The sequence below is a fragment of the Bombina bombina genome, chromosome 2 (assembly GCF_027579735.1).
Source record: "Bombina bombina isolate aBomBom1 chromosome 2, aBomBom1.pri, whole genome shotgun sequence".
Lineage (NCBI taxonomy): Eukaryota > Metazoa > Chordata > Amphibia > Anura > Bombinatoridae > Bombina > Bombina bombina.
This window is the reverse complement of record NC_069500.1, coordinates 1402846560-1403121559: the sequence shown is the minus strand read 5'-3', so window position 1 is coordinate 1403121559 and position 275000 is coordinate 1402846560. Positions and strand designations below refer to the sequence as shown.

General features: G+C 36.7%; 2 protein-coding genes across 3 annotated transcripts in view; both read left to right on the top strand.

The window, feature by feature from the left end:
• The window catches only part of ATP6V1B1 (ATPase H+ transporting V1 subunit B1), a 175570-nt gene extending 82455 nt beyond the window's left edge, over positions 1 to 93115 (top strand). Inside the window, exons 6-14 of the mRNA XM_053704334.1 lie at positions 441 to 580; positions 41249 to 41350; positions 42113 to 42210; positions 42684 to 42807; positions 50074 to 50224; positions 54459 to 54541; positions 54677 to 54781; positions 77953 to 78082; positions 92808 to 93115. Of these exons, the coding sequence (XP_053560309.1) occupies positions 441 to 580; positions 41249 to 41350; positions 42113 to 42210; positions 42684 to 42807; positions 50074 to 50224; positions 54459 to 54541; positions 54677 to 54781; positions 77953 to 78082; positions 92808 to 92977 (1103 nt within the window). The 3' untranslated portion in view covers positions 92978 to 93115. The remainder of the gene's footprint in view (positions 1 to 440; positions 581 to 41248; positions 41351 to 42112; positions 42211 to 42683; positions 42808 to 50073; positions 50225 to 54458; positions 54542 to 54676; positions 54782 to 77952; positions 78083 to 92807) is intronic.
• A 15722-nt stretch (positions 93116 to 108837) lies between these two features.
• Positions 108838 to 247140, top strand: LOC128650410 (shootin-1). 2 transcript variants are annotated; one of them, XM_053704331.1, is made up of 16 exons: positions 108838 to 108925; positions 170383 to 170429; positions 183479 to 183539; positions 192105 to 192199; positions 195788 to 195944; positions 197071 to 197168; positions 198186 to 198267; positions 205628 to 205722; positions 211131 to 211277; positions 222628 to 222781; positions 225535 to 225673; positions 229616 to 229677; positions 238099 to 238190; positions 241458 to 241520; positions 241616 to 241778; positions 246686 to 247140. In XM_053704331.1, exons 1-16 carry the CDS (start codon positions 108889 to 108891, stop codon positions 246820 to 246822), a joined length of 1629 nt encoding a protein of 542 aa, XP_053560306.1. In that variant the 5' UTR covers positions 108838 to 108888; the 3' UTR covers positions 246823 to 247140. The 2 variants fall into 2 exon arrangements, with proteins under 2 accessions (XP_053560306.1, XP_053560308.1); XM_053704333.1 differs by lacking the exon at positions 170383 to 170429 and having other exon boundaries at positions 108847 to 108925.
• The last annotated feature ends 27860 nt before the right edge of the window (positions 247141 to 275000 follow it).

Sequence of the window (275000 nt, the reverse complement as noted above, 5' to 3'; positions counted from 1 at the left end):
CTATCTATCTAACATCTATCTATTTATCTATCTATCTATCAGTCAATCAACATCTATCTATTTGTCTACCTTACATCTATCTATCTAACATATATCTATATATCAATCTATTTATCTTTCTAAGATCTATCTATTTATTAATCAATCAATCAATTAATCAATCTATCAATCATCTATTTATGTATCTATCTAACATCTATCTATATCTATCTATTTATCTTTCTAAGATCTATCTATCTATCTATCTATCTATCTATCTATCTATCTATCTTTCTATCTATCTAGCATCTATCTATCTATTTATCTATCTAACAGCTATATATCTAACATCTATCTATCTATCTATCTATCTATCTAAATCAAACATCTATTTATGTATCTATCTATTTATCTAACATCTATCTATTTATCTAACATCTATCTAACATGTAATATTACAGGGCAGCCAATTAACCCTTTTGGAAGAACGTATCCTGAGGAAATGATTCAAACAGGAATCTCCCCCATTGATGTCATGAACAGCATTGCCAGGGGGCAAAAGATCCCCATCTTCTCAGCAGCAGGTTTACCCCACAATGAGGTATGGGGACGTACGTGAGTTTAGAGAAAAGAAAATGAGACTCACCTGTTTGTTTAAAGACAGCAGACTGGGGAAACACTCATGGATATCACATAACTGTCGTGTTGTTACTGTGAATAAAGAATCCTAAATCTAACAAATTTTATTATCATTACAAACAGTATATGAGAAGTTAGTACATTTAATTATCATTACACACATACAGTATATAAGAAGTTAGTACATTTTATTATCATTACAAACATACAGTATATAAGAAGTTAGTACATTTTATTATCATTACAAACATACAGTATATGAGAAGTTAGTACATTTTATTATCATTACAAACATACAGTATATGAGAAGTTAGTACATTTTATTATCATTACAAACATACAGTATATGAGAAGTTAGTACATTTTATTATCATTACAAACATACAGTATATAAGAAGTTAGTACATTTTATTATCATTACAAACATACAGTATATGAGGTTAGTACATTTTATTATCATTACAAACATACAGTATATGATAAGTTAGTACATTTTATTATCATTACAAACATACAGTATATAAGAAGTTAGTACATTTTATTATCATTAAAAACATACAGTATATGAGAAGTTAGTACATTTTATTATCATTACAAACATACAGTATATGAGAAGTTAGTACATTTTATTATCATTACAAACATACAGTATATGATTAGTTAGTACATTTTATTATCATTACAAACATACAGTATATGAGAAGTTAGTACATTTTATTATTATTATTACACACATACAGTATATGAGAACTTAGTACATTTTATTATCATTACAAACATACAGTATATGAGAAGTTAGTACATTTTATTATCATTACACGCATACAGTATATGATTAGTTAGTACATTTTATTATCATTACAAACATACAGTATATGAGAAGTTAGTACATTTTATTATTATTATTACACACATACAGTATATGAGAAGTTAGTACATTTTATTATCATTACAAACATACAGTATATGATTAGTTAGTACATTTTATTATCATTACAAACATACAGTATATGAGAAGTTAGTACATTTTATTATCATTACAAACATACAGTATATAAGAAGTTAGTACATTTTATTATCATTACAAACATACAGTATATGATTAGTTAGTACATTTTATTATCATTACAGACATACAGTATATGAGAAGTTAGTACATTTTATTATCATTACACACATACAGTATATAAGAAGTTAGTACATTTTATTATCATTACAAACATACAGTATATGAGAAGTTAGTACATTTTGTTATCATTACAAACATACAGTATATAAGAAGTTAGTACATTTTATTATCATTACAAACATACAGTATATGATTAGTTAGTACATTTTATTATCATTACAAACATACAGTATATGAGAAGTTAGTACATTTTATTATCATTACAAACATACAGTATATGAGGTTAGTACATTTTATTATCATTACAAACATACAGTATATAAGAGGTTAGTACATTTTATTATCATTACAAACATACAGTATATGATTAGTTAGTAAATTTTATTATCATTACAAACATACAGTATATGATTAGTTAGTACATTTTATTATCATTACACACATACAGTATATGAGGTTAGTACACTTTATTATCATTACAAACATACAGTATATGAGGTTAGTACATTTTATTATCATTACAAACATACAGTATATAAGAGGTTAGTACATTTTATTATCATTACAAACATACAGTATATGAGAAGTTAGTACATTTTATTATCATTACACACATACAGTATATAAGAGGTTAGTACATTTTATTATCATTACAAACATACAGTATATGATTAGTTAGTAAATTTTATTATCAATACAAACATACAGTATATGATGTTAGTACATTTTATTTTCATTACAAACATACAGTAAATGAGAAGTTAGTACATTTTATTATCATTACAAACATACAGTATATGATTAGTTAGTACATTTTATTAACATTACAAACATACAGTATATTATAAGTTAGTACATTTTATTATCATTACAAACATACAGTAAATGAGTAGTTAGTACATTTTATTATCATTACAAACATACAGTATATAAGAAGTTAGTACATTTTATTATCATTACAAACATACAGTATATGATTAGTTAGTACATTTTATTATCATTACACACATACAGTATATGAGAAGTTAGTACATTTTATTATCATTACAAACATACAGTATATGAGAAGTTAGTACATTTTATTATTATTACACACATACAGTATATGAGAAGTTAGTACATTTTATTATCATTACAAACATACAGTATATGATTAGTTAGTACATTTTATTATTATTACACACATACAGTATATGAGGTTAGTACATTTTATTATCATTACAAACATACAGTATATGATTAGTTAGTACATTTTATTATCATTACACACATACAGTATATGAGAAGTTAGTACATTTTATTATCATTACAAACATACAGTATATGATTAGTTAGTACATTTTATTATCATTACAAACATACAGTATATGAGAAGTTAGTACATTTTATTATTATTACACACATACAGTATATGAGAAGTTAGTACATTTTATTATCATTACAAACATACAGTATATGATTAGTTAGTACATTTTATTATCATTACAAACATACAGTATATGATTAGTTAGTACATTTTATTATCATTACAAACATACAGTATATGATTAGTTAGTACATTTTATTATCATTACAAACATACAGTATATGATTAGTTAGTACATTTTATTATCATTACAAACATACAGTATATAAGAAGTTAGTACATTTTATTATCATTACAAACATACAGTATATAAGCAGTTAGTACATTTTATTATCATTACAAACATACAGTATATGAGAAGTTAGTACATTTTATTGTCATTACAAACATACAGTATATGAGAAGTTAGTACATTTTATTGTCATTACAAACATACAGTATATGAGAAGTTAGTACATTTTGTTATCATTACAAACATACAGTATATAAGAAGTTAGTAAATTTTATTATCATTACAAACATACAGTATATGATTAGTTAGTACATTTTATTATCATTACACACATACAGTATATGAGAAGTTAGTACATTTTATTATCATTACAAACATACAGTATATGATTAGTTAGTACATTTTATTATCATTACAAACATAGGCCTAGATTTAGAGTTCGGCGGTAGCCGTCAAAACCAGCGTTAGAGGCTCCTAACGCTGGTTTTGGCCGCCCGCTGGTATTTGGAGTCAGTGATTAAAGGGTCTAACGCTCACTTTACAGCCGCGACTTTTCCATACCGCAGATCCCCCTACGCCATTTGCGTAGCCTATCTTTTCAATGGGATCTTTCTAACGCTGGTATTTAGAGTCGTTTCTGCAGTGAGCGTTAGAGCTCTAACGACAAGATTCCAGCCGCCTGAAAAAAGCAGGAGTTAAGAGCTTTCTGGCTAACGCCGGTTCATAAAGCTCTTAACTACTGTACCCTAAACTACACTAACACCCATAAACTACCTATGTACCCCTAAACCGAGGTCCCCCCACATCGCCGCCACTCTATTACATTTTTTAACCCCTAATCTGCCGACCGCCACCTACGTTATACTTATGTACCCCTAATCTGCTGCCCCTAACCCCGCCGACCCCTATATTATATTTATTAACCCCTAACTTGCCCCACACAACGTCGCCGCAAGCTACTTAAAATAATTAACCCCTAATCTTCCGACCGCAAATCGCCGCCACCTACGTTATCCCTATGTACCCCTAATCTTCTGCCCCTAACATCGCCGACCCCTATGTTATATTTATTAACCCCTAATCTGCCCCCCACAACGTCGCCGACACCTACCTACACTTATTAACCCCTAATCTGCCGAGCGGACCTGAGCGCTACTATAATAAAGTTATTAACCCCTAATCCGCCTCACTAACCCTATCATAAATAGTATTAACCCCTAATCTGCCCTCCCTAACATCGCCGACACCTACCTTCAATTATTAACCCCTAATCTGCCGACCGGAGCTCACCGCTATTCTAATAAATGTATTAACCCCTAAAGTTAAGTCTAACCCTAACACTAACACCCCCCTAAGTTAAATATAATTTTTATCTAACGAAATAAATTAACTCTTATTAAATAAATGATTCCTATTTAAAGCTAAATACTTACCTGTAAAATAAATCCTAATATAGCTACAATATAAATTATAATTATATTATAGCTATTTTAGGATTAATATTTATTTTACAGGTAACTTTGTATTTATTTTAACCAGGAACAATAGCTATTAAATAGTTAAGAACTATTTAATAGTTACCTAGTTAAAATAATTACAAATTTACCTGTAAAATAAATCCTAACCTAAGATATAATTAAACCTAACACTACCCTATCAATAAAATAATTAAATAAACTACCTACAATTACCTACAATTAACCTAACACTACACTATCAATAAATTAATTAAACACAATTGCTACAAATAAATACAATTAAATAAACTATCTAAAGTACAAAAAATAAAAAAGAACTAAGTTACAGAAAATAAAAAAATATTTACAAACATAAGAAAAATATTACAACAATTTTAAACTAATTACACCTACTCTAAGCCCCCTAATAAAATAACAAAGACCCCCAAAATAAAAAATTCCCTACCCTATTCTAAATTTAAAAAGTTACAAGCTCTTTTACCTTACCAGCCCTGAACAGGGCCCTTTGCGGGGCATGCCCCAAGAAGTTCAGCTCTTTTGCCTGTAAAAGAAAACATACAATACCCCCCCCCCCAACATTACAACCCACCACCCACATACCCCTAATCTAACCCAAACCCCCCTTAAATAAACCTAACACTAAGCCCCTGATGATCTTCCTACCTTGTCTTCACCATGCCAGGTTCACCGATCCGTCCTGGCTCCAAGATCTTCATCCAACCCAAGCGGGGGTTGGCGATCCATAATCCGGTGCTCCAAAGTCTTCCTCCTATCCGGCAAGAAGAGGACATCCGGACCGGCAAACATCTTCTCCAAGCGGCATCTTCTATGTTCTTCCATCCGATGACGACCGGCTCCATCTTGAAGACCTCCAGCGCGGATCCATCCTCTTCTTCCGACGACTAGACGACGAATGACGGTTCCTTTAAGGGACGTCATCCAAGATGGCGTCCCTCGAATTCCGATTGGCTGATAGGATTCTATCAGCCAATCGGAATTAAGGTAGGAATTTTCTGATTGGCTGATGGAATCAGCCAATCAGAATCAAGTTCAATCCGATTGGCCGATCCAATCAGCCAATCAGATTGAGCTCGCATTCTATTGGCTGTTCCGATCAGCCAATAGAATGCGAGCTCAATCTGATTGGCTGATTGGATCGGCCAATCGGATTGAACTAGATTCTGATTGGCTGATTCCATCAGCCAATCAGAAAATTCCTACCTTAATTCCGATTGGCTGATAGAATCCTATCAGCCAATCGGAATTCGAGGGACGCCATCTTGGATGACGTCCCTTAAAGGAACCGTCATTCGTCGTCTAGTCGTCGGAAGAAGAGGATGGATCCGCGCTGGAGGTCTTCAAGATGGAGCCGGTCGTCATCGGATGGAAGAACATAGAAGATGCCGCTTGGAGAAGATGTTTGCCGGTCCGGATGTCCTCTTCTTGCCGGATAGGAGGAAGACTTTGGAGCACCGGATTATGGATCGCCAACCCCCGCTTGGGTTGGATGAAGATCTTGGAGCCAGGACGGATCGGTGAACCTGGCATAGTGAAGACAAGGTAGGAAGATCATCAGGGGCTTAGTGTTAGGTTTATTTAAGGGGGGTTTGGGTTAGATTAGGGGTATGTGGGTGGTGGGTTGTAATGTTGGGGGGGGGGGTATTGTATGTTTTCTTTTACAGGCAAAAGAGCTGAACTTCTTGGGGCATGCCCCGCAAAGGGCCCTGTTCAGGGCTGGTAAGGTAAAAGAGCTTGTAACTTTTTAAATTTAGAATAGGGTAGGGAATTTTTTATTTTGGGGGTCTTTGTTATTTTATTAGGGGGCTTAGAGTAGGTGTAATTAGTTTAAAATTGTTGTAATATTTTTCTTATGTTTGTAAATATTTTTTTATTTTCTGTAACTTAGTTCTTTTTTATTTTTTGTACTTTAGATAGTTTATTTAATTGTATTTATTTGTAGCAATTGTGTTTAATTAATTTATTGATAGTGTAGTGTTAGGTTAATTGTAGATAATTGTAGGTAGTTTATTTAATTATTTTATTGATAGGGTAGTGTTAGGTTTAATTATAACTTAGGTTAGGATTTATTTTACAGGTAAATTTGTAATTATTTTAACTAGGTAACTATTAAATAGTTCTTAACTATTTAATAGCTATTGTACCTGGTTAAAATAAATACAAAGTTACCTGTAAAATAAATATTAATCCTAAAATAGCTATAATATAATTATAATTTATATTGTAGCTATATTAGGATTTATTTTACAGGTAAGTATTTAGCTTTAAATAGGAATCATTTATTTAATAAGAGTTAATTTATTTCGTTAGATAAAAATTATATTTAACTTAGGGGGGTGTTAGTGTTAGGGTTAGACTTAGCTTTAGGGGTTAATACATTTATTAGAATAGCGGTGAGCTCCGGTCGGCAGATTAGGGGTTAATAATTGAAGGTAGGTGTCGGCGATGTTAGGGAGGGCAGATTAGGGGTTAATACTATTTATGATAGGGTTAGTGAGGCGGATTAGGGGTTAATAACTTTATTATAGTAGCGCTCAGGTCCGGTCGGCAGATTAGGGGTTAATAAGTGTAGGTAGGTGTCGGCGACGTTGTGGGGGGCAGATTAGGGGTTAATAAATATAACATAGGGGTCGGCGATGTTAGGGCAGCAGATTAGGGGTACATAGGGATAACGTAGGTTGCGGCGGTTTACGGAGCGGAAGATTAGGGGTTAAAAGTGTAATGCAGGGGTCAGCGATAGCGGGGGCGGCAGATTAGGGGTTAATAAGTGTAAGGTTAGGGGTGTTTAGACTCGGGGTACATGTTAGGGTGTTAGGTGCAGACGTAGGAAGTGTTTCCCCATAGGAAACAATGGGGCTGCGTTAGGAGCTGAACGCTGCTTTTTTGCAGGTGTTAGGTTTTTTTTCAGCTCAAACAGCCCCATTGTTTCCTATGGGAGAATCGTGCACGAGCACGTTTTTGAGGCCGGCCGCGTCCGTAAGCAACTCTGGTATCGAGAGTTGCATTTGCGGTAAAAATGCTCTACGCTCCTTTTTTGGAGCCTAACGCAGCATTTGTTTTAACTCTCGATACCAGAGTTAAATTTATGGTGCGGCCAGAAAAAAACCCGCGGAGCGTTAACAGCCCTTTTACCGCCAAACTCCAAATCTAGCCGATACAGTATATGAGAAGTTAGTACATTTTATTATCATTACAAACATACAGTATATAAGAAGTTAGTACATTTTATTATCATTACAAACATACAGTATATAAGAGGTTAGTACATTTTATTATCATTACAAACATACAGTATATAAGAGGTTAGTACATTTTATTATCATTACAAACATACAGTATATGATTAGTTAGTAAATTTTATTATCATTACAAACATACAGTATATGATGTTAGTACATTTTATTTTCATTACAAACATACAGTAAATGAGTAGTTAGTACATTTTATTTTCATTACAAACATACAGTAAATGAGTAGTTAGTACATTTTATTATCATTACAAACATACAGTATATGAGAAGTTAGTACATTTTATTATCATTACAAACATACAGTATATGAGAAGTTAGTACATTTTATTATCATTACAAACATACAGTATATGAGAAGTTAGTACATTTTATTATTATTACACACATACAGTATATGAGAAGTTAGTATATTTTATTATCATTACAAACATACAGTATATGATTAGTTAGTACATTTTATTATCATTACAAACATACAGTATATGATTAGTTAGTACATTTTATTATCATTACAAACATACAGTATATGATTAGTTAGTACATTTTATTATCATTACAAACATACAGTATATGATTAGTTAGTACATTTTATTATCATTACAAACATACAGTATATGAGAAGTTAGTACATTTTATTATCATTACAAACATACAGTATATAAGCAGTTAGTACATTTTATTATCATTACAAACATACAGTATATGAGAAGTTAGTACATTTTATTGTCATTACAAACATACAGTATATGAGAAGTTAGTACATTTTATTATCATTACACACATACAGTATATGAGAAGTTAGTACATTTTGTTATCATTACAAACATACAGTATATAAGAAGTTAGTACATTTTATTATCATTACAAACATACAGTATATGATTAGTTAGTACATTTTATTATCATTACACACATACAGTATATGAGAAGTTAGTACATTTTATTATCATTACAAACATACAGTATATGATTAGTTAGTACATTTTATTATCATTACAAACATACAGTATATGAGAAGTTAGTACATTTTATTATCATTACAAACATACAGTATATAAGAAGTTAGTACATTTTATTATCATTACAAACATACAGTATATAAGAGGTTAGTACATTTTATTATCATTACAAACATACAGTATATGATTAGTTAGTAAATTTTATTATCATTACAAACATACAGTATATGATGTTAGTACATTTTATTTTCATTACAAACATACAGTAAATGAGTAGTTAGTACATTTTATTATCATTACAAACATACAGTATATGAGAAGTTAGTACATTTTATTATCATTACAAACATACAGTATATGAGAAGTTAGTACATTTTATTATCATTACAAACATACAGTAAATGAGTAGTTAGTACATTTTATTATCATTACAAACATACAGTATATGAGAAGTTAGTACATTTTATTTTCATTACAAACATACAGTATATGAGAAGTTAGTACATTTTATTATCATTACAAACATACAGTATATTATAAGTTAGTACATTTTATTATCATTACAAACATACAGTATATGAGAAGTTAGTACATTTTATTTTCATTACAAACATACAGTATATGAGAAGTTAGTACATTTTATTATCATTACAAACATACAGTATATTATAAGTTAGTACATTTTATTATCATTACAAACATACAGTATATGAGAAGTTAGTACATTTTATTATCATTACAAACATACAGTATATGAGAAGTTAGTACATTTTATTATCATTACACACATACAGTATATAAGAAGTTAGTACATTTTATTATCATTACAAACATACAGTATATGAGAAGTTAGTACATTTTATTATCATTACAAACATACAGTATATGAGAAGTTAGTACATTTTATTATCATTACAAACATACAGTTTATGAGAAGTTAGTACATTTTATTGTCATTACAAACAAACAGTATATGATAAGTTAGTACATTTTATTATAATTACAGACATACAGTATATGAGAAGTTAGTACATTTTATTATCATTACAAACATACAGTATATGAGAAGTTAGTACATTTTATTATCATTACAAACATACAGTATATAAGAAGTTAGTACATTTTATTATCATTACAAACATACAGTATATGATAAGTTAGTACATTTTATTATCATTACAAACATACAGTATATAAGAAGTTAGTACATTTTATTATCATTACAAACATACAGTATATGAGAAGTTAGTACATTTTATTATCATTACAAACATACAGTATATGAGAAGTTAGTACATTTTATTATCATTACAAACATACAGTATATGAGAAGTTAGTACATTTTATTATCATTACAAACATAGAGTATATAAGAAGTTAGTACATGTTATTATCATTACAAACATACAGTATATAAGAAGTTAGTACAATTTATTATCATTACAAACATACAGTATATGAGAAGTTAGTACATTTTATTATCATTACAAACATACAGTATATGAGAAGTTAATACATTTTATTATCATTACAAACATACAGTATATAAGAAGTTAGTACATTTTATTATCATTACAAACATACAGTATATCAGAAGTTAGTACATTTTATTATCATTACAAACATACAGTATATAAGAAGTTAGTACATTTTATTATCATTACAAACATACAGTATATGAGAAGTTAGTACATTTTATTATTATTACACACATACAGTATATGAGAAGTTAGTACATTTTATTATCATTACAAACATACAGTATATGATTAGTTAGTACATTTTATTATCATTACAAACATACAGTATATAAGAAGTTAGTACATTTTATTATCATTACAAACATACAGTATATGAGAAGTTAGTACAATTTATTATCATTACAAACATACAGTATATAAGAAGTTAGTACATTTTATTATCATTACAAACATACAGTATATGATTAGTTAGTACATTTTATTATCATTACAGACATACAGTATATGAGAAGTTAGTACATTTTATTATCATTACACACATACAGTATATGAGAAGTTAGTACATTTTGTTATCATTACAAACATACAGTATATAAGAAGTTAGTACATTTTATTATCATTACAAACATACAGTATATGATTAGTTAGTACATTTTATTATCATTACAAACATACAGTATATGAGGTTAGTACACTTTATTATCATTACAAACATACAGTATATGAGGTTAGTACATTTTATTATCATTACAAACATACAGTATATAAGAGGTTAGTACATTTTATTATCATTACAAACATACAGTATATAAGAGGTTAGTAAATTTTATTATCATTACAAACATACAGTATATGATTAGTTAGTACATTGTATTATCATTACAAACATACAGTATATGATTAGTTAGTACATTTTATTATCATTACAAACATACAGTATATGAGGTTAGTACATTTTATTATTATTATTACACACATACAGTATATGAGAACTTAGTACATTTTATTATCATTACAAACATACAGTATATGAGAAGTTAGTACATTTTATTATCATTACACGCATACAGTATATGATTAGTTAGTACATTTTATTATCATTACAAACATACAGTATATGAGAAGTTAGTACATTTTATTATTATTATTACACACATACAGTATATGAGAAGTTAGTACATTTTATTATCATTACAAACATACAGTATATGATTAGTTAGTACATTTTATTATCATTACAAACATACAGTATATGAGAAGTTAGTACATTTTATTATCATTACAAACATACAGTATATAAGAAGTTAGTACATTTTATTATCATTACAAACATACAGTATATGATTAGTTAGTACATTTTATTATCATTACAGACATACAGTATATGAGAAGTTAGTACATTTTATTATCATTACACACATACAGTATATAAGAAGTTAGTACATTTTATTATCATTACAAACATACAGTATATGAGAAGTTAGTACATTTTGTTATCATTACAAACATACAGTATATAAGAAGTTAGTACATTTTATTATCATTACAAACATACAGTATATGATTAGTTAGTACATTTTATTATCATTACAAACATACAGTATATGAGAAGTTAGTACATTTTATTATCATTACAAACATACAGTATATGAGGTTAGTACATTTTATTATCATTACAAACATACAGTATATAAGAGGTTAGTACATTTTATTATCATTACAAACATACAGTATATGATTAGTTAGTAAATTTTATTATCATTACAAACATACAGTATATGATTAGTTAGTACATTTTATTATCATTACACACATACAGTATATGAGGTTAGTACACTTTATTATCATTACAAACATACAGTATATGAGGTTAGTACATTTTATTATCATTACAAACATACAGTATATAAGAGGTTAGTACATTTTATTATCATTACAAACATACAGTATATGAGAAGTTAGTACATTTTATTATCATTACACACATACAGTATATAAGAGGTTAGTACATTTTATTATCATTACAAACATACAGTATATGATTAGTTAGTAAATTTTATTATCAATACAAACATACAGTATATGATGTTAGTACATTTTATTTTCATTACAAACATACAGTAAATGAGAAGTTAGTACATTTTATTATCATTACAAACATACAGTATATGATTAGTTAGTACATTTTATTAACATTACAAACATACAGTATATTATAAGTTAGTACATTTTATTATCATTACAAACATACAGTAAATGAGTAGTTAGTACATTTTATTATCATTACAAACATACAGTATATAAGAAGTTAGTACATTTTATTATCATTACAAACATACAGTATATGATTAGTTAGTACATTTTATTATCATTACACACATACAGTATATGAGAAGTTAGTACATTTTATTATCATTACAAACATACAGTATATGAGAAGTTAGTACATTTTATTATTATTACACACATACAGTATATGAGAAGTTAGTACATTTTATTATCATTACAAACATACAGTATATGATTAGTTAGTACATTTTATTATTATTACACACATACAGTATATGATTAGTTAGTACATTTTATTATCATTACACACATACAGTATATGAGAAGTTAGTACATTTTATTATCATTACAAACATACAGTATATGATTAGTTAGTACATTTTATTATCATTACAAACATACAGTATATGAGAAGTTAGTACATTTTATTATTATTACACACATACAGTATATGAGAAGTTAGTACATTTTATTATCATTACAAACATACAGTATATGATTAGTTAGTACATTTTATTATCATTACAAACATACAGTATATGATTAGTTAGTACATTTTATTATCATTACAAACATACAGTATATGATTAGTTAGTACATTTTATTATCATTACAAACATACAGTATATGATTAGTTAGTACATTTTATTATCATTACAAACATACAGTATATAAGAAGTTAGTACATTTTATTATCATTACAAACATACAGTATATAAGAAGTTAGTACATTTTATTATCATTACAAACATACAGTATATGAGAAGTTAGTACATTTTATTGTCATTACAAACATACAGTATATGAGAAGTTAGTACATTTTATTGTCATTACAAACATACAGTATATGAGAAGTTAGTACATTTTGTTATCATTACAAACATACAGTATATAAGAAGTTAGTAAATTTTATTATCATTACAAACATACAGTATATGATTAGTTAGTACATTTTATTATCATTACACACATACAGTATATGAGAAGTTAGTACATTTTATTATCATTACAAACATACAGTATATGATTAGTTAGTACATTTTATTATCATTACAAACATAGGCCTAGATTTAGAGTTCGGCGGTAGCCGTCAAAACCAGCGTTAGAGGCTCCTAACGCTGGTTTTGGCCGCCCGCTGGTATTTGGAGTCAGTGATTAAAGGGTCTAACGCTCACTTTACAGCCGCGACTTTTCCATACCGCAGATCCCCCTACGCCATTTGCGTAGCCTATCTTTTCAATGGGATCTTTCTAACGCTGGTATTTAGAGTCGTTTCTGCAGTGAGCGTTAGAGCTCTAACGACAAGATTCCAGCCGCCTGAAAAAAGCAGGAGTTAAGAGCTTTCTGGCTAACGCCGGTTCATAAAGCTCTTAACTACTGTACCCTAAACTACACTAACACCCATAAACTACCTATGTACCCCTAAACCGAGGTCCCCCCACATCGCCGCCACTCTATTACATTTTTTAACCCCTAATCTGCCGACCGCCACCTACGTTATACTTATGTACCCCTAATCTGCTGCCCCTAACCCCGCCGACCCCTATATTATATTTATTAACCCCTAACTTGCCCCACACAACGTCGCCGCAAGCTACTTAAAATAATTAACCCCTAATCTTCCGACCGCAAATCGCCGCCACCTACGTTATCCCTATGTACCCCTAATCTTCTGCCCCTAACATCGCCGACCCCTATGTTATATTTATTAACCCCTAATCTGCCCCCCACAACGTCGCCGACACCTACCTACACTTATTAACCCCTAATCTGCCGAGCGGACCTGAGCGCTACTATAATAAAGTTATTAACCCCTAATCCGCCTCACTAACCCTATCATAAATAGTATTAACCCCTAATCTGCCCTCCCTAACATCGCCGACACCTACCTTCAATTATTAACCCCTAATCTGCCGACCGGAGCTCACCGCTATTCTAATAAATGTATTAACCCCTAAAGTTAAGTCTAACCCTAACACTAACACCCCCCTAAGTTAAATATAATTTTTATCTAACGAAATAAATTAACTCTTATTAAATAAATGATTCCTATTTAAAGCTAAATACTTACCTGTAAAATAAATCCTAATATAGCTACAATATAAATTATAATTATATTATAGCTATTTTAGGATTAATATTTATTTTACAGGTAACTTTGTATTTATTTTAACCAGGTACAATAGCTATTAAATAGTTAAGAACTATTTAATAGTTACCTAGTTAAAATAATTACAAATTTACCTGTAAAATAAATCCTAACCTAAGATATAATTAAACCTAACACTACCCTATCAATAAAATAATTAAATAAACTACCTACAATTACCTACAATTAACCTAACACTACACTATCAATAAATTAATTAAACACAATTGCTACAAATAAATACAATTAAATAAACTATCTAAAGTACAAAAAATAAAAAAGAACTAAGTTACAGAAAATAAAAAAATATTTACAAACATAAGAAAAATATTACAACAATTTTAAACTAATTACACCTACTCTAAGCCCCCTAATAAAATAACAAAGACCCCCAAAATAAAAAATTCCCTACCCTATTCTAAATTTAAAAAGTTACAAGCTCTTTTACCTTACCAGCCCTGAACAGGGCCCTTTGCGGGGCATGCCCCAAGAAGTTCAGCTCTTTTGCCTGTAAAAGAAAACATACAATACCCCCCCCCCCCAACATTACAACCCACCACCCACATACCCCTAATCTAACCCAAACCCCCCTTAAATAAACCTAACACTAAGCCCCTGATGATCTTCCTACCTTGTCTTCACCATGCCAGGTTCACCGATCCGTCCTGGCTCCAAGATCTTCATCCAACCCAAGCGGGGGTTGGCGATCCATAATCCGGTGCTCCAAAGTCTTCCTCCTATCCGGCAAGAAGAGGACATCCGGACCGGCAAACATCTTCTCCAAGCGGCATCTTCTATGTTCTTCCATCCGATGACGACCGGCTCCATCTTGAAGACCTCCAGCGCGGATCCATCCTCTTCTTCCGACGACTAGACGACGAATGACGGTTCCTTTAAGGGACGTCATCCAAGATGGCGTCCCTCGAATTCCGATTGGCTGATAGGATTCTATCAGCCAATCGGAATTAAGGTAGGAATTTTCTGATTGGCTGATGGAATCAGCCAATCAGAATCAAGTTCAATCCGATTGGCCGATCCAATCAGCCAATCAGATTGAGCTCGCATTCTATTGGCTGTTCCGATCAGCCAATAGAATGCGAGCTCAATCTGATTGGCTGATTGGATCGGCCAATCGGATTGAACTAGATTCTGATTGGCTGATTCCATCAGCCAATCAGAAAATTCCTACCTTAATTCCGATTGGCTGATAGAATCCTATCAGCCAATCGGAATTCGAGGGACGCCATCTTGGATGACGTCCCTTAAAGGAACCGTCATTCGTCGTCTAGTCGTCGGAAGAAGAGGATGGATCCGCGCTGGAGGTCTTCAAGATGGAGCCGGTCGTCATCGGATGGAAGAACATAGAAGATGCCGCTTGGAGAAGATGTTTGCCGGTCCGGATGTCCTCTTCTTGCCGGATAGGAGGAAGACTTTGGAGCACCGGATTATGGATCGCCAACCCCCGCTTGGGTTGGATGAAGATCTTGGAGCCAGGACGGATCGGTGAACCTGGCATAGTGAAGACAAGGTAGGAAGATCATCAGGGGCTTAGTGTTAGGTTTATTTAAGGGGGGTTTGGGTTAGATTAGGGGTATGTGGGTGGTGGGTTGTAATGTTGGGGGGGGGGGTATTGTATGTTTTCTTTTACAGGCAAAAGAGCTGAACTTCTTGGGGCATGCCCCGCAAAGGGCCCTGTTCAGGGCTGGTAAGGTAAAAGAGCTTGTAACTTTTTAAATTTAGAATAGGGTAGGGAATTTTTTATTTTGGGGGTCTTTGTTATTTTATTAGGGGGCTTAGAGTAGGTGTAATTAGTTTAAAATTGTTGTAATATTTTTCTTATGTTTGTAAATATTTTTTTATTTTCTGTAACTTAGTTCTTTTTTATTTTTTGTACTTTAGATAGTTTATTTAATTGTATTTATTTGTAGCAATTGTGTTTAATTAATTTATTGATAGTGTAGTGTTAGGTTAATTGTAGATAATTGTAGGTAGTTTATTTAATTATTTTATTGATAGGGTAGTGTTAGGTTTAATTATAACTTAGGTTAGGATTTATTTTACAGGTAAATTTGTAATTATTTTAACTAGGTAACTATTAAATAGTTCTTAACTATTTAATAGCTATTGTACCTGGTTAAAATAAATACAAAGTTACCTGTAAAATAAATATTAATCCTAAAATAGCTATAATATAATTATAATTTATATTGTAGCTATATTAGGATTTATTTTACAGGTAAGTATTTAGCTTTAAATAGGAATCATTTATTTAATAAGAGTTAATTTATTTCGTTAGATAAAAATTATATTTAACTTAGGGGGGTGTTAGTGTTAGGGTTAGACTTAGCTTTAGGGGTTAATACATTTATTAGAATAGCGGTGAGCTCCGGTCGGCAGATTAGGGGTTAATAATTGAAGGTAGGTGTCGGCGATGTTAGGGAGGGCAGATTAGGGGTTAATACTATTTATGATAGGGTTAGTGAGGCGGATTAGGGGTTAATAACTTTATTATAGTAGCGCTCAGGTCCGGTCGGCAGATTAGGGGTTAATAAGTGTAGGTAGGTGTCGGCGACGTTGTGGGGGGCAGATTAGGGGTTAATAAATATAACATAGGGGTCGGCGATGTTAGGGCAGCAGATTAGGGGTACATAGGGATAACGTAGGTTGCGGCGGTTTACGGAGCGGAAGATTAGGGGTTAAAAGTGTAATGCAGGGGTCAGCGATAGCGGGGGCGGCAGATTAGGGGTTAATAAGTGTAAGGTTAGGGGTGTTTAGACTCGGGGTACATGTTAGGGTGTTAGGTGCAGACGTAGGAAGTGTTTCCCCATAGGAAACAATGGGGCTGCGTTAGGAGCTGAACGCTGCTTTTTTGCAGGTGTTAGGTTTTTTTTCAGCTCAAACAGCCCCATTGTTTCCTATGGGAGAATCGTGCACGAGCACGTTTTTGAGGCCGGCCGCGTCCGTAAGCAACTCTGGTATCGAGAGTTGCATTTGCGGTAAAAATGCTCTACGCTCCTTTTTTGGAGCCTAACGCAGCATTTGTTTTAACTCTCGATACCAGAGTTAAATTTATGGTGCGGCCAGAAAAAAACCCGCGGAGCGTTAACAGCCCTTTTACCGCCAAACTCCAAATCTAGCCGATACAGTATATGAGAAGTTAGTACATTTTATTATCATTACAAACATACAGTATATAAGAAGTTAGTACATTTTATTATCATTACAAACATACAGTATATAAGAGGTTAGTACATTTTATTATCATTACAAACATACAGTATATAAGAGGTTAGTACATTTTATTATCATTACAAACATACAGTATATGATTAGTTAGTAAATTTTATTATCATTACAAACATACAGTATATGATGTTAGTACATTTTATTTTCATTACAAACATACAGTAAATGAGTAGTTAGTACATTTTATTTTCATTACAAACATACAGTAAATGAGTAGTTAGTACATTTTATTATCATTACAAACATACAGTATATGAGAAGTTAGTACATTTTATTATCATTACAAACATACAGTATATGAGAAGTTAGTACATTTTATTATCATTACAAACATACAGTATATGAGAAGTTAGTACATTTTATTATTATTACACACATACAGTATATGAGAAGTTAGTATATTTTATTATCATTACAAACATACAGTATATGATTAGTTAGTACATTTTATTATCATTACAAACATACAGTATATGATTAGTTAGTACATTTTATTATCATTACAAACATACAGTATATGATTAGTTAGTACATTTTATTATCATTACAAACATACAGTATATGATTAGTTAGTACATTTTATTATCATTACAAACATACAGTATATAAGAAGTTAGTACATTTTATTATCATTACAAACATACAGTATATAAGCAGTTAGTACATTTTATTATCATTACAAACATACAGTATATGAGAAGTTAGTACATTTTATTGTCATTACAAACATACAGTATATGAGAAGTTAGTACATTTTATTATCATTACACACATACAGTATATGAGAAGTTAGTACATTTTGTTATCATTACAAACATACAGTATATAAGAAGTTAGTAAATTTTATTATCATTACAAACATACAGTATATGATTAGTTAGTACATTTTATTATCATTACAAACATACAGTATATGAGAAGTTAGTACATTTTATTATCATTACAAACATACAGTATATGATTAGTTAGTACATTTTATTATCATTACAAACATACAGTATATGAGAAGTTAGTACATTTTATTATCATTACAAACATACAGTATATAAGAAGTTAGTACATTTTATTATCATTACAAACATACAGTATATAAGAAGTTAGTACATTTTATTATCATTACAAACATACAGTATATGATTAGTTAGTAAATTTTATTATCATTACAAACATACAGTATATGATGTTAGTACATTTTATTTTCATTACAAACATACAGTAAATGAGTAGTTAGTACATTTTATTATCATTACAAACATACAGTATATGAGAAGTTAGTACATTTTATTATCATTACAAACATACAGTATATGAGAAGTTAGTACATTTTATTATCATTACAAACATACAGTATATGAGTAGTTAGTACATTTTATTATCATTACAAACATACAGTATATGAGAAGTTAGTACATTTTATTTTCATTACAAACATACAGTATATGAGAAGTTAGTACATTTTATTATCATTACAAACATACAGTATATTATAAGTTAGTACATTTTATTATCATTACAAACATACAGTATATGAGAAGTTAGTACATTTTATTTTCATTACAAACATACAGTATATGAGAAGTTAGTACATTTTATTATCATTACAAACATACAGTATATGAGAAGTTAGTACATTTTATTATCATTACAAACATACAGTATATGAGAAGTTAGTACATTTTATTATCATTACACACATACAGTATATAAGAAGTTAGTACATTTTATTATCATTACAAACATACAGTATATGAGAAGTTAGTACATTTTATTATCATTACAAACATACAGTATATGAGAAGTTAGTACATTTTATTATCATTACAAACATACAGTTTATGAGAAGTTAGTACATTTTATTGTCATTACAAACAAACAGTATATGATAAGTTAGTACATTTTATTATAATTACAGACATACAGTATATGAGAAGTTAGTACATTTTATTATCATTACAAACATACAGTATATGAGAAGTTAGTACATTTTATTATCATTACAAACATACAGTATATAAGAAGTTAGTACATTTTATTATCATTACAAACATACAGTATATGATAAGTTAGTACATTTTATTATCATTACAAACATACAGTATATAAGAAGTTAGTACATTTTATTATCATTACAAACATACAGTATATGAGAAGTTAGTACATTTTATTATCATTACAAACATACAGTATATGAGAAGTTAGTACATTTTATTATCATTACAAACATACAGTATATGAGAAGTTAGTACATTTTATTATCATTACAAACATACAGTATATAAGAAGTTAGTACATGTTATTATCATTACAAACATACAGTATATAAGAAGTTAGTACAATTTATTATCATTACAAACATACAGTATATGAGAAGTTAGTACATTTTATTATCATTACAAACATACAGTATATGAGAAGTTAATACATTTTATTATCATTACAAACATACAGTATATAAGAAGTTAGTACATTTTATTATCATTACAAACATACAGTATATCAGAAGTTAGTACATTTTATTATCATTACAAACATACAGTATATAAGAAGTTAGTACATTTTATTATCATTACAAACATACAGTATATGAGAAGTTAGTACATTTTATTATTATTACACACATACAGTATATGAGAAGTTAGTACATTTTATTATCATTACAAACATACAGTATATGATTAGTTAGTACATTTTATTATCATTACAAACATACAGTATATAAGAAGTTAGTACATTTTATTATCATTACAAACATACAGTATATGAGAAGTTAGTACATTTTATTATCATTACAAACATACAGTATATAAGAAGTTAGTACATTTTATTATCATTACAAACATACAGTATATGATTAGTTAGTACATTTTATTATCATTACAGACATACAGTATATGAGAAGTTAGTACATTTTATTATCATTACACACATACAGTATATGAGAAGTTAGTACATTTTGTTATCATTACAAACATACAGTATATAAGAAGTTAGTACATTTTATTATCATTACAAACATACAGTATATGATTAGTTAGTACATTTTATTATCATTACAAACATACAGTATATGAGGTTAGTACACTTTATTATCATTACAAACATACAGTATATGAGGTTAGTACATTTTATTATCATTACAAACATACAGTATATAAGAGGTTAGTACATTTTATTATCATTACAAACATACAGTATATAAGAGGTTAGTAAATTTTATTATCATTACAAACAAACAGTATATGATTAGTTAGTACATTGTATTATCATTACAAACATACAGTATATGATTAGTTAGTACATTTTATTTTCATTACAAACATACAGTAAATGAGAAGTTAGTACATTTTATTATCATTACAAACATACAGTATATGATTAGTTAGTACATTTTATTAACATTACAAACATACAGTATATTATAAGTTAGTACATTTTATTATCATTACAAACATACAGTATATGAGAAGTTAGTACATTTTATTATCATTACAAACATACAGTATATAAGAAGTTAGTACATTTTATTATCATTACAAACATACAGTATATGATTAGTTAGTACATTTTATTATCATTACACACATACAGTATATGAGAAGTTAGTACATTTTATTATCATTACAAACATACAGTATATGAGAAGTTAGTACATTTTATTATTATTACACACATACAGTATATGAGAAGTTAGTACATTTTATTATCATTACAAACATACAGTATATGATTAGTTAGTACATTTTATTATTATTACACACATACAGTATATGATTAGTTAGTACATTTTATTATCATTACACACATACAGTATATGAGAAGTTAGTACATTTTATTATCATTACAAACATACAGTATATGATTAGTTAGTACATTTTATTATCATTACAAACATACAGTATATGAGAAGTTAGTACATTTTATTATTATTACACACATACAGTATATGAGAAGTTAGTACATTTTATTATCATTACAAACATACAGTATATGATTAGTTAGTACATTTTATTATCATTACAAACATACAGTATATGATTAGTTAGTACATTTTATTATCATTACAAACATACAGTATATGATTAGTTAGTACATTTTATTATCATTACAAACATACAGTATATGATTAGTTAGTACATTTTATTATCATTACAAACATACAGTATATAAGAAGTTAGTACATTTTATTATCATTACAAACATACAGTATATAAGCAGTTAGTACATTTTATTATCATTACAAACATACAGTATATGAGAAGTTAGTACATTTTATTGTCATTACAAACATACAGTATATGAGAAGTTAGTACATTTTATTGTCATTACAAACATACAGTATATGAGAAGTTAGTACATTTTGTTATCATTACAAACATACAGTATATAAGAAGTTAGTAAATTTTATTATCATTACAAACATACAGTATATGATTAGTTAGTACATTTTATTATCATTACACACATACAGTATATGAGAAGTTAGTACATTTTATTATCATTACAAACATACAGTATATGATTAGTTAGTACATTTTATTATCATTACAAACATAGGCCTAGATTTAGAGTTCGGCGGTAGCCGTCAAAACCAGCGTTAGAGGCTCCTAACGCTGGTTTTGGCCGCCCGCTGGTATTTGGAGTCAGTGATTAAAGGGTCTAACGCTCACTTTACAGCCGCGACTTTTCCATACCGCAGATCCCCCTACGCCATTTGCGTAGCCTATCTTTTCAATGGGATCTTTCTAACGCTGGTATTTAGAGTCGTTTCTGCAGTGAGCGTTAGAGCTCTAACGACAAGATTCCAGCCGCCTGAAAAAAGCAGGAGTTAAGAGCTTTCTGGCTAACGCCGGTTCATAAAGCTCTTAACTACTGTACCCTAAACTACACTAACACCCATAAACTACCTATGTACCCCTAAACCGAGGTCCCCCCACATCGCCGCCACTCTATTACATTTTTTAACCCCTAATCTGCCGACCGCCACCTACGTTATACTTATGTACCCCTAATCTGCTGCCCCTAACCCCGCCGACCCCTATATTATATTTATTAACCCCTAACTTGCCCCACACAACGTCGCCGCAAGCTACTTAAAATAATTAACCCCTAATCTTCCGACCGCAAATCGCCGCCACCTACGTTATCCCTATGTACCCCTAATCTTCTGCCCCTAACATCGCCGACCCCTATGTTATATTTATTAACCCCTAATCTGCCCCCCACAACGTCGCCGACACCTACCTACACTTATTAACCCCTAATCTGCCGAGCGGACCTGAGCGCTACTATAATAAAGTTATTAACCCCTAATCCGCCTCACTAACCCTATCATAAATAGTATTAACCCCTAATCTGCCCTCCCTAACATCGCCGACACCTACCTTCAATTATTAACCCCTAATCTGCCGACCGGAGCTCACCGCTATTCTAATAAATGTATTAACCCCTAAAGTTAAGTCTAACCCTAACACTAACACCCCCCTAAGTTAAATATAATTTTTATCTAACGAAATAAATTAACTCTTATTAAATAAATGATTCCTATTTAAAGCTAAATACTTACCTGTAAAATAAATCCTAATATAGCTACAATATAAATTATAATTATATTATAGCTATTTTAGGATTAATATTTATTTTACAGGTAACTTTGTATTTATTTTAACCAGGTACAATAGCTATTAAATAGTTAAGAACTATTTAATAGTTACCTAGTTAAAATAATTACAAATTTACCTGTAAAATAAATCCTAACCTAAGATATAATTAAACCTAACACTACCCTATCAATAAAATAATTAAATAAACTACCTACAATTACCTACAATTAACCTAACACTACACTATCAATAAATTAATTAAACACAATTGCTACAAATAAATACAATTAAATAAACTATCTAAAGTACAAAAAATAAAAAAGAACTAAGTTACAGAAAATAAAAAAATATTTACAAACATAAGAAAAATATTACAACAATTTTAAACTAATTACACCTACTCTAAGCCCCCTAATAAAATAACAAAGACCCCCAAAATAAAAAATTCCCTACCCTATTCTAAATTTAAAAAGTTACAAGCTCTTTTACCTTACCAGCCCTGAACAGGGCCCTTTGCGGGGCATGCCCCAAGAAGTTCAGCTCTTTTGCCTGTAAAAGAAAACATACAATACCCCCCCCCCCAACATTACAACCCACCACCCACATACCCCTAATCTAACCCAAACCCCCCTTAAATAAACCTAACACTAAGCCCCTGATGATCTTCCTACCTTGTCTTCACCATGCCAGGTTCACCGATCCGTCCTGGCTCCAAGATCTTCATCCAACCCAAGCGGGGGTTGGCGATCCATAATCCGGTGCTCCAAAGTCTTCCTCCTATCCGGCAAGAAGAGGACATCCGGACCGACAAACATCTTCTCCAAGCGGCATCTTCTATGTTCTTCCATCCGATGACGACCGGCTCCATCTTGAAGACCTCCAGCGCGGATCCATCCTCTTCTTCCGACGACTAGACGACGAATGACGGTTCCTTTAAGGGACGTCATCCAAGATGGCGTCCCTCGAATTCCGATTGGCTGATAGGATTCTATCAGCCAATCGGAATTAAGGTAGGAATTTTCTGATTGGCTGATGGAATCAGCCAATCAGAATCAAGTTCAATCCGATTGGCCGATCCAATCAGCCAATCAGATTGAGCTCGCATTCTATTGGCTGTTCCGATCAGCCAATAGAATGCGAGCTCAATCTGATTGGCTGATTGGATCGGCCAATCGGATTGAACTAGATTCTGATTGGCTGATTCCATCAGCCAATCAGAAAATTCCTACCTTAATTCCGATTGGCTGATAGAATCCTATCAGCCAATCGGAATTCGAGGGACGCCATCTTGGATGACGTCCCTTAAAGGAACCGTCATTCGTCGTCTAGTCGTCGGAAGAAGAGGATGGATCCGCGCTGGAGGTCTTCAAGATGGAGCCGGTCGTCATCGGATGGAAGAACATAGAAGATGCCGCTTGGAGAAGATGTTTGCCGGTCCGGATGTCCTCTTCTTGCCGGATAGGAGGAAGACTTTGGAGCACCGGATTATGGATCGCCAACCCCCGCTTGGGTTGGATGAAGATCTTGGAGCCAGGACGGATCGGTGAACCTGGCATAGTGAAGACAAGGTAGGAAGATCATCAGGGGCTTAGTGTTAGGTTTATTTAAGGGGGGTTTGGGTTAGATTAGGGGTATGTGGGTGGTGGGTTGTAATGTTGGGGGGGGGGTATTGTATGTTTTCTTTTACAGGCAAAAGAGCTGAACTTCTTGGGGCATGCCCCGCAAAGGGCCCTGTTCAGGGCTGGTAAGGTAAAAGAGCTTGTAACTTTTTAAATTTAGAATAGGGTAGGGAATTTTTTATTTTGGGGGTCTTTGTTATTTTATTAGGGGGCTTAGAGTAGGTGTAATTAGTTTAAAATTGTTGTAATATTTTTCTTATGTTTGTAAATATTTTTTTATTTTCTGTAACTTAGTTCTTTTTTATTTTTTGTACTTTAGATAGTTTATTTAATTGTATTTATTTGTAGCAATTGTGTTTAATTAATTTATTGATAGTGTAGTGTTAGGTTAATTGTAGATAATTGTAGGTAGTTTATTTAATTATTTTATTGATAGGGTAGTGTTAGGTTTAATTATAACTTAGGTTAGGATTTATTTTACAGGTAAATTTGTAATTATTTTAACTAGGTAACTATTAAATAGTTCTTAACTATTTAATAGCTATTGTACCTGGTTAAAATAAATACAAAGTTACCTGTAAAATAAATATTAATCCTAAAATAGCTATAATATAATTATAATTTATATTGTAGCTATATTAGGATTTATTTTACAGGTAAGTATTTAGCTTTAAATAGGAATCATTTATTTAATAAGAGTTAATTTATTTCGTTAGATAAAAATTATATTTAACTTAGGGGGGTGTTAGTGTTAGGGTTAGACTTAGCTTTAGGGGTTAATACATTTATTAGAATAGCGGTGAGCTCCGGTCGGCAGATTAGGGGTTAATAATTGAAGGTAGGTGTCGGCGATGTTAGGGAGGGCAGATTAGGGGTTAATACTATTTATGATAGGGTTAGTGAGGCGGATTAGGGGTTAATAACTTTATTATAGTAGCGCTCAGGTCCGGTCGGCAGATTAGGGGTTAATAAGTGTAGGTAGGTGTCGGCGACGTTGTGGGGGGCAGATTAGGGGTTAATAAATATAACATAGGGGTCGGCGATGTTAGGGCAGCAGATTAGGGGTACATAGGGATAACGTAGGTTGCGGCGGTTTACGGAGCGGAAGATTAGGGGTTAAAAGTGTAATGCAGGGGTCAGCGATAGCGGGGGCGGCAGATTAGGGGTTAATAAGTGTAAGGTTAGGGGTGTTTAGACTCGGGGTACATGTTAGGGTGTTAGGTGCAGACGTAGGAAGTGTTTCCCCATAGGAAACAATGGGGCTGCGTTAGGAGCTGAACGCTGCTTTTTTGCAGGTGTTAGGTTTTTTTTCAGCTCAAACAGCCCCATTGTTTCCTATGGGAGAATCGTGCACGAGCACGTTTTTGAGGCCGGCCGCGTCCGTAAGCAACTCTGGTATCGAGAGTTGCATTTGCGGTAAAAATGCTCTACGCTCCTTTTTTGGAGCCTAACGCAGCATTTGTTTTAACTCTCGATACCAGAGTTAAATTTATGGTGCGGCCAGAAAAAAACCCGCGGAGCGTTAACAGCCCTTTTACCGCCAAACTCCAAATCTAGCCGATACAGTATATGAGAAGTTAGTACATTTTATTATCATTACAAACATACAGTATATAAGAAGTTAGTACATTTTATTATCATTACAAACATACAGTATATAAGAGGTTAGTACATTTTATTATCATTACAAACATACAGTATATAAGAGGTTAGTACATTTTATTATCATTACAAACATACAGTATATGATTAGTTAGTAAATTTTATTATCATTACAAACATACAGTATATGATGTTAGTACATTTTATTTTCATTACAAACATACAGTAAATGAGTAGTTAGTACATTTTATTTTCATTACAAACATACAGTAAATGAGTAGTTAGTACATTTTATTATCATTACAAACATACAGTATATGAGAAGTTAGTACATTTTATTATCATTACAAACATACAGTATATGAGAAGTTAGTACATTTTATTATCATTACAAACATACAGTATATGAGAAGTTAGTACATTTTATTATTATTACACACATACAGTATATGAGAAGTTAGTATATTTTATTATCATTACAAACATACAGTATATGATTAGTTAGTACATTTTATTATCATTACAAACATACAGTATATGATTAGTTAGTACATTTTATTATCATTACAAACATACAGTATATGATTAGTTAGTACATTTTATTATCATTACAAACATACAGTATATGATTAGTTAGTACATTTTATTATCATTACAAACATACAGTATATAAGAAGTTAGTACATTTTATTATCATTACAAACATACAGTATATAAGCAGTTAGTACATTTTATTATCATTACAAACATACAGTATATGAGAAGTTAGTACATTTTATTGTCATTACAAACATACAGTATATGAGAAGTTAGTACATTTTATTATCATTACACACATACAGTATATGAGAAGTTAGTACATTTTGTTATCATTACAAACATACAGTATATAAGAAGTTAGTAAATTTTATTATCATTACAAACATACAGTATATGATTAGTTAGTACATTTTATTATCATTACACACATACAGTATATGAGAAGTTAGTACATTTTATTATCATTACAAACATACAGTATATGATTAGTTAGTACATTTTATTATCATTACAAACATACAGTATATGAGAAGTTAGTACATTTTATTATCATTACAAACATACAGTATATAAGAAGTTAGTACATTTTATTATCATTACAAACATACAGTATATAAGAGGTTAGTACATTTTATTATCATTACAAACATACAGTATATGATTAGTTAGTAAATTTTATTATCATTACAAACATACAGTATATGATGTTAGTACATTTTATTTTCATTACAAACATACAGTAAATGAGTAGTTAGTACATTTTATTATCATTACAAACATACAGTATATGAGAAGTTAGTACATTTTATTATCATTACAAACATACAGTATATGAGAAGTTAGTACATTTTATTATCATTACAAACATACAGTAAATGAGTAGTTAGTACATTTTATTATCATTACAAACATACAGTATATGAGAAGTTAGTACATTTTATTTTCATTACAAACATACAGTATATGAGAAGTTAGTACATTTTATTATCATTACAAACATACAGTATATTATAAGTTAGTACATTTTATTATCATTACAAACATACAGTATATGAGAAGTTAGTACATTTTATTTTCATTACAAACATACAGTATATGAGAAGTTAGTACATTTTATTATCATTACAAACATACAGTATATGAGAAGTTAGTACATTTTATTATCATTACAAACATACAGTATATGAGAAGTTAGTACATTTTATTATCATTACAAACATACAGTATATAAGAAGTTAGTACATTTTATTATCATTACAAACATACAGTATATGAGAAGTTAGTACATTTTATTATCATTACAAACATACAGTATATGAGAAGTTAGTACATTTTATTATCATTACAAACATACAGTTTATGAGAAGTTAGTACATTTTATTGTCATTACAAACAAACAGTATATGATAAGTTAGTACATTTTATTATAATTACAGACATACAGTATATGAGAAGTTAGTACATTTTATTATCATTACAAACATACAGTATATGAGAAGTTAGTACATTTTATTATCATTACAAACATACAGTATATAAGAAGTTAGTACATTTTATTATCATTACAAACATACAGTATATGATTAGTTAGTACATTTTATTATCATTACAAACATACAGTATATAAGAAGTTAGTACATTTTATTATCATTACAAACATACAGTATATGAGAAGTTAGTACATTTTATTATCATTACAAACATACAGTATATGAGAAGTTAGTACATTTTATTATCATTACAAACATACAGTATATGAGAAGTTAGTACATTTTATTATCATTACAAACATAGAGTATATAAGAAGTTAGTACATGTTATTATCATTACAAACATACAGTATATAAGAAGTTAGTACAATTTATTATCATTACAAACATACAGTATATGAGAAGTTAGTACATTTTATTATCATTACAAACATACAGTATATGAGAAGTTAATACATTTTATTATCATTACAAACATACAGTATATAAGAAGTTAGTACATTTTATTATCATTACAAACATACAGTATATCAGAAGTTAGTACATTTTATTATCATTACAAACATACAGTATATAAGAAGTTAGTACATTTTATTATCATTACAAACATACAGTATATGAGAAGTTAGTACATTTTATTATTATTACACACATACAGTATATGAGAAGTTAGTACATTTTATTATCATTACAAACATACAGTATATGATTAGTTAGTACATTTTATTATCATTACAAACATACAGTATATAAGAAGTTAGTACATTTTATTATCATTACAAACATACAGTATATGAGAAGTTAGTACATTTTATTATCATTACAAACATACAGTATATAAGAAGTTAGTACATTTTATTATCATTACAAACATACAGTATATGATTAGTTAGTACATTTTATTATCATTACAGACATACAGTATATGAGAAGTTAGTACATTTTATTATCATTACACACATACAGTATATGAGAAGTTAGTACATTTTATTATCATTACAAACATACAGTATATAAGAAGTTAGTACATTTTATTATCATTACAAACATACAGTATATGATTAGTTAGTACATTTTATTATCATTACAAACATACAGTATATGAGGTTAGTACACTTTATTATCATTACAAACATACAGTATATGAGGTTAGTACATTTTATTATCATTACAAACATACAGTATATAAGAGGTTAGTACATTTTATTATCATTACAAACATACAGTATATAAGAGGTTAGTAAATTTTATTATCATTACAAACAAACAGTATATGATTAGTTAGTACATTGTATTATCATTACAAACATACAGTATATGATTAGTTAGTACATTTTATTTTCATTACAAACATACAGTAAATGAGAAGTTAGTACATTTTATTATCATTACAAACATACAGTATATGATTAGTTAGTACATTTTATTAACATTACAAACATACAGTATATTATAAGTTAGTACATTTTATTTTCATTACAAACATACAGTAAATGAGTAGTTAGTACATTTTATTATCATTACAAACATACAGTATATAAGAAGTTAGTACATTTTATTATCATTACAAACATACAGTATATGATTAGTTAGTACATTTTATTATCATAACACACATACAGTATATGAGAAGTTAGTACATTTTATTATCATTACAAACATACAGTATATAAGAAGTTAGTACATTTTATTATCATTACACACATACAGTATATGATTAGTTAGTACATTTTATTATCATTACAAACATACAGTATATGAGAAGTTAGTACATTTTATTATCATTACAAACATACAGTATATGATTAGTTAGTACATTTTATTATCATTACAAACATACAGTATATGATTAGTTAGTACATTTTATTATCATTACAGACATACAGTATATGAGAAGTTAGTACATTTTATTATCATTACACACATACAGTATATGAGAAGTTAGTACATTTTGTTATCATTACAAACATACAGTATATAAGAAGTTAGTACATTTTATTATCATTACAAACATACAGTATATGATTAGTTAGTACATTTTATTATCATTACAAACATACAGTATATGAGGTTAGTACACTTTATTATCATTACAAACATACAGTATATGAGGTTAGTACATTTTATTATCATTACAAACATACAGTATATAAGAGGTTAGTACATTTTATTATCATTACAAACATACAGTATATGATTAGTTAGTACATTTTATTATCATTACAAACATACAGTATATGATTAGTTAGTACATTTTATTATCATTACAAACATACAGTATATGAGAAGTTAGTACATTTTATTATCATTACAAACATACAGTATATGAGAAGTTAGTACATTTTATTTTCATTACAAACATACAGTAAATGAGAAGTTAGTACATTTTATTATCATTACAAACATACAGTATATGATTAGTTAGTACATTTTATTATCATTACAAACATACAGTATATAAGAAGTTAGTACATTTTATTATCATTACAAACATACAGTATATGAGAAGTTAGTACATTTTATTTTCATTACAAACATACAGTAAATGAGAAGTTAGTACATTTTATTATCATTACAAACATACAGTATATGATTAGTTAGTACATTTTATTAACATTACAAACATACAGTATATTATAAGTTAGTACATTTTATTATCATTACAAACATACAGTATATGAGAAGTTAGTACATTTTATTATCATTACAAACATACAGTATATAAGAAGTTAGTACATTTTATTATCATTACACACATACAGTATATAAGAAGTTAGTACATTTTATTATCATTACACACATACAGTATATGATTAGTTAGTACATTTTATTATCATTACAAACATACAGTATATGAGAAGTTAGTACATTTTATTATTATTACACACATACAGTATATGAGAAGTTAGTACATTTTATTATCATTACAAACATACAGTATATGATTAGTTAGTACATTTTATTATCATTACAAACATACAGTATATGATTAGTTAGTACATTTTATTATCATTACAAACATCCAGTATATGATTAGTTAGTACATTTTATTATCATTACAAACATACAGTATATGATTAGTTAGTACATTTTATTATCATTACAAACATACAGTATATAAGAATTTAGTACATTTTATTATCATTACAAACATACAGTATATGAGAAGTTAGTACATTTTATTGTCATTACAAACATACAGTATATGAGAAGTTAGTACATTTTATTATCATTACACACATACAGTATATGAGAAGTTAGTACATTTTGTTATCATTACAAACATACAGTATATGAGAAGTTAGTACATTTTGTTATCATTACAAACATACAGTATATAAGAAGTTAGTAAATTTTATTATCATTACAAACATACAGTATATGATTAGTTAGTACATTTTATTATCATTACAAACATACAGTATATGAGAAGTTAGTACATTTTATTATCATTACAAACATACAGTATATGAGGTTAGTACATTTTATTATCATTACAAACATACAGTATATGATTAGTTAGTAAATTTTATTATCATTACAAACATACAGTATATGATGTTAGTACATTTTATTTTCATTACAAACATACAGTAAATGAGAAGTTAGTACATTTTATTATCATTACAAACATACAGTATATTATAAGTTAGTACATTTTATTATCATTACAAACATACAGTAAATGAGTAGTTAGTACATTTTATTATCATTACAAACATACAGTATATGAGAAGTTAGTACATTTTATTATCATTACAAACATACAGTATATGAGAAGTTAGTACATTTTATTATCATTACACACATACAGTATATGAGAAGTTAGTACATTTTATTATCATTACAAACATACAGTATATGATTAGTTAGTACATTTTATTATCATTACAGACATACAGTATATGAGAAGTTAGTACATTTTATTATCATTACAAACATACAGTATATGAGAAGTTAGTACATTTTATTATCATTACAAACATACAGTATATGAGAAGTTAGTACATTTTATTATCATTACAAACATACAGTATATGAGAAGTTAGTACATTTTATTATCATTACACACATACAGTATATAAGAAGTTAGTACATTTTATTATCATTACAAACATACAGTATATGAGAAGTTAGTACATTTTATTATCATTACAAACATACAGTATATGAGAAGTTAGTACATTTTATTATCATTACAAACATACAGTTTATGAGAAGTTAGTACATTTTATTGTCATTACAAACAAACAGTATATGATAAGTTAGTACATTTTATTATAATTACAGACATACAGTATATGAGAAGTTAGTACATTTTATTATCATTACAAACATACAGTATATGAGAAGTTAGTACATTTTATTATCATTACAAACATACAGTATATAAGAAGTTAGTACATTTTATTATCATTACAAACATACAGTATATGATAAGTTAGTACATTTTATTATCATTACAAACATACAGTATATAAGAAGTTAGTACATTTTATTATCATTACAAACATACAGTATATGAGAAGTTAGTACATTTTATTATCATTACAAACATACAGTATATGAGAAGTTAGTACATTTTATTATCATTACAAACATACAGTATATGAGAAGTTAGTACATTTTATTATCATTACAAACATAGAGTATATAAGAAGTTAGTACATGTTATTATCATTACAAACATACAGTATATAAGAAGTTAGTACAATTTATTATCATTACAAACATACAGTATATGAGAAGTTAGTACATTTTATTATCATTACAAACATACAGTATATGAGAAGTTAATACATTTTATTATCATTACAAACATACAGTATATAAGAAGTTAGTACATTTTATTATCATTACAAACATACAGTATATCAGAAGTTAGTACATTTTATTATCATTACAAACATACAGTATATAAGAAGTTAGTACATTTTATTATCATTACAAACATACAGTATATGAGAAGTTAGTACATTTTATTATTATTACACACATACAGTATATGAGAAGTTAGTACATTTTATTATCATTACAAACATACAGTATATGATTAGTTAGTACATTTTATTATCATTACAAACATACAGTATATAAGAAGTTAGTACATTTTATTATCATTACAAACATACAGTATATGAGAAGTTAGTACAATTTATTATCATTACAAACATACAGTATATAAGAAGTTAGTACATTTTATTATCATTACAAACATACAGTATATGATTAGTTAGTACATTTTATTATCATTACAGACATACAGTATATGAGAAGTTAGTACATTTTATTATCATTACAAACATACAGTATATGAGAAGTTAGTACATTTTGTTATCATTACAAACATACAGTATATAAGAAGTTAGTACATTTTATTATCATTACAAACATACAGTATATGATTAGTTAGTACATTTTATTATCATTACAAACATACAGTATATGAGGTTAGTACACTTTATTATCATTACAAACATACAGTATATGAGGTTAGTACATTTTATTATCATTACAAACATACAGTATATAAGAGGTTAGTACATTTTATTATCATTACAAACATACAGTATATAAGAGGTTAGTAAATTTTATTATCATTACAAACATACAGTATATGATTAGTTAGTACATTGTATTATCATTACAAACATACAGTATATGATTAGTTAGTACATTTTATTTTCATTACAAACATACAGTAAATGAGAAGTTAGTACATTTTATTATCATTACAAACATACAGTATATGATTAGTTAGTACATTTTATTAACATTACAAACATACAGTATATTATAAGTTAGTACATTTTATTTTCATTACAAACATACAGTAAATGAGTAGTTAGTACATTTTATTATCATTACAAACATACAGTATATAAGAAGTTAGTACATTTTATTATCATTACAAACATACAGTATATGATTAGTTAGTACATTTTATTATCATAACACACATACAGTATATGAGAAGTTAGTACATTTTATTATCATTACAAACATACAGTATATAAGAAGTTAGTACATTTTATTATCATTACACACATACAGTATATGATTAGTTAGTACATTTTATTATCATTACAAACATACAGTATATGAGAAGTTAGTACATTTTATTATCATTACAAACATACAGTATATGATTAGTTAGTACATTTTATTATCATTACAAACATACAGTATATGATTAGTTAGTACATTTTATTATCATTACAGACATACAGTATATGAGAAGTTAGTACATTTTATTATCATTACACACATACAGTATATGAGAAGTTAGTACATTTTGTTATCATTACAAACATACAGTATATAAGAAGTTAGTACATTTTATTATCATTACAAACATACAGTATATGATTAGTTAGTACATTTTATTATCATTACAAACATACAGTATATGAGGTTAGTACACTTTATTATCATTACAAACATACAGTATATGAGGTTAGTACATTTTATTATCATTACAAACATACAGTATATAAGAGGTTAGTACATTTTATTATCATTACAAACATACAGTATATGATTAGTTAGTACATTTTATTATCATTACAAACATACAGTATATGATTAGTTAGTACATTTTATTATCATTACAAACATACAGTATATGAGAAGTTAGTACATTTTATTATCATTACAAACATACAGTATATGAGAAGTTAGTACATTTTATTTTCATTACAAACATACAGTAAATGAGAAGTTAGTACATTTTATTATCATTACAAACATACAGTATATGATTAGTTAGTACATTTTATTATCATTACAAACATACAGTATATAAGAAGTTAGTACATTTTATTATCATTACAAACATACAGTATATGAGAAGTTAGTACATTTTATTTTCATTACAAACATACAGTAAATGAGAAGTTAGTACATTTTATTATCATTACAAACATACAGTATATGATTAGTTAGTACATTTTATTAACATTACAAACATACAGTATATTATAAGTTAGTACATTTTATTATCATTACAAACATACAGTATATGAGAAGTTAGTACATTTTATTATCATTACAAACATACAGTATATAAGAAGTTAGTACATTTTATTATCATTACACACATACAGTATATAAGAAGTTAGTACATTTTATTATCATTACACACATACAGTATATGATTAGTTAGTACATTTTATTATCATTACAAACATACAGTATATGAGAAGTTAGTACATTTTATTATTATTACACACATACAGTATATGAGAAGTTAGTACATTTTATTATCATTACAAACATACAGTATATGATTAGTTAGTACATTTTATTATCATTACAAACATACAGTATATGATTAGTTAGTACATTTTATTATCATTACAAACATCCAGTATATGATTAGTTAGTACATTTTATTATCATTACAAACATACAGTATATGATTAGTTAGTACATTTTATTATCATTACAAACATACAGTATATAAGAATTTAGTACATTTTATTATCATTACAAACATACAGTATATGAGAAGTTAGTACATTTTATTGTCATTACAAACATACAGTATATGAGAAGTTAGTACATTTTATTATCATTACACACATACAGTATATGAGAAGTTAGTACATTTTGTTATCATTACAAACATACAGTATATGAGAAGTTAGTACATTTTGTTATCATTACAAACATACAGTATATAAGAAGTTAGTAAATTTTATTATCATTACAAACATACAGTATATGATTAGTTAGTACATTTTATTATCATTACAAACATACAGTATATGAGAAGTTAGTACATTTTATTATCATTACAAACATACAGTATATGAGGTTAGTACATTTTATTATCATTACAAACATACAGTATATGATTAGTTAGTAAATTTTATTATCATTACAAACATACAGTATATGATGTTAGTACATTTTATTTTCATTACAAACATACAGTAAATGAGAAGTTAGTACATTTTATTATCATTACAAACATACAGTATATTATAAGTTAGTACATTTTATTATCATTACAAACATACAGTAAATGAGTAGTTAGTACATTTTATTATCATTACAAACATACAGTATATGAGAAGTTAGTACATTTTATTATCATTACAAACATACAGTATATTATAAGTTAGTACATTTTATTATCATTACAAACATACAGTATATAAGAAGTTAGTACATTTTATTATCATTACAAACATACAGTATATGAGAAGTTAGTACATTTTATTATCATTACACACATACAGTATATGAGAAGTTAGTACATTTTATTATCATTACAAACATACAGTATATGATTAGTTAGTACATTTTATTATCATTACAGACATACAGTATATGAGAAGTTAGTACATTTTATTATCATTACAAACATACAGTATATGAGAAGTTAGTACATTTTATTATCATTACAAACATACAGTATATGAGAAGTTAGTACATTTTATTATCATTACAAACATACAGTATATGAGAAGTTAGTACATTTTATTAACATTACAAACATACAGTATATGAGAAGTTAGTACATTGTATTATCATTACAAACATACAGTATATGAGAAGTTAGTACATTTTATTATCATTACAAACATACAGTATATGAGAAGTTAGTACATTTTATTATCATTACAAACATAGAGTATATAAGAAGTTAGTACATGTTATTATCATTACAAACATACAGTGTATGAGGTTAGTACATTTTATTATTATTACAAACATACAGTATATAAGAGGTTAGTACATTTTATTATCATTACAAACATACAGTATATGATTAGTTAGTACATTTTATTATCATTACAAACATACAGTATATGAGAAGTTAGTACATTTTATTATCATTACAAACATACAGTATATGAGGTTAGTACATTTTATTATTACAAACATACAGTATATAAGAAGTTAGTACATTTTATTATCATTACACACATACAGTATATGAGAAGTTAGTACATTTTATTATCATTACAAACATACAGTATATGAGAAGTTAGTACATTTTATTATCATTACAAACATACAGTATATGAGAAGTTAGTACATTTTATTATCATTACAGACATACAGTATATGAGGTTAGTACATTTTATTATCATTACAAACATACAGTATATAAGAAGTTAGTACATTTTATTATCATTACAAACATACAGTATATGATTAGTTAGTACATTTTATTATCATTACAAACATACAGTATATAAGAATTTAGTACATTTTATTATCATTACAAACATACAGTATATGAGAAGTTAGTACATTTTATTATCATTACAAACATACAGTATATGAGAAGTTAGTACATTTTATTATCATTACAAACATACAGTATATGAGAAGTTAGTACATTTTATTATCATTACAAACATACAGTATATAAGAAGTTAGTACATTTTATTATCATTACAAACATACAGTATATGATTAGTTAGTACATTTTATTATCATTACAAACATACAGTATATGATTAGTTAGTACATTTTATTATCATTACAAACATACAGTATATGAGAAGTTAGTACATTTTATTATCATTACAAACATACAGTATAGGATAAGTTAGTACATTTTATTATTATTACAAACATACAGTATATGAGAAGTTAGTACATTTTATTATCATTACAAACATACAGTATATAAGAAGTTAGTACATTTTATTATCATTACAAACATACAGTATATGAGAAGTTAGTACATTTTATTATCATTACAAACATACAGTATATAAGAAAGTTAGTACATTTTATTATCATTACAAACATACAGTATATTATAAGTTAGTACATTTTATTATCATTACACACATACAGTATATAAGAAGTTAGTACATTTTTATTATCATTACAAACATACAGTATATGAGAAGTTAGTACATTTTATTATCATTACAAACATACAGTATATTATAAGTTAGTACATTTTATTATCATTACAAACATACAGTATATGAGAAGTTAGTACATTTTATTATCATTACAAACATACAGCATATAAGAAGTTAGTACATTTTATTATCATTACAAACATACAGTATATAAGAAGTTAGTACATTTTATTATCATTACAAACATACAGTATATGAGAAGTTAGTACATTTTATTATCATTACAAACATACAGTATATGAGAAGTTAATACATTTTATTATCATTACAAACATACAGTATATGAGAAGTTAGTACATTTTATTATCATTACAAACATACAGTATATAAGAAGTTAGTACATTTTATTATCATTACAAACATACAGTATATGAGAAGTTAGTACATTTTATTATCATTACAAACATACAATATATGAGAAGTTAGTACATTTTTGGGGACTGTGATTTTAAAGGAACTATAAGCACCCTGAGATTTGTATATAAAATGTTTACTTGTACATAATTAAATAACTGTGTAACATATTTCCATTATTTATTTTGCCCCTTTTCATGTAATTTAGCTCAGAAAACTGAGCAATATTTCTATTTCTCAGAACTTGAAATGCACCCTGCTAGCTTCTCAAGGCTAAACCTGCTACATATATGTCACTAATTGGCTTTATCAGATAACAGCTGCAAAACAGATTATTTTTATACTAACATTATGACCATAACTAACCTTGTTTTCTGCAAACTAAAGCCCAGATTGACTTCTTGAAAAATAATTGCAGTAAAAAGGATGTTAATTTGTTTTAAAAATGTTTAGACTTGGCTGATGTTATACAACACAACAGAGATGTCTTGTAATTACAAGGTGCTTACTGTCCCTTTAATATAGTCTGCAACATAGCGTTAACTGTGTTAGAAGTAAGCTTTTTGCGTTTATCATGTTGCGCTGATATTATGAATGGAAAGTAAACTATTTTCATTTGTGTAAAAAGTGGAACTTAGAATATCGTGTGCACGCTCACATATTCCGCCATAGAAGTTAATGGAGCAAAAAAACATACTTGCGCGCTAACCCAGTCGCATATTCTCAAGTGCACTAAGCCCACATGAAAATATGAATTTCACATTCCAATGTTCTTCACATAGCAGAATATGTTCTATGCATTAATATATATTTCTATATATATTTGATGGTATTTTGCTCAAATATATATCTATACTTCTGTATTCACTAGCACCCTGGCAGCTGGATTTGGAAGTGAGAGTGCTCATCTATGGGATTGTATATATATATATATATATATATATATTTATAGGTATAGATATATACAGATATATGTAGGAATATTTATTTATAAATACATAGAACATATTCTGCTATATGCAAAAAATAATAATGTGAAATATTTACAGTAAATACATAGTTAAAAAAACTTTGATTAAATATGAATATTGCACTTCTATATGTGTCTTTATCTGTGTACATATGTATTTACGTGTTTATATGTATATATATGTCTGTAAATACATACTGTATATACACAAATAAATACATGTTTATACATATTTAAACACACACACATATATACAGTATATATATTTATATATTTATATACATACATATATATCTATATGTATGTATCTCAATGTTAAAACCATTTGCCTGCCTTTTTTGTTTATCTAACACCTGAGACCTCATGTTTGAGTATGTGTTTTTTGTTTTGTGAAACAGTTAACCAGAGTTATTCATGATTGCGCTCAATCGAGCACGTTTACTTTCAACTCTTAATACCAGCGGTAAGCGCAATGAGTGCAAACACCCACGATAAACCCCTTATTACTTGCGCACAAATGTTTACACTCCACTCATAACCTGGCCCTAAATTGGCTAAACACACACAAATAAAGACAAAAATAAACAACCAAAAATATATGAAAGAAGCTTTTCGCAAGGGAATTTTTCAAAAGGAAAGCACGGTGCCTATTTAACTCTGTATTGATAATAACTATCTTATGTGTTTGAACGCAATCTTTCACTTTTTTAAACCCTTAGGAACACTGTTGCTAAACCCTTAAGGATGACTTCCTGTCCTGTACGGAAGTCACATCCTAGGCTTTGATAGCGCAGGTCTCACTGACAGCAGCAATACAGTGATAATTCTGCATGCCTCTGCATCATTAGAAAACCTGGTGTAACCTTTAACTCATGGTTGGGGGGCAAGCACAGTACCACTACTTTTGTTGACAATTTGCCAATATACTTCCTTTTCTACTGACCCTTTGTCTTCTCTTTAGATTGCGGCTCAGATTTGCAGACAAGCGGGTCTGGTGAAGAAATCTAAGGATGTGATGGATTATCATGAGGACAATTTTGCCATTGTGTTTGCAGCCATGGGTGTAAGTTATGCACCAATATTAAAAATCATATTCAGTGCTATTGTCATTGTCAATAATGAGAAACCTAACTCATTTTTTGGTCACTAATTCCCATTTTTTTAGACAATTAAAAAATAAGTTCACCCTTTGGTTGCCAGGACTTTCAGTAGTTTGTTGAACAAAAAAATGATGTCTGGAGAATATTAATTAAAGGGACATGAAACACAAATTTTTTTCTTTTATGATTCAGATTTACTTCTATTAAGTAGAAATTGGAAGTGCTAATAATACCATAAATCTATATATCATATAAACGAAGAATTGACTTGCAAAAGTATGGCCTTAGTTGCTTTTGACAACTGTTGTGTCTATTTCCCAGGTCTGCTAGAACTGTCACTACCTTTATATCTTTAGAAATCACACAGAAACTTCTTAATTATCTTTAATCCCCCTTATTTAATACTTTTGAATCCAACTTTAACTCAAGCAGTAACTGAAGGCAAGAATGTTGGGTGATGCAATTTGAGGACAGTGACACAAGCTAGTCATCTACCCTTTGAAACAGCAGGCTCCTTATTGGTACCTATATAATAGATTTGTGAGTGCTCTTATTTAGTTGATGATGGTCCTATAACCAAGTAACAAAGGATAATAATAATTTTTACCCTAACCCTACAAAAAATTATAATCCCCAATAACTAGTGCACTATAGGAACTTTTTCTAGACTCTCTAATAAATGTTTCTTTCAGCAGTGTAGATTTAAATGTATTATTTACTGGCAGGTAAACATGGAAACAGCCAGATTCTTCAAGTCAGATTTTGAGGAGAATGGATCTATGGACAATGTGTGCCTCTTCTTGAATCTTGCCAATGACCCAACGTAAGAAATAAACTACAAAATATTAAATTCTTTCTCTTTCTTTCTTTCTTTCTTTCTTTCTTTCTTTCTTTCTTTCTTTCTTTCTTTCTTTCTTTCTTTCTTTCTTTCTTTCTTTCGCACTTGCGGATCTCAGTACAATGGAAAAACCTTCCTTCCTTTCTTCCTGTACTTTCACTCACATGGGTGCTATTTGCAAATATCAGAATCTGCATATCGGATTGACATTATAAAAGATTTACAATGAGGTAATCATTCATATAGAATATCTCCGTTTTCTGGTGTAAAAAGGAATATTCTTTCCTGCTGTAGCAAAGATCCTGAGTGCTGCAGAGGGAGCCTCCATCTTGAGACCCCTGGCCATCAGTTTTCTTACTAGCATCATAGTTAAATATATTATTGCAATGGATCAATGTTACATGAATACTGTTTCCAGACACTCTTACCCAAAAATACTCTTCTCTTCTTCTCTAAAGAATTGAAAGAATCATCACGCCTCGCCTGGCCCTCACTGAGGCAGAATACCTGGCCTATCAGTGTGAGAAGCATGTCCTGGTTATACTGACAGACATGAGCTCTTATGCTGAAGCTCTACGTGAGGTAAATACAAAGACCTTTACTAAACTAAGCCAGGCATACAAAGACCTAGCAGTATATTATATAGTACTGTTGTTATACCAGTTTTGCTGCAGTGTCTGCTTTAACCATGTCTAGAATCTACTTTTTCTTCATCTGTGTAATATCAAACTGCAAACAGAGTTGCTGCCTTTGTAACAATGCTGGTGGAACCTGAGATATACATAGCTAATATGTTATAGTGTAGTGACATTGTATGTGTATATTTAAGTGTAAGTATGTCTATGTATGTGAACTTTATGTGTGTGTGTGTGATGTTATTTGTATATGTATGTGTGTGTATGTGTATATTTAAGTGTATGTATGTGAATTATATGTGTGTGTTTGTCTGTGTGATGTTATTTATTATTATTATTATTATTATTATCAGGTATTTGTAGAGCGCCAACAGATTCCGCAGTGCTGTAAACATAGTCGATGTACAGGATAGCTTTTGTAGGAGTCAGGTGGGTAGAGGGCCCTGCCGAGAGTTTCACTGTTGTAGTCGGCTCTTATGAAGCGATCTGTAATTAGCTGGGCCCATAGGCTTACACTCTAAGCGGTTCAAGGGAAAAGCAGTGAAGTTAGGAAAGGTTAGTGTTGGTTGTAAGCATCCCTGAATAGTAGAGTTTTTAGGGAGTGCTTGAAGCTGTTAAAACTAGGGGAGAGTCTTATGGAGCGAGGCAGAGAATTCCACAAGATGGGGGCCAGTCTGGAGAAGTCCTGTAAACGGGAATGTAAGGAAGTAACAAGAGAGGAGGAGAGGTAGAGATCCTGAGCTGATCGAAGGGGACGGGGGGGGGGGGGAGTATCTAGAGACAAGTTCTGAGATGTAGGGGGGAGCAGTGCAGTTGAGAGCTTTATATGTAAGGGTAAGGATTTTATGTTTAATCCTAGAGGCAAGAGGAAGCCAGTGAAGGGATTGGCAGAGAGGTGCAGCAGATGAAGAGCGACAAGTAAGGAAGATGAGCCTGGCAGAGGCATTCATAATGGATTGTAAAGGAGCTATGCAGCAGCTAGGTAGACCAGAGAGGACGGAGTTGCAGTAGTCGAGATGGGAAAGGATGAGAGAATGGATTAAAATCTTGGTTGTATCTTGTGTAAGGAAATGTCTAATTTTAGCAATGTTTTTAAGGTGGAAGCGGCAGGCTTTAGCCAAGGACTGAATGTGAGGAGTGAAGGAAAGATCAGAGTCAAGTGTGACCCCAAGACATCGGGCATGTGGGGTAGGGGTAATGATGGAATTATCAACAGTTATAGAAATTTTGGGGGTGGAGACATTGGAAGAAGGGGAAAAATAAGCAGTTCAGTTTTGGAGAGATTTAGCTTAAGGTAGTGAGAGGACATCCAAGATGAGATGTGAAAAAGACAGTTAGTGACACAGGTTAGTAAGGAAGGAGGTAGGTCTGGTGCAGAGAGGTAGATTTTGCTGTCATCAGCATACAAATGGCATTGAAACCCATGGGACTTTATTAAGGAACCTAGTGACGACGTGTAGATTGAAAAGAGAAGGGGACCAAGGACAGAGCCTTGATGTACCCCAACAGAAAGTGGTAACGGGGCAGAGGATGCTCTGGAGAAGGCTACACTAAATGTACGGTTAGTCATATAGGAAGAGAACCACGAGAGAGCTGTGTCACAGATGCCGAAGGATTAGAGGGTTTGGAGCAGAAGAGGGTGGTCAACAGTGTCAAAGGCTGCAGACAGGTCAAGGAGGATAAGCAGAGAGAAGTGGCCTTTGGGTTTTGCTGTAAGTAGGTCATTGGTAACCTTGACAATTGCTGTCTCTGTAGAGTGATGGGAATGAAATCCAGATTGCAGTGGGTCAAGAAGAGAGTTTAGTGTAAGGAAATGGGATAGACGTGCGTAAACTAGCTTTTCGAGGAGCTTTGAGGCAAGAGAGAGTAGGGAAATAGGGCGGTAATTGGAAGGGGAGGTTGGATCGAGGGAAGGTTTTTTGAGGATAGGTGTGACCAGAGCATGTTTTAGAGATGAGGGAAATATACCAGTGCCGAGGGAGAGGTTGAAAATGTGTGTGAGTATAGGGGTGAGGGTAGAAGAGAGGGAGGGGATTAGCTGTGAGAGGATGGGGTCGAGGGGAAAGGTAGTGAGGTGGGAGGACAGTATAATGGCAGAAACTTTATCCTCATTGACAGGTATATGTATGTGTGTGTATGTGTATATTTAAGTGTATGTATGTGAATTATATGTGTGTGTGTGATGTTATGTGTATATGTATGTGTATGTGTATATTTAAGTGTATGTATGTGAATTATGTGTGTGTGTGTGTCTGTGTGTGTGATGTTATTTGTATATGTATGTGTATATTTAAGTGTATGTATGTGAATTATATGTGTGTGTTTGTGAGTGTGATGTTATGTGTATATGTATGTGTGTGTATGTGTATATTTAAGTGTATGTATGTGAATTATGTGTGTGTGTGTGTGTGTGTCTGTATGTGTGATGTTATTTGTATATGTATGTGTATATTTAAGTGTATGTATGTGAATTATATGTGTGTGTTTGTGTGTGTGATGTTATGTGTATATGTATGTGTGTGTATGTGTATATTTAAGTGTATGTATGTGAATTATATATGTGTGTGTGTCTATGTGATGTTATGTGAATATGTATGTGCATATTTAAGTGAATGTACTGTATGTGTATTTTGTATGTGTGTGTGTTTTCATATACTGTGAGTGATGGTGGGTGTATATGCATATATCTATGTGTATTTGTTATGTGTGTAACTGTCTATAATCTATCTATCTATCTATCTATCTATCTATCTATCTATCTATCATCTATCTATCTTTATGTCTGTAGGTGTGTTTTTATATGTCTATCTATCTATCTATCTATCTATCTATCTATCTATCTATCTATCTATTTATCTATCTATCATCTATATATCTATTATTGATCAATTATCTATCTATCTGCCTATCTATCTATCCGTCTGTCTGTCTGTATGTCTATGTCTGTCAGTCTATCTATCTATCTATCTATCTATCCATCTATCTTTCTTTCTGTCTGTATGTGTGTGTGTTTTTATGTGTCTGTCTGTCTGTCTGTCTATCTATCTATCTATCTATCTATCTATCTATCATCTATATATCTGTGTGTTTTTATGTCTATCTATCTATCTATCTATCTATCTATCTATCTATCTATCATCTAATATATATATAAATATATGTGTGTGTGTGTTTTATGTGTTTTATGTGCGTGTCTTTATAAGGGAGTGTATAAAATATATTTACACACACATCTAACTAAAACTAAAAATGCCCTCTACACTTCCCCTATTAAATATTAACAGCTGCATTTAACCAGAAAAAAATCCACTTCTCTTTTGTGGATAATTAAAAGAAAAACAAAGTTTTGTTCTAGTAGTGGACTTAAAGGATCAGAATTTCTCAACTAATTCTCCCATGTGTATGACAAAGCAGAACAGAATATGCTAAAATATTTTTTACTTTAAATTGAAACTAACCGGAAATGTATGTCACGGGCTAACAGCAACCACTAGCACATGAGACTTAGTTTTATTCAGCACAGGAACATCTATTAAAATGTACTGTAAAACCGTTTTAAAAATATCATGTCTCTTTAAGAACTTCAAGGGAGAAATAATATTTAAAAATTGGTTATTTCCTAGTATTATAGAATGCAGGTGTTTGAGATAATCTGTTTATTAAAGAAACATTCTAGTGTAAAAATAAAATGTTCTATTTTTTTAGACACGGCTAGATTACGAGTTTTGCGTTATGAGTATAACGCTGCTTTTTCACTACCGCTGCTATTACGAGTCTTGTAGGTATACTGCACCGCACACTTTTTTGGCCGTAACGCAACGTAACTACAGCACCTTTCAAAAATTCCTTTTTCAATGGGACTTCCACAGCGACGGTATTATGAGTTTGCCTGTCCGGCCAAATAGTGAGCGGTACAGTCCATATCTACAAGATCTGTACCGTCACCTGAAAGTTAGTAGTTATGAGTTTTACGTTACATATCTGTACCATAAAATTCATAACTAAAGTGTTGCAAAGTACACTAACACCCATAAACTACCTATTAACCCCTTAACCGAGGCCCTGCCGCATCGCAAACACTAAAATAAAATTATTAACCCCTAATCTGCCGCTCCGGACATCGCTGCCACTATAATAAACATATTTACCCCTAAACTGCTGCACTCCCGCATTGTAAACAATAGTTAAATATTATTAACCCCTAATCTGCTGCCCCAATGTCGTTGTCGCCACCTACATACACTTATTAACCCCTAATCTGCTGTCCCTAACATCGCCGCAACCTGCATTACTGTTATTAACCCCTAATCTGCTGCCCCCAATGTCACCGCCACTATACTAAAGTTATTAACCCCTAAACCTAATCCTAAATCTAACCCTAACCCTAGCATAACCCTAACACCCACTAACTTTAACATAATCAAAATAATTCCAAATAAAAATTACAATTAATACCTAAATTATTACTATTTAAAACTAAATACATACTTACCTGTAAAATAAAACCTAAGCTAGTTACAATATAACTAATAGTTACATTGTAGCTATCTTAGGTTTTATTTTTATTTCACAGGTAAGTTTGTATTTATTTTAACTAGGTAGACAAATTTACCTGTAAAATAAAACCTAACCTGTTTTTCAGTTAAACCTAACATTACACTAAAATTAAATAAATGAAATTAAAAAAATACATTTATCTAAATTGCAAAAAAATAATAATGACTAAATTACACAAAAGAAAAAGAAATTATCAAATATTTAAACTAATTACACCTAATCTAATAGCCCTATCAAAATAAAAAAGCTCCCCCCCCAAAAAAATAAAAAAAAAACCCTATCCTACACTAAACTGCCAATGGCCCTTAAAAGGGCCTTTTGCGGGGCATTGCCCCAAAGAAATCAGCTCTTTTACCTGCATTGCACTTAAAAGCGCAGTTAGCTCTTTTATGGTGCCCAAAGTCGTTAATCTAAAAATAAAACCCATCCAATAAACCCTTAAAAAACCTAACACTAACCCCCGAAGATCCACTTACAGTTTTTGAAGACCGGACATCCATCCTCATCCAGCCGGGAGAAGTCTTCATCCAAGCGGCAAGAAATCCTCAACGAAACCGTGAGAAGTCTTCATCTAAGTGGCAAGAAGTCATCCTCCAGGCGGGCAGAAGTCTTCATCCAGACTGCATCTTCTATCTTCATCCTTCCGGCGCGGAGCGGCTCCATCTTCAAGACATCCAGCACGGAGCATCCTCTTCCATCCTTAACTAGGTAGTTAGTAAATAGTTAATAACTATTTACTAACTAGTCTACCTAGTTAAAATAAATACAAAGTTACCTGTGAAATAAAAATAAAACCTAAGATAGCTACAATGTAACTATTAGTTATATTGTAGCTAGCTTAGAGTTTATTTTACAGGTAAGTAGTTTTAAATAGGAATTATTTAGTTAATAATAGTAAATTTTATTTAGATTTATTTTAATTATAAAAAAGTTAGGGGTGTTAGGGTTAGGTTTATGGGTTAATATATTTATTTAGTGTTAGTTATGTGGGAGGAGAGGTTTAGGGGTTAATAACTTTAGTATAGTGGCGGCGGCGACGTTGGGGGTGGCAGATTAGGGGTTAATGCATTTTTTATAATAGTGCATGATCAGCCATGTAAGCCTGAACACACATGTTACTGATAGTGCATGATCAGCCATACAAACCTACACTTGCATGTTATTAATAGTGCATGGTCAGCCATGCAAGCTTTTACCCGCATGTTTTTAATAGTGCATGATCAGCCATGCAAGCCTGCATCAGCATGTTATTAATAGTGCATGATCAGCCATACAAGCCTGCACCCGCATGTTATTGATAGTTCATGATCAGCCATGCAAGCCTTTACCCGCATGTTTTTAATAGTGCATGATCAGCCATGCAAGCCTGCACCCGCATGTTATTAATAGTGCATGATAAGCCATGCAAGCCTGCACCCGCATGTTATTAATAGTGCATGCTCAGCCATACAAGCCTGCATCAGCATGTTGTTAATAGTGCATGATCAGCCATACAAGCCTGCACCCGCATGTTATTAATAGTGCATGATCAGCCATACAAGCCTGCACCCGCATGTTATTAACAGTGCATGATCAGCCATACAAGCCTGCACCCGCATATTATTAATAGTGCATGATCAGCCATACAAGCCTGCACCCGCATGTTATTAATAGTGCATGATCAGCCATGCAAGCCTGCACCCGCATGTTATTAATAGTGCATGATCAGCCATACAAGCCTGCACCCGCATGTTATTAATAGTGCATGACCAGCCATACAAGCCTGCACACGCATGTTATTAATATTAGTGCATGATCAGCCATGTAAGCCTGCACCCGCATGTTATTGATAGTTCATGATCAGCCATGCAAGCCTGCACCCGCATGTTATTGATAGTGCATGATCAGCCATACAAGCCTGCACCCGCATGTTATTAATAGTGCATGATCAGCCATACAAGCCTGCCTCATCATGTTATTGATATTGCATGATCAGCCATGCAAGTCTGTACCCGCATGTTATAAATAGTGCATGATCAGCCATGCAAGCCTGCACCCACATGTTAATGATAGTGCATGATCAGCCATGCAAGCCTGCACCCGCATGTTATTAATAGTGCATGATCAGCCATGCAAGCCTGTACCTGCATGTTATTAATAGTGCATGATCAGCCATGCAAGATTGCACCCACATGTTAATGATAGTGCATGATCAGCCATGCAAGCCTGCACCCGCATGTTATTGATAGTGCATGATCAGCCATGCAAGCCTGTACCTGCATGTTATTAATAGTGCATGATCAGCCATGCAAGCCTGCACCCGCATGTTATTAATAGTGCATGATCAGCCATTCAAGCCTGCCTCAGCATGTTATTGATAGTGCATGATCAGCCATGCAAGCCTGCGTCCGCATGTTATTAATAGTGCATGATCAGCCATGCAAGCCTGCCTCAGCATGTTATTGATAGTGCATGATCAGCCATGCAAGCCTGTACCCGCATGTTATTAATAGTGCATGATCAGCCATGCAAGCCTGTACCTGCATGTTATTAATAGTGCATGATCAGCCATACAAGCCTGCACTTTCATGTTATTTATAACAAAGTTATCTGCTTCTCTGTGTGTGAATCTGTGATCAGCTGCAGAGAGCCAGTAATTGAGGGAGCTCTCTTGTAGGTATCAGCAGCTCGTGAAGAGGTCCCTGGCAGACGCGGCTTCCCCGGATACATGTACACTGACTTGGCCACCATCTATGAGCGCGCTGGCAGAGTGGAAGGCAGGAGTGGCTCTATCACACAGATTCCCATCCTAACCATGCCCAATGATGGTAAGTGCCCTGTGTAAAAGCTTCTTAAAGAGACATTCTACACCAGAATTGTTATTATTTTTTAAGATAATCCATTTATTACCCATTCCACAGTTTTGCATAACCAACACAGTTATATTAATATACATTTTACCTCTGTGATTACCTTGTATCTAAGCCTCTTCTGACAGCCCCCTGATCACATGACTTTTTATTTATTATCTATTGACTTGCATTTTAGCATATTAGTGCTTGGTTGTGCTGACTCTTAAGTAACTCCATGGATGTGAGCACAATGTTATCTATATGGCACACTATCAGTCTCCTGTTGTGAAAAGCTAATAAAAAAGCATGTGATAAGATGCTGTCTTTAGTGATTTATAAACAGGCAAACATTTAGAGGTTTAAATGCTATAAAGTATATTAATATAACAATGTTGCTTGTGCAAAGCTGGGGAATGGGTAGTAAAGGTGTTATCTATCTTTTTAAACAATAACAGTTATAGTGTTGACTGTCCCTTTACGCATGTTGTTTATCTTAGCTCCTGTGCTGTGGTCAGTTAGGGACAGATATAAATGCCCTCCTGAAATAATCAAACAATCACTGGGCACCATGTATGAGAGTCATGGTTGTGAAACATGATGTAATAGATTCCAGCTTCTCAGGGTCTAGTGGTGAAACTGTAATATTTATAATTATATTACCCAGCAAGCAAAATAAATAATGATTTTCCCCATGCATATTTTTACATAGGTATGCTTTTCAACAAAGGATACCTTTGTTGATTCATGGCCAATCGGCCGCTAGCAGGGGGCTCACCAGAAACACGGGGCATCAAGCTCCATATGGAGCTTGATAAATATGCTAACCTGGCCAGTGAAAATGTAGGTTTATTCAGCACACTAACATATGTTTAAAACAATTAAAATTAAATCACAATGTTTTAGATTAGAATATAAAATGAAATAATAAAATGTAGGTACTAGTAAATGTATTGTGCACAATGGTGGGGTCAGAATTAAAGGGATAGGAAACCCACATTTTTCTTTAATGGTTCAGAAAGAGAATGCAATTTGATGCACCAATCAGCAAGTGCTACCCAGGCGCTGAACTGAAAATGGGCCGGCTCCTAAGCTTACATTCCTGATTTTCAAATAAAGATACAAAGAGAATGAAGAAACAATGATAATAGGAGCAAATTATTAAGTTGCTTAAAATTGCTGCTCTAACTGAATCATGAAAGAAAAAAAAAATGGGTTTCATATCCCTTTAATAATTTGTATATTGAGTTCAGATGTGATTAGCAGTTTGCCTCTCATTTTATTATTTTGTAATACATGCCACTAGAAATTTTGGGGCCCCTGACTTAACCATAAGTGTCTATGTAAACTTGGAAATGTTGTAAAGGTAGTAACATACAAACACACAGACACACTCATACACTGAAACACACACACACACTCACACATAAGGATTCACATATAGACACTCTAGCAGACACGCAAAGTAACACACAAACACACAGACACAGACACCCAAACAAACACTCGATGCCAACCAAATGATGACAACAGCATGCAATGGCTGAAAGGATGGGCCCTGAACTGCCTAAACAATAATTTAAGGTTAAATGGTGAATTAGTGACTTCCGGAAAGGTCTTGTTAGTCTCAAAGTCTGTAGAAAGATGTGAATAATCAGTAGTAAGGTCAAAATGTCCTAAAAAGGAATGGACACACACAAGCTCAAACTTGCACATACACCCAAGGAAACACAGAAAGAGACAGCCTCAGAAAACACACAAAGACACACACACACACACACACAGACACCCACAGAAAACACACAAAGACATACACACACAGAGAGACAACCACATAAAACACAGAAAGACCTACATACACACACCCTCACTGAGACATCCACAGACAACACAGAAAGACATACACACACCCTCACAGAGACACTCACAGAAAACACACACCCTCACAGAGACATCCACTGAAAACACAGACACACATACATACACACACCCTCACAGAGTAATCCACAGAAAACACAGACATACACAACCACCCTCACAGAGGCATCCAGAGAAAATACACAAAGGCAAACATGCACACACCCTCGCAGAGACACCCATGTAAAAAAGCTCAAAGACATATGCACACACCCTCACAGACATCCACAGAAAATGCACAAAGACATACACACCCACCCTCACAGAGAGACCCACAGAAAAAAAATACATACACACTCAGAGACACAAACCAAAGCACAAAGACATAAACACAGACACCCACAGAAACACTCACAGGAGGAAACATTTATGCAACTTGCATCCCCTACATCAACAGTGTGTGACATGCATGATAAAAAAATCACAGAAATTAAGAGATCACTTTTTAAAGAATCATATTTGTAAATTTGTAAACAAAAATAATTCTGTGAATTCAAAATTGTACATTAATAATCTGGGTAGATGGCTAAATGAAGAAAAGTACTTTTAAAAGGTTGACATATGTTTGTTTGTTTTTTCCCCAAACAAAAGCACCACTTCAAATATAGTGTACAAATGTTCCCATCTGTCAGCTGTAATTATGATTTTGAAAATGCTGTATTCTATATAATCTTGGTGGAACCATAAGCTATGGTACTCATACCCTTAGATCTGGTTAAATGCAGTATTTAGGCTTGTTGGTATGTATTTCAAAATTAAGTCAGCTGTAGTGTAAACTGAACAGTTTTAAGTTAACCTGTCTTATTTCAAACACTGAGCAATCTTAGTCTGAGAGTATAACATTTTATGCCGATGTAAAAATCTTAGATAAAATGCCTCCTTGCATCTGGAAAGTCCTTGCATAAAGAGGCAGTAAACTGGAATGTAATTAATATATATAAATATATAGATATATAAATTAAAAAATGCATATCTGCCAAAAGGGCACCTACCATTTGTGTATTGAGGAGGAAACATTTCTGCATGGTTTTAAATATAGAATTTCTACAGCATTGTCAAATAATCATAAATACACTGCTGCTAAAACAAATTGTTTTCATGGACCTCTGGCCCCACCATACAACTACTACCACACTGAAGTTACAATCCGAAAATGCACAAAGAAATAAAAAAACATTTGCTAAGTAAGTCCTACCTCCTCTGCAAATGAAAGTGATCTGCCGTCTGACTCAGGAACACACTGTACAAACAAAGTGCCAAGTCTGTCTCACACTGTGCATAGTGGTTTAGTGCACACTCAGAAATACTCTCAAATGCTAATACTTTACTCCTTGTAATAAAATTTCCATGCTCAATTAGCACTCTGCTGTAGTACCCACTGGTGGCTGCCAAAATGTAGCTCTTGGCTCATGGGGCCCCCTGGCCCATTGGGCCCCTGACAGGAGTCACCCCTGTCAACCCCTGATGGCGGCCCTGCATGGCAGTGCCACAGCTGAGTGCCAACTCTTCACAAAAGATGCCAGTTTGTTTGCAGAATTTAGATTTCAGTTGTAATACATGGCAGTGCCACAGCTGAGTGCCAGCTCTTCACAAGAGATGCCAGTTTGTTTGCAGAATATAGATTTCAGTTGTGATACATGGCAGTGACACAGCTGAGTGCCAGCTCTTCACAAGAGATGCCAGTTTGTTTGCAGAATATAGATTTCAGTTGTGATACATGGCAGTGCCGCAGCTGAGTGCCAGCTCTTCACAAGAGATGCCAGTTTGTTTGCAGAATATAGATTTCAGTTGTGATACATGGCAGTGCCACAGCTGAGTGCCAGCTCTTCACAAGAGATGCCAGTTTGTTTGCAGAATTTAGATTTCAGTTGTGATACATGGCAGTGCCACATTTGGAAGAATATAGATTTCAGTTGTGATACATGGCAGTGCCACAGCTGAGTGCCAGCTCTTCACAAGAGATGCTAGTTTCAGTGCAGAATACAGATTTCAGTTGTGATACATGAGTGTGCCACAGCTGAGTGCCAGCTCTTCACAAGAGATGCCAGTTTCAGTGCAGAATATAGATTTCAATTGTGATACATGGCAGTGCCACAGCTGAGTGCCAGCTTTTTACAAGAGATGCCAGTTTATTCGCAGAATTTAGATTTCAAATTGATAATCTCTCACCATGTATCAGTTTGATCATTCTCAAATGGATATATGTAAATATAATGCATTCTTATATTACAGCATAGCGCTATTGCTTATCTGATGTTATTAAATCCCCTCCTAAAATCTATATCCTTCCTTCCAGATATCACACATCCCATCCCTGACTTGACTGGATTCATTACAGAAGGACAGATCTATGTGGACAGACAACTTCATAACAGACAGGTCAGTTGTCCACACCGTTCTTGAACCATCTATAAACACTGGCCTAGATTTCATTATGTCAAAATAGGAGAATGAGTTATTGGTACCTTTATTATCATAATATCAAATAATCAATATATTTTCCATTATCATCAGATTTATCCACCAATCAACGTGCTCCCTTCTCTGTCCCGTCTCATGAAGTCAGCTATTGGAGAAGGGATGACAAGAAAAGACCACGGGGATGTGTCTAATCAGCTGGTAAGTATACAGTCAGTATAGGGATTACTGTCTAACCATACCTCTGTTTCCCCTATGGATCAAAGACGATTAGGTCTTCGATCAATTACATGTATGTTACAACACCAAAATAAAGGGTCATGATCGAAAGATGCATGTTATAGGTTCAGAACTAGTTTGTGCAAGTGCTTCTTTACAAAACAGGTGGTCACAAAATCAGTGAATGAGAGGTGAGAAAAGTGTATGGCAGTTTCTGCAATGGTCACTTGAACCTATGTTTTGTATTTGGAATAAAGTAGAAGAATACTTTGGCTTTGTATTATTGATAGTGTGGAAGCTATTTTGTACTGGTGATACATAGAACAGAATTCCAATACAGGTGGTAAGTATAAAAGCTATAAGGAAAGAATAAATGGGATATGGATAAGAAAGAAAAAATGGGATATGGATAAGACTTTTCTAAGAATTTAATAGGCTTATACTTCAGAATGAAATGATGGCAAACTCGCTGGGACATTTGGTTTTTATCTACTGTCATGTTGATGTCCATATATAGAGAATTTAGATTCACGTAAGTTGGTGTTTGCAACTTCCTGATAAATAAAGATTTATGTTTACAAGACAATGATTCACTCAGTGGTTTTAAACTGCTGTATTAACAATAATACAGGTAAATGCTGCTTACATATAACAAATAACCGGCATTACTGTTTTCATGTGTGCTAATCTGACACCGTGTTACACCTAAATCACAAACACGAATCACGTTACGCATATTTCCATTCCTATGTTCTTCGCATAGAATTTTTTTTTAATTAAATCATTTATACAACCTCAATTTCCAAAAAAATTGGGAGAAAATGGAAATTGCAAAAAAAAAAAAAAAAAAAAGAGTTATTTGAAAATCCAATTCACCTGGTACTATATTGAAAACACATTATTAACACATTATTTGATGTTTAGCTTTGTGAATTTAATGTATTTTTGAAAATATACACTAAAATCTGATGACTGCAACACGTTCCAAAAAAGTTGGGACAGGGGAAATTTAGGACTAATAGCGATGTGACAAGTTGAAATTAGAAGGTGATGTGAAACAGGTGAGGCAATCGTGTAATCGTAGTATATAAGGAGCATCCAAAAAATGCATAGTCCTTCAAGAGCAAGGATGGGTCGAGGCTCACCAATCTGCCAACAGATGCATCAACAAATAATCCAACACTTTGAAAACAACATTTCCTAAAGACAAATCAGTAGGATTTTGGGCATTTCACCTTCTACAGTGCACAATATAATTAAAATATTCAAGGAATCCAGTCAAATCTCAGTACATAAAGGGCAAGGCTGAAAACTACTGCATATGATCTCCAACCCTCAGAAGTCACTTTCTCAAAACCGTCATGAGTCTGTAATGGATATCCTGACCTGGGTTCTGGAATACTTTGATAAACCTTTGTCAGTCAACACCATTCGCTGCTGCACATTTGCTGTTGCATCTACAGATGCATGTTAAGGTTTTACTAGGCAAAGCAGAAGCCATACATCAACACTGTCCAGAAGCGCCGCTGACTTCTCTGTGCTCGGTCTCATATGAGATGTACATAGTAGCACAGTGGAATTGTGTTTTGTGGTCCGATGAGTAAAAATTTCAAATAGTTTTTGGAAAAAAAAAGCTGTTGTGTTCACCGGGCCAAAGAAGAAAAGGACCATCCAAGCTGTTATCAGCGTCAGGTCAAAAGGCCAGTGTCTGTCATGGTATGGGGGGTGTCAGTGCCTATGGCATGGGTAACTTGCACATCTATGAGGGCTACATTAATACAGAGAGATATGTATACATTTTGGAGCAACGTATGCTGCAATCCAGAGGTTGTCTTTTCCAGAAACGTCCCTGCATTTTCCAACAGGACAACGCCAAGCCCCATTCTGCCCGGATTACAAGCAAATGATTGCTTAAACAGAGAGTGCAGGTGCTAGCATGGACTGCCTGCAGTCCTGAACTCCAATTGTTTGGCACATTATGAAGTGCAAAATAAGACAACGAAGGCCCCGTACAGTTGCGCAGCTGAAGACATGCATAATGGATGAATGGGGGAAAATTCCCCTTTTGCTAAACTTAACCAACTGGTGTCTTCAGTGCTCAACTTTTTTGGACGTGTTGCAGTCATCAGAATTGAAATAAGTGTATTTTTTCAAAAATACATTAAATTCACAAAGTAAACCATAAGATAATGTGTTAATAATGTGTTTTCTATATAGTACAAGGTGAATTGAATTTTCAAATGACTCTTTTTATTTGTTTGTTTTGCATTTTCTCTACTGTCCCAACTTTTTTGGAATGGGGGTTATATATATATATATATATATATATATATATATATATATATATATCTGATAAGGTTAATGTTAAATAGATATCTATACCTATATATCTACACATAAATAGATATGGGTATATATAGACATGTATAGAAATATGTATTTACAATAAAAAATACATTATTCTGTATATAGAGAACATTGGAATGTTAAATATGTACAGTACACAAAAAGTAAAACACATTATTAAATATTATTATGGAATTATTATTTACACAAATACATATATATGAAATCCCTTAGCATTCAAATGCATGGCAATATACCATATACCTTTGAACCACTATGAATATTTTTTATGAATATTTCAAAATTGTATCAGATAGTGTTTATATGAGTGTAACAGTTTATTTTAAATAAAGAAAAGTTGTTCCAAATGCAGCAATTCCAAAAAAGACGATATATCTTAAAAAAACAACTTCTATTCCATCATTTAAACATGAACAAATATCCATAGTATTATATATTAAAACATACTGAAAGGACTGGGCATATGCGTTTTGGCTAAGCACAATACGTATTCATAGAACTGTTCAGTTAGTGTATTTATATTGCGTTTGGTGCAATTTTGTTTTAAACTCAGTACCCTTTACCTGATGAGCGTAAATCTCAATTGTGCTCTTGCTTTCAAGTTTATTTTCAACTTGTAATCTAGCCCTATGTTGGATTAGTATGCCTTAGTTAACACAGACTAAAACAGGTATTCTGCTCTAAAGATAGCTCAAAAACAGGTATCCTGCTCTAAAGATAGCTACAAAACAGGTATCCTGTTCTAAAGATAGCTACAAAACAGGTATCCTGCTTTAAAGATAGCTATAAAACAGGTATCCTGCTCTAAAGGTAGTTCCAAAACAGGTATCCTGCTCTAAAGATAGCTACAAAACAGGTATCCTTCTCTAAAGATTGCTCCAAAACCGGTATCCTGCTCTAAAGATAGCTCCAAAACAGATATCCTGCTCTAAAGTTACCTCCAAAACAGATATCCTGCTCTAAAGGTAGCTCCAAAACAGATATCCTGCTCTAAAGATAGCTCTAAAACAGGTATCTGGCTATAAAGATAGCTCTAAAACAGGTATCCTGCTCTTAAGATAGGTCCAAAACAGGTATCCTGCTCTAAAGATAGCTACAAAACAGGTATCCTGCTCTAAAGATAGCTATAAAACAGGTATCCTGCTCTAAAGAAAGCTCCAAAACAGGTATCTTGCTCTAAAGATAGCTCTAAAACAGGTATCCTGCTCTAAAAATAGCTCCAAAACAGGTATCCTGCTCTAAAGGTAGCTCCAAAACAGGTATCCTGCTCTAAAGATAGCTCCAAAACTGGAATCCTGCTCTAAAGATAGCTATAAAACAGGTATCCTGCTCTAAAGGTAGCTCCAAAACAGATATCCTGCTCTAAAGATAGCTCCAAAACAGGTCTCCTACTCTAAAGGTAGCTCCAAAACAGGTATCCTGCTCTAAAGATAGCTCCAAAACAGGTATCCTGCTCTAAAGATAGCTCCAAAACAGGTATCCTGCTCTAAAGATAGATCCAAAACAGGTATCCTGCTCTAAAGGTAGCTCCAAAACAGGTACCCTGCTCTAAAGGTAGCTCCAAAACAGGCATCCTGCTCTAAAGGTAGCTACAAAACAGATATCCTGCTCTAAAGATAGCTATAAAACAGATATCTTGCTCTAAAGATAGCTATAAAATAGATATTCTGCTCTAAAGATAGCTCCAAAACAGGTAGACTGCTCTAAAGATAGCTATAAAACAGATATTCTGCTCTAAATATAGCTCGAAAACAGATATCCTGCTCTAAAGGTAGCTCCAAAATAGATATCCTGCTCTAAAGGTAGCTCCAAAACAGGTATCCTGCTCTAAAGATAGCTCCAAAACAGGTATCCTGCTCTAAAGGTAGCTCCAAAACAGGTATCCTGCTCTAAAGGTAGCTCCAAAACAGGTATCCTGCTCTAAAGATAGCTCCAAAACCGGTATCCTGCTGTAAGGATAGCTCCAAAACAGGTATCCTGCTCTACAGATAGCTCCAAAACAGGTATCCTTCTCTTAAGATAGCTCCTAAACCGGTATCCTGCTCTAAAGGTAGCTATAAAACCGGTATCCTGCTCCAAAGGTAGCTCCAAAACAGGTATCCTGCTTTAAAGATAGCTCCAAAACAGGTATTCTGCTCTATAGCTAGCTCCAAAACAGGTATCCTGCTCTAAAGATAGCTCCAAATCAGGTATCCTGCTCTATAGATAGCTCAAAAACAGGTATCCTGCTCTAAAGATAGCTCCAAAACAGATATCCTGCTCTAAAGTTACCTCCAAAACAGATATCCTGCTCTAAAGGTAGCTCCAAAACAGATATCCTGCTCTAAAGATAGCTCTAAAACAGGTATCTGGCTATAAAGATAGCTCTAAAACAGGTATCCTGCTCTTAAGATAGGTCCAAAACAGGTATCCTGCTCTAAAGATAGCTACAAAACAGGTATCCTGCTCTAAAGATAGCTATAAAACAGGTATCCTGCTCTAAAGAAAGCTCCAAAACAGGTATCTTGCTCTAAAGATAGCTCTAAAACAGGTATCCTGCTCTAAAAATAGCTCCAAAAGAGGTATCCTGCTCTAAAGGTAGCTCCAAAACAGGTATCCTGCTCTAAAGATAGCTCCAAAACTGGAATCCTGCTCTAAAGATAGCTATAAAACAGGTATCCTGCTCTAAAGGTAGCTCCAAAACAGATATCCTGCTCTAAAGATAGCTCCAAAACAGGTCTCCTACTCTAAAGGTAGCTCCAAAACAGGTATCCTGCTCTAAAGATAGCTCCAAAACAGGTATCCTGCTCTAAAGATAGCTCCAAAACAGATATCCTGCTCTAAAGATAGATCCAAAACAGGTATCCTGCTCTAAAGGTAGCTCCAAAACAGGTACCCTGCTCTAAAGGTAGCTCCAAAACAGGTATCCTGCTCTAAAGGTAGCTACAAAACAGATATCCTGCTCTAAAGATAGCTATAAAACAGATATCTTGCTCTAAAGATAGCTATAAAATAGATATTCTGCTCTAAAGATAGCTCCAAAACAGGTATCCTGCTCTAAAGATAGCTATAAAACAGATATTCTGCTCTAAATATAGCTCGAAAACAGATATCCTGCTCTAAAGGTAGCTTCAAAACAGATATCCTGCTCTAAAGGTAGCTCCAAAATAGATATCCTGCTCTAAAGGTAGCTCCAAAACAGGTATCCTGCTCTAAAGGTAGCTCCAAAACAGGTATCCTGCTCTAAAGTTAGCTCCAAAACAGGTATCCTGCTCTAAAGATAGCTCCAAAACCGGTATCCTGCTGTAAGGATAGCTCCAAAACAGGTATCCTGCTCTACAGATAGCTCCAAAACAGGTATCCTTCTCTTAATATAGCTCCTAAACCGGTATCCTGCTCTAAAGGTAGCTATAAAACCGGTATCCTGCTCCAAAGGTAGCTCCAAAACCGGTATCCTGCTCTAAAGGTAGCTATAAAACCGGTATCCTGCTCCAAAGGTAGCTCCAAAACAGGTATCCTGCTCTAAAGATAGCTCCAAAACAGGTATTCTGCTCTATAGCTAGCTCCAAAACAGGCATCCTGCTCTAAAGATAGCTCCAAATCAGGTATCCTGCTCTATAGATAGCTCAAAAACAGGTATCCTGCTCTAAAGATAGCTCCAAAACAGATATCCTGCTCTAAAGTTAGCTCCAAAACAGATATCCTGCTCTAAAAATAGCTCCAAAAGAGGTATCCTGCTCTAAAGGTAGCTCCAAAACAGGTATCCTGCTCTAAAGATAGCTCCAAAACTGGAATCCTGCTCTAAAGATAGCTATAAAACAGGTATCCTGCTCTAAAGGTAGCTCCAAAACAGATATCCTGCTCTAAAGATAGCTCCAAAACAGGTCTCCTACTCTAAAGGTAGCTCCAAAACAGGTATCCTGCTCTAAAGATAGCTCCAAAACAGGTATCCTGCTCTAAAGATAGCTCCAAAACAGGTATCCTGCTCTAAAGATAGATCCAAAACAGGTATCCTGCTCTAAAGGTAGCTCCAAAACAGGTACCCTGCTCTAAAGGTAGCTCCAAAACAGGTATCCTGCTCTAAAGGTAGCTACAAAACAGATATCCTGCTCTAAAGATAGCTATAAAACAGATATCTTGCTCTAAAGATAGCTATAAAATAGATATTCTGCTCTAAAGATAGCTCCAAAACAGGTATCCTGCTCTAAAGATAGCTATAAAACAGATATTCTGCTCTAAATATAGCTCGAAAACAGATATCCTGCTCTAAAGGTAGCTTCAAAACAGATATCCTGCTCTAAAGGTAGCTCCAAAATAGATATCCTGCTCTAAAGGTAGCTCCAAAACAGGTATCCTGCTCTAAAGGTAGCTCCAAAACAGGTATCCTGCTCTAAAGTTAGCTCCAAAACAGGTATCCTGCTCTAAAGATAGCTCCAAAACCGGTATCCTGCTGTAAGGATAGCTCCAAAACAGGTATCCTGCTCTACAGATAGCTCCAAAACAGGTATCCTTCTCTTAATATAGCTCCTAAACCGGTATCCTGCTCTAAAGGTAGCTATAAAACCGGTATCCTGCTCCAAAGGTAGCTCCAAAACAGGTATCCTGCTCTAAAGATAGCTCCAAAACAGGTATTCTGCTCTATAGCTAGCTCCAAAACAGGTATCCTGCTCTAAAGATAGCTCCAAATCAGGTATCCTGCTCTATAGATAGCTCAAAAACAGGTATCCTGCTCTAAAGATAGCTCCAAAACAGATATCCTGCTCTAAAGTTAGCTCCAAAACAGATATCCTGCTCTAAAGGTAGCTCCAAAACAGGTATCCTGCTCTAAAGATAGCTCTAAAACAAGTATCCGGCTCTAAAGATAGCTCTAAAACAGGTATCCTGCTCTTAAGATAGCTCCAAAACAGGTATCCTGCTCTAAAAATAGCTACAAAACAGGTATCCTGCTCTAAAGATAGCTATAAAACAGATATTCTGCTCTAAAGATAGCTCAAAAACATATATCCTGCTCTAAAGATAGATATAAAACAGATATCCTGCTCTAAAGGTAGCTTCAAAACAGATATCCTGCTCTAAAGGTAGCTCCAAAATAGATATCCTGCTCTAAAGTTAGCTCCAAAACAGGTATCCTGCTCTAAAGATAGCTCCAAAAGAGGTATCCTGCTCTAAAGGTAGCTCCAAAACATGTATCCTGCTCTAAAGATAGCTCCAAAACCGGTATCCTGCTGTAAAGGTAGCTCCAAAACAGGTATCCTGCTCTAAAGATAGCTCCAAAACAGGTATCCTGCTCTAAAGATAGCTCCAAAACCGGTATCCTGCTTTAAAGGTAGCTATAAAAAAGGTATCCTGCTCCAAAGGTAGCTCCAAAACAGGTATCCTGCTGTAAAGATAGCTCCAAAACAGGTATCCTGCTCTAAAGATAGCTCCAAAACAGGTATCCTGCTCTAAAGATAGCTCCAAAACCGGTATCCTGCTCTAAATGTAGCTATAAAAAAGGTATCCTGCTCCAAAGGTAGCTCCAAAACAGGTATCCTGCTCTAAAGATAGCTCCAAAACAGGTATCCTGCTCTAAAGGTAACTCCAAAACAGGTATCCTTCTCTAAAGATAGCTATAAAACAGGTATCCTGCTCTAAAGATAGTTCCAAAACCGGTATCCTGCTGTAAAGATAGCTCCAAAACAGGTATCCTGCTCTAAAGATAGCTCCAAAACAGGTATCCTGCTCTAAAGGTAGCTCCACAACAGGTATCCTGCTCTAAAGGTAGCAATAAAACAGGTATCCTGCTCCAAAACAGGTATCCTGCTCTAAAGATAGCTCCAAAACCGGTATCCTGCTCTAAAGGTAGCAATAAAACAGGTATCCTGCTCCAAAACAGGTATCCTGCTCTAAAGATAGCTCCAAAACAGGTATCCTGCTCTAAAGGTAGCTCCAAAACAGGTATCCTGCTCTAAAGATAGCTATAAAACAGATATCCTGCTCTAAAGGTAGCTTCAAAACAGATACCCTGCTCTAAAGGTAGCTCCAAAATAGATATCCTGCTCTAAAGGTAGCTCCAAAACAGGTATCCTGCTCTAAAGATAGCTCCAAAACAGGTATCCTGCTCTAAAGGTAGCTCCAAAACAGGTATCCTACTCTAAAGGTAGCTCCAAAACAGGCATCCTGCTCTAAAGGTAGCTTCAAAACAGATATCCTGCTCTAAAGGTAGCTTCAAAACAGGTATCCTGCTCTAAAGATAGCTCCAAAACAGGTATCCTGCTCTAAAGGTAGCTCCAAAACAGGTAACCTGCTCTAAAGGTAGCTCTAAAACAGGTATCCTGCTCTAATAATAGCTCCAAAACAGGTATCCTGCTCTAAAGATAGCTCTAAAACCGGTATCCTGCTCTAAAGATAGCTCCAAAACAGGTATCCTGCTCTAAAGGTAGCTCCAAAACAGGTATCCTGCTCTAAAGGTAGCTCCAAAACAGGTATCCTGCTCTAAAGGTAGCTCCAAAACAGGTATCCTGCTCTAAAGATAGCTCCAAAACCAGTATCCTGCTCTAAAGATAGCTCCAAAACAGGTATCCTGCTCTAAAGGAAGCTCCAAAACAGGTATCCTGCTCTAAAGGTAGCTCCAAAACAGGTACCCTGCTCTAAAGATAGCTCCAAAAGAGGTATCCTGCTCTAAAGGTAGCTCCAAAACATGTATCCTGCTCTAAAGATAGCTCCAAAACAGGTATCCTGCTCTAAAGGTAGCTCCAAAACAGGTATCCTGCTCTAAAGATAGCTCCAAAACAGGTATCCTGCTCTAAAGATAGCTCCAAAACCGGTATCCTGCTCTAAAGGTAGCTATAAAAAAGGTATCCTGCTCCAAAGGTAGCTCCAAAACAGGTATCCTGCTGTAAAGATAGCTCCAAAACAGGTATCCTGCTCTAAAGATAGCTACAAAACAGGTATCCTGCTCTAAAGATAGCTCCAAAACCGGTATCCTGCTCTAAATGTAGCTATAAAAAAGGTATCCTGCTCCAAAGGTAGCTCCAAAACAGGTATCCTGCTCTAAAGATAGCTCCAAAACAGGTATCCTGCTCTAAAGGTAGCTCCAAAACAGGTATCCTGCTCTAAAGATAGCTATAAAACAGGTATCCTGCTCTAAAGATAGTTCCAAAACCGGTATCCTGCTGTAAAGATAGCTCCAAAACAGGTATCCTGCTCTAAAGATAGCTCCAAAACAGGTATCCTGCTCTAAAGGTAGCTCCACAACCGGTATCCTTCTCTAAAGGTAGCAATAAAACAGGTATCCTGCTCCAAAACAGGTATCCTGCTCTAAAGGTAGCTTCAAAACAGATATCCTGCTCTAAAGGTAGCTTCAAAACAGGTATCCTGCTCTAAAGATAGCTCCAAAACAGGTATCCTGCTCTAAAGGTAGCTCCAAAACAGGTATCCTGCTCTAAAGGTAGCTCGAAAACAGGTATCCTGCTCTAATGATAGCTCCAAAACAGGTATCCTGCTCTAAAGGTAGCTCCAAAACAGGTATCCTGCTCTAAAGATAGCTCCAAAACAGGTATCCTGCTCTAAAGGTAGCTCCAAAACAGGTATCCTGCTCTAAAGGTAGCTCCAAAACAGGTATCCTGCTCTAAAGGTAGCTCCAAAACAGATATCCTGCTCTAAAGATAGCTCCAAAACCAGTATCCTGCTCTAAAGATAGCTCTAAAACAGGTATCCTGCTCTAAAGGAAGCTCCAAAACAGGTATCCTGCTCTAAAGGTAGCTCCAAAACAGGTACCCTGCTCTAAAGATAGCTCCAAAAGAGGTATCCTGCTCTAAAGGTAGCTCCAAAACATGTATCCTGCTCTAAAGATAGCTCCAAAACCGGTATCCTGCTGTAAAGGTAGCTCCAAAACAGGTATCCTGCTCTAAAGATAGCTCCAAAACAGGTATCCTGCTCTAAAGATAGCTCCAAAACCGGTATCCTGCTCTAAAGGTAGCTATAAAAAAGGTATCCTGCTCCAAAGGTAGCTCCAAAACAGGTATCCTGCTGTAAAGATAGCTCCAAAACAGGTATCCTGCTCTAAAGATAGCTCCAAAACAGGTATCCTGCTCTAAAGATAGCTCCAAAACCGGTATCCTGCTCTAAATGTAGCTATAAAAAAGGTATCCTGCTCCAAAGGTAGCTCCAAAACAGGTATCCTGCTCTAAAGATAGCTCCAAAACAGGTATCCTGCTCTAAAGGTAACTCCAAAACAGGGATCCTTCTCTAAAGATAGCTATAAAACAGGTATCCTGCTCTAAAGATAGTTCCAAAACCGGTATCCTGCTGTAAAGATAGCTCCAAAACAGGTATCCTGCTCTAAAGATAGCTCCAAAACAGGTATCCTGCTCTAAAGGTAGCTCCACAACCTTTATCCTGCTCTAAAGGTAGCAATAAAACAGGTATCCTGCTCCAAAACAGGTATCCTGCTCTAAAGATAGCTCCAAAACAGGTATCCTGCTCTAAAGGTAGCAATAAAACAGGTATCCTGCTCCAAAACAGGTATCCTGCTCTAAAGATAGCTCCAAAACAGGTATCCTGCTCTAAAGGTAGCTCCAAAACAGGTATCCTGCTCTAAAGATAGCTATAAAACAGATATCCTGCTCTAAAGGTAGCTTCAAACAGATACCCTGCTCTAAAGGTAGCTCCAAAATAGATATCCTGCTCTAAAGGTAGCTCCAAAACAGGTATCCTGCTCTAAAGATAGCTCCAAAACAGGTATCCTGCTCTAAAGGTAGCTCCAAAACAGGTATCCTACTCTAAAGGTAGCTCCAAAACAGGTATCCTGCTCTAAAGGTAGCTTCAAAACAGATATCCTGCTCTAAAGGTAGCTTCAAAACAGGTATCCTGCTCTAAAGATAGCTCCAAAACAGGTATCCTGCTCTAAAGGTAGCTCCAAAACAGGTAACCTGCTCTAAAGGTAGCTCTAAAACAGGTATCCTGCTCTAATGATAGCTCCAAAACAGGTATCCTGCTCTAAAGATAGCTCTAAAACCGGTATCCTGCTCTAAAGATAGCTCCAAAACAGGTATCCTGCTCTAAAGGTAGCTCCAAAACAGGTATCCTGCTCTAAAGGTAGCTCCAAAATAGATATCCTGCTCTAAAGGTAGCTCCAAAACAGGTATCCTGCTCTAAAGATAGCTCCAAAACAGGTATCCTGCTCTAAAGGTAGCTCCAAAACAGGTATCCTACTCTAAAGGTAGCTCCAAAACAGGCATCCTGCTCTAAAGGTAGCTTCAAAACAAATATCCTGCTCTAAAGGTAGCTTCAAAACAGGTATCCTGCTCTAAAGATAGCTCCAAAACAGGTATCCTGCTCTAAAGGTAGCTCCAAAACAGGTAACCTGCTCTAAAGGTAGCTCTAAAACAGGTATCCTGCTCTAATGATAGCTCCAAAACAGGTATCCTGCTCTAAAGATAGCTCTAAAACCGGTATCCTGCTCTAAAGATAGCTCCAAAACAGGTATCCTGCTCTAAAGGTAGCTCCAAAACAGGTATCCTGCTCTAAAGGTAGCTCCAAAACAGGTATCCTGCTCTAAAGGTAGCTCCAAAACAGATATCCTGCTCTAAAGATAGCTCCAAAACCAGTATCCTGCTCTAAAGATAGCTCCAAAACAGGTATCCTGCTCTAAAGGAAGCTCCAAAACAGGTATCCTGCTCTAAAGGTAGCTCCAAAACAGGTACCCTGCTCTAAAGATAGCTCCAAAAGAGGTATCCTGCTCTAAAGGTAGCTCCAAAACATGTATCCTGCTCTAAAGATAGCTCCAAAACCGGTATCCTGCTGTAAAGGTAGCTCCAAAACAGGTATCCTGCTCTAAAGGTAGCTCCAAAACAGGTATCCTGCTCTAAAGATAGCTCCAAAACCGGTATCCTGCTCTAAAGGTAGCTATAAAAAAGGTATCCTGCTCCAAAGGTAGCTCCAAAACAGGTATCCTGCTGTAAAGATAGCTCCAAAACAGGTATCCTGCTCTAAAGATAGCTACAAAACAGGTATCCTGCTCTAAAGATAGCTCCAAAACCGGTATCCTGCTCTAAATGTAGCTATAAAAAAGGTATCCTGCTCCAAAGGTAGCTCCAAAACAGGTATCCTGCTCTAAAGATAGCTCCAAAACAGGTATCCTGCTCTAAAGGTAACTCCAAAACAGGGATCCTTCTCTAAAGATAGCTATAAAACAGGTATCCTGCTCTAAAGATAGTTCCAAAACCGGTATCCTGCTGTAAAGATAGCTCCAAAACAGGTATCCTGCTCTAAAGATAGCTCCAAAACAGGTATCCTGCTCTAAAGGTAGCTCCACAACCGGTATCCTTCTCTAAAGGTAGCAATAAAACAGGTATCCTGCTCCAAAACAGGTATCCTGCTCTAAAGGTAGCTTCAAAACAGATATCCTGCTCTAAAGGTAGCTTCAAAACAGGTATCCTGCTCTAAAGATAGCTCCAAAACAGGTATCCTGCTCTAAAGGTAGCTCCAAAACAGGTATCCTGCTCTAAAGGTAGCTCCAAAACAGGTATCCTGCTCTAATGATAGCTCCAAAACAGGTATCCTGCTCTAAAGATAGCTCTAAAACCGGTATCCTGCTCTAAAGATAGCTCCAAAACAGGTATCCTGCTCTAAAGGTAGCTCCAAAACAGGTATCCTGCTCTAAAGGTAGCTCCAAAACAGGTATCCTGCTCTAAAGGTAGCTCCAAAACAGATATCCTGCTCTAAAGATAGCTCCAAAACCAGTATCCTGCTCTAAAGATAGCTCTAAAACAGGTATCCTGCTCTAAAGGAAGCTCCAAAACAGGTATCCTGCTCTAAAGGTAGCTCCAAAACAGGTACCCTGCTCTAAAGATAGCTCCAAAAGAGGTATCCTGCTCTAAAGGTAGCTCCAAAACATGTATCCTGCTCTAAAGATAGCCCCAAAACCGGTATCCTGCTGTAAAGGTAGCTCCAAAACAGGTATCCTGCTCTAAAGATAGCTCCAAAACAGGTATCCTGCTCTAAAGATAGCTCCAAAACCGGTATCCTGCTCTAAAGGTAGCTATAAAAAAGGTATCCTGCTCCAAAGGTAGCTCCAAAACAGGTATCCTGCTGTAAAGATAGCTCCAAAACAGGTATCCTGCTCTAAAGATAGCTCCAAAACAGGTATCCTGCTCTAAAGATAGCTCCAAAACCGGTATCCTGCTCTAAATGTAGCTATAAAAAAGGTATCCTGCTCCAAAGGTAGCTCCAAAACAGGTATCCTGCTCTAAAGATAGCTCCAAAACAGGTATCCTGCTCTAAAGGTAACTCCAAAACAGGGATCCTTCTCTAAAGATAGCTATAAAACAGGTATCCTGCTCTAAAGATAGTTCCAAAACTGGTATCCTGCTGTAAAGATAGCTCCAAAACAGGTATCCTGCTCTAAAGATAGCTCCAAAACAGGTATCCTGCTCTAAAGGTAGCTCCACAACCTTTATCCTGCTCTAAAGGTAGCAATAAAACAGGTATCCTGCTCCAAAACAGGTATCCTGCTCTAAAGATAGCTCCAAAACAGGTATCCTGCTCTAAAGGTAGCAATAAAACAGGTATCCTGCTCCAAAACAGGTATCCTGCTCTAAAGATAGCTCCAAAACAGGTATCCTGCTCTAAAGGTAGCTCCAAAACAGGTATCCTGCTCTAAAGATAGCTATAAAACAGATATCCTGCTCTAAAGGTAGCTTCAAACAGATACCCTGCTCTAAAGGTAGCTCCAAAATAGATATCCTGCTCTAAAGGTAGCTCCAAAACAGGTATCCTGCTCTAAAGATAGCTCCAAAACAGGTATCCTGCTCTAAAGGTAGCTCCAAAACAGGTATCCTACTCTAAAGGTAGCTCCAAAACAGGTATCCTGCTCTAAAGGTAGCTTCAAAACAGATATCCTGCTCTAAAGGTAGCTGCAAAACAGGTATCCTGCTCTAAAGATAGCTCCAAAACAGGTATCCTGCTCTAAAGGTAGCTCCAAAACAGGTAACCTGCTCTAAAGGTAGCTCTAAAACAGGTATCCTGCTCTAATGATAGCTCCAAAACAGGTATCCTGCTCTAAAGATAGCTCTAAAACCGGTATCCTGCTCTAAAGATAGCTCCAAAACAGGTATCCTGCTCTAAAGGTAGCTCCAAAACAGGTATCCTGCTCTAAAGGTAGCTCCAAAACAGGTATCCTGCTCTAAAGGTAGCTCCAAAACAGATATCCTGCTCTAAAGATAGCTCCAAAACCAGTATCCTGCTCTAAAGATAGCTCCAAAACAGGTATCCTGCTCTAAAGGAAGCTCCAAAACAGGTATCCTGCTCTAAAGGTAGCTCCAAAACAGGTGCCCTGCTCTAAAGGTAGCTCCAAAACAGGTATCCTGCTCTAAAGGTAGCTACAAAACAGATATCCTGCTCTAAAGATAGCTATAAAACAGATATCTTGCTCTAAAGATAGCTATAAAATAGATATTCTGCTCTAAAGATAGCTCCAAAACAGGTATCCTGCTATAAAGATAGCTATAAAACAGATATTCTGCTCTAAATATAGCTCGAAAACAGATATCCTGCTCTAAATGTAGCTTCAAAACAGATATTCTGCTCTAAAGGTAGCTCCAAAATAGATATCCTGCTCTAAAGATAGCTCCAAAACAGTTTTCCTGCTCTAAAGGTAGCTCCAAAACAGGTATCCTGCTCTAAAGTTAGCTCCAAAACAGGTATCCTGCTCTAAAGATAGCTCCAAAACCGGTATCCTGCTGTAAGGATAGCTCCAAAACAGGTATCCTGCTCTACAGATAGCTCCAAAACAGGTATCCTTCTCTTAAGATAGCTCCTAAACCGGTATCCTGCTCTAAAGGTAGCTATAAAACCGGTATCCTGCTCCAAAGGTAGCTCCAAAACAGGTATCCTGCTCTAAAGATAGCTCCAAAACAGGTATTCTGCTCTATAGCTAGCTCCAAAACAGGTATCCTTCTCTAAAGATAGCTCCAAATCAGGTATCCTGCTCTATAGATAGCTCAAAAACAGGTATCCTGCTCTAAAGATAGCTCCAAAACAGATATCCTGCTCTAAAGTTAGCTCCAAACAGATATCCTGCTCTAAAGGTAGCTCCAAAACAGGTATCCTGCTCTAAAGGTAGCTCCATAACAGGTATCCTGCTCTAAAGATAGCTCTAAAACAAGTATCCGGCTCTAAAGATAGCTCTAAAACAGGTATCCTGCTCTTAAGATAGCTCCAAAACAGGTATCCTGCTCTAAAAATAGCTACAAAACAGGTATCCTGCTCTAAAGATAGCTATAAAACCGATATTCTGCTCTAAAGATAGCTCAAAAACATATATCCTGCTCTAAAGATAGATATAAAAAAGATATCCTGCTCTAAAGGTAGCTTCAAAACAGATATCCTGCTCTAAAGGTAGCTCCAAAACAGGTATCCTGCTCTAAAGATAGCTACAAAAGAGGTATCCTGCTCTAAAGGTTGCTCCAAAACATGTATCCTGCTCTAAAGATAGCTCCAAAACCGGTATCCTGCTGTAAAGGTAGCTCCAAAACAGGTATCCTGCTCTAAAGATAGCTCCAAAATAGATATCCTGCTCTAAAGGTAGCTCCAAAACAGGTATCCTGCTCTAAAGATAGCTCCAAAACAGGTATCCTGCTCTAAAGGTAGCTCCAAAACAGGTATCCTACTCTAAAGGTAGCTCCAAAACAGGTATCCTGCTCTAAAGGTAGCTTCAAAACAGATATCCTGCTCTAAAGGTAGCTTCAAAACAGGTATCCTGCTCTAAAGATAGCTCCAAAACAGGTATCCTGCTCTAAAGGTAGCTCCAAAACAGGTAACCTGCTCTAAAGGTAGCTCTAAAACAGGTATCCTGCTCTAATGATAGCTCCAAAACAGGTATCCTGCTCTAAAGATAGCTCTAAAACCGGTATCCTGCTCTAAAGATAGCTCCAAAACAGGTATCCTGCTCTAAAGGTAGCTCCAAAACAGGTATCCTGCTCTAAAGGTAGCTCCAAAACAGGTATCCTGCTCTAAAGGTAGCTCCAAAACAGATATCCTGCTCTAAAGATAGCTCCAAAACCAGTATCCTGCTCTAAAGATAGCTCCAAAACAGGTATCCTGCTCTAAAGGAAGCTCCAAAACAGGTATCCTGCTCTAAAGGTAGCTCCAAAACAGGTACCCTGCTCTAAAGATAGCTCCAAAAGAGGTATCCTGCTCTAAAGGTAGCTCCAAAACATGTATCCTGCTCTAAAGATAGCTCCAAAACCGGTATCCTGCTGTAAAGGTAGCTCCAAAACAGGTATCCTGCTCTAAAGATAGCTCCAAAACAGGTATCCTGCTCTAAAGATAGCTCCAAAACCGGTATCCTGCTCTAAAGGTAGCTATAAAAAAGGTATCCTGCTCCAAAGGTAGCTCCAAAACAGGTATCCTGCTGTAAAGATAGCTCCAAAACAGGTATCCTGCTCTAAAGATAGCTACAAAACAGGTATCCTGCTCTAAAGATAGCTCCAAAACCGGTATCCTGCTCTAAATGTAGCTATAAAAAAGGTATCCTGCTCCAAAGGTAGCTCCAAAACAGGTATCCTGCTCTAAAGATAGCTCCAAAACAGGTATCCTGCTCTAAAGGTAACTCCATAACAGGGATCCTTCTCTAAAGATAGCTATAAAACAGGTATCCTGCTCTAAAGATAGTTCCAAAACCGGTATCCTGCTGTAAAGATAGCTCCAAAACAGGTATCCTGCTCTAAAGATAGCTCCAAAACAGGTATCCTGCTCTAAAGGTAGCTCCACAACCGGTATCCTTCTCTAAAGGTAGCAATAAAACAGGTATCCTGCTCCAAAACAGGTATCCTGCTCTAAAGGTAGCTTCAAAACAGATATCCTGCTCTAAAGGTAGCTTCAAAACAGGTATCCTGCTCTAAAGATAGCTCCAAAACAGGTATCCTGCTCTAAAGGTAGCTCCAAAACAGGTAACCTGCTCTAAAGGTAGCTCTAAAACAGGTATCCTGCTCTAATGATAGCTCCAAAACAGGTATCCTGCTCTAAAGATAGCTCTAAAACCGGTATCCTGCTCTAAAGATAGCTCCAAAACAGGTATCCTGCTCTAAAGGTAGCTCCAAAACAGGTATCCTGCTCTAAAGGTAGCTCCAAAACAGGTATCCTGCTCTAAAGATAGCTCCAAAACAGGTATCCTGCTCTAAAGATAGCTCCAAAACCAGTATCCTGCTCTAAAGATAGCTCTAAAACAGGTATCCTGCTCTAAAGGAAGCTCCAAAACAGGTATCCTGCTCTAAAGGTAGCTCCAAAACAGGTACCCTGCTCTAAAGATAGCTCCAAAAGAGGTATCCTGCTCTAAAGGTAGCTCCAAAACATGTATCCTGCTCTAAAGATAGCTCCAAAACCGGTATCCTGCTGTAAAGGTAGCTCCAAAACAGGTATCCTGCTCTAAAGATAGCTCCAAAACAGGTATCCTGCTCTAAAGATAGCTCCAAAACCGGTATCCTGCTCTAAAGGTAGCTCTAAAACAGGTATCCTGCTCCAAAGGTAGCTCCAAAACAGGTATCCTGCTGTAAAGATAGCTCCAAAACAGGTATCCTGCTCTAAAGATAGCTCCAAAACAGGTATCCTGCTCTAAAGATAGCTCCAAAACCGGTATCCTGCTCTAAATGTAGTTATAAAAAAGGTATCCTGCTCCAAAGGTAGCTCCAAAACAGGTATCCTGCTCTAAAGATAGCTCCAAAACAGGTATCCTGCTCTAAAGGTAACTCCAAAACAGGGATCCTTCTCTAAAGATAGCTATAAAACAGGTATCCTGCTCTAAAGATAGTTCCAAAACCGGTATCCTGCTGTAAAGATAGCTCCAAAACAGGTATCCTGCTCTAAAGATAGCTCCAAAACAGGTATCCTGCTCTAAAGGTAGCTCCACAACCTTTATCCTGCTCTAAAGGTAGCAATAAAACAGGTATCCTGCTCCAAAACAGGTATCCTGCTCTAAAGATAGCTCCAAAACAGGTATCCTGCTCTAAAGGTAGCAATAAAACAGGTATCCTGCTCCAAAACAGGTATCCTGCTCTAAAGATAGCTCCAAAACAGGTATCCTGCTCTAAAGATAGCTATAAAACAGATATCCTGCTCTAAAGGTAGCTTCAAAACAGATACCCTGCTCTAAAGGTAGCTCCAAAATAGATATCCTGCTCTAAAGGTAGCTCCAAAACAGGTATCCTGCTCTAAAGATAGCTCCAAAACAGGTATCCTGCTCTAAAGGTAGCTCCAAAACAGGTATCCTACTCTAAAGGTAGCTCCAAAACAGGTATCCTGCTCTAAAGGTAGCTTCAAAACAGATATCCTGCTCTAAAGGTAGCTTCAAAACAGGTATCCTGCTCTAAAGATAGCTCCAAAACAGGTATCCTGCTCTAAAGGTAGCTCCAAAACAGGTATCCTGCTCTAAAGATAGCTCTAAAACCGGTATCCTGCTCTAAAGATAGCTCCAAAACAGGTATCCTGCTCTAAAGGTAGCTCCAAAACAGGTATCCTGCTCTAAAGGTAGCTCCAAAACAGGTATCCTGCTCTAAAGGTAGCTCCAAAACAGATATCCTGCTCTAAAGATAGCTCCAAAACCAGTATCCTGCTCTAAAGATAGCTCCAAAACAGGTATCCTGCTCTAAAGGAAGCTCCAAAACAGGTATCCTGCTCTAAAGGTAGCTCCAAAACAGGTGCCCTGCTCTAAAGGTAGCTCCAAAACAGGTATCCTGCTCTAAAGGTAGCTACAAAACAGATATCCTGCTCTAAAGATAGCTATAAAACAGATATCTTGCTCTAAAGATAGCTATAAAATAGATATTCTGCTCTAAAGATAGCTCCAAAACAGGTATCCTGCTATAAAGATAGCTATAAAACAGATATTCTGCTCTAAATATAGCTCGAAAACAGATATCCTGCTCTAAATGTAGCTTCAAAACAGATATCCTGCTCTAAAGGTAGCTCCAAAATAGATATCCTGCTCTAAAGATAGCTCCAAAACAGTTTTCCTGCTCTAAAGGTAGCTCCAAAACAGGTATCCTGCTCTAAAGTTAGCTCCAAAACAGGTATCCTGCTCTAAAGATAGCTCCAAAACCGGTATCCTGCTGTAAGGATAGCTCCAAAACAGGTATCCTGCTCTACAGATAGCTCCAAAACAGGTATCCTTCTCTTAAGATAGCTCCTAAACCGGTATCCTGCTCTAAAGGTAGCTATAAAACCGGTATCCTGCTCCAAAGGTAGCTCCAAAACAGGTATCCTGCTCTAAAGATAGCTCCAAAACAGGTATTCTGCTCTATAGCTAGCTCCAAAACAGGTATCCTTCTCTAAAGATAGCTCCAAATCAGGTATCCTGCTCTATAGATAGCTCAAAAACAGGTATCCTGCTCTAAAGATAGCTCCAAAACAGATATCCTGCTCTAAAGTTAGCTCCAAACAGATATCCTGCTCTAAAGGTAGCTCCAAAACAGGTATCCTGCTCTAAAGGTAGCTCCATAACAGGTATCCTGCTCTAAAGATAGCTCTAAAACAAGTATCTGGCTCTAAAGATAGCTCTAAAACAGGTATCCTGCTCTTAAGATAGCTCCAAAACAGGTATCCTGCTCTAAAAATAGCTACAAAACAGGTATCCTGCTCTAAAGATAGCTATAAAACCGATATTCTGCTCTAAAGATAGCTCAAAAACATATATCCTGCTCTAAAGATAGATATAAAACAGATATCCTGCTCTAAAGGTAGCTTCAAAACAGATATCCTGCTCTAAAGGTAGCTCCAAAACAGGTATCCTGCTCTAAAGATAGCTACAAAAGAGGTATCCTGCTCTAAAGGTTGCTCCAAAACATGTATCCTGCTCTAAAGATAGCTCCAAAACCGGTATCCTGCTGTAAAGGTAGCTCCAAAACAGGTATCCTGCTCTAAAGATAGCTCCAAAACAGGTATCCTGCTCTAAAGATAGCTCCAAAACCGGTATCCTGCTCTAAAGGTAGCTATAAAAAAGGTATCCTGCTCCAAAGGTAGCTCCAAAACAGGTATCCTGCTCTAAAGGTAGCTCCATAACAGGTATCCTGCTCTAAAGATAGCTCTAAAACAAGTATCCGGCTCTAAAGATAGCTCTAAAACAGGTATCCTGCTCTTAAGATAGCTCCAAAACAGGTATCCTGCTCTAAAAATAGCTACAAAACAGGTATCCTGCTCTAAAGATAGCTATAAAACCGATATTCTGCTCTAAAGATAGCTCAAAAACATATATCCTGCTCTAAAGATAGATATAAAACAGATATCCTGCTCTAAAGGTAGCTTCAAAACAGATATCCTGCTCTAAAGGTAGCTCCAAAACAGGTATCCTGCTCTAAAGATAGCTACAAAAGAGGTATCCTGCTCTAAAGGTTGCTCCAAAACATGTATCCTGCTCTAAAGATAGCTCCAAAACCGGTATCCTGCTGTAAAGGTAGCTCCAAAACAGGTATCCTGCTCTAAAGATAGCTCCAAAACAGGTATCCTGCTCTAAAGATAGCTCCAAAACCGGTATCCTGCTCTAAAGGTAGCTATAAAAAAGGTATCCTGCTCCAAAGGTAGCTCCAAAACAGGTATCCTGCTCTAAAGATAGCTCCAAAACAGGTATCCTGCTCTAAAGATAGCTCCAAAACCAGTATCCTGCTCTAAATGTAGCTATAAAAAAGGTATCCTGCTCCAAAGGTAGCTCCAAAACAGGTATCCTGCTCTAAAGATAGCTCCAAAACAGGTATCCTGCTCTAAAGGTAGCTCCAAAACAGGTATCCTTCTCTAAAGATAGCTCCAAAACCGGTATCCTGCTCTAAAGGTAGCTATAAAAAAGGTATCCTGCTCCAAAGGTAGCTCCAAAACAGGTATCCTGCTCTAAAGATAGCTCCAAAACAGGTATCCTGCTCTAAAGATAGCTCCAAAACCAGTATCCTGCTCTAAATGTAGCTATAAAAAAGGTATCCTGCTCCAAAGGTAGCTCCAAAACCGGTATCCTGCTGTAAAGATAGCTCCAAAACAGGTATCCTGCTCTAAAGATAGCTCCAAAACAGGTATCCTGCTCTAAAGATAGCTCCACAACCGGTATCCTGCTCTAAAGGTAGCAATAAAACAGGTATCCTGCTCCAAAACAGGTATCCTGCTCTAAAGATAGCTCCAAAACCGGTATCCTGCTCTAAAGGTAGCAATAAAACAGGTATCCTGCTCCAAAACAGGTATCCTGCTCTAAAGATAGCTCCAAAACAGGTATCCTGCTCTAAAGGTAGCTCCAAAACAGGTATCCTGCTCTAAAGATAGCTATAAAACAGATATCCTGCTCTAAAGGTAGCTTCAAAACAGATACCCTGCTCTAAAGGTAGCTCCAAAATAGATATCCTGCTCTAAAGGTAGCTCCAAAACAGGTATCTTGCTCTAAAGATAGCTCTAAAACAGGTATCCTGCTCTAAAGGTAGCTCCAAAACAGGTATCCTACTCTAAAGGTAGCTCCAAAACAGGTATCCTGCTCTAAAGGTAGCTTCAAAACAGATATCCTGCTCTAAAGGTAGCTTCAAAACAGGTATCCTGCTCTAAAGATAGCTCCAAAACAGGTATCCTGCTCTAAAGGTAGCTCCAAAACAGGTAACCTGCTCTAAAGGTAGCTCTAAAACAGGTATCCTGCTCTAATGATAGCTCCAAAACAGGTATCCTGCTCTAAAGATAGCTCTAAAACCGGTATCCTGCTCTAAAGATAGCTCCAAAACAAGTATCCTGCTCTAAAGGTAGCTCCAAAACAGGTATCCTGCTCTAAAGGTAGCTCCAAAACAGGTATCCTGCTCTAAAGGTAGCTCCAAAACAGATATCCTGCTCTAAAGATAGCTCCAAAACCAGTATCCTGCTCTAAAGATAGCTCCAAAACAGGTATCCTGCTCTAAAGGAAGCTCCAAAACAGGTATCCTGCTCTAAAGATAACTCCAAAACAGGTATCCTACTCTAAAGATAGCTCCAAAACAGATATCCTGCTCTAAAGATAGCTACAAAACAGGACATGTAGTAGATATCTTTATCAATGTCTCATATTACGTTTCGTATAAGTAGAGGTGGCTTCCGGTGTCAGCCATAATCCACAGCTTCTTAACTTAGATTAGTTACTATAATTATTTACTAGAGAACCTTACCCAACACAGGATGTTTGTCAAGTCCTCAAGCCTAGGGGCTGTCACTTATGAGTGATTAGCAATAGATATATGATCTCACAGAGAGAGGAGAAAGAGAGATGCTTGTAAGAATTATTCTTTTAATTATAAGTACACATGCCTTGATTAAATTAACTAATTATAGACAAATATTAAATCTGGGTTATCTAACAGATTAAAATAATACTCATCATTTATAAAATATTAGTTGACACATATCAATTTATTAATTATCACAAAAAGGGAAGATTAATACATACCTTGAGAGCTAGAGGTATCAGATAACAACATTTCAGTTTCAGTTCACTTTATTTATATACATTTTAGACCAATCATCTTAGTCCATACCATAAGTGAAAGACTAGTTATATATATGTTAAGATCCTTATAAGACTTCATGAATTTGGCTGACATATAGATCATTCTATTTTAACTTTACTCATGCGCAGTTCCATAGTAATTTAAAATAACTTTTCTCTATCTAGCACTAAATAGTGTTTAAATGACATGAGCAACTGAATGTAAATGTCACAGTTCTAAATGTAATCCTGACTAACCCTATAATATTAATTATATTTATAACTCCACATTCTATATTTTATAACTCCACAATGTTCACCAGCGCTATTTTATGACTGTCATTGTCTGGTTTTACAGTATGCCTGTTACGCCATTGGGAAAGATGTCCAAGCTATGAAAGCCGTTGTTGGTGAAGAAGCCTTGTCCTCAGATGATCTCTTGTATCTGGAGTTCTTGCAGAAGTTTGAGAAGCAGTTCATAGCACAAGGTAAACCACTGGGAGCAAGGACATATGAACGAGAAAACGATCATGTATATATGTATGTATTGGGTACTTGTAAAGCGCGGCTAATCACCTGTAAGGGTCTCAAGGCACTGCTCATTTTATCGACCTCGGAAGGATGAAAGGACCTCACCGGGGATCGAACCTGCAACCCTTAGGTTCCTACAGAGCTCAGCCACAGTGCCTTAGCATGCTGAGCTATCTGATCAGAAGAATATCTAATAGACCCTCATCAATGCAAACTTCAGAACAAAACTAATTTAGCACCCAGTGTTGCCATTAGGCATAGAGAAAAGTGTTGAGTAAGCTCTGTGCAAAAAAATAAATCAATAAGCATCCTTAGATTTTTTTTCCCCAGAGTAGGTTAGCTCAAATAATGAATCTCTTTTATAGTCAAAATGATGTTTATGTTCTCCACAGATACATCTTATTAATTTCTCATTTCCTGTTTTGTTGTGAGAAAATCCTGAGAAAGTACTGAACAGATCCTGTTCCTACAGTTTAGAACTGTCTCACTCATTTAATATCACACCAAAAAAAAAAATCACCCCGTTTATAACCTGTTAAAGGGAATATAAGCACCTTGTTACAAGACATTTTCTGTTGAATTTCCCATAGAATCAACCAAGTCTAAACATTCTTAAAGCAAATATTTTTTTGCTGCAGTTGCCAAACTCCACACATCACTGGTAAAGCTAACCATGGTCATTATGTTAGTATAAAGTACATTCGGCTAGATTACGAGTTTTGCGGTAAGAGCGGCTCGGTACTAACTTGCAAGTTATTTCCACCGCTCACCTCCCTATATCGATGCTATTACAGGTTTTCATAAACCGGCGTTTGCAGGCAATATGTGAGCGTTGAGCAAAATTGAGTTCCATACCGCACTCATATACCAGCGCTGCTTTGAGCTGGTTTTACGTGCTCGTGCACAATTTCCCCATAGACATCAATGGGGAGAGGCGGCTAAAAAAAAGCCTAACACCTGCAATAAAGGAGCGTAAAGCTCCATAATGCAGCCTTATTGATTCCTATGGGGAAAGAAAAGTTATGTTTACAACTAACACCCTAACATAAACCCTGAGTCTAAACACCCCTAATCTGCTGCCCCCAACATTGCCGACACCTACATTACACTTATGAACCTCTAATCTGCCGCCCCGCCACCGCCGCCACTTATATTATACTTATTAACCCCTAATCTGTCGCCCCCAATGTCGTCGCCACCCACCTACATTTATTAATCCCTAATCTGCAGCCCCCAATGTCGTCGCTACCTACCTACACCTATTAACCCCTAATCTTCCTCCCCCAACGTCGCCGCCACTATACTAAAGTTATTAACCCCTAAACCTAACCCTAAGTCTAACCCTAACACCCCTAACTTTAATATAATTAAAATAAATCTAATTAAAAATTCCTATCATTAACTAAATAATTCCTATTTAAAACTAAATACTTACCAATAAAATAAACCCTAAGCTAGCTACAATATAACTAATAGTTACATTGTATCTATCTTAGGTTTTATTTTTATTTCACATGCAAGTTTGTATTTATTTTAACTAGGTAGACTAGTTAGTAAATAGTTATTAACTATTTACTAACTATCTAGTTAAAATAAATACAAATTTACCTGTAAAATAAAACCTAACCTGTCTTACACTAACACCTAACCCTACACTACAATTAAATAAATTACATTAATTAAATACAATTAACTAAATTACAAAAAAAACAAAAACACTAAATTACACAAAATAAAAAAGAAATTATCAAATATTTAAACTAATTACACCTAATCTTATAGCCCAATCAAAATAAAAAAGACCCCCAAAATAAAAAAAAACCCCTAGCCTACACTAAACTGCCAATAGCCCTTAAAAGGGCCTTTTGCGGGGCATTGCCCCAAAGAAATCAGCTCTTTTAACTGTAAAAAAAAATACAAAACAACCCCCCAACAGTAAAACCCACCACCCACACAACCAACCCCCCCAAATAAAATCCTATCTAAAAAAACCTAAGCTCCCCATTGCCCTGAAAAGGACATTTGGATGGGCATTGCCCTTAAAAGGGCATTTAGCTCTTTTTCGATGCCCAAAACCCTAATCTAAAAATAAAATCCACCCAATAAACCCTTAAAAAAACCTAACACTAACCCCCAAAGATCCACTTACAGTTTTTGAAGACTGGACATCCATCCTCAACGAAGCGGCAGAAGACCTCAGCGAAGCCGGCAGAAGTCTTCATCCAAGCGGGCCGAAGTCTTCATCCAAGCCGGCAGAAGTGTTCATAGAATTCAATCAGCCAATCAACCAATAGGATTGAGCTTGCTTTCTATTAGCTGATTGGATCAGCCAATAGGATTGAAGCTCAATCCTATTGGCTGATTGCATCAGCAAATAGGATTTTTCACCTTTAATTATGATTGGCTGATAGAATTCTATCAGCCTATCGGAATTCAAGGGATGCCATCTTGGATGACGTCCCTTAAAGGTATCTTCATTCTTCGTAAGCCCTGGGAAGAAGAGGATGCTCCACGCCGGATGTCTTGAAGATGGAGCTGCTCCGTGCCGGATGGATGAAGATAGAAGATGCCATCTGGATGAAGACTTCAGTCGGCTTGGATAAAGACTTCGGCCCGCTTGGATGAAGACTTCTCCCGGGTTCGCTGAGGACTTCTGCCGCTTCATTGCGGATGGATGTCCGGTCTTCAAAAACTGTAAGTGGATCTTCGGGGGTTAGTGTTAGGTTTTTTTCAGAGTTTTTAAGAGTTTATTGGGTGGGTTTTATTTTTAGATTAGGGTTTTGGGCACCGAAAAAGAGCTAAATGCCCTGTTAAGGGCAATGCCCATCCAAATGCCCTGTTAAGGGCAATGCCCATCCAAATGCCCTTTTCAGGGCAATGGGGAGCTTAGTTTTTTATATAGGATTTTATTTGGGGGGTTTGGTTGTGTGGGTTGTTTGTATTTTTTTTTACAGGTAAAAGAGCTAATTTCTTTGGGGTAATGCCCCGCAAAAGGCCCTTTTAAGGGCTATTGGCAGTTTAGTGTAGGCTAGGTTTTTTGTTTTTTTGGGGGGGGCTTTTTAATTTTATAGGGCTATTAGATTTGGTGTGATTAGTTTAAATATTTGATAATTTCTTTTTTATTTTGTGTAATTTAGTATTTTTTTTTTGTAATTTAGTTAATTGTATTTAATTAATGTAATTTATTTAATTGTAGTGTAAGGCTAGGTGTTAGTGAAAGACAGGTTAGGTTTTATTTTACAGGTAAATTTGTATTTATTTGAACTAGATAGTTAGTAAATAGTTAATAACTATTTACTAACTAGTCTACCTAGTTAAAATAAATACAAACTTAGCTGTGAAATAAAAATAAAACCTAACGGCTAGATTACGAGCTTTGTGGTAAGAGGGGTGCGTTGCTAACTTGCAAGTTATTGTCACCGCTCACTAACCTATAGCACTGATATTACAGGCTTTCAGAAACCCGGCGTTAAAAGACAAGAAGTGATCGTAGAGCAAAATTGAGCTCCGTACCACACTCTAATACCAGCGCTGCTTAAGTCAGCAGTGAGCTGGTTGTACATGCTCATGCAAGATTTTGCCATAGACATCAATTGGGAGAACCGGCTGAGAAAAAGTCTAACACCTACAATAAAGCAGTGTAAAGCTCCGTAATGCAGCCCCATTGATTCCTATGGGGAAAGAAAATTTATGTCTACACCTAACACCCTAACATGAACCCCGAGTCTAAACACCCCTAATATTACACTTATTAACCCCTAATCTGCCGCCCCCGACATCGCCGACACCTACATTATACTTATTAACCCCTAATCTGCCGCTCCGAACATTGCCACCACTATAATAAACATATTAACCCCTAAACCGCTGCACTCCCGCATCACAAACATTAGTTAATATTATTAACCCTAACACCCCCTAACTTAAATATAATTAAAATAAATCTAAATAAAACCTACTATCATTACCTAAATAATTCCTATTTAAAACTAAATACTTACCTGTAAAATAAACCCTAAGCTAGCTACAATATAACTAATAGTTACATTGTAGCTATCTAAGGGTTTATTTTTATTTTACAGGCAAGTTGGTATTTATTTTAACTAGGTAGAATAGTTACTAAATAGTTATTAACTATTTACTAACCACCTAGCTAAAATAAATACAAATTTACCTGTAAAATAAAACCTAACCTGTCTTACGCTAACACCTAACCTTACACTACAATTAAATAAATTACCTAAATTAAATACAATTAACTAAATTAAATACAAATACCTAAATTACAAAAACAAATTACAAGATATTTAAACTAATTACACCTAATCTAATAGCCCTATCAAAATAAAAAAGCCCCCCCAAAATAATAAAAACCCCTAGCCTAAACTAAACTACCAATAGCCTTTAAAAGGGCCTTTTGCGGGGCATTGCCCCAAAGAAATCAGCTCTTTTACCTGTAAAAAAAAATACAAACACCCCCCAACACTAAAACCCACCACCCACACAACCAACCCCCCAAATAAAACCCTAACTAAAAAATCCTAAACTCCCCATTACCCTGAAAAGGGCATTTAGCTCTATTGCTGCCCACATCCTAATCTAAAACTAAAACCCACCCAATAAACCCTTAAAAAAACCTAACTCTAACCCCCGAAGATCCACTTACAGTTTTGAAAAGCCGACATTCATCCTTAATGAAGCCGGGAGAAGTCTTCATCCAAGCGGCAAGAAGTCCTCAACGAAGCCGGGAGAAGTCTTCATTCAAGCCGGGAGAAGTGGTCCTCTAGACGGGCAGAAGTCTTCATCCAGAAGGCATCTTGTATCTTCATCCATCCGGTGCTGAGTGTATCCATCTTCAAGACATGCGGCGCGGAGCATCCTCTTCTTACGACGACTACACGACGAATGAAGGTTCCTTTAAGTGACGTCATCCAAGATGGCGTCCCTTAGATTCCGATTGTCTGATAGAATAGGTTGAAAAAATCCTATTGGCTGATGCAATCAGCCAATAGGATTGAACTTCAATCCTATTAGCTGATTGGATCAGCCAATAGGATTGAGCTCGCATTCTATTGGCTGTTCCAATTAGCCAATAGAATGCAAGCTCAATCCTATTGGCTGATTGGTTCAGCCAATAGGATTTTTTCAACCTTAATTCCGATTGGCTGATAGAATTCTATCAGCCAATCGGAATCTAAGGGACGCCATCTTGGATGATGTCACTTAAAGGAACCTTCATTTGTCGGGAGTCGTCGTAAGAAGAGGATGCTCCGTGCCCGGTGTCTTGAAGATGGACCCGCACCGTGCCAGATGGATGAAGATAGAAGATGCCATCTGGATGAAGACTTCTGCAGCTTTTATGAGGACTTCTTGCCGCTTCGTTGAGGACTTCTCCCGGCTTCGTTGAGGATGGATGTCGGCTCTTCAAAACTGTAAGTGGATCTTCGGGGGTTAGTGTTAGGTTTTTTATAAGGGTTTATTGGGTCGGTTTTATTTTTAGGTTTGGGTTTGGGCAGCAATAGAGCTAAATGCCCTTTTAAGGGCAATGCCCATCCAAATGCCCTTTTCAGGGCAATGGGGAGGTTAGTTTTTTTTTATTTAGGGTTTTATTTGGGGGGTTGGTTGTGTGGGTGATGGGTTTTACTATTAGGGGGGTTGTTTGTATTTTTTTTACAGGTAAAAGAGCTGATTTCTTTGGGGCAATGCCTGGCAAAAGGCCCTTTTAAGGGCTATTGGTAGTTTAGTTTAGGCTAGGGTTTTTTTATTTTGGGGATGTTTTTTTTTTTTGATAGGGCTATTAGATTAGGTGTAAATTAGTTTAAATATCTTGTAATTTGTTTTTTATTTTGTGTAATTTAGTGTTTTGTGTTTTTTTTTTAATTTCGGTATTTGTATTTAATTTAGTTAATTGTATTTAATTTAGGTAATTTATTTAATTGTAGTGTAAGGTTAGGTGTTAGTGTAAGACAGGTTAGGTTTTATTTTACAGGTACATTTGTATTTATTTTAGCTAGGTAGTTAGTAAATAGTTAATAACTATTTAGTAACTATTCAACCTAGTTAAAATAAATACAAACTTGTCTGTAAAATAAAAATAAACCCTAAGCTAGATACAATGTAACTATTAGTTATATTGTAGCTAGCTTAGGGTTTATTTTATAGGTAAGTATTTTGTTTTAAATAGGAATTATTTAGTTATTAATAGTAGTTTATTTAGATTTATTTTAATTATATTTAAGTTAGGGGGTGTTAGGGTTAGGGTTAGACTTAGGTTTAGGGGTTAATAACTTTAGTATAGTGGCGGCGACATTGGGGCGGAAGATTAGGAGTTAATAAATGTAGGTAGGTGGAGGCGATGTTAGGGACAGCAGATTAAGGGTTAATAATATTTAACTAGTGTTTGCGATGCGGAAGTGCAGCAGTTTAGGGGTTAATATGTTTATTATAGTGGCGGTGATGTCGGGAGCGGCAGATTAGGGGTTTATAATTTTATTATAGTGTTTGCGATGCGGGAGGGTCTCGGTTTAGGGGTTAATAGGTAGTTTATGGGTGTTAGTGTACTTTTTAGCACTTTAGTTATGAGTTTTATGCTACGGCTTTGTAGTATAAAACTCATAACTACTGACTTTAGAATGCGTTACGAATCTTGTGGGATAGGCTGTACCGCTCACTTTTTGGCCTAAAAAAAAAAAGCTTGTAATACCGGCGCAATTGAAGTCTCATTGAAAAAGACTTTACGAAAATTGCGTAAGTTAATTTGCGGTACGGCCAAAAAAGTGTGCGGGACAGCTGTACCTACAAGACTCGTAATACCAGCGGTAGTAAAAAAGCAGCGTTATGAGCCATTACGCTGCTTTTTTACTCATAACGCAAAACTCGTAATCTAGCCATAAGATAGCTACAATGTAACTATTAGTTATATTGTAGCTAGCTTAGGGTTTATTTTATAAGTAAGTATTTAGTTTTAAATAGGAATTATTTAGTTAATGATAGGAATTTTGAATTAGATTTATTTTAACTATATTAAAGTTAGGAGTGTTAGGGTTAGACTTAGGCTTAGGTTTAGGGGTTAATAACTTTAGTATAGTGTAATGTAGGTTGCGGCGATGTTAGGGACAGCAGATTAGGGGTATTTAACTAGTGTTTACGATGCGGGAGGACGACGGTTTAGGGGTTAATATGTTTATTCTAGTGGCGGCGATGTCGGGAGCAGCAGATTAGGGGTTAATAATTTTATTTTAGTGTTTGCGATGCGGGAGGGCCTCGGTTTAGGGGTTAATAGGTAGTTTATGGGTGTTAGTGTAATTTTTTAGCACTTTAGTTATGAGTTTTATGTTACGGCGTTGTAACATAAAAGTCATAACTACTGACTTTCAATTTAAAGTATGTATCTTGACGGTACACCTCACTTTTTGTCCGGACAGGCAAACTCGTAATACCGGCGCTGTGAAAGTCCCATTGAAAAAGGACTTTTTAAAAGCTGCGGTAGTTACGTTGCGTTACGGCCAAAAAAGTGTGCAATACAGATATACCTGCAAGACTCGTAATACCAGCGGTAGTGAAAAAGAGCTATAACGATGCTTTTTCACTCATTCTGCAAAACTCGTAATCTAGCCAATTGTTATGAAGTTGTTATCTGCTAAAGCTTCTCTGAAAATTAGAAAAGCCACAATTTTTAGAACTAAATTACATAAAAGGGGGCAAAATAAATAATGAAATTGTATTGCAAAGTAGTTTTATATATCCTAGGTTACAATATTTTTTAATTCTATCTCAGCAGTAACCTTCAACGTATTATATATTTAAGTAACAATATTTCCAAAGTTCTAACCAGTTAAACTTTATATACACATTGAATATATTTATGCAGGAAATAGTATATTGATTATGCCCCAATATGTATGTCTAGTTGTTACAATATTCCTATAAATTAAACTTAACTCAAAATGAATTGCTTATTAAATATCAGACAGGGATTATACTAGAATAATTTATAAATAGCCAGAAAGTTTAATCTTCACAATATATAGATAGCTTATTTAAAAATGTTTGTATTCACCTATCTTCAAATCTCACAATGAAATCTTCGCTTAAATCCCACAATCTAATAGGATTTCCAGGGAAATATAATTCACTATTTTCAGCCCAATATAATCTAATACACTTCACTTAAACCCAGAGATTGTTACACAATACTTCCAATTAAACATTTACCAATTAATTTAGCATAAAGTAACTTCATATTTAGCCATAATAAAACAAATTCTGAAATATATCATAATAACTACAAATAACTTATGGCATTAAAATACATAAATCCTTTCTTAATAACAATATTTAACACTACTATACTTACTATCCTGATCTACTTAAAAATAAATATATAAAGAATAAGATACCTTTTAAATTACAGCTTCAATTGGACTATGGCTATAAAAAATACCTTTTCTATAAAATATTAAATTATAAAAATTGCCATACATTACCAAATACCCATATGAGAGTTCAGCTTTTCAATCAAAATGCTTTTCACTGTTAACCTCTTTCCTAATCATTCAGTGAAATTTTGTGTACGCCCTTAGTCGGAGCTTATCTCTCATTGGCCCTTTGAAATGCATATGGTAATTTTAAATCCCCTGACAATTTAAAATACCCTTTGGTTGCAATTCCTGCATTAAACATCTGGGGGACAACAGGCAATGGAATGCAGTTTAATTTCATATTTAAAATAACCTGTTTCTCAATTGCAGGAATATATATTTTTTTTATCAAATGTCTATTTAATACACTCTAGCTTTAATAAACTATATGTTCAATACATAGCCCATCTAATATATCTGAGCACATATTTACAGGTCCAAACATGGGTATATTGATTTAGTATGTATTCTTATACAGCCTGTGCAGAATATCAAATCTATATAATATACATATAATACATACTTCCTACCGACAATGTCTCAAGAGATGTAATTTAAAGGCATATTTCTATGATGGGACTTAAAAGGATTTTAATTTAATACTTTCAGTATGATATTAATATTTTAGTTCATATTCTAATATAATATCGCCACCTTTTCCAGTTATTGTCTTATATCATATATATACCCTGGGAGTAGAAGTCTGATGTAATTCTGTAGTAATTAAATCATGACAGATATACATGAGCATTATTTTATTTACTATCTAATATATATACAGTATATATTCCACTCCATCATGACACATTTCTTAATAATTAAAAGTATGGACTCCTATCTCTGACATATTAATAGGATAATTTATTGCATCTGTATTTATTTCAAAACCTCATTTTCACACCAGATTCTGAAAAATAAAAATAAATGTAATTTTATTCTGAAATACCGTCAAACATTTTAAATTCACCAATGCAGCTATTTATTTAATATAGCAGACATTCATCCAATATAGTATATTAGGCCTACGACAATCTTCTAAACTCATATATAAATTATTTATATAATCAGAGTATTTTAAATAGATTATACAATTCATTTCAAATTAACGTTTCATATGAACTTTCCCCTATAATAGCCAGGGCATGAATTGGAACTCAGTATGGGACACTTAACACCTAGATACTAGGGGCCCCATCCGATATGCAGCGTCACCCGCAAAAAACGGCGACACTATTTTTTTGCGCGGGTTTGGTATCCTATATACACCCGTCGGACGTAGTTTTTTCCCCCATAGACTAACATAGAAAAGCCGCGTAATTTGGTATCCAATATCCAGTGCAAGGCCTTATGTGGCGTAAATGGAGAAAACTTACTCCATTTTCACCTCGCCATAAAATGCACCCGTAGCAGGCCTTGCGCTGAGTATTGGAGCCCCGTAACTCACTAAAATGCTGCAAAAAAAAACCTAACGCATGTGCAATGTCTATCTACCTCTGCAATACCTAATAAAGTGTTTAACCCCTAAAACCGCTGCTCCCAGACCCCGCCACCACTAAATAAAGTGTTTAACCCCTAAACCGCCGCTCCCGGACCCCGCCGGCACTAAATAAAGTGTTTAACCCCTAAACCGCCGCTCTCGGACCCCGCCACCACCTACATAAAAAATGTATTAACCCCTAATCTGATCCCCCTACACCGCCGCCACCTACATTAAATGTATTACCCCCTAAACCTAAGTCTAACCCTAACATCCCCTAACTTAATTATTATTTAAATAAATATATATAATATTAATATTATTAACTAAAGTATTCCTTTTTAAAACTAAATACTTACCTATAAATAAATTGCTACCAAGTTAAAATAATTACAAAATTACCTGTAAAATAAATCCTAACCTAAGTTACAAATACACCTAACACTACACTATCAATAAATTAATTAAATAAATTAACTACAATTATCTAATATAAAATACAATTAAATAAACTAAACTATATTACAAAAAAACAAACACTAAATTACAAAAAATAAAAAAAATTACAAGAAGTTTAATCTAATTACACCTAATCTAAGCCCCCTAATAAAATAAAAAAGCCCCCCAAAATAATAAAATTTCCCTACCCTAAATTACAAATAGCCCTTAAAAGGGCCTTTTGCGGGGCATTGCCCCAAAGTAACCAGCTCTTTTACCAGCCCTTAAAAGGACTTTTGGCGGGGCATTGCCCCAAAGTAATCAGCTCTTTTACCTGTAAAAAAAAAAGCAATACAATACCCCCCCAACATTACAACCCACCACTCACACACCCGATCCCCCCTTAAATAAACCTAACACTACCCCATTGAAGATCACCCTACCTTGAGCCGTCTTCACCCAGCCGGGCCGAACTCTTCATCCGATCCGGGCACAAGTGGTCCTCCAGCCGGGCAGAAGTCTTCATCCGATCGGGGCAGAAGAGGTCCTCCATCCGGCAGAAGTTTTCATCCAAGCGGCATCTTCTATCTTCATCCTTGCGGCGATGAGCGGCTCCATCTTGAAGACCTCTGGCATGGAACATCCTCCTCGGCCGACGACTACCCGACGAATGACTGGTCCTTTAAATGACATCATCCAAGATGGCATCCCTCGAATTCCGATTGGCTGATAGGATTCTATCAGCCAATCGGAATTAAGGTAGGAAAAAGTTCAACCCGATTGGCTGATTGGATCAGCCAATAGAATGCGAGGTCAATTCTATTGGCTGATCCAATCAGCCAATCAGATTGAACTTCAATCCGATTGGCTGATTAAATCAACCAATCAGATTTTTCCTACCTTAATTCCGATTGGCTGATAGAATCCTATTAGCCAATCGGAATTTGAGGGATGCCATCTTGGATGACGTCATTTAAAGGACCAGTCATTCGTCGGGTAGTCGCCTGCCGAGGAGGATGTTCCGCGCCGGAGGTCTTCAAGATGGAGCCGCTCATCGCCGCAAGGATGAAGATAGAAGATGCCGCTTGGATGAAGACTTCTGCCGGATGGAGGACCTCTTCTGCCCCGATCGGATGAAGACTTCTGCCCGGCTGGAGGACCACTTGTGCCCGCATCGGATGAAGAATTCGGCCCAGTTGGGTGAAGACGGCTCAAGGTAGGGTGATCTTCAATGGGGTAATGTTAGGTTTATTTAAGGGGGGATCGGGTGGGTTTTAGAGTAGGGGTGTGTGGGTGGTGGGTTGTAATGTTGGGGGGGTATTGTATTGCTTTTTTTTTACAGGTAAAAGAGCTGATTACTTTGGGGCAATGCCCCGCCAAAAGCCCTTTTAAGGGCTGGTAAAAGAGCTGGTTACTTTGGGGCAATGCCTCGCAAAAGGCCCTTTTAAGGGCTATTTGTAATTTAGTTTAGGGTAGGGAAATTTTATTATTTTGGGGGGCTTTTTTATTTTATTAGGGGGCTTAGATTAGGTGTAATTAGATTAAACTTCTTGTAATTTTTTTTTATTTTTTTTTAATTTAGTGTTTGTTTTTTTTGTAATATAGTTTAGTATATTTAATTGTATTTTATATTAGATAATTGTAGTTAATTTATTTCATTAATTTATTGATAGTGTAGTGTTAGGTGTATTTGTAACTTATGTTAGGATTTATTTTACAGGAAATTTTGTAATTATTTTAACTAGGTAGCTATTAAATAGTTATTAACTATTTAATAGCTATTGTACCTAGTTAAAATAAATACAAAGTTACCTGTAAAATAAATATAAATCCTAAAATAGCTACAATGTAATTATTAATTATATTTTAGCTATTTTAGGGTTTATTTAATAGATTAGTATTTAGTTTTAAATAGGAATACTTTAGTTAATAATATTAATATTGTTTAGATTTATTTAAATAATAATTAAGTTAGGGGGTGTTAGGGTTAGACTTAGGTTTAGGGGGTAATATATTTTATGTAGGTGGCGGCGGTGTTGGGGCAGGTCAGATTAGGGGTTAATACATTTAATGTAGGTGGCGGCGGTGTAGGGGGGATCAGATTAGGGGTTAATACATTTAATGTAGGTGGCGGCGGTGTAGGGGGGTCAGATTAGGGGTTAATACATTTAATGTAGGTGGCGGCGGTGTGGGGGTTCAGATTAGGGGTTAATATATTTAATGTAGGTGGCGGCGGGGTCCGGGAGCGGCGGTTTAGGGGTTAATACATATAATGTAGGTGGCGGCGGGGTCCGGGAGCGGCGGTTTAGGGGTTAATACGTATAATGTAGGTGGTGGCGGGGTCCGGGAGTGGCGGTTTAGGGGTTAATACATATAATGTAGGTGGCGGCGGTTTAGGGGTTAATACATATAATGTAGGTGGCGGCGGGGTCCAGAAGCAGCAGTTTAGAGGTTAATACATTTATCATTAGGAGTGAGAGGGGGGGATTGTGGATATAGGGGTATACGTGTCGGGATGATGTTTGGGAGGCGTGTTAGACAGTTACGGGAGATTTAATACTTTAGTAAGTTTTTGTAGGCGATGGCAGTTTCTAAAGTGCCATAAGTCACTGGCAACTCCAGAAATGTGTACTTACACTTCTTTCTGGACATCGCTAGTTTATCCGACTTACGGCACTTTAGCAACTGCCGGCGGGGTATATTGGATACCCCAATGTGCAAGGTGAAACTACGGGCGGCGCGGGTTCCCTCGCTTGTGCAGAAAACTACGCAGTATATCGGATCGCGCCCTAGATATTTACATTTCCTGGCCATCCTGGAAATGTATCTCAAACTGCAGACTTCCACAGGGGTTCAGGTGATCTAATAGGAAATCTTATTACACCATTCCAGGCAGTGATAAAAAGTTTATTAGAAGGCAATTCCTTTGAAAATCCCCATCTTCCAATCTAAACAAATGTCTGTTTCTTTACTCTGATGTGTAATCAGCAAAGGGGGGTGGTGTCACTCAATTTCTGACATCAGACTTGCAATACAAATGAATGTATCTAGCAATAGTCAGAGCATGTCCAAGCTTAATATATAAATTTATTATTTTATCTTATCATATATACTGTATGTGTGTATATGTATATATATATATATATATATATATATATATATATATATATATATATATATATATATATATTATGTATTATCTAATGTCACTCAGCATTACCCTGACATATATAAAAACAAAACAGTTTTTAAATACAAATCTCAAGGTGTTTACTGCCTCCTTTAAACTATACTTCTCGTTGCCTTTAAACCCTGATCTAGAAGTTTAAATGTTGGTAAAATTATATTAAATGAAAAATGCATATGTATTGACAGTGAATTCTCGCTTTTGATTGCAAGTTAAATTTTAAATCAGATAAACATTATATGGAACATTATTAATCATTTTTAATCAGAAAAAATATTTAAAGGGGCACTGAACTCAATTTTTTTCTTTTGTGATTCAGATAGAGCATGCAATTTTAAGCAACTTTTTAATTTACTCCTTTTATTAAATTTTCTTCATTCTCTTGGTATCTTTATTTGAAATGCAAGAATGTAAGTTTAGATGCCGGCCCATTTTTGGTGAACAACCTGGGTTGTTCTTGCTGATTGGTGGATAAATTCACCCACCAATAAACAATTGCTGTCCGGGGTCTGAACCAAAAAAATAGCTTAGATGCCTTCTTTTTCAAATAAAGATAGCAAGAGAATGAAGAAAAATTGATAATAGGAGTAAATTAGAAAGTTGCTTAAAATTGCATGCTCTATCTGAATCACGAAATGCATTTTTTTAAATTTCTTTGTGGATGAAGTCATTCAAATGTTTGTGATGTGTAAGGAGTCTCATTTGCCTTCTAAACTTAATCCAGCATAGATATACTAAGTCCTGTTTGATTTGCTGATACTGGTATGGCTCTATAGTTCGTCCAGTCTTGCAAATAACTATATTATACTTTGGAGACCATGCACTAATGAATGGAGATGTGAGAGTGCTGTGCAGACATTTTTAAGTGGTTAGATAGACTGCTTCAATATCAGTAAATCTAGTACAATGCTTTTCTAGTCCCCCATATTATAACACAGATGGAAGAATCATGACCAATAATTATTATGATTAAGCCACTTGAGTTGTAGAACAGATGTCCTAAAAATCTGTCCTGGTAGTAGAATTAAAGCGCATTTACCAAGAGACTGACTGAACTACGTATAACTAGCTATTCACTTGAGTAGCTGGAGATAATGAGTCTCCCTACCTTTGATGAATATATTTAGTGTCTATAACCCCACCTGTTCTTATTCTTTTAGGAGCCTATGAGAACAGGACAATATTTGAGTCCCTAGATATTGGTTGGCAGTTGCTTCGAATTTTCCCCAAGGAGCTTCTGAAACGAATTCCGGAGTCCATGCTGGCGGAATTCTACCCTCGTGATTCCAGACCACAAGGCGAAGGAACCACTTCCACCAAGAAGCCATGAAAATGTTCACTAACAATTTGCATCAAATGTCTATAAGACAAAACCAATAACCTTAAAACATTATATTTATTTTGTAAAACAGGATTTATGTATAAGTCAAATTAATTAATAAAATCTTCACAAAGTGAAAGATCCAAATGTCTCCATATTATGTTGCTGATTCTGGATCTCAGTTCCTAGGATCACAAGAGTTAATGATTTTTTTCTTTTTTTTCGTTTAATGTGAAACCAGCTTTTGTGTTATGTTCCTCTTTTCCCATTAACAGTGCTAGACAGAAGTTATGCCTGGCTAACGCACATGTTAGAATGCTTCAATAATTCTGAAACCAGTCCTTAGAGAAATGGATTAAAACATTTAGCTCACCTAAGGCAGCTGCACACATTTATCTGTTGTCTGTAAAACTTCTAATTCACATATGGCGTGTTTCTCGTCGGTTAGGCTTTATTTGATATCCAAAAGATAATGCAATCAAATCAGATAAAACAATAGTTAATATAGTTTAATATTGTAATATACCATTTAAAAACTTGACATGTTGCATGTATAAGAACACAAAAAAAAATATTATTATTTACGTATTGATAATTAGATTTTGGATTAAAGGGACATTTATTTTTAATCTCCAATGCACCATACCTGCATAAACACAACGATTTGTCCCACCTTAACTCTCCGTGTATTAATAGGTTTATAACACCATTATCCATCTGCCTATCTTTAAAACCATTTTTTTTTAATCGCTTGAGTTGAATTTATATATCACAAGCAGGTGCACAGCATAATTAGAAGCGAATGAGCAAGCTCCACTATTCTATATTACAGCAGGATTTTGATGGCCTGTACCGTCTGCATGCCATTGACAAAATACATGTTTTTCAGTAAGGTGGAGGTTATAGCCAAACCCTAAATACATTTATTGAGTTTATTCCCGGCCTCCCTCTGGTCATGTGGGCTACCATGTTGAAAGCTTCACTATATTCCAATGCTGACCTGTTTGCAAATGGGCAGTAACTCTCCTTCAGATACCTGCAGCATAACTTAGGTTAAAAAATGGCAACATCCATGATTAGAGGGAAGTGCATAACAATATATAAAGAGTTTAGTGTCCCTTTAATTGGTAACAAGGTTATAAAACTGTTAATAGAGGGAGAATTGAGTTCTCAGACTAAGACAGATCATTAGATTTATACATGTATGTTGCCTTGCAGACTTGTATCCCTTTAATACAACAACAGGTAGAATAATCCTACATCTTTTACAAATATGTCTCTTGGTATACAAACAGCTACAAAATTAAATGACAACTGGGCTTTTATGAATTTACAGTATATCAGTTATTATGTGAAGGGGTCCTTTATAAAGGGGAGTTAAACAGTAAATACATGTTAGAAAATTAATTTGAGAATAATAATATTGAAAAAATAAGTGTGAAGTTTTAGTCTCCATAATGAATTGGACACTGCCATGTTGTAGACTAAGTCTCTCAACACCTGTTACTAGTTGTCTCTTCTAAAACCCACCCAATCCCCCTTAAAAAAACCTAACACTAACCCCTTGAAGATCACCCTACCTTGAGAAGTCTTCACCTCTCAGTATGTGCAAAAACAGTCCAAACAAGATAATTCCAGTGTCAGAAGTAAACCTTAATGATAAAGTAAATATATATATATATATATATATATATATATATATATATATATATAATGCCAGTAGAAAGCACTCACCAGGTCTTCAAATGATAATAAATCAAAGTTTATTTACACTTCGTGATGTTTCGGGGTATTAGCCCCGCCCTCAGTCCATAAACATTACAAATCACATACCTCTCTCTTTATACCGCATCACCGCAACACCTCAGTCCCAAACCGGAAGTACCTCTGTGTTATGACCGCACCACTGTGCAGGTCCAGCCGTTGCCATGGTTACCGGAAGCAGCATGCCTTAAAACAAGACAGTGGACAGTTATAGCGATCTACTATAGAGAATACAACATCAGTTCTATTACTTCTCTTGCTAGTACTTTGTAACTAAAGCTCCTTCCAGTAATGTATACACATCTAACCTGATCGCCATATACTAATACTTTTGTAGTTACAACTTTATGAAATTGTAGAATATAAGGGACAAAATTCCTAATCAAACTAATATACTCTATAGAATAGATAAATATAGAGCAGAAACATTCTAGCAGAACTAAAGCATTAGTGCAAAGCAGCACAATAGAAACAGTCTAGCCTTACAATCAACTGAACAGCCAATCATGGAGACAATATGTCTAGGCAACTATATTCATTATTTAGGCTTATTTCATTAAAAGCAGTGCCAGTTCAGGTGTGTATTCAACCCCTTTGTGCTCAGGTTGAATATCCACCTGGACTCATGCTGCAATAACAATTTCCCTCTGTCACCCCCTCTAGCCAGAGGGGGAATGTGATCTATAATCACATACCTCAAATCAGAAACCGTATGGCCAAACATTGCAAAATGACGGGCAGGTGGCTGCTCTTACTCACAAATTTTTATAGCTGTTCGGATTGAAGTTCGGTGATTGACCATACGGGTCCGGAGGTCATCTATAGTTTTTCCAACATAGAATAACCCACACGGACAATGTAGAAGACATACAATAAATGTTGTAGTGCAGGTTACTCTATGTCGGGTCTCAAGCATTTTATTAGTTCCCAGATGGGTGAAGAATCTAGTATTTAGGAGACCATTGCAAGTGGTACAACCAGCACATTTATAACAAACAGGTTTAACTTGTTGTAACCACTTTGTAGTCCTGTAGCTCTGTACTGGGTCCACCTTTACCAGGATATCCCTGATAGATCCCAACCTTCGAAAGCCAACTTTTGGATGTTGCATCTGTTTGAAAGGCAGATTCTTGTCAGACTCCACTATGTGCCATTCTTGTTTTACTATATTAGGCAGATCGATTTTGTCAGCGGTATATGTTGTGGTGAGGATCATTCTGTCTTCCTGTTTCTGTTGCCTAGGGGTGGTGAGAGCCATTTCTTGATCCATATCTTTAAAGGTGTTACAATGTTTCTGAATGTGTTTCTCCTTATAGCCACGTTGAAGGAATCTGTTTTTCATTTCTGTCAGCTGGATTTGGGCTTGGGACATCTCACTATTATTGTGCACTTTTGAATTGAGAAATTGGTAAAGCATTTTTTAGAAAAGGTGGATAACAGCCCGTAGCATTTAAGAGAGAATTTCTATCCGTCTCTTTTCTAAAAAGAGTAGTGTGTAATTTACCGTCCATGACATAGACCCTTAAGTCTTACAGATTTTTCAATATATGTCATTTTGTACTATAATGAAGGAATAGTTCTATTCAGTGTTTCAAACCAATTCTGGAGTTCTCCTTCTGTTCCCCCCCTCATAGCAGGAACACATCATCAATGTATCTTCTGGAATACTTAATTTGATGATGTTGGAATAGAGTTGTGCCCAACTCTTCAAATTCGGCCATGTAAAGATTGGCAAACGATGGGGCCACATTGGACCACATCGCCGTATCCATGAGTTGCAAATAAAAAACAATTCTCAAACTTAAAGTAGTTTCTTGTCAGACACAGTTTAATTAATTCCAGGATAACCTCTACTGGAGGTCACACATAGGGGTAGCGATTAAGGTGTTTTCGAATAGCCATCATCCCCAATTCATGAGGTATCACGATGTAAAGGCTCATCACATCGAGTGTAACCAATATTAGAGGTTTCTTGATTGTTGGGAATGTTTTCATCCCTTAAATCAAACTCATAGAGTCTAATAAGAAGGAGGGCATATTTCACACCAAAGATTGGAGAATACTATCCAGGTATGAGGCAATAGGCTATAGTAGTGAGCCAATAGATGACACTATCGGCCTACCAGGAGGACAAGTCAGATGTTTATGCACTTTAGGTAAAGTGTAGAACGCTGGAATCTGAGGTTATTGTACCATCATAAAGTTTACCAAATTCTTGTCCAACCAAGCTTCTTGTAGTGCTTTATCCAATATCCAATCTATCTGAGTTTTGAAGATCTTAGTAGGGTTGTGAGTTAGCTGTTTGTAGGTTGTGGCATCTTAAAATTGTAGTATAGCTTCCTGTTGGTAATAGGTATAATCTAAAATTACCAAAGTGCCACCCTTGTCAGCTTCTCTAAAGATTAGATCTTTATTCTTTCTCAAAGAATCTTATACATTCCATTCATCTATAGTCAGGTTATTACGGCACTATGACTTCATCTGTGCACACCTATCAGATGTCCATTCAGTCAATAGGATTTGAGCTAGTAAGATCAAAACGACTCTTCTGTTTAAATTGTATGGAATCACCCGTGGTAGTACTAAAATGTTTCTTCAGTCTTAAATTTCTTTAAAACTTCTGCAAATCTACAAATGTGTTAAATGGCTGTTGAAAGAGGTGGGAATGAAAGATAATCCCTTGTTCAACATGTTGGACTCCAATGGTGTAAGTTGATGTGAACTGAAATTGATGATAATGTCAGGCACTACAATCTCCTCGATCTGGAGAGTCTTCCTCTTACCACCCCCTCTCCTGACATGTGTCCTGTGCCTCCCAAGTTTTTTGAGCGTGTAACCACACCACCTGTGTATGCTCTCTGTTGGGACCCTGAGTTAGTTGGTATATCAGAATCAGAGCTATTACCAGAAGTATCCACTGTAGTGATAGTGCGTGGTCTGTAGTAGCGGGGTCTTCTTGGTCTGGTATCAATTAGTGCTTGTCTCTGTTTAGCAGATAGCAGCCACCTATACACCCTTTTTTCTTTGTAGTCCAGAGTAACGGTATCCCACTTACGATTCTTAAATGTGGTCAGCTCTGTCTCAAACTCTTGGATTTGTTTTGTCAATTTTTCAAGCCAGTTCTGATCTTGGTCTGTTTCCAATGTTATTTTGTATATATCAAATTGCATTATTTCTGCCTCTGCTTTTACTATAAGTGCTCTCACTTCTTCTTTTACTAACAACATTAGATCCAGAGAGCACTTATTAAGAATACTACACCATTTTATGCAGAATGCAGTATTATTTCTCCCTATTGTAGGAACATTTTTGACCCTAAATCCTCTTGGAATAAACATTTTTCTATGATATTCCATGCAAAGATAAATCTATCTTCATTTTCTTTAATTTGAGCCATTTTGTATATAGATGTGTGGGTTGTTGCTTTAAATCACGTGCAGGGAGAGCAGAGAATCTTATCCTATCAGCGTCATCTTCAGTGTAATTAAACACTGTTGCCCCATGTATTTCTTCACCATCACCTCCCATTTTGGTGGTAGTAGACATCCTGTCCTCTGAATACTTTAAAAACAAATACCAAAGCAAAGAAGTCCGGGTTTATAGAGTCTATAAATCTTAAACGGTGCCAAAAGAGCCAAGTAAACAGCACAATATTCCTCCCTAGGGCTCTGCACTCACTTTTGTTATTTTGCACTCACTTTTGTTATTGCAGCGTGAGTCCAGGTGGATATTCCACCTGAGCACCAAGGGGTTGAATACACACTGCTTTTAATGAAATAAGCCTAAATAATGAATATAGTTGCCTAGACATATTGTCTCCATGATTGGCTGTTCAGTTGATTGTAAGGCTAGACTGTTTCTATTGTGCTGCTTTGCACTAATGCTTTAGTTCTGCTCTATATTTATCTATTCTATAGAGTATATTAGTTTGATTAGGAATTTTGTCCCTTATATTCTATGATTTCATAAAGTTGTAACTACAAAAGTATTAGTATATGGCGATCAGGTTAGATGTGTATACATTACTGGAAGGAGGATTAGTTACATAGTACTAGCTAGAGGAGCAATATGAATAATAGCACTGATGTTGTATTCTTGGTAGTAAATCGCTATATCTTGTTTAAATAACTGTCCACTGTCTTGGTTTTAGGCACGACGCTTTCGGTAACCATGGCAATGGCCGGACCTGCACAGTGGTGCGGTCATGACGCCAAGGTACATTCGGTTTGCGGCTGAGGTGTTGCGGTGATGAGGTATAAAGAGAGAGGTATGTGATTTGTAATGTTTATGGTCTGAGGGCGGGGCTAATACCCCCAAAACGTCACTATGTGTAAATAAACTTTGATTTATTATCATTTGAAGACCCGGTGAGTGCTTTCTACTGGCATTGTATACTTTGGATTTAAATGCAGATGTGTACTTAAAAGTGAGTGCAGAGCCCTACGGAGGAATATATAAATAAATATATATATATATTTATATATATATATATATATATATATATACACAATATATATATATTTCAAAAAAACATCTAATAATGTTTGGAGCACTCTCTGGTAGCAGTGTTTAACATTGTTCTTTTTTTTAAAAAAGCTACCATACAGTGCTCAACAGACATGAACGCTGCTGAGCCTACCTAGGTATGATTTTCAACAAAGTAAAGGAAGTAAATTGGAAAGATCCATAAAACTTCATGCACTATCTGAACCATAAGAGTTTCATTTTCACCATGTCGCTTTATCACAGCAGATCAATAAGATGGAAGAATATTCTACATTACATATGTTTAAGTGTATTGTGCTGGGATTTCATGTTGGAAAAATTGACATTTCTGTTTTAGCACCCCCTTGAGTCGCTCCTCCATCTCATCTCACAACTTGTTTTTCTTCCAAAGGCAGAAGAGACACTAAACCCAATTTTTTTATTTCATGACTCAGATAGAGCAACAATTTTAAGCAACTTTCTAATTTGCTCCTAATATCAAATTTTCTTCGTTCTCTTGCTATCTTTATTTGAAAAAGCAGGACTCTAAGCTTTGGAGCCAGACCCTTTTTTGATTCCACAGCTGGGTAGCACTTGCTGATTGGTGGCTACATTTAGTTTCCCTTTAAGGCCAATCAGATACCATAATGCAACAGTACAGTAATTCTCCAAACATTATTATGACTGCTGTGTAATAATTGAACTTCTTCATATCTATCCTAAATATCGCTCTTACACAATGCTACTAACTCCCCAAACCTAACATCTACTAATATGTTTACTATCGTGCTGACGCTGATGAAGCCTAATGTTTTATACAACAACACAAAGACATCGCTTAAAAATGTATATATGTACCTATATGGTTAACCCCTTCACTGCTAAACCATTTCACACATGTATGTGTTTGTTTTCTGTGAGGTACAGATGCAAATTAAAACTTTTTTTTAAATCAGACCATTTATAATGTTTCATTTGCATAAATATCCAAATATGGGTAAAAGCAACTAAATTATTATTATTATTATCAGGTATTTGTATAGCGCCAACAGATTCCGCAGCGCTGAATGAAATGAAAACGTTTTTTTTTTGTGTGCTACGTTCTACAGCTTGTAAACAGAAGCATTGGGGTTATTATTTCATAAATTCTTTAAACACAAACATTTTTGTGGTTGAACCATTTACACGAGTTAACTTTTTCTATAACACCAACATTAACTTGGTATCTTTATTTGAAAAGTAGGAATGTAAGCTTAGCAGCTGGCTTATTTTTGGTTCAGGACCTGGGTAGCGCTTGGTGATTGGTGGCTAATTGTAGCCACCAATCAGCAAGTGCTATCCATGGTTCTGAATCAAAAATGGGCCAGCTCCTATGATTAAATTCCTACTTTTTTCAAATAAAGATACCAAGAGAATGTAGAAAAATTTGATAATAGGCGTAAATTAGAAAGTTGCTTAAAATTGCATGCTCTATCTGAATCATGAAAGAAAAAAAATGGGTTTAACATTAATATTAATGTTTTAATATGATAGTCACTTGACATATGAAGCTCCTTATCTGAATAGTAGGAAATGATTTATTTATATGATAATAGGTGATAAAGGCTTCTTTAGACTCTCTGAACCCCCTGAAATAGAACCAATGCTGTGATGTATTTGTTTTAAACATCTAATGTTTGTAAAACCAGCGCAGTGCACTATGTCTAAGTGTTTTAGGGAGATAAAAACTAGAGTTATAACTAAGGTGAGCTATTGAGGAAACTGCTATAAACACAATAATGGGAATTGTTTGTTATGAGAAGAATTGTATTTATTTAAATAATAAATGTTTTATTATTGTTCTCATATTTATATCTGTAACCTTTATCCTTCTCCCTCCCATAACTGTCTTTTTGTTTAGTCAAGGTCCTTTCAGACTGCACTAAATATATATATACGTGCACACACACTCACATACACACCCACCCACTCTCACACACTCACACACATACGCACACACTCACACACATGCACACTCACACACACTCCCACACATACCCACACACTCACACACATACACACCCACCCACTCTCACTCACACACTCACACACATACGCACACACATGCACACTCACACACACTCCCACACATACCCACACACACACTCACATACACACCCACCCACTCTCACACACTCACACACATGCGCACACACTCACACACATGCACACTCACACACACTCCCACACATACCCACACACTCACACACATACACACCCACCCACTCTCACACACTCACACACATACGCACACACTCACACACATTCACACTCACACACACTCCCACACATACCCACACACTCACACACATACACACCCACCCACTCTCACACACTCACACACATACGCACACACTCACACACATACACACCCACCCACTCTCACACACTCCCACACATACCCACACACTCACACACATACGCACACACACTCACACACATACACACCCACCCACACACACACTCTCTCATACACACATGCACACTCAAACACATACACACTCACACACATACACACCCACCCACTCTCACACACTCGCACACACTCACACACATGCACACTCACACACACTCCCACACATACCCACACACTCACACACATACAAACCCACCCACACACACACACTCTCTCACACACACATGCACACATACGCACACACTCACACACATACACACCCACCCACTCTCACACACTCCCACACATACCCACACACTCACACACATACGCACACACACTCACACACATACACACCCACCCACACACACACTCTCTCATACACACATGCACACTCAAACACATACACACTCACACACATACACACCCACCCACTCTCTCTCACACACACACACACACTCACACACATACGCACACACTCACACACATATGCACACACTCACACACATGCACACTCACACACACTCCCACACATACCCACACACTCACACACATACGCACACACACTCACACACATACACACCCACCCACACACACACTCTCTCACACACATGCAAACTCAAACACATACACACTCACACACATACGTACACACTCACACACATACGCACACTCACACACACTCCCACACATACCCATACTCACACACATACGCACACACTCTCACACACATCCACACACAAACTCTCTCACACACTCATGCACACTCAAACACATACACACTCACACATACGCATACACACTCTCTCTCACACACACTCACACACACTCATACACACCCACCCACTCATACACACACACACACTCTTTCACATACATACCATCTCTCTCTCACACACATACACCCTCACACACACCCTAACTTACACACTTATCCACACACACACACTCATATACATGCACACACACTCTCACATACACTCTCTCTCTCTCTCACACACACATTGTTGCACACACTCACACACACCCTCACCCACATAATCAACCGAACACTCACACACACACTCTCTTACATACATACTGTTTCTCTCTCTCACACACATTCACACTCACACACACCCTCACCCACACACACTTTTACACACACACACACACACACACACTCTCTCTCTCTCTCTCTCTCTACTTTAATATGATAGTCACTTGACTTACATACCATCTCTATCTCACACACATACACCCTCACACACCCTAACTTACACACTCATCCACACTCACACACACACTCACACTCTCACATACATGCACACACACTCTCACATGCACACACTCTCTCACACACACACACACACACATTGTTGCACACACTGTAACCTTTATCCTTCTCCCTCCCATAACTGTCTTTTTGTTTAGTCAAGGTCCTTTCAGACTGCACTAAATATATATATACGTGCACACACACTCACATACACACCCACCCACTCTCACACACTCACACACATACGCACACACTCACACACATGCACACTCACACACACTCCCACACATACCCACACACTCACACACATACACACCCACCCACTCTCACTCACACACTCACACACATACGCACACACATGCACACTCACACACACTCCCACACATACCCACACACACACTCACATACACACCCACCCACTCTCACACACTCACACACATGCGCACACACTCACACACATGCACACTCACACACACTCCCACACATACCCACACACTCACACACATACACACCCACCCACTCTCACACACTCACACACATACGCACACACTCACACACATTCACACTCACACACACTCCCACACATACCCACACACTCACACACATACACACCCACCCACTCTCACACACTCACACACATACGCACACACTCACACACATACACACCCACCCACTCTCACACACTCCCACACATACCCACACACTCACACACATACGCACACACACTCACACACATACACACCCACCCACACACACACTCTCTCATACACACATGCACACTCAAACACATACACACTCACACACATACACACCCACCCACTCTCACACACTCGCACACACTCACACACATGCACACTCACACACACTCCCACACATACCCACACACTCACACACATACAAACCCACCCACACACACACACTCTCTCACACACACATGCACACATACGCACACACTCACACACATACACACCCACCCACTCTCACACACTCCCACACATACCCACACACTCACACACATACGCACACACACTCACACACATACACACCCACCCACACACACACTCTCTCATACACACATGCACACTCAAACACATACACACTCACACACATACACACCCACCCACTCTCTCTCACACACACACACACACTCACACACATACGCACACACTCACACACATATGCACACACTCACACACATGCACACTCACACACACTCCCACACATACCCACACACTCACACACATACGCACACACACTCACACACATACACACCCACCCACACACACACTCTCTCACACACATGCAAACTCAAACACATACACACTCACACACATACGTACACACTCACACACATACGCACACTCACACACACTCCCACACATACCCATACTCACACACATACGCACACACTCTCACACACATCCACACACAAACTCTCTCACACACTCATGCACACTCAAACACATACACACTCACACATACGCATACACACTCTCTCTCACACACACTCACACACACTCATACACACCCACCCACTCATACACACACACACACTCTTTCACATACATACCATCTCTCTCTCACACACATACACCCTCACACACACCCTAACTTACACACTTATCCACACACACACACTCATATACATGCACACACACTCTCACATACACTCTCTCTCTCTCTCACACACACATTGTTGCACACACTCACACACACCCTCACCCACATAATCAACCGAACACTCACACACACACTCTCTTACATACATACTGTTTCTCTCTCTCACACACATTCACACTCACACACACCCTCACCCACACACACTTTTACACACACACACACACACACTCTCTCTCTCTCTCTCTCTCTACTTTAATATGATAGTCACTTGACTTACATACCATCTCTATCTCACACACATACACCCTCACACACCCTAACTTACACACTCATCCACACTCACACACACACTCACACTCTCACATACATGCACACACACTCTCACATGCACACACTCTCTCACACACACACACACATTGTTGCACACACTCACACGCACCCTCACCCACATAATCATCCGAACACTCACACTCACATACTCTCTCACATACATACAGTCTCTCTCTCACACACATTCACACTCACACACACCCTCACCCACATATTTACCAACACACACTCTTTAACATACACACACACACACTCACACTCTCATATACACACTCTTTCTCTCTCTCACACACACACTCACACTCTCAAAAACACACACACTTTCTCTCTCACAAACACACACATTGTTGAGCACACTCACACACACCCTCACCCACATAATAACACACACACACTCACATACATACTGCATTTCTCACTCTTACACACACCCTCACCTACATATTCACTGACACACTCACCCACACTCTCACACTCTTTAACACACATGCACTCACACTCTCACATGCACGCTCTCTCTCAAGCACACACACTCACACATATATACACACAAGCACACTCAAACACATACACCCTCTCTCTCACACACATACACATTCTCACACACACAAAAACACACATTCTCTCTCTCTCTCTCTCTCTCTCTCTCTCACACACACACACACACACATATAAACACACACACATTGGTGTAACCTACAATATGCCCCTTGTTTTCTTTTTTAATTATGCAATTTCTTTCCCTGTAATAATGGAGCTTTTAACTTAAAATTTTCTCTCCCTCTCTTGTGGTATGATCGTTAGTTTGGCCATTATAATGTATAGTTTGATATTTTAGATGTACTCTGTATTTCTCCTAGGGCCTTGATATTCAAAATATTGTCAGACAGACGAAAAATTGCCTGCTTGGGTTCGTCTGGCTCGTAGTCCGTCCGTCTGGTGATATATTAAAAAAAGTTGGCTAAACGTCGAGTGGTGATGTACCTCCCATAGGATAAAATGGGGATCGCAACTTCAGCAAAAATCCGCCGACATTGCCACTGAGTTGCAATGTAGGCAACGGGAGAGCTGTCTTCAAAGCGTGTTTACACAAAATAGACAGTGCATTCGCAAAAATAAAAAATATTTTCTGTGTAGGAACACTTCAAATGATGCATATATATATTTAGTTTCACTGTAAATTAATTAGATTTGTCCCACTGGGAAATATCACCACTAAAAAGCAGGTGGAAGAGGGGATAGCTAAGATGGAGGACAGAGCTTTGACTATAATAGAAACCCATGGTGATGTTTCCCCATTAGCATGCGTGTTACTCCCATGAAGCGCCCTTTAAGCTCTTTAACTTCTCACGAACGCCTATGCTATTGTCATGTCTGCGATCGACTCTGTTAATAAAAAATCTTCCTTTTAAAACTATAGGAGCTGGTGAGGTGGTATATGAATTACATATATACCTTATTTAATGTATATGTATTCTATAGAATAATGTTACAATATGTATGTAAACTTTAGGTGTGATTTTCTGTCCGAGGACTGGATTCTGATTTGCTTATCAGTTGAAGAAGAAGGCAGCTACGTAACGGTGGGGGGAGTTCGGCTGCCATATTTACCGGTTATTAGAGAGGTTAGCGACGCTGATTAGGAAAGAAGCAAGGCGGCAAGGCAGGAGGGGTATAGTGCAGGCGCATCTTCGGTTTTTTATTTTCAATATACAATCATGTTAGTGTTGACTGTCCCTTTAACCTCCACTTTATTTACCATCACTTTAATATATAACACGTTTGGTACTGTGAGATTGCAATATTATAAGTAAAACACGATCGCAAATCCCCCTGCTCCTATAGGTGTATTACTGATCTGTTTAATTCACTATTGTATTGTACGAACAGGGGATGAGTTTCTGGTGACAAATGTAAATTGTATTGTCATACAGTACTGTGTAATGGGATCATTTACATTACACCTGCGATGTGCGTGGCGATGCTGGTTTGAATATATTGCCAGTATCAGAGCAGCATCACCACTCACTGAAAGGTATAAACGCCTGTCAGCGATGCGGCCTTTAAACAGAATTGTCAGCCATTTTGATATTTTGTCGGCTTTCTCCACATTGCAATGGATTCCTTTTGAATATCTTGCCGCCTCGCTTCACTTTCGATCATCGGGGCCTAGATGTCAACAGAGCAGGAGGCAAAACAAAAATAAAAAAAGCAGGCTACTGGTATAAAAAAATCATACTTATCCACAATCTAATGCGTTTTGTCAGGTACAATGCCAATGCCAAAGGTCCTCATAGACTGTATTGGAAAGTATAAGGTATAAAGGTCAACATGAAGCATTTAAAGGGACACTCAAGTCAAAATTAAACTTTAATGGTTCAGATAGAGCAGCAATTTTAAACAACTTTCCCATTTACTTCCATTAACAAAATGTGCACAGTCTTTTTATATTTACACTTTTTGAGTCACCAGCTCCTACTGAGCATGTGCAAGAATTCACAGAATACACATATGTGCATTTGTGATTGGCTGATGGCTGTCACATGATACAGGAGGAGTGGAAATAGACATAACTGTATCAGGAAAAAATCTACTTCTCATTTGAAGTTCAGACCAAGTGCTATTGCATTGTCTTTTTATCATGAGTTTGTTGATTATGAAAATCGGTCCTTCAAGATCTGGAGAGTATGCAGTTAAAAAAATGCAATATACTACATCTATCAAGTTTACATTGTTCTCTTTGTAAGCTTTGCTGAAAAGGTTGTAAGTGTATGAGTCTGTGACTTGTAGAAAGCTGTCACATGGTACAAGAGACAGGGAAATGAAAGGAAATGTTGAAAATCATCAGAAAAAAAAAAACATATTGCTCGGTTGAAATTCAAAGTGTTAATATATTATATTTTCAATATATTGTTAACGTATTATCTTTTTAATTTAAATTTTACTATAAAGTTTTACTGTATTTAATGATGCTTTAAATAAAAAATCATGTTGCAATTATTAACATTTATTAACACTATCTACTGTATCTAAGTAACTACTGGTTCTCATGCAATAAATACACAAGTGTTTAAAAAAATAATCACAAATATAGAAACCACAGAAGTAATAATTACATTTATCACATAATTACAAATTTGCATGTTTGCGAGCGCACAATAAATAACCAGCTAATGCAAGTGGCTGGTTATTGCTACCGCAAGTTAACAATAGCAGTCAGATCTCTGGTTAATTTTCAAAAACTGCCCCTATTGACCCCAAAATAAAGAGTCTTCTTTTTTTCTGCAAAAAATACTGCATGGAGCAGTTTCTAGGGGTTAAAAGTGTCGGCTGAGGGGTGTTAGAAAAAGAAAACGCACTGAAAAGTGCCTTTACATTTACTATGGGAACTGTGTGTTCCCTGTAAATATATATATATATGTTTATGCTTATATAAATATATATTTATGTGTTAATATGTGTATATACACATATTAACACATACATATATATAATCATATACATGTATATTTACATGTGTTGCCCATCGCTGGGCGATTTCGCTTCTCTAGTTCTGCGCTGGTATTACTCAGTTGAGCGCAAACTCGTAAACTGGCCCTAAATGTCCAGAATCATAGCAGCACCTGACTGCTGGCTGGCACCATGTTATTAGTTTCAAGAATGGGTTTTACAGATTTTAACCCATTGTTAGGATGGAACAAGTTAGTATCCTGAAAATGTAGAATTGTTTCTGTAAAAGTGTTTTTTTCACATAGTAACTTATTATCCAGCAAAATTAAATTCTCAGTTAACCATCTAGTCTTGGCAATTTGTTTCCTATGTAACCCAGCGTATAAGCTGTAGTTAGCAGAAACTATTTTCTGCTGCATTTGAAGAAATAAGGAAACTGCACTCAGCGGGGAGGTTTCAATTCCCTTATTCAATCTCTTAAATGTGCCAAACCAAAAATCTCTCTGATTTTGCACTTCTGCTATATAAGATCACACAGTGTATCAGGACAAATTCCAAGACCAGAAGAAGTGGAATAAAATGCAGCACAGCGAGGATGACTGTTTCCATCTGACCGGTAATGAATGCTTTGTTGTATCTATGTAGTATGATATTGACCCCTCTCACACACTGGTGAGTTTATTTCACAAGCTGTGTTCTGTGCAATTGTGGTATCCCATTCTGTGTGATTTGATGGCTAAGGAATGAGAGGGCACTAGCTGTTGGGAAGCAGTTGTGTTGTGTGTAAGTGATTATGTGGTTCAGGAGTTGTGAGTTCACTTGTCACCAGGGAAAGGATAATACAGGGTCCATGAAAAAAATTATGGAATCTCTTATTTCTGTTAGCTCCCAAAAATTGCTGCTTTAGCTAAAGGAACACACGATAAAAGGGAATTAGGAACTTTGTTCTTTGTTTTATCTAAAAAGAACATTCAAAATGTATTTCTTTTTTGTTTAACCCCACCCAAAACAAACAAACATAAAAACCCTCCTGTACCTGTCCTGAATAAATCAGACTTCATGTCATACTTACATAGGGGTGTCCTTAATAAATTAGACTTCATGTCATACTTACATAGGGGTGTCCTGGATAAATCAGACTTCATGTCATACTTACATATGGGTGTCCTGAATAAATCAGACTTCATATCATACTTACATAGGGGCGTCCTGAATAAATCAGACTTCATGTCATACTTACATAGGGGTGTCCTGAATAAATCAGACTTCATGTCATACTTACATAGGGGTGTCCTGAATAAATCAGACTTCATGTCATACTTACATAGGGGTGTCCTGAATAAATCAGACTTCATGTCATACTTACATAGGGGTGTCCTGACCTGAATAAATCAGACTTCATGTAATACTTACATAGGGGTGTCCTGAATAAATCAGACTTCATGTAATACTTACATAGGGGTGTCCTGAATAAATCAGACTTCATGTAATACTTACATAGGAGTGTCCTTAATAAATCAGACTTTGGCCTCTATTTAACAAAGTCTGGTGGACCTGATCCGACAGTGCGGATCAGGTCCGCCAGACCGCGCTGAATACGGAGAGCAATATGCTCTCCGTATTCAGCATTGCCCGAGCAGCTCACAAGAGCTGCTGGTGCAACGCCGCACCCTGCAGAATCGCCAGCAGGGGGTGTCAATCAACCTGATCGTACTCGATCGGGTTGAATTGCAGCGATGTCTGTCCGCCTGCTCAGAGCAGGCGGACAGGTTATGGAGCAGCGGTCTTTAGACCGCTGCTTCATAACTGGTGTTTCTGTCGAGCCTGCAGGCTCGCCAGAAACATGGGGCCTCAAGCTCTATCCGGAGCTTGATAGATAGGTCCCAATATGTCATACTTAGAGAAGGGTTCAAATTAAAATAAATGTAGCTTTGAAACAGGTAGCTATATACAGAGGGATGCCAGCCTTCACTAGTAAAGCTTTAAAAAAATAATACAGGAACAAAACCAAAAATCTGAAATGAATAAATCCATAATTATTCCGAAATCCAGACTTTTTTCATTAATATTTTTTTAAGAAATAAATATGAAAATTACTTTTCTGCCTGCGCGTTTTGTTTTTATGTTACAGAATAAAGAGCAACTGATCTCCATTTTAAATAACATTTTGGTTCCTTAACTGGATTAAAGGAAATGCACTATATGTATAACATTGTTTCAAACATTGTTGCAAACACTGTTGCTAAATAGGGCTAGATTAGAAGTGGAAAGCTAAATATCGCTTGCATGCAGGCCATATAAGTGCTCCACTTTGTAATACCAGCGCTCCACTTTGTAATACCTACACACGATAATGTGCGCTCGTATTACAAAATAAATCTCAATGTGAACGCAAGCTCACATTCGCATTTCTAGTAAGCATAGTAAGCATATATATATATACAGGGAGTGCAGAATTATTAGGCAAATTAGTATTTTGACCACATCATCCTCTTTATGCATGTTGTCTTACTCCAAGCTGTATAGGCTCGAAAGCCTACTACCAATTAAGCATATTAGGTGATGTGCATCTCTGTAATGAGAAGGGGTGTGGTCTAATGACATCAACACCCTATATCAGGTGTGCATAATTATTAGGCAACTTCCTTTCCTTTGGCAAAATGGGTCAAAAGAAGGACTTGACAGGCTCAGAAAAGTAAAAAATAGTGAGATATCTTGCAGAGGGATGCAGCACTCTTAAAATTGCAAAGCTTCTGAAGCGTGATCATCGAACAATCAAGCGTTTCATTCAAAATAGTCAACAGGGTCGCAAGAAGCATGTGGAAAAACCAAGGTGCAAAATAACTGCCCATGAACTGAGAAAAGTCAAGCGTGCAGCTGCCAAGATGCCACTTGCCACCAGTTTGGCCATATTTCAGAGCTGCAACATCACTGGAGTGTCCAAAAGCACAAGGTGTGCAATACTCAGAGACATGGCCAAGGTAAGAAAGGCTGAAAGACGACCACCACTGAACAAGACACACAAGCTGAAACGTCAAGACTGGGCCAAAAAATATCTCAAGACTGATTTTTCTAAGGTTTTATGGACTGATGAAATGAGAGTGAGTCTTGATGGGCCAGATGGATGGGCCCGTGGCTGGATTGGTAAAGGGAAGAGAGCTCCAGTCCGACTCAGACGCCAGCAAGGTGGAGGTGGAGTACTGGTTTGGGCTGGTATCATCAAAGATGAGCTTGTGGGGCCTTTTCGGGTTGAGGATGGAGTCAAGCTCAACTCCCAGTCCTACTGCCAGTTTCTGGAAGACACCTTCTTCAAGCAGTGGTACAGGAAGAAGTCTGCATCCTTCAAGAAAAACATGATTTTCATGCAGGACAATGCTCCATCACACGCGTCCAAGTACTCCACAGCGTGGCTGGCAAGAAAGGGTATAAAAGAAGAAAATCTAATGACATGGCCTCCTTGTTCAACTGATCTGAACCCCATTGAGAACCTGTGGTCCATCATCAAATGTGAGATTTACAAGGAGGGAAAACAGTACACCTCTCTGAACAGTGTCTGGGAGGCTGTGGTTGCTGCTGCACGCAATGTTGATGGTGAACAGATCAAAACACTGACAGAATCCATGGATGGCAGGCTTTTGAGTGCCCTTGCAAAGAAAGGTGGCTATATTGGTCACTGATTTGTTTTTGTTTTGTTTTTGAATGTCAGAAATGTATATTTGTGAATGTTGAGATGTTATATTGGTTTCACTGGTAAAAATAAATAATTGAAATGGGTATATATTTGTTTTTTGTTAAGTTGCCTAATAATTATGCACAGTAATAGTCACCTGCACACACAGATATCCCCCTAAAATAGCTATAACTAAAAACAAACTAAAAACTACTTCCAAAACTATTCAGCTTTGATATTAATGAGTTTTTGTGGTTCATTGAGAACATGGTTGTTGTTCAATAATAAAATTAATCCTCAAAAATACAACTTGCCTAATAATTCTGCACTCCCTGTATATATATATATATATATATATATATATATATATATATATATATATATATATATATATATATATATATGCATATACATATATATTTATATTGTGGTCTATAGGAACACAAATTTCCCATAGACCACAATGTAAAGGTAATTTTCAGTGCCGTTTTTTTTCTAATACCCAGCAGTAACAATATCCAGCATATGAATTACAGTAAGGCAGTAACGATACCCAGCATATGAATTACTGTAAGGCAGTAACAATGCCCAGTATATTAATTATTGTAAGGCAGTAACAATACCCAGCATATTGATTACTGTAATGCAGTAACAATACCCAACATATGGATTACTGTAAGGCAGTAACAATACCCAGTGTATGAATTACTGTAAGGCAGTAAGAATATCCAACATATGAATTACAGTAAGGCAGTAACAATACCCAGTGTATGAATTACTGTAAGGCAGTAACAATACCCAGTGTATGAATTACTGTAAGGCAGTAACAATATCCAGCATATGAATTGCAGTAAGGCAGTAACAATTCCCAGCATATGGATTACTATAAAGCAGTAACAATACCCAGCATAGTAATTACTGTAAGGCAGTAACAATACCCAGCATATGACTTACTGTTAGACAGTAACAATACTCAACATATGAATTACTGTTAGGCAGTAACAAATACCCATCATATGAATAATTGTAAGGCAGTAACAATACTCAGCATATGAATTACTGTTACACAGTAAAAATACAGATCATATGAATTAATGTAATGCAGTAACAATACCTAGCATATGATTTACTCTAAGGCAGTAACAAAACTAAATATATGAATTACTGTAAATCAGTAACTATACCAAGTATATTAATTGCTGTAAGGTAGTAACAATAGGAAAAGAGAGAGAGAGAAGGCGGATTTGCTGATAAAAAGTTCCTTTATTGCAACATCAAAGTTAAAAAAGCATATGAATTACTTTAAGGCAGTAACAATGCCCAGCATATGAATTACAGTAAGACAGTAACGATACCCAGTATATGAATTACTGTAAGGCAGTAACAATACCCAGTATATTAATTATTGTAAGGCAGTAACAATACACAGCATATGGATTACTGTAAGGCAGTAACAATACCCAGTGTATGAATTACTGTAAGGCAGTAACAATACCCAGCATATGAATTACAGTAAGCCAGTATCAATACCCAGCATAGGAATTACTTTAAGGCAGTAACAATACCCAGCATATGAATTACTGTTAGGCAGTAACAATACCCAACATATGAATTACTGTTAGGCAGTAAAAATACCCAGCATATGAATTACTGTAAGACAGTAGCAATACCCAGCATATGAATTACTGTAAGGAAGTAAAAATACCCAGCATATGATTTACTGTAACGTAGTAACAATACCCAGCATGTGAGTTACTGTAAGGCAGTAACAACACCAAGCACATGAATTACTGTTAGGCAATAACAATACCCAGCATAATAGTTGCTGTTAGGCAGTAACAATACCAAGCATATTAATTACTGTAAGGCAGTAACAATACCTAGCATAGGATTTACTATTAGGCAGTAACAATACCCAACATATGAATTACTGTTACGCAATAACAATATCCAGCATATTAATTACTATTAGGCAGTAACAATACCCAGCATATTAATTACTGTGAGGCAGAAACAATATTCATCATATGATGTACTGTAAGGAAGTAAAAATTCCCAGCATATGAATTACTGTTAGGCAGTAACAATACCAAAGATATTAATTGCTGCTAGGCAGTAACAATTCCCAGTATATAAATTACTGTGGGGCAGTAACAAAACTCAGCATATGAATTACTGTAAGGCAGTATCAATACTAAGCATATGAATTACTGTAAGGCAGTAACAATAACCAGCATATAAATTACTGTAAGGCAGTAACAATACCTAGTATATTAATTGCTGTAAAACAGTAACAATACCCAGCATATGAATAACTGTAAGACAGTAACAATAGCCAGCGTAGGAATTAATGCAAGGAAGTAATAATACCCAATATATGATTAACTGTAAGGCAGTAACAATAACCAGCATATGAATTACTGTAAGACAGTAACAATACCCAGCATATGAATTACTGTAAGGAAATAACAATGCCCAGCATATGATTTACTGTAATCCATTTACAATACCCAAGATATTAATTACTGTTAGGCAGTAACAATACCCAGTATATCAATTACTGTTAGGCAGTAACAATTCCAAAGATATTAATTGCTGTAAGGCAGTAACAATTCCCAATATATTAATTATTGTGGGGCAGTAACAATACCCAGCATAGGATTAACTGTTAGGCAGTAGCAATACCCAGCATACAAATTACTGTAAGGCAGTAACAAAACTCAGCATATGAATTAATGTAAGGCAGTAACAATACCCAGCATATGAAATACTGTTACACAATAACAATACCCAGCAAATTAATTGCTGTTAGGCAGTAACAATACCCAGTAAATGAATTACTGTAAGGCAGTAACAATACCCAGCATATGAATTACTGTAAGGCAGTAACAATTCCCAGCATAAGATTAATTATTGTTAAGCAGTAACAATACCCAGCATATGAATTAATATAAGGCAGTAACAATACTCATCATATGATATACTGTAAGGCGGTAACAATACCCAGCATGTGAATTACTGTTACACAGTAACAATACCCAAAATATTAATTGCTGTTAGGCAGTAACAATACCCACTATATAAATTACTGTTAGGCAGTAACAATGCCAAAGATATTAATTGCTGTTAGGCATTAACAATACCCAGTATATAAATTACTGTAAGGCAGTAACAATACCCAGGATATGAATTACTGTAGGCAGTAACAATACCGAGCATATGAATTACTCTAAGGCAGAAATAAAACCCAGTATTTTAACTGCTGTTAGGCAATAACAATACCCAGTATATTAATTACTGTAGGCAGTAACAATAACCAGCATATGAATAACTGTATGCCAGTAAAAATACTCAGTATTTTCATTGCTGTTAGGCAGTAACAATACCCAGTACATGAATTATTGTAAGACCGTAACAATATCCAGCATATGAATTACTGTAAGACAGCAACAATACCCAGCACATGAATTACTGTTAGGCAGTAAAAATACCCAGCATATGAATTACTGTAATGCAGTAACAATACTCAGCATATGAATTACTGTAAGGCAGTAACAATACTCAGCATATGAATTACTGTAAGGCAGTAACAATACCCAGTATATGAATTACTGTAAGGCAGTAACAATAACCAGCATATGAATTAATGTAAGGCAGTAACAATACCAAGTATATTAATTGCTGTAAGGCAGAAACAATACCCAGCATATGAATTACCGAAAGGCAGTAACAATACCAAGCATATGAATTACCGAAAGGCAGTAACAATACTCAGCATAAGAATTACTCACCTAGATTACAAGTTTTGCGTTCGTGTTTTAACGCTGAAAAAAATGGCCATTTCAGAGTTAAAACAGCACTGCAGCCATTACAAGTCTTTTTGGTATAGCTGCACCACAAGCCTTTTAGACTGTAACATAACGTCAGTCCCGCACACGTAAAAATTATGTTTTTTCATGGGACTTCCATAGCGCAGCCATTTCGAGTTTTGCGGTGAGGCTAAAAAGCTTGCTTTCCAGCCTATACCGACACGATCCGTTCTGCAATCTAAAAGCAGTAGTTATGAGTTTTACGCTACAAATCGTATAACTAAACTGCTACAAAGTACACTAACACCCATACACTACCTATTAACCCCTAAACTGAGGCCCTCCCGCATTTCAAACACTTTATTAAATGTATTAACCCTAATCTGCCACTCCCGACATCGCCGCCACTTATAAAATATATTAACCTCTATTCCACCGCTCCCTGATATCGTCACCACTATAATAAAGTTATTAACCCCTAAAAGGCCGTCCTCCTGCATAGCAAACACTATTTAAATATTATTAACCCCTAAGCTGCCGTTGACCCACATCGTCCCCCACTATACTAAAGTTATTAAGCCCTACACCGCTGCCACTATAATAAACCTATTAACCCTTAAACCGCAAGCCCTCCCACAACAAATTATACTAAATTAAACTATTAACCCCTAAAACAAAAGCCCCCCACATCACAATAAACTAATTTAAACTAGTAACCCCTAAACCTAACGCCCACCTAACTTTAGATTAAAATTACAATTTCTCTATTTTAAATTAAATTAAAACTTACCTGTCAAATTAAAACAACTAAGTTAATTATGTTAAAGTTAGGGGGTGCTAGGGTTACGGTTAGGTTTAGGGTTACGGTTAGGGTTACGTTAGGTTTAGGGGTTAATATATAGTTTAATTTAGGTTGTTGTGATGAGGGGGGCTGGCGGCTTAGAGGTTAATAGGTTTATTTAGTGGCAGTGATGTGGGAGGCCAGAGGTTTAGGGGTTAAAACCTTTATTTAGTGGCAGCGATGTCGGGGAGTGGCGGAATAGGAGTTAATAGATTTATTATAGTGTGGGCGATATTAGAGTATAGGAGAATAGGGGTTAATAACTTTAGTATAGTGTCAGCGTTGATGGGGAGGCAGATTAGGGGTTAATTGCTTTATTTAGGTGGCGGCGATATCGGGAGTGGAAGATTAGGGGTTAATAACATCATGTAGGTGTCGGCGATGTCGGGGGCAGAAGATTAGGGGTGTTTAGAGTCGGGTTTATGTTAAGGTGTTAGGTTTAAACATAACTTTATTTCTCCCCATAGACATCAATGGGACTGTGATACGGAGCTTTTCTGTCTGTGATCGCAGGTGTAAGGCTTTTTTCTGACCCACTCTCCCCACTGATGTCTATGGGGAAAGCGTGCACGAGCACGACAAAACAGCGCTTGTATTATGTGCGGTATGGAGCTCAACGCAGCCATATCGCACGCACAAGCCGGCTGTTTGCAAACTTGTAATGGCTGCGCTAAAGGGGGTTAAATAATGCAACTTTTGTTGCGTTCGTTAATTTCCCTATAGCGCACATAACTCATAATCTAGGTGACTGTTAGGCAATAACAATACCCAGCATATTGGTTGCTGTTAGGCAGTAACAATGCCCAGCATATAAATTACTGTAAGGCAGTAACAATACTCAGCATATGAAATATTTTAAGGCAGTAACAATACCCAGCATATAAATTACTGTTACACAATAACAATATCTGGCATATTAATTGTTGTTATACAGTAACAATACCTAGCATATGAATTACTGTAGGCCAGTAACAATACCCAGCATATGAAATACTGTAAGGCAGTAAAAATACCCAGCATATGAATTACAGCTAGGCAGTAACAATACCCAGCATATGAATTACTGTTAGGCAGTAACAATACCCAAAATATTAATTGATGTTATGCAGTAACAATACCCACTATATAAATTACTGTTAGTAAGTAACAATGCCCAGATTATGAATTATTGTAAGGCAGTAACAATGCCCAGTATATGAATTACTGTGGGGCAGTAACAATACCCACCATATGAATTACTGTAAGGCAGTAACAATGCCCAGCATAGGAATAACTGTTAGGCAGTAGCAATACCCAGCATATGAATTACTGTTAGGCAGTAGCAAAACTCAGCATATGAATTACTGTAAGGCAGTAACAATACCCAGCATATGAATTACTTTTACGCAATAACAACACCCAGCATATTAATTGTTGTTATGCAGTAACAATACCTAGCATATGAATTACTGTAGGCCAGTAACAATACCCATCATATAAATTATTGTAAGGCAGTAACAATACCCAGCAAATGATATACTGTAAGGCAGTAAAAATAAACAGCATATGAATTAATGTTAGGCAGTAACAATACCCAGCATGTGAATTACTGTTAGGCAGTAGCAATACCCAGTATATGAATTACTGTAAGGCAGTAGCAAAACTCACCATATGAATTACTGTAAGGCAGTAACAATACCCAGCATATGAATTACTTTTACGCAATAACAACACCCAGTATATTAATTGTTGTTATGCAGTAACAATACCTAGCATATGAATTACTGTAGGCCAGTAACAATACCCAGCATATAAATTACTGATAGTCAGAAACAACACCCAGCATATAAACAGCATATGAATTAATGTTAGGCAGTAACAATATCCAGCATGTGAATTTAGGTAGTAAGAATGCCCAGCAAATTAGTCAGTAGCAATACCCACCATATGTATTACTGTAAGGCAGTAACAATACCCAGTATATGAATTACTGTAAGGTGGTAACAATACCAGCATATGAATTACTGTTAAGCAGTAACAATACCCAGTATATAAATTACTGTAAGAAAGTAACAATACCAAGCATGTGAATTACTGTAGGGCAGTAACAAAATCCAGCACATGAGTTACAGTAAGGCAGTGGCAATACCCATCATATGAATTACAGTAAGGCAGTAACAATACTCAGCATAAGAATTACTGTAAGGCAATAACATTACCCAGAATTTGAATTACAGTAAGGCAGTAACAATACCCAGCATATGAATTACTGTAAGGCAGTAACAATACTTAGCATACAAATTACTGTAAGCCAGTAACAATACCCAGCATATGTATTACTGTAAGGCAGTAACAATTCTCAGTATATGAATTACTGTAAGGCAGTAACAATACCCAGCATATGAATTACTGTAAGGCAGTAACAATACTTAGCATACAAATTACTGTAAGCCAGTAACAATACCCAGCATATGTATTACTGTAAGGCAGTAACAATTCTCAGTATATGAATTACTGGAAGGCAGTAACAATAACCAAGCATATTAATTATTGTAAGGCAGTAACAATACCCAGCATATGTATTACTGTAAGGCAGTAACAATACCCAGCATATGTATTACTGTAAGGCAGTAACAATACTCAGCATATGTATTACTGTAAGACTCCTCCCAGCCCTTGCACACCAGCTGTGAGCAAGGGGTGGGAGAAGCTCAAAACATGTACAGCTTGCTACAAGTGTTCCTTTATCTTGTTTTGTATACTTCACTAGGATTGTGTGTTTTAATATGAATGAATACATTTTTTAAGTTTTATTACAGCCGGCATCTGGAGAGGCTTGCTTTTGAGTGTGTAGTACCTCTTTACTTTGTGTTTGTACTTACTGCCGTGACAGATGCGGTCTCCTTGCACCTATCACATAACCATTTCTTCTGAACTTGTCAACGCTGAAGAACGCTTCAGGTTGGAGCCAGAGTCTGAGCGCTGCAGGACTGAAAATCCTTGCTATGAATTACTGTTAGGCAGTAACAATATGCAGTATATGAATTACTGTAAGGTAGTAACAATACACAGCATATGAATTACTGTTAGGCAGTAACAATACCCAGTATATGAATTACTGTAAGGTATACTCAGTATATGAATAACTGTAAGGCAGTAACAATACCAAGCATATTAATTATTGTAAGGCAGTAACAATACCCAGCATATGAATAACTGTTAGGCAGTAGCAATACCTAGCATATGAATTACTGTAAGGCAGTAACAATACGCAATATATGAATAACAGTAAGGAAGTAACAATACCCAGTATATGAATTACTGTTAGGCAGTAGCAATACCAAGCATATCAATAACTGTTAGATAGTAACAATAACCAGCATATGAAATACTGTTATGCAATAACAATACCCAGAATATAAATTACTGTTAGGCAGTAACAATACCCAGTATATGAATTACTGTTAGGCAGTAAGAATATTCAGCAAAATAATTACTGTAAGGCAGTAACAATACACAGTATATGAATTACTGTTAGAAAGTAACAATACCCAGCATATTAATTGCATGAAGGCAGTAACGATACCCAGCTTATGATATACTACTAATCAGAAACAATACCCAGCATATGAATTACTGTTAGGCAGTAGCAAAACTCAGCATATGAATTACTATAAGGCAGCAACAATAACCAATATGTGAATTACTATTAGGCAGTAGCAATACCCAGCATATCAATAACTGTTAGATAGTAACAATAACTAGCATATAAAATACTGTTATGCAGTAACAATACCCAGTATATAAATTACTGTTAGGCAGTAACAATACCCAGTATATGAATTACTGTAAGGCAGTAAGAATACTCAGCAAATGAATTACTGCAAGGCAGTAACAAAACAAAGTATATGAATTACTGTAAGGTAGTAACAATACACAGCATATTAATTGCATGAAGGCAGTAACGATACAAAGCATATGATATATACTAATCAGTAACAATACCCAGCTTATCAATTACTGTTAGGCAGTAACAATATCAAGCATATGAATTACTGTATGACAATAACAATACCCAGCATATGAAATGCTGTAAGGCAGTAACAATACCCAGCACATGATTTACTGTAAGGCAGTAACAATACCCAGCATATGAATTACTGTGAAGCAGTAAAAATACCAATCATATGAATTACTGTAAGGCAGTAACAATACCCAGTATATGAATTACTGTAAGGCAGTAATAATACCCAGTACAAGAATTACTGTAAGGCAGTAACAATACCCAGTGTATGAATTACTTTAAGGCAGTAACAATACCCAGCATATGAATTACTGTAAGGCAGTAAAGATACCCAATATATTAATTTCTCTTAAGCATTAACAATACCCAATATATTAATTAATGTAAGGCAGTAACAATACACAGTATATGAATTAATGTAAGGCAGTAACAATACCCAGCATATTACAGGGACAGTCTAGTCCAAAATAAACTTTCATGATTCAGATAGGGCATGTCATTTTAAACAATTTTCCAATTTACTTTTATCACCAATTTTGCTTTGTTCTCTTGGTATTCTTAGTTGAAAGCTTAACCTAGGAGGTTCATATGCTAATTTCTTAGACCTTGAAGGCCACCTCTTTTCAGAATGCATTTTAACAGTTTTTCACCACTAGAGGCTGTTAGTTCATGTTTTTCATATAGATAACACTGTGCTTATGCACGTGAAGTTATCTGGGAGCCAGCAGTGATTGGCTAAACTGCAAGTCTGTCAAAAGAACTGAAATAAGGGGGCAGTTTGCAGAGCTTAGATACAAGATAATCACAGAGGTAAAAAGTATATAAATATAATTTTGTTGGTTATGCAAAACTGGGGAATGGGTAATAAAGGGATTATCTATATTTTAAAACAATAACAATTCTGGTGTAGACTGTCCATTTAATTACTGTAAGGTAGTAACAATACACAGCATATGAATTACTGTAAGGTAGTAACAGTATTAAGCATTTGAATTACTGTAAGGCAGTAACAATACCCAGTATGTGAATTACTGTAAGGTAGTAACAATACCCAGCATAGGAAATCATTTTAGGCAGTAACAATACTCAGTATATGAATAACTGTAAGGCAGTAACTATACCAAGCATATGAATTAATTTAAGGCTGGAACAATACCCACCATATGAATTACTGTAAGGCAGTTACAATACCCAGCATATTAATTGCTGTAAGGCAGTAACAATACTCATCACATGAATCCCAATACTCACCATATGAATTACTGTATGGCAATAACAATACCCAGCATATGAATTACTGTAAGGCAGCAACAATACCCAGCATATGAATTACTGTAAGGCAGTAACGATACCCAATATATTAATTACTGTTAAGCATTACCAATACCCAATATATTAAATAATGTAAGGCAGTAACAATACACAGTATATGAATTACTGTAAGGCAGGAACGATACCCAACATATTAGTTACTATAAGGTAGTAACAATACCCAGCATATGAATTACTGTAAGGCAGTAACAATACCCAGTATGTGAATTACAGTAAGGTAGTAACAATACCCAGCATATGAATAACTGTCACGCAGTAGCAATACCCAGCATATCAATAACTGTTAGTTAGTAACAATAACCAGCATATAAAATACTGTCATGCAGTAACAATACCCAGTATATAAATTACTGTTAGGCAGTAACAATACCCAGTATATGAATTACTGTTAGGCAGTAAGAATATTCAGCAAATGAATTACTGTAAGGCAGTATCAATACGCAGTATGTGAATTACTGTTAGAAAGTAACACTACCCAGCATATTGCTTGCATGAAGGCAGTAAGGATACCCAGCTTATGATATACTGCTAATCAGTAGCAATACCCAGCTTATGAATTACTGGCAGTAACAATACTCATCACATGAATTACTGTAGGGTAATAACAATATTCAGCATATGAATTATTGGAAGACAGTATTAATACCCAGCATATGAATAACTGTTAGGTAGTAACAATACCCAGCATATGAATTACTGTTAGGCAGTAGCAATACCTGGCTTATGAATTACTGTAGGGTAGTAACAATATTCAGCATATGAATTATTGTTAGACAGTATTAATACCCAGCATATGAATAACTGTTAGGTAGTAACGATACCCAATATATTAATTACTGTTAAGCATTACCAATACCCAATATATTAATTAATGTAAGGCAGTAACAATACACAGTATATGAATTACTGTAAGGCAGTAACAATACCCAGCATATTAGTTACTGTAAGGTAGTATCAATACCCAGCATATGAATTACTGTAAGGCAGTAACAATACCCAGTATGTAAATTACAGTAAGGTATTAACAATACATAGTATATGAATAACTGTTAGGCAGTAGCAATACCCAGAATATCAATAACTGTTAGTAACAATAACCAGCATATGAAATACTGTTATGCTGTAACAATACCCAGTATATAAATTAGTGTTAGGCAGTAACAATACCCAGTATATGAATTACTGTTAGGCAGTAAGAATACTCAGCAAATGAATTACTGTAAGGCAGTAACAGTATGCAGTATATGAATTACTGGTAGAAAGTAACAATACCCAGCAAATTAATTGCATGAAGGCAGTAAGGATACCCAGCTTATGCTATACTGCAAATCAGTAGCAATACCCAGCTTATGAATTACTGGCAGTAACAATACTCATCACATGAATTACTGTAGGGTAATAACAATATTTAGCATATCAATTATTGTTAGACAGTATTAATACCCAGCATATGAATAACTGTAAGGCAGTAACAATACCCAGCATATGAATTACTGTTAGGCAGTAGCAATACCCAGCTTATGAATTACTGTTAGGCAGTAACAATATCCAGCATATCAATTACTGTAAGGTGATCACAATACTCACCATATGAATTACTGTATGGCAATAACAATACCCAGCATATGAATTACTGTAAGGCAGTAACAATACCCAGCATATGAATTACTGTAAGGCAGTAACGATACCCAATATATTAATTACTGTTAAGCATTACCATTACCCAATATATTAATTAATGTAAGGCAGTAACAAAAAACAGTATATGAATTACTGTAAGGCAGTAACAATACCCAGCATATTAATTACTGTAAGGCAGAAACAATACCCAGTATGTGAATTACAGTAAGGTAGTAACAATACCCAGCATATGAATAACTGTTAGGCAGTAGCAATACCCAGCATATCAATAACTGTTAGATAGTAACAATAACCAGCATATGAAATACTGTTATGCAGTAACAATACCCAGTATATGAATTACTGATAGGCAGTAACAATACCCAGTATATGAATTACTGTTAGGCAGTAAGAATACTCAGCAAATGAATTACTGTAAGGCAGTAATAATACACAGTATATGAATTACTGTTAGAAAGTAACAATACCCAGCATATTAATTGCATGAAGGCAGTAACGATACCCAGCTTATGATATACTGCAAATCAGTAGCAATACCAGCTTATGAATTACTGTAAGGCAATCACAATATCCACCAAATGAATTACTCTATGACAATAACAATACCCAGCATATGAATTACTGTAAGGCAGTAACAATACCCAGCATATGAATTACTGTTAGGCAGTAGCAATACCCAGCTTATGAATTACTGTTAGGCAGTAACAATACCCAGCATATGTATCACTGTAATGCAGAAACAATACACAGTATATGAATTACTGTAAAGCAATCACAATACCCACCAAATGAATTACTGTATGACAATAACAATACCCAGCAAATGAATTACTGTAAGGCAGTAACAATACCCAGCACATGATTTACTGTAAGGCAGTAACAATATCCAGCATATGAATGACTGTGAATCTGTAAAAATACCAATCATATGAATTACTGTAAGGCAGTAACAATACCCAGTTCAAGAATTACTGTAAGGCAGTAACAATACCCAGTATATGAATTACTTTAAGGCAGTAACAATACCCAGCATATGAATTACTGTAAGGCAGTAACGATACCCAATATATTAATTACTGTTAAGCATTAACAATACCCAACATATTAATTAATGTAAGGCAGTAACAATACACAGTATATGAATTACTGTAAGGCAGTAACAATACCCAGCATATTAATTACTGTAAGGTAGTAATAATACCCAACATATGAATTACTGTAAGGTAGTAACAATATTCAGCATATGAATTACTGTAAGGCAGTAAGAATACTCAGCAAATGAATTACTGTAAGGCAGTAACAGTATGCAGTATATGAATTACTGTTAGAAAGTAACAATACCCAGCAAATTAATTGCATGAAGGCAGTAAGGATACCCAGCTTATGATATACTGCTAATCAGTAGCAATACCCAGCTTATGAATTACTGGCAGTAACAATACTCATCACATGAATTACTGTAGGGTAATAACAATATTCAGCATATGAATTATTGTTAGACAGTATTAATACCCAGCATATGAATAACTGTAAGGCAGTAACAATACCCAGCATATGAATTACTGTTAGGCAGTAGCAATACCGGGCTTATGAATTACTGTTAGGTAGTAACAATATCCAGCATATGAATTACTGTAAGGCGATCACAATACTCACCATATGAATTACTGTATGGCAATAACAATACCCAGCATATGAATTACTGTAAGGCAGTAACAATACCCAGCATATGAATTACTGTAAGGCAGTAACGATACCCAGCATATTAGTTACTGTAAGGCAGAAACAATACCCAGTATGTGAATTACAGTAAGGTAGTAACAATACCCAGCATATGAATAACTGTTAGGCAGTAGCAATACCCAGCATATCAATAACTGTTAGATAGTAACAATACCCAGCATATGAATTACTGTAAGGCAGTAACGATACCCAATATACTAATTACTGTTAAGCATTACCATTACCCAATATATTAATTAATGTAAGGCAGTAACAAGAAACAGTATATGAATTACTGTAAGGCAGTAACAATACCCAGCATATTAGTTACTGTAAGGCAGAAACAATACCCAGTATGTGAATTACAGTAAGGTAGTAACAATACCCAGCATATGAATAACTGTTAGGCAGTAGCAATACCCAGCATATCAATAACTGTTAGATAGTAACAATAACTAGCATATGAAATACTGTTATGCAGTAACAATACCCAGTATATAAATTACTGATAGGCAGTAACAATACCCAGTATATGAATTACTGTTAGGCAGTAAGAATACTCAGCAAATGAATTACTACCACCAATATCTTTCTTCAAGTTGCTTTATTCAGCTTGAGGAGTAGCCAGACCAAAAAATCAAACAACAACGTTTCGGACACAGTCCTTAGTCATGTATGGCTAAACTATATATAGAATCATCCTTAAATACCATCTAAGCCACACCCACACACCTGTAAAACTGCACATTTCAAATTAACCCCTTACATCCTAATTTAGGTACACAGGTAAATGTCAGCAAAGTTATACATTGCAATATCATTAGTGTTAAACACAACAACTTCATATACATTGGAATACAATTATGTATACCTATACATCAAGAAAAAAAAACAGAACAAAATCCACAGTCATCTGAAATAGAAGAAAAAGAAAAAATTAAACAACATTGTGCATAATCAGAAATGTATTAAAGGCACACAGATAGGTCAAAATCCCTATTCATCCCATTTGGGTATAATGTCCCCAACTTATTAATCCAAAACATTTCTCTGCTCTTAAGGATTTTAACCCTATTCCCACCCCTTCTAGGAATAGGAATATGCTCTAGAACTTGGAATCTTAACTGATTAAGATTATGTCCAGCAGATAAAAAATGACAAGCTACTGGGGCATCCAATTTCTTAGTCCTAATGCTGCTCTTGTGTTGAACAATACGTTCACGGATACTACGGGTGGTCTCCCCGACGTACCCCAATCCACAAGGACACTTAATCATATACACCACATATTCTGTATTGCATGTAAAATAATCCTTAATAGAAAATATACGTCCAGTCCTAGGATGGCTAAAGGTGGGGCCTTTAATCATACTGTTGCAGTTAGAGCAACCAAGGCATGGGAAATTCCCCCAATTTTTCTTGCCTATATAGCTCTGAACCCCCCTCTTTTTAAGGGGGCCAATATCTGCTCTAACAAGTGAATCTTTAAAATTTCTGCCTCTTTTATAGGCAGGCACAAAAGGTTTGCTAAATTCTGAAACATCAGATTCACAAGTCTGCAAAACATGCCAATGTTTCAATAAACATTTTTGTACTTTCAGACTTAAAGAAGAATATTGGCTAATAAAGACCAATCTATCAGACTTTTCTTTCTCCTTTTCCACATTGTTTTTCTTAATTAGAAGGGACTGTCTAGATGTGGCAAGAGCATTCCTTAACTCTATCTCAATTAAATCCTTAGGCAAACCCCTTGCTAGAAACCGATCACCCATCTCCCTTAGTCTTATTTCAGCCAGATTTTCATTTGACACAATACGTCTAACCCGAAGGAATTGGCTTCTAGGTAAAGATCTGAGAAGAGATGGAGGGTGGGCACTGGTGTAATGGAGGAGGGTATTGCAATCTGTCTCTTTCTTATACAAATCTACGGATAGACCCTGTGAAGTCTTTGATACACAAGTGTCAAGAAAAACCACACTCTCCTCACTCCACACCAGTTTGAATTTAATCCTACTAGTAGCAGAATTAAAATCATTAATAAATTTCTCCAGGGTTCCAATGTCGCCCAACCATACTCCAAAAATGTCATCTATATAGCGCCACCAAGTGGCGCCATACGATAAAAATAATGGATGATTATAAACAAAATATTCCTCAAAAGTATTCATATAGATGTTGGCGTATGTAGGGGCGACATTGGAACCCATGGCGGTCCCTTGGAGTTGTAGGTAATAATCATCACCAAATAGAAAATAGTTACAACATAATACAATCCTTAACAACTGGATTAAAAATTCTTGTTGCAATGGTGAAAAACTAGAATCTTGACTCAAAACCTTGGTGACCGCACCAATACCTGCCTCATGAGAGATGGAGGTATACAAAGATGCTACATCCAGACTAAAGAGTATGCCCCTGTTTCCATCAATAGACAGGTTCTGCAGTTTAACTATAAAATCACTTGTATTCTGAATATAGGAATTAGATAATACAAGGGGTCTCAAAGCTCTATCCAAAAAAATTGAAACCTTAGATAAAATAGAGCCCATTACAGCTACAATGGGGCGTCCAGGGGGAGAAGTTAAACACTTATGCACTTTAGGGAGTGTATATAAAACAGGAGTAACAGCCTCTGATTCTAAAAGAAATTTTGCAATATCTTTCTCTATTACTCCATTTTTGATTGTAATGTTAACACATCCCTCAACCTCTTTTTGGATGTTAAATACTGGGTTTATAGGCAATTTTTTATACACATCAGTATCTGATAATTGTGTTTTGATTTCATTTACATAAAATTCCTTGTCCATAAGTACAATTGCACCTCCCTTATCCGCCCCCTTAATGATGAGCTGTTTGTAATTTTTTAACAAATTCAGTGACATCAACTCTTTCTTAGATAAACCTTGTCCCACAGGGCTCTTTTTCCGTTTACCATAGTGTTTTCTACACATGTCAGCCACATCATTATCAACCAATTTGATAAAACTCTGGACCCCAGCACCTACCTGTGTAGGGGTAAATGTACTTTTATTAAATAACCCAAACTTTTTTAATTTCAACATTTGCATAGCATTAATGTCAACATTACTCACTATTGTTTCTGGAGAAGAATGGGATACACTTGTAAAGAAACTTTTTAGCTTAATAGTCCTAAAGAACCAATATAGATCTTTTTGTAGTTCTAGATAGTCATAGTCCTGTTGAGGGCAATAGGAAAGTCCTTTATTCAGGACTGTCAGCTCATCATTTGTGACTCGTACCTGAGAGATGTTAATTATTGCCTGTTGCTGCTGCGTGTCATCACACGGCGTCCCCCTCTCCCTCTGTTCTTCCTCTGCTGGAGCGCTGCTGCCATACTTGTGTCGCCTGTGCTTGCGGCCCCCATGGCGTTTCCTGAGGCCTCCAGGTCGGATTCCCCCGACATCGATTCAGACGATGACCCCTGAGGGCTAGAACGCCCGCTTCCTCCACGCGTGCGCCTGCGTCTGTACCCGGAACCGGAAGTGCCACTTGTTCTGCCGGACGGATCCCGTCCCCATCGGTATACCGTTCCGGTTTCTTTCGTTCCTGGATGGTAAGCTTAAATTCTTTAATCTGCTCATCCAGGTTTTTAAGCAGCTGCTCCATTTCTTCAAGGGGTAAGTTATCTTTAACCCCTTAGTGACCAGACCACTTTTCAATTTGTTGACCATCTGGGACCAAGGCTATTTTTGCATTTCTGCGATGTTTGTATTTAACTGTAATTTTCCTCTTACTCATTTACTGTACCCACACATATTATATACTGTTTTTCTCGCCATTAAATGGACTTTCTAAAGATACCATTTTTTTCATCATATCTTATAATTTACTATAAAAAAAAATATAAAATATGAGGAAAAAATGAAAAAAAATGCACTTTTTCTAACTTTGAGCCCCAAAATCTCTTACACATCTACAACCACCATAAAATACCAATGCTAAACAGTTTCTAAATTTTGTCCTGAGTTTATAAATACCCAATGTTTACATGTTCTTTGCTTTTTTTGCAAGTTATAGGGCAATAAGTACAAGTAGCACTTTGCTATTTCAAAACCATGTTTTTTCAAAATTGGCGATAGTTACATTGTAACACCAATATCTGTCATGAATCCCTGAATAACCCTTCAAATGTATATATTTTTTAAAAGAAGACAACCTAAGGTATTAAACTTGGGGTATTTTGACTTTTTTCATGCAACCATTTTACCACCAATCTATGCCAAAGTTTGGGGGGGAAAAAAAAATAATTTGATTTTTTGACAAAATAGCAATTTAAGAATACATTTACTGATAATATTAAGGGTTACTGCCAAATAACACCCTCATATGTCTTCAGCAGCATCTCCTGGGTACAGTGATACCACCCATGTATAGGTGTGTCGGGTTCTCGGGGGGCTAAAAGCTCTTATTTTTAGGGAGCGCATTCCAGTTTTTCAACTTGGAATTTTCACATCGGTCATCATGCACCCATGTCCTATTTGGGACATTTCTGAAGCTGGTCAATGGAATTTACCCCCATCAAACCATATATTTTTGAAAAGTAGACACCCTAGGGTATTTCAAATGCTTGTATTTTAACACTTTCCATGCACTAATTCAACCACCAGTCTTTGTCAAACTTTTGGGTAGTCATTATTTTGTGTTATTTTTCACACACATTGTACTTTAGGCATGGATTCTCAGTTCCTGTTATGTGTTACTGCCAAAAAAAACCTCAATATGTGTTCAACAACATCTCCTGAGTACAGTGATACCACCCATGTATAGGTGTGTCGGGTTCTCTGGGGGCTAAAAGGCCTTAATTTTAGGAAGCGCATTCCAGTTTTTCAACTTGGAATTTTCACATCGGTCATCATGCACCCATGTCCTATTTGGGACATTTCTGAAGCTGGCCAATGGAATTTACCCCCATCAAACCATATATTTTTGAAAAGTAGACACCCTAGGGTATTTCAAATGCTGGTATTTTAACACTTTCCATGCACTAATTCAACCACCAGTCTTTGTCAAACTTTTGGGTAGTCATTTTTTTTGTGTTATTTTTCACACACATTGTATTTTAGGCATGGATTCTCAGTTCCTGTTATGTGTTACTGCCAAAAAGCACCTCAATATGTGTTCAACAACATCTCCTGAGTACAGCGATACCACCTATGTATAGGTGTGTTGGGTTCTCTGGGGGCTAGAAGGCCTTATTTTTAGGAAGCGCATTCCAGTTTTTCAACTTGGAATTTTCACATCGGTCATCATGCACCCATGTCCTATTTGGGACATTTCTGAAGCTGGTCAATGGAATTTACCCCCATCAAACCATATATTTTTGAAAAGTAGACACCCTAGGGTATTTCAAATGCTTGTATTTTAACACTTTCCATGCACTAATTCAACCACCAGTCTTTGTCAAACTTTTGGGTAGTCATTATTTTGTGTTATTTTTCACACACATTGTACTTTAGGCATGGATTCTCAGTTCCTGTTATGTGTTACTACCAAAAAAAAACTCAATATGTGTTCAACAACATCTCCTGAGTACAGTGATACCACCCATGTATAGGTGTGTCGGGTTCTCTGGGGGCTAAAAGGCCTTAATTTTAGGAAGCGCATTCCAGTTTTTCAACTTGGAATTTTCACATCGGTCATCATGCACCCATGTCCTATTTGGGACATTTCTGAAGCTGGTCAATGGAATTTACCCCCATCAAACCATATATTTTTGAAAAGTAGACACCCTAGGGTATTTCAAATGCTTGTATTTTAACACTTTCCATGCACTAATTCAACCACCAGTCTTTGTCAAACTTTTGGGTAGTCATTATTTTGTGTTATTTTTCACACACATTGTACTTTAGGCATGGATTCTCAGTTCCTGTTATGTGTTACTACCAAAAAAAACCCTCAATATGTGTTCAACAACATCTCCTGAGTACAGTGATACCACCCATGTATAGGTGTGTCGGGTTCTCTGGGGGCTAAAAGGCCTTAATTTTAGGAAGCGCATTCCAGTTTTTCAACTTGGAATTTTCACATCGGTCATCATGCACCCATGTCCTATTTGGGACATTTCTGAAGCTGGTCAATGGAATTTACCCCCATCAAACCATATATTTTTGAAAAGTAGACACCCTAGGGTATTTCAAATGCTTGTATTTTAACACTTTCCATGCACTAATTCAACCACCAGTCTTTGTCAAACTTTTGGGTAGTCATTATTTTGTGTTATTTTTCACACACATTGTACTTTAGGCATGGATTCTCAGTTCCTGTTATGTGTTACTGCCAAAAAAAACATCAATATGTGTTCAACAACATCTCCTGAGTACAGTGATACCACCCATGTATAGGTGTGTCGGGTTCTCTGGGGGCTAAAAGGCCTTAATTTTAGGAAGCGCATTCCAGTTTTTCAACTTGGAATTTTCACATCGGTCATCATGCACCCATGTCCTATTTGGGACATTTCTGAAGCTGGTCAATGGAATTTACCCCCATCAAACCATATATTTTTGAAAAGTAGACACCCTAGGGTATTTCAAATGCTTGTATTTTAACACTTTCCATGCACTAATTCAACCACCAGTCTTTGTCAAACTTTTGGGTAGTCATTATTTTGTGTTATTTTTCACACACATTGTATTTTAGGCATGGATTCTCAGTTCCTGTTATGTGTTACTGCCAAAAAAAACCTCAATATGTGTTCAACAACATCTCCTGAGTACAGTGATACCACCCATGTATAGGTGTGTCGGGTTCTCTGGGGGCTAAAAGGCCTTAATTTTAGGAAGCGCATTCCAGTTTTTCAACTTGGAATTTTCACATCGGTCATCATGCACCCATGTCCTATTTGGGACATTTCTGAAGCTGGTCAATGGAATTTACCCCCATCAAACCATATATTTTTGAAAAGTAGACACCCTAGGGTATTTCAAATGCTTGTATTTTAACACTTTCCATGCACTAATTCAACCACCAGTCTTTGTAAAACTTTTGGGTAGTCATTATTTTGTGTTATTTTTCACACACATTGTACTTTAGGCATGGATTCTCAGTTCCTGTTATGTGTTACTGCCAAAAAAAACCTCAATATGTGTTCAACAACATCTCCTGAGTACAGTGATACCACCCATGTATAGGTGTGTCGGGTTCTCTGGGGGCTAAAAGGCCTTAATTTTAGGAAGCGCATTCCAGTTTTTCAACTTGGAATTTTCACATCGGTCATCATGCACCCATGTCCTATTTGGGACATTTCTGAAGCTGGTCAATGGAATTTACCCCCATCAAACCATATATTTTTGAAAAGTAGACACCCTAGGGTATTTCAAATGCTTGTATTTTAACACTTTCCATGCACTAATTCAACCACCAGTCTTTGTCAAACTTTTGGGTAGTCATTATTTTGTGTTATTTTTCACACACATTGTATTTTAGGCATGGATTCTCAGTTCCTGTTATGTGTTACTGCCAAAAAAAACCTCAATATGTGTTCAACAACATCTCCTGAGTACAGTGATACCACCCATGTATAGGTGTGTCGGGTTCTCTGGGGGCTAAAAGGCCTTAATTTTAGGAAGCGCATTCCAGTTTTTCAACTTGGAATTTTCACATCGGTCATCATGCACCCATGTCCTATTTGGGACATTTCTGAAGCTGGTCAATGGAATTTACCCCCATCAAACCATATATTTTTGAAAAGTAGACACCCTAGGGTATTTCAAATGCTTGTATTTTAACACTTTCCATGCACTAATTCAACCACCAGTCTTTGTCAAACTTTTGGGTAGTCATTATTTTGTGTTATTTTTCACACACATTGTACTTTAGGCATGGATTCTCAGTTCCTGTTATGTGTTACTGCCAAAAAAAAACTCAATATGTGTTCAACAACATCTCCTGAGTACAGTGATACCACCCATGTATAGGTGTGTCGGGTTCTCTGGGGGCTAAAAGGCCTTAATTTTAGGAAGCGCATTCCAGTTTTTCAACTTGGAATTTTCACATCGGTCATCATGCACCCATGTCCTATTTGGGACATTTCTGAAGCTGGTCAATGGAATTTACCCCCATCAAACCATATATTTTTGAAAAGTAGACACCCTAGGGTATTTCAAATGCTTGTATTTTAACACTTTCCATGCACTAATTCAACCACCAGTCTTTGTCAAACTTTTGGGTAGTCATTTTTTTGTGTTATTTTTCACACACATTGTACTTTAGGCATGGATTCTCAGTTCCTGTTATGTGTTACTGCCAAAAAACACCTCAATATGTGTTCAACAACATCTCCTGAGTACAGTGATACCACCCATGTATAGGTGTGTTGGGTTCTCTGGGGGCTAGAAGGCCTTATTTTTAGGAAGCGCATTCCAGTTTTTCAACTTGGAATTTTCACATCGGTCATCATGCACCCATGTCCTATTTGGGACATTTCTGAAGCCGGTCAATGAAATTTACCCCCATAAAACCATATATTTTTGAGAAGTAGACCCCCTAGGGTATTTGAAATGCTGGTATTTTCACACTTTCCATGAACTTATTTAACCACCAGTCTTTGTCAAACTTTTGGGTAGTCATTTTTTTGTGTTATTTTTCACACACATTGTACTTTAGGCATGGATTCTCAGTTCCTGTTATGTGTTTACTGCCAAAAAACACCTCAATATGTGTTCAACAACATCTCCTGAGTACAGTGATACCACCCATGTATAGGTGTGTTGGGTTCTCTGGGGGCTAGAAGGCCTTATTTTTAGGAAGCGCATTCCATTTTTTACACTTCCCATTTTCACATCCCATGCACCCATGTTCTATTTAAGACATTTCTGAAGCCGGCCAATGTAATTTACCCCCATAAAACCATATATTTTTGAAAAGTAGACATCCTAGGGTATTTCAAATGCAGGTGTTTTAACACTTTCCATACACTAATTCAACCACTAGTCTTTGTCAAACTATTGGGCATTCATTTCTTTGTGTTATTTTTCACATACATTGTACTTTAGACATGGATTCACAGCTCCTGTTATGTGTTACTACCAAAGAAGACACCAATATGTGGTCACCAACATCTCCTGAGTTCAGTGATACCACCTATGCATAGGTTTGGTGGCTTGTTTGGGCGGTGCAATGCCAAATGTCTGACATGTGTTTGTGATTTTTTTTCACATTTAACATATTTTCTTTGCCTATCGTCTTTTTTTGGGGGTCTTTAACATACCCCAATTTATTTGTTTTCCATAAATGTGATTATATTTAAAAAGTTGACCCCCCAAGGTATTATACATGGAGTGGTTTGATGACTTTGATGCAACCGTTTTAGCCCAAAAAATTGGAGAAAGTATATGGTGGTAATTTTTCAATTTTCATTGTTACAGACACATTGCTTTTTTACTATGATTTAGGAGAGACTGTTGTAAGTTATTGCAAAAGAATACTTTAGGTTGTTTTCTGCAAGGCACCCTGAGTACACCTATGCCCCCCATGCATAGGTTTGCCAGGATTTTGGGAAGGTTATGTTACAATTTTATGACTTGTGATTTTAGTTATTAAAAATGAGAGTATTTCTTCTGATAGGCCTATCTTTAGTTTGGGGCCTATCACATACCCCACTTTTATTTATTGCATTCAAAGTGTATATTTTTTAAATGTTGACACCCCAAGGTATTGTATATGGTGTGCTTTGATGCCTTTGAAGCAACCGTTTTAGCCCAAAAAATTGGAGAAAGTATATGGTGGTAATTTTTCAATTTTCATTTTTACAGACACATTGCTTTTTGACTATGATTTAGGAGAGATTGTTGTAAGTTATTGCAAAAGAATACTTCAGGTTGTTTTCTGCAAGGCACCCTGAGTACACCTATGCCCTCCATGCATAGGTTTGCCAGGATTTTGGGAAGGTTATGTTACAATTTTATGACTTGTGATTTTAGTAATTAAAAATGAGAGTATTTCTTCTGATAGGCCTATCTTTAGTTTGGGGCCTATCGCATACCCCACTTTTATTTATTGCATTCAAAGTGTATATTTTTTAAATGTTGACACCCCAAGGTATTGTATATGGTGTGCTTTGATGCCTTTGAAGCAACCGTTTTAGCCCAAAAAATTGGAGAAAGTGTATGGTGGTAATTTTTCAATTTTCATTTTTACAGACACATTGCTTTTTGACTATAATTTAGGAGAGACTGTTGTAAGTTATTACAAAAACATACTTCAGGTTGTTTTCTGCAAGGCACCCTGAGAACACCTATGTCCCCCATGCATAGGTTTGACAGGGGTTTTGGTTAAAAAAAAAACAGGCCCAATTTTAGAAAAAAATAGAGTAGTGAAATGTAAAAATCTGGCACAGTAAAAGTAAAAAAAACAAAAAAACATCTAACTATAAACATAACCAAAAAAAATATATATATATGTAACAGCAAATGTATTTATTTTTTTTTTAAATTGACCATTGTATGGTACCGCTTGAAGCAGTCCCCAATGCAGAGTGCAGGCTGTCCAGGGCAATCAGGACAGTAATATATGGTGTCCCTTCTCTTCCCCCTCTTGGTACAGACTCTGCATTTTTTTTGTGGTTTCTGCTTTGTGGCATTAGGGGGGATTTTAAAAATAAAATGGGTAGCCCCAACTCTGCTCTCTCCCATCACCGCCCGGGGAACAGGTGCATCATGGTACAAAATCCCCGTAATAATCTGGAGCTGAAACTGTAAAAAAGTCTTTTTAACTCTGGGGTTTGCTTTTTTGAACAACAAAAAAGCGTTGTGGGTTGCAATCTGCATTAGGTAAATTGCAACCTTTTTGTACCAGGCCCTTGTCTTCCGCATAATTAGATAGGGCTGCAGCAGCTGATCAGCCAGATCAACCCCACCCATATGCCGGTTATAAGACTTGATGCACACTGGCTTCCTTATGATCTCAGCTCTGCCACGTACAGAAACCGCCACCGTCCTCTCTGTGTGGATGGTGGTAACAAGGTATACATCCTTCTTGTCTCTGTACTTCAGTGCCAACAGCTCCTCTTGGCGCAGAGCTGAGGTCTCCCCCCTTCGTAGCCGGGTGCGTACAAGCTGTCCTGGGAAACCTGCGCGGTTCTTTTTAATTGTACCGCAAGCTACTGTATCAAAGCAATACAGTAGCTTGAACAAAAGGACACTTGTATAAAAATTGTCTAAGTACAAGTGATACCCTTTGTTCATTAGGGGTAATATCAGGTCCCAGACAATCTTGCCAGTGGTTCCCATATGTTCTGGGCAACCTGGAGGGTCAAGGTGGCTATCCTTTCCCTCATACACCCGGAAGGCCTGAGTATACCCAGTCTCGCTGTCACAGAGCTTATACACCTTTACCCCATATCTGGAGCGTTTGGAAGGAATATACTGCTTGAATCCCAGCCTTCCCTTATACTTCATTAGGGATTCATCAACGCATATATTCCTTCCAGGTGTATAAGCCTCTGCAAACCTGGCAGAAAAGTGGGTTATCAGGGGGCGGATTTTATACAGCCTGTCAAATTGGGGATGCTCCCTAGGGGGGCACAGGCTGTTGTCGCTGAAGTGCATGAAATGCAGAATCATTTCATACCTCTTCCTCGACATAGTCTGGGAGAAAATGGGGGTAGAGCAGATGGGGCTAGTACTCCAGTAGGAGCGAATGGAGGGTTTCTTTATGATGCCCATCAGCATAGTCAATGCCCAGAATTTTTTGAATTCTGGCACATTGATGGGGGCCCATTGCTGCTTTGCCAAATATGTTCCAGGCTTTGCAGCACGGAACTGATGGGCATATAAATTAGTTTGGGCGACAATGTTCCCCAATATATCATCGCCCAGAAACACTTCCAGAAACTGCTGGGGGCTAAAACCTGCCACATCTATATTTATGCCAGCATTTGCTGTGAAGGGTGGGATATCTGGCCTCTGGAGATGAGGCGTTACCCACTCTTCAGCAGCAATGGCAGCAACACGCCTCCTTCTGGCAGGGGGGCTAGCAGGGGGGCTGGCAGGGGGGCTGGCAGGGGGGCTAGCAGCCACAGATACATCACTATCAGTTGAGACTGCATCTAGTGATGTATCTGAGCACATGGCAGGGTCAAAATTGGGGTCTGAGTCAGAAATAGAGGCATCTGACTCTGACGCAAGGATGGCATACGCCTCCTCAGCACTATATCTTTTCTGTGACATTTTTGTATCACAGAAAACAATTACTAAAAAAAATTAAATTAACTAAATTAATTAACTAAATTAACTAGCAAAAAAGTACAGCTATGCTACTGCCAGTGATTTATAGCGATCACTGGCAAGCTAGAGGTTAATGGCTCTGAAAATTAAATTAAATTAACTAAATTAATTAACTAAATTAACTAGCAAAAAAGTGCACCTTTGCTACTGCCAGTGATATATAGCGATCACTGGCAAGCTAGGGGTTAATGGCTCTGAAAATTAAATTAAATTAACTAAATGTTTCTGAAAAGAGCCTTTGGGTTTTTAAAAAATTACAACAACAAAATTAACCCCTAAAAAAATGCACAGACAGCAAAATGCAGCAAAAAAAAAAGTGCACCTTTGCTACTGCCAGTGATATATAGCGATCACTGGCAAGCTAGGGGTTAATGGCTCTGAAAATTAAATTAAATTAACTAAATGTTTCTGAAAAGAGCCTTTGGGTTTTTTAAAAATTACAACAACAAAATTAACCCCTAAAAAAACGCACAGACAGCAAAATGCAGCAAAAAAAAGTGCACCTATGTTACTGCCAGTGATATATAGTGATCACTGGCAAGCTAGGGGTTAATGGCTCTGAAAAGAGCCTTTGGTTCTATATTTTTTAACAAATAAAAGAAATAAATCTCTCTCTCTGCTAAATACAGGTCTCTCTCTCTCTCCAACAAAATGGCAAGTGAGGAGAGGGAGGGAGATCCACACTGATCATAGTCAATATTTACAAATATTGACATGATCAGACAAATGGGGTATTTTATTATTATTTTTTTTTTTAGGGTGGGAGGCTCAGATTGGGTGACCCTAGCTTGCCCCTATGATGATGCAGGCTAGGGACACCCCCAGAGGCCCCATGATGCACTGGGCATCGCCATCTTGGATGCCTAGTGAAGGGGGAGGGGGGGGGGCTATTTAGGGCTTTTTTTTTTTTTATTCGTTTTTTTTTTATTATTATTTTTATTTTAATTTATAACTAACTAAGTGCCTCGACCCACCGAGGCACTTAGCAAACAAGCAGAGCATCGGAAGCGTGTCCGATCGCTTCCGATGCTCTGAAACACTGCCGGGCTCCACGTGGAGCGAAACCGGAAGTGATCACTCGTGGGGGAGTGATCAATCCGGTCCCGGCACTCGGGAACAGTATTGCAGGATGCCTAGACCTCAAGGCAAGCCTGCAATACTGTTAGAGCAGCTGGAAGCGATTTCGATCGCTTCCAGTGCTCTGTTAAACCGACGACGTATGCCATACGTCCTCGGTCGTTAAGTGCTTTTTTTTTGAGGACGTATGGCATACGTCGTCGGTCGTTAAGGGGTTAAGTTCGATGTCGATTTGTGTGCCTTGGTTCTCAATCTCTCTCTGCAGACATTCAACCGTCAGGACCATTATGTCAAAAGAACATTTATTTAATATCATCTCAAATTTATTGCAGTATTCCACATTGTCTTGCATCAGCGTGGGGCGTAGATGTAATCTCAACCCTCTTGGTATACGCTTCACTCTGTGGTACTCAGCTAATGTTACCGCATGTAATTCAAATGCCACATGTTTCTTTTCCAAATGCTCCAATTTCTTACTCACAGTTTGTGTGGGTGAAGATTTTAAAAAGTCTCTGGAGCCCCAGGTCAGAGTAGTGATCCTGGCGGCTTCCATATCAGAATAACCAAAGGTCTTAGGCTCATTATTCTCCTGTACAGTTTCCATATTCCCGTGCAAGGAAGGCAGTAGTCACAATGAAACAGTCACAGATATCCAGCACAGAGAATGTGTCACGGTGTGCCAGCAACAAGGTTCCTGCCAGAACCCAACAATATAGTATAAACAAAGATGAAGCAGCACCACCAATTTCTTTCTTCAAGTTGCTTTATTCAGCTTGAGGAGTAGCCAGACCAAAAAACCAAACAACAACGTTTCGGACACAGTTCTTAGTGTCACACCGTGACACATTCTCTGTGCTGGATATCTGTGACTGTTTCAGCAAATGAATTACTGTAAGGCAGTAATAATACGCAGTATATAAATTACTGTTAGAAAGTAACAATACCCAGCATATTAATTGCATGAAGGCAGTACAAGAATTACTGTAAGGCAGTAACAATACCCAGCATATGAATAACTGTAAGGCATTAATAATATGCAGTATATGAATTACTGTTAGAAAGTAACAATACCCAGCATATTAATTGCATGAAGGCAGTAACAATACCCAGCTTATGATATACTGCTATTCAGTAGCAATACCAGCTTATGAATTACTGTAAGGCAATCACAATACCCACCAAATGAATTACTGTAAGGCAGTAACAGTACCCAGCACATGATTTAGTGTAAGGCAGTAACAATACCCAGCATATGAATTACTGTTAGGTAGTAACAATACCCAGCATATGTATCACTGTAAGGCAGAAACAATACCCAGTATATGAATTAATGTAAAGCAATCACAATACCCACCAAATGAATTACTGTATGACAATAACAATACCCATCAAATTAATTACTGTAAGGCAGTAACAATACACAGCACATGATTTACTGTAAGTCAGTAACAATATCCAGCATATGAATTTCTGTGAATCTGTAAAAATACCAATCATATGAATTACTGTAAGGCAGTAACAATACCCAGTACAAGAATTACTGTAAGGCAGTAACAATACCCAGTATATGAATTACTTTAATGCAGTAACAATACCCAGCATATGAATTACTGTAAGGCAGTAACGATACCCAATATATTAATTACTGTTGAGCATTAGCAATACCCAATATATTAATTAATGTAAGGCAGTCACAATACACAGTATATGAATTACTGTAAGGCAGTAACAATACCCAGCATATTAATTACTGTAAGGTAGTAACAATACCCAACATATGAATTACTGTAAGGTAGTAACAATATTCAGCATATGAATTACTGTAAGGCAGTAACAATACCCAGCATATGAATTACTGTAAGGCAGTAACGATACCCAATATATTAATTACTGTTAAGCATTATCAATACCCAATATATTAATTAATGTAAGGCAGTAACAATACACAGTATATGAATTACTGTAAGGCAGTAACAATACCCAGTATGTAAATTACAGTAAGGTAGTAACAATACCCACCATATGAATAACTGTTAGGCAGTAGCAATACCCTGCATATCAATAACTGTTAGATAGTAACAATAACCAGCATATGAAATCCTGTTATGCAGTAACAATACCCAGTATATAAATTACTGATAGGCAGTAACAATACCCAGTATATGAATTACTGTTAGGCAGTAAGAATACTCAGCAAATGAATTACTGTAAGGCAGTAATAATACGCAGTATATGAATTACTGTTAGAAAGTAACAATACAAAGCATATTAATTGCATGAAGGCAGTAACGATACCCAGCTTATGATATACTGCTAATCAGTAGCAATGCCAGCTTAAGAATTACTGTAAGGCAATCACAATACCCATCAAATGAATTACTGTATGATAATAACAATACCCAGAAAATTAATTACTGTAAGGCAGTAACAATAGCCAGCACATGACTTACTGTAAGGCAGTAACAATACCCAGCATATGAATTACTGTTAGGTAGTAACAATACCCAGCATATGTATCACTGTAAGGCAGAAACAATACCCAGTATATGAATTACTGTAAGGCAATCACAATACCCACCAAATGAATTACTGTATGACAATAACAATACCCAGCAAATGAATTACTGTAAGGCAGTGACAATACCCAGCACATGATTTACTGTAAGGCAGTAACAATACCCAGCATATGAATTACTGTAAAGCTGTAAAAATACCAATCATATGAATTACTGTAAGGCAGTAACAATACCCAGTACAAGAATTACTGTAAGGCAGTAACAATACCCAGTATATGAATTACTTTAAGGCAGTAACAATACCTAGCATATGAATTACTGTAAGGCAGTAACAATACCCAGTACAAGAATTACTGTAAGGCAGTAACAATACCCAGCATATGAATAACTGTAAGGCAGTAACAATACCTAGCATATGAATTACTGTATGACAGTAATGATACCCAATATATTAATTACTGTTAGGCATTAACAATACCCAATATATTAATTAATGTAAGGCAGTAACAAGACACAGTATATGAATTACTGTAAGGCAGTAACAATACCCAGTATATTAATTATTGTAAGGTAGAAACAATACCCAGCATAGGAATTCATTTTAGGCAGTAACAATGCTCAGTATATGAATAACTGTAAGTATGATGTCGATTTGTGTGCCTTGGTTCTCAATCTCTCTCTGCAGACATTCAACCATCAGGACCATTATGTCAAAAGAACATTTATTTAATATCATCTCAAATTTATTGCAGTATTCCACATTGTCTTGCATCAGCGTGGGGCGTAGATGTAATCTCAACCCTCTTGGTATACGCTTCACTCTGTGGTACTCAGCTAATGTTACCGCATGTAATTCAAATGCCACATGTTTCTTTTCCAAATGCTCCAATTTCTTACTCACAGTTTGTGTGGGTGAAGATTTTAAAAAGTCTCTGGAGCCCCAGGTCAGAGTAGTGATCCTGGCGGCTTCCATATCAGAATAACCAAAGGTCTTAGGCTCATTATTTTCCTGTACAGTTTCCATATTCCCGTGCAAGGAAGGCAGTAGTCACAATGAAACAGTCACAGATATCCAGCACAGAGAATGTGTCACGGTGTGCCAGCAACAAGGTTCCTGCCAGAACCCAACAATATAGTATAAACAAAGATGAAGCAGCACCACCAATTTCTTTCTTCAAGTTGCTTTATTCAGCTTGAGGAGTAGCCAGACCAAAAAAACAAACAACAACGTTTCGGACACAGTCCTTAGTGTCACACCGTGACACATTCTCTGTGCTGGATATCTGTGACTGTTTCAGCAAATGAATTACTGTAAGGCAGTAATAATACGCAGTATATGAATTACTGTTAGAAAGTAACAATACCCAGCATATTAATTGCATGAAGGCAGTACAAGAATTACTGTAAGGCAGTAACAATACCCAGCATATGAATAACTGTAAGGCAGTAACAATACCTAGCATATGAATGACTGTATGACAGTAACGATACCCAATATATTAATTACTGTTAGGCATTAACAATACCCAATATATTAATTAATGTAAGGCAGTAACAAGACACAGTATATGAATTACTGTAAGGTAGTAACAATACCCAGCATATGAATTACTGTAAGGTAGTAACAATATTCAACATATGAATTACTGTAAGGCAGTAACAATACCCAGTATATTAATTATTGTAAGGTAGAAACAATACCCAGCATAGGAATTCATTTTAGGCAGTAACAATGCTCAGTATATGAATAACTGTAAGGCAGTAACTATACCCAGCATATGAATTAATTTAAGGCTGTAACAATACCCACCATATGAATTACTGTAAGTCAGTAACAATACTCATCATATGAATTACTGTAGGGTTGTAACAATATTCAGTATATGAATTATTATTAGACAATATTAATACCCATCATATGAATAACTGTTAGGCAGTAACAATACCCAGCATATGAATTACTGTAAGGCAATAACAATACCCAGCATATGAATTACTGTAAGGCAGTAACGATACCCAATATATTAATTACTGTTAAGCATTACCAATACCCAATATATTAATTAATGTAAGGCAGTAACAATACCCAGCATATTAATTACTGTAAGGTAGTAACAATAACCAGCATATAAATTACTGTAAGGCAGTAACAATACCCAATATGTGAATTACTGTAAGGTAGTAACAATACCCAGTATATGAATAACTGTTAGGCAGTAGCAATACCAAGGATATGAATTACTGTTAGGCAGTAAGAATATTCAGCAAATGAATTACTGTAAGGCAGTAACAATACACAGTATATGAATTACTGTTCGAAAGTAACAATACCCAGCATATTAATTGCATGAAGGCAGTAACGATACCCATCTTATAATTGTTAATGTAAAATAACGTGAAGACAGCTGGTCCAAATTTTAAAAGGTTATATTTGTACAATTAAACATTACAACAAAAATGACAACCGGTCATTTTACATAGTAATACAAATGTGTGTGGCGTGCAGCCCTAGATAGCAAAAATGTCTCTCTTTTTATAGGCCATGTGTTGTTTCTTCACAATCAGCACCTCGTGGTCTTCTTCTTATCTTCTCCATAAAAACTTTGGGTGTTACTGTAGCTGAAAATACTTACTTTGCATATACAGCAGTTTATGTACTAGCTGAATTGACAAAAAGAAATGTAACTGTTTAAAAATATCACTTGTCAGTCCTTTATAACATATGTTACGGTTACCCTTAGTCTCGCTGAGAGATGGACCGCTTAGTAGCCTGGATCCCTATTGCTAAAGAGGGGAGAAGATGCTTCCATAGTATTCTATATGAGTCTCGCAAATATAGAATAATCTCCCTTAGCTGCAGTACCGCTAGGATACCCTTCTGCCCACAAAAACGAGTCAACGCTGCGATTGAGGGTCAAACAAGAACTCAGGACTGGGATGCCCAGCCTGCTTTTTATTAAGGTTACATGCACACAGGGCACTCCCAGGGGGAGAGGGGGGGAAGCACAAAATCCCCCATCACACATTTAGATAGAGAGCACTGTCCTTTGACAGGCCACAATAGGATTACAGTACTTAAGATAACAAGTTTACAAGTTCATCTTATCAATTAGCAGTCTGGCTCCAGAGGTGATTAGACAATAGTTTCTAAAAGCTGAAAAAAAAGAGTTAACTCTTTATGAAATGATACTTGTTACGGTTTTCTTGGAGCCCTTCTTAGGCGCTGGCTTGCTGGTTCAGGCATTGCTGCTGGGAAATAAGCTCTTCACAACAAAATAACTAATGCTTCTGTAACAGTGCTCCCTTTCTGTGGAACACTCTGGCAGACACGGTCTGACCCCTTTTCGGGGCAGACTAAGGCTGTCCAGACCGCTGATTATGCGGGGCTGAGGTCGGTTTGTCTGGACAACCCGTCGGCGTTGCCATTCTGTTTCCCAGGTCTGTAAGTAATGGTGAAATTGAAGGGTTGCAACGATAAGCTCCAACGTAATAGCCTGCCGTTATCTCCAGAGACCCGGTTCAGCCACACCAACGGGTTATGGTCGGTGACCAGAGTGAACTCCTGACCATATAAATAGGGAGTCAATTTCTTTAATGCCCACACCAAAGCCAAACACTCCTTTTCGACCGCTGCATAGCTGACTTCGCGGGGCAGGAGCTTCCGGCTGATGTAGGCAACTGGATGCTCCCCTCCATCTTCGCCTACTTGGCTGAGGACGGCTCCCAGCCCGAACATGGAAGCATCTGTATGGACGATAAAACGTTTGTTAAGGGCTGGGGCCGCCAAGACAGGAGCGTTAATTAGAGCATTTTTGAGAGCCTGGAAAGCCGTTTCACAGTGGGGAGACCACAGGACCTGTCGAGGTAAGTTCTTCTTGGTCAAGTCAGTCAGGGGTTTGGCAAGTGTGCTGTAGTCTGGTACGAACCGTCTATAGTACCCTGCCGTGCCCAGGAAGGCTAGGACCTGAGTCTTAGTGATGGGGGTGGGCCAATTGGCGACAGCTTCTATTTTGGCCGGCTCTGGTCGCTGCTTTCCACACCCCACCCGGTGACCCAGGTACTGTACCTCGGCCATCCCAAAGTGGCATTTTTCTGGCTTCAGAGTCAGGCCAGCAGCCCGGATCTGATCCAGAACCATTCCCACATGAGCTAAGTGGTCCTCCCAGGACTCACTGTGGATCGCTATGTCGTCCAGGTAGGCGCAAGCAAAACTCTGGAAGCCATCCAGGAGCCTATCCACCAAGCGCTGGAATGTAGCTGGGGCATTCTTCATCCCAAACGGCATTACCCTAAACTGATATAAGCCGAATGGGGTGACGAATGCCGACTTGGGGATAGCCTCCGGGGCCAGGGGAATCTGCCAGTAACCTTTGCAGAGGTCAATAGTGGTCAGGTAATTTCCCCTGGCTATACGATCGAGTAGCTCGTCTACCCTGGGCATAGGGTAAGCGTCCGTCACGGTATTTTCATTGAGCCTCCGATAGTCTACGCAGAACCGGGTGGTCCCATCTTTCTTGGGCACCAAGACAACTGGGGAGGCCCAGGGACTATCGGAGGGCTCAATTACCCTGAGCTGGAGCATCTCATCGATCTCCTTCTTCATTCCTGTCCTAACTGCTTCGGGGATTCGGTACGGAGCCTGGCGCAAGGGAGCTTGTCCCGGAGTATCTACCTGGTGGGTGGTTAAAGTAGTGTACCCTGGCTTCGGGGAGAAGGTGAGGTGTTTAGACTGGAGGAGTTGGTTCAGCTGCTCCCTTTCAGTGGGGCTAAGTCGGTCCCCTATCTGAACCTGCGCCACTATACCTGTGGGGATGCTCTTTTCTAATAGGTCTGGAATGGGTAAACTGTCGGGGTCTTCCTGAGGGGAACAACATACGGCCGTCACGTTCTCTGGCCGCTCAAAATATTCCTTGAGCATGTTTACATGGAATGTCTTTCTAAGATTGTTGTCGTGGCAGCTAGCTATCACATAAGTGGTGTCTCCCCTTTTCTCTACGATCTGGTAGGGACCCTGCCAGGACGCCTGCAATTTGTCTGTCTTCACCGGCTTAAGTACTAACACCTTTTGTCCTATGGTGAAGATTCTCTTTCGGGCCCCCCGATCGTACCATACTTTCTGTCTTCTCTGGGCCAACTGGAGATTAGCCCGCACGGATTTGGCTAATTGCTCCATTCGGTCCCTGAGTTCCAGCACGTATGGCACAATGGGGACACCGTCAGCCTCCATCTCTCCCTCCCAGTGCTCCCGGATCAGGTTTAGGGGTCCCCGTACCTTTCTTCCGTAGAGCAACTCGAAGGGAGAGAACCCTGTCGTTTCCTGGGGCACCTCCCGATAAGCAAATAGGAGGTGCGGCAGGAAGCGTTCCCAGTCTCGGTATTCCTGAGTGAACGTCTTGAGCATTTGCTTGAGGGTCCCATTGAACCTCTCACACAGCCCGTTTGTCTGGGGGTGGTATGGGGAGCTCAGGAGGGACTTAATTTTGCAAACCTGCCAGAGTTGTTGGGTCAATTCAGCCGTAAATTGGGTGCCTCGGTCGGATAGGATTTCTTTTGGAAATCCTACCCGGGAGAACACCTGTACTAGTGCATTCGCTACCGTATCCGCTTGTATGTTGGATAGGGCGACAGCCTCTGGGTACCTGGTAGCGTAGTCCACTACGGTAAGAATGTATTGCTTACCGGAGGGACTAGGGGTAGTAGCCTGGATCCCTATTGCTAAAGAGGGGAGAAGCTGCTTTCCATAGTATTCTATATGAGTCTCGCAAATATAGAATAATCTCCCTTAGCTGCAGTACCGCTAGGATACCCTTCTGCCCACAAAAACGAGTCAACGCTGCGATTGAGGGTCAAACAAGAACTCAGGACTGGGATGCCCAGCCTGCTTTTTATTAAGGTTACATGCACACAGGGCACTCCCAGGGGGAGAGGGGGGGAAGCACAAAATCCCCCATCACACATTTAGATAGAGAGCACTGTCCTTTGACAGGCCACAATAGGATTACAGTACTTAAGATAACAAGTTTACAAGTTCATCTTATCAATTAGCAGTCTGGCTCCAGAGGTGATTAGACAATAGTTTCTAAAAGCTGAAAAAAAAGAGTTAACTCTTTATGAAATGATACTTGTTACGGTTTTCTTGGAGCCCTTCTTAGGCGCTGGCTTGCTGGTTCAGGCATTGCTGCTGGGAAATAAGCTCTTCACAACAAAATAACTAATGCTTCTGTAACAACATATAAGAAGAATATATATACAGAATTAAAAATATTTTTCCTTGGGGGCGGAGCCAACTACCAAGGGAATAAGACGTCCACGAGTGGAGCTCTGGGCTCCAACCAGACTTAAACCTTGTTTATTTGCCCTTAAGATAATATTTTTTCGCTTTGTTAAGAGTTCCTTTGATCTTCACTAATACCACGGACCCTGGGAGCGTTCAAGTTGATAATTTCGGCTACGAGGACCTTTTAAAAACATCACCGGGATGGAGGCCCTAAACAACTGGGGGTTGGATGTGGCGCGGCTCCTGCATGAACACTTTGCTAGAATGGAGGCAACATTATTGGAGAGCTGGGCTGAAGCTAATGTTACTGCGCATATTGCCCTCGACCTGGCTGCTGATGTCTTTACCTCGGAGCAGGGTGGCTGCGCTATACTGCTAACCCCTGAGCCCTCGTGCTACCAACCTGACTCCCTGCAATATGGCGAACAGCCCAATTACCGCTACAGTGATCAAGCTGGGTGTGAGGTATGCACGTTTGTGGTGGAGGATGATTGTCTTGACAAACTTACTGTACCAGGGCTGACCGGTGAGACACCAGTTCTTGAAATGGATCGTGCCTCTCTTCCAAATCTACCTGCTATTACAGGGCGCATAATATTCACATACTGCGCCCATGTTTGGAGGGCTCTCCCTTTGCTCCGTGACGATGTTACCAAAGTGATTGAGTCTAAGACCAATGTCTTCATTACCCGAAATGATTTAAGGAGCAGTCCTCCAGAACACGCATTTGAGCGGCTATTGTTGCCGGGTACTGAAGTAACGTTCCCTGAGGGCATTGGTTAAAGAGACAGTCCTGTATTTTACCAAGTCCACTACATTTATTATGGTCTTATGAGTGACATTGACTATGGTGGCGATGTGTTTGCCTATGCCTGAACTGTCCAGTATAAGTTGGCTTGAACTCTGTTTGCTTAAAGCTTCTCTGCTATATATTAGTATGTTGCAGTTTTACTCCCCAGTTTTTTTACTGTCCACAACGCAGCATTTACTGAAAGTGTTTCCCTATTGCCAGAATTGTACTTTTACCAATTTAACTGCAGGGTTACATCTTTGTTTCTTATGGGATAAAAGTCTTCTTCTACTACTCCATTTCAGTCATGGTAAATATATAAGTTGGCCCTGATAAGGGGAGTTATTATTTAACCCTAGTTTACTTAAAAGGTTCAGCTGGTTTGTTTTTTACCAGATATAATATGCTCCCACCACTTATAGTGTCTTTATTGCTGCAGAAGTTTAATATAAGAATTAAACCTAAACATCATTTTTATTATTACATGGCCAGTCTGACATTGGTTGCGGCATACCAGCTGAAAGGCACTGTTAGTTTGCATGCTAAATGTGGTTTAAACATAATGTTTTATTGATAAGATTGCATCTCTTTAGTTTCAACGCTAGAAAACAAGGAAAAATTAAGTGAAAGTTTTTTGTTTGTCTTTTACCCCCTAAGCAATTTATTTCTATTTTCCCCTTATATGTCCCTGAAATTGTGTATATGGGTATTGCACCTCTAATCTACCAGGAAAAAGCTCATATTAATGTCTATAATATGCTCTATTCTAAATGTGAAGTTTTCTATGAGTATGCTTAACGTTTAAGTGAGATCATCATTACTTCTTTATCCATATGTGCATTTATCATAAGTTATATGGGGACATTACACTTTGAGTACTGAGTCTTATTTTCTTGTAGTGTGGGCGTAGCCAGCGGCCGAGGCTCCGCCTAAACAGTTAGTCAGTACAGTGCTATAGCTGTCCTATAAGGTACAATTCTCTGTCCCCTTCTTTATACAAATGTTCTTCCTATCGCCCTTAGCTAATTTCTACTAAAAATACTGTTAGTTTACATTATAATCTGAGTCATAGGGCACAGGTAGCAAACTAAGCGCAGTCTTTTCTAATATAAAAATCCCACCCTGGCTCCTACATCCCAATTAAAGCTTAAAATTTACTGTGTCTTTATGACATATCTATTCATTGTAATAGATGCACACATATGCCCTTTCATGATAGTCCTAGATTATTGCTCATTAGTATAGTCACATATCACTATGGGTAACTATGTTCCTAACATAGTATTCCCGCAGGCTGGCCCTGCAGTATATACAGTTTCCCTCATCATAATCCCAGAGCTAAGCTTTATAAGATGTGTCAGACCCATACAGTTAGACCTTTTTCCCTTGATATTTTGGATATGACATTGTCCCATTATGCACTGGTTCTTTGTTAAGCATTTATTGTTAACCCATATATGCTTCTTTTCATATAGCTAGGAAGTTGAGTCACCCTGAGGCATGTTTACTCTATATTATAAGAACGCAGCCTAATTTACTAGACTCACCATACCCAGGTTACCACCTCCCCCCCCCCCCCCCCCACATAGTATATCTCCTTGTTTAGGAGAGCTAACTACGCGGTCTTTCTGTTACTTGTACCGCATCTTCACTACCTTCTTTATGAATATATCTCTTAAAACATTATTACAGCACTCATCTTCCCATGGACATATTGTCTTTAATGATAGTTAGAAGGGATTAACCCTGGTTCTATTTGCATGTTTTTCTTTTGATATAATCCCTAGCAGTGTGTTAATACAGAATAATAATCTTTAAAAAAAAAATCTGAGGTAAACAAAACAAGATCCATGAGTGATCTCCTATTTAACAGGTAGCCTCCCATGTTGGTAAACCTCTCACTTAGCCAGGGGTCCAAGAGTGACCCTTTTAAACAAGAAAGGAGGCTTATACCATTATGGGCATGATTGTATTGTGCCTCTGAAAAACTTTTTTCAACATTAGTTACCTTGTTGTTTTGTTTTCAACTGTATGATGAATCCTATACTGTGTTATTGTGATGGCACTTGTGAAATGTTTTATATATCTTGTTTATATGCCAAATTTTACCTCAATAAAAAATATTTAAAAAAAAAAAAAAAAAAAAAAAAAAATATTTTTCCTTAACATTTCTCACCCTTTTGATAATTTTATTATCACATGTATTTATCTATTACCTTGCGTTTATTATCACGCCATTATTACTTTGTGTCTCTTACTTGACTAACTAACAACCTTCCTACCTGGAAATGACCCCTTAAACAGACTGTATATCACTGAGTATACAGATAAGCTGCATAGACAGTGGGATGCTGAGCCTCCATTCCAGATCTGCCTACATAGTTATCATTTCCTCTAAGCATTCACACATCTTTATTGGTAGCACGCAAACACAAAATATGCAATCTCTATCTAAACAGATAACAACAGCAGCCAGAACTGCATCCCTTCACAGGCCTAGGTCCAAATCCTGTAGTAGGCCCAAAGCTGATGAGGTGCAATTGTGGGACCCCCTCGCAGAGATGAGATCTTCCACCTGTCTCCTAAAATGACTGGAGGGTCTGCAGGGAAGGCAGGTAGCTGAACTAGGTTATCAATCGGTCATCTCTGTGGCTGTTGTATCATCACCCTAAGGAATCGGTGTCTTCATCTATTTGCTGTAACGAGAAACACAAATCATTAAAAATTTCCAACCAATTAGGCACATTAGGATTACTCCTATCACTACCACTATGGGTTTTAAAAGATTTGTAAGCATATTTTTAAACCAGGTTCCAATAGATCCCATCCAAGAAAATGGGTTCCATCCCTCCTTAGCTATATCTCTAGATCTCTGTTGTAACTCTTTTACTTTATTCATATGTAGAACTTGTAGTCTCATTAATAATCCCATCCATAATACTAGCATATTTGTTAATTCTATTTGCTAGCTCAATTCCCCAACCTGTCCAGACAGGGAACCACATCCAGGCTTTATCTGCAGATAAGAATAATTCTCGCTTATACCTTGTTTCCTCTAGGGATGTTTCAAACACTGAAATATTTGAGCGTATTCTGATGGCTGGTACAACTCTTCCTATGGTACAATTACCCCATGCTCCCATGGGAAGCCATGAGTAGGCTTTATTACCACAAATGTAATAGAGTCCTTGTTTCAGGACAATTGGAATAATCTTACCATGCTTTCCCAGCCATAGTTGAAACCATCTCATATTGTTATATAACTGAGTTTGACAGCTCAATTCGTCATTGTCTGTGTGTCCAAGACAAGCACACCTAGGGGTACACAAAGCTTTTAATGTTGGACAAAAACACAAACTGTTACAATCAGCAGTTACTGTATCACATGGTTCTTCGTTAGGTTCCATATTAAATGTAAAGGTAGCATTTCTACAATCTGTTTCCCCCACATATACCTTGGGCAAACTAAATATGCAACCTTTCATGTTTGCTATGTAATTAACATACATTGGCCCAAGACACATTATAGGTGTAGAAACTATACCAGCAAGTTCTAAGTATGTACCTTGATCTGAGATAGCATTATGAACAGAGTTATCTATATCTATTTGAACATCATAGCTGTAATCTGTCACCTTTAAATCATTCATTGATATTGGTACACCTATTAAAAGGATTCCTTTATGATTGGCAGGAACATGAGAGCATATCCAACAGTCTGTGGCATTCAGTTGCTTGGCGGTTTGTTGGTGTAAAAGCCAGATGGAATTTGTCCGTTTGTCACCCTTCACTGGTATATAGAGGTATAAAACACAAAGAAAAGGACAAAAAAAAAAACAGGACAGTATATGCATCTTGGCAGTTAGTTAACCCACTTTGTCCCCAGTGGTCTCACCCTTTTGACACAGGTTTTTATCACCGGCCTGGAAGTTCACTTTCTTATAGTGAGAGGATCCAGTTTGGTTTCCATTCCACTTTGACTGAGGTGGGTGTTGTCAGTAACACCTGATATGGGCCGTCAAACCGGGGCTCTAAGTGTCTCCTCATGTATCTTCTTATCACCACCCAGTCTCCAGGGTGCAGGTGATGAGTTCCAGTTATTTGTTCTGGATCTGGTAATGAAGAGAAAACTTTTCCATACAAATTAGTTAGTTGCTCATGCAGCTGAACAACATAATCAGTTAGAGAAGCATACTGCCCATGTAATTCTTGTGGAAAGAAAAGACCTATTAGTGGTCTACCAAACAAAATTTCAAATGGCAAAAGGCCATGCTTTGCCTTTGGGGTGTGTCTTACTGCAAAGAGGGCTAAAGGTAATGCTTGTACCCAAGTAAGTTTTGTCTGCTCACAGATCTTAGCTATTTTATTGTGAGAAACCTGGTGCAAACCAAAATTTATTAACACTTGCAATCATTCTTGCAATCATTCCCCCTTTGGAAACATGGGAAGGGAGATAAGATAAACTGGCTAAAACAGGATATAGCACTGTAGGTGCACATAATCTACCATCCCCATGTTTCCAAATCTTATTTTCCAGTTTGCAACCAGCATTTTTCCACGTGCAATGAGTTAGGGAACCTGTTTAGTTTTTGGAGGGTTTCTAAGACCTCCATTGTCAAATTCTCCACAGTTTCAGAGGACTGTAGGAGTATCATGAGAGCTGCCTTCTTGGCTGCTTCATCTACCCTGTTATTACCCATAGTGATAGGATCTATTGCTCGCTGATGTGCCTTTAATTTCATAACAGTTATAGCTCTTTTTAAAACGCTGCAGTCTGTTCCAGTGTCCACCAAACACTCCACAAAATGGTATGGTATGTCAGAGAGGGTCAGGCGAACAAAGGCATCACCCCCTCTGCTCTCAGACATGATTGGTAGCACTGGAAGCTCAGTCCATCAAATGTTCTCCCACAGTTATAACATTTACCTTTTCTGGGTTCCCCCTCATTTTTCCCTTAAACTATTTCTATTGGGGTTTCCCAGGGGCACACACTGGCATTACCCTTAGTGTTTTCTTTTTCTATACTTCTATGTTCCTTTGTATTGAGCTCGCTAAGCTCATTAGTGTTGGGACTGATTTATATCGCCAATCAGAATGGGCGGAAACCAATTGAGAAACCAATTTATTATGGATTTCTTTATTCAGTCCTGACACCAATGTGGCAGTGAGCATTTTTCCCATACCTTAGTCATCAAGGTTACCTCTCCTTGGGGCATATACATCTTGCCATGAGGTGGTATTGGGCACATAAGATACTACAGTCAAAACTCGGGGCACAAATTATTTTCCCCAGTAATACTAAAACCCAACAATTTCCTTTTATTACTTAGAGCATGCAGTTGTAAAAAATTTTCCATTTCATGTCTATTAGCAAAATATCATTATTCACTTGATATTCTTTATTAAAGGATCAGCAAGGCACCACTGGTAGTCAGCTGAACACATCAGGTAAACCAAAGAAAAGGTCCAGCTATGTGCAGCCTACAATCAACAGCTAGCTCCCAGTAATGCATTCCTCCTCCCAAACCTACCTAGAAAAACATACATCCATACATATATACACACATGTACAGCGCATACATACACGTAGATATACATACACATACATATATGCATATACATATACAGCACACATGTACACACTGTGACATAAATATTCACACTCTCACACGCATGTATTTACTATCAAATACAATTGCAAAGATACTCACTGACAAACTGGCACACAGATTCTACACACTCTACAAAAAATTAATGCACACAAACCCCAGGACTAGGGCACATAGTCCACAAGGCCTTGGCATGCAGTCACAAATAACAATAGACAGCTAATTGCCAGTGCCCACATACAATCAGACCCACAACCAATTATCTAACCTTATAAATGCAAGGGCTACCATTAGTAACCAAAAAACTTTCAAGGGGGTAAGTACTAGTGGTCTTATCAGTAGTGAAAATACTTGAGAGTAGTAAAAGTGAAATTACCAATAAAGTAACTAGCAAATCAGACCTCTTAAAGATTCACTACTAGAATCTTGTGTATATTATCAAGTCACAGTAGTGCTGGCCTTTTAAAACTCCAGTTAACCCATATAAATACCAAGCAGGGATGTAAAAGCCCTAAATGCCTCCAAACATAGCATACACTCTTATGTCTTTTAATGAAAGACTTGCATATGTGTGTGTGAAAAACATACATAATCTTACATTTGATTCAGTTGAACAAAAAGTTTCTAGCAGCACATAAAGTCTAGGACAAAAAAGGGTTAAAAAAACAACAACAAAATTTGTTCTGCTCTGTGCTGGAGGAAGGGAGGGGGGTTGGAATCCCCCACCCAGTACAGTAGCTGCAGCACACATACTTTGTCTTCTACAGAAAAAATACATTGGGCTGTTTCTGATAGGATTCTACAGTTATTTTTATAGAGATTTTCCTAGTGGAATAATTCAAAGGTTCCCCCTTTGGAAACCCAACATCCATTCCCTTAGTCAGCTTGCACCATTCAGGTAGATGCCAGCTGACCCACATACTATATTCTTTATACATTTCCTCCTGTGGGCTATTGAGGAAATTTTGGACGTCCATTGCTTAAGGATGACCTCATGTCACCCTTTCTAAGAATCGTTTCTCATAACCCAGTTATGATGGAGGGGACTCTTACCCTTCTCTCTCGACTCTTAGCAATACTGTGGCTGTCAGGGAAAGTCCCACACTATAAATCCCACACTATAAATTCCATACTAAAAATCCCTCCTAATTTTCCAACAAACCCAAATAATAAACAGTAGGGAGACAAATCCTAAAAGTACTTGGCCTCTTATATCATCAAAATCAAACCATGCTAGGGGACTTACATCAACAGTTTTATACATCATTAGAGACAAGTCTACTACAGCTCAGGTATGCGCCCTTCAGTATAGGAGCGTGCAAACTCAAACCAGTGTGCCCAAGGTTTTCAGAAACAAAGCCAAGAGGTGATCAAATAGATCAGAATTCGCCCTTGTTCTCTGGGAATAGCACTATGCCCAATAGCAGCAATGGACTGAAGCTGAACTTAATCAACGATGTCCATAGGCCGAGCATAGGGGGTACCCAGAGACTTTGTACTGACAGACCAAGGTTGACTAGTAAGAAATTCTGCAGCTACCCACACTTAACCTTCTATTGCTCCTCTGCTGTACAGACCATTTTATTAACAGTTTACGTTTACTTAACAAACACAGAAAATAGAAAACATTTGTTTCTGAGGACAGTAGAATCCTCTTGCTTAACACACTACTGCTCCCACTTGCTTTCTCCGCAGAGGGGCGTCTTGGAGCAGTACATTCACACGCCGTAAAGGACCTCTTACACTCACACATTCATAACAAGAGATGTTAAAACATAAAACATAAAAACAGCTGTCTCAGGTTCTTGGGAGTTTGTACTCACGACAGGACAGAGGGTTTAGGAATCAGAGGATAAGAGAGCAAATTGAGAAACAAAGGTTCTCACCTTATTTTGGCGCCTGTGGTCTCCTGTCCTCAGAGTTCCATTCCTGACTCCGTCCGCAATCGCTTTCAAACTCCCGGGTTTCGGCACCAAATTGTTAAAGTAAAATAACGTGAAGACAGCTGGTCCAAATTTTAAAAGGTTATATTTATACAATTAAACATTACAACAAAAATGACAACCGGTCATTTTACATAGTAATACAAATGTGTGTGGCGTGCAGCCCTAGATAGCAAAAATGTCTTTCTTTTTATAGGCCATGTGTTGTTTCTTCACAATCAGCACCTCGTGGTCTTCTTCTTATCTTCTCCATAAAAACTTTGGGTGTTACTGTAGCTGAAAATACTTACTTTGCATATACAGCAGTTTATGTACTAGCTGAATTGACAAAAAGAAATGTAACTGTTTAAAAATATCACTTGTCAGTCCTTTATAACATATAAGAAGAATATATATACAGAATTAAAAATATTTTTCCTTAACATAATATACTACTAATCAGAAGCAATACCCAGCTTATGAATCACTGTTAGGCAGTAACAATATCAAGCATATGAATTAATGTAAGGCAATCACAGTACCCACCAAATGAATTACTGTATGACAATAACAATACCCAGCATATGAATTACTGTAAGGCAGTAACAATATCCAGCACATGATTTACTGTAAGGCAGTAACAATACCCAGCATATGATTTACTGTTAGGTAGTAACAATACCCAGCATATGTATCACTGTAAGGCAGTAACAATACCCAGTATAGGAATTACTGTAAGGCAATCAGAATACCCACCAAATGAATTTCTGTATGACAATAACAATACCCAGCATATGAATTACTGTAAAGCAGTAACAATACCCAGCACATGATTTACTGTAATGCAGTAACAATACCCAGCATATGAATTACTGTGAAGCAGTAAAAATACCAATCATCCAATCATGTGAATTACTGTAAGGCAGTACAAATACACAGTATATGAATTACTGTAAGGCAGTAACAATACTCAGCATATGAATTACTGTAAGGCAGTAACGATACCCAATATATTAATTACTGTTAAGCATTAACAATACCCAATAGATTAATTAATGTAAGGCAGTAACAATACACAGTATATGAATTACTGTTAGGCAGTAACAATACCCAGCATATTAATAACTGTAAGGTAGTAACAATACCCAGCATATGAATTACTGTAAGGTAGTAACAATATTCAGCATATGAATTACTGTAAGGCAGTAACAATACCCAGAATGTGAATTACTGTAAGGTAGTAACAATACCCAGCATAGGAATTAATTTTAGGCAGTAACAATACTCAGTATATGAATAACTGTAAGGCAGTAACTATACAAAGCATATGAATTAATTTAAGGCTGTAACAATACCCACCATATGAATTACTTTAAGGCAGTAACAATACCCAGCATATTAATTCCTGTAAGGCAGTAACGATACTCATCACATGAATTACTGTAGGGTAGTAACAATATTCAGCATATGAATTTATGTTAGGCAGTAGCAATAGCCAGCATATGAATTACTGTAAGGCAATCACAATACTCACCATATGAATTACTGTATGGCAATAACAATACCCAGCATATGAATTATTCTAAGGCATTAATGATACCCAATATATTAATTACTGTTAAGCATTAACAATATCCAATATATTAATTAATGTAAGGCAGTAACAATATACAGTATATGAATTACTGTAAGGCAGTAACAATACCCAGCATATGAACTACTGTAAGGTAGTAAAAATATTCAGCATATGAATTACTATAAGGCAGTAACAATACCCAGTATGTGAATTACTATAAGGTAGTAACAATACCCAGCACATGAATTACTGTTAGGCAGTAACAATACTGCGTATATGAATAACTGTAAGGCAGTAACAATACCCAGCATATGAATTAATTTAAGGCTGTAACAATGCCCAGCATATGAATTACTGTAAGGCAGTAACAATACTCAGTATATGAATTTCTGTAAGGCAGTAACAATACCTAGCATATGAATTACTGTAAGGCAGTTACAACGCCCAGTATATGAATTACTGTAAGGCAGTAACAATACTCAGCATATGAATTACTGTAAGGCAGTAACGATACCCAATATATTAATTACTGTTAAGCATTAACAATACCCAATAGATTAATTAATGTAAGGCAGTAACAATACACAGTATATGAATTACTGTTAGGCAGTAACAATACCCAGCATATTAATAACTGTAAGGTAGTAACAATACCCAGCATATGAATTACTGTAAGGTAGTAACAATATTCAGCATATGAATTACTGTAAGGCAGTAACAATACCCAGAATGTGAATTACTGTAAGGTAGTAACAATACCCAGCATAGGAATTAATTTTAGGCAGTAACAATACTCAGTATATGAATAACTGTAAGGCAGTAACTATACAAAGCATATGAATTAATTTAAGGCTGTAACAATACCCACCATATGAATTACTTTAAGGCAGTAACAATACCCAGCATATTAATTCCTGTAAGGCAGTAACGATACTCATCACATGAATTACTGTAGGGTAGTAACAATATTCAGCATATGAATTTATGTTAGGCAGTAGCAATAGCCAGCATATGAATTACTGTAAGGCAATCACAATACTCACCATATGAATTACTGTATGGCAATAACAATACCCAGCATATGAATTATTCTAAGGCATTAATGATACCCAATATATTAATTACTGTTAAGCATTAACAATATCCAATATATTAATTAATGTAAGGCAGTAACAATATACAGTATATGAATTACTGTAAGGCAGTAACAATACCCAGCATATGAACTACTGTAAGGTAGTAAAAATATTCAGCATATGAATTACTATAAGGCAGTAACAATACCCAGTATGTGAATTACTATAAGGTAGTAACAATACCCAGCACATGAATTACTGTTAGGCAGTAACAATACTGCGTATATGAATAACTGTAAGGCAGTAACAATACCCAGCATATGAATTAATTTAAGGCTGTAACAATGCCCAGCATATGAATTACTGTAAGGCAGTAACAATACTCAGTATATGAATTTCTGTAAGGCAGTAACAATACCTAGCATATGAATTACTGTAAGGCAGTAACAATACCCAGCACATGATTTACTGTAAGGCAGTATCAATACCCAGCATATGAATTACTGTGAAGCAGTAAAAATACCAATCATATGAATTGCTGTAAGGCAGTAACAATAGACAGTATATGAATTACTGTAAGGCAGTAACAATAAATAGTACAAGAATTACTGTAAGGCAGTAACAACGCCCAGTATATGAATAACTGTAAGGCAGTAACAATACCCAGCATATGAATTACTGTAAGGCAGTAACAATACCCAATATATTAATTACTGTTAAGCATTAACAATACCCAATACATTGATTAATGTAAGGCAGTAACAATACACAGCATATTAATTACTGTAAGGCAGTAACAATGCCCAGCATATTAATTACTGTAAGGTAGTAACAATACCCAACATATGAGTTACTGTAAGGTAGTAACAATATTCAGCATATGAATTACTGTAAGGTAGTAACAATACCAGATATGTGAATTTACTGTAAGGTAGTAACAATACTCAGCATATTAATTAATTTAAGGCTGTAACAATACCCACCATATGAATTACTGTAAGGCAGTAACAATACCAAGCATATTAATTGCTGTAAGGCAGTAACAATACTCATCACATGAATTACTGTAGGGTAGTAACAATATCCAGCATATGAATTACTGTTAGACAGTATTAATACCCAGCATATGAATAACTGTTAGGTAGTAACAATACTCAGCATATGAATTACTGTTAGGCAGTAGCAATACCCAGCTTATGAATTACTGTTAGGCAGTAACAATATCCAGCATATGAATTACTGTAAGGTAATCACAATACTCACCATATGAATTACTGTATTACAATAACAATACCCAGCATATGAATTATTGTAAGGCAGTAACAATACCCAGCATATGAATTACTGTAAGACAGTAAGTATACTCAGCATATGAATTTCTGTAAGGCAGTAACAAAACCCAATATATTAATTACTGTACAGCAGTTACAATACTTAGAATATGAATATATGAATTGCTGTAAGGCAGTAACAATACCCAGCATATGAATAACTATAAGGCAGTAAGTATACTCAGCATATGAATTACTGTAAGGCAGTAACAATACCCAACATATGAATTACTGTACGGCAGTTACAATACTCAGCATATGAATTACTCTAAGGCAGTAATAATACCCAGCATATGAATTACTGTAAGGCAGTAACAATACCCATGATATTAATTGCTGCAAGGCATTAACAATACTCAGCATATGAATTACTGTAAAGTAGTAACAATACCCAGTATATTAATTACTGTAAGGCAGTAACAATACCCATCATATAAATTACTGTTACATAGTAACATTACGCAGCATTCAAATTACTGTTAGATAGTAACAATCCCTAGCATATGAATTACAGTAGTAACAAAACCCCACAACTCACATATATTGGATTTAAAAGGCCATACAAGTTGAAAAATGACTTGCTGTAATTTTATAGAACATGTAATTTAAGACTATGGGGCCTATTTATCAAGCTGTCAACCGCAAATACGCTGGAATTCCGCAGCGTAATTGTGGAGAGATTGATTCGCCTTATTTATCAAAGACTACAGACCGGCAAAAGTCGAATTTTGTGACGTAACATACAATCCGCCGGTCTCAGTCCGACACAGATCGATGCTTACATCACTACAGATGTTCCAAATGCAAATTCGGCACTATCTGACTACTTTTGCTAGTTATAAAAAATCTGCCAGATAAGCTCGTCACTATTCCGGTCCAGCGTACCTGGTTTTCAATCTGCCACCCTAGAGGCGGCAGATGCCATAGGAATCAATGGGAGTCTGAAAGAAGAGAAAGCTTATGTTCGCTGCTGCCCGATATCCCATTGATTCCTATGGGATAATAAAAGTAAAAGTTTATACCTAACACCCTAATATGTACCCCAAGTCTAAACACCCCTAATCTGCCGCCCCCTACACCGCCGCCACCTACATTATACTAATTAACCCCTAATCTGCCGCCCCGCCACCGCCGCCACTTACATTATACTTATTAACCCCTAATCTGCCGTCCCCACACTGCTGCCACCTAAATAAAAGTTTTTAACCCCTATCCCGCCGCTCCCGGAGCCCACCGCAACTAAATAAAGTTATTAACCCCTAAACCCCTGGCCTCCCACATCACTAGCACTTACTAAACCTATTAACCCCTAAACCTAACAACCCGCTAACCTTACATTAAATATTAACTCATCCCTATCTTATATTAAATTTAAACTTACCTTTAGATTTAAACTAAACTATATTAAACTAATTAATTTAATCTACACTAACTATTATACTAAAATTACATTAAACTATATTAAACTAATTAATTTAATCTACACTATAATACTAAAATTACATTAAACTATATTAAATTAATAATTAACCTAACCTAACTTTTAAACTAAAATTACAATAAACTACAAATTAAATTAACTATATTATATATTTAAACACCTAACCATACTCAAATAATTTAAATCTACACTAAAAAATTACAAAGTTACAAAAAACTAAGTTACAAAAAATAACAAACACTAAGTTACACAAAAAAATAAACACTAAGTTACAAAAAATAAAAAAGAAATGATCAAAGCTTTAAACTAATTACACCTAATCTAAGGGCCCTATGAAAATAACCCCCCCCCCAATAAAAAAAAACTAGCCTACAATAAACTACAAATAGCCCTTAAAAGGGCCTTTTGCGGGGCATTGCCCCAAAGTAATCAGCTCTTTTACCTGTAAAAAAAATTACAAATACCCCCCCAACAGTAAAACCCACCACCCACACAACCAACCCCCCAAATAAAAAGCTAACTAAAAAACCTAAGCTCCCCATTGCCCTAAAAAAGGGCATTTGGATGGGCATTGATAAAACCCTAATCTAAAACTAAAACCTACCCAATAAACCCTTAAAAAATCCTAACACTAACCTCAGAAGATTTACTTACAGTTTTGAAGATCCGACATCCATCCTCCAAGAAGCCGGGAGAAGTCCTCAACGAAGCGGCCGAAGTCTTCATCCAAGCCCGCAGAAGTCTTCACCCAGACGGCATCTTCTATTTTCATCCATCCGGCGCGGAGTGGCTCCATCTTCAAGACATCCGACGCAGAGCATCCTCTTCTGACGATGACTACCGACAAATGAAGGTTCCTTTAAATGACGTCATCCAAGATGGCGTCCCTTAGATTCTGATTGGCTGATTGAATCGGAATTAAGGTTGAAAAAAATCCTAAACTTTTTATATTTTACCAAATACTTTTGATTTAAATATCAAAAATTAGGACAATCATACATCATCAAAATGACCAAATCGATAAGTCAGTTTCCAAAAACTTCTTTTTTCATTTCAGAAGTCAAATAAGTATATTTTGCAATCAATGAGAAAAGGTGGCCAGCTTTGCTTAGAATAACTGTATTTCAAATGCCCAGCAGTCAGTTATCAATAAAGGTCAGCAGCATGTGTGTCTTTTTCTCTCTCTTGCATTAGCTTATATATGTTTTTATCATTGATTAAACCATGTGGGAGGCCCTTGTGGAAATTGATCATCCCATTGGTCACCTGGGAAGCATCTCTCTGATTGGCCCTAGTTGATGTATGTTTACCATGGAAACACATCTTTTAACAGTCAAATCTTTTGACTGTTATACTGGATTTTGGCCATCGGGGGCAGCATGACAAACAAACAGATTCATTTAACCATTCCGGGACAGTAAAAACATTTCTTTAAAATGTGTATTTAAAAATGCTATAATTTCTTTATATTAATAAGGGACATGTTCATATGTACTGGACTATGTAACATTATTTATTCTGATTATTTTAACTTCTATGGGGGAACTTCTATGGGGGAATAAGTGAATGTGCACACAATATTATAACTTCGGCTTTATGCGATCTTTGGGTTAGTGCGCAAGGGAAAACAGTTTACTTTTAACTCATAATACGAGCACAACCAGACGCATGCAAAAGGCTTATTTCTAGGGCAATTAACACTCTAGTGGGAGCGTTTATTAGTGCTCCACTTGTAATCTGACCCATTTTTTTTAATTCTCTACTAATTGTTTAGCAAATCTGTAGCTTGGGCTGTAGGCATGTCAAAAAAATATTTTTTTCTTGTGTGGTTTTGCAAATAAACTATTTATAGCTTTGATTCCAGTAGTAGCACTTCAAATAAAGGCCTAGATTTAGAGTTGGGCGGTAGCCGTCAAAACCAGCGTTAGAGGCTCCTAACACTGGTTTTGGGCTACCGCCGGTATTTAGAGTCAGTCATTAAAGGGTCTAACGCTCACTTTCCAGCCGCGACTTTTCCATACCGCAGATCCCCTTACTTCATTTGCGTATCCTATCTTTTCAATGGGATCTTTCTAACGCCGGTATTTAGAGTCGTGGCTGAAGTGAGCGTTAGAACTCTAACGACAAAACTCCAGCCGCAGAAAAAAGTCAGTAGTTAAGAGCTTTCTGGGCTAACGCCGGTTTATAAAGCTCTTAACTACTGTGCTCTAAAGTACAATAACACCCATAAACTACCTATGTACCCCTAAACCGAGGTCCCCCCACATCGCCGCCACTCTATAAAAAATTTTTAACCCCTAATCTGCCGACCGCCACCTACGTTATACTTATGTACCCCTAATCTGCTGCCCCTAACACCGCCGACCCCCCCCACAATGTCGCCGCCAGCTACCTACAATAATTAACCCCTAATCTGCCGACCGCAAAGCTCCGCCACCTACGTTATCCTTATGTACCCCTAATCTGCTGCCCCTAACACTGCCGACCCCTATATTATATTTATTAACCCCTAATCTGCCCCCTCAACGTCGCCTCCACCTGCCTACACTTATTAACCCCTAATATGCCGAGCGGACAGCACCGCTACTATAATAAAGTTATTAACCCCTAATCCGCCTCACTCCCGCCTCAATAACCCTATACTAAATAGTATTAACCCCTAATCTGCCCTCCCTAACATCGCCGACACCTAACTTCAATTATTAACCCCTAATCTGCCGACCGAATCTCGCCGCTACTGTAATAAATGGATTAACCCCTAACGCTAAGTCTAACCCTAACACCCCCCCTAAGTTAAATATAATTTAAATCTAACGAAATTAATTAACTCTTATTAAATAAATTATTCCTATTTAAAGCTAAATACTTACCTGTAAAATAAACCCTAATATAGCTACAATATAAATTATAATTATATTATAGCTATTTTAGGATTTATATTTATTTTACAGGTAACTTTGTATTTATTCTAACCAGGTACAATAGCTATTAAATAGTTAATAACTATTTAATAGCTAAAATAGTTAAAATAATTACAAAATTACCTGTAAAATAAATCCTAAACTAAGTTACAATTAAACCTAACACTACACGATCAATAAATTAATTAAATAAAATACCTACAATTATCTACAATTAAACCTAACACTACACAGCAAATAAATTAATTAAATACAATATCTACAAATAAATACAATGAAATAAACTAACTAAAGTACAAAAAATAAAAAAGAACTAAGTTACAAAAAATAAAAAAATATTTACAAACATTAGAAAAATATTACAACAATTTTAAACTAATTACACCTACTCTAAGCCCCTAATAAAATAAAAAAGCCCCCAAAAGCCTCCCAAAATAAAAAAAAAATGCCCTACCCTATTCTAAATTTAAAAAGTTCAAAGCTCTTTTACCTTACCAGCCCTGAACAGGGCCCTTTGCGGGGCATGCCCCAAAGAATTCAGCTCTTTTGCCTGTAAAAAACCACATACAATACCCCCCCCCAACATTACAACCCACCACCCACATACCCCTAATCTAACCCAAACCCCCTTAAATAAACCTAACACTAAGCCCCTGTAGATCTTCCTACCTTATCTTTACCATACCAGGTTCACCGATCCGTCCTCGGAAGTCTTGATCCAAGCCTCGGAAGTGTTGATCCAAGCCCAAGCGGGGGGCTGAAGAGTGACGGACATCCTCGGGCTGAAGTCTGGATCCAAGCTGCGGCTGAAGAATTCCATCATCGGGCTCAAGTCGGAAGTCCATCATCGGGATGAAGTCTTCTATAAAGCCGCATCTTCAATCTTCTTTCTTCTGGAGTGGAGCAGAGCCATCTTCTTTCCAACCGACGCGGATCCAACCTCTTCAACCGACGCCTACTCGCCGAATGACGGTTCCTTTAAATACCCTACCCTATTCTAAATTAAAAAAGTTCAAATCTCTTTTACCTTACCAGCCCTGAACAGGGCCCTTTGCGGGGCATGCCCCAAAGAATTCAGCTCTTTTGCCTGTAAAAAAAAACATACAATACCCCCCCCAAACATTACAACCCACCACCCACATACCCCTAATCTAACCCAAACCCCCCTTAAATAAACCTAACACTAAGCCCCTGAAGATCTTCCTACCTTATCTTCACCATACCAGGTTCACCGATCCGTCCTCGGAAGTCTTGATCCAAGCCTCGGAAGTGTTGATCCAAGCCCAAGCGGGGGGCTGAAGAGTGACGTCCATCCTCGGGCTGAAGTCTGGATCCAAGCGGCGGCTGAAGAACTCCATCATTGGGCTGAAGTCGGAAGTCCATCATCAAGTCTTCTATCAAGCCACATCTTCAATCTTCTTTCTTCTGGAGCAGAGCGGAGCCATCTTCTTTCCAACCGACGCGGATCCAACCTCTTCAACCGACGCCTACTCGCCGAATGACGGTTCCTTTAAATGACGTCATCCAAGATGGCGTCCCTCGAATTCCGATTGGCTGATAGGATTGAGCTCGCATTCTATTGGCTGTTCCGATCAGCCAATAGAATGCGAGCTCAATCTGATTGGCTGATTGGATCAGCCAATCGGATTGAACTTGATTCTGATTGGCTGATTCCATCAGCCAATCAGAATTTTCCTACCTTAATTCCGATTGGCTGATAGAATCCTATCAGCCAATCGGAATTCGAGGGACGCCATCTTGGATGACGTCATTTAAAGGAACCGTCATTCGGCGAGTAGGAGTCGGTTGAAGAGGTTGGATCCGCGTCGGTTGGAAAGAAGATGGCTCCGCTCCGCTGCAGAAGAAAGAAGATTGAAGATGCGGCTTGATAGAAGACTTCATCCCGATGATGGAATTCCGACTTCAGCCCGATGATGGAGTTCTTCAGCCGACGCTTGGATCCAGACTTCAGCCCGAGGATTGACGTCACTCTTCAGCCACCCGCTTGGGCTTGGATCTACACTTCCGAGGCTTGGATCAAGACTTCCGAGGACGGATCAGTGAACCTGGTATGGTGAAGATAAGGTAGGAAGATCTTCAGGGGCTTAGTGTTAGGTTTATTTAAGGGGGGTTTGGGTTAGATTAGGGGTATGTGGGTGGTGGGTTGTAATGTTGGGGGGGTATTGTATGGTTTTTTTACAGGCAAAAGAGCTGAATTCTTTGGGGCATGCCCCGCAAAGGGCCCTGTTCAGGGCTGGTAAGGTAAAAGAGATTTGAACTTTTTTAATTTAGAATAGGGTAGGGTATTTTTTTATTTTGGGGGGCTTTGTTATTTTATTAGGGGGCTTAGAGTAGGTGTAATTAGTTTAAAATTGTTGTAATATTTTTCTAATGTTTGTAAATATTTTTTAATTTTTTGTAAATTAGTTCTTTTTTATTTTTTGTACTTTAGTTAGTTTATTTAATTGTAGTTATTTGTAGGTATTGTATTTAAATAATTTATTGATAGTGTAGTGTTAGGTTTAATTGTAACTTAGGTTAGGATTTATTTTACAGGTAATTTTGTAATTATTTTAACTAGGTAACTATTAAATAGTTATTAACTATTTAATAGCTATTGTACCTGGTTAATATAATTACAAAGTTGCCTGTAAAATAAATATTAATCCTAAAATAGCTACAATGTAATTATAATTTATATTGTAGCTATATTAGGGTTTATTTTACAGGTAAGTATTTAGCTTTAAATAGGAATAAGTTATTTAATAATAGTTAATTTATTTCGTTAGATAAAAATTATATGTAACTTAGGGGGGTGTTAGGGTTAGGGTTAGAATTAGCTTTAGGGGTTAATACATTTATTAGAATAGCGGTGAGCTCCAGTCGGCAGATTAGGGGTTAATGTTTGAAGTTAGGTGTCGGCGATGTTAGGGAGGGCAGATTAGGGGTTAATACTATTTATTATAGGGTTAGTGAGGCAGATTAGGGGTTAATATCTTTATTATAGTAGCGGTGAGGTCCGGTCGGCAGATTAGGGGTTAATAAGTGTAGGCAGGTGGAGGCGACGTTGTGGGGGGCAGATAAGGGGTTAATAAATATAATATAGGGGTCGGCGGTGTTAGGGGCAGCAGATTAGGGGTACATAGGGATAATGTAAGTAGCGGCGGTTTACGGAGCGGCAGATTAGGGGTTAAAAATAATATGCAGGGGTCAGCGATAGAGGGGGCGGCAGATTAGGGGTTAATAAGTGTAAGGTTAGGGGTGTTTAGACTCGGGGTACATGTTAGGGTGTTAGGTGCAGACGTAGGAAGTGTTTCCCCATAGCAAACAATGGGGCTGCGTTAAGAGCTGAACGCAGCTTTTTTGCAGGTGTTAGGTTTTTTTTCAGCTCAAACAGCCCCATTGTTTTCTATGGGGGAATCGTGCATGAGCACGTTTTTGAAGCTGGCCGCGTCCGTAAGCACCGCTGGTATCTAGAGTTGCAGTGGCGTTAAATTATGCTCTACGCTCCCTTTTTGGAGCCTAACGCACTGAAAACCCAGCCATTCTGTAAACTCTAAATACCAGCGGTATTTAAAAGGTGCGGGGGGAAAAAAGCATGCGTAGCTAACGCACCCCTTTGGCCGCAGAACTCTAAATCCAGGCGATAGTGATTTAACCAATATGCTAACCCAATGTTTATTGCTGCATTAGCTTTTGAACTAAATGTTAAATGTCATTCACCTAGATTACAAAGTTTGGGGATATAGAGGGTGCGAAACGAATGCAACAAAAGTTGCGTTATTTCACCCTCCATAGCGCTGCCATTATAAGTTTTGGAAAAGCCACCTTGTGCGTGCGATATAGTGGCGATGAGCTCCATACTGCACAAAATCCAAGTGCTGCTTTGACGTGCTTGTGCACACTTTCCCTATAGACATCAATGGGGCAAGTGTGTTAGAAAAAAAAATAACACCTGCGATAGTGGAATTAAAAGCTCCATAACGCAACCCCATTGATGTCTATGGGGAAAAAAAACACCCAACATAAACCCTAAGTCTAAACACCCCTAATCTACATAAAGTTATTAACCCCTAATCTGCCGCTCCTGAAATCGCCGACACTATAATAAAGTTATTAAGCCCTATTCCCGCGCACCCCAACATCGCCCACACTATAATAAAGGTATTAACCCCTATTCCGAAATCGCCGTCACTAATCAAAGTTATTAACCCCTAAACCTCTGGCCTCCCACATCACTGCCACTAAATAAACCTATTAACCCCTAAACCACCAGCCCCCCACATAGCAAAAAACTAAATTAAACTATTAACCCCTAAACCTAACAACCCCCTAACTTTAAATTAAAATTACAAGATCCCTATCTTAAAATAAATAAAAACTTACCTGGGAAATTAAAAAAAAACTTTAAACTATAAATTAAACTAACATTACTATTATACTAAAATTGAAATAACTATCAATTAAAATGGCTGATTTGAATGGCCAATAGAATTTCAGTAGCTCTCATCCTATTGGCTGATTTGAACAGCCAATAGGATTTCAGTAGCTCTCATCCTATTGGCTGATTTGAATTTCAAAAATCAAATCAGCCAATAGGAATGCAAGGGACCCCATTTTGAAAAGGCTCCCTTGCATTGAAGATTCAGTATACAGCGGCGACCGTATGAAGAGGATGTTCTGCGCCGGATGTCTTCAGGATGAACCTGCTCCGCGCCGCCGGGATGAAGATAGAAAATGCGGTCTGGATGAAGATAGAAGACACGCCTGAATGGATGAAGACTTCTCACCGCTTGGATGTCCGGACTTCAGAAACTGTAAGTGGATTGTCAGGGGTTAGTGTTAGGTTTTTTTAAACTTTTTTGGGTGTTTTTTTTTTTTAGATTAGGCTTTGAGCGTTCTTAAAAAGATCTGAATGTCCTTTTAACGGCAATGCCCATACAAATGCTCTTTTCAGGGCAATAGGTAGCTTAGTTTTTTGCTAGAGTTAGGTTGTTTACTTTGGGGGGTTGGTTGGGTGGTGGGTTTTACTGTTGGGGGGTCTTTGTATTTTTTTCCAGGTAAAAGAGCTGATTTCTTTAGCGTAATGCCCTACAAAAATCCCTTTTAAGGGCTATTGGTAGTTTATTGTAGGCTAGGTTTTTTTTATTTTGGGGGAGGGGGGTTTATTTTTATAGGGCTATTAGATTAGGTGTAATTCTATTTATTTTGGATACGTTTGTTTGTTATTTTTCCTAATTTAGTGTTTGCTATTTTTTGTAATTTAGTATTTTTTATTTTTTGCAATTTAGTATTTTTTATTTTTTTAAATTGTTGATTTAATTTTTTTTAGTAGTATTAGGTTTTTTTAATGTGTAATTTTTTTTTAAATTGATAGTTATTTTAATTTTAGTATAATAGTAATGTTAGTTTAAATTATAGTAGGGATCTTGTAATTTTAATTTAAAGTTAGGGGGTTGTTAGGTTTAGGGGTTAATAGTTTAATTTATTGCTTGCGATGTGAGGGACTGTCGGTTAAGGGTTAAAAGGTTTATTTATTGGCAGTGATGTGGGAGGTCAGAGATTTGGGGTTAATAACTTTATTTAGTGCCGGAGCTGTCAGGGAGCATCGGAATAGGGGTTAATATCTTTATTATAGTGTAAAAATGTTGGGGTGCGGTAGAATAGGGGTTAATAACTTGATTATAGTGGTGACAATGTCAGAATAGTGGTTAATAAATTTTATTAGGGGGCGGCGATGTCGGGAGTGGCAGATTAGGGGTTAAAAACTTTAATATAGTGTTTGCGATGCAGGAGGGCCTCGGTTTAGGGGTTAATAGGTAGTTTATGGGTGTTAGTGTACTTTGTAACACTTTAGTTATGAGTTTTGTGTAACAGTTTTGTGGCACAACCACTGGTCTCAGATTGTGAAACGAATTGTGTCGGTATAGGCTGGAACGCAAGCTTTTTAGCCTCACTGCAAAACTTGTAATGGCAGTACTATGGAAATCCCACGGAAAAATGTCATTTTTTTTAATGCAGGACTGACGTTGTGTTACAGGGTAAAATGCTTGCGGTATAGCTATACCTACAAGACTCATAATGGCTGCGTTCTGGTTTTTACACTGATATGGCCATTTTTTCAGTGTTAAAACCTGAACGAAAAACTTGTAATCTAGGTGATAGTTTTTAAGGCATTGTCTTTCTCTGCTTTCTGCAAACCTGAGTCACATCATTGAAACATCTCATCATATTGCCTCTTTCACCTATGACATTATTGAACTTTCTGTTGCAGAAATTGAAGAATCCAGCGATGATGATTTATCAGACATTGAAGCAGAGGTGAGCATTAGAAATACTGTGAAAGATAGAAATAGTTATAAAAATTGCCCATTTAAAGAAACAAAAGATGAATTAAAATATTTAGGCATCAAACTTTCTAAAAACCCTAAAGATTGGTATAGGCTAAATTATCCCCATATTTCTGCAAAAATATTTAATGACTTAGCAAATTGGTCTAAATTTCCATTATTGTTGTCAGGCAACAGTAACCTGGTTACAATTCCTAAATTGTTATACTTAATACAAAATTTACTCTATTCAAACAAAAATGTGTGGGATTCTTGTGGGGTAAAAGACGTAGGGCTGGACTGTCCTTGCCGGATATCGAATTATATAACCTAGCAGGTATGGGGAAATTTGGAATTGACTGACTAACAGAGACAGAACATTATTCAATTAAGGGGTTAGAAGAACAATAAGTCAGCCCTTTTTCCTTAAAGGCCCTGTTACATTGTAAAGGGAATTTACCAGGGGGAGCTTAAAACTTTCAAAAATGTGATACGGGCTTGGCAAAAAATGGTTAACATAACGCAAGCTAATCCCAATTGGTCTAAATATCTCACAATAGTGGGAAACCTCAACTTCGAACCTGCATTAAACTCAAAAGTGTTTCAACATTGGAAAAGGAAAGGCCTCATTTATTTCGAGCAGTTAAAAGAAAGAGACTCAATATCTTGTAAAACTTTTCAAGAATTAAAAATAGAGTTTAATATCCCTGATAAAGAATGTTTTGCATACCTACACGCACACCATTCTTTGAATGAAATGGCAAAAGGTTTTTCTGAGGAAAATTCATGGGTAATATTAGGACCAATATTAAACATATATAAACTAGGGAATCATTCCATCTCTGTCTTATACAAAGCTCTTAAAACTTTTCAAGGTAAAAAAAACATGGAAAATATAGCAAACAAATGGCACCAACCTATAGATATAATTCAAAGAAGTTTTCAGCTAATGGAGAAAGCAACGCTATCAGTCTCCTGGAGGGAATCCCATGCTAAATTAATTAATAGGATATACATTACTCCTGCACTTAAAATAAAACGGGATAAGTCAGTCGATAATAAGTGTCCTAAATTCAGTTTCCTAGCACCTGATTTATATCATTATTTTTGGAGTTGCCCAAAAATTCAAACATTTTGGTATATGATAAATTTCTGGTTGAATAAAATAAATAAGAAAGAGATAAAATTAGTGGATGAACATATCTTTTTTTCTATACGGAGAAAATATAAGTCAGATAAATAGTGAATACGGTAATTTTAATAGGTCGATCTCTAATCTTAAAACATTGGAAGTCTAAAAAGAGCCACAATTTGGGAGAATGTATAAATAAAATGAATGGTCAGTTAAAAGTAGAACAGTATGATATGTCAATAAATTCAGAAACTAAGATTATACGTTTTCTTGGTAAATGGCGAAAATGAATACAGTCTTACCCTAATGAAGTACAAAGTCTTTTGATGTCTCCATTTAAGGGGTTTCATTTTATGCAATAGAAAGAAAGGAATATCTCAATATATTGTTAACTAAATAACTATATTACTTGAGTGGAGGAGATGAGGAAAGGGGTTCGTCCCCCTTTTTATGTTGTTTTTTGTTTTGTTTTGGTTTTGTTTTGTTGGAAAAAAACAACAAGGTATAAATATGGATAGATATCAATGTCTCAAAAGGTTGCAGAAGAAATGAAGATATGTCCTTGTCGGTGTTTGTTTATATTATACTCTGAAACCCCCCCTGCGTGGCGTTAATGAGATGTATGGAAAAAAAAAAGAAATACTGTTATAGAAAGAGCCAGGGGCACATTTTGGCTTGTGCCTATGGCAGCTGGATTTAAGCAAATCATGACATTTTGAAGGGTAGTTCTATGGCATGATACCAATGTTTTATTAAAGGGACATTCTAGGCCAAAATAAACTTGCATGATTCAGATAGATCATGTAATTTAAAACAATTTTCCAATTTAGTTTTATCACCAATTTTGCTTTGTTCTCTTGGTATTCTTAGTTGAAAGCTTAACCTAGGAGGTTCATATGCTAATTTCTTAGACCTTGAAGGCCACCTCTTTTCAGAACGCATTTTAACAGTCTTTCACCATTAGAGGGTGTTAGTTCATGTATTTCATATAGATAACACTGTGCTTGTGCACGTGAAGTTATCTGGGAGCAGGCACTGATTGGCTAAACTGCAAGTCTGTCAAAAGAACTGAAATAAAGGGGCAGTTTGCAGAGGCTTAGATACAAGATAATCACAGAGGTTAAAAGTGTATTAATATAACTGTGTTGGTTATGCAAAACTGGGGAATGGGTAATAAAGGGATTATCTATCTTTTAAAACAATAAAAATTCTGGTGTAGACTGTCCCTTTAATTAATTTTGTTACAAATTAAGGATCCCTGGTTGTCTAGTGATTGATCACTTCATGTACCCCTGTTCTTTAGTTGTGAGTAATATATTTTGGTTTATGGGCATTTAGTGGACAGCAGATTTTCTGGTGCCTAGGGCAGCACAAAAACTAAAAAGACTACAGGAAAGAGCATTATAGCATAATGTTAATAGAATGCATTCCTAATAATATTTTGTCACCTTAAATGTACATAAGACCAACATTTTTGTCTCGTGATTTAAATACAGCATTCAATTTTAAACAGTTTTCCAATTTACTTAAATTATTGATTTTGCTTCACTCTCTTGGTGTTCGTTGTTGAAGGAGCAGCAATGCACTACTGTGAGCTAGCTGAACACATCTGATGAGCTAATGACAAGAGACATATATATATATATGCAGCCACCTGAGCCTACCTAGGTATGGTTTTCCACAAAGGATAGCAAGAGAATGAAGCAAATTAGCTAACAGAAACACATTAGAAAACAAAAACTATAAGGTGCAGAGATGACTGAAGTTTACATAAAAAAATACTATCTGTCTTGAATAGACAGGGCGGGCCGTGGACTCGGTACATCGCAAAAGAAAGAAATTTATCAGGTAAGCATAAATTTTGTTTTCTTGTGCAAGATGTACCGAGTCCACGGTTTCATCCTTACTTGTGGGATACCAATACCAAAGCTTTAGGACACAGATGAAGGGAGGGACAAGACAGGAACCTAAACGGAAGGCACCACTGCTTGCAAAACCTCTCTCTCAAAAATAGCCTCCGAAGAAGCAAAAGTATCAAATTTGGAAAATTTGGAAAAGGTATGAAGCATCTTTTTTAAAAGCCCATGTGGAAGCCACCACTCTAGTGGAGTGAGCTGTAATTCTTTCAGGAGGCTGCTGTCCAGCAGTCTCATAAGCCAAACGGATGATGCTTTTCAGCCAAAAGGAAAGAGAGGTAGCCGTAGCCTTTTGACCTCTACGCTTTCCAGCATAGACAACAAACAAAGAAGATTTTTGACAAAAATCTTTGGTTGCCTGCAAATAAAACTTCAAAGCACGAACCACGTCCAAGTTGTGCAACAGACGTTCCTTCTTAGAAGAATGATTAGGACACAGAGAAGGAACACCAAATTCCTGATTGATATTCCTGTTAGTAACAACCTTAGGGAGGAACCCAGGTTTGGTACGCAAAACCACCTTATCAGCATGGAAAACAAGATAAGGCGAGTCACATTGTAATGCAGATAGTTCAGAAATTATTTGAGCTGAAGAGATAGCAACTAGAAACAGAACTTTCCAAGATAGAAGCTTAATATCTATGGAATGCATGGGTTCAAACGGAACCCCCTGAAGAACTTTAAGAACTAAATTTAGACTCCATGGCAGAGCAACAGGTTTAAACACAGGCTTGATTCTAACTAAAGTCTGACAGAAAGACCGAACGTCTGGGACATCTGCCAGACGCTTGTGCAATAGAATAGACAAAGCAGATATCTGCCCTTTTAAGGAACTAGCTGACAATCCTTTCTCCAATCCCTCTTGGAGAAAGGACAAAATCCTAGGAATCCCGATATTACTCCATGAGTAACCTTTGGATTCGCACCAAAAAAGATATTTATGCCATATGTTATGATAGATTTTCCTGGTGACAGGCTTTCGAGCCTGAATCAAGGTATCTATGACCGACTCAGAGAAACCCTGCTTTGATAAAATCAAGCATTCAATCTCCAAGCAGTCAGTTGCGGAGAAATTAGATTTGGATGCTTGAACGGACCTTGAATCAAAAGGTTCTGCCTCAGTGGCAGAAACCATGGTGGCAGAGATGACATGTCCACCAGGTCTGCATACCAAGTCCTGCATGGCCACGCAGGTGCTATAAAAATCACTGAAGCTCTCTCCTGCTTGATTCTGGCAATCAGACGCGGAAGGAGAGGGAATGGTGGAAACACATAAGCCAGGTTGAATGACCAGGGTACTGCTAGAGCATCTATCAGTACTGCCTGAGGATCCCTTGACCTGGACCCGTAATGAGGAAGTTTGGCGTTCTGACGAGACGCCATCAGATCCAATTCTGGTGTGCCCCATAGCTGAACCAGTTGAGCAAACACCTCCGGATGGAGTTCCCACTCCGCTGGATGAAAAGTCTGACGACTTAGAAAATCCGCCTCCCAGTTCTCTACCCCTGGGATATAGATTGCTGATAGATGGCAAGAGTGAGCCTCTGCCCATGGGATTATTCTGGAAACTTCTATCATCACTAAGGAACTCCTTGTTCCCCCTGATGATTGATATAAGCCACAGTCGTGATGTTGTCCGACTGAAATCTGATGAATCTGGCCGAAGCCAGCTGAGGCCACGGCTGAAGAGCATTGAATATCACTCCTAACTCCAGAATATTTATTGGTAGGAGGGCCTCCTCCTGAGTCCACAAACCCTGAGCTTTCAGGGAATTCCAGACTGCACCCCAGCCCAGTAGGCTGGCGTCCGTCGTCACTATAACCCACGCTGGCCTGCGGAAACATATTCCCTGGGACAGGTGATCCTGTGACAACCACCAAAGAAGAGAATCTCTGGTCTCCTGATCCAGATTTATCTGAGGAGATAAATCTGCATAATCCCCATTCCACTGTCTGAGCATGTATAGTTGCAGTGGTCTGAGATGTAAGCAAGCAAACAGAACTATGTCCATTGCCGCTACCATTAGTCAGATTACCTCCATACACTGAGCCACTGACGGCCAAGGAATGGAATGAAGAGCTCGGCAGGTGGCTAAAATCTTTGATTTCCTGACCTCCGTCAGAAATATTTTCATGTCTACCGAGTCTATCAGAGTCCCTAGGAATGAAATTCTTGTGAGAGGGGAAAGAGAACTCTTTTTTACGTTCACCTTCCACCCATGAGATCTTAGAAAGGCCAACAGGAAGTCCGTGTGAGACTTGGCTAGTTGGAAAGTCGACGCTTCAATTAGGATATCGTCTAGATAAGGCGCCACTGCTATGCCCCACAGCCTGAGGACTGCCAGAAGGGCCCCTTGCACCTTTGTGAAAATTCTGGGAGCCGTGGCCAACCCGAAGGGAAGAGCCACAAACTGGTAATGCCTGTCCAGAAAGGCAAACCTGAGAAATTGGTGATGATCTTTGTGGATAGGAATGTGTAGATACGCATCCTTTAAGTCCACGGTGGTCATATATTGACCATCCTAGATCATTGGTAAAATAGTCCGAATGGTCTCCATCTTGAAGGATGGGACTCTGAGAAATTGATTTAGGATCTTGAGATCTAGGATTGGTCTGAAGGTTCCCTCTTTTTTGGGAACCATAAACAGATTGGAGTAGAACCCCTGCCCCTGTTCTGTTTTTGGAACTGGGCAGATCACTTTTATGGTAAATAGATTTCTACACAGCGTAAGAACACCTCTCTTTTTGTCTGGTTTACAGACAATTGAGAAAGATGGAATCTCCCCCTTGGAGGAGAATCTTTGAAATCTAGAAGATACCCCTGGGTTAAGATTTCTACAGCCCAGGAGTCCTGAACGTCTCTTGCCCAAGCCCGAGCAAAGAGAGAAAGTCTGCCCCTACTAGATCCGCTCCCGGATCGGGGCTACCCCTTCATGCTGTCTTGGTGGCAGCAGCAGGCTTCTTGGCCTGTTTACCTTTGTTCCAAGCCTGGTTCGGTCTCCAGACTGGCTTGGATTGAGCAAAATTCCCCTCTTGCTTTGCAGCAGGGGAAGAGGAAGCGGGAAAGGAAAGAAAATTATTTTGTTTGATTTATCCTGAGGAAGGGCATGACCCTTCCCTCCAATGATATCTGAAATGGTCTCTTTCAGTTAAGGCCCGAATAGGGTCTTACCCTTGAAAGGAATGGTCAAAAGCTTAGATTTTGATGACACATCAGCCGACCAGGACTTAAGCCCCAGATGAAAAGCGGCATCTGTAATGAAAGAATTAGCTAGCTTAAGAGCCCTAATTATATCCAGAATATTATCTAATGGGGTCTCCACCTGAAGAGCCTCTTCCAGAGCCCCGAACCAAAAGGCAGCTGCAGTGGTTACAGGAACAATGCACGCTATAGGCTGGAGAAGAAAACCCCGATGAACAAAAATTTTCTTTAGGAGACCCTCTAATTTTTTATCCATAGGATCTTTGAAAGCACAAGGGTCCTCAATAGGTATAGTTGTACGCTTAGCTAGAGTAGAAATATCTCCCTCCATCTTAGGGACCGTCTGCCACGAGTCCCGCACAGCATCTGATATGGGAAACATTTTCTTAAAAGTAGGAGGGGGAGTGAACGGAATACCTGGTCTATCCCACTCCCAAGTAACAATTTCCAAAATCCTCTTAGGGACTGGAAAAACATCAGTGTAGGTAGGAACCTCTAGGAATTTGTCCATTTTACACAATTTCTCTGGAACTACAATAGGGTCACAATCATCCAGAGTGGCTAAAACCTCCCTGTGCAATAAGTGGAGGTATTCTAGTTGAAATTTAAAAGCTGTCATATCTGAATCTGTCTGAGGGAACATATTTTTTAAGTCGGAAATCTCTCCCTCAGCTAGCAAATCTCTCACATCAGAACATTGTGGGGGTACATCAGATATAGCTAATAAAGCGTCAGAGGGCTCAGTGTTTGTTCTCACACCAGACCTACTGCGCTTCCCCTGCAACCCCGGCAGCTTAGATAAAACCTCTGTGAGGGTAGTATTCATAACTGTGGCCATATCTTGCAGGCTGAAAGAATTAGACACACTAGAAGTACTTGGCGTCGCTTGTGCAGGCGTTAATGGTTGTGACACTTGGGGAGAATTAGATGGTCTATCCTGATTCTCTTTTGACTGAGAATCATCATGTGACATACTTTTAGTAGCTAAAATATGTTCTTTACAATATATTGACCTTTTAGTGCATGAGGGACACATTCTAAGTGGAGGTTCCACAATGGCTTCTAAACATATTAAACATTGACTTTCCTCAATGTCAGACATGTTGAACAGGCTAGTAATGACTACAAACAAGCATGAAAACCCTTTATTTAGTGAAAAAAATAACAATCTTAAAAAACGGTACTGTGCCTTTAAGAGAAAAAAGCATACACATTCTGCAAAAACACCTAAACATGCACCAAATTTTTAAAAATGTTGTATGTAGGCACACAATAGGTAGTTAAAATTGCACCACAATTTTTTTTAACAATTAACCCCTTAATGTCCAAACCGGATCGAAAATAGGCCCAAATCCGGAAAAAACCCTCAGCACCTTGCCACAGCCCTGCTGTGGCCCTACCTGCCCTCAGGGATCGAAAGTGTGGGGTAAAAGCTTTGATTTGGCCCCAAACCTACACCAGAGCCCTCAGGAGTTAGCTTGCTGCTTGTTGTACAAAACTAAGTGCGCAACTGAGGCGTGAAAATAGGCCCCGCCCATCTCACTCAATGTTCCCTGAGCCTTAAAGAACAGCACCAGATCGGTTATAACTAGCCATGTGGGTTCCAAGACCCTAAAAATAAGCCATGTGTGTCCTAATAAAGTTGCCCAACACGTTTATTGCATTTTACATTCAGTGTCAACCATATATGTAATTGGCCCCATAAGCAAGCTAAGTAATGCCCTTCTTTTTAGCTCTAGGATTACTGCTTACCCTTACCCACATGGGGATACTGTCAGCCTTTCTGAAATATGACAGTCTCTCCAGAAAAAATGATTGAACATACCTCATTGCTGCATAGCATGAAACCGTTCCTCACACTGAAGTTTCCTGTACTCCTCAGCCTCTGTGGGAACAGCAATGGACCTTAGTTACAAATGCTAAGATCATCATCCTCCAGGCAGCAGTCTTCATCCATTCATAAATAGTACATACCGGAACCATTTAAAAATAACAAACTCTTGCTTGAAGAAAATAAAAACTAACAGTTTAACACCTCTTTCATTTTACCCTTCGTGCTTAGAGCCGGCAAAGAGAATGACTGGGGGGTGGAGTTAAGGGGGGAGCTATATAGACAGCTCTGCTGTGGGTGCTCTCTTTGCCACTTCTTGTTGGGAAGGATAATGTCCCACAAGTAAGGATGAAACCGTGGACTCGGTACATCTTGCAAAAGAAAGTTGTTTAAAATTGCATTCTATCTGAATCATCAAAATTTAGTTTTGACTTTACTGTCCATTTTAATATATAACAAAAATTAAGAAGTAATTATGCTACATCTGAATGAATGCAATGTTTAGTGCATATCAGTGCAGTACCAAAACATATGTTTTTTTTACTCTGAAAGCCAATCACAATTGGCCAGAAAGCCAACCACAATTGGCCAGTGTTGTTTTGTATATTACAAGTTTATAATAAAAAGTTAGCATGCGAGCGAAAGACTCAGACGCACTAACTTCAGGACTTCGGATGTCAAGAAGAGCTCTCGCATTGACCAAAATTACACTAACGCTCAACTGCAATAAACCCGGAGGTGTTAGGAATACGTTACATTCCAATGTTCTTCACATAGAAGAAAATGTTCTTTTTGATAATTTTTTGTCGTTTGCGCTCTATTACTGTAAACAGGATACATCTATACCTATCTAGCTATATGAATATATAGATATAAATATATATTGTATATACAGATATATAAATATATATTTAAAATATAAAATTTCTTCTAAGTGAAGAACATAATAATTTCAAGTATTTATATTAAAAACACATTAAAAATTAATAAAAATGATATTGCATGTTTCAAGGAATTTGACTGGGAAGGGATTAAAAGTGCATATATATATATATATATATATATATATATATATATATATATATGTGTGTGTGTGTGTGTGTGTGTGTATATACATGTGCATTTATGTGTTTATAGTGTATATATGTATGTGTGCACATACATATTTACCCATAAACACATAAATACACATGTATACACATACATACACATATATATCCACATTCACATATTTAGACATGTATATGTATGTGTATAAATATATTATGTCCCTTTCCATTCAAATACCTTGTCATATACCATATTCCTTTTAACCCTTATAAAACATTTTTAATATTTATGTGAATACATTTTATTAGATAGTGTGTATAGAAGTGTAACACTTTATTTTAATGTATTTATATTATGTTTAATGCAATTTTCTTAGTTAACCTGACAAGTGCAAATTTAGTTTGTGCTCTTGCGTTCGTGTTTACTTTCAACTTGTAATAAGCTCAAGTTAACGCAGGCTCTATATTTTAATATAGTGTGCGCTCTAATGTTAGCATGCCACTTGTAATCTAGACAACTTGATGCAAACATGGTTAGAAACAGTGCTACCATATAGTGTTCATGACTTGTGCACACTCCTGAGAGTAAGTCGGTATGGAAAGGAGCTAAGTTAATTCCAAGAGAAAGAGTTACATTTTACAACTGTATGTTTTGGATCATGAAATGGCTTCTACATCCTTATACATTGTAACATCCGTACACATTTACCAGTAAGCCAATAGCATTGTAACTGTACCGTATATGGTTTCTCCACTACCGTTTATCCAATAAGAACATAAAAATTGTGTAATTTTTTTGCTAAGAAAAGATACAAATACACCCTAAATGGATGGAATATTATAAAGAAGTTTTCAATGCACAATGTGTTCTTTATTGTACACAAAATAACAAATTTAAAGGGACATGAAACCCAAAATTTTTCTGTCATGATTGAGATAGAGCAGGCAATTGTAAACAACTTTCTAATTTACTAATATTCTATATTTTTCTTCCTTCTCTGTGTACAAATGTGCCTTTAAGAGAAATGCCTTTAAGAAATGTTACACTTGTTTTTTACTCTGCTGTTCTGTTCTCATGCAATGTTTTTATCTAAAAAGAGCGGGATGTCCCATTCCATAGGAGATAGGGCTACCGCACTAAGGTGAGAATGTTTGATTGTTATGAGAACACTTATTTTTTGCTAAACATTTGCTGAATAAAATAATATGATTGACATAACTTTAGACACTCCTGCTAAACTGTAGTTTAATTATTAGAATTGCTGAAAGGGGGGGGGGGGAGGAGAGTTTTAGGCGACAGAGAGAAGTCTAAGACTTTAGCACCTTTGAAATATGCTGCGTGGTTCCCACTGAATATAGATGCACACCTCTGCCTGTCTACAAATGTATGCAGGTTTTAAAGCCTTATTCGAAACCCGAAGATAAGTAACGCGTTTAACATTTAATTAATGTCTTTCTTTATAAGCTGACTACTGATTTATGTTATGCAGCAATAAGTTAGTAATGAATACTATTATTATTCTACTGCAATCTCGTGTGTGATTGTCCCTTTTTCAGTACTATAGTGAGCCCTTGTTTGCGGGTGCCCCAGCTCCAGGACATAACAGGTCAGGACCTTCAATTCACTACTTGGAGCTAGCTGATGATTGGTGGCTGCACATACATGTCTCTTGTCACTGGCTCACCCAACATGCTCAGCTAGCTCCCAGTGTTGTATTGCTGCTTTTTCAACAAACAAAACCAAGAGAAGAAAGCAAATTTGCTGATATGATGAAGGCAAAAGTTAGGGTTTCATGTCTCTTTAACCCCTTAATGACCAAGGACGTACGCCACACATCCTCAAAAAAAATACAGTTAATGACCGAGGACGTGTGGCGTACGTCCTTGGTCTGGAAAGCAGCTGGAAGCGATCCTGCTCGCTTCCAGCTGCTTTCCGGTTATTGCAGTGATGCCTCGATATTGAGGAATCCTGCAATAACCCCCCTTGGCCATCCGATGCAGAGAGAGCCACCGGACGATCGGTGGCCGGTATCGTTGGTGGGTAGGAGCAAGTCTGGGAGGCGGTCGGCCATCGATGCGCCGATTGGAGCGGAGGGGGGCGGGATCAGGGGCGGGATGGGCGGGAGCGCGCATGGGAGTGCGCGCGTGCACGGGGGGCGGCGGGCGGGCACGTGCACGGGGCGGGAGCGGGAGGGAACCGCTACACTACAGAAAAATAACTGTAAAAAAGTGAAAAAATAAAAAGTTTTAAAAGCTGTAAATAAACAGCTAAGGGATCTGGAAGGGGTGGGGGTTGATCTTGGGGGGGGGGAGCTACACTACAGAGAAGGGCATTTTTTTTTAAGCTGCCAGTACCCAAGATGGCTCCATTAAGGCAGAGGGGGGGGGGTTAGAGAGCTGTTTGGTGGGGGATCAGTGAGGCTGGGAGCTAAGGGGGGATCCTACACAGCAGCATATGTAAATATGCTAAAAAAACACAAAAAAAGCCCAAATATAGCTTTTATTTTAGTACTGGCAGAGTTTCTGCCAGTACTTAAGATGTCGGGGACAATTGTGGGGTGGGGGAGGGAAGAGAGCTGTTTGGGAGGGATCAGGGGGCCTCATGTTTCAGGTGAGAGGCTGAGCTCTACACTAAAGCTAAAATTAACCCTGCAAGCTCCCTACAAGCTACATAATTAACCCCTTCACTGCTAGCCATAATACACGTGTGAAATGCAGCGGCATTTGGCGGCCTTCTAATTACCAAAAAGCAACGCCAAAGCCATATATGTCTGATATTTCTGAACAAAGGGGATCCCAGAGAAGCATTTACAACCATTTGTGCCATAATTGCACAAGCTGTTTGTAAATGATTTCAGTGAGAAACCTAAAATTGTGAAAAATGTAACGTTTTTTTTAATTTGATCGCATTTGGCGGTGAAATGGTGGCATGAAATATACCAAAATTGGCCTAGATCAATACTTGGGGTTGTCTACTACACTACACTAAAGCTAAAATTATCCCTAAAAGCTCCCTACATGCTCCATAATTAACCCCTTTACTGCTGGGCATAATACACGTGTGGTGCGCAGTGGCATTTAGCAGCCTTCTAATTACTAAAAAGCAACGCCAAAGCCATATATGTCTGCTATTTCTGAACAAAGGGGATCCCAGAGAAGAATTTACAACCATTTAAGCCATAATTGCATAAGCTGTTTGTAAATAATTTCAGTGAGAAACCAAAAGTTTGTGAAAAAATTAGTAAAAAAGTGAACGATTTTTTGTATTTAATCGCATTTGGGGGTGAAATGGTGGCATGAAATATACCAAAATGGGCCTAGACGAATACTTTGGGATGTCTACTAAAAAAAAATATATACATGTCAATGGATATTCAGAGATTCCTGAAAGATATTAGTGTTCTAATGTAACTAGCGGTAATTTTGAAAAATAATGGTTTGGAAATAGCAAAGTGCTACTTGTATTTATGGCCCTATAACTTACAAAAAAAGCAAAGAAAATGTAAACATTGGGTATTTCTAAACTCAGGACAAAATTTAGAAACTATTTAGCATGGGTGTTTTTTGGTGGTTGTAGATATGTAATAGATTTTGGGGGTCATAGTTAGAAAAAGTGTGTTTTTTTCAATTTTTTCCTCATATTTTATAATTTTTTTTACAGTAAATTATATGATATGATGAAAATAATGGTATCTTTAGAAAGTCCATTTAATGGCGAGAAAAACGGTATATAATATGTGTGGGTACAGTAAATGAGTAAGAGGAAAATTACAGCTAAACACAAACACCGCAGAAATGTAAAAATAGCCTTGGTCCCGAACGGACAGAAAATGGAAAAGTGCTGTGGTCATTAAGGGGTTAATACCAACAGACAGCTGGGAATATTCCATAACCTTGTTTTATTTCTATAGGAAGAAGATCTTGAGGAGGAGAGAGAAGCTGTTCAGAAAAAGCTGAATGATTTTGAAGAAAGTAAGACATTTGTAACACATTTTTAACAATATTGAAATGAAAAATCTTAAGAAATATACATAAAGTTGCATTTCACACTGTTTTTTGTCTTTGACTCCTGCACTGATCTAAGACATAACTGTGTAGCATATTGCAGGGTAAAGCAAACTGCAGCATACTTACAAAGGCCTAGATTTAGAGTTTGGCGGTAGCCGTCAAAACCAGCGTTAGAGGCTCCTAACGCTGGTTTTAGGCTACCGCCGGTATTTGGAGTCAGTCAGGAAAGGGTCTAACGCTCACTTTCCAGCCGCGACTTTTCCATACCGCAGATCCCCTTACGTCAATTGCGTATCCTATCTTTTCAATGGGATCTTTCTAACTCCGGTATTTAGAGTCGTGGCTGAAGTGAGTGTTAGAAATCTAACGACAAAACTCCAGCCGCAGAAAAAAGTCAGTAGTTAAGAGCTTTCTGGGCTAACGCCGGTTTATAAAGCTCTTAACTACTGTGCTCTAAAGTACACTAACACCCATAAACTACCTATGCACCCCTAAACCGAGGCCCCCCCACATCACCGCCACTCTATAAATATTTTTTAACCCCTAATCTTCCGCTCCGTACACTGCCACCAACTACGTAATCTGCTGCCCCTAACACCGCCGACCCCTATATTATATTTATTAACCCCTAATCTGCCCCCCACAACGTCGCCGCCAGCTACCTACACTTATTAACCCCTAATCTGCCGTCCGCACGCCGCCGCCAGCTACATTATAGCTATGTACCCCTAATCTGCTGCCCCTAACACCGCCGACCCCTATATTATATTTATTAACCCCTAATCTGCCCCCCACAACGTCGCCGCCAGCTACCTACACTTATTAACCCCTAATCTGCCGAGCGGACCGCACCGCTATTATAATAAAGTTATTAACCCCTAATCCGCCTCACTCCCGCCTCAATAACCCTATAATAAATAGTATTAACCCCTAATCTGCCCTCCCTAACATCGCCGACACCTAACTTCAAGTATTAACCCCTAATCTGCCGATCGGAGCTCACCGATACTCTAATAAATCTTTTAACCCCTAAAGCTAATTTTAACCCTAACCCTAACACCCCCCTAAGTTAAATATAATTTTATTCTAACGAAATAAATTAACTCTTATTAAATAAATTATTCCTATTTAAATCTAAATACTTACCTGTAAAATAAATCCTAATATAGCTACAATATAAATTATAATTATATTATAGCTATTTTAGGATTTATATTTATTTTACAGGTAACTTTGTATTTATTTTAACTAGGTACAATAGCTATTAAATAGTTAAGAACTATTTAATAGTTACCTAGTTAAAATAATTACAAAATTACCTGTAAAATAAATCCTAACCTAAGTTACAATTAAACCTAACACTACACTATCAATAAATTAATTAAATACAATATCTACAGTTATCTACAATTAAACCTAACACTACACTATCAATAAATTAATTAAATACAATATCTACAGTTATCTACAATTAAACCTAACACTACACTATCAATAAAATAATTAAATAAACTACCTACAATTACCTACAATTAAACCTAACACTACACTATCAATAAATTAAATAAACACAATTGCTACAAATAAATACAATGAAATAAACTATCTAAAGTACAAAAAATAATAAAGAACTAAGTTACAAAAAATAAAAAAATATTTACAAACATAAGGAAAATCTTACAACAATTTTAAACTAATTACACCTACTCTAAGCCCCCTAATAAAATAACAAAGCCCCCCAAAATAAAAAAATGCCCTACCCTATTCTAAATTACAAAAGTTCAAAGCTCTTTTACCTTACCAGCCCTGAACAGGGCCCTTTGTGGGGCATGCCCCAAAGAATTCAGCTCTTTTGCCTGTAAAAAAAACACATACAATACCCCCTCCCCAACATTAAAACCCACCACCCACATACCCCTAATCTAACCCAAACCCCCCTTAAATAAACCTAACACTAAGCCCCTGAAGATCTTCCTACCTTATCTTCACCATACCAGGTTCACCGATCGGTCCTCGGAAGTGTTGATCCAAGCCCAAGCGGGAGGCTGAAGAGTGACGTCCATCCTCGGGCTCAAGTCTGGATCCAAGCGGCGGCTGAAGAAATCCATCATCGGGCTGAAGTCGGAAGTGCATCATCGGGATGAAGTCTTCTATCAAGCCGCACCTTCAATCTTCTTTCTTCTGGAGCGGAGCCATCTTCTTCCAAGCCGACGCGGAACATCCTCTTCTAACGACGCCTACTCGCCGAATGACGGTTCCTTTAAATGACGTCATCCAAGATGGCGTCCCTCGAATTCCGATTGGCTGATAGGATTCTATCAGCCAATCGGAATTAAGGTAGGAATATTCTGATTGGCTGATGGAATCAGCCAATCAGAATCAAGTTCAATCCGATTGGCTGATCCAATCAGCCAATCAGATTGAGCTTGCATTCAATTGGCTGTTCCGATCAGCCAATAGAATGCGATTTTTTTTTGTACTTTAGTTAGTTTATTTCATTGTTAGTTTATTTCATTGTATTTATTTGTAGATATTGTATTTAATTAATTTATTGATAGTGTAGTGTTAGGTTTAATTGTAGATAATTGTAGGTATTTTATTTAATTAATTTATTGATAGTGTAGTGTTAGGTTTAATTGTAGATAATTGTAGATATTGTATTTAATTAATTTATTGATAGTGTAGTGTTAGGTTTAATTGTAACTTAGGTTAGGATTTATTTTATTTTTTTTATTTTTTTTTTATTTAATTTTTATTGAGGATAAATAATAAATGTATAACAAACATAGGTTGCAAGTTACAGTCATCAATACTTATATACATTGCATATTTAAAGAAATAAAATGCACCTAGCAAAATTCTCCTCATTTTCTCCCCTTATCTTTAGCGTTTTTAGATCACTCTTGGATCTTAAAATGCGACAATACTTCGTAGGGGTTTAGGGATAAGCAACGAAAACAATAAACATAATGCATCTCTAAGGTAACAATGCTGTAAAGATTTTCTTGTCTCTAAATTAAGACATAAAAGATGCATGAACCCTAACTGAGAACTCCTTTGTTATATATAAATAGAGGCACAACTGAAACTAATTGCAGGTCCTAAGTATTATATGGTAATAATGATAAATATCCAAACACACCTCCAATATTTCTAAGAAAGCGGTTTGCATCATCCAAATCTTATTGGAGCATATTCAGACATATTGCCCCACAATTAAAGTATACTATAATGCCGTGGGGTGGCTGATATTTACTATGGTCTATATGTCACTGGGTTTTCTTAAATATGCGGGGAAGAGAGATAGCTAAAAGCCCCATTACTCCGATTACCTGTGGACAGTGCAACTTTTTAAATCCAAACGACCTTATTGGAATTATGTAAAATATAATGCCTCCCGGGGGCCCCCCTCCTAAACCCCCCAGAAAAACATGCAAGTATAGATAAGGACATTAACGAATCAGCAGTGCTCACTATACAATAATAGAAAAAAAAGACAAAAAACAATTAAGCATTACACTGTTCAGAATATGAGCGTGGGAAATATAGAGTACATAGCACAACATAAACACATTTGGTAAACTGGTCGTTTAAGTTGGAATCTTGTCAATCAAGGCCTTTTGTAAACGACTATGACCCCCTCCCCGGCTCCGGCCGTAAGCCGCAGGAATCAGGCCAAGCAGTCAATGAATATGAGCTTCAATGGAGCCTTTCTGCCATGGCAATATAATTAACTGTGTGAAATAGCATTTGAACACTAACGCTAGACCATAATAAGAGTAAAACATATAAACAAGTGAGCTATAACAAAAAAACAACAACTATAATAAGAACAGATTAAGAATACTTGGATCCCTCCTCCCGCACATAATAAACTATGAACGCCACATAAAATCTTACACTAAGTTACAGATCCAGTTACCAACACACAGTCCTCAGGAAAAGAAATCGTCCCAACATCCCTATTTGGGACGCTCAAGCCATGTGTGTAGCGTCGATTTATGGAAAACGTTTTGGGGCTACTGGCCGCCTTCAATTTTTCGAGTTGGGGCGTTTTAGCGTCCATCTGGTTAGACCTTAGCCCTGTATTATTAGGTGTAGTAAGGCTCTCTGGTGTGAAGACCATCTTAAGGCATAGTGCTACACAGGAATCTGCTCCATGCTCCCGCACCGGCTCAGCCCTCATTGAGATCCCATCTAGAGTCAAAAGTTTTGGGGCTACAGCGATCATCTGGTCAATTGCAGAAACGGTATCGCTTGTAGTGGTCACATATAGCATCTTAGTTGAGTGTTCGGCAGCAACAGTATACTCCGAGCCAACCTCTTTAGTAACTCCCGCCATGTGGTTCCTCAGTTGTGATATAGTATACATAGAGCTCGCTGTACCCCCCGGTAATAGCGGAGGTTCAGTAGATTCAGGTACGTCCTGGATAAGGTTTATGTTGATGGTGGTGAAAGATTGATTGAGCTGTTGCTGCTTTTCGTGGGCCTGCATGAAAAAGTCCCGTGGAGCCCGTGCAAGCATAATGTGGAAGCAGCGTTCTAGTCATTCCATGAGATGGTCAAAGCGTGCTTGAAGGTCTGTTGTCTGCGGGGCAGCCATTTTTTCCCCGTGGGGATGAGAGATAAACGAAGGTATATTCTTTTCTTCGGGCACCCTTTTGCTAGGATAGTGCTGCAATAGATTGTGCAGTTCAGACAAGATTGACGGAGTCCCAATTAAGGCAAAAACCCTCGATTCCTCGAGGGGGGTGGCGCTGCCTATATGTGAGCCGCCGCTCTAGGCCTCTTGCGTCCGATGCCAGGCTCCAACTTCATGAATTACAGCGCAATTTCCCCCAAAATTCAAACACTGCCTTGCAAGATTACTCTTATATACAGATGGTGACAAATCTTTACTGCAAAAATATCTTTTTTACCGGCGGGTATTAAGTTTTCAGTAGGAGCTCAGGGAAAGTGCGACTGACTATAGCCGCAGTTCGGACACGCCCCAGGTTAGGATTTATTTTACAGGTAATTTTGTAATTATTTTAACTATTTTAGCTATTAAATAGTTCTTAACTATTTAATAGCTATTGTACCTGGTTAAAATAAATACAAAGTTACCTGTAAAATAAATATTAATCCTAAAATAGCTATAATATAATTATAATTTATATTGTAGCTATATTAGGGTTTATTTTACAGGTAAGTATTTAGATTTAAATAGGAATTATTTATTTAATAAGAGTTAATTTATTTAGTTAGATTTAAATTATATTTAACTTAGGGGGGTGTTAGTGTTAGGGTTAGACTTAGCTTTAGGGGTTAATACATTTATTAGAATAGCGGTGAGCTCCAGTCGGCAGATTAGGGGTTAATGTTTGAAGTTAGGTGTCGGCGATGTTAGGGAGGGCAGATTAGGGGTTAATACTATTTATTATAGGGTTATTGAGGCGGGAGTGAGGCGGATTAGGGGTTAATAACTTTATTATAATAGCGGTGCGGTCCGCTCGGCAGATTAGGGGTTAATAAGTGTAGGCAGGTGGAGGCGACGTTGTGGGGGGCAGATTAGGGGTTAATAAATATAATATAGGGGTCGGCGGTGTTAGGGGCAGCAGATTAGGGGTACATAGGGATAATGTAAGTAGCGGCGGTTTACGGAGCGGCAGATTAGGGGTTAATAATAATATGCAGGGGTCAGCGATAGCGGGGGCGGCAGAATAGGGGTTAATAAGTGTAAGGTTAGGGGTGTTTAGACTCGGGGTACATGTTAGAGTGTTAGGTGCAAACGTAGGAAGTGTTTACCCATAGCAAACAATGGGGCTGCGTTAGGAGCTGAATGCGGCTTTTTTGCAGGTGTTAGGTTTTTTTTCAGCTCAAACAGCCCCATTGTTTTCTATGGGGGAATCGTGCACAAGCACGTTTTTGAAGCTGGCCGCGTCCGTAAGCACCGCTGGTATCGAGAGTTGAAGTTGCGTTAAATATGCTCTACGCTCCTTTTTTGGAGCCTAACGCAGCCATTCTGTGAACTCTCAATACCAGCGGTATTTAAAAGGTGCGGCCAGAAAAAAGCCAGCGTTAGCTACGCACCCCTTTGGCCGCAGAACTCTAAATCTAGGCGATAGTTACATGTTATTACCTCTGGGGGGAAACAGAAACAATTATCAGAGGTATTTTACAGAAAAAAGCAGGCACAAAAAAGAGAACATATATTGTGAAGTTGTTTTCTTTTCAATAAAGGGTACAAATTTAAATAGAAATGTGCAGTAGAGAAAAGTTTGTTTGTCCGAATCTTTCAGAACAAATATTCAGGGAAATTAGTTTCTCTGAATATTCGTCTGCTGCACTTTTCAGTATTTGTTTCATTTTAAACAAAATGATTACTGAATATTTATGGCACATTTTGATTTGTTTTTTGTTAAAATAATGTAAATGTTCCTTTGTTACAGGTGAAAATGTTCATCGGTAGCGTAATACTTAGCTCTAGTGCGCTGGAGAGCCGCGCTAATCCCCACCCTCCTTCATAGAGCCCTGGGCCACACGAATAGGGGGCTTAGTGTGGCAGATTCCGGGGACCTGCGCTAAACAACCTTCTTCTTTACCACAGGCCCTTGGATCTGCCATGCAAAGCCCCCTATTAACGTGGCCTGGGGCTTAATGAAGATGGGATGGGCTTAGCATTACATACATTGCGCTACAGGTACATTTTTTTAACCCCTTAAAGTAATTTAAAGAAAATTAATGAATATTGACGAATTTCATGAAACCGAAACTAATACACATTTTTTCTTACAAATTTGTATTTGTAACAAAACAAATGCACGTCTAATTTTAAACAACTTTCCAATGTTTTTCTATTATCTAATTTGCTTTGCTCTCTTGGTATCCTATGTTGAAGGAGCATACCTTGGTAGGCTCAGGAGCAATAATGTACTACTGGGAGCTAGCTGCTGATACCAAGAGAATGAAGCAAATTTAATAATAGTATTTGAAAGTTGTGTATTATGTAATGCTCTATCTGAACCAAGGGGGTTTATGTCCCTTTAAATACATATTTTATGGTGATTACATTTTAACATTCTATATATTTTAAAGATGAGAGTGAGTAAATAAAAAAAATCATGGGTTTCTTCAAAATGATGCCCTTCATTGGCTTAAACAACAGTTTATATAAATACATAAAGACCAGTGATATATGTGAAGAAGAAAGGTGTATGTTCAGCAGTATGCCATCATCAAGTTCACACTATTTGCAGCAATACATATAAACACCCATGGCTTTGGAAATAAAATAAACGTAACATTTATTATACAAGTTGCAAGTAAAACAACAAACCTGTTAAGTGCATTTATACCTTTCACTGTAACTTTATCAAAGATGTTTTGGTGACAGCATTTGTGCATTATTATTAGTACTAGTCTTAAAGCCTGTTACACGGCCAAAATCACCTCTCCCTCCAGGAACCTTTCCCTACCCTCTGATCCCCTCTCCCTGTCGCTCTCAACTTTTTTTTTCTGAAGCGTAGCGGTCCCCCCCGCTCCCGTCCCCTCCAGTGATGAGCCACCCACCCGCCTCCCTCCTAACCCTCCCACGCCTCCAACTTAGCAGCATAGTGGTCCCACCCGCCCCCCTCTGCCCACCTCCCTCCTAACCTCCCATGCCACCAACTTAGCAGCATAGTGGTCCCACCCTCCCCCCTCTGCCCGCCTCCCTCCTAACACTCCCACTCCACCAACTTAGCAGCATATCGGTCCCTCCCGCTCCCGCCCCCCTCCAGCAATGATACACCCACCCGCACACACGTGGCGCCACTGATCCTTAAGGCCTTGCGGCCTCTCGCACAGACACATGCTTAAGGCCTCGCAGCTTTTGTTGCGGACACTTACGTTTAAAGTGAATGTAAAGTTTCATCAAGTAGTGCCCGGTTTTTAAAAATACTATTAAAAACAGGGGCACTTTCATTAATGAAACTTTACATTGCACCATGTTTGTCGAAATACTTACCTCTTCGTCTTGAAAGTCACTCCAGTGATTCGCCAGCCCGTCGCAAGCCTCTTCCTACGTCAGCAATGAAGATTCCGGCATCCTCCAATCATGGCTTTCCCCCAGGGCAAGCATTGCCTAAAGCAACGCCGTGATTGCAGGAAGGCCTGAATCAACATTTCTGATGTAGAAAGAGGCTTGTGACGGGCTGGCGAAGAAGAGGTAAGTATTTCTACAAATATGGTGCAATGTAAAGTTTCAACAATGAAAGTGCCCCTGTTTTTAATAGCATTTTTAAAAACCGGGCACTACATGATGAAACTTTACATTCACTTAGTACTTGTGGCCTTTCTCGCACACACACGCACCACCATTGATCCTTAATGCTTTATGATCGCCAGACACTGGTTTGATTCTTAAGACCAGGTATGTTTGTCTTGCGCAGTCTCTACTGTGCGTGATTGCATCGGACAAACATACCTGGCTTTTTATAACATAGGATTATTATTATTAATAAATGTCATTGTCCAATATCACGTAAAAAGAAACACTTTCTTATTCAGTATCCCAGAAACTGCTGGCTGAACTGTCAATGTTAGAAGCTGAATATGAAATAGAGAAAACATGCCGGGAAAAGGCCGAAGTTTTTGCGTCTCAGGTACGTGAACTAACACAAAATACTACGGGGTTAATCACAATCTATTGTTTTATATTTATCAGCTAAGATAAGACATTTTCAACACTGACACAAACATAATCCGCCCTTTTCATTGTTTATTGGAATCACTTTTTCATTATCGTTTTGGTGAAAACTACAGCTATAAATTAATTATTAATTTGGTGAAATCTATATAAGCTACTTTACGTAACATGCGCCAGCCCTGTTTGGCTTATCGCAATCCGAACAACACTTTACAAGGCTATTAAACTCCACATCTAAAAGGACTTGAGAAACCCAGACATCACTATATCACTTATTACAGAGTACCCCAAAAAAAATTCAAATGTAACATTGGTTTTGGAAAAAACACATTAAAATGACTCACCTCCATATTAGATCACTTTAGGAAGTCACATTACCAGATACAAACACAATCTGCTCATTCAGTTAAATAAATACTATTAAACACTTTTACACTAATAAAAAGAGTAAATCTATAAACCATTAAACACACACGCTACCCCTTTACAGATAAAGCCTCGGTTTAAATCTCTTTAAAAGACACACACATATGTCTATGGTTTTCCAGCACAAACGGTTAATTTCACACAATATTATAACTACACACAATATTAAGGGATCAATCAATATACATGCCCTTCAACCTTAGATGTAATCACTAAACACAAAACATATTTAAAGGTATATAAGCCAAAAAAATTGTTTCATGATTCAGATAGAAAATGCAATTTGAAACAACTGTATAGTTTACTTCTATTATCTAATTTGCTTCATTATCTTGGTATCCTTTGTTGAAGAAGCAACAATGCACTACTGGGAGCTAGCTGGATGCATTGGTTGAGCCAATACTGTATATATGCAGCTACCAATCAGCAGCTCCTGACCTAGGTGACTTTATTGAACAAAGTAAACAAAACAAATGAGATAATTAGACATAAATTGGAAAGTTGTTTAAAATGACTTGCTCTATTTGAATCATGAGAGAAAAAAATTGGGACAGCCTACATCAGAATTTGTATTGTTTTAAAAGATAGATAATCCCTTTATTACCCATTCCCCAGTTTTGCATAACCAACACAGCTATATTAATGTACTTTTTACCTCTGTGATTACCTTGTATCTAAGTATTTTCTGACAGCCCCTGATCACATGGCTATTTATTTATTTATTATCTATTGCATTTTAGCCAATTAGTGCAGTGTCAACCAAAACTCCACGGGAGAGAGCACAATGTTATCTATATGGCATACATGAACGAGCAGTCTCTTGTTGTGAAAAGCTAATAAAAAAGCATGTGATAAGAGGCTGTCTGTAGTGGCTTAGAAACAAAGATACATTTAGAGGTTTAAAGGTTATAAAGTATATTAATATAACAATGTTGGTTGTGCAAAGCTGGGGAATCGGTAGTAAAGGCATTGTGGTTTAGAACTAATTCAGCTTAGCTAAATATAGCCGCCAATCAGCAAGCGCTACCCATGGTGCTGAACCAAAAATGGTCTGGCTCCTAAGCTTACATTCCTGCTTTTTCAAATAAAGATACCAAGAGAATGAAGAAACATTGATATTAGGAGTAAATGAGAAAGTTAAATAAAGAGGGTTTACATGAAGAATTGTGTTGTACTAAAACTGTATCAAATTGTAAAATAAAGTTTTGTTTTTTTCAGTAACTAATGTATAATTTGTCCAGTTCTTATGTGAAATTTGTCAATTCCCCAGTCTCCCTTATTTTCTTTAAAACAAGTTGGTAACCCTAATTATTAACCACACCCTAGAATGTAACGAGCAAATATTGATTAAACCCGATACTTGACAAATGGGATGGACTTTCATATGTTAGAAAAAAATAAACTTTTTTTTGGTCATTTTTGTTTTGTTTTTATTTAATAAATAAACGACAAAAATTCAGTGCAGACATGCAACCCCTAAAATGTACTTCCCATATACAGTGGTGTGTGAAATGTTCAACCTATTTAAATGATGGATGAAGCAGATTTTACATTATATTCACACTTATGCTATAAATGACTCCTCCAAATAAAAAATAAAAAAATTATAATAATTTTATTAGTTTAAAAATTGTAAAGGAAATGAGTTACTATTAATAAACTTTATTTAAAAAGCCATGGAAGTCATAATTAAACTGTCATGATTGCGAAAGAGCACACAGTTTCAAACATCTTTCTAATTTACTTCTATTATCATATTTACTTTATTCTCTTGATATCTTTTATTGAAGAGCATACCTAAGTAGACTTAGAGGGTGTGCATGTGTTTCTAGAACTTTCAGACAATATGGGAAAACAGCACACACAGTGTTTTTTCAGGGGCACATCCAGCAACTTACTGTATACAAACAAACTTAAAGGGACACTGAACCCAAATTTTTTCTTTTGTAATTCAAAAAGAGCAGGCAATTTTAAGCAACTTTCTAATTTGCTCCTATTATAACTTTTTCTTCATTCTCTTGCTATCTTTATTTGAAAAAGAAGGCATCTAAGCTTTTTTTGGTTTCAGTACTCTGGACAGCACTTTTTTATTGGTGGATGAATTTATCCACCAATCAGCAAGGACAACCCAGGTTGTTCACCAAAAATGGGCCGGCATCTAAACTTACATTCATGCATATCAAATAAAGATACATAGAGAATGAAGAAAATTTTATAATAGGAGTAAATTAGAAAGTTGCTTAAAATTTCATGCTCAATCTGAATCACGAAAGAATTTTTTTTGGGTACAGTGCCCCTTTAAGTTCCAACCTCCTTCCTCTTTAAAATTGGACTTTTATCAGGGTCATAAGATTGCAAAAATGACAATGTTTTGGGTCTTCTACTACACCGGGTTTTTGTTGTTGTTTGTTTTTTGTATGTTTGAGGGTTGACTCACAATGTGCACCATTATAGATATTTTGTGTATTGTTCAATAAACATTTGAAATAATTAAAAGACTACCGATTAAGAGAACAAACATTTTTGTTGGGGGTCTCTCTTTCTTTTCCATTTTATTTATTATGCATGTAAATTGAAAGGATCTGCACCATTTTAGGTTTATATCTAAATCTATTTAACATTGTGGTGGCCTCAGGTATATGGTGATATAGTAAAAAGGAGAATTTTCAGTAAGTACTGCTATACTGATGAGAATTACCAAGACATACATATCAACCAATAAGCAGTACACATTTTTTTTATGCCAAAACAATTCAACATGTTTAGTACATGCTCTTTAATATGGATGACAGAAAGAAGAGCATCCTTTTAACAATAAATATTTTTTTTTCTTTAAGTTGTTTTGGTACCGTGTTTCTTTATTGCAACTGTTTCATCAACTAAATGTTTTTTGTTTTTTTGAGAGTGCAGTTTTATTTATTAATATAAATAAAAACCCATTTGATTCAGATTTAAATTCAAGCAGAAATATATTTATGAAGCTTGCTATGGCAAAGCAGTGATTAACTCTTAGCTGCCACACAGGAAATAATTACTATTTAGCAGCCAGGTATCTCATTAAGATTCTGTTTGGAAACCAATAGCATACTGATTTTTTAAGACTAAATTTCTCCACCAGATGAACACAGAAAACAAAAAATTAAAGCGTTTCAGTATGAAATTGATGCCCATTTTATGTGAGATTCCTGAGGAGATCCAACATCTAGTGAGTGAAGAGCCACAGGTTACAGAAACAGACACTGATGATGACTCTGACTATCAACAACAAATTAAAGGTAAGTTAAAATTGTCTAATTTCCTTTATTTCAAGTAAAATTTAAATATAAAAAAATAAGTCTACAATAAATTATTCAATTTAGTTAGTTTTGTGTGACACACTGCAAGGTAGCCCCCTATCACCTTACATATTAATAAAAGCTGTCAGTTAAGGATAACAGTTTGAAATTATGTATTTGCCACTGTGCTCCATTATAATCTATCAAAATCCTTGTGGGAAAAAACTGTAATGGCAGCTTCAGTGATTTTGTATGCTTTGTTTTCTGTGCAATCCCAATCCATTAAAAGTGTAAATTATAAAAATGTTTTAAACTATTAACTAGAATAACTGCAAAATCTATGCACTTGGCTTTTCAAGGGGAAATGTTCATAGGATGTTCATGGAGAGTCACAGATGTAAAGAATGTGTAGCCAAGCAAAGTAAAACATAGCGGCTAACTAAATTGATATTGATAGAGTATGTAAATGCATTTTTTTTCACTTAAAGGAATAGTAAACACTTTAAGATTTTAACATAAAATGTTAAATTATGCAAAGTAAAATAAACTTTGCAATATACTTTCATTATTTCCCCATTTTCATGTAAATGTATGTCTTAAATATGTGGGTTTTACTGTTCTAAAAACTCAAAAAGCTTATAGAAGACTTCAAAAGAATAACACTACCACATATCTGTCACTAATAGGGTTCAACAAAGATATACAAAGACTATAAAACAATTGAGCTTTTATTAACATTTAATTACAATCATAAATTAATGTTGTGATGATTGTATCTAATTTGATTACAAATTTCATAACTTAAAATTAAACACACATTTTGAATGTGTTTATGTATATGTAAAATGAGCACACATTACATTGAAAAGCTATGTGCATATACAAAATCTTTTTTCAAGAGGTCAAAAATACAGAAATTGAAAAGTCCAGCAATCCCTTTGAAACGTTGATGGAATTTTTTTTAAATATTTTGTTTTAAATTGAGCCTAGTTCTTTTGAAATATGTAACACAGTGAGAAACAAAATAAATATATAAATATATATATATTTTTTTCTATATAATTGACAAATACCATCTTATTCCTTGAATATTGCTCAGATCTGTTTTATGTGTTTATATCTTAAGATTTACAAGAAATAATTAATAATCTTCGAGAAGAAAAAAAAGATTTAGCGCTTGAACTGGAGGAGCTGAAGATCCACATAAAACGATTAAACAAGGAGGTAAAAACTCCCAAGAAACTGCAGAACAACAAAGTAAAATTGTTGGGGAGAAACCCAAGACATTGTAATTATTTTGTATACTATTATGTGCCTGAGTCACAAGGGTTTCCTTACATAGCACCTTCTAACATTATACACCCCTGGAATGTGCATAAGAGATAGATCCTATCAATGCATAATCAATATTATGCAAACATAAAGTTATGATTTGTAAGCATAATAGTTAATTTTCTGATTCCTCAACTATACACTTAACACCATTGTGGTAACACTCTTGGGTGCTGCATCCAGCTACTCATTAACCCTGTAAAATCTGTGACCCCCCAAATTAAGATTAACCTAAATGGACCACCATATTTCATGAAGAATTGAGACTCCAGGAACTCACACTACCCATTTAGAGCCCTCCTAATAAACCCTTAACATTCAATAATATCTTCTGTAAGGGATCCCAATAACCCATTAGGGTCCCTTCAATGACCCTCACTACCTATAAAGTACCCTCTATAAGTTACCCCAGTATGTAATGAGGTGAGGCTTTAGCACTCATGACCCTCCTCAATTCAAGAACCCTGCTTTCACCGAAGGGACTTACTCCATTACCCACCTAATGCAAAAGCCTAGCCTTGCTTTTACCCAACTGACCACCCACTCTATGGCCCACCCAATGCAAAAACCCTGCTTTCACCCAAGGGATCACCCACTCTATGACCCACCCAATGCAAAAACCTTGCTTTTACCCAAGGGACCCACTCTATGACCCACCCAATGCAAGAACCCTGCTTTGACCTAGGGGATCACCCACTCTATGACCCACCCAATGCAAGAACCCTGATTTTACCCAAGGGACCATCTCTATGATCACTGTTTTATTAATAACTTTAATTTATCTTTAAGAAGACGCTTCATGCTGATTGTTAATATCAGAATTGAAACAATATACAGTTGATAAATTACTTTAGATGTTGGTAATGAGTTTACTAACAGTAAACAATCTGTTTTGTGCAAATCCTGCAGATTGAAGAAGAAAATCTAGAAAGAAAATGTCTGGTTACAGCACTTGTAAAAAAACAAAAAGAGCTAAAGAAGGTTAAAAGAGGTAAGTAGTCAGGTTAACTTGAGAACTTGTTTCTTGAGGGGTAAATGCAACTATTATTTATTTCTGGTACAGAAGGTTGTTTTTGGCTTCCGCTGAAGTAAATGAAATATATGATAATTGGACATCACTTTACATTAAGACCATTACCAAATACTGGCTTGCCATATGTTGTTATTAAAGGGACAGATTACCCTAAATTTGTATCCCCTTTAATTTGCTCCCAATGATCCATTTAACATGTTGGAGTATATTCAAGGGACAGTCTACTCCAGAATTTTAATTGTTTAAAAAGATAGATAATCCCTTTATCCATTCCCAAGTTTTACATAACCAACATGGTTATATTAATATACTTTTTACCTTTGCGATTACCTTGTATCTGCCCCCTTATCTCAGTTCTTGTGACAGACATGCATTTTAGCCAATCAGTGCAGACTCTTAAATAACTCCACGGGAGTGAGCACAATGTTATCTTTATGACACACATGAACTAGAAGTGACTAATTGTCAAAACTGTCAAAAGGCGTTAAAATAAGAGACAGCCTTCAAGGGCTTAGAAATTAGCATATGAGCCTGCCTAGGTTTAGTTTCCCACAAAGAAAACGAAGAGAACAAAGCAACTTTGATGATAAAAGTAAATTGGAAAGTTGTTTAAAATCACATGCCCTATCTGAATCATAAAATTTTAGTTTTGACGTCTGTCCCTTTAAAATGTTTACGATTTGATCCTTTAATTTTGTATCAGCATTTGAAATGGCTGATTTTATCTGTTGTAACCCTTTGATAGATTCTATACTTGAGTATTGGCTATAGAAAAGCTGTGTAAACATAGCCAGCAGAAGAAATTACACTCCCAGTTTGAGGTAGGAGAGATACGCTATAAAGGGTTAGAATACAAGTAGTAAGCTATATTCAAATTTTGTATGCATGTTATTTGTGCGCATATTACAAGTAGAAAGTAAACGCATTTGTTTGGACACAATCTAATTTAATACCCATCAGGTTAGTGCGACTGGAGACCTGGAATAAAAGGATAGCGCTAAAATAAATGTAGCACCAAGCAAAACTTAAATACATTAAATTAAAGTGTTACACTCATATAAACACTAATCATATATATATATATATATATATATATATATATATATATACAAATATTTATAAGATATTTCTATACATAATTCATACATAATAATATTTAATGTGCTTTACTGTGTATTTACTGTAAATATTTCACATTCCAATGTTCTTCACATATAGGTATATGTTAATTTTATTTTAAATAAATATTTCTATATGTATCTGTATATACATAGTTAAAGAGAAAAAATAGAGCCAGGGAAGTCCTTCAAATAAACAATTATAATGAAGGCTTAAAGTTCTTTTTAGTAAAGTGTACATGTATAATTATAAGGTGGGAGGAGCCCAAACAAGCCTAGCCCTACAGGGAGGAAATCCAATGGATAATCACTAGTCACACAATGTCAGATCAGAGAGAGATCTCCAGGTGGGGTATGCATGTAAAATATATAAGTGCATATAGTGCACATTTGATTATGCAAAAAACTTCCACAAAGTAACCCTGGGTCTATCTCACCTCTTCAATGCCATGAATGCAGATCCTCTTTATGTGACAGCAGGCTCCTCCGGTATATATGTAGAAACCAGTAGCTTCCTCACGGAAATAACTCTCCTAGATGCTGCTGTTACGGAGTTCAGTCCTCCAGGTGCCAAGATGTGGGCGTGTTCCGGGTGTGTTCTATTCCAACCAATCCGCAACGACCTTCTCTGGTCAAACAATAGCGCAAGGCAAAACTTGGCCAGTGAGGCGGCTAGCACCCCAAAAATGATCTTCATAAATGAACCAAAGGGGAGATTTCCAATAAGAGGAAATAGGTGCAAAGGATCTCCGAAACAAACAGGCAGACAAAAAACTTTGGGCAGTCTAAAAAGGGCTCCTACTAATCACCAGAAAAGGGCAAGGTGGATAATACTCACTGCTGGACACAAAGGCATATGAAACAAACAAAATGCACAAAAAATAAAATATAGACTGAGTTTATGTTGCTGAAAAACTGAAACCGAAAACACTTTAGACAGGTCAAATTGCTTTGTGCTTTGCGGCTCTGATTTTTCTTTAGTAATGTAATTTTGTGCCCTAGTCTACACACTTCAAGAATTGTCTGAAAAGTGTGTTCCTTCCCTTTGTAAATCATGTAGATTATCAAATAATCAGTCTGAAATAAACAGAGAGTAAGGATGAGTGACTGTTTTAGCATTATTTTTTTAAAGTGATTATTGTATGCATATGTTGCATAGGGAACAATGTCAAAAATATACAGAACAGTCCATATTTGTGTTATAGCAATCAAATATTACCTTTCACTATATTAAATGTAACATTTGAATGGTTGCAAGTTAATTCACGTAGACTTCCTTTTTAACCTATGAAAACCAACATTTAAATGTAATATTGAATTAAAGGGATAGAAATGTAAAAATTATATATATATAAAAATAGATATACAAGTATATGTATATAGAGATGAAACAAAAAAAAAACATTATCCTTAAAGATGTTTCTGCACTTATACTGTGCTCTCACCTCACTACCTGTCCCCTCTACCCCATCCCTTCACAGCTACTCACCTACCTCTTTTCTACCATTACCCCTATACTCACACACATTTTCAAACTCTCCCTAAGCACTAATATATTTCCCTCATCTCTAAAACATGCATTGGTCCCCCCCTATCCTCAAAAAAACTTCTCTCGATCCAACCTCCCCATCCAACTATTACCTTACTCCCTCTTGCCTCAAAGCTTCTTGTAAAGCTAGTATATGCACGCCTATCCCATTTCCTTACATTAAACTCCCTCCTTGACCTGCTGCAATCTGAATTTCGCCCCATCACTCCACAGAGACAGCAATCATTAAGGTTACCAACGACCTACATACAGCAAAATTCAAAGGCCACTTCTTTCTGCTTATCCTCCTTAATCTGTCTGCAGCCTTTGATAATGTTGACCACCCTCTTTTGCTCCATCCCTTTAATCCATCGGCATTTGTGACATAGCCCTCTCATGGTTCTCTTCCTAAAATTCTAAGCGTACCTTTAGTGTAGTCATCTCTAGGTCTTCCTCAGCCCCGTTACCACTTTCTGTTGGGTCCCCTTCTTTTCTCAATCTACACGTCACCATTAGGTTCTCTAATAAGGTCCCACGGGTTTCAATATAATTTGTATGCAGACGACACCCAAATCTACCTCTCTGCACCAAACCTATCTCCTTCCTTGCTGACCCGTGTCACTAACTGTCTTTCTCACATCTCTTCCTGGCTGTTCTATCACTACCTTAAGCTAAATCTCTCCAAAACTGAGCTCCTTATTCCCCCTTCTTCTAAAATCTCCATCCCCCATCTCTCTATAACTGTTGACAACTCCATCATTACCCCTACCCCGCATGCCCGATGTCTTGGGGTCACATTTGACTCAGATATTTATTTTACTCCTCACATTCAGTCCATGGCTAAATACTGCCGCTTCCACCTTAAAACATCTCTAAAATTAGACATTTCCTTGCACAAGACACAACTAAGATTTTAATCCACTCTCTCATCCTTTCCCGCCTCAACTACTGCAACTCTGTCCTCTCTGGTCTCCCTAGCTGCCACCTAGCTCCTTTACAATAAATGAATGCCTCTGCCAGGCTCATCTTCCTTACACATCGTTCTTCATCTGCTGCACCTCTATGCCAATCACTTCCTCTTGCCTTCAGGATTAAACACAAAATTCTGACTCTGACATACAAGGCCCTCAACTGCACTGCTCCCCCCTATATCTCAGACCTTGTCTCAAGATACTCTCCCTCCCGTACTTTTCGCTATGCTCACAACCTCCTACTCTCCTCCTCTCTTGTTACCTCCTCACATTCCCGATTACAGGACTTCTCCAGACTGGCTCCAATCTTGTGGAACTTTCTGCCTCGCTCCTCAAGACTCTCTCCTAGTTTTTAAAGCTTCAAGGGCTCCCTAAAGATTCTACTGTTCAGGGATGCATACAACCTACACTAACCTTTCTTTATACTAGTTCCTCTCCTCTATTGCTATCCCCTGAACCCCCTTAGCATGTAAGCCTATGAGCCCAACTGTTTGCAGATCACCTCATAAGAGCTGGCTACAACAGTGCGACTCTTGGCTGGGCCCTTTACCCATTTAATCCCTATAAATGCTACCTTGTATACTGCCTATGTTTATAGCACTGCGGTGCACTGTTGGCGCTCTACAAAAAAATGATAATAATAATAATAATAAAAGGTACATGAAACACAACATTTTTCTTTCATAATTCAGATAGAGGATACAATTGTAAACAACTTTCCAATTTACTTATATTATTTAATTTGCTTCCTTCTCTTGTTATCCTTTGCTGAAAGTTTTATCTAGGGAAACTCAGGAACAGCAAAGAACCTAGGTTCTAGCTGCTGATTGGTGGTTGCATATATATATATATATATATATATATATATATTTATATATATATATATATATATATATACATACAGGGAGTGCAGAATTATTAGGCAAATGAGTATTTTGACCACATCATCCTCTTTATGCATGTTGTCTTACTCCAAGCTGTATAGGCTCGAAAGCCTACTACCAATTAAGCATATTAGGTGATGTGCATCTCTGTAATGAGAAGGGGTGTGGTCTAATGACATCAACACCCTATATCAGGTGTGCATAATTATTAGGCAACTTCCTTTCCTTTGGCAAAATGGGTCAAAAGAAGGACTTGACAGGCTCAGAAAAGTCAAAAATAGTGAGATATCTTGCAGAGGGATGCAGCACTCTTAAAATTGCAAAGCTTCTGAAGCGTGATCATCGAACAATCAAGCGTTTCATTCAAAATAGTCAACAGGGTCGCAAGAAGCGTGTGGAAAAACCAAGGCGCAAAATAACTGCCCATGAACTGAGAAAAGTCAAGCGTGCAGCTGCCAAGATACCACTTGCCACCAGTTTGGCCATATTTCAGAGCTGCAACATCACTGGAGTGCCCAAAAGCACAAGGTGTGCAATACTCAGAGACATGGCCAAGGTAAGAAAGGCTGAAAGACGACCACCACTGAACAAGACACACAAGCTGAAACGTCAAGACTGGGCCAAGAAATATCTCAAGACTGATTTTTCAAAGGTTTTATGGACTGATGAAATGAGAGTGAGTCTTGATGGGCCAGATGGATGGGCCCGTGGCTGGATTGGTAAAGGGCAGAGAGCTCCAGTCCGACTCAGACGCCAGCAAGGTGGAGGTGGAGTACTGGTTTGGGCTGGTATCATCAAAGATGAGCTTGTGGGGCCTTTTGGGGTTGAGGATGGAGTCAAGCTCAACTCCCAGTCCTACTGCCAGTTTCTGGAAGACACCTTCTTCAAGCAGTGGTACAGGAAGAAGTCTGCATCCTTCAAGAAAAACATGATTTTCATGCAGGACAATGCTCCATCACACGCGTCCAAGTACTCCACAGCGTGGCTGGCAAGAAAGGGTATAAAAGAAGAAAATCTAATGACATGGCCTCCTTGTTCACCTGATCTGAACCCCATTGAGAACCTGTGGTCCATCATCAAATGTGAGATTTACAAGGAGGGAAAACAGTACACCTCTCTGAACAGTGTCTGGGAGGCTGTGGTTGCTGCTGCACGCAATGTTGATGGTGAACAGATCAAAACACTGACAGAATCCATGGATGGCAGGCTTTGGAGTGTCCTTGCAAAGAAAGGTGGCTATATTGGTCACTGATTTGTTTTTGTTTTGTTTTTGAATGTCAGAAATGTATATTTGTGAATGTTGAGATGTTATATTGGTTTCACTGGTAAAAATAAATAATTGAAATGGGTATATATTTGTTTTTTGTTAAGTTGCCTAATAATTATACACAGTAATAGTCACCTGCACACACAGATATCCCCCTAAAATAGCTATAACTAAAAACAAACTAAAAACTACTTCCACAACTATTCAGCTTTGATATTAATGAGTTTTTTGGGTTCATTGAGAACATTGTTGTTGTTCAATAATAAAATTAATCCTCAAAAATACAACTTGCCTAATAATTCTGCACTCCCTGTATATATATATATATATATATATATATATATATATATATATATATATATACCAATTGTTATTAGATCACCCATGTGTTCAGTTAGAAACCAGTAGTGCATTGCTCCTCCTTCAACAAATGATGCCATGAGAATGAAACAAATTAGATAATAGAAGTACATTAGAAAGTTGTTTAAAATTGTATTCTCTATCTGAATCATGAAAGAAAATGTTTGAGTTTCATGTCCCTTTAATTCTTTTTTGGAATATCCTGATATTCTAATAAAAGATTGGTAACACCAGACTACAATCTCACAGAGAGAGAGACTAAATGTTCTAAGTGTAGAATAGAAATAACAAATGTTTATGACATTTGTAATAACAAATTCTTACTGTGTTTGTTGCTTTTAAACTTATACAAAATTATTGCTGATCATTCAAATATGAATACAAATTTTAAATTTTGAATATAAACATTAATATGTTAATTCTTCTTATTGCCCTCAAAATAAATGATAACCAAACTATCTTCAAATGTTATATTGAATAATTAATAAAGAACTTAAATTTTAATATTTGTTTTATATAAACATATTACAGAATAAATGTCAACAGGAACATTTTCTTCACCACCTGAATGTCAAATAATAGACAGTTTTGCTAGTCTTGGAATGTAAAGGCCAACTATCTAATCTATCGATGTTCCTATGAACCTGTCAAGGTATTTGAAATATTATTAGATGATATATACAGGTATACTTACTATTATTTAATAGATCTGTGGCTGTGTACATCAAATAATTAATTTAATTTCTAAAAACGTCAAATGACACTGTGTGAAATTTAGCCCCACTGTTTTTGGTTACACAGGATGAATCATAAAGGTAATTTAAAAGAAGGATAGATTGTCAGATTTGGAAGGCTATTGTGAATAAGACAACTTTTATGAACTTTGCATAGCATATCTTAATAGTTTTAAACGTGTATAGTATTGATTCATATTCTGGTTCCTACAAATATATTTCAATGTGTTCATAGATATTAACTAATAATAAAGAATTCAGGAATTTATATTAATTTTATGGTTTCTAGTATATGCATATTGATTAAGGGTTTAATTTAAAGAAAGATTGTTAAATATATTGTGTTATAACCCTGCCATATACAGACAAACCTCTTTTCAACATGTTGCGTTATCAAATAATCCTATAGTTCGAGGTTACTTTCAATGATATCTAATATCTTGCCTTTTAATATAGTATCCATGATGGTCACTCAGGAATTCACTGAGACACTTGACGATCTAGAAAGGGAACAGGAACTACGTCAGCATGCAGAGATTTTTGCACATCAAGTAAGAACAATTGAATAAATATGATACTAATCTCCAAGCACATTTTTAAATCCCAGTCAGTTAGAAAACCAATATAAAAGGCACTGCACATCTTTTTTTGGATTGTTTTTTTCATTCTAACCAATTTAATTCCAGTATATCTTACACTTTTTTAATGGAGTTGTGACAACATCTCCCATAGATTCCGGTATTAAAAAAAAAAAAAAACTTTTCCAGAAGATTTTTGCTAGATTGTTTGGACAATGTAAACACCTTTGACCTATTAAAATCCCATTTATGCACTTTTCAAGCAGCTCAGATCACACTTTTAAACAAAAAAATGTGTACACAAAATAAATATTATCAGACTGTCCATTTATTAATTCAACAAAGTGTTTGATGGTTCAAACATCTAGGGCGAGAATACATATAAGGCATAGGTTTCAGCGCAACTTCTGAAACCTGCGTTGCTCCTTAAGTTCACCTCGCACATTGGGTGAATCACATATATGGGGCTGTCAGATCATAAACTGCCATAAGTCGGAAAAACTGACGATGTTCAGAAATGTGCGCAAATACACATTTCTGGAGTAGCCAGTGACTTACGACAGTTTATGATCTGCCGGCGCATAAGTAAAAAACAAAAAATGTTACATTGCCCTTAAAAGTCTAACCCGCCTCCCAAAAATAAACCTGATACATCAAAACCCCTATATCTGCCACCCCCACATCGCAACTAATATTAAAAGTGATTAACCCTTAAACTGCCACCCCCCACAACGCAATTAACCTAATTAAACTATTAACCCCTAACTGGCATCCCCCCACAACGCAATAAACCTAATCAAACTATTAACCCCTAACTGGCATCCCCCCACAATTCAATAAACCCAAGTAAACTATTACCCTAATCAGCCATCCCCCCACAACACAATAAACCTAATAAATGTATAAAACCCTAACCAGCATCCCCCAACAACGCAATAAACCTAAGTAAACTATTAACCCCTAATCTGCCATCCTCCACAACGTAATAAACCTAATAAATGTATTAACCCCTAACCAGCATCCCCCCACAACGCAATAAACCTAAGTAAACTATTAACCCCTAATCTGCCATCCTCCCACAGCGCAATAAACCTAATAAATGTATTAACCCCTAAACCGCCATCCCCCACAACGCAATAAACCTAATTAACCCCTAAACCACCATCCCCCCACAATGCAAGAACTAATCTAATCACTAAGCCCTTTAACCTAACACCCCCTGAATTAACCCTAATTACATAAAATAAAAAAATATTAAGTTAAAATAAAAATAAAGGGCTCCATGTACTAAGAGGCGGGCGGACAGCTTCTTAACTCGCGAAGCTGTCCGCCCGCCTCCGCACACACGGGCAGCGGATCTATTGATCCGCTTGCCCGTATGTACCATTACACACTCAGCGGAGTGTGTAATGCCCGCCCCTTCAGTCGCGCGACCAATCACGCGACTGAAGGGGCTGTCAATCACCGAGAGCGAGCGAGCTCTCTGTGATTTTGCTTCGCCACCTAAGAGGTGGCGTAGGGTGTAGGAAGCAGCGGTCTAATGACCGCTGCTTCTTACATTGCGGGAAGCAGGCTCGCATATGCGAACCTGCCCCGCAAAGGCTCCGGAGCAGCTTTCGCTGCTTCGTACATGGAGCCCAAAATATCCTAGCATTTATTACCAAAAATAAAAAAAGTCTACAATTACAGAAAAAAAATAAATGAAATTATCAAAATTAAAAAATGTAAACGTAATCTAATACCCCTATAAAAATAAAAAGCCCCCCAAAATAAAAACAACCCCTAATGTAACACTAAACTACCAATAGCCCTTAAAAGGCATTGCCCTAAAGAGATTATCTCTTTTAACTAAAAATTACAAATTAATCCCTAACAGTAAAGCCCCCCAACCCACCAAACCCCCCAAAATAAAAAAAAACTAACACTAAAAAAACTTAAGCTACCCATTGCCCTAAAAGGGGCATTTGTATGGGCATTTCCCTTAAAAGGGCAATCAGCTCTTTTGCAGCCCATAAAAATAAAAAAGCCCTAATCTAAAAAAAAAAAAGAAGTCTAACCCCGAAATAGGTACTCACCCTTCCTGAAGTCCGGCGGTGAAGGTCTTTTTCTAGGAAGCGACATCTTCATCCAGTGCGGGGACCTCTTCTATCTTCATCCAGAATAAATGTGGTGGACGTGGCCGTAGAGCATGAATGGCAGCCACAGAGCAGGACCGGCGTGGAGGATCCTCTTCATGCGATTGTCGCCGCACACTGAAGCTTGAATGCAAGTTTCCCGTTTTATATTTGGGGTACCTTGAATTCCTATTAGCTAATATTTTCAAATCAGCCGATAGGATGAGAGCTACTGAAATCCTATTGGCTGATTTGAACAGCCAATAGCTCCCATCCTATGATTTGAAATTTTCAGCCAATAGGAAGGTGCCCCAAATATAAAAAAGTACCTTGCATTCAAGGTTCAGTGTGCGGCGGTGATCGCATGAAGCGGATCCTCTGCGCCTGATATCTCCACGGCTGCCGTTTCTGCTCCGCTCCGCCTTCGCTCCAGATGAAGATAGAAGAGGTGAAGATGTCGCCGCCTGGAAGAAGACCTTCACTGCCAGACTTCAGGAATGGTGAGTACCTATTTCGGAGTTAGATTTAGGGTTTTTTTTGGGAATTTTTTTTTTTAGATTAGCACTTTTTTATTTTAATATGCATCAAAAGAACTATTGCCATTTTAAGCCCCTTTAGGAGCAATGGGTAGCTTAGTTTTTTTTTTAGTGTTTAGTGTTTTATTTTGGGGGGTTGTGTGGGTGGGGGGGGTTTACTTTTAGGGGGTAATTTGTACTTTATTTTGGTAGAAGAGCTGATTGCTTTAGGGCAATGCCCTACAAAAGGCCCTTTTAAGGGTTATTGGTAGTTTAGTGTTAGATTAGGGGGTGTTTTTATTTTGGGGGGCTTTTTTATTTTTAGGGGTATTAGATTAGGTTTAAAAAAATATTTTGGATAATTTTTTTTTTTTTAATTTTAGATTTTTTAAATTTAATCTTAGTTGTTTTTTAAGTAATGTTAGGATTTCTTATTTTAATTGCATATTAGGATTTTATTATTTTTGTAATTTTTTTTAAATGAATTTATTAGTAAGGTAGTAAGGTAGGTTAGGGGGTAGATTAGGGGTCTTAGTACTTAGATTAATTCTTTGAGTTGTGGGGGGTGGCGTATTAGGGGTTAATAGTTTAATTAGGTAGATTGCGTTGTGGGGGGATGGCGGTTTAGGAGTTAATAGTTTATTTAGGTTTATTGCGTTGTGGGGGGATGGCGGTTTAGGGGTTAATAGTTTATCTGGGTTTATTGCATTGCAGGGGGATGGTGGATTATGGGTTTAAACTTTATTAGGTACTTTGCGATGGGGGAGTTGGTGGATTAGGGTTTAATAGATTTTATTTAGTTATTGCGGTGTGGGATGACGGTTGACAGGTAGATATTGCATTAGTTTATACTCAGTGCAAAGCTTGCTGCGCCTGCCTATGTGTGGCGAGGTGAAAATGGAGTCACATTTCTCCATTTTCGACGCTTAAGTCCTTGCGCTGAATATGTGATACTGATTTGCGACATCGGTTCTATGTTAGTTTATAGGAGTAAAAACTGGACGACGGGTGAAATATAGGAGCCGCGTTTGTATGCGGTGCCGTATATGTGATCATTCACTTCAACTAAAGACTGGTGTCTTTCATCAGCCTGATGAAACGACTATTTGTTGAGAAACGCGTTGCTGTACGCATGTTTTTATCTGTTTGTACTCAATAAATATATCCTTGAGTACATCACACCTGCCTGTTTTCTATTATTATTGCCACTGGAGCAATTTGGTTACGTTCCTGATTCCCCTTTGGAGGTCCGCTGTGTCGGTTTTCCTTCTACTCCATTGGTTCCCCTGCTGGGTCGACTCTGACGCTGCCTGCTGAGTGACGTCTGCCTTAGCGTACCGAGCTTACGCCTGTCTGACGGGCGACTTTTGGTTCCGTCCTGCTTGTCTGGGTACACGTTTGTACCGCCGCTCTTGTGAGTAACACTCTGTGTGGGGGGTCCTGCTGTTATTGTGTTTCCCTCTGTTGCCCAAAACGATACTTGTCCCATGAGGCGCCTCTTCCATCTGCCATCCACAGGTTCCCGTTGTCTAAAGACTGGTGTCGACAGCTTTTGCGGGTGACGCCGCATATGTAATCTCGCCTCTAAATTATAAAAAGAATAGAAATTATCTGTAATCATTTGCACAGAACTGATTTCAATGGTTAACTGAAAAGATACATACAAGCATTCTAGACAAATACACATACATAGAAACACATTTGAGCCTGTTCCAGTCCAGAGTTTTGTCATTTGATACCATACCCCTTTAAATCACTGTTAAACCACTTTTTTCCCCAAGTATTAGGCCTTATTATAAATTATTTTAATATATACTCCTGTGTTTTGTTATGCATATTTTCAAGTATTAACACTTGACGTCTCCAAAGGAGCAAGATTTTTCAGCACTATTTTGTGTTGCGCTTGAGCACAGTATTTAACTCACTGTTTGTACTATGAGTAATAATAACGCACCATGTGCTCTCTATTAAAAGTATAGGCCTTGTTAAGATTCTCTGGTTGATCATCATTATTTCCATCTACTTGTAATACTAAATTGTGCTTTATACTTTGGGTCTGAGTGTACAATAGCACACCCTGCACTATCTCCACAATATAAATTCCTGTTTCATGATTTAGATAAAGGGAACCATTTTAATACATTTTCCAAATTACTTATCACATTTTCCTCTTTCCTTGCTAGCCTTTCTTGAAACTAAGCTATTTTCATAAGAACATACTGAGGTAGGATCAGATGTGTGCACATATCCTTAGCGCAATTATTATTATTTATTTGTATAGTGCTGCAAGACTCTGTAGTACTGGTTTGCATAGACATCTGTAGAAGGCTACACTTCCTTTTCTGTATGGTGGCTTGTTGGCAGAGTGACTTCCGGTCTACCAACACCGTATTCAACCAGAGATGTTTCTTTGCTTCTGTCTATAAAAAATAGGCATCATTTCTAATTGGAACAAACCAGTTAAAATATTTTCCCAAGGGGTTAAACACATACTGTAGATACAGTTAATGCTCTGAATCTTCAGAGTACTGCTGGTCTCAAGCAGGAAACAACCAGTAAGCCAATCAGCTGCAGTATGAATGACCGGCTGTACACAGCTTGTGGCTCCCAAAGAGTGCACATATATATGCAAGCAACAATGCAATAATGAAATACTAATACTTACATATTAGCACTTTTTACTTTTGTCCATTTGAAATGGTGATAATAATATATTGTGATACTTATATGTTCTCTAAATGTTTACTTTCAGATGCTAAAAGATAATCAAGTGGCAAACAGGCAAAGCATGATACTGATGCAGAGTGTGGAACCTAATTCAATGCTTATGAAAGCCCTAGACGAAGTCAATGTCCTCACTTTAAGTCTGGAGGAAACCAAAGATGAGTTGCAAGCAAAGGTACTGTTAACAGCCAGAGATCCTTGCACAAGAAGATATGTTGTTTGTAGATGGTTATCCTGAACATAAGTGAAATCCAAAGAGTTAAGATTGCAGTTTTAAATAATAAACAATGGAATGGCTCTGATTTACTTTGATGTGCTGTGTTTATAGGAAGTCCAGATTTTCCATAGCTTAGAGTGCATTGTTACAAGGGATTGTTGTATGCAATAATTCTGATATCAAAATTGTAGAACTAATGTTCCTCTGTCTTGACATTTCTGTAGAACAAATGTCACAATTATAAAATCACATGTAACATTAAATATTACATTTGTCAGTCGAAGAGAAACAACATTTGTATAATTAAAGTGAAGGTCAATTTTCATCAATGAGTGCCCGGTTTTTAAAAATACTTTTTAAAACAGGGGCACTTTCATTGATGAAAATTAACATTGCACTGGATTTTAAGAAATACTTACCTTTTTCTCCTGCAAAACCGGATCGCCGATCTCAGCCTCAGTTCCTCTGTAGTGACGTCAGAAATGACAAAAACTGGCTTCCTCCAATCATGGATTGCACCCCAGAGCGTCCAGCTCGTGATGCCTGGCTGTGATTGGAGGAAGCCAGTTTCGTCATTGCTGTTGTCTACAGCAGGAAGAAGAAGGAGGGAGATCGTCGATCCGGCTTTGCAGAAGTAAAAGGTAAGTATTTCTTAAAATCCAGTGCAATGTTAATTTTCATCAATGAAAGTGCCCCTGATTTTATAAGTATTTTTAAAAACCGGGCACTCATTGATGAAAATTGACCTTCACTTTAAGTAACCAAATGTTATATTTTATTAAAGGAAAATATAGTTTTTTTTTTTACAAAAACAAATGTGGAACATTTAAAGTGAAGGTCAATTTTGATGAATTAGTGCCCGGTTTTTAATGATCCTATTAAAAACAATTATTAATTCATCAAAATTGACATTTCACTAATTTTCTTCAAAAACGTACCTTTTAATCCTGGCAGCCGCTCCAGTGATTCCCCTGGCCGTCAAAAGCCTCTGCAGACGTCAGAAATGATGAATCCGGCTTCCTCCGATCACAGCTTCCCCCCCCCCAGAGGAATCTTAGCCTGATGGAATGCTGTGATTGGAGGAAGCCGGATTCATCATTTTGGACCCGCGAAGACGGCTTGCAACGGGTGGAGGAAGTGCTGGATTGGCTGCCAGGATTAAAAGGTAAGTTTTTGAAGAAAACAAGTGAAATGTCAATTTTGATGAATTAAAGTGCCCTTGTTTTTAAAAGGATTATTAAAAAGCGGGCACAAATTCATCAAAATTGACCTTCACTTTAATATTGATTTAACAATAACTAATAAAGGGATCGATCACAAACTATCGTCTATTGGCTCTGAAAATACTTTTTGCTTACCGGTCAAATTGGGAGTTGATTTTCTCGAGTGGTCACAATGCTATATTGTATTGTTTGTTAAACCCCATTGCCACAAACAAGTTTTCAAGTATTAACTGCCTATATTCAAAATAGTGACTGGAAGGTCTCCCAAAACTGACAGCTCCAATAGCCAATGGACACCTCTTAAAGGGACATTCCAGTCAAAAAATGAATCTTTGTGGATGCATTGCAATGTTGAATAGAAGCATTTTTGTAATATACATGCCTTAGCAAAAATGTTTCTAATAAAAGCTATAGCTGTTTCAAAAGTGTATTTAAGTATGCTCTGTGAACCAGCATTTTAAACACAGCACTTGTTCAGAGAACATAAGGTGCTTGTACCATCTGGTAATGACTCAATTTGTTAATAGCTGACATGATACACGCCCCACTGGCACTCAGAGCAGCTGCAGTATTTAAGATACTAGTGCACTGACAATATCTAGCTATACTACACATTCACATGCAGAGAAAAATGTTAACACTAAAACAGTGATAGCTGTTACAAGAAGCATTTTTGACAATACATGTATATTGCAAATATGTTTCTATTCAAAGATGTAATTCATCTATGTGCATTTAAATTTTGACCGGAATATCACTTTAAGGTTGCGGTAAAGCTCTATTCATGTAACTTTTTTGTTCACAAGGCAAGGGAAATACAAATTTTCATGTGTGACATTAACCTATTGTTATCATAAAACATCCTCAACACGTTATACGTATCTTGGCAGGATGGACATACTTCAATAGACACTTCAGGACACCAACATCTAAAAATGGTGTGATTTCATGTTTAATTTTTCATATTTGATTGTTTTTCTTACTCTCATTTGTGTTATTGTCACAAACAGTACTGGCATCATGAAAATCATGGTTTTAAAAGAGATAGCTTAATCACGACTTTCATCGTTAACCATTGCAATCCGTTTCCATCCGCACCACTGCTAACCTATCTACAGTAAATGCATCTTTTAGCTTATCAGGAAGGCCAGACTGTGCACTGATTTTATATCTCTATATGGGCATTTGAAAACTTTCACAAGGATTCTATTAAACTAAATTAATTTCTCTTGTTTGCTAAAGGTCCGGTTACATTTTGACATGAACTGTAAACAAGATGGCGGATACGAGTTTCTGTGCAAAAAACTTTTAATAACTTATTTTTACAGGATTTTAAGGTCTTTAAAACCGTAAATCCCAACCCGCTGCCTTGCTGCTTTGTATCTTCCTAAGAGACCCTTAAATAAAATTATGCAAACCTCAATGCATGCTAAGCCCAAACTCATTCTCAAGAGTGCATATATTATTGAACTCACAGTTAATAATGCTTGTTACAGATTACAAGTTTGATAATACATAGAAACATAGAATTTGAAGGTAGATAAGAAACAAAAAGGCCCATCAAGTCTATCCATATTACGTTACTTTTTTCTTAGAATAGCCTTATTCATGTCCCAGGCATTTTTTTTATTAATTTACAGTCTTTGGGGTAACTTTATTAAAGTGTGAGCGGACATGATGCAATGTAGCGTATCATGTCCTCTGCACATCGATAAATGTCGACAGCATACTCTGTCGCCATTTATCATTGCACCAGCAGTTCTTGTCAACTGCTTGTGCAATGCCGCCCCCTGCAGATTTGCGGTGTTAATAAACCTGATTGTATTTGATCGGGTTGATTTCTGTCCGTGGCCTCAGAGCAGGTGGACAAATTATGGGGAAACGGTCTTTAGACCACTGCCTCATAACTTCTGTTTCCGGCGAGCCTTCATGCTCCATAGGGAACTTGATAAATCGGCCCCTTTGTGTTTACCACCTCAATCGGAAGTTTATTCCATTAATCCACCACCCTTTCTGTAGAAAAATGCTTCCTCATAGTTTCTCCTAAATCTTCTGCCCTCTAAGATTATGGCCACTTGTTTTGGCATTTTTGTTGTTGTTGTGGAAAATGCTTTCAGCTTCTATTTTATTAAGTCCCTTCATATATTTGAAGGTTTTTATCATGTCACCTCTTTCTCTTTTCTCCTCTAAACTATACATATTTAGGTCATTGAGTTTTTTTCGTACATTTTAAATGTTAGACTGTGCACTATTAAATAGCCCTCCTTTGGACACTTTCTAGTTTATTTAAATCTTTCTGAAGATATGGTCTCCAGAACTGTACACAGTATTCCAGATAAGGCCTAACTAATGATCTGTAATGTGGCATAAGAACCTTGCTATTTCTGCTAATAATACCTTTCCAAAAGCAGCCAAGTATTTGACTGGCCTTACTGGCTGCACTGCTGCATTGTGTATAAAAATTTAAATCATCTGCAATAATAATTCCCAAATCCCGTTTCTCTTTAGTTACAATCAGTAATGTAACATTGAGACTATAATTGGCCTTTGGGTTTTTGGATCCTATATACATAATTATGCTCTTGGTAATATTAAATTTCAGATCCAATTTATTTGCCCAGTCCTCCATTTTTTAATATTGTTAAAATATTATCAACCCCTCCTGGAACATTAACTCTGTTACACATTTTTGTATCATTAGCAAACAAGCAAACCCTTCCCTGAAGCCCAATTCCAATATCACTGATAAACATGTTAAACAAAACAGGCCCAAGAAATGACCCTTGGAGAACACCACTAGTAACTCACCCTCATTTGAATCCACTTTATTAATTAAAACCCTCTGCCTTCTGTCCTTAAACCAGCATTCTACCTAAAGGGAAACTAAACCCAAGAAAAATTATTTCATGATTCAGGTAGAGAATACACTTTTAAATAACTTTCCAAATTACTTCTATTATCTAATTTGCTTCATACTTTAGATATCCTTTGTTGAAGAAATAGCACTGCACATGGGTGAGCCAATTACACAAGGCATCTATGTGCATCTACCAATCAGCAGCTACTGAGCATATCTAGATATGCTTTTCAGCAAAGAATATCAAGAGAATGAAGCAAATTAGATAATAGAAATAAATCAAAAAGTTGATTAAAATTGCTTGCTCTTTCTAAATCATGAAAGAAAAAACTATGTCCTTTTAACAATCATACGCCTAGATTTAGAGTTGGGTGGTAGCCGTGAAAACCAGCGTTAGAGGGTCCTAACGCTGGTTTTTACTGCCCTCTGGTATTTGGAGTCAGTCAGGAAAGGGTCTAACGCTCACTTTCCAGCCGCGACTTTTCCATACCGCAGATCCCCTTACGTCAATTGCGTATCCTATCTTTTCAATGGGATCTTTCTAACGCCGGTATTTAGAGTCGTGGCTGCAGTGAGCGTTAGAAATCTAACGACCAAACTCCAGCCGCAGAAAAAAGTCAGTAGTTAAGAGCTTTCTGGGCTAATGCCGGTTTATAAAGCTCCTAACTACTGTGCTCTACAGTACACTAACACCCATAAACTACCTATGTACCCCTAAACCGAGGTCCCCCCACATCGCCGCCACTCTATTAAAATGTTTTAACCCCTAATCTGCCGACCGCCACCTACGTTATCCTTATGTACCCCTAATCTGCTGCCCCTAACACCGCCGACCCCTATATTATATTTATTAACCTCTAATCTGCCCCCCACAACGTCGCCGCCAGCTACCTACAATAATTAACCCGTAATCTGCCGACCACAAAGAGCCGCCACCTACGTTATCCTTATGTACCCCTAATCTGCTGCCCCTAACACCGCCGACCCCTATATTATATTTATTAACCTCTAATCTGCCCCCCACAACGTCGCCGCCAGCTACCTACAATAATTAACCCCTAATCTGCCGACCGCAAAGCGCCACCACCTACGTTATCCTTATGTACCCCTAATCTGCTGCCCCTAACACCGCCGACCCCTATATTATATTTATAAACCCCTAATCTGCCCCCCACAACGTCGCCGCCACCTACCTATACTTATTAACCCCTAATCTGCCGAGTGGACCGCACTGCTAATATAATAAAGTTATTAACCCCTAATCCGCCTCACTCCCGCCTCAATAACCCTATAAGAAATAGTATTAACTCCTAATCTGCCCTCCCTAACATCGCCGACACCTAACTTCAAACATTAACCCCTAATCTGCCGACCGGAGCTCACCGCTATTCTCCAGAAGAAAGAAGATTGAAGATGCGGCTTGATATTAGACTTCATCCCGATGATGGACTTCCGACTTCAGCCCGATGATGGATTTCTTCAGCCGCCGCTTGGATCCAGACTTCAGCCCGAGGATGGACGTCACTCTTCAGCCCCCCGCTTGGGCTTGGATCAAGACTTCCGAGGCTTGGATCAAGACTTCCGAGGACGGATCGGTGAACCTGGCATGGTGAAGATAAAGTAGGAAGATCTTCAGGGGCTTAGTGTTAGGTTTATATAAGGGGGGTTTGGGTTAGATTAGGGGTATGTGGGTGGTGGGTTGTAAATGTTGGGGGGGGTATTGTATGTTTTTTTTTACAGGCAAAAGAGCTGAATTCTTTGGGGCATGCCCCGCAAATGGCCCTTTTCAGGGCTGGTAAGGTAAAAGAGCTTTGAACTTTTTAAATTTAGAATAGAGTAGGGCATTTTTTTTATTTTGGGGGGCTTTGTTATTTTATTAGGGGGCTTAGAGTAGGTGTAATTAGTTTAAAATTGTTGTAATATTTTTCTAATGTTTGTAAATATTTTTTTATTTTTTGTAACTTAGTTCTTTTTTATTTTTTGTACTTTAGTTAGTTTATTTCAATGTATTTATTTGTAGATATTGTATTTAATTAATTTATTGATAGTGTAGTGTTAGGTTAATTGTAGGTAGTTTAATTTATTGATAGTGTAGTGTTAGGTTTAATTGTAGGTAATTGTAGGTATTTTATTTAATTAATTTAATGATAGTATAGTGTTAGGTTTAATTGTAACAGGTTAGGATTTATTTTACAGGTAATTTTGTAATTATTTTAACTATTTTAGCTATTAAATAGTTCTTAACTATTTAATAGCTATTGTACCTGGTTAAAATAAATGCAAAGTTGCCTGTAAAATAAATATAAATCCTAAAATAGCTACAATATAATTATTATTTATATTGTAGCTATATTAGGGTTTATTTTCCAGGTAAGTATTTAGCTTTAAATAGGAATAATTTATTTAATAAGAGTTAATTTATTTAGTTAGATTTAAATTATATTTAACTTAGGGGGGTGTTAGTGTTAGGGTTAGACTTAGCTTTAGGGGTTAATCCATTTATTACAGTAGCGGCGAGATTCGGTCGGCAGATTAGGGGTTAATAATTGAAGTTAGGTGTCGGCGATGTTAGGGAGGGCAGATTAGGGGTTAATACTATTTCTTATAGGGTTATTGAGGCGGGAGTGAGGCGGATTAGGGGTTAATAACTTTATTATAATAGCGACACGGTCCGGTCGGCAGATTAGGGGTTAATAAGTGTAGGCAGGTGGAGGCGACGTTGTGGGGGGCAGATTAGGGGTTAATTAATATAATATAGGGGTCGGCGGTGTTATGGGCAGCAGATTAGGGGTACATAGGGATAATGTAAGTAGCGGCGGTTTACGGAGCGGCAGATTAGGGGTTAAAAATAATATGCAGGGGTCAGCGATAGCGGGGGCGGCAGAATAGGGGTTAATAAGTGTAAGGTTAGGGGTGTTTAGACTCGGGGTACATGTTAGGGTGTTAGGTGCAGACGTAGGAAGTGTTTCCCCATAGGAAACAATGGGGCTGCGTTAGGAGCTGAACGCTGCTTTTTTGCAGGTGTTAGTTTTTTTTTCAGCTCAAACAGCCCCATTGTTTCCTATGGGGGAATCGTGCACGAGCACGTTTTTGAGGCTGGCCGCGTCCGTAAGCACCGCTGGTATCTAGAGTTGCAGTGGCGTTAAATTATGCTCTACGCTCCCTTTTTGGAGCCTAACGCACTGAAAACCAAGCCATTCTGTAAACTCTAAATACCAGCGGTATTTAAAAGGTGCGGGGGGAAAAAAGCACGCGTAGCTAACGCACCCCTTTGGCCGCAAAACTCTAAATCTAGGCGTTAGAATCTACTCCACGGCAATACATTTTGTGAATAAGTTTGTTGTGTGGGACTGTGTCAAATGCTTTGCCAAAGTTTAGATATATAACATCTGCAGCTACTGCCTGGTCTATTAATTTAGTTACATGATCAAAGAAATCTATTAGATTAGTCTTACATGATCTTCCAGCAATGAAACCATGCTGTCTTTTGTCTGCTAAGTTGTTTGTCTGAAGGTAAGACACAAGTCTTTCCTTTAAAGGAATTTCCATTAATTTCCCTGCAATTGAGGACAAACTGACTCTAGCCTATAGTTAGCAGAATCTTACCTACTACCCTTTTTATGAAGAGGGACTACATTGGCAATTTTCCAGTCTTTTGGAACAACTCCCGTTAATAACTCCCATAAATCAGCTAATAGAGTATCTATAAAAGATCCAAGTTCTCTTAGAACACTTGGATAAATATTATCTGGCCCCATAGACTTATTTACTTTTGTAACATTGGGGCCGATTTATGAAAGTGCGAGCGGACATGATACAATGTAGCGTATCATGTCCGCCGCACATAGATAAATGCCGTCAGCATTCGCTGTCAGCATTTATCATTGCACAAGCAGTTATTTGAACTGCTTGTGCAATGCCACCCCCTGTAGATTCGTGGTCAATCGGTCGCTAGCAGGGGGTGTCAATCAGCCCGATCGTATAGGAATGGACGGATTGATGTCAGCAGCCTCAGAGCAGACAGACAAGTTATGGAGCTTTCATAACTGCTGTTTCCGCTGAGCCTGAAGGCTCACAGGGAAACAGGGGCATCAATCTCCATTCGGAGCATGATAATTCGGCCCCATTATCATTTAAAGTAACATCCCTTAATAGAAGCTCACTATTTTAACATATGTGGTAAAGACTGAACAAAAGTAATCAATTAGTTTGCTATTTGTTTATCTCCTTCCACTACTCTATCAGCAGTCTTGAATCTAACTATTCCTCCATATCTAAAGAAGGTTTTGTCAACGTTTTTCTGTTGTTGCTATTTTCTCTTCTGCATCAGCTTTAGCCTTTCTGATTAACTGCTTTATCATCTGTTGTTAAGTTCTCAATTTTTCATTATCCTCTTCTGAGCCAGTGAGTTTGAATTTTGTTATAGACTTTCTTTTTTGCCTTACCTGCCTGTGCTACTTTTCTTGAAAACCATATTGGTTTTCTTTTGCTTTTACAACCAAGCCTAATACATTGTTTAGTTGCATCAAGAATAGCAATTTTATTGTACTCTTGTATTTTGTACCATCCCATTTATAGAATCATTTATGTATGCAATCTAAAAATTTTATTTTACTATGTTTGTACAATACATTTGCCTAAATATTAAACCATACAGACTGATGATCACTAGAGCCTAAGTTCTCACTCACAGACACTTCAGGTACTATATCACTGTTTTAAGTACTAAATCTATTATAGTTGATTTAAGTGTTGGTTCTTTTACTAGTTGTTCAAGAGATTCCCCTTGTAAAGATTCTAGAATATACTTACTTCTAGTTAATTTAGCAACGGGTACTTCCCAGTCTACATCAGGCATTCTAAAGCCCCCACTACTATAACCTTGCCCTACATTGTAATTTAGGCTATTTTCATCAATTAATAGTTGATCTGATGCTTCATCCTGAATTGGAGGCCTATATATTACCACTAAACACCTATTTCTCTTTACGTTCTATAGTTACCCAAACACTTTTTTACATTGACATTAGTTTCTACAATTTCAGTTACTTTAATATTTTCTTTCACGTATGGAACAATTCCCCTGGCCTCTTTTTGTATTTTTTTTAAACAAAATGTAACCAGGTATAACTGTTTCCCAGTCGTGAGAGTCATTGTACCATGTCTCTGTTATAGCTACCAAATCCAACTTATCTGCAATCATTATTTCAGTAAGTTCAGGTAGCTTATTTACTAAACTGCGAGCATTTGTGCACATTGCATAAAGAACATTTCTAGAATTCTCAAATCCTTTTGCATGGTCAATACATCCCTTACATTATTCAAAATCCTACTCCTAAACGTAGTGTTTTTATCATTAAATGAACTAGAATGTAAACTTTGGTTAACTGTTTTGTCATGCTCTCGGGGACAGGTGGATTTGTTAACACTGCCCCCCTTCTCTAGTTTAAATTGCCACTAATAACAATGTCTTACGAAATGTACATTTACAGTTTAGTTTTCTTGTTTGAAGATTCAGACACCAGAATCTCAGACCTCCCTGTTACAGTCAGAAGAAATATTAGCAGCTGTGCTCTCTTCATCACAGGGGCCAGCAGTTAGAGCAGTAGAGGACTTTTCAGAGGCAGAGGATTAGAAGTATGTTCTACTGTTCTTACCCTTCCTGAGCTAACAGTTATCCATCTCCTTTATATGCACTCTCGTGAACAACTTTGGACTTAGTGTGCATATAGGTAGGCTAGCAGCAGTGCAGATGGAAACCCGTTGCTAAAGTTAATTATGAAAGTCATGATTAAAGGGACATTAAACACAATTTTTTTCTTTCATGATTCAGATAGAGCAGCAATTTTAAGCAACGTTCGAATTTACTCCTATTATACATTTTTCTTCGTTCTCTTGCTATTTTTATTTAAGAAGCAGAAATGTAAAGCTTAGCAGCTGGCCCATTTTAGATTCAGCACCTTGGATAGTGCTTGATTATTGGTGGCTTCATTTAGCCACCAATAGGCAAAAAGAAGCCAGGTTCTGAACCAAAAATGGGCTGGCTCCTAAGCTTTACATTCCTGCTTTTTAAATAAAGATAGCAAGAGAACGAAGAAAATTTGTTAAAAGGAGTAAATTAAAAAGTTGCTTAAAATGGCATGCTCTATCTGAATCATGAAAGAAGAAAATTTGGGTTTAGTATCCCTTTAAGCAATCTCCTGTAAAAACATGATTTAAATAACACCAGTACTGTTTGTGACAATCACAACAGTGTGAGTGAGAAATGCAACCAAACATGAAAACTGAAATATCAAATCATGCCAATTGTACATGTTGGTGTCCTGAAGTGAGATGCCCATAGCTGTACATGATTTCACAGTCATCACATATACATATGCACCTGCACCTATAGATATGTAAATGTGTACCCTGGTGACTGTATATAGCCTCTCCAATAGGAGCTTTAATGAATCAGTACCATGTATGCTAACAAACCTCTAGAATGTTTCAGATAGGTGCAATCTAAATGACTGGAAATAACTGTGAAACATGCATCTTCCAAGGACTCTTCCAGTGCCGTGAGGTCAAATTTGAAAAGCCAGAACTGGGTTTGAAAAGAAGTTGAGCTGTGTTCAAATTAAAACAATTATAACAGCTATTAAAAAGTTAGCATACGAGTGAAAGACCAAGGCACGCTAACTTCAGGACTTCGGATATTCTAACCGTGCTTACGCGTTCTACCCATAGACTTCTATGGGGTGCGCTAAAAAAAACACTAATTATTGCTCTTCAATGTTCTTTTTATTTTAAAATAGATATTTCTATATTTTTATGTATGCATATTTTTTTGTAAAATATATATCTATACCTATGTATCTACTGTATATGAATATATACAGACATAGGTATATATATTGTATATAAAGATATGTAGAGAACTATATATTTAAATATAGAACATATAAATTTAAAGTATTTCTATTCAAAACACATTAAAAATAAATAAAAATGATATTGCATGTTTCAAGGTATTTGACTGGGAAGGCCTCAGAAATGTGTGTATATATATATACCTGTGTCTATATAGATAGATAGATAGCTAGATAGATAGATATACGTGTGTGTGTGTTAGTGAGTGTTTGTATATTTGTGTATACATATGTATTTATATGTTTATATGTGTAATGTATGCATATAGCTTGAATATCCCTTTTAATCTAACAGTATTGCTATTGTATTACCTAAGATCACAAACCTGGAATCCTTACTGGCAAAAAGACCCTCTGAAGAAGATTTTGAACTTATCCAAAAAGAGTTGACAGCAACAAAGGAAGAGAAACGCCAACTAGGAGATGAACTAAATAAAGCTGGGGATAAATGCAAGCAGCTTGAACAGAAAGGTAGAGAGATATTTCATGAACAGCATATATTTTTTTCATGAAATCACAATGCAGCTCTGATCTGGACAATAATAGGTTAAGACTTAAGTTATATGCTAATATCAGTGCTAAGGTCTAAGAGTAAAAATCTAAATTGAAAAAGAAAATAGAACAAACCTTATAACACCACAGCATATGTAAATATGCTAAAAAAAAAAAAAAAATGTAAAAACCTTTTATTTTAGTACTGGCAGACTTTCTGCCAGTACTTAAGATGGCGGGGACAACTGTGGGGTGGGGGAGGGAAGCGAGCTGTTTGGGAGGGATCAGGGGGTCTGATGCGTCAGGTGGGAGGCTGATCTCTACACTAAAGCTAAAATTAACCCTGCAAGCTCCCTACAAACTACCTAATTAACCCCTTCACTGCTAGCCATAATACACGTGTGATGCGCAGCAGCATTTAGCGGCCTTCTAATTACCAGAAAGCAACGCCAAAGTCATATATGTCTGCTATTTCTGAACAAAGGGGATCCCAGAGAAGCATTTACAACCATTTGTGCCATAATTGCACAAGCTGTTTGTAAATAATTTCAGTAAGAAACCTAAAATTGCGAAGTAAGTTTTTTAAATTTGATCGCATTTGGCGGTGAAATGGTGGCATGAAATATACCAAAATGGGCCTAGATCAATACTTTGGGTTGTCTACTACACTACACTTAAGCTAAAATTAACTCTACAAGCTGCCTACATGCTCCCTAATTAACCCCTTCACTGCTGGGCATAAAACACGTGTGATGCGCAGCAGCATTTAGCGGCCTTCTAATTACCAAAAAGCAACGCCAAAGCCATATAAGTCTGCTGTTTCTGAACAAAGGGGATCCCAGAGAAGCATTTACAACCATTTATGCCATAATTGCATAAGTTGTTTGTAAATAATTTCTGTGAGAAACCTAAAGTTTTTGAAAAAGTGGGCCTAGATCAATACTTTGGGTTGTCTACTACACTTAAGGTAAAATTAACTCTACAAGCTGCCTACATGCTCCCTAATTAACCCCTTCACTGCTGGGCATAAAACACGTGTGGTGCGCAGTGGCATTTAGCAGCCTTCTAATTACTAAAAAGCAACGCCAAAGCCATATAAGTCTGCTATAATGGCATATCTGGCACACAGTGTTGGGGCAAGGTTCCATTTGACCACTGATACCTGGTCTGCAAAGCATGGTCACAGGGCAGGTATATCACCTAAACTGCGCACTGTGAAGCGGGCGTAACCCTTACACTACCTGATCGATACAACATCATACCTGATGTTTTAAAGCACGTTATTCCAAACAATTTAGGAATGTTAGGTGATTTATGCCCTTTATGGATCAAAACCAGACTCTGCATCAACTATGTAATTTTCCATGGGAGTTTTGCCATGGATCTCCTTCCGGCATGCCACAGTCCAGGTGCTAGTCCCCTTGAAACAACTTTTCCATCACTATTGTGGCCAGAAAGAGTCCCTGTGGGTTTTAAAATTTGCCTGCCTATTGAAGTCTATGGCGGTTCCGGCACTCAAAGGACTATATCATAAGTTCAGCGTTCACTCTTTGCTGCAAATTTTAACGTTGTCCCTGTGAAAAATTTCTCCTTGAACTCAAACAAACTTGAGTGAGTGTTGGTAGACTACTCAAGTTTGCATTTACTGGGGAAAACCTGGTTATTGACTGTGTGTGAGATAAGCGCACTCCTTCCAGGATCACACACACTGGCACAAGTAGCCTAGGTGTATAATTAATATTGTGTCTATAACGGATCTCTTGTCATACAAGACCATCAGCGAGCTACACAAGATTGTGGAAGTACATTGTGAGACGCTAATACTTCTTACCTCACGGCTCACTGAACTGATTATCTAACACTGTGGACATTACGTGATAAGTATTACAACTTCTAGGAATACTTGCCAGCTGGCTCATTTATTGCTGCTTATCTTCCCGTTGTGTTCATTCTCCTTCTCCTTTAATAGTACTTTGTATATTACTGGTGTGATGTGTATTATACATTCATATTATTATGATGCAAACTAAGGTTTCATGTAAGCTTTGCACAGTATTATTGTTATAGTGTATGTAACTATACTAATTAAGTACAAAAGGTTTATTAGACAAAGAGTGCTGTTATAAGGTTTCTTCTATTTTCTTTTTCAAGTTAGAAGCATATTTTTTTATTGTATTGGAGTTTTTCCAATTTGTAGTAAAAGGCACAAAGCAGGATTCTGTTTTTGTCTCCATACCGAGCAATAAAGGTGTAAACTAACATTCTGGTGATCTTCAAAGACTGGTGTCAATCACCACTGTATGGTCAAGCTAAACCCCCAACCATCATTGAATTTTGCATGATTGTCACGGGCTGGGAGATCCCCACATTGTCCCTCCCACAGCTTCCTCATCAGGCAAATGTCCCAATGTGCTGCCTGAGTCCACCTGAACCCAACCAAGTCACATCTAGTCCCGCCCACAGAACACAGACGACTCACCCTTCTTACAACAGCTCCACCTGAACCCAACCAAGTCACATCTAGTCCCGCCCACAGAACACAGACGACTCACCCTTCTTACAACAGCTCCACCTACAAAACACAGGAAGGCCACAGCACATAGTCCCTCTAACTTCTTTGTCCAAGAAAGCCTCTGGGAAATACTGGGAGTTATGCTAATATTTACAAGAACGTCTATACATTATTATATTGTCTGATTTATTGTGTCCGATGTCATATTTTTATTTTACAGTTAATGAGTTAGAAGAAAAGCTAAAAGAAACAGAAGCTATTTTCTGCCAACAAACTAAAACTGTAGTTTCACCATCACCACCTCCTCCACCACCACCAGTGCCTCCACCCCCTCCTGTGACATCCGAGAGTTCAGAAAAGTATGGTAAAAATTGTCTTTATCTGGAAATGATGGTTTTCCGCTGTTTTGTCTTGTGCTTTCATCAGAAATACGATATTTAAAGAAATGAATGCACAAGACAAAATAGTTGAGTTGTTATAGCAAATCATTACTCTAAAGGAGGGAAGGCTGAATATTTATACAATTTGATAAAGATCCAGCAATGTCACTGTCAGTTGATTGATTGCTGTGTCAGCCAATAAGTATGTTAGCTTCACTTTTGCTCTTCGCCAATCCTGATCCCATTAAAAAAGATATTTAAGAAAAATATCTGTTTTTGTGTGCTGCTGGCTTGTAGAAGTAGCCCTAGATACTACTTTAAAGGATTACTTTCCGTTATAATTTTTAAGCCAAACAACTAACATATTAAAGTTAATAAACATTAATGAAAACCTACTGACCTATATTTTCTCCAAAACGAAGTTTCATAACGTTCTAAAAGTTATATCTTTTATTTGCCGATGATGTCACGTTATCCTGCCCACTATTTTCAGCACTGCATGTTCAAAATACTTAAACCAATAACTTTGTGTTTAAAGCGCCATTTTGAAACCTAGGTATTGTAAACGGATTGGTACAGAGCAAAGGATACCCGCAGAGTGGGTTTGGAAAACAACTAAATTTGCAGACAAGATTTCTGATATACGGTAGAGATATGTTAATGAAATGCTATTGATAAAAAGCGTATTTGGGGTAGTTAGTTAGTAACAGGCATAGAAAATATTTACTTACAGTGGCCCTTTAAATGTATTTAAGTTTAAAGGGACAGTAAAGTCAAAATTAAACGATTTGATAGAGCATACAATTTTAAAACAACTTTCCAATTTACTTGTATAATCCATTTTGTTTAGTTCCCTTGCTATCCTTTGTTAAAGAGTAATCCTAGGTAGGCTCAGGATCATGCATGTGTCCTTAGCCACCTGGCAGCAGTGTTTCCAACAATGTTTATAGCAATTTTATACATATTTACAAATTCTGCTGTCATATAATGCAACTATCTGACAGCAGTTTGAAGACCATAGGTTTAGGCAGATTTTTTTTAAAGGGACATGAAACCCAAATTATTTATTTCATGATTCAGAAAGAACATGCAATTTTAAACAACTTTCAATTTACTTCTACGATCTAATTTACTTCCTTCTTTTGACATCCTCTGTTTAAAAGCATATTTAAATAGGCTCCATAGCTGCTTATTGGTGGCTGCACATAGATGCCTTGTGTTATTGGCTCATCCATGTACATTGCTATTTCTTCAAAAAAGGATATCTGAAGAATGAGACAAATTAGATAACAGAAGTAAATTTGAATGTTTTTAAATTTGTATTCTGTATCTGAATCATGAAATAAATATTTTGGGTTTCATGTCCCTTTAACAAATTGTTAACAATAACAGAATATTGAACAAAATGAAAATACTTTTTTGTGACAAACTATTTAACATTAATTTTTTTTTTGTCCATGCACATATCTAGTAATTGTATTTACTGAGAAACACCAAACAAATTAGTACCTTTATAAATGTACGTAATAATAATATAATGAATATTTAGATGGACTTTAACAACAGGGTTCTGGACTCCATATAAAGCACTCAAGGTGTGAGTAGAAAAAAAACAAACTACAATTAGATTTAAATTACAGGAAAACATAATAAATAATGGAACATTGTGGGCTCACTTAACTTCGCTAGACGGAAACTTTTTGTGTGTATCAGGTTGGGCTCGTATTACCAGTTGAAAGTAAAAAGTTTACATGCAAATGATAACTAGATGCGCACAAAAATTTGCAATTTGAATATCGCGACCAAATTAACGTATTCTCCCATAGACCTCAATGGAGCGCGAAAATTGCAACACAAAAAACTAACACCTACTATCCTGTAATAACTAACGCACAGTATCCTGGCCGCCTTTATTCAATTATGAATGTTTCACATTCAAATGTTCTTCACATAGAATAATATGTTATGTTTAATCTTAAATAAATATTTCTATATATATATATATATATCTGATGGTGTTTTGCACAAATATATATCTAATTATCTATACCAATATATAGGAATATATATTTTAAAATACTAAGACATATTCTGCTATGTGAAGAGCATTGGAATGTGAAATATTTACAGTAAATACATAGTTAAAACCATTATTACATATTAATATTGAAAAAAATGCTTTTTCATGTTTTCAAGTATTTGACAACAAAGGTCTCCAATGCACATATATATGCACATATGTACTGTGTATGTATATTTGTATATATGTATGTAAATATATATATAATGATATAAATACATCAGTTCACATACATATACACATAAATATATACATATTATGATATAAACACATATACACATAAATATATACATATTATGATATAAACACATATACACATAAATATATACATATAATGATATAAACACATATACACATAAATATATACATATTATGATATAAACACATATACACATAAATATATACATATAATGATATAAACACATATACACATAAATATATACATATAATGATATAAACACATATACACATAAATATATACATATAATGATATAAACACATACACACATAAATATATACATATAATGATATAAACACATATACACATAAATATATACATATAATGATATAAACACATATACACATAAATATATACATACATACACATATTTAGACGTCTATGTATTCACATATATGTTAAAGCCCTTTGCAACCATTTTTTACTCACCCTACACCATCTATCTTTGAGCCCTTATAATTGTTTAAATATTTTTTTTCAGATAGTGTTTATATGAGTGTAATTGTACTTTTACATATGTTTATGTTCTGTTTTATACAACTTGTTTTTCTTCCACTATCCTTTACACAAGTATTGTAGCGTTGCTAACGACGCGTGTAAAATTCTATTGCGCTCTAGCAAACACATTTACTTTCAACTCGTAATGCGTGTGCTATTTCCGGCATGCTAAAACCCAAGAAATACCACAAATACCACTCGAAATCTAGCCCTTTATGGGGAATTACATTCTGAGCATGGTCTTTTTGCACTATGTCCCTTTAAATTTACCTATTATTATTATTATTATTATTATTTTTGCATTATGTCCCTTTATAGTTGTCTATTAAAGGGAGATAAATATGGAAAAAGAAAATGCTCTAATGTATCTTAGTATTTTATTATTGCTCTGCTGTATGCATAAAACCATATTTTTAACCTCTTCAAAGTCACTTCTAGAACAGCAATGTATTACTGGGAGCTAGCTGACCACATAGAGTGATCCAATGACAAGAGGCATTTTTGTATAGCCACCACCATTTAGCTCCTGAGCCTACCTATGTAAGATTTTCAATAAAGGATACCAATAGAACAAAGTAAACAGAAGCAAATTGAACCATGAAGTTTAATTTATATATTTATTTTCATTTAAAGATATAATTTAATCCATTGAACATTTTTAGATTTTTTTCCCTACAATGCCTACTGTTATTATGTTTCTACATCTGTTTAATGCTTTCATTTCCTCTTCTTTAAAAGCTTTTAATATATTTTTTATAAATCGATTATCAGATTCCGAATAGTCCCCTAATACTTTAGAGCCTCAATAATTTATTCTAAGTAATTTGGAAATCCCTTTGTAGTATACGCTTTAACTTCATACTAGTCACTAACATAAATTACACACAATTTGTTAAATATGTTAATAAAAGAAATACCTTTAAAAATGTTTAAAACATGAAAGGAAAGTGCTGCTTTTTTCACCTCCCTTTTATTAAATTTGTATTATATCTTTTTTTTTTTCTTTTCAATTAAAATTTAAAGAAAAGGGCATGAAAAATGTATATATTTAATATACATAATATTGCAAGATGTCAAAAAAATCCATATTCTATTATTTTTACAGTTACATCACTTTAATCCAACAGAGAAAAGGAATAAAAAAATCTGATTGTAACAATGAGAAAAGTAAGTAGTAGATTGGTATAAATATTTTATTAAGCAAAATAAGGTAAAACTAACTAATTAATGAGCACAAGTATAATATTTTCAATTAAATAAACAAAAATATGTAACAAATTTGTTACCCAGTCACCCAGTGTGCATCAACATAAGTGTCTCTTAAAAAAAATAATATATACCTGTATATAGTAAATGTCAGAGTAGAAAATGTGTGAAGAGTGGAGATAATTGTATTTGTTTCCCTACAGGGGGTGTTGTAAACAATATGTTGGAAAGACTAAAAGAACCCTTAGGGATAGATACTAGAACATATAAGGGTAATCAAAATGTAAAACAGTAATTTACAACCATAGAGAGGCTTTGTAGGACTCATAACCTCATAGAGCGGAGCAAGAGCGGTGATCACCCTACCCGCACCACGAGGGAACAGAAGGTACCGGAGGGTGCTGAAAAAAACACCATCCATACAAGCCCTGATCTACTCATGCCCCTGGTAAATCACCACCAACACCCACTAAACAAGGTGGGTAACCAGCACTAGCAGACCTCGCATATCAGATCGCTAGGCCTAAAGTTAGGCCACAACTCCCGCTCCTCACAGCACTGTCCTTAAAGTGACACCGCTACAAGAAACCAATGATTAAAACACAATAGGATGTCTAAAAATGGACTGCTCTAAAAGAATCCTCTAACACTTTTATTGCCAAGGAAAGAACTGGTAAGCCAGCACATAACAGTCCCGCTATATCGCCTCAGGGACAAGTAATATAAGATTCATGGAAAGAAGGCTGGACAGTTCATATTAAAATCCAAAAAGCTTTATTTGTATCCTTAAAAACGTGGAAGGAAAACAAGTGCAATAGGGTAAGCGTAGCACCACCTGGCTTACGTGTTTCGGCTTACGCCGTAATCATAGCCAATAGTGCTAGGATCAACCTGTCTCATTTTAAAATATTAAGAAGCAACCGTATAGGTTGCTGCTAATTCGATACGCTGTTCTCAATTATTTCATTAAGGTACCATGGTTACGTGTAACAACAACAGAAGTGGACTGGATAATAAACAGAAAACTAGTAAAACACATGAAATACAGTTGAACAATGTTAAATATACCCAAAGTTCATAGTCCTATACATACATAGGATAATAATTATTACATATTGAACAATATATATTATCCAATACTAGACATTAGATTGTATAGTAATTAAAACCTGAATTCAGAATATCATTGGTATATATACTGTATGTTCACAGGTTAAAAGATAAAATAGTTATCTAGCAAAAAACAGATGCATATAATAATCCAGAAAGCACAAAACGATTATACCAGATAGTTAATATGAAAATATATACAATCTTAAACATCCTATGCTAATTCCTGGAATCAAGTACATCTGAAAAGTACAAAAACAAGGCAGTGTATAATACAAATAAATACATATACTTAATCCATATATATATATATATATATATATATATATATATATATATATATATATATATATATAAAAATATATATATATATATATATATATATATATATATATATATATATATACTATTACCATTTTTGAATTTTTTAATTGGATCCACAAACTGAGCACCGCATAAATAAAGGAAATATATCTACTCCTAATAATTTATATGGTCATATTTTGAATTAAGACCTTCGGGTATGTAAATGCCCAGTTTGAAGATCCAATACATCTCTCTTTTAGCCATAATCTGATCCAAATTACCTCCTCATTTCAGAGCTTTTATTTTTTCTATTGCACACCACCTGAATGAATGCATATTGCTACCATGTTTAGTAGCAAAATGTTGCACAAGTGGAGTGGAGGATTTGCCCCTAGAAATAGTAGACAAATGTTCCCGTATACGGGAATTGGCGTCCCTACTCGTGAGTCCCACATATTGTAAATCACAAATAGTGCATTCAATGAGGTAAATCACGTAAGAAAATGTGCAATTAAGACATGATTGTATTACAAAGCTTTCTCCAGTTGTGGAGGATATAAAGGTGTTAGTAATATAGACATTTATACATCCCCACATGTGTAAGCAAGGAACTTACAGTAGGTGATATGGACTTGAGTTGTGTGGGAGATAGAATGGAACCAAGAGTGCAACAATTCTTTTAAGAGCATCTAATTCCTTTTCCCATGGACACTTAAAATAACCACCCAAAATGCAAAGGGCCTAAAATCCCCCACAAAACGTTCAATCACGCTTAACTGGTTTCATAAACAAAAAAGTGAAATTATCTTCCTACAAGAGACTCACTTTCTCAAAGACTCAGAACCCAAACTTACCTCTGCACATTATCCAGTGGGCTTCTTCAATTCACACTATAAAAATGAGGTGGGCATCTTATTACGTAAGTCAGACGGTCGATATGTAATCTTGGTTGGACTCTAATATAACAAGCTAGTTACTTTAGCAAACGTGACTTACGTAATAAGATGCCACCTCATTTTTATTGTGTGAATTGAAGAAGCCCACTGGATAATGTGCAGAGGTAAGTTTGGGTTCTGAGTCTTTGAGACTCAGAACCCAAACTTACCTATACAGGTCAGGCACGCTTTTTTAAACGTTTCATCTGGGAGCTGCTGGGCGTATCAAAGGGCATTACAATATTAGCCGGTGACTTCAACATCGCCCTAAACCCTATACTTGATTGCTCACAAGCAAAATGTTAACATCCCCTAAGCTCTCCAACAAATATATCCCAATACCTTTGCTCCGATGCCCTCAATGATATCTGGAGGCTTCAACACCCATCACAAAAAACACACACCTTTTTCTCCAATCTTCGACACCTACTCCAGACTTGACTACATATGTGTAGACCAAATAGGACTCACTTTGACTCATAATTCGTACATTGAACCAACACCGTGGTCAGATCACTCCATGGTGTCTCTAATTATGGAATGGCCAGAAAGACCGATAACAGATTTCACTTGGAAATTGGACAATACCCTTCAACCAACTATAGTAAACAAAATGCAACTGTCCTTACAGGACTACTTTCTACATAATAAAACACCACAATTCTCCCCAAACATGATATGGGAAGCCCACAAAGCAGTTATTAGGGGTGAATTCATTAAGCAAAAAGCTAAGTCCTAACTAAGTCCTATAACAGGGAATACACTCACTTATTGAGTGCACTTCATCACACATAACATGCCCATATGAAAAACCCCACCAACACCAACTGCGCTGAAGCACTTAGAGCAGCCAGGCAAGAAATGAATAACCTCTTAAACAAAGAAGCTCAAAGAAAAGCCTTCTATCTTAAAAAATGGTATTTCATAGAGGGAAATAGAGCTGGCACCCTTTTAGCTAGATCCCTAAAAATGAAGACCCTTGCTAACTTCATTCAATCAATTAAAACACAAGAAGGTGTTGAAACTTCATACTGTAAAAGAATAGTTAACACATTTAGCTCATATTACAACACATTATATAATATCCAACCTAATGAACACTCTTCTGACATGGCTCTGATAGACCATTACCTAGAAGATTCACATTTTCCAATATTATCTAAAGATTTATCTGACTCCTTAGAGGACCCTAGAGAGACCCAAGAGATCCCTCTACAAAAAAAGCACAGGACCCGACAGCCTGACAAACATTTATTACAAACAATTTAAACAAACCCTGATCCCTCATTTAGTGAACATTTTTAACCACCTAGACAATCAACTCTCCACACCATTACTTGTGGCCCATATCTCAGTAATCCCCAAGCGAGGGAAACCAGCAACAGACCATGGTAGCTATCGTCCAATTTCACTACTCAATAGTGACTTTACAATTTACGCGAATGTCCTAGCTAGAAGAATTAACTCAGTACTATCCTCCCTTATACACGTAGACCAAGCAGGTTTTGTCCCCCTCAGAGAGGCCATGGAGCATGCAACAACACACAAAATTCCATCTGCCCTGGTCTCAACCGATGCAGAGAAGGCCTTTGATCGGTTAAACTGGACTTTTCTCAAAAAAACACTATACCATTTTGGATTCGGTGAAACCATGATAAAGAGAATCTTCCATTTATACAATAGACCTTCAGCCAAAGTAAGGGTTAATGGAGTATTGTCCCATAGCTTCCAAATCTCAAATGGCACCAGGCAGGGATGCCCTCTTTCTCATACTGACCATGGAGGCCCTAGCTACACATATAAGGCAGAACCCAACTATTAAAGGGATTGTAGTAGATCCAAATGAATACAAAGTTGATTTGTTCGCAGACGATGTTCTAATCACATTAGCCTTCCAATCAACCTCCCTACCAGCACTAATAAAGGAATTTGAAACCTTTGGCAGACTATCAAACTTTCTAATTAACCAACAAAAGTCTGAGATAATGAATGTTTCTCTATCACAGAAGGAATTAACTTCCCTTATAACAGTTTTTCCATACAAACCACAAACAAACTACCTAAAATATTTGGGAGTGCTGTTGTCCCCCTGTATATCACAGCTATTCGATTTAAACTATAAACCTCTCTTACACTCAACACAACAAACTCTTCTTACGTGGCAAGATAAACCACTTTCATGGTGGGGCAGATTTCAAGCAACTAAAATGACAATCTTGCCTAGAATTCTATACATTCCTCAAACTATCCCAATAACCCTTCCTAGGACATACAGGGAGTGCAGAATTATTAGGCAAGTTGTATTTTTGAGGATTAATTTTATTATTGAACAACCATGTTCTCAATGAACCCAAAAAACTCATTAATATCAAAGCTGAATATTTTTTAAAGTAGTTTTTAGTTTGTTTTTAGTTTTAGCTATTTTAGGGGGATATCTGTGTGTGCAGGTGACTATTACTGTGCATAATTATTAGGCAACTTAACAAAAAACAAATATATACCCATTTCAATTATTTATTTTTACCAGTGAAACCAATATAACATCTCAACATTCACAAATATACATTTCTTAAATTCAAAAACAAAACAAAAACAAATCAGTGACCAATATAGCCACCTTTCTTTGCAAGGACACTCAAAAGCCTGCCATCCATGGATTCTGTCAGTGTTTTGATCTGTTCACCATCAACATTGCGTGCAGCAGCAACCACAGCCTCCCAGACACTGTTCACAGAGGTGTACTGTTTTCCCTCCTTGTAAATCTCACATTTGATGATGGACCACAGGTTCTCAATGGGGTTCAGATCAGGTGAACAAGGAGGCCATTTCATTAGATTTTCTTCTTTTATATCCTTTCTTGCCAGCCACGCTGTGGAGTACTTGGACGCGTGTGATGGAGCATTGTCCTGCATGAAAATCATGTTTTTCTTGAAGGATGCAGACTTCTTCCTGTACCACTGCTTGAAGAAGGTGTCTTCCAGAAACTGGCAGTAGGACTGGGAGTTGAGCTTGACTCCATCCTCAACCCGAAAAGGCCCCACAAGCTCATCTTTGATGATACCAGCCCAAACCAGTACTCCACCTCCACCTTGCTGGCGTCTGAGTCGGACTGGAGCTCTCTGCCCTTTACCAATCCAGCCACGGGCCCATCCATCTGGCCCATCAAGACTCACTCTAATTTCATCAGTCCATAAAACCTTAGAAAAATCAGTCTTGAGATATTTCTTGGCCCAGTCTTGACGTTTCAGCTTGTGTGTCTTGTTCAGTGGTGGTCGTCTTTCAGCCTTTCTTACCTTGGCCATGTCTCTGAGTATTGCACACCTTGTGCTTTTGGGCACTCCAGTGATGTTGCAGCTCTGAAATATGGCCAAACTGGTGGCAAGTGGCATCTTGGCAGCTGCACGCTTGACTTTTCTCAGTTCATGGGCAGTTATTTTGCGCCTTGGTTTTTCCACACGCTTCTTGCGACCCTGTTGACTATTTTGAATGAAACGCTTGATTGTTCGATGATCACGCTTCAGAAGCTTTGCAATTTTAAGAGTGCTGCATCCCTCTGCAAGATATCTCACTATTTTTGAATTTTCTGAGCCTGTCAAGTCCTTCTTTTGACCCATTTTGCCAAAGGAAAGGAAGTTGCCTAATAATTATGCACACCTGATATAGGGTGTTGATGTCATTAGACCACACCCCTTCTCATTACAGAGATGCACATCACCTAATATGCTTAATTGGTAGTAGGCTTTCGAGCCTATACAGCTTGGAGTAAGACAACATGCATAAAGAGGATGATGTGGTCAAAATACTCATTTGCCTAATAATTCTGCACTCACTGTATATCCAGCCGCTCCAACAATGCCTTAACTTTTTTTATCTGGTAACGTATATGACCTAGAATCAATATAGCTACCATGTATAGATCAACAAGAGAAGGGGGCCTAGGAGTCCCTAAATTGAGGCATACTACAAGTCAATAGTACTTCAATGCATACATGATTGGCACACAAAAGCAGAAGCAAAATCCTGGGTTTAATTAGACTCTCAGATCTTGAGATCACCTTCCCCAGGCTCCTTATGTCGGACCCCAGAAAAACACAGGCCCTTATCATGCCATAAATCACCTTTATACAGACATATCTTTAACACGTGGGACCACCTGATAGAACAGACTGTTGGAATCTCCACTAAAACCTCCCCATTGACACCAATCTCTCCAAATATAGCATTTATAGGGGGATACAAACCCATGGGCAAAATAGGTGAAATTCTAGAGACCCCTGAATCTGTCCCTTTCCTTTCCCTTTAAGATCAAGGGAATCTGAAGCCACAAAATAGTCTACAGAATGCTTTAAACTGTGCTTTTACTTCACGGCTCAATTACTCTCAGATTCATAATTTTTTGCACAACACAAATTTCAAACCTGATTTAACCAGGCCACTCACACCTACGAACAATTTTGCATCACACCTGCTCCACACAAGGGCTCCCTTTCTATCTCTAAGTAAATTTTAGACTCTGCAACCTCTACACCCACCCCCACACACGCTACACAATGGCATAAAGAACTCCAAAGCACATTGGAGGCCCAAGAATGGAAACAAATTTATATTAACACCCGCAGATCTTCGACATCAACGTGTATACTTGAGTTAAACTTCAAAATACTCCTCAGATGGTACCTAACCCCAGCTAGATTAAACAAAATGTATCCTTCATTATCTCCATTGTGTTGGAGAGGATGTAATATGAAAGGCACCATGCTACACATGTGGTGGACATGCCATTGAATAACCCCCTTCTGGAGTAAAGTAGAACACATATTTAAATCATTTTTAGGTTCAGATTTCGCACTAACACCAGTAATAGCTTTACTGAACAAGAGCCCTCCTAGCAGGTGTAGAATCCGAAACACTTTACTACAGATGGGACTAAACAGCGCTAGACTATTAATTACCCTACACTGGAAGTCCCTACAAATACCTACTCAGACAATGTGAATACAAAAGCTGAACAGCATCCTACCCTTATAACAATATGGTTTTTACAGAACAAACAGACTTTCTTTATATGCAGACATTAACTTTTACTGGGAATCCTTATCTAATAGCCCTACTCTAACTTCTGACTGAAACACATCCTCACACAACCACCCACTCCCCAATAGAAGACCCATGAAACACAAACTCTCAAATAGTTACTAACTCAAATCAGACATACTGATATCCCCATTCTAGATGATTGAACTTGTAATTCGTTTGTTTGTTAATTTGGTTTCTCTATTGTTCTATTTCTCCACCCGTTCTTCACCACGTTTTCAATTATTTGTTGGATCCATATATGCTAATTCTTAGAAAATGTTTAGTGAATGTATAATGGTCATTAGACCGAAAAATACAAGCTACTGTAACCAATTATGCAATGTATCACAGTGACATGTCTTACACCTTGTATATAGAAAAACTCAATAAAAAATGTTTTTGGTGAAACGCCCCATCATTTTCTGTAAAGCAAGATGGGTATAAGCTGGGAACCAGCATACACCCCTTGCTCTCACACAACCAAACACAAAACAGCAGAACTTGTTAACCACCCCAGTCAGTTAGGAAGCAGCACTCTTACAAACAACGTTATTTAACACGTGGTGACAGGATCACATGATCATACCTTCACGTCAAGGGCTCCCTGGTAGCATTTGCAGTTTTATAAATGGTTATACAAACTGGTAATGCAAGGCCCTGTTCCTTAAAGAGCTTACAATCTAATTTATGTATATGGTGTCCTTATAACTAAAAAATTAACCATATGAGGTTCTCTGCTACTTACCTGCATGATTATATAGGGGAATTTGAGTTTTATTATTATGATGATGATGATGATAATGATGATTATCTGGATAATCTAGTTTTTTATGGCTTATTACAAAGCAATGCCTCTGGTTATAATCTTATGATATCGCACCCCAGGGAACATAGGAGTTCCTAAGCAGATGAGTCAATAAACCATTATTAAATAAAGGGACTATTTTACTTGCAGAATGTAATGATGTTTCCACTGAAGCAGTAAAGGAAATGATGGAGAGGATAAAGAATGGGATTGTCCTGAGACCAGCTCGAAAGGATGGACAGGTTTGTCTATATCATAAAGTCAGTGCGTCCATATCTTGCATCCAGCTCTTGGTCTATAAATTTATAGACTATCAGCTAGATTACAAGTTTTGCATTATGAGTTAAAAAGAATCGTTATGCTTCATAACGCTGCTTTTTCCCTAACGCTGCTATTACAAGTCTTGTAGGTATAGGTGTACCGCACACCTTTTTGGTCATCACGCATTGTCAGTACCGCACTTTTTAAAAAGTCCTTTTTCAATGGGACTCCCATAACGCCGGTATTACGAATTTGCCAGGGAGGCCAAAAAGTGAGCGGTACACTCTATAACCACAAGATCCGTACTGCCATCTAAAGTCAGTAGTTATGAGTTTTACGTTACAAAGCTGTAGCATAAAACTCATAACTAAAGTGTTAAAAAGTACACTAAACACCCATAAACTACCTATTAATACCTAAACCGAGGCCTCCCGCATTGCAAACACTATAATAAATGTATTAACCCCTAATCTGCCGCTCCGGACATCGCCGCCACTAAATAAAATTATTAACCCCTATTCCGCCGCTCTCCGTCATTGTTGCTACTATAATAAACCTATTAACCCTTAAACTGCCGCCCTCCCGCATCGCAAGCACTATTTAAAGATTATTAACCCCTAATCTGCCGTCCGCCCACACCGCCGCTATAATAAACCTATTAACCACTAAAACGTAAGCCCCCACAATGAAATATACTAAAATAAATTATTAACCCCTAAACCTCTGACCTCCCACATCACTAAATCTACATAAATATATTGACCCCTAACCCTAACGTCACCCTAAGCCTAACACCCCCTAACAAATATAATTAAAATAAATCTAAATAAACCTTACAATTATCAACTAAATAATTCCTATTTAAAACTAAATACATACTTACCTTTAAAATAAAACCTAAGCTATCTACAATAAAACTAATAGTTATATTGTAGCTAGCTTAGGTTTTATTTTTATTTCACAGGTAAGTTTGTATTTATATTAACTAGGTAGACTAGTTAGTAAATAGTTATTAACTATTTAATAACTACTTAGCTAAAATAAATACAAAGTTACCTGTAAAATAAAAATAACCTGCCTTACACTAAAAACTAACATTACAATAAAATAAAATTAATTAAATTATTAAAATACAATTTTCTAAATTACAAAAAAAATAAACACTAAACTACAAAAAATAAAAAACAAAATTATCAAAAATATAAACGAATTACTCCTAATCTAATAGCCCTATCAAAATAACCCCCCCCCCAAAATAAAAAAAACTCTAGCCTACACTAAACTGCCAATGACCCTTAAAAGGGCCTTTTGTGGTGCATTGCCCCAAAGAAATCAGCTCTTTTACCTGTAAAAAAAATACAAACACCCCCCAACAGTAAAACCCACCACCCAACCAACCAACCCCCACAAATAAAAAAACTATCTAAATAAACCTAAGCTAAACATTGCCCTGAAAAGGGCATTTGGATGGGCATTGCCCTTAAAAGAGCATTTAGCTATTTTACATTGCCCAAACCCTTAGCTAAAAGAAAAACCCACCCAATAAACCCTTAAAAAAAACTAACACTAACCCCTGACAATCCACTTACAGTTATCGAAGTCCGGACATCCATCCTCATCCAGCCAGCGAAGTCATCATCCAGACGGCAAGAAGTCTTCATTCGGGCGGCTTCTTCCATCTTCATCCAGCCGGCAAAGTCCTCATTCAGACGGCAAGAAGTCTCCATTCAGACGGCATCTTCTATCTCCATCCAGACGGCATCTTCTATCTTTATCCATCCAGCACGGAGCGGTTCCATGTTCAAGACATCCGGCGCGGAGCATCCTCTTCTTACGATCGTCGCTGGAAAATTAAGTTTCACTTTAAGTGACGTCATCCAAGATGGCGTCCCTTACATTCCTATTGGCTGAAAGATTTTCTATCAGCCAATAGGAATTAAAGGGGAAAAAATCCTATTGGCTGTTGCAATCAGCCAATAGAATGAGAGCTCAATCCTATTGGCTGATTGGATCAGCCAATAGGATGAAAGCTCAATCCTATTGGCTGATTACAACAGCCAATAGGATTTTTTTCCCCTTTAATTCCTATTGGCTGATAGAAATGGATGAAGATAGAAGATGCCGTCTGGATGAAGACTTCTTGCCGTCTTGATGAGGACTTTGCCGGCTGGATGAAGATGGAAGAGGCCTCCCGGATGAAGACTTCTTGCCGCCTGGATGATGACTTCGCCGGCTGGATGAGGATGGATGTCCGGACTTCGATAACTGTAAGTGGATCGTCCGGGGTTAGTTTTAGCTTTTTTTAAGGGTTTATTGGGTGAGTTTTTCGTTTAGCTTAGGGTTTGGGCAATGTAAAAGAGCTAAATGTGCTTTTAAGGGCAATGCCCATACAAATGCCCTATTCAGGGCAATGGTTAGCTTAGGTTTATTGAGATAGGTTTTATTTGGGGGGGTTGGTTGGTTGGGTGGTGGGTTTTACTGTTGGGGGGTGTTTGTATTTTTATTTTTTTTACAGGTAAAAGAGCTGATTTCTTTGGGGCAATGCCCCACAAAAAGCCCTTTTAAGGGCCATTGGCAATTTAGTGTAGGCTAGGGTTTTTTTGTTTTATTTGGGGGGGGGGCTTTTTATTTTGATAGGGCTATTAAAATAGGGTAATTCGTTTTTATTTTTGATAATTTCGTTTTTTATTTTTTGTAATTTAGTGTTTATTATTTTTGTAATTTAGAAAATTGTATTTTAATAATTCAATTAATTTTATTTTATTGTAATGTTAGTTTTTAGTGTAAGGCAGGTTAGGTTTTATTTTACAGGTAACTTTGTATTTATTTTAGCTAGGTAGTTATTAAATAGTTAATAACTATTTTCTAAATAGTCTACCTAGTTAAAATAAATACAAACTTAGCTGTGAAAAAAAGAGAAGATTGTGACTTACAGGCAGGGAATAATATTCATTCTTGATTAAAAAAATAAAAAATTTTAATTTATAAAAAAAAATTGATTTCAGATTAAGTTTGCATTTTGGAATTCCAGATTTGGGTATTTGTACCTGTAATTTTAAAATGTTCTCATAAAATATGTATTTCATATGCTTCTTTGCCTCAGTTAGCTTTGGTCGATAGATGTTGATATATCTGTTTTGATTAATCAACAGAGATTACTTATGTGTTACTGATTTAGTTTTTAGTGTTAGTCTAAATCATTCTGTGAGTCTTACTGTTCTCAATAAATCTTTTTGTTTGTTTCTCAGCATCATTCTTCAGTTGCCTGTAAACGTAAGAGTGTCATTAATGAGCTGCAAGGACTTTTGGTTGTAAGTGTCCCGTAATATTTTCCTGACATTAACCTTGCTAAGTGGTGTTAGTTGAAGATGAGCTCCAGGTGACTTTCCTTCCCATTTCATTTCAGGATACCGTAAAAAAGCCAACCCGGAAGATAAGCTATCGAAGAATTAGCCGAAAAATAAATGTCAACGAATTGGACGGTGTACTCAGTAGACGCCGTAGGATAGTAGATATTTCTATTCAGTCAGACATTAGTTCCGAGAAGTCTAAAGAGAAGCAAGACAATGGTGTGAATGTAGATTTATGTCTTCTATAAAAACTGTACCAGTGATAAAGGATGTATACGGGGTGGTAAAATATCACTGTTGTCTGCTAGACTGTGGAACAATGGCTACTAGTCAGTAGAGAAGAGCTATTAGTCTACTCAATGTTAAAAAGAAAAAGTCTAACATTCAATCTTTACAATGGTATAACAAAATACATAACATAAAAAATATATACATTAAAAGGGCATAAAAGTCATATATGAAATGCACAACTAGAAGGATTTTTGTAATACACATATTTCCAAAACAATGCTTCTACAAGAGCCACATGTTACATTTAGATGTATTAGAGTCTGGCTCATTTCCAGTAAACCAGGTTCCGTTATGGTATTCTAAGTTTTCACTATTGGTGCTGCCATGTTGTTTATGACAGTGTGTGGTTATTTGCCGGTTATTCACATCTTTTCATATGAAAGACGCTTTGTGCACAAACTTGCATCATTGTTTCATGTTGCTTGAGCATCATCACTGCTCTATCTAAATGACACAGTTACTCAATCTCTGTTAGAGATTCCTGGGTGCATTTTCCTTGTAGGATTACTGTTATTGATCCTGTACTAACCCTGCTTGTGTACCTGACCTGCTTGTTGATTTTGATTCTGTCTTATTCCCCTTTGTTGCCAACTCTGCATGTCTGACCTGCCTCTGCATTGCATTCTGAACTGCTCTACAGATATTGACCCTATACCTGAACCTGACCCTACAACTGCCTTGTCCTATAGTATAGATATATTGGATCTGCATTGCATTCTGAACTGCTCTACAGATATTGACCCTATACCTGAACCTGACCCTACAACTGTCTTGTCCTATAGTATAGATATATTGGATCTGCATTGCATTCTGAACTGCTCTACAGATATTGACCCTATACCTGAACCTGAACCTACAACTGCCTTGTCCTATAGTATAGATATATTGGATCTGCATTGCATTCTGAACTGCTCTACAGATATTGACCCTATACCTGAACCTGAACCTACAACTGCCTTGTCCTATAGTATAGATATATTGGATCTGCATTGCATTCTGAACTGCTCTACAGATATTGACCCTATACCTGAACCTGAACCTGACCCTACAACTGTCTTGTCCTATAGTATAGATATATTGGATCTGCATTGCATTCTGAACTGCTCTATAGATATTGACCCCATACCTGAACCTGACCCTACAACTGTCTTGTCTATAGTATAGATATATTGGATCTGCATTGCATTCTGAACTGCTCTACAGATATTGATCCTATACCTGAACCTACAACTGTCTTGTCCTATAGTATAGATATATTGGATCTGCATTGTATTCTGAACTGCTCTACATATATTGACCTTATACATGAACCTGACCCTGACCCTACCACTGTCTTGTCCTATAGTATAGATATATTGGATCTGCATTGCATTCTGAACTGCTCTACAGATATTGATCCTATACCTGAACCTACAACTGTCTTGTCCTATAGTATAGATATATTGGACTGTTCTTCATATAGCATCTTGGCCAGGTTGAGCAGCCTCTGACATTTCCCTTCAGGTATGCTAAACTACTAACTACTAATAAGTTATTCCTGTTACCAATGATACACTGCCAGTGGCTCATGTGCTGAGGTACATCCAGGGCTCCGATTGGTCTATTCTATCCCTCCATAGTACTTGGGTCCACTTTTGGACTGCATCAAGCAGTAACCTTAATGCTCCAAGTGCCAATGAAGTCATGTGATATATAACTAGTGGCACGCAAACCATGAGTGGGAGATGAATGTGCATGCACGAGGTATAGAGACATAATAGCAGCTAGTTGCAGGCATTTTAAAAAGTATAACTCTAGCTGTCATAATGTAAGTATATTCCAAAAATTCTTCTAACTGTACTTAAAAAATACACTACCAATAGCAATTAAGTCTACATTTTAAGTCTAGGGTGTAATATGAGAAGAAAAACTGACAACTAGAAAAAAAGTGAATTGGAACTGAAGAAAGAGACACACACACATAATGCAATGATAATTCAATTTAATTTAAAGGACACACACACATAATGCAATGATAATTCAATTTAATTTAAAGGGACACACACACATAATGCAATGATAATTCAATTTAATTTAAAGGGACACACACATAATGCAATGATAATTCAATTTAATTTAAAGGACACACACACATAATGCAATGATAATTCAATTTAATTTAAAGGACACACACATAATGCAATGATAATTCAATTTAATTTAAAGGGACACACACACATAATGCAATGATAATTCAATTTAATTTAAAGGGACACACACACACATAATGCAATGATAATTCAATTTAATTTAAAGGGACACACACACATAATGCAATGATAATTCAATTTAATTTACTTTAAGGGACACACAAGTCAAAATTAAACTTTCATGATTCAGAAAGAGCACACAATTTAAGAATCCTCTCAGTTTACTTCCCTTACCAAATTTTGCACAGTCTTTTTATATACACACTTTGCATGTGCACAAGCTCACAGGGTATACTGTACGTATACTGGTGTATGATTGGTTGATGTCTGTCACATGATATAGGGGGCTTGCAAATGAGAGAAAAACTTAATTTGTCAGAATTTTTTTTGACTGTTTTTATGAAATTCATTGTCATTTTGTTATGCACTTTTACTGTATTTAGCGGTCCTTTAAATAAGATTTAAATAAATGAATTGTAAGTTAAATGAAAACAATGGCTATATGTTAGGCTGTTCAATATCATAACAAGATGTTAGTCTAAACCTATGTAAGTAACTGCCGACGGCGCCCCTTATCTATCAAACAGTTCAGGATACAGTTCATATAGTGCACTGGAGGTAAAAGGGGCGTGAAACCCAAATGTTTTCTTTTATTATTCACACAAAGCAAACAGTTTTAAACAACTTGGAAGGTTATTTAAATGATATACTCTATCTGAATTATAACAGAATGTTTGTTTTCATGTCCCTTTAACAATGACATTTTAGATATTTTTATTATGTTTTAGAATGTTGTACAACAGCAAATAACAAATCAGTAAAATGTGATATACAGGCACAACATCTGTTACAACATAAAAAGTCTACTAATGCAACAATAATCACCAAATATAAATCTATGCCCAGAGCCTTAAGATGATAACAAGTCTATATAGCTTCTGGTGCCAAATAAAAAGAAAATAAGGAACAGTCCATTATCAGGTTTACGTGTACATAACTGCCAGTTAAATCTGCCCCATGTTTTAATTGTGGTGGATTGCAGGGCATTAAAATAAAGGCCTTATCTATTGATTACAATTCGGCATTGTGTCAGTCTGGGTGAAATACTGGGGACAGCAGCCACAGAGGTCAAGAAGATGGGTTTAAAGGGACATTAAACATTAAATAAATACTAGATAGAATGATGCATTCAAAGAAAAGATTAGTCTGAGAATAACATGTAGATGTATGTTTGATAGCTGTTTAAGTTTTAGTGTCTATAAAACAATGGGAGCTGCCATGTTGTAACTTAGGTTGCCTTTTCTGCTGTGGCCAATTAGGGACAGTTATAAATAGGACACTAGAGTGTTCAGCCATTGGCTGTGTGGAATATAACAGTATTCTGCACTTCCATTTCTAACAGGAATTGAAAAACTCACAATTTTAGAATGGAATTACATGAAAAGGGGGCAAAATAAATCATACAAGTATATTGCAGAGGTGTTTTTTTATATATACAATTTATCATTTTATATTACCATCTTAAAGTGTTTAATGTCCTTTTAAGTAAACTTAAGGAGCAAAATGGGGTGAGATAAAGAGGAGACAATAAAAGGAAGGGAAAGAGACAAAGAGAGATTCAAAGGGGCTCTCCTGTTCCCCTCATTGGCCAAACCTCCCCTCCTGGATATTGAGAAAGTGCAACACACAATGATGTGGATTTGCAGATATCTTTTTGTGTTGCATTTTCACTCAGCTGAATGCCGCTATGTGCAGTCATATTCAGCAATCGCTTAGCAAACAAATGCCAAATTCAAATTTTTGCCGATTCTTAGATATTAGACTCCATTTTTATGTTCTTCTTATAAATGCAAATGCATTCTCATTTAGCAAACACCACAATTCTTGAGAATTTTTAACAATTACTTTTTAGTTAAAACTATTTTTAGAAACATAAAGGAAAAAACAAAACAAAACATATCTCTTACACCTGGCCTGAGTGTGTTTGGATTAGTTAAAGGGACACTGAACCCAATTTTTTTCTTTCATGATTCAGATAGAGCATGCAAATTTAAGCAACTTTCTAATTTACTCCCATTATAAATTCTTCTTCGTTCTCTTGCTTTCTTTATTTGAAAAAGCAGGCATCTAAACTATTTTTTGGTTCAGGACCATGGAAAGCACTTGTTTATTGGTGGATGAATTTATCCACCAATCAGCAAGAACGACACAGTGTGTTCACTAAAAATGGGCCGGCATCTAAACTTACATTCTTGCATTTCAAATAAAGATACCAAGAGAATGAAGAAAATTTGATAATAGGAGTAAATTAGAAAGTTGCTTAAAATTGCTGCACTATATGAATCACAAAAAAGAAAATTGGGTTCAGTGTCCCTTTAAATATCAAGTGAATGTTGCTAGGTCACACAATACATTAAGCTAGCTCACCTTTTTCTTTTCGGTTACGTGTAAAAGGAGATACCAGTCTCAATAGGAATAACCCTGAAAGTAGATGGTAACACCCCTTTAGCTGTTACTGATTAGTATTAATATGTTTTTGCTATGTACATTTGTGTTAGGAATTTGCTAGTTGTAGTATATACTGATCATAAAAAGGGTATAATATAGTTTTCTGCAATTTGACTAAACTTTTTTGTTTTCTTGCAGGTTCATTAAAAACCACAGTGGTTCAAGGGGCTATAGAGAGCAGTCCTGTTTTTGTGGCAAACATGAGACAGAAAACTTCTGACCTTCAGCAGAGCAGTAGAAAGGTTACTGAAAGCAATATCATGTCATGGCAGTAGTGCACAGCGTGTCTTAGATGTATTAACGAGTTTTCATTCCAATCGTTGCATTTTGAAAGTTTTTCACAGATAGACAGCACTAGTTGATGTGTGCTATATTGATAACATTGTGCTTATGCCTGTGAAATAACTTATGAGTCAGCATTGATTGGCTAAAATACAAGTTTGTCAAAAGAACTGAGATAAGAGAGCAGTCTGCAGAAGCTTAGATACAAGGCAATGACAGATATAAAAAAGTATATTAATATAACCGTGTTGGTTATGTAAAACTGGGGAATGGGTAATAAAGGAATTATCTTTCATTTTAAACAATAACAATTCTGGAGAAGACTGTCCCTTTAAAGTATTGTTGTGCCCTTCTGTTTTCTTAGTATTTTGTACAGATTTCTTCCAAGATATACCCCGCCTGCACCTACGTGTTTGTATTACAGAAATTGTTATTTTTCAATCCAGTTTCTACAGATCAGTAATTGTACCCACTTTATAGAACTCATTAAAGGGACACTGAACCAAATTTTTTGAGCAAGAACTTTTTAACCAACTTTGTAATTTACTCCTATTATCTATTTTTCTTCGTTCTCTTGCTATCTTTATTTTAAAAGCAGGAATGTAAATCTTAGCAGCCAGGCCATGTTAGGTTCAGCACCATGGATAGCACTTGCTTATTGGAGGCTTACACTTACCCACCAATAAGCAAGCATAACCTAGGTTCTCAACCAAAAATGGGCTGGCTCCTATGCATCACATTCCTTCTTTTTAAATAAAGATACCAAGAGAACGAAGAAAAATCGATAATAGGAGTAAATTAGAAAGTTGCTTAAAATTGCATGCTCTATCTGAATCATGAAAGAAAAAAATTGGGTTTAGTTTCCCTTTAAATTCCTACAGGGGCCTATTTATGAAATGTCTGTCCGACAGACATCACCGAATGCGGAGAGCAATACGCTCTTGTGAACTTCTGGTGCAACGCCACCCCTGCAGATTCGTGGCCACCCCTGCAGATTCGTGGCCAATCTCTGTCCGCCTCCTCAGTGCAGGCGGACAGGTTATGGAGCAGCGGTCTTTAGACCTCTGCTTCCTAACTGGTGTTTCTGATGAGTCTGAAGGTTCGTCAGAAACACGGAGCTTGATAAATGGGCCCCAATGTCTCACTATTTAACCCTTTTTGGGTATAAGTAGTTTAAATCTTTTTGTTTATCAGCAACACACCAGGGTGAAGCCTCCTTTTCCCCACTTCCACCTTCACACAATAACAAGGATACTTGCCACTAAATAACAGACAACTCCAAGATCTCCAAAATCATAATTTAACCCCTAAATGCCAGGGCTGTAACAATATACTGGTAGCTAAGGGGTTAAAATATGTATTTCACAATTTTGCTCCACATCTCACCTCAATACCAGTGCTGCTTAAGGTAGCGGTGAGCTGGCTGAACGTGCTCGTGCACGATTTCCCCATAGGAATCAATGGGGGAGAGCCCACTGAAAAAAAACCTAACACTTGCAAAAAAGCAGCGTAAAGCTCCTAACGCAGCCCCATTGATTCCTATGGGGAAAATATATTTATGTCTACACCTAACACCCTAACATGAACCCCGAATTTAAACACCCCTAATCTTACACTTATTAACCCCTCATCTGCAGCCCCCGACATCACCGACACATACATTATATTATTAACCCCTAATCTGCCGCTCCGGACACCGCCACCACCTACATTATACTAATGAACCCCTAATCTGCTGCCCCCAACATCGCCGACACCTTACATTATATTTATTAACCCCTAATCTGCTGCCCCAATGTCGCCGCAACCTACCTACACTTATTAACCCCTAATCTGCTGCCCCCAACGTCGCCGCCACTATATTAAAGTTATTAACCCTTAAACCTAAGTCTAACCCTAACACCCCCTAACTTAAATATAATTTAAATAAATCTAAATAAAATTACTATCATTAACTAAATTATTCCTATTTAAAACTAAATACCTATAAAATAAACCCTAAGCTAGCTACAATATAACTTTTAAGTTTGTATTTATTTTAACTAGGTAGAATAATTATTAAATAGTTATTAAAATAAAGACAAAAGTACCTGTAAAATAAAACCTAACCTAAGTTAAAATTACACCTAACACTACCACTATAATTAAATTATTTCCCTAAATTAAATAAAATTATCTAAAGTACAAAAACCCCCCCACTAAATTACAGAAAATAATAAACAAATTACAAGATTTTTAAACTAATTACACCTAATCAAATCCCCCTAACAATATAAAAAAGCCCCCAAAATAAAAAAAAAAGCCCTACGCTACACTAAATTACAAATAGCCCTTAAAAGGGCCTTTTGAGGGGCATTGCTCCAAAGTAATCAGCTCTTTTACCTGTAAACAAATTACAAATCCCCCCAACATTAAAACCCACCACCCACACAACCAACCCTACTCTAAAAACCACCCAATACCCCCTTAAAAAAACCTAACACTAACCCCCTGAAGATTACCCTACAGGGAGACGTCTTCATCCTACCGGGCTGAAGTGGTCCTCCAGACTGGCAGAAGTCTTCATCCAAGCCGGGCAGAAGTGGTCCTCCAGACGTGCAGAAGTCTTCACCCACACGGCATCTTCTATCTTCATCCATCCAGCGCGCAGCAGGTCCATCTTCAAGACATCCGACGCGGAGCATCCTCTTCTTTCCACGGCTACGACTGAATGAAGGTTCCTTTAAATAACGTCATCAAGGATGGCATCCGTTCAATTCCGATTGGCTGATAGAATTCTATCAGCCAATCGGAATTAAGGTAGGAAAAATCCTATTGGCTGATGCAATCAGCCAATAGGATTGAACTTCAATCCTATTGGCTGATCCAATCAGCCAATATGATTGAGCTGGCATTCTATTGGCTGTTCCAATCAGCCAATAGAATACCAGCTCAATTCTATTGGCTGATTGCATCAGTCAATAGGATTTTTTCTACCTTAATTCTGATTGGCTGATAGAATTCTATCAGCCAATCGGAATTGAAGGGACGCCATCTTGGATGACATCATTGAAAGGAACCTTCATTCAATCGTAGCGTGGAAAGAAGAGGATGCTCCGCGTCGGATGTCTTGAAGATGGACCCGCTCTGCGCCGGATGGATGAAGATAGAAGATGCCGTCTGGATGTAGACTTCTGCCCGTCTGGAGGACCACTTCTGCCTGGCTTGGATGAAGACTTCTGCCCGTCTGGACAACCACTTCTGCCCGGTTGGATGAAGACGTCTCCCGGTAGGGTGATCTTCAGGGGGTTAGTGTTAGGTTTTTTTAAAGGGGGGATTGGGTGGTTTTTAGAGTAGGGTTGGTTGTGTGGGTGGTGGGTTTTAATGTTGGGGGGGGATTTGTAATTTTTTTTACAGGTAAAAGAGCTGATTACTTTGGGGCAATGCCCCGCAAAAGGCCCTTTTAAGGGCTATTTGTAATTTAGTGTAGGGTAGGGCTTTTTTATTTTGGGTGGGCTTTTTTATTTTGTTAGGTGGATTAGATTAGGTGTAATTATTTTAAAAATCTTGTAATTTGTTTATTATTTTCTGTAATTTTAGTGTTTTTTTTTTTTGTACTTTAGATAATTTAATTTAATTTAGGGAATTAATTTAATTATAGTGTAGTGTTATGTATAATTGTAACTTTGGTGTTCGGGATGTGGGGGGACCTCGGTTTAGGGGTTAATAGGTAGTTTATGGGTGTTAGTGTACTTTTTAGCAGTTTAGTTAAGAGTTTTATGCTACGGCGTTGTAGTGTAAAACTCTTAACTACTAACTTTTAAATGCGGTACCAGGCTTGACAGGAGAGGGTCTACCGCTCACTTTTTGGCAGACTCGTAATACCAGCGCTATGCAAGTCCCATTGAAAAAAGAGGATACGCAATTGACGTAAGTGGATTTGCGGTATTTCCGAGTCTGGCCCAAAAAGTGAGCGGTACACCTGTACCTTCAAGACTCGTAATACCAGCGGGCGTTAAAAAGCAGCGTTGGAACCGGCCAACGCTGCTTTTTAAGCCTAACTCAAGACTCGTAATCTAGCCGTCTGTTAAACCTATACATAAAATGAAAATAAAATGGACATTAAACTCATTAGTATTTTTTAGCAATATTACAATCATTTAACACTGTCCTTTTGATGCCATGTATAAAGTTTTGCAAATTAAGCAGTACAAAGACACCTCTTGGAAAACATAGTGGAATTAATGTTCCTGTTTTTTTGCTGTGACCACTTAATGGCAGATGTAAATGAGTTTCTCCCCCTGTCCTTTTTTTTAATTGGGGCACTCCCACTGCCTCCCCTTCCTGCTGAGCCGCCCAACCGCCACCTGCTCACACCTCCCACTGGCACCAGCAGAAGATCGTTACAGACGGTGACACACACAGTGTCACCGACTGTAACGATCAGGCATCTGGCCTCATATGGAGGCGGAGCACCGATCACGCTCTAGCTCCATATGCGGCAGATGCCTGAAGCCTCATTAGCTCTAGCTCTCAGCTGTTATGTTACAGCTGAGAGTTGGAGCTCCTGAAGCGGTCTGTCGCCACAAGGCAGCTGCACGCGCATCCAACATTCCTTTGAGTATGTGTGCGCAACTTCCAACGGCGACGGAGATTACAAACACAATTATAGTATAGATATATATATTCATACACGTGTACATATATATATATATATATCAACACATAAATATATATATATAGTAGTAAAGAATGGGGATGCAATTGCCAGGATTTCCAAAGTTACCTTTTAATGTAATGTTTTGGGTGCTACCCCCTTTGTCAGACAATACAAAATAACAATACACAACCTACTTACCACCGTGTCTTTTAAACTAACCTAAGTGATTCAGTTCCTGGTCATCACCTGTGATACCACTCCCACTATCAGTAATCAACAGGTGAAGAACCTCACAAGTGATACAAGTAGATAATATGTTTAGCTGATTAGGTAGTCGCACACAGTGGGGGTCTTCACCTGTTGATTACTCATAGTGGGAGTGGTATCACAGGTGATGGCCTGGAACTGAATCACTTAGGTTAGTTTAAAAGGCACGGTGGTAAGTAGGTTGTGTATTGTTATTTTGTATTGTCTGACGAAGGGGGTAACACCCGAAACATTACATTAAAAGGTAACTTTGGAAATGCTGGCGATTGCATCCCCATTCTTTACTACTATCAATACTATGGAAGCACCCTGGATGGATGAAATGTTAACCATGAGTGCTGGCCTGCCTGCTGTCTATATATATATATATATATATATATATATACACACACACACATACACGTGTACATGTATATATCAACACATATACACTCACCAGCCACTTACAGTACACCTGTTCAATTGCTTGGTAACACAAATTGCTAACAAGTCAATCACATGGCAGCAACTCAATGCATTTAGACATCTAGACGTGCTGAAGACAACTTGCTGAAGTTCAAACCGAGCATCAGAATGTTATAGAAAGGGGATTTAAGTGATTTTGAACGTGGCATGGTTGTTTCAAAAACTGCTGATCTACAGGCCTGATGAAACTGCTTGAACAGCAGAGAAATGTGTTGCAGTCTTTTTGGGGCTCAGAATGACTATTTTAACCCCATTTGAACTTAAAAAAAAGATTTTCATTAAAAGGTTTTTATACTCAAAAATGTGGTGAATTATTTTGCATTATTATCCACTGTACACATATATATCAACCCACACACACATTCTTTTTTAGATTACGGCTTTGGGGCGAAAAAGAGCTGAATGTCCTTTTAAGGTCAATACCCATACAAATGCCCTTTTCAGGGCAATGGGTAGATTAGGTTTATTTTTATTTTGTGGGTTTGGGGTGGGGGTTTGTAATGTTATAATGTTAGGGGGTGTTTTTTTTTTTCTTTTTTTGCAAAAGAGCTGTTTTAAGGGCCCTTGGTAGTTTATTATAGATTAGGGTTATTTTACTTTGGGGTGTTTTTTTTTAAAGGGGTATTAGAATAGGAGTAATTTTTATTGTTTTAGATAATTTCATTTGCTATTTTTTGTAATGGTAATTTTTTTTTTGTAATTTTTGTGTTTATTATTTTTTAGTAATCTTAGGTTTATTTATTTTTAGTAATGTTAGGTTTTATTAGTGTAAGCTTAGATTTTATTTTTATTTCACAGGTAAGTTTGTATTTATTTTAACTAGGTAGTTAGTAAATAGTTATGTTACGGTTGCCTCCAGGCTGGCTGGAAGTTGGACCGTAGAAAAGGATGCTCCTAGCGCTCACCAAAGGAGCAGCAGCACCGTGGACACTATAACTACTGCGTAGCCACCATCAGTAATGCAGACTATATGAACCACCGCTGCTGGGCTGGTATCTCGCCGTCTGCTCTGCGCCCTGGACCTACGACCAGGCTCCAGTAGGCGAACCTCTTCCTTCTGTAGCAATCCCTGTAGCTAAGGGAGCATGAAAAACATAGCAATCCCTGTAGTGATTATAAGCTGTCCCCTACAAACATGAGTCAAATCTGCAAGTTAGAGGGACAGAAAATAGGTCTGATGTGCTGGAGCACACAGCCTCCGTTTTATTGAGGTTACATGCAAACAGGACACTCTCAGGGGGAGGCATAAAATCCCCCATCACACATTTGATATTAGATAGAGAGACACTCCCTTTGACAGGCCACAACATTTACTTCAGCAGATAACATTACACACAATAAAACAATGCAGTCCACCTTATCAATACTAGTCTGATTAGACAATGGGAAAGTTGATCACTAAACCTAATTAGAGCTAATCCCAGCAGACTTGTATTTAGAATAGGTTTCTTGAAGCTGAACAAAATTTAACTCTTAATGGCACACAATGAAACTGAACCAAGTGGGAGAAAGCCAGGGACAAGTCATTTCACAGGTCTGGGGACATAGTCTTAAAGGGGGCATTGTTCACCAAAGTCACAATATGTCCCCAGACGGTTCCCAAAGGGCCACACACACCCAACAAAAGTCAATATACTCTCAGGGGCACAATCTTCCAGGGGCCATAGTCATGAGGAAGGAGGCTGGCAAATAGGCTTCTCCAAAATCCAGGGAAGCAGGGCAACCTTCCATTTAAAGGGCCAGTCACAAATAGCAGTTTGTAACATATCTCCCCTTTTGGAGGGAGACTAACAAGGCACCTGACCTTCTGTCGGTCAGTGCCTAAGTTAGTCTCGCAACCCACCCACAAATAAACACTAGCAGCAAAGCAGCCCCCCCACAACAAGTAGCACTGGCCTGTAGGTTCCAGGTTATAGGATGAAAGTGTAGCATCCTCTGCCTTTCTGGCGCAGCTGGGCAAATAGCTGATGGTACTTGGGGGGCAGAGGCCAGCGGCACTCTGCCCTGGTGCCAGCGCTTCTGCTGGGGTGAGGGGTTTGCAGGCCAGTCCTGTAACAAGGGGGTCTGTAGGGCAGAGGCCAGCAGCGCTCTGTCCTGATGCCAGCTCTTCTGCTGGGGGAATTGGGGCATAGTCCTGCCCGGTGGCAAAGGGAACGTGGGGGTCAGTGGGGGTTAACATCTCCACTGTTAACCCTGGGCCCAAGTTAGGAGTTAGCTGGGGAGGGGGAGATTGGCTTACCTCCTCCTCCTGATACTCCGGCGGCCATTGGGAAGGGAGGTCGATGCTCTCCTCTTCCTGTGGAACATGCTGCGGCTGGGGAGAGAGACCGGTTGTCTCCTCTCCCTGGAAGGCACACTCCGGCTGGGGAGGGAGGTCGATGCTCTCCCCTCCCTGTAGCTGGGTCTGTCGCTGGGGATCTGGGCCGCCTGCCCAGCATCCCTGTAGGGCCGGTAGAGAGACTGCGGTCCCATCTCCACCTGCCTGCTGGGGGTCCTCCCAGGACCAGTCTATGAGGCCTGCTGCCTCTGGTATCTCTGGTTGGGGTTGGGGAAGGAGACCGGTTGTCTCTTCCCTCTGCACAGTATACTGCCGCTGGGGAGGGAGGTCGCTGCTCTCCTCTCCCTGTGGAACATGCTGCGGCTGGGGAGAGAGACCAGGTGTCCATACCCTCAAACTCCACAGTTGGCGCTCAAAGGCTCGTGCCGCTTTGTTCTCCGTATCCAATTCCCGGATGATGCGACTGACTACCTCCTGCGCAGGGTCTGGACCATATCGGACTAGCCGCCTCTTTACCTCTGGAACGAAATCCGCGCCCTCATAGCGACGGATCCGGTTGAGGTGCTCTTCACATGGTTCTGACCAGTATCTTGTCAGCTCCATGCTGCTGTATGTAGGGACGCTGCGCAGTGGCTAGCGTTGCCCTCAATTACTCTCCTACGATACCAGTGCTGTTGTGGTGCTGCTCCTTGCGCTAGGACGCCAATCCCACCGCTGCCGCCAAATGTTACGGTTGCCTCCAGGCTGGCTGGAAGTTGGACCGTAGAAAAGGATGCTCCTAGCGCTCAGCAAAGGAGCAGCAGCACCGTGGACACTATAACTACTGCGTAGCCACCATCAGTAATGCAGACTATATGAACCACCGCTGCTGGGCTGGTATCTCGCCGTCTGCTCTGCGCCCTGGACCTACGACCAGGCTCCAGTAGGCGAACCTCTTCCTTCTGTAGCAATCCCTGTAGCTAAGGGAGTATGAAAAACATAGCAATCCCTGTAGTGATTATAAGCTTTCCCCTACAAACATGAGTCAAAGCTGCAAGTTAGAGGGACAGAAAATAGGTCTGATGTGCTGGAGCACACAGCCTCCTTTTTATTGAGGTTACATGCAAACAGGACACTCTCAGGGGGAGGCATAAAATCCCCCATCACACATTTGATATTAGATAGAGAGACACTCCCTTTGACAGGCCACAACATTTACTTCAGCAGATAACATTACACACAATAAAACAATGCAGTCCACCTTATCAATACTAGTCTGATTAGACAATGGGAAAGTTGATCACTAAACCTAATTAGAGCTAATCCCAGCAGACTTGTATTTAGAATAGGTTTCTTGAAGCTGAACAAAATTTAACTCTTAATGGCACACAATGAAACTGAACCAAGTGGGAGAAAGCCAGGGACAAGTCATTTCACAGGTCTGGGGACATAGTCTTAAAGGGGGCATTGTTCACCAAAGTCACAATATGTCCCCAGACGGTTCCCAAAGGGCCACACACACCCAACAAAAGTCAATATACTCTCAGGGGCACAATCTTCCAGGGGCCATAGTCATGAGGAAGGAGGCTGGCAAATAGGTTTCTCCAAAATCCAGGGAAGCAGGGCAACCTTCCATTTAAAGGGCCAGTCACAAATAGCAGTTTGTAACAAGTTATATTGTAGCTAGCTTAGGTTTTATATTTTTATTTTTATTTCACAGGTAAGTTTGTATTTATTTTAACTAGGTAGTTAGTAAATAGTTATATTGCAGCTAGCTTAGGTTTCATATTTTTATTTTTATTTCACAGGTAAGTTTGTATTTATTTTAACTAGGTAGTTAGTAAATAGTTATATTATAGCTAGCTTAGGTTTTATATTTTTATTTTTATTTTACAGGTAAGTTTGTATTTATTTTAACTAGGTAGTTAGTGATTAGTTATATTGTAGCTAGCTTAGGTTTTATATTTTTATTTTTATTTCACAGGTAAGTTTGTATTTATTTTTAAACAGGTAGTTAGTTAAGGGGTTAATATAGTTTAATTTAGGTTGTTGCGATGTGGGGGCTGGCGGTTTAGGAGTTAATAGGTTTAGTTAGTGTCGGCGATGTTTGGGAACTGCAGTTTAGGGGTTAATAGGTTTATTTAGTTTTGGCGATGCCGGGGAACTGTGGTTTAGGGGTTAATAGGTTTAGTTAGTGTTGGCGATGTAGGGGAATGTGGTTTAGGGGTTAATAGGTTTAGTTAGTATTGGCGATGTAGGGGGGTGCGGTTTAGGAGTTAAAAAGTTTAGTTAGTGTCGGCGATATCGGGGAACGGCGGTTTAGGGGTTAATAGCTTTATTAGTGATTTAATTAGTGTCAGCTATGTGGGGGGGGTGCGGTTTAGGGGTTAATAGGTTTAGATAGTTTTGTTATGTTATGTTAAATTAAATTGTTTTTTCAGATCCTTTTGTTTTTTGGATCCATTCTTTATTCATATGCATTATTCTATTCTTCAGAATAGAATGATGCATATGAATAAAGAATGGATCCGAAAAAAACGAACGGATCCGAAAAAACGATTAACTTAACTAAACTAATTTGCCTAAACAAAATTATTTATTTAACTAATGAAAACAAAACTAAACTAATTTTTTAGCGACGCTCATGTCTAGTTATGTTGGCGTGCAACGGCAGCCTGCCATATGTGAATTACCACGTGGACCAAGAGGCTTTCAGTGAGAAATTGACATCAGGGCTGGTTCTGGTTAGCAGGGAGACTGAGAGGTTTCTGCGTGCTCATATAACACCTGGAGGTGCTTTATCCTTGTGAGGTGAACAGTAACGCTGTGAATATATATTCCTGTGCCCTATACTGGTTCACGCTATGTGGTTCCCCTGTCCTTTGTTCTTCTGTTTGCAGGCAATTTTAAACAGTTTTCTAATTTACTTCTATTATCAAATATTCGGCTAGATTACAAGTTTTGCGTTAGAGGCTATGCAGTGCTAATGAGCAGTTTTCCCTCACCGCTCACTTCCCTACAGCGCTGGTATTACAGGTTTTTACAAACCCATCATTAAAAGGCAAGAAGTGAGCTTTGAGCAAAATTTTGCTCCTTACCACACTTCAATACCAGCGCTGCTTAAGTCAGCGGTGAGCTGGTGTAACGTGCTCGTGCACGATTTCCCCATAGGAATCAACAGGGAGAGCCGGCTGAGAAAAAGTCTAACACCTGCAAAAAAGCAGCATAAAACTCCTTAATGAAGCCCCATTGATTCCTATGGAGAAATAAAATTTGTTTACACCTAACACCCTAACATGAACCCAGAGTCTAAACACCCCTAATCTTACACTTATTAACCCCTAATCTGCCGCCCCCGACATCGCCGACACCTACATTATTCTTATTGACCCCTAATCTGCCGCTGCGGAAACAGCTGCCACCTACATTATACTTATGAACCCCTAATTTGCTGCCCCCAACATCGCCGCCACCTACATTATATTTATTAACCCCTAATCTGCAGCCACCTACCTACACTTATTAACCCCTAATCTGCTGCCCCCAACGTCGCCGCCACTATACTAAATGTATTAACACCTAAACCTAAGTCTAACCCTAACCCTAACACCCCCTAACTTAAATATAATTTAAAAAAATCTAAATAAAATTGCTATCATTAACTACATTATTCCTATTTAAAACTAAATACTTACCTATAAAATAAACCCTAAGCTAGCTACAATATAACTAATAGTTACATTGTAGCTAGCATAGGATTTATTTTTATTTTACAGGCAAGTTTGTATTTATTTTAACTAGGTAGAATAGTTATTAAATGGCTATTAACTATTTAATAACTACCTAGCTAAAAAATAAACTTACCTGTAAAATAAAACCTAACCTAAGTTACACTAACAACTAACACTACACTATAATTAAATAAATTAACTAAATTAACAACAATTAAATCAATTAAATTAAATTAGCTAAACTACAAAAAAAATAAACACTAAATTACAGAAAATAATAAACAAATTACAAGATATTTAAACTAATTACACTTAATCTAATAGCCCTATCAAAATAAAAAAGCCCCCCCAAAGTAAAAAAAAACCCTAGCCTAAACTAAACTACCAATAGCCCTTGAAAGGGCCTTTTTTGGGGCATTGCCCCAAAGTAATCAGATCTTTTATCTGTAAAAAAAAAATACAAACAACCCCCCAACAGTAAAACCCACCACTCACACAACCAACCCCCCAAATAAAATACTATCTAAAAAAAACTAAGCTCCCCATTGCTCTGAAAAGGGCATTTGGATGGGCATTGCCCTTTAAAGGGCAGTTAGCTCTTTTGCAAGCCCAAACCCCTAATCTAACAAATAAACCCACCCAATACACCCTTTAAAAAATCTAACACTAGCCCCCTAAAGATTGACTTACCGGGAGAAGTCTTCATCCAAGCCGGTCCGAAGTCCTCAACGAAGCCGGGAGAAGTCTTCATCCAAGCCGGGCGAAGTGGTCCTCCAGACAGGCAGAAGTCTTCATCCAGACGGCATCGTCTATTTTCATCCATCCGGCATGGAGCAAAAAATCCTATTGGCTGATGCAAGTCCCATGTTGGCTCGCCAGAAACACAAGTTATGAAGCAGCGGTCTAAAGACTGCTCCTCGATAACCTGTCTGCCTGCTCTGATGTGGCGGACAGACATCGCCGGAAATCAACCAGATCCAATACGATCGGGTTGATTGACACCCCCTGCTGGAGGCCGCAAATCTGCAGGGGGTGGTGTTGCACCAGCAGTTCACAAGAGCTGCTGGTGCAACGATAAATGCCGACAGCGTATTCTGTCTGCATTTATCGATGTGCTGCGGACATGATCCGCAATATCGGATCATGTCCGCTCGCACATTAGTAAATAGGCCCCTATAAGTCATCAGTTTTGCAAGAATGTTATCCATTTGCAAGACCACTAGATGGCAGCACTATTACCTGCAATGTAGTACTCCAGACACATACCTAGGTATCTCTTCAGCAAAGAATACCATGAGAAATAACTGATAATAAAAGAAAATTAAAAAAAAAATTTTTTTAAATTGTATGCTCTGTAGGAATCACAAAATAACATTTTTGGGTTTCATATCCCTTTAAAGGGACATAATACTCATATGCTAAATCACTTGAAACTGATGCAGTATAACTGTAAAAAGCTGACAGGAAAATATCACCTGAGCATCTCTATGTAAAAAAGGAAGATATTTTACCTCACAATCTCCTCAGCTCAGCAGAGTAAGTTCTTTGTAAAAAGTTATACTCAGCTGCTCCCAGCTGCAGGTAAAAAAATTAAAAAAAATGAAGAAATGAACAGCAGCCAATCAGCATCAGCAGTGCTGAGGTCATGAACTTTTACTGTGATCTCATGAGATTTGTCTTGACTCTCATGAGATTTCATTGTAAACTTCCTTTACCTGATTGGTGAAATAATATGAGAGTTCACGATGCTCATCCCTTCAGATGTCCCAGGACAAACACACTAAAATGCTGCTTAGAAATGGGAGGTGGCTACTGAGGAACTTTTGAGGTAAAATATCTTTCTTTTTTACATAGAGATGTTCAGGAGATATTTTCTAGTCAGCTTTTTACAGCTATGCTGCATCACTTTCAAGTGTTTAAACATTTGGGTATTATGGCCCTTTAAGTAGATGTCTGCACACAGGTGCAAGTACAAAAGTCTGTGTGACTATACACTATCTCTAACCTCTGTACGCCATATAAATGTAATCTCTATTTCAGCAATAACTTCACATAAAGCTTACTATACTCACTCAGCACGACAAATAAGTGGGCCTTGATCAATATCAAAAAGCAGCTTAAATGCAATTACTAATTTATTACTGATTAATTCTCATGAAAGCAACTGCATATATATGTATCAGAGTCATTCATTTTTATATGAACACAATGAGAATCTGCTGCATAATGACAAACGTAAATGAAAGCTCCTCGGTTGTAAACTGTAAATAGTGAATCTATCACCACAAATAAAATTTCTCCTCTTTAGCATAGACTTGAATACCAGCATTAAATCAAGGCTTGGGGGCCGATTTATCAATGTCTGGTGGACATGATCTGCTGTAGCGGATCATGTCCGCCAGACATTGCTGAATGCCGACAGCATACTCTGTCGGCATTTAACATTGCACGAGCAGTTCTGGTGAACTGCTTGTGCAATGCCGCCCCCTTGCAGATTCGCAGTCAATTGGCTGCTAGCAGGGGGTGTCAATCAACCCGATCATACACGATCGGGCGGAATGCTGTCTGCCGCCTCAGAAGTGGTGTATGAGTTAAGGAGCAGCTTTTTCTCGGGGACTGAAGGTTCACGCGGAAATAGATACATTGGGGCCGATTGACTGCTTTGTTAATCGGCCCCTTGGAATGATAGTGGAACTGGCTCTTTCCAGACTACTTCTCATTGGGTGGTATTGTTGTTTCTCCCAGCTATTCCTGTAATAGGGACCCCAATTGCCTCCAAAAAAATACAAATTAGCTTAAAAAGCCAGTGGACCTGTGCCTTGGGTTTCATACTTCAAAATTTGAACAGCATCTAAAAAATAACTTTATAACTGGCTGCTAATAACTGCTTGGTTTAGTCTCCTCCCTGGTGTCCAGTGTTGCAGAGGGCCTGGTCCCTTCATACACCCTATGGGAAACTGTCCTATATTCGATCTGCCTAACAAATGGCTTTTTGTGCCAGATGTGTGTAAATATCACCAAGCATTGCATTGCAAAGTGTCTCCCTGGAAGAGGTTAATAAGTATATAATAATTTTACAAAAAAACATTATAAACATATATAGGTAGGATGTCATTAACTAACCTAGATATGCCTTTTATCCTTGCAGTTTCTAATCTAGAATTATAAATATAACTATAAAAATGAGCTGTTAATAAATCAAATTTGCTTCATATGTGAAGCATATATGTGCAGCCACCAAGCAGCAGATAGCTCACATGCATTGTGGCTCCTGAGCTCCTCCTGAGCTTGGCTAGGTATGCTTTTCAACAAAAGGATATGAAGAGAAGGAAAATGCTTGACTGACAGACAAGTTAAATGTTTAATTAAGGTAAATAAGAGTATATTCATTATTTATTTTTCCTGATTCTGTTGTAAAATATCTATAAAAATTCCTCCAAAATGCCTTAATCATACTCAACCCTTTGATGACTACAATGTAACCCATGTGTTGCTGGTCATTAATGGTTTGTCAGCTCATAATAGTGTGGGTCTCGCCACCAGGCAAGACCGCGCTATCATAAAATCAAACCCCATAGAAGACCAGCAATGTACAGGTTGTTACAGGTTAAAGGGACATTAAACTCCTGGTTACAACTTCTATAACATGGTTACTAGTCACCATGCTTGTATCTTTCCTCTTGTACCTGTGGCTCTCTTTAAAGCTTTTCTCTTATTTTAGCTCAATTAAAAAGCCAGTTGGCAAAGGCTGCATCTTTAGACTGGGTGCCACAATCTTGTAGCACACTTATTGTTGCATCTTATGATAGAAACATTGAGCTTTCACAGATAGTGATACGACATTGCAAACTCTTTTGTCGCGACCAAGGGTGTACCCTATGCTAATCGCACAGCTATCATCTTCCTGCAATAGTTTTTTTTGGCTGAATGTCTTACCATAGACCATAGTGTCAGATAGAGGTCACCAATTTATTTACACATTTTGGACAGCCTTTTGCAAAGGACTGCATATCCAGGGGCCCTAGCTACCGCTTTCCACCCCAAAACAGATAGCCAAACTGAGCAAACAAATCAAAATGCCTCATGTTATACTACCACTTTACAAGATAACTGGGCTCAATACCTTGCTTTGGCTGAATTTGCTTTTAATAATCAAGCTCAAAGATCCACATCCATGTCTCCTTACCTGCGTACCTATGGGTATCATCCAACTATGGAACCTGGATCACCTCTCCAAAGCTCAGTTCCTGCTGCTGATCAAGATCTGCATAAGGTTTACAATACTTTCTCTGTAATAAAGAAGTGACTATTGAAGGTCCAACAACAATATAAACATTATGCTGACAAGAAGAGATGTGCTACTCCTACTTATGAAGTTGGAGACAAAGTATATTTATCTAGTTACGAGTATAGTCTATATCATAGGAGATAGAGACTGAAAGAATGCACCTTAGTAGCACTTCAGTTCCTTGTGAAAATATTAATAATGGTATGAAACTTAAACAGCCATTGTGAGCCAAAGGTTTGAAAGAAAATTAAAACATAACTTTTATTAAATCAACATTAAATTAAAACAATTGTGGTCGTGTGTGTGTGTGTACTTTAAAAACACATAGCAACTTTACTAAATATAAAGAAGTGGCACTGAATATCAGGTGGATAGATTACCTCTATTGTAAAATATTCTGGATTATCTAAATAGTAAATATAGGTCTACCCAATGAATAATTAGCTGGTGTTCTGGGGTATTCTACACCGCTGTATATTTCAAAATTCTGTCATGCAGACATTCACGTATATAGTTTAATCAGCCGTATTTGAAAAGTAAATAGCAAAGTACTATCAGTAAAGGTCACTTTAGTAACTGGTATACTTGAGTAGTTTTGTTTTTTTCACTTTATGGATCTATAAATCTCTATATAAGTATTGTTAACTCCTTCAGGTAAATTACTGAGTTCCTGATAGTTGTAAGTTCATAATACGGTTTTAACTCAACCTTAATATATTATCCCTTGTGTTGCAATAGATTATAATATGGGTATATATACACAATATAATTTTTTGAATATCAGGAGTCACTTGAATATCTTTGATACATACTGTGTAATTAATCAGTTTTTGCAACAGGGTTTTATTTTTAACTTGGTTTAGAGTCTGACATGTGTTGGTGCTTTGGTGTACAATCTTTAGTGGTATATACTTAGTGACGAACAGTATATCTCACTTTGTATATTATCAACTGTTTTTAGTCACTTGGCAGCCTTGGCATATTTTGCTTTTATAATATAATACATAAGAGACGGTATTCTAAATATTTACAAAAGTATCTTTGAGTGATATATTCTATACAGCCTACTTGGTTTGTATATCGATAGCTTATCGCTGATAGTTACAGTATACGTATAAGTAACCAGTTATAAGTTCTGGCTGTTATAGCTTTAAGGTGTTCATACGGTATAGATCTTTACTTTATTCTAAAGTAGCTGTCTTTTGATTTCTTTTAAAGTTAGCTATTGCAGTTTTCTACCGTCTAGAGAGCTTGAAATTATCTTATGGCACTATAATTGCTAGTACCCGGCTTTTTTACATTTATACTATCAACAAATGATTGCTGCGGTATAAGTTGAAGCAGCCCAAATGTGTGGCTAACAGTTATAATAGTGATCCTTAATTGGCTTTTTAAAGTTGTCACTAGCTAACCGCTATCGCTATAAGGTATTATTATATAGTTTTTTACAATCTATATCCGTGCGATTGATTTCGCAAGTTGGCCGTTATACCTGTTGTTCTATTACCCTGTAGATAGCTTTTAACGATTGCCACTAGCGGTTTTCAAATAACCCCCAAGTTATTGTACTAATTTAAGCCAAATGCCACTATAATAAAGCGTTACTTTTTAAAGTTAACTATGCCATTTAAAAAAGAAAAACAACAGGGTATTGTCAGATACCCATCCCTAACATGTTTCGCCGATAGCGTTTTGGCTTTTTCAAAGGTGACGCGGGCCGGCGTCTCAGGGTATTTAAATGCGTATGCGCAAACCCATTGGCTACATTTCAACCCATCGCGATCCTCTGAAATGCTTGAGGAGGCGTTGTTTCGGCATGATTGACGTTTGTAAGGCTGGAAACTCGATCCCATACTTGACAGCTGGAATACACTTGAGTGTGAGACGAGCATTTGAGAACATTGAAATTATATAAAGTATATTTTAATACAATTTAATACTGACGTAATATAACATGACGAAATTTAAAGTGCGATCATATATGGCCATCGGTTGTCATATCAGTATTTTATTCTCACCTGCTCTATGTCAGGGTATATTTGTTCACATTACTTTATTGTTAGTTTGTTGACTAAGTGTAGTGATGTTTACGATATTCGTTGTACTTTATACTCTGAGTCATGTTCAATACATTTTTGTACTGTGTCCATTCAGGACGTACACATCTTGCCCTCTATTACACTCAATTACAGTCTCCCTCGTAATGCGGTTTGCATCAAATACCATTGAAAATGATATTTATTATGTTTACGGGGGAAATCGAATATTGTTGCTACATTTCTGCTGTGACAAAACAAAGCCCTCAGACTGAGATTCTCTCAAGGGGGGAGATGTATCCTGTGTGTTTGTTTGATCAGTTTTCTAAATGTGACTTATGCCGGGGGGGAGATAGAAAAGGGGGTGAGGGGATGTGATATTGTGATGTAATACCTGAAGGAGGGGAAAAGAAATGATAGTTGATAACGACAGGGGTAGTGTGACCCAGTTTGTGTTGTTATTACTGGAGGTGGCATAGTGACAGAGGTGATTAACTGATAAAAGTATCTTTTCAACCTATTAGGATTTTAAATGTACTGATGGCAAAATGTATTAAAGTAGAATGATTGAGGTGGATACAGGCAGGATTGCATTTGAGATATAAATCACTTTATTTTTATTCTTAATTTTTGCTGACGTGGTATGTCACAATTGACAAACATACATTTAAATATATAATTATATGATTTCATATTTGTTTTAAATAACAAAGTGTATCAAAATTAAAGAAGTGAGGTATGTGAGAGTGCAAGTACGTAGGGAAGTAAAAAAAAACCATATCTACTGTGTTGGGGAATAAGATTAATTAAATGATATTGTTATTGGTGTTGGCCACAAGGTGTATCAGAATTAAAAAAAGGGTTAGGTGTGTGCTAGTGCAATTACGTGGGGGAGTAAAATAACCCATATATAATGTGTTAGGAAATGAGGATGCGATGGTGAAGTGCACTAATGTGCTTTGGAATATAAGGACGTGAGTGTGAGATAATGTTGTGCACGTTATGCTGAGTGATATTGTATAGGGAGCTAGTTAAACACTAAGAGTGATACTGGTGATGTATAGATGCACAAACAGGGGAGGATGAGAATAAAGTGAAGAATAGTGGATGGTGATAAATGCACAAACATGGAGATATCAGTGGTGATGACCAAAAAGGGGAGGATGAGAATAAAGTGAAAAATTGAGAATGATGGTACATGCACACACGTGTAGATATAAGTGGTGATGATAGAGACCCCCATTCCCAAATATTTGATCAAGGTGTCTCTCTTTTTAATTTCCATCCAAGAGATCAAAATTTGAGTGAGAATGGAGGGGCTAAATTAACCTGACCATTATTTAATGGTTTTGTTACTTTTGTATTTTTATTTTAGTTTGGTTGTATGGCTTTGCATAATATTTATTTGTAGTTCAGAGATCTATATTGAACAGCTGAGTCTTGAATCTTGCCCTAAATTGAATTTGGTGCTGTGGAGAGTGTTTACAACAATATTTTCTTATTATTGAATATATTACAGATGTTCGAGTTCTTCATATGAACATCGAGTAATTGTTCTGTTCATTCATGCCTTTGGGGTATACGCTGTCCATTAGGTATATCCACTTTGCTTCAGCCTTGAGTAACGCTGTCTCAAGGTCGCCTCCTCTTAGTCCCAGAGATATCTTCTGGATTCCAAAGATTTCAGATGTTTTGGATTGATGGTGTTTAAAGAAATGCGAAGCTACTGATGTAATTTTTTTGTCTTTAGATAGATCTTTCGGGGCATTACGAATGTTTCGCAAATGTTCCATCAGTCGGGTGTGTATGGTTCTTGTCGTCATACCTATATACACTCTAGGACATTTGCACTGGAGGACATAGATTACTCCACTGGAGTTGCAGTTAATATAGCTCTTGATTTGATGATCTTTCCCAAATCTATCAGTGATAGATTTCTTTTTAATCATGTTGCAGCATGAGGAGCAATTTCCACATAAAAATGAACCTTTTTCTGGAGCTCTGGTAGAATTGGATTTTTGTACGAAATGACTGGGGCTCAGCATTTCCTTTAGGTTTCTACTTCTGCGATAGCTGAGTTGAACCCTTTCTCCTATTAGGTCCTTTAGAAGGGGGTCCGCTTGTAGTATGTGCCAGTTGTTATTAATAATATTCACAATTTGCTGTGTTTGCTGGTTGTACGTCAATACTAGTCTGGTTTTATTGTCACCTTTTTTGGTTTTTGTTTTTAATAGTTCAGATCTAGCGGTTTTTAATGCTCTTGTCTTAGCCTTGTGAATAGATCTCTTGCTGTAGCCCCTCAGGAGTAAGCGTTTTTCCAATTCTGCAGCTCTTTTCTTAAAAGTCATGTCTTGTGAGCAGTTTCTCCTTAGTCTCAAGAATTCACCGACTGGTAGAGATTTTGTAGTATTTGGTGCATGGGCACTGGTGGCAAATAGAACATTGTTCGTGGCTGTTTCTTTTCGATACAGATCTGTGCTCAGGGAGCCATCTTCTTCCTTACAGATTAATAAGTCCAAAAAGGAGATATTTGTCCGACTTTTATGATGGGTTAATCTGATGTTCAGATTGTTCTGATTTAGCTTTGATAGAAAGTGATCAAGATCTTCTTCCGTGCCTTCCCATAAGAACAAGATGTCGTCTATGTATCGAATCCATATCGGGATTTTGTCTGAATATTCATCATTTGTGTCACAGAATACCGTAGTTTGCTCCCACCAACCTAAAAATAAATTAGCGTAGGTGGGAGCACAGGCCGTGCCCATGGCGGTGCCTTGAGTTTGGAGGTAAAACTTGTTGTTGAAGAGAAAATAGTTTTTAGTTAGCACAAATTTGAGCAAATTAAGTGTGAATTGGTTGTGGTCTGGGTTTTCATCAGATGACATATTAAGAAAGTATTCGATGGCATGTAATCCAAGTTTGTGGTCGATGCTGGTATACAGCGATTCCACGTCACATGAGACTAACCAGGTGTCTTTGGAGATGTTAATATCCTGTATTATTTGTAGCACTTCCATGGTGTCTTTCACATACGATGATAGTTGTGTTAAAAATGGTCTTAATCTTAAATCAACGTATTGACTCGCCTTTTCTGTTAGGTTCTCATTGCCAGAAACAATGGGTCTGCCAGGTGGTTTGTGGCTGTTTTTGTGGACTTTTGGAATTAGGTAAAACTTTGCCACTTTTGGATGCGTTATAGTTAGAAACTTCTTTTCCTTAGTGTTGATTATGCCATTTTTGAAGGCTGAGTCTATCAGTTTGTTGTATTGCGCATGGAAGTCTCCTGTAGGGTTACTCCATAGTTCTTTGTAACAGGTTTTGTTCTTTAATTGTAGTTTAGCCTCATCCAAATAAATTTCTATGGGCCATATTACGATATTGCCGCCCTTATCGGCATTGCGGATTATTACATCATTCCAGGATTCCATTTCAGTAAGGGTTTCTCTTTCTCTTTTAGATAGATTTTGTTGTTTGGAGATAATATCTAGTTTGTTGATACTTTGACATACAATTTGATTGAAGACTTCAATGTTGGGACATGTGTTATTAGGAGGAACATATTTTGATTTAGTTTTGAGTGTCTTTCGCCAATTTGATCCTTCACAGTCATTCTGTTCTGAATTGAGGTCATTTAGTATTTGTAAAGATTCCAATTCATCTTCAGTCCAGTCAACAGATGGAATATCTGGTTCGTTGTTGGTAAAATGTCTTTTTAGAAGAAGTTTGCGCAGAAACAATTGTATATCTTTAATAACCTCAAATTTGTCCAGATTATTGTGTGGACAGAAGGATAGACCTTTTGATAACACATTTGTGTGAAGAGAGGTTAAGACCCGATTAGATAGATTTATAATTCTTAATTTCTCATCCTTATTAGGGAGAATGGGCTCGGATTCCTTTTGGGTGGTTTGTTGGTCTGTTGTTTGTCTTTCTGAATCTTTTTGTTTCTGGTTTGTCTTTTGTTTTTCCACCCGCCTCTTCTGGTGGTTCTGAATCGGTGCTTAGATCCTCTTCTAAAAAAGCTTTTCTTTTTCTATTTTCCACTATGCTTGTATTTCTGGAAGTGGATGCTTGAGGAGCTGTTTCCTGGTCTGTGTCTTCATTGTCCGTATCGGATATGTCAGTTTCCACAATATTTACTCTTCTCTGAGATCTGAAGTTTGTTGTGTTAGTTTTATTTCTCCATTTATAGACTTTATCATTATTGAAATCCTGTATGTCTCTTTGTAATTTGCCCTTTTTGGTTGTCTTAATTTCATTTTCGTACTTATCCAATTCTTTTTGATATTTTTTATATGCATTTTCAAATTCTTGCATTTGCTCAAATTGTTTAAGTTGTTCATTTTGGCTTTTAATTATCTCTTCCAGTCTCTCATATTCTGAGGAATCGTGTTTAATGAGAATTTTCATTAATTTGGTGGAGCATTCGCTTAGGGCTTCTTCCCATTCTATACTTAGGTCTTTTTGTTTGAATTTGAATGCTGGGAAGAGTTGTATTCTTAATCCCCTAGGTATTAGGTTCCTCTGAATATACTGCTCACAAAATTGTTTGTCCCACCAGAGTTTATCTTGTTTATACAGATTTTTATGTAATTCTCTTAGTAAAGTATCTAGATTGTTAGGTGTAGTATCTGTACTGGTGGTTATGGGATTGTTGAAAACTTCATTCATGTCTGCAAGCCTTTTTTGCTCCCTTGTTAGTCTATCAGTCTCAAACTTGCTGGCCATAGCTTCAATATAATAATAATAGTGTGTGCTTTAATTGCTGGAATCCTATATAAAATATAGGACTGTATTGTAATTAGTTTAACAAAAAATAGCAAGAGCACTACACTAGTAAAATTGGAACGCTCAGTGTATTATTTTAATATATACAGAAAATATATTTAAGTTATTTGCATACAACGTATCCTTTTCCAAGACTGTGTCTGGATACCGTGCAAGAATTTATCCAATTTCTGTATTTGTTAATATAGGGTATATGCATATATACCTTGTGAGCTTGAGTGCTTGTGCAGGAAACGACACTAGTTACGAGTATAGTCTATATCATAGGAGATAGAGACTGAAAGAATGCACCTTAGTAGCACTTCAGTTCCTTGTGAAAATATTAATAATGGTATGAAACTTAAACAGCCATTGTGAGCCAAAGGTTTGAAAGAAAATTAAAACATAACTTTTATTAAATCAACATTAAATTAAAACAATTGTGGTCGTGTGTATGTGTGTACTTTAAAAACACATAGCAACTTTACTAAATATAAAGAAGTGGCACTGAATATCAGGTGGATAGATTACCTCTATTGTAAAATATTCTGGATTATCTAAATAGTAAATATAGGTCTACCCAATGAATAATTAGCTGGTGTTCTGGGGTATTCTACACCGCTGTATATTTCAAAATTCTGTCATGCAGACATTCACGTATATAGTTTAATCAGCCGTATTTGAAAAGTAAATAGCAAAGTACTATCAGTAAAGGTCACTTTAGTAACTGGTATACTGGTGATAGTTACAGTATACGTATAAGTAACCAGTTATAAGTTCTGGCTGTTATAGCTTTAAGGTGTTCATACGGTATAGATCTTTACTTTATTCTAAAGTAGCTGCCTTTTGATTTCTTTTAAAGTTAGCTATTGCAGTTTTCTACCGTCTAGAATGCTTGAAATTATCTTATGGCACTATAATTACTAGTACCCGGCTTTTTTACACTTATACTATCAACAAATGATTGCTGCGGTATAAGTTGAAGCAGCCCAAATGTGTGGCTAACAGTTATAATAGTGATCCTTAATTGGCTTTTTAAAGTTGTCACTAGCTAACCGCTATCGCTATAAGGTATTATTATATAGTTTTTTACAATCTATATCCGTGCGATTGATTTCGCAAGTGGGCCGTTATACCTGTTGTTCTATTACCCTGTAGATAGCTTTTAACGATTGCCACTAGCGGTTTTCAAATAACCCCCAAGTTATTGTACTAATTTAAGCCAAATGCCACTATAATAAAGCGTTACTTTTTAAAGTTAACTATGCCATTTAAAAAAGAAAAACAACAGGGTATTGTCAGATACCCATCCCTAACATGTTTCGCCGATAGCGTTTCGGCTTTTTCAAAGGTGACGCGGGCCGGCATCTCAGGGTATTTAAATGCGTATGCGCAAACCCATTGGCTACATTTCAACCCATCGCGATCCTCTGAAATGCTTGAGGAGGCGTTGTTTCGGCATGATTGACGTTTGTAAGGCTGGAAACTCGATCCCATACTTGACAGCTGGAATACACTTGAGTGTGAGACGAGCATTTGAGAACATTGAAATTATATAAAGTATATTTTAATACAATTTAATACTGACGTAATATAACAAAACTACTCAAGTATACCAGTTACTAAAGTGACCTTTACTGATAGTACTTTGCTATTTACTTTTCAAATACGGCTGATTAAACTATATACGTGAATGTCTGCATGACAGAATTTTGAAATATACAGCGGTGTAGAATACCCCAGAACACCAGCTAATTATTCATTGGGTAGACCTATATTTACTATTTAGATAATCCAGAATATTTTACAATAGAGGTAATCTATCCACCTGATATTCAGTGCCACTTCTTTATATTCAGTAAAGTTGCTATGTGTTTTTAAAGTACACACACACACACACACGACCACAATTGTTTTAATTTAATGTTGATTTAATAAAAGTTATGTTTTAATTTTCTTTCAAACCTTTGGCTCACAATGGCTGTTTAAGTTTCATACCATTATTAATATTTTCACAAGGAACTGAAGTGCTACTAAGGTGCATTCTTTCAGTCTCTATCTCCTATGATATAGACTATACTCGTAACTAGTGTCGTTTCATGCACAAGCACTCAAGCTCACAAGGTATATATGCATATACCCTATATTAACAAATACAGAAATTGGATAAATTCTTGCACGGTATCCAGACACAGTCTTGGAAAAGGATACGTTGTATGCAAATAACTTAAATATATTTTCTGTATATATTAAAATAATACACTGAGCGTTCCAATTTTACTAGTGTAGTGCTCTTGCTATTTTTTGTTAAACTAAAGTATATTTATCCACTGCTGATCTGGAAATTAGTCTTCCTTCAAAGAAATTATGTCCCCGCTTTATTGGACATTTCACCATTGAGAAAATAATAGCTCCAGTTGCTGCAGCTTCCCCTAGGTGTGTGTGGCCGCACACTGCCAGGATTTAAAGTGGCCATGTCCTAATTACCAGAACTTCCACCTGGAGGACTAAGGTGTAGGAGTTCCTATAAAAGCTCATTCTGCCCTTCACTCTGGGCTGATTTATTTGCCTTAACTACCTTTTTCCTGGAGTTTGGCATAATTACCTTACACCTGCATATGCTCACCTGGTTCCTGAAAGCCAAGCATACTTACCCGATACCTGTGTATGCTAACCTTGTTACAGAGACCAAGCATACTTACCTGATAACTGTGTATGCTCAACTTGTTCCAGAGACCAAGCATACTTATATGATACCTGTGTTTGCTCACCTTGTTCCAGAGTCTAAGCATCCTTACCTTGCACCTGCGTATGCTCACCTGGTTCCTGGAAGCCAAGCAGACTTGCCTGATACCTGTGTATGCTCACCTTGTTCCAGAGACCAAGCATACTTACCTGATACCTGTGTATGCTCTCCTTGTTCCAGAATCTAAGCATACGTACCTTGCTCCTGCATAAGCTCATTCTGCCCTTCACTCTGGGCTGATTTATTTGCCTTACCTACCTTGTTCTTGGAGTTTGGCATACTTACCTTGCACCTGCATATGCTCACCTGGTTCCTGAAAGCCAAGTATACTTCCTTGATACCTGTGTATGCTCACCTTGTTCTAGAGACCAAACATACTTACCTGATACCTGTGTATGCTCGCCAGATTCTAAACATATTTACCTTGTACCTGTGTATGCTCACCTGGTTCCTGAAAGCCAAGCAGACTTGCCTAAACCTGTGTATGCTCAAAAAACAAAGATCAAAGAAATAAAATGAAATCTGGTCTTACGTGTTTCAGTGTTATGCCATAATCATAGACCTGTGTATGCCACTGAGTATCCTGTGCCTGCTGAGAATCCTTTGTCTGCTTTCCCCTTACCAGCTGTGCCTGCTGTACCTACCAGGTATTTTGTGACAGCCTCACCCTTTACTGCACAATTCACATGTCAGTGTCCATTGGACTTTGTTACTGCAACCTACTTAAGTATTCTGAACTTTTTTTTGGACTTTAGTGCTCTACATTGGGCCTATGTTCTGTGATCTTCAATGTAAACTACCAACTGTTCTTTTGCTGATCAATCAGTAAAGCTTTCAATAGACTTTCATTATTCTGTGTATCTGTTCCTGCATTTTGAGTTCCACACTCCCTAACTCCCTCACATTGTGTGAGAATGGAGAAGTATGATAAATTTAGTACGGATAGTGTTGGGTTTTTATATGGATACTTTATTGACTTATATGATCATCATAGTTTTTTTTATGCCCATTAAGGGCTGATCATTTTTGCCAAGAGATTGGATTAGTGGTCAACAAGTTATGCATATAATGATGACCCCTTTTTTCTGTAACTAAGCAAGCTTTTGGCGGATATCCTTGGAATCACCATTGCTATTACACTTTTATTAATCTTACCCCAATAGGTGAGAACGGTTGTTATAATATTATAATATTTGAATTGGCAACTTGATAGCTTATAAAGAGATATATGACCCTATTAATTGATATAGGTGGCACAATATAGGAAAAATATTAAGAAATACATTGCGGTTGGATTATTTTATACAGATCTGAAAACTTAGGATAAAAAATTGTTGTTAATGGTCCTTGCTTGTTCACACTTTTAATATTATTAATATATTATATTTTCCAATCTGTTGAATAAAGTTTTAATCTATTTTGTGTGTATGAATGATTATGTTATGAATGATTATGTTAGATGGATTATATTGACTTAAAAGAAGCTGAAAGTCATTTAGTTTCTCCATATTTGATTGGTTACATTGTACTATTTTAGTAACACACAGTAATCAGTAGCAGAATGCCAGAAGAAGAAAGAAACAGGTCAGTAGTTGAGAAACACATTGCAACATTGCTACATTACATATGTATCAAATTTGTTTTTAATCCTATGTTTTTAATAAAAGTGACTAACAATTTTTTTATACTGTGGTAAGCTGGGAACACTCTATTGATCTGCACTAGGAGGTGTCCTCTATTCTTGGTTTATTTTAGAGCTGGTTGCTGGATGAAATTTTAGAAGAGCTCCAAGAGTATATGTGGTATATTTTTTTCCCTACACAGGAGTTCAGTGAGCTGGGACACTGTGATTCCCCAGACCGCATCTAACAGCAGACCAGTGTATTGCTCCTCTTGTGGGTATACAAACCATTCCTTATATTAGGGTTAACTGGGAAAACACAATTGATCTGCACTAGGTGCCTTCTAGCGTTTGTGTATATTGAAACACATTCATTAACTGAAACCAAAATAGCTGTGTAGGAGGAATAAAACTGGATGAGGAGCAGCCAAACTCTGGTAACAAGGTGAGGTTGCTGAAGACAGTTTAATGTCAAAAGTCCTACATCATGGCAGGACAACACAACAACAAGGCAGAAAGTAGTTATACTGCATCAGCAAGGTCTTTTCCAGACACAAATTTCAAGGTAGATAGGGGTTTCTGAAAGTGCTGTCCAAGCTCTTCTTTAGAAGCACAAGGAAACTTTGAAGATTGAAGACACAGTGGTCGGCGAAAGGAAACTTAGTGCAGCAGATGTAAGACACATCATGCATACTTCCCTTTACAATTGGAAGATATCCAGCAGTGCCATAAACTCATAATAGGCAGAAACCAGTGGGACCCTAGTACACCCATCTACTGCCTGGAGAAATCTGGTCAAGTGGTCTTCATGGAAGACTTGTGACCAAAAAGCAATACCTTGGAAACAAGGCCAAACAACTTGACTATGCATGAAAACACAGAAACCAGGGTGAAGAAAATGGCAGCAGGTGCTCTGGACTGATAAGACAAAATTTCAAATTTTTTGTTAAAGCAGAAGGCAGTTTGTTTGTAAAAAGTTTAGAGAAGTACAAAAATGAACGTCTGCAGGCAAAAGTGAAGCATGTTGGAGGTTCCTTGCAACTTTGGGGCTGCATTTCTGCAAAAGGTGTTTGGGATTTGGTCAGAATTAATGGCCTCCTCAATGCTGAGCAGTACAATTAGATACCATGCAATACCAACAGGGAGGCATTGGATTGGCCCCAAATCTATTCTGCAGAATGACAATGACCCCAAACATACAGTCAAAGTCATTATGAACTATCTTCAGTGTAAATAAGAACAAGGAAGTATGGTATGGCCCCCACAGAGTCCAGCATCGAGTCTGTCTAACCAGACTAACTTTGGTTAGTTCTTCAAGATGTTTGGAACAAAGTACCTTCCAAGTTCCTTCAGA

Excerpts from the sequence above, each read along its gene's own strand:
- LOC128650410 (XM_053704331.1), top strand. The coding sequence starts at position 108,889 with ATGCAGCACAGCGAGGATGACTGTTTCCATCTGACCG. Across the intron at positions 197,169-198,185 it reads TAAAACGATTAAACAAGGAG|ATTGAAGAAGAAAATCTAGA; the intron begins GTAAAAACTCCC and ends CAAATCCTGCAG. Across the intron at positions 238,191-241,457 it reads CAGCTCGAAAGGATGGACAG|CATCATTCTTCAGTTGCCTG; the intron begins GTTTGTCTATAT and ends TTTGTTTCTCAG.